General features: G+C 44.4%; 6 protein-coding genes and 1 long non-coding RNA gene across 12 annotated transcripts in view; 6 read left to right on the plus strand and 1 right to left on the minus strand.

Moving 5' to 3' along the window:
- The first annotated feature begins 12,516 nt into the window (after positions 1-12,516).
- Positions 12,517-78,852, plus strand: LOC125467457 (protein transport protein Sec24A-like). Its single transcript, XM_059640280.1, has 20 exons — positions 12,517-12,622; positions 28,352-28,464; positions 35,567-35,739; positions 37,563-37,665; positions 38,874-39,000; positions 42,058-42,167; positions 43,900-44,012; positions 45,289-45,407; positions 46,867-46,922; positions 47,374-47,574; positions 51,690-51,813; positions 58,993-59,151; positions 60,749-60,922; positions 65,418-65,528; positions 68,154-68,329; positions 70,252-70,404; positions 70,553-70,657; positions 74,255-74,347; positions 76,930-77,033; positions 78,616-78,852. Exons 1-20 carry the CDS (start codon positions 12,562-12,564, stop codon positions 78,728-78,730), a joined length of 2,490 nt encoding a protein of 829 aa, XP_059496263.1. The 5' UTR covers positions 12,517-12,561; the 3' UTR covers positions 78,731-78,852.
- Positions 78,853-86,554: 7,702 nt separating this feature from the next.
- Positions 86,555-116,498, plus strand: LOC125467529 (heterogeneous nuclear ribonucleoprotein D-like). Of its 5 annotated transcripts, XR_007250654.2 has the most exons (9): positions 86,556-86,918; positions 97,888-98,056; positions 107,833-107,991; positions 108,611-108,742; positions 108,958-109,051; positions 110,945-111,112; positions 113,777-113,888; positions 115,419-115,504; positions 116,129-116,498. XR_007250654.2 is itself a non-coding variant. In XM_048563525.2 (8 exons), exons 1-7 carry the CDS (start codon positions 86,602-86,604, stop codon positions 113,851-113,853), a joined length of 1,107 nt encoding a protein of 368 aa, XP_048419482.1. In that variant the 5' UTR covers positions 86,556-86,601; the 3' UTR covers positions 113,854-113,888; positions 116,129-116,498. The 5 variants fall into 5 exon arrangements, 4 of the variants coding, with proteins under 4 accessions (XP_048419483.1, XP_048419482.1, XP_048419484.1 ...); XM_048563525.2 differs by lacking the exon at positions 115,419-115,504 and having other exon boundaries at positions 108,958-109,042; XM_048563524.2 differs by lacking the exon at positions 115,419-115,504 and having other exon boundaries at positions 86,557-86,918.
- Positions 116,499-118,277: 1,779 nt separating this feature from the next.
- bloc1s2 (biogenesis of lysosomal organelles complex-1, subunit 2) lies at positions 118,278-130,426 on the plus strand. 2 transcript variants are annotated; one of them, XM_048563692.1, is made up of 5 exons: positions 118,278-118,367; positions 120,430-120,546; positions 121,040-121,159; positions 126,648-126,752; positions 128,204-130,426. In XM_048563692.1, the coding sequence occupies exons 2-5, from the start codon at positions 120,504-120,506 to the stop codon at positions 128,233-128,235; spliced, it is 300 nt and encodes a 99-aa protein (XP_048419649.1). In that variant the 5' UTR covers positions 118,278-118,367; positions 120,430-120,503; the 3' UTR covers positions 128,236-130,426. The 2 variants fall into 2 exon arrangements, with proteins under 2 accessions (XP_048419649.1, XP_048419648.1); XM_048563691.2 differs by having other exon boundaries at positions 118,309-118,524.
- Positions 130,427-139,862: 9,436 nt separating this feature from the next.
- Positions 139,863-160,592, plus strand: LOC125467458 (mitochondrial adenyl nucleotide antiporter SLC25A24-A-like). The gene is made up of 10 exons (XM_048563281.2): positions 139,863-140,021; positions 141,963-142,065; positions 147,105-147,192; positions 150,001-150,112; positions 150,958-151,113; positions 152,425-152,577; positions 154,882-154,989; positions 156,102-156,269; positions 157,327-157,477; positions 160,379-160,592. The coding sequence occupies exons 1-10, from the start codon at positions 139,863-139,865 to the stop codon at positions 160,561-160,563; spliced, it is 1,383 nt and encodes a 460-aa protein (XP_048419238.2). The 3' UTR covers positions 160,564-160,592.
- A 3,107-nt stretch (positions 160,593-163,699) lies between these two features.
- Positions 163,700-282,500, minus strand: part of cdh23 (cadherin-related 23) — an 807,091-nt gene continuing 688,290 nt past the window's right edge. Inside the window, exons 37-68 of the mRNA XM_059640347.1 lie at positions 255,567-255,788; positions 250,923-251,042; positions 247,627-247,807; positions 244,998-245,131; positions 243,199-243,408; positions 239,474-239,581; positions 235,484-235,586; positions 233,270-233,395; positions 231,080-231,283; positions 227,021-227,482; positions 226,435-226,551; positions 223,475-223,699; positions 221,830-221,999; positions 220,602-220,739; positions 217,965-218,084; positions 206,352-206,529; positions 204,516-204,727; positions 202,238-202,429; positions 200,038-200,151; positions 196,093-196,219; positions 194,015-194,266; positions 189,393-189,554; positions 187,263-187,519; positions 184,403-184,500; positions 181,942-182,062; positions 178,656-178,735; positions 175,628-175,668; positions 174,182-174,242; positions 173,341-173,470; positions 170,541-170,663; positions 169,188-169,298; positions 163,700-166,300 (exon numbers count right to left, since the gene is read on the minus strand). Of these exons, the coding sequence (XP_059496330.1) occupies positions 165,977-166,300; positions 169,188-169,298; positions 170,541-170,663; positions 173,341-173,470; positions 174,182-174,242; positions 175,628-175,668; positions 178,656-178,735; positions 181,942-182,062; positions 184,403-184,500; positions 187,263-187,519; positions 189,393-189,554; positions 194,015-194,266; positions 196,093-196,219; positions 200,038-200,151; positions 202,238-202,429; positions 204,516-204,727; positions 206,352-206,529; positions 217,965-218,084; positions 220,602-220,739; positions 221,830-221,999; positions 223,475-223,699; positions 226,435-226,551; positions 227,021-227,482; positions 231,080-231,283; positions 233,270-233,395; positions 235,484-235,586; positions 239,474-239,581; positions 243,199-243,408; positions 244,998-245,131; positions 247,627-247,807; positions 250,923-251,042; positions 255,567-255,788 (5,223 nt within the window). The 3' untranslated portion in view covers positions 163,700-165,976. The remainder of the gene's footprint in view (positions 166,301-169,187; positions 169,299-170,540; positions 170,664-173,340; positions 173,471-174,181; positions 174,243-175,627; positions 175,669-178,655; positions 178,736-181,941; positions 182,063-184,402; positions 184,501-187,262; positions 187,520-189,392; positions 189,555-194,014; positions 194,267-196,092; positions 196,220-200,037; positions 200,152-202,237; positions 202,430-204,515; positions 204,728-206,351; positions 206,530-217,964; positions 218,085-220,601; positions 220,740-221,829; positions 222,000-223,474; positions 223,700-226,434; positions 226,552-227,020; positions 227,483-231,079; positions 231,284-233,269; positions 233,396-235,483; positions 235,587-239,473; positions 239,582-243,198; positions 243,409-244,997; positions 245,132-247,626; positions 247,808-250,922; positions 251,043-255,566; positions 255,789-282,500) is intronic.
- LOC132206366 (uncharacterized) lies at positions 164,209-173,524 on the plus strand. Its single transcript, XR_009443014.1, has 4 exons — positions 164,209-164,282; positions 166,634-166,763; positions 169,052-169,304; positions 173,301-173,524. It is a non-coding gene; the product is annotated as an uncharacterized LOC132206366 (long non-coding RNA).
- The window catches only part of vsir (V-set immunoregulatory receptor), a 66,845-nt gene continuing 60,315 nt past the window's right edge, over positions 275,971-282,500 (plus strand). Inside the window, exon 1 of the mRNA XM_048563675.2 lies at positions 275,971-276,263. Within this exon, the coding sequence (XP_048419632.1) occupies positions 276,188-276,263 (76 nt within the window). The 5' untranslated portion in view covers positions 275,971-276,187. The remainder of the gene's footprint in view (positions 276,264-282,500) is intronic.

Genomic DNA, 282,500 nt, shown 5'->3' on the forward strand with positions numbered 1-282,500 from the left:
GTCCATGATGAATTGCTGCTGTGCATCTTGTAGGTGGTATACACTGCTGCTATGTGTGTCAGTGATGAAAGGAGCAATAAGTCTATATGACACGAGCAGAAGTAGGTCATTTGGCCCATAATGTCTGCTAATGAACTTTTTTCTGGATGCCTGCAGCTCAATTACATTTTTCATTAGATAACCTGACAAAACTTCACTGTATTTTAGGTATGGTTTGACTTGTGTCTTATAAAGTTTTTAGTCAGACTATTTTTATACTTAATTCCCTTTGAAAGGAAGGTTACCATTTAGTTTGCAGCTTTTTGCAGTCATTCTCCATTTAAATAATATTCACTCCTCTATTCTTTCTCTCAAAGTTCTTAACTTCACATTTTTCCACTCCATCTTCCAAGTACACACTTAACCTGTTTGTGTCCCTCTGTAGACTCAATATGTCGCCTGCAACACTTGCTTTCCTATCAATTTCATGTCCCCGTGCAGACCTAGCTATATGTCACTCCCATCATCCAAATGAATAAAATATATTGTAAAAAATTGTGTTCCCAGTCCTCATCCTGTGGGTTCTTGTCTTATTAAATACCCTTATCTGTTGTACCTTATTGAATGTCTTTTGAAAATCTAAATATATTACATCCTTTGTCTATCCTGCTTATTAACTCCTGCAATAATTCTCGGAAAGTTGTCAGGCATGATTTCTCCTTCACAAAACCATGCTGACTCTGTTTGATTACATTATGCATTTTTTAGTACTCTGTTATTACATCCTGATAATAAACTAGCATTTTCCCAAATCAAATATGGTAAGCCAACCAGCCTATACGCCGACGGAACCCCGCCCACGGCCGACGACCTCATCGCTCCGCCCAACAACCTCCACAGCCAGCAACCCCAGAGGAGACAGCCACACTGAGCCCTGCCACATCTTCACCTTCCCCCCAGACCTCCCACTGACCGAGGACGAACGGTCAGTCCTTAGCAAGGGGCTCACCTTTGTCCCCCTACAACCACACATCAACGAATACCAGTCACGATTGGACATAGAGCAGTTTTTCCACCGTCTTCGCCTCCATGCCTACTTCTTCAACCGGGAACCTAACCCCTCCCTCCACTGACCCCTTCACGCGCTTCCAACACAAGTCCTCCTCCTGGACACCACCCCCAGGCCTCCTACCCTCCCTCGACCTCCATCTCCAACTGCCGTCGAGACATTAACCGCCTCAACCTCTCCACCCCTCTCACCCACTCCAACCTCTCCCCCGCAGAACGGGCAGCCCTCCGCTCCAACCCCAACCCTCACCATCAAAACCCGCAGACAAGGGTGGCGCAGTGGTAGTATGGCGCACTGACCTCTACATCGCCGAGGCCAGACGCCAACTCTCCGACACCACCTCTTACCGCCTCCTCGATCATGACCCCACACCCGAGCACCAAACCATCACCTCCAACACCATTCACGACCTCAGCACCTCAGGGGGACCTCCCACCCAGAGCCTCCAACCTCATTGTTCCCCAACACCGCACGGCCCCGTTTCTATCACCTTCCTAAAATCCACAAACCTGCCTGCCCTGGTCGACCCATCGTCCTCAGCCTGCTCCTGCCCCACCGAACTCATCTCCACCCATCTGGACTCCATTTTCTCCCCTTTGGTCCAGGAACTCCCCCACCTAGGTCCGTGACACCACCCACGCCCTCCACCTCTCCAGGACTTCCAATTCCCTGGCCCCCAACACCTCATATTCACCATGGACGTCCAGTCCCCTGTACACCTGCATTCCGCATGGAGATGGCCTCAAGGCCCTCCGCTTCTTCCTGTCCCGCAGGCCCGACCAGTTCCCCTCCACCGACACTCTCATCCGCCTAGCTGAACTCGTCCTCACACTCAACAACTTCTCTTTTGACTCCTCCCACTTCCTACAGACTAAGTGGGTGGCCATGGCCCCAGCTATGCCTGCCTCTTTGTAGGTTACTGTGGAACAGTCCCTCTTCCGCAACTACACAGGCCCCAAACCCCACCTCTTCCTCCGGTACATTGATGACTGTATCGGCGCTGCCTCTTGCAGAGGAGCTCGAACAGTTCATCCACTTCACCAACACCTTCCACCCCAACCTTCAGTTCACCTGGGCCATCTCCAGCACATCCCTCACCTTCCTGGACCTCTCAGTCTCCATCTCAGGCAACCAGCTTGTAACTGATGTCCATTTCAAGCCCACCGACTCCCACAGCTACCTAGAATACACCTCCTCCCACCCACCCTCCTGCAAAAATTCCATCCCCTATTCCCAATTCCTCCGCCTCCGCCGCATCTGCTCCCACGATAAGACATTCCACTCCCGCACATCCCAGATGTCCAAGTTCTTCAAGGACCGCAACTTTCCCCCCCACAGTGATCGAGAACGCCCTTGACCGCGTCTCCCGTATTTCCCGCAACACATCCCTCACACACCCCCGGCCCCCGCCACAACCGCCCAAAGAGGGATCCCCCTCGTTCTCACACACCACCCTACCAACCTCCGGATACAACGCATCATCCTCCGACACTTCCGCCATTTACAATCCAACCCCACCACCCAAGACATTTTTCCATCCCCTCCCCTGTCTGCTTTCCGGAGAGACCACTCTCTCCGTGGCTCCCTTGTTCGCTCCACACTGCCCTCCAACCCCACCACACCCGGCACCTTCCCCTGCAACCGCAGGAAATGCTACACTTGTCCCCACACCTCCTCCCTCACCCCTCACCCCTATCCCAGCCCCAAGATGACATTCCACATTAAGCAGAGGTTCACCTGCACATCTGCCAATGTGGTATACTGCATCCACTGTACCCGGTGCGGCTTCCTCTACATTGGGGAAACCAAGCGGAGGCTTGGGGACCGCTTTGCAGAACACCTCCGCTCAGTTCGCAACAAACAACCGCACCTCCCAGTCGCAAACCATTTCCACACCCCCTCCCATTCTCTAGATGACATGTCCATCATGGGCCTCCTGCAGTGCCACAATGATGCCACCCGAAGGTTGCAGGAACAGCAACTCATATTCCGCTGGGAACCCTGCAGCCCAATGGTATCAATGTGGACTTCACCAGTTTCAAAATCTCCCCTTCCCCTACTGCATCCCAAAAACCAGCCCAGTTCATCCCCTCCCCCCACTGCACCACACAACCAGCCCAGCTCTTCCCCCCCACCCACTGCATCCCAAAACCAGTCCCAACCTGTCTCTGCCTCCCTAACCGGCTCTTCCTCTCACCCATCTCTTCCTCCCACCCCAAGCCGCACCCCCAGCTACCTACTAACCTCATCCCACCTCCTTGACCTGTCCGTCTTCCCTGGACTGACCTATCCCCTCCCTACCTCCCCACCTATACTTTCTCCACCTATCTTCTTTACTCTCCATCTTCGGTCCGCCTCCCCCTCTCTCCCTATTTATTCCAGTTCCCTCTCCCCATCCCCCTCTCTGATGAAGGGTCTAGGCCCGAAACGTCAGCTTTTGTGCTCCTGAGATGCTGCTTGGCCTGCTGTGTTCATCCAGCCTCACATTTTATTATCTTGGAATTCTCCAGCATCTGCAGTTCCCATCATCTCTCCCACCCCCCCCCCCAGCCTATAGTTATCCTTATTTTTCTCTTCCCTTCTCAAACAAGGCAATTTTCCAATTTTCTGCGACTTTTCCACAATCTAAGGATTCTTGCAAACGTGCTACAGCGCACCCACTACCTCTGTGACTACTTCCTTTAACATCCTAGGATGCAACCCGTAAGGATCTTATTGGCCTTTAACCGCATTAGCTTCCTTCATACTTTTTCTCTAGTGCTAGGTATTGTATCTATCTCCTAAACCCCTTAAATTTGCCCTTTGATTGATTTGCATTTTTGGAATGCAATTAGTGACCTCTACCATGAAGATTGATGCAAAGTTTTTAATCAGCTCCTCTGCCATTTCCTGTGTATGTTGAAGATTTTCTTCTCCCATGGATGTGGGTGTCACTAGGAGGACCATCAATAACATTACTGTGGATCTGGAGCCACATATCGGCTAGATCAGGTAATAATTCATAATTCCATGGCGCCATTAACTTTATATTCCAGTTTTAGGAATTGATTTTAAATTTCACCAGTTCCCATAGTGGGATTTCCCTGGGGCATTCGTGTGAGTTAATACCCCAGTGATAATATGACTTCACCAGTGCTTGGCCCTGTGAATGGCATGCTGATCAAGCAGGCTGCTTCACTCTGGATGGTGCCAGACCCATCTGTTGCACTCTTAACTATGAACCAGAAATGTTTAGGCTGAAGCTTCACTCTGGAGATCTGAACATGTGAACCTATCTGCTCAGGGCAGCTCTGATAAAGTGCTTTACTGCAGTCATCTTCCAGATAAGACATTAAGCTGAGGGCCCCATCTGCTGTCTTAAGTGGACACAAATGATTTTTTTAAAATCTAAAAATGTAGTTTAGTCACAAGATTTTGAGAAATACTTTATCAAACATCTTGACATGAGAATGATGGAAAGTACAATAAAAATTCAACTTGTCTTCAGACAATATGGTCCACACTTAGCTACCCCAGCACCGTTAGAATACCTTTAATGTTTACAAGGTTTAATGTCAGGCATACTGCCCAAAGGCAAAATATTACAAATTGAAAATTGCATCTAAGGCAATAGAAATAATATTCTCTCCATATTTTTAGGTACCTTGATACAAACTTGTGGTGTTCCTAGTGTGTGATTTGTGTAAGATATACAGCTTGCTGTGTTTTCATTTTCCAATACCTTGGTAAAAGGACATAGAGCTACAACCTTAAAAATTGCACAACACTGTTTTGAAGGAGAATTCAGATGTTCTGATTCTCTATCTAGAACAACAGAATCAAAGGACAGTCTACATGTCACTCTTAATTCAGACAAATTTACAGAGGCAATATATCATTGAATGAATGTTCTGTTGATGAAATAGACTCTCTTGAAATATGATGGAAGCTGAATTAAACTGAATGCAAATTAAGTAATATTACTTTCAGGAAGTAGCATTGCTGGATGCAATGTACAAGAAACCTGAGGCACAAGGTGTGGTAAGTGTTGGGGGATTGAAAGTAAAATCCAATCTGGTTGACTGGATTAAGTTTGGATTTTATTGCCACCTATTCAAATACAGGAATACAGTGAAAGATATATAATGTCACCACACACTGCCATCTTAGGTACCAAGTAATAAAAGCAATTGGTTTAAGAAGTTAAGCATTACCTTCATAAGAATAAATAGAAAACTAAACAAATAAGGTAATGGTTAACATTAAAGTCCTTCTTAATTTAAGTGAGAAAAATAAAGTATGGGGCAGCACAGTTGCTCAGGTTAGCACTGCTCCTCACATTGCCAGGGACCTGGGTTCAATTCCAGCCTCCATTGAGTGTCTAAACGGAGTTTGTGCATAATCCCCATATCTTCACGTGTTTCCTCCAGGTCCTCCTGTTTCCTTCCCCAGTCACAAAGATGCACACTTTAGGGTAGATTGGCCATGCTAGATAGTATCCAGGGGTGTGCAGGCTCGTTGGGTTAGCCATGGGAAATGCAGGGTTACAAGTATGCGTGGTTAGTGGGATGCTCTTCAGAGGGTCAATGTGGACTCAATGGGCCAAATGGGCCCACTTCCACATTGTAGGGATGGTATGAATCTCTAAAGGAATTAAGATAAAAGTTCAGCAGTCTTTAGTGAACCCTCTGCTTAGCTTGCTCTTCAGGAGACTTCAGCTGCCTGTTCTCAACGCTGCAGGTAACAGGAGAGCTTAGTCACTTTGCTCTTTCTGATTTTTCCTGGTGCCTCCGGAACATGCCCAGGCAGGACCTATTCACACTCTGAGATACTGCTATCCCAGGCTGAGACAGAACCATGTGCTGCAGAGAGATGAACTTCAGTGAAGGAGATCTGCTGTCCTTTCATGGTCTGGTTGACTTGTGATTCTACGATCATGTGGTTGACTCTAATCTGCCTTGTGAAATGGCACAAGCGAGTCACTCAAGATAACAAAGTGTGGAGCTGGATGAACACAGCAGGCCAAGCAGCGTCTCAGGAGCACAAAAGCTGACGTTTCGGGCCTAGACCCTTCGGGGGAATCTAGGCCCGAAACGTCAGCTTTTGTGCTCCTGAGATGCTGCTTGGCCTGCTGTGTTCATCCAGCTCCACACTTTGTTATCTTGGATTCTCCAGCATCTGCAGTTCCCATTATCACTCAAGCAAGTCACTCAGTTGTGTTCCAGAAGAAGGGTCATGCACACCAGTTGTCTTCATTTGGCATGCTCCTGCAAGGTAAGAGGTGTACTGTGAAATATTTGGGAAACAGCACTGCCTGACCTGAGCATCAAGGCCATGTCCGTGCTGCTCATTTCCTCCAGAGCCTGGCTGTCTATCATTGTGAAGGCACTATCTGCTGACACTAGATGCCCCTATCGACTGCATATGTAGACTTCTGAAAGCCTGCAGACTGGCAGCTCCAGGATTCCTGCTAACCTGATAAGCTACAATTTAATAAGATAATAAAATGTGAGGCTGGATGAACACAGCAGGCCAAGCAGCATCTCAGGAGCACAAAAGCTGACGTTTCGGGCCTAGACCCTTCATCAGAGAGGGGGATGGGGAGAGGGAACTGGAATAAATAGGGAGAGAGGGGGAGGCGGACCGAAGATGGAGAGTAAAGAAGATAGCTGGAGAGAGTGTAGGTGGGGAGGTAGGGAGGGGATAGGTCAGTCCAGGGAAGACGGACAGGTCAAGGAGGTGGGATGAGGTTAGTAGGTAGATGGGAGATTTTGAAACTGGTGAAGTCCACATTGATACCATATGGCTGCAGGGTTCCCAGGCGGAATATGAGTTGCTGTTCCTGCAACCTTCGGGTGGCATCATTGTGGCACTGCAGGAGGCCCATGATGGACATGTCATCTAGAGAATGGGAGGGGGAGTGGAAATGGTTTGCGACTGGGAGGTGCAGTTGTTTGTTGCGGATTGAGCGGAGGTGTTCTGCAAAGCGGTCCCCAAGCCTCCGCTTGGTTTCCCCAATGTAGAGGAAGCCGCACCGGGTACAGTGGATGCAGTATACCACATTGGCAGATGTGCAGGTGAACCTCTGCTTAATGTGGAATGTCATCTTGGGGCCTGGGATGGGGGTGAGGGAGGAGGTGTGGGGACAAGTGTAGCATTTCCTGCGGTTGCAGGGGAAGGTGCCGGGTGTGGTGGGGTTGGAGGGCAGTGTGGAGTGAACAAGGGAGTCACGGAGAGAGTGGTCTCTCCGGAAAGCTGACAGGGGAGGGGATGGAAAAATGTCTTGGGTGGTGGGGTCGGATTGTAAATGGCGGAAGTGTCGGAGGATAATGCGTTGTATCCGGAGGTTGGTAGGGTGGTGTGTGAGAACGAGGGGGATCCTCTTGGGGCGGTTGTGGCGGGGGCGGGGTGTGAGGGATGTGTTGCGGGAAATACGGGAGACGCGGTCAAGGGCGTTCTCGATCACTGTGGGGGGAAAGTTGCGGTCCTTGAAGAACTTGGACATCTGGGATGTGCGGGAGTGGAATGTCTTATCGTGGGAGCAGATGCGGCGGAGGCGGAGGAATTGGGAATAGGGGATGGAATTTTGCCTCACATTTTATTATCTTGGAATTCTCCAGCATTTGCAGTTCCCATTATCTCTGAAGCTACAATTTACTCAACTTTGCAATTTGCTCTGATCCATTGTTCATGAATGTTTGGAAATAATTGAGTTGAGCAGATTCTGAAAATGCGCTTGTGCTGGCACTCGAAGGTGGTGTATTTTTTGCCAGAGGATTTGAAACATTTATGGTTTTGATCCTTCTTTAGCTTTGTTGCATGCACTACATTTCAAACCTCTTTAGTAAGTGTTAGATCTCATATTTTCGATGAGAGTCCGAGTCGCAGGGCAGATTCAGGTGACCTTTATTACAATTTACCCATCAGTTACAACACAACAAAAAGGCACAAGAAAAGCTTAAGAATGTCTTAACTTATACAGTTTACACTTCGAGTGCTTGTGGTCACTTCCAGTTTTCCTTTATAGTGGAGTGTATATGGGGTCGAGTTCTATGCATTTATTGCTGGCTTTCTTTGTGGAGTACCAGGCTTCTAGGAATTCCCGTGCCTGTCGCTGCTTTTCTTGTCCCACGAAGAAAGCCATCAACAAACACATAGAACCTGACCCCATATACACTCCACTATGAAGGAAAACCGCAAGTAATCCAGCTCAATGGACTCCAGAGTTTCAAAACCAGGCAGGAAAATACCATGATAATAAAATGTGAGGCTGTATGGGCACAGCAGGCCAAGCAGCATCTCAGGAGCACAAAAGCTGACGTTTTGGCCTAGACCCTTCATCAGAGGGGGGGATGGGGAAAGGGAACTGGAATAAATAGGGAGAGAGGGGGAGGCGGACCGAAGATGGAGAGAAAAGAAGATAGGTGGAGACAGTATAGGTGGGGAGGTAGGGAGAGGATAGGTCAGTCCAGGGAAGATGGACAGGTCAAGGAGGTGGGATGAGGTTAGTAGGTAGATGGGGGTGCGGCTTGGGGTGGGAGGAAGGGATGGGTGAGAGGAAGAACAGGTTAAGGAGGCAGAGACAGGTTGGACTGGTTTTGGGATGCAGTGGGTGGAGAGGAAGAGCTGGGCTGGTTGTGTGGTGCAGTGGGGGGAGGGGACGAACTGGGCTGGTTTAGGGATGCAGTAGGGGAAGGGGAGAATACCATGGTACTTCATCGGAGGCTGCCCTGACGATGTTACCCAGTGGGGTAATGAAAGGTCTGTGGAACAATGAACCAGCTCAGTGAGCCAGCCAACCACAATGGGTCATGAGTAAATATCAGTTAGCACGTCCCATGTCAGAGTGTTTAAAGGGATATGGACTAAACACAGGCGGGCGGGACTAGTTTAGTTTGGGAAACTTGACATGGAAGAATTGGACTGAAGTGTCTCTTTCCGTGGTGTATGAGTTAATGCAACAACTTTGTTCTGGTAACACACCACTGAGCTGAAAGTCAGTTGAAAAGGCAAAGTTGAGTAACTTTGGCATTATGATGTATTGTCTTTCTGTTGTCACATGGTCACAAGTGACCAATGAGCATTGGTCCAACGTCTGATGAGAATTTTCAGTCACATTGTTCCGTGGAGCAAACGTACAGCCAATGAGCAGCAAACAGCAACCAGTTGCCAGGCACTAATGAGCCAATACTATATCAACTACAGTCTGCTGAATGCCCGCTTCCCACCTATCCAAACTCTGTTAGCATTATTACCGAACCCTATCAAACAAGGAATATTCAGGTGCGTCCTGTACATAGCAGCAACAGATAAGATAGCTGGAAAACGATGCAATCAGGAGAGTAGCACCAAGTCACAAGATCTCTGTCAGCCAATCAGAATGTTGGAATACAAAGCCAACATGTGAAAATTTTGCATTAGTGTTATTGGTCATTGAGAATAATGTCTGAGAAGTTTACAAGCCAAATTTTGAACATTTGGTTTAGACGTTTTGTATAAAAGGTGAGGTCACCATAAATGCCACTCTCATTAGAGAGAGATGACTCGTGGTGGTTTAACCTTAGGATCATCACATCTCAAGTGAGGGGCAGGCAAGAGAAGTCGAGTCCTTCGTGGTAACCTCAGCTGGTTTAGGCATTGAACCCTTGCTGCTGGTATCCAGCATTGTTACTTGATGGTTTGTTGGTTGAACTGCCAGAAAGGGAAACCAAAAGAACTGCGGATGCTGTAAATCAGGAACAAAAAAGTTGTTGGAAAAGCTCAGCAGGTCTGGCAGCATCTGTGGAGGAGAAAACAGTTAACGTTTCGGGTCCGGAAAGGGATCCTCTTTCAACATTTGGTCCTCAGAGACTTATAGGAATGTGATGAGATTCTTAAAGTCAGTTGGAAAATGGTTTTCATGAGTAGTTGGAGATTTCAGTAGTAGAATGCAATGCTTTTCATTACACCAGAGGCTTTTCACATTTATACAACAAGCCAAACAATTCATGAGATACATTTTAGACCATATTCCTTCAAATCCCAGGGGAAAATATAAGGCTATGTTCATCAGTAATCAGAGAGAATATGTTCAGCTTTGGGCTTAAAAATGAAAATATATAAAGAACAAGAGTTCATTCATATTATACTGCCAGAGAAACAAATAGCCCTTTTCTAATTACCAGGGTTATTTTTGTTGGACATAGAGTCATGCAGCATTGAAACAGACCCTTCGATCCAACTCACACATGCCAGCAAGACACCCCAATCTGACTTAGTCTCGTTTACCCGCATTTGGCCCATATCCCGCTAAACCCTTCCTATTCATGTACCCATCCAGATGCATTTCTTGAATGTTGTAATTGTACCAGCCTCCACCACTTCCTCTGGCAGCTCATTCCTTACACACACCACCCCCCGTGTGAAAAAGTTACCCATCAGGTCTTTTTAAAATCTTTCCTGTCTCACCTTAAATCTGTGCCCTCTAGTTTTAGACATGCCTGCCCTCGGAGAAAGACCTGGGCTATTCACCCTATTCATGCTCGTCATGATTCAGTAAACCTCCGTAAGGTCACAACTGAATGACAGCCCTCAGCCTCCGATGCTCCAGGGGAAAAAACCCCAGCCTGTTCAGTCTCTCCCTGTAGCTGAAACTCTCCAACCCAAACAAATAAATAAATTACTGAGATAAGAATGTGTAGAGCTGGATGAACACAGCAGGCCAAAGCAGCATCAGAGGAGCAGGAAAGCAACAACCTCGCAAAATCTTTTCTGGACGCTTTGAAGTTTAACGTTTTTCCAATAACAGGGAATCCAGAATTGAATGCAATGTTCCAAATGTGGCCTCACCAATGTCCTGCAGAATCGTGGAATCCCCACAGTGTGGAAACAGGCCCTTCGGCCCAACAGGTCCACACCGACCCTCAGAGCATCCCACCCAGATCCATTCCTGTATAACCCACCTAATCTCTACATTCCTGAACACTACGGGCAATTTCGTATGGCCAATTTATCAAGCCTGCACATCTTTGGACTGTGGGAGGAAACCTGAGCATGCAGAGGAAACCCACACTGACATGGGGAGAATGTGCAAACTCCACACAGACAGTCGCCCGAGGCTGGAATTGAACCCGGGTCCCTGGCGCAGTCAGGCAGAAGTGCTAACCACTGAGCCACCGTACAGCTGCAACATGACCTCCCAACTCTTATACTTGTGATGAAGGGTCTAGGCCCGAAACGTCAGCTTTTGTGCTCCTGAGATGCTGCTGGGCCTGCTGTGTTCATCCAGCTCCACACTTTATTATCTTATACTTGTGTGTTTTGTTTCATTTGGTAATTTTTTGACTTTATATTCAGACCTTTTTTTATACGATGCACAAGTCTTTTGTTCCCAAATGTTAGTCACCTTTCATTTCAGTCCTGAAAAAACACTGTCAAATAAGTTCCAACAACTGTTCTTCCTCTTGTCATGTATGTATTAGGTTGTGCAAGTGGCTGATCATTCACTCTTATCAACTTGTGCAGCCTACCAAGATGATTATTTCCATTTTCAATCGCCCCTTTCAACTATTGACCCTTTCCACAATTTGGAAGTTGCCCATTGTGTATTTCAATACCTAAAATGCATTTATATTTGTATTTGGTCTCTCCTCCTCATGTCAATTTTTAGTTTGGTTACTTTTAAACTGTAACTTAAGTTGCTTGAGCAAATCTATTCAAAGATAGTAGGAACTGCAGATGCTGAAGAATCTGAAATAACAAGGTCTAGAGCTGGATGAATACAGCAGGCCGAGCAGGAAAGCTGACGTACAAGAAGGGTCTAGGCCCGAAACGTCAGCTTTCCTGCTCCTCTGGTGCCGCTTTGGCCTGCTGTGTTCATCCAGCTCTACACCTTGTTATCTCAGTAACCTATTCAATGCCTTTTGCATTTTCCTCATTTTGGTTGACAACATTCTCTGCATAAAACTGAGAGTACATGATTTATAAAGTAAAATTGAATGGATGTAAGGATAGAAATAACAAATAAATGAAAATATGAATTATGTTTCTTTAACATGTATGGGAAGCGAGAATCAAAGACACTTGAATCACAATACATGCTGCCTCTGAACAAAAGAGCAATCCTGTCATTTCAAGCCTAGCTGAATTTGTTTTGAAACAAAACCCATTGGAAAAGAATACATTGCTTGATTGTTATGCACAGTCAATGCATAATACACAGAATGCCCTTAGTTCTACTCTAGGCTAGAGCTGACAATGAGATAATCAGCATCTCCTTTTCCCTGAAATATGAAACCTCTATGGTAACAAGAGGGGGGGAGGTGGGGAGATGAGGAGACGGAGTGCTGCAGCACTGTACGTAGCCAACCTGGAGACTAACTGGAGTTGGTCATCACCAAGGGGGCGTAGTGTGCATGATGTGAAAAGGGGACAGTGGGTGGAGTTACTTGCACTGTATATTGAAACACTCAGGATCATCTGGCAACTTTTACAGATAGGAGACCCTGGAACAAAGAGGATGGTTGTTGCAGAATGTTGAGATTCACCCAGTTACGATGCCAGGTTTTTTCAAGCCCAATAAACAGTTAAAGCGGAAAGTCCACCCAGTGCCCTCAGGTAAGTAGTTCTTGAGATGTTGTTAGTTCATTTTAGTCTAACAAAGTTTTGTTCTAATTTATTGTACGGAACATAACGCCACTTCAGCAACATCAACTGGAACTAATCTAAAACCAGGGGTTCAGTCTCAGAATGAAGGATCAACTATTTTTGACTCAGGTGTGAAGAAAGTTCTTCACTCTTAAGAGGGTGTGAATCTTTGGAATTTGGAGCTGTTGGTAGCTCATTGACCAATTTCAAGATAGCTTCCATTGGATTTTGGGCACTAAAGAGATTGAGAATGATGGAGAATAATTGAGAATAAGGGATGTTCGTATAGTGTAGGAGGATGTAGTTGTGGGAGATTACTCGTTATTATTGAAGGCTCAAGGAATTGAATTGCCAATTCCTGTCTAACACTCCAGCCATTTTTTGCTCAGAAGTTGCATCATTTGCGCAGGTCTGAATCAGGAATCAGAAATAGAAATGACAGCAATTACATTTTTGCTACCACCAGTTCCGTTCGCAATCTCGAGAATTGGGAAAGGGGGGCTTTCCCTCCTGGCTTCATTCTACTTGTTTATGATGTGTGAGATTTTCAAGTGCAAAAGTTTTCTTTTCAATATTTAATCATTCATGGGATCAGGCATCTCTAGGTGGGCCAGCATTTATTGCCCATTCCCAGGTGTCCTTGAGAAGGTGGGCTGCCTTCTTGAACTGCTGATATAACAAAGTGTACAGCTGGATGAACACAGCAGGCCAAGCAAGATCAGAGGAGCAGGAAAGCTGATGTTTCGGGCCTAGACCCTTCTTCAGCAACTTCTGCAGTCCATGTGCTGTAGTTAGACCCACAATGGTGAGAGGGAGGGATTGCAAGAATTTTGACCCAGCGACGCAGAAGAATTGGCAATATCTTTCTGCTTTAGTCTAGCCGTGCTAGAAACAAAGCTCATATTGTACGTATTAGCAGGTTCTTCCACCGTACTAATGGTGGGATTTGCTGTTTTATATGGTTTACTTCAAGTAATTCCCCCATCCCCTCAGGCTATTAATAATTATACCTGACATTCTGGTTAGTCTCCGGGGATCTTGTTCATGGTTAGTTGGAGGGAGTAGTGTCTTTTCCAAGTGTGTTTGTTGTAAAATGCCCATAGGATGTTGCAGCTCTGTCTCCAAAGAAGGTAAATAGAACAGGTCTTCTTGCTACAAAGACAGAAATTGCTGGAAAAGCTCAGCAAGTCTGGCAGCATCTGTGGAGAGATCGAGTCACCCTTCCCGAACTGTTCTTCGCGTTTCTGGATCACAGTATCTCAGTCCTTCAGGTTTTCATTTAGGTCTTCCTCCTATATTGGTATCACCAGCACCACCTAATGGAGGATGTAAGAATAGCAGGTGTGACTACATGAACATGAAGATTAACACCTGCATAAAAATTATAAATCAGTCTGTTTATCTTACACACCCTGCTTTCTATGTGTCTACAACAGAAATATCTTCTCAAAACTCGCTAGAAATATCTTATAACTATCACTGACTGAATGAAAACTTCAGCACTGCTCATTTCCTCTCATTGACTCAAAGATTTCAGAAGTCAATCAAAAGGCGTTGTGCCAACACTGATGTACTTCACCATGTCTCTGTGTGTTTATTTTAAATGCCTACCACATCCCCTGACTCTCAGCATGCTGTGTTGTAGTGCTGTGTCTACCAGCATTCTTTAAAATTGCTGTGACTGGGAGCAATGCCAAAGGAGGTTCACCACTACTCAACGTGAGCAGTGCCAAGAGAGGTCAGCTAGTATTCAGAGTTTAACTCACAGTGAGCGATGCCACACGACCTATGCTAGTACTACAATGAAATGTTTCTTGTAAATCATTGCCTTTTAGTGGCTTCTGCAAGAACAATCCCTTTCCAAATTGGAATGGAAGCTGTGTGGGACACATGGTTCTAAATAATGCTGATACCAACAGAGAATATTACAAGAATAATGGATAGGATGATAGGGCTGAAACTTTAATCAATCAAGAGATGTACTTGCTTGCATGTTAATATCTACCCATGTCCTGGCTTAAGATTTAACAAAGATTGATGTAGGTTTAAGATAATAAAATGTGAGGCTGGATGAACACAGCAGGCCAAGCAGCATCTCAGGAGCACAAAAGCTGACGTTTCGGGCCTAGACCCTTCATCAGAGAGGGGGATGGGGAGAGGGAGCTGGAATAAATAGGGAGAGAGGGGGAGGCGGACCGAAGATGGAGACTAAAGAAGATAGGTGGAGAGAGTATAGGTGGGGAGGTAGGGAGGGGATAGGTCAGTCCAGGGAAGACGGACAGGTCAAGGAGGTGGGATGAGGTTAGTAGGTAGATGGGGGTGCGGCTTGGGGTGGGAGGAAGGGATGGGTGAGAGGAAGAACAGGTTAGGGAGGCAGAGACAGGTTGGACTGGTTTTGGGATGCAGTGGATGGGGGGGAAGAGCTGGGCTGGTTGTGTGGTGCAGTGGGGGGAGGGGACGAACTGGGCTGGTTTAGGGATGCAGTTGGGGAAGGGGAGATTTTGAAACTGGTGAAGTCCACATTGATACCATTAGGCTGCAGGGTTCCCAGGCGGAATATGAGCTGCTGTTCCTGCAACCTTCGGGTGGCATCATTGTGGCACTGCAGGAGGCCCATGATGGACATGTCATCTAAAGAATGGGAGTGGGAGTGGAAATGGTTTGCGACTGGGAGGTGCAGTTGTTTGTTGCGAACTGAGCGGAGGTGTTCTGCAAAGCGGTCCCCAAGCCTCCGCTTGGTTTCCCCAATGTAGAGGAAGCCGCACCGGGTACAGTGGATGCGGTATACCACATTGGCAGATGTGCAGGTGAACCTCTGCTTAATGTGGAATGTCATCTTGGGGCCTGGGATAGGGGTGAGGGAGGAGGTGTGGGGCAAGTGTAGCATTTCCTGCGGTTGCAGGGGAAGGTGCCGGGTGTGGTGGGGTTGGAGGGCAGTGTGGAGCGAACAAGGGAGTCACGGAGAGAGTGGTCTCTCCGGAAAGCAGACAGGGGTCGGAATGGAAAAATGTCTTGGGTGGTGGGGTTGGATTGTAAATGGCGGAAGTGTCGGAGGATGATGCGTTGTATCCGGAGGTTGGTAGGGTGGTGTGTGAGAACGAGGGGGATCCTCTTTGGGCAGTTGTGGCGGGGGCGGGGTGTGAGGGATGTGTTGCGGGAAATACGGGAGACGCGGTCAAGGGCGTTCTCGATCACTGTGGGGGGAAAGTTGCGGTCCTTGAAGAACTTGGACATCTGGGATGTGCGGGAGTGGAATGTCTTATCGTGGGAGTAGATGCGGCGGAGGCGGAGGAATTGGGAATAGGGGATGGAATTTTTGCAGGAGGGTGGGTGGGAGGAGGTGTATTCTAGGTAGCTGTGGGAGTCGGTGGGCTTGAAATGGACATCAGTTACAAGCTGGTTGCCTGAGATGGAGACTGAGAATTCCAGGAAGGTGAGGGATGCGCTGGAGATGGCCCAGGTGAACTGAAGGTTGGGGTGGAAGGTGTTGGTGAAGTGGATGAACTGTTCGAGCTCCTCTGGGGAGAAAGAGGCGGCGCCGATACAGTCATCAATGTACCGGAGGAAGAGGTGGGGTTTGGGGCCTGTGTAGGTGCGGAAGAGGGACTGTTCCACGTAACCTACAAAGAGGCAGGCATAGCTGGGGCCCATGCAGGTGCCCATGGCCACCCCCTTAGTCTGTAGGAAGTGGGAGGAGTCAAAAGAGAAGTTGTTGAGGGTTAGGACGAGTTCAGCTAGGCGGATGAGGGTGTCGGTGGAGGGGGACTGGTCGGGCCTGCGGGACAGGAAGAAGCGGAGGGCCTTGAGGCCATCTGCATGCGGAATGCAGGTGTACAGGGACTGGACGTCCATGGTGAAGATGAGGTGTTGGGGGTCAGGGAATTGGAAGTCCTGGAGGAGGTGGAGGGCGTGGGTGGTGTCACGGACCTAGGTGGGGAGTTCCTGGACCAAAGGGGAGAAAATGGAGTCCAGATAGGTGGAGATGAGTTCGGTGGGGCAGGAGCAGGCTGAGACGATGGGTCGACCAGGGCAGGCAGGTTTGTGGATTTTGGGAAGGAGATAGAAACGGGCCGTGCGGTGTTGGGGAACAATGAGGTTGGAGGCTGTGGGTGGGAGGTCCCCTGAGGTGATGAGGTCATGAATGGTGTTGGAGATGATGGTTTGGTGCTCGGGTGTGGGGTCATGATCGAGGGGGCGGTAGGAGGTGGTGTCGGAGAGTTGGCGTCTGGCCTCGGCGATGTAGAGGTCAGTGCGCCATACTGCCACTGCGCCACCCTTGACTGCGGGTTTGATGGTGAGGTTGGGGTTGGAGCGGAGGGAGCGGAGGGCTGCCCGTTCTGCGGGGGAGAGGTTGGAGTGGGTGAGAGGGGTGGAGAGGTTGAGGCGGTTAATGTCTCGACGGCAGTTGGAGATGAAGAGGTCGAGGGAGGTTAGGAGGCCTGGGGGTGGTGTCCAGGAGCAGGACTTGTGTTGGAAGCGGATGAAGGGGTCAGTGGAGGGAGGGTTAGGCTCCCAGTTGAAGAAGTAGGCATGGAGGCGAAGACGGCGGAAAAACAGTTCTATGTCCAATCGTGACTGGTATTCGTTGATGTGTGGTTGTAGGGGGACAAAGGTGAGCCCCATACTGAGGACTGACCGTTTGTCCTCAGTCAGTGGGAGGTCTGGGGGTAATGTGGTATACTGCATCCACTGTACCCGGTGTGGCTTCCTCTACATTGGGGAAACCAAGCGGAGGCTTGGGGACCGCTTTGCAGAACACCTCCGCTCAGTTCGCAACAAACAACTGCACCTCCCAGTCGCAAACCATTTCCACTCCCACTCCCATTCTTTAGATGACATGTCCATCATGGGCCTCCTGCAGTGCCACAATGATGCCACCCGAAGGTTGCAGGAACAGCAGCTCATATTCCGCCTGGGAACCCTGCAGCCTAATGGTATCAATGTGGACTTCACCAGTTTCAAAATCTCCCCTTCCCCAACTGCATCCCTAAACCAGCCCAGTTCGTCCCCTCCCCCCACTGCACCACACAACCAGCCTAGCTCTTCCCCCCCACCCACTGCATCCCAAAACCAGTCCAACCTGTCTCTGCCTCCCTAACCTGTTCTTCCTCTCACCCATCCCTTCCTCCCACCCCAAGCCGCACCCCCATCTACCTACTAACCTCATCCCACCTCCTTGACCTGTCCGTCTTCCCTGGACTGACCTATCCCCTCCCTACCTCCCCACCTATACTCTCTCCACCTATCTTCTTTAGTCTCCATCTTCGGTCCGCCTCCCCCTCTCTCCCTATTTATTCCAGCTCCCTCTCCCCATCCCCCTCTCTGATGAAGGGTCTAGGCCCGAAACGTCAGCTTTTGTGCTCCTGAGATGCTGCTTGGCCTGCTGTGTTCATCCAGCCTCACATTTTATTATCTTGGAATTCTCCAGCATCTGCAGTTCCCATTATCTCTCATCATCGATGTAGGTTTAATGCACTTTAATGAAACTGCTCAGGGAATGTAATTACAAACTGCAGAAGTTACAAGTCAAATTTAGTTATAGGAGTGATTTCACATTTAATGTTGTGCCTTTACGAACGATGGAAATCCAGAGATTTGAGCATTTAATCCAGCCTGATACTCAAGTGCACCATTGATGGAATGCTGCACTGCGGATGCTGTAGTCTTGCTGATGAGATCTCAATGTGAGGTCCTGTCAAAGCAAAAAACACCCACAGCTCCAATTCAGAGAAGCAGTCTTTCCGAGAGTCTGGCCAACATCTAATCCTCATTCAAAGTCAGGTAAATGGGTTATTGCTTTGTGACTTTTGGGTGCATGGCTGTCTACAATGGACTGCTGTGATTCTACAAAGCAAGTACTTCATTGGCTGTGCCATGCTTTAAGGTGCCTTAAAGCTGTGAAGGGCACAATAGAAATACAGGTCTATCTCCTTCTTCCCTGAACAGCTTCCCAATCTAGTCCCACCGTGGGACAGTGAGCAGCACCTGTAGTCTCTGAAGCCGAAAGTTTATTTTAATTAATTCATTTAATGTTGGTGTCACTGGCTGGGCCAACATTTTTTTTTACCCATTTTAGATTTTCTTCAGAAGTTGGCGATGAGCTGCAGCCCCTGTGCTGTAGGTTGACCCACAATGCCATTAGGGAGGAAATTCCAGCATTCTGACCCAGTGACACTGAAGGAACAGAGATATATATCTCCAAGTCAGAATGGTGAGTGACTTGGAACTGTGCTACCAGAACAGGAGTGGATAGTACAGGCTCTGAAGTGTTGGCTTCTGAATGAAACTAAGGTTGGTGTGGCAGTGTTTAAAGAGAAGTAAGGGGATCTCACTTATGTCCTGTTTAATGTTTCTCTCCATTGTTCTACCTTGTACAGAAATTGCTGGCTCCCTTTGCTGTTGCATTTTCGTGATGACTGTGACTATATTCTTTTTTAAAAAGCAACATATTCCTATTAAATTCCTTGGGCCTTTGTGAAAGCTTGTCCCTTCTGCAAACTGTCTTGGAAAGATAGAATGATGCAACACAGAAAGAAGCCTTTTGGCCCATTGTGTCTGTGCTGGTGACTGGCAATAATGTCTGTATTCTGCTCTTTCCCTATGCAATGCTGCTTTGTCAGAGGTGCTACTTTCCATGTGAGGCATTAAAATCCATCTGCCCTTTCAGATGGATGTAAATATGGCACTATTTTGTAGAAGAACAAGGGTGGTCTCCCTATCCCTGTCCAGATTTATTCCTTAATCAACATTCCGTGAAAAACCAGGATATATATTTTTCACATTGCTGTTTATGAGAGTGCACTGTGTGCAAATTGATGTCTGTGTTGTGTAAAATTAAAACAGCAGTGACGAAAAGTATAGTCTGGGGAGAGATATGCTGAGTTTCTCTGGCACATTCTATTTTTATTTCAGATCTCCAGCATCTGCTGTAGTTTGCTTTTATTTCCAGCCCTTTGAGATATCTGATGATTGTGAAAGAACGGATCCCTCCCCATTGCCTTTTTTCCCTTTCTTCATTGACTTATTGCCCAATTGTTTCTTTCCATTCAAGTATTTATAATTTTCCCCTTTGAAAACTCCAGATACACCACCCTTTTTGACAGCCCATTCCAGGTCTCATCAATTCTAAAACTTTCCTCAGGATGCCTTCTATTCTTTTAGCAATCACTTTAAATCTGTGTTTTCTATTTATTAATCCCACTGCCGTGGATGCAGTTTTTCTCTGTTTACTCAATCAAAATCCGTCAAGATTTTCAACAGCCTGAATAATCCTCTGTTTTACCTTCCCTGCTCTTCAGGAGAATACTCCCAGATTCTCTAGTAATAAAAGCAGAAAGAACTGCATATACTCAGCTGATCTTGTAACATTGCAAGTAGAGTCACATTTGACCCAAGACGTGACATCTGTTTCTCTCTCTACAGAAGCTGCCAGACCTGCTGAGTTTCACCAGCACTTTCTACTTCTACTTAAGAGTTCCAACATCTGCAGTATTTTTCTTTTAACCTGTCTGGTCTCTCCATGTAACTCAAACCACCTGGAAACATTCTATTAGGTTTCCTCTGAACTTCCACCAAGATCTTGACATCCTTAATAAGTTGTGGTGGCTTGGTAGGGAAGTGGAGGGGATGGCTTGTTGGTATTATTGCCAGACTATTAATCCAGATACCCAGGTAATGTTCTGGGAACCTGAGTTTGAGAACTACTATGGTAGATCGAAGAGTTTGAATTCAATGAGGAAAAATTTGATTAAGTTTTGAGTATGGTACCAAAAAGGTTGATGAGGGCAAGGCAGTAGATGTTGTTTATTTGGATTTTAGAAAAGCCTTTGACAAGATTCCACGTGGTAGACTAATTAGTAAAGTTAGGTCACATGAGATTCAGGGTGAGCTTGCCAATTGGACACAAAATTGGTTTAATGGCAGGAGACAGAGAGTAATTGTGGAGGGTTCCTTTTCAGAATGGAGGCCTGTGACGAGCAGTGTTCCACAGGGATGGGTTCTGGGTCTGCTTTTGTCTGTCATTTATATAAATGATTTAGATGAGAATATAGAAGGCATGGTTAGTAAGTTTGCAGATGACACTAAAATTAGTGGCTTAGTAGACAGTGAAGAAGGTCTGCTTACATTACAAAGGGATCTTGATCAAATGAGTCAATGGGCTGAAAGATGGCAGATGGAGTTTAATCTGGATAAACGCGATGTATTGCATATTAATACTCCAAACAAAGGTCGGCTTATACAATTAATGGTGGAACCTTGGATAATGATGTAGACAAGCGGGACTGAGGAGTACAGGTAAATAAGTATTAAAGTTTGCGTCACATATAGACAGAATGGTTAAAAAGGCGTTTGGCACTCTTGCCTTCATTGCTTAGTCCTTTGAATATAGGAGTTGGTATGTTATGTTGAGATTTTACAGGACACTGGTGAGGCCTCTCCTTAAACACTGTGCCCAATTCTGGTTGCCCACTTATAGGAAGGATATTATCAAGCTGGAGAGAGCTCAGAAGAGATTTACTGGGATGTTGCCAAGTATGGAAGGTTTGAGTTCTTCAGAAAGGCTGGGTAGGGGGGGACTTTTTTCACTGGGGCGTAGGAGGTTGAGAGATAACCTGATAGAACTTTATAAAATAATGAGAGGTGTTGATGGTAGCTGTCTTTTCTCTAGGATGGGGAATTTTAAGACTAGAGGGCACATTTTTAAGGTGAGAGGAGAGAGATTTTTAAAAAAGACAGAGGCAATATTTTTACACAGTGTGGTTCACATGTGGAATGAACTTCCTGAGGAAGTGGTAGATGAGGATATAATTACAATGTGTAAAAGACATTTGGATGGATATATGAATAGGAAATGTTTGGTGGGATATGAGCCAGGAGCAGGCAGGTGGGACTAGTTTATTTTGGGATTATCTTTGGCATGGACAGGTCAGACCAAAGGGTCAATTTCTGTGCTATCTGACTCAATGGGTCTACGGCAAAACTCCAAAATTACAAATGTAATGTTGATTGTCAGGAAAGTTGAGGCTTAACTAGTGTTTTTTCTTATTAGTAATATATTTGTTACTCTAAAAATATCCTGTGTTAATACATGCACCAAAAGAGCAAAATGATGCTAAAGAGTTAAAGATATAAAGGTAATGTTGCCATAGTAGGGCTCCTGTTGCACAGAAGTGGTGTTGCTACCACTGGACCAGGAGGCTTGGTTTCAAGTCTCATGTGCTCCAGTGGTGGTTCATACCATCTCCGAACAGGTTGTTTTGGGAAAAGTAGGTCAAATAAAAAAATGTTTAAAGTTGCCATTGTCCTACTAGACCAAATATACTTTAATTTATCGGGTGGTACCTATCTGGAGTGAAATTGGTAGTAAGTGATAGTGCAAAATGAGTAATCATTTGGTTGAGACCTTCACATAATTTTCTAGTAAATTGCCTAATTTCATATAAATTCATTCCAAGGGATCTCCTTCAGAGGTACCTCTAGTTCAGGTCAGGATACGATCATGTGGCCTGCCTTTCGGCCCAAACTCTTCTCCTGTTGTGTGCTGCATCCAGCATCCAGATGGTATAGCTGGCACTGATCCAGGACAACATTACCATCAATGGTGAGGCTCTAAAGCCTGTATCTGGCAACTGCGAAGGTGGAAGTGATGGTGAGAGAGCAACAAATGTGGAACAGGCTGCTAATTGGCTGGCAGGAAGGAATGTTGCCATGGTGACAGAGCCCAGTTGGCCTGTGCAGATGCTCAATCCATTGATAAGATTTGTGGAAAAGGGAGATTAGAGTGATGACCATAGCTGAAGCAGATTAACACGCAGAGCTAAATATAAGAGTAGGGCAAGTCAAACAGAAAATAGTTCTTCACAGGGAAAGAAACTCGGACTCGGTGCTGGAGCATGGAGGCTGAAATTATGAAGTGCGTATTATTCATCATAAGTACGCCTAACCAGTTTTTGTGATCCCAAAAGTTTAATGGCTATTATCCTCCTAGGCTAGATGTTGTATCATGTGCATGATAACTGTTTGTAACCTCCAACTACTGAAATCTTTGCGCTCCTCTCATTCTCGCCTCTTGTGCATCCTCAATATGAGTTACTCCTAAATATTAGGAATTGCTTGGGAGTACAGGACAAGACGCTGCCAAAAGGAGACGTGAATACAAAGCTTTTTGTGCTGCACTTATCAGGACTGAAATGCTAAAAAGTCAGCTTTTGACAGGAAAGAACAGTTTATACAACATGAAAAGAAATTGCTGAATTGCTGGTATTGAGTTGCAGCAGAAATCAATAGCTATCAATCCTAATTAACCAATTAAATTCAAAGCAGGGAATGGACTGTGCTCAGTCAAGATTCTACCATGAGTATATAGCAGGAATTGGCTGTTCTTCTTTGAAAAAGGTTGTGTTCATTGATTCATATTGCCTGCTGGAAACAAGGCCCCATGTGTGAATACAGATAGTCTCTAACATGTGGAAGTGAATCACATCAAGCCCAATGCTAAATATCCTGTAACAAACAAAAACAGAAATGCTGAAGAAGCTCAGCAGGTCTGGCAGTATCTGTGGACAGAAAGCAGAGTTAATGTTTTGAGTGCAGTTCTTCAGAAGTTGTTTGATTCAGATTTCTAGCACCTGCAGTTCTTTGTTTATCTAAATAGTTTGTGAATTATTTCCCCTTCTGTCCCAATGAATGAACCTTTTGATCTGGCAGTAATGGAATGGTAAATAGTTTGATGTGTTTTTCCTTACCTGTGCTCACTTGAGGATTATGTGTTGAAACTTCTTGCCGGCTGCTGATATTCAAGAACAGAATCCCAATTTAACATCATCTTACTTCTCAGTTGCATCTTGTGTTATTGTATCATCAGTGATTTATTGTACTGCTGGAGCTGTTCTCAGTATGCCAATACCTCGCAGTCAAAGATTATTTTGTTTAACTGTTCAGGTATTGAACTCGGTTTTTAATTTTGTTTTAAATAACTACAGTGGATTTAATTCTCTAAAATAATTCTCTTCTGCATTATAATCCCCAGTACTTTACCTATGCTGGAATAGTTAAGGAACTTGTACTGCATCTATACCGTACTATCAAGTTTTCTCTACAAGCTAGCTTTTTTTAATTCATTCACGGGATGTAGTCACTGATGACTGGCCAGCATTTGCTGCGCACCTCTTGCTGCTCTTGAACCATGTGGCTTGCTACACCATTTCAAAGGGCAGTTGAGAGTCAGCCACATTGCTGTGGGTCTGGAATCACATGTAGGCCAGACCAGGTGAAGACGATAGATTTCTTTCCCTGAAAGACATTAGCGAACCACATGAGTCTTTCTGACAATAGGTGATGGTTTCATAAACATGATCAGAAATTGCTGGAAGATCTCAATAGGTCACAGTTCTGAAGAAGCAAAAAGTTAACTCTGCTTTCTGTCTACAGATACTGCCAGATCTGCTGAGTTTTTCCAGTTATTCATGATTTTTGTTTCTGATTATCAAAGAGCAATGGATGCTGGAAATGGTTTCTCAGTAGATTCTTAATTCCAGACTTTGTTTTAAAAAAATTGAAATCAAATTCCACCATCTGCCATGGCGTGATTCAAACGTGGGTCCCCAGAACATTGTCTGATTTTTTTGGATTAATAGTCTAGCAAAAATACCACAAGGCCATCACCTCCTGCTTCACTGAAGCTTTCCTTGTTTTGGTTTGCATGTTATTTCAGTGAAGAATGCATGGTGCTGCATCTGTTTGGCACAGTATTTTCAATTTTTCATTGGCTTTTCCAAGCAAAGGTTGTCCACAGGAACTGAACTCTCGAAACCATGCTTCACATAAAAATATTTCACTTCACGTCATTGTTTTCAGGAATTCTGATGCTGATTTCAAATGAGGACCACCCTGCAGAATTAGTTTTTGAGAACTCTGAATTATCAGCACATATTTCTGAATTGTCCATTGCTTGTCTATTAATATTATGGGCTGAATGGCCTTCTCCTGCACTGCAACAACTTGAATCACAGAATCCCTACAGTGCAAGAAGGCCCTTTAAGTCCAAATGGGGTTTTTAACCATGGTTAGTTCACCTAAACTGCACATCATTGGACTGTGGGAGGAGCACCCAAAGAAAACCCATGCAGACACGGGGAGAATGTGCAAACTCTACACACAGGCACCCGAGGGTGGGATGAAACCCGGGTAGCTGGTGCTGTGAGGCAGCAAAGGATAACTGCTGAACCACGGTAGTGCCTTGTTGTCTATGAATAGGGAATGTCAGTTTTGCATAGTGGTACAATAGAGAGAAGATTAACTACAGTGTAATGACATTCTGTGTGAGGATTGACCGAGCGGGTATCGCCACTTTTGCACATCGCTCAGAGTTAAGACTATTCCCTCCGTCTGAAAAGCAATTTCCGACAGTCCCCGCTAGAAACAACGCTGACTTGGTCATTATCAGGTTGGGGTTTGTGGGAGTTTGCTGCTGGGAGGATGCTGCGTTTTCTGCATCACACCTACGCTTTGCAAAGCTACCTTTTTAATTGTTTTTGGAGCTCTTCTTGAACTTCGCAGTATTTCTGCGTGGTGCCCTTGTCAGGACTGAATTGTGCCGCTCCTGACCGCAGTCAGAGTGACAGATCAGAACTGAGGGATTTTAGACAGTCTGTGCAGCCTCCCCCTGACGATCATCTGTGTAATTTGTTGCTGTGTTTGCAACCATTTCTGTAGCTATGCCAACGGGAGGCAAATGAGGCGAGGGAACTGAAACAAGCTGCTGCCCGTGTAAATGATTAATGCAGTATTGTTCTAATTAAAATTTGGCCATCTGCATGGTCTGTTGTGTAGATCGTGTATCTGTTTCATGTACCATTAATCTGTGAAATCAGTACTGATCCGGAAGAGCTTTAATCTAATGAGGAGTGGGCTGTTTTATTGGAACATTGCGATCTAATAGTGTAAATCATACTGCCAGCTGATTGTAATGCACATTGCTCAATCTTTCTCTCTCTCTCCCTCTCTGTCTTTCATATTTAGTCTTTTGTTTAAAAAAAACTTTTAAAGATAGCTAAATAACTTCATGTGTTTCAGGTTCAAATAATTTGCTCAAATTCAAGATTATTGCTCAGAAATCACTAGATTTATACAAACTTATTTCCTGCAGGTCCAAACTTGGTCTCTGTAGAATATAGCAAAGTACTTACGGAGGTTGGAGATCCGAAATGCAAACATAAATTGCTGGAGAAACTCAACGGGTCTGGCAGCACTCGTGGGGAAACAGTTCGCGTTTTGAACCCAGTGAATCCTTCAGAACTGCCAGCAGCTAGGAATACCTTTTTTTTCTTAGCCGCAATCAGTTCTGAAGAAGATGGGAACAATTTACCGAAGATGTTGGAATCTGTACTGAAAACAACAAATGCTGGAGATCACAGTGGGTCTGCCTGACCCACTGTGACCTCCAGCATTTTTGTTTTGTTTAGCACTGAAGAAGGGTCGTTGGACTCAAAATATTAACTCAATTTCTCTCTCTAGAGATGCTGCCAGATCTGCTGAATTTCTCCAGCAATTTCTGTTTTTGTTGGCCTCTGTAGATGAGGGACTCTGACTGTTGTGAGCACCAAGGAGCTGATCGCTGATACGTGTGTTCCTATCTCTGAGTGTGGCACATTACACCCGGAATGTTTATTGGAGGATGTTCTCGGCCACTCTCCTGATCTAACATAATGGCTGTATGGATTGTTTAACGATTAAGAGGCATGACCTAGACAAGCTCTTTTGGCTAAGTGATACTACCTGGGTATTTGCATTGTTCTGTTCTTGATGTGGGATAGGGTATGTGTGTGGCATGTCCGCCATATATTGTTCAGGTCAATAGCTGTCAACACAAAATCACAGTCTGTTAATCACATTCAAATACTATTCACTTTAGGAGTCATGCAAACTCTATGAGCTAGGTCACTTTGCTGTCTCCCTTCTTCCAGTCTGAATATTTTGTGTTGCTACTTGTCTTCTGGTTTAGACCTTGTTGTTAAGACACACATTAGGTATTTTAGCACATGCTACTCCATGCGTCTATCTACCTCCCTCCATCTCTTTCTAACCCCATAAGACTATAAGAAATAGGAACTCTAGGAGGCTATTCAGCCTCTTGAGCCTGTGTGCCTTTTGGTCGGATCATGGCTGACTGACTCTCTTCACGTCCACTTTCCTACTCTATCCGCGTAAACCTTGATTATAAAACCACAAGAAATAGGAATTTCTTTGCACTGTTTCTTTGTGTTAACAAAGATACCTAAGATGGCAGTGTGTGGGGTGACATTGGACACTTCTCGCTGCACTGTTGTACCCTGTACTTGAGTATACATGACAGTAAAACCTAAACCTAAATCTGTCCATTTGTCTATATCACTCTTTATCTCCTTTTTCCCCTTCAATCTTTATCAGCCTTACTCCCCTCAGTAATACATACCCTTTCTGAGATAACGTGTGATTAATTCTAAGCTCACTGGCTTAGCTGATACTGAATTATTTAAGTGCCTTGCTGAGAGTGGGCGGCAGTTTTTGCATTTCTTTAGCAGTGAAGCTGTCTCTGTGCTTAGGTTGACAAAATAAATTCCAATGGCACTGTGCGATATTGAGCAGAAGACACCTTCCACTGTATTGTCCAAGATCTTCAATCCAAACAGCTCAACACAGTTAAGAGATAACAAGGTGTAGAGCTGGATGACCCTTTTTCAGTCTAGGCCCGAAACGTCAGCTTTCCTGCTCCTCTGCTGCTTGGCCTGCTGTGTTCATCCAGCTCTACACCGTGTTATCTCAGATTCTCCAGCATCTGCAGTTCCTACCAACACAGTTGCTGTTTGTGGAATATTGCAGTGCAAACAATTGTTTGTCCTTATCTACAAAGTGACAGTGATTCCTGCTAAAGTAAATGCCTGTTTCTGGCTCAGTTGGGTGCCCTGTTGTCTCTAGGCAAGCGCATTATGAAGATCACTCTTGAAATTTGATTTGATGTCTACTCGGTTTGCTCCTATTTGTATATTCAACTGTTCCCAGTTTATCTGCTCTCTACTCCATTCCAATTTGGCCCTGCTCTCTCCCAGTCAGGGCATTCTTCACTCTGCCCCTGCTCTCTCCCAGTCAGGGCATTCTTCACTCTGCCCCTGCTCTCTTCCCAGTCAGGGCATTCTTCACTCTGCCCCTGCTCTCTCCCAGTCAGGGCATTCTTCACTCTGCCCCTGCTCTCTCCCAGTCAGGGCATTCTTCACTCTGCCCCTGCTCTCTCCCAGTCAGGGCATTCTTCACTCTGCCCCTGCTCTCTCCCAATCAGGGCATTCTTCACTCTGCCCCTGCTCTCTTCCAGTCAGGGCATTCTTCACTCTGCCCCTGCTCTCTCCCAGTCAGGGCATTCTTCACTCTGCCCCTGCTCTCTCCCAGTCAGGGCATTCTTCACTCTGCCCCTGCTCTCTCCCAGTCAGGGCATTCTTCACTCTGCCCCTGCTCGCTCCCAGTCAGGGCAGTTGTCTGTGGCTTTTTCTGCGAATCTGCCTGCACATTCCCTGATGTTTTGGAATTTGCTTAACTTTCTGGCCTTTGTGTTTGATGTTTATAAAATGTGTGCTAGAATCTGAGCTGATGAAGCTGGATATTAGCCGGTGTTACAATTCTGTGGTTCCACAGGACAACAGCTGAATGTGTCAACCTTGTCCCTTCCAGTTCATTGTTCAGACTCTAATGGGGCCATGGGATCTCGGTCACAGAGCTGCAAAGGACAAACTCTGCAGAACAGGTCATCCTGGAGGGATTTTCAGAGCAGCTCAGCAGTACAGGTTGGTACATGAAATTGTAGAGTGGTTACAGCATTTGGATGGCTCCATTGAAACATTGAAGATTGCGGAGGGGGGGGTACTTTACAAGGTCAACATTGAGAAGATGTTTCAATGAAGGGGACCTTTTCAGATGTTGTCTTCGAGGTGGAAGGGGAAAACATCTCAGCCCAGAAACCCCTCCTCATCTCAAGCAGCAATTGAATGGTGGCAATGTTTTGTGGTTCCTTCCTGGAAAGCTATGTTGACAAGGTATCAGCTTCCAGTTTGGGAGGGTAATACTTCCGGGGGGGGGGAGGGTACAGTGATGGGTAATAGTCTCCAGGAGGGGGTGGGGACAATGATGACTGATGGTCCCTGGGGCGGGGGGAGACAGTGATGGGTGACGGTCCCTGGGGCGGGGGAGACAGTGACGGGTGACGGTCCCCGGGGCGGGGGGAGACAGTGACGGGTGACGGTCCCCGGGGCGGGGGGAGACGGTGACGGGTGACGGTCCCCGGGGCGACGGTGACGGGGGGGGAGATGGTGGCGGGTGACGGCCCCCGCGGGGCGACGGTGACGGGTGATACTCCCCGGGGGGGTGGGGAGGTGAACCATGACGGGTGATACTCCCCGGGGGGGGTGGGGGGACAGTGATGAGTGATACTTCACGGGGAGGGGAGACAGTGATGGGTGATACTCCCCACGGGGGGACAGTGATCGGTAATACTCCCCGGGGGGGGTGGGGGACAGTGGTGGGTGATACTCCCCTGGGTGGGGGGGGTGAACTGTGATGGGTGATACTCCCCAGGGGGGTGGGGGACAGTGATGAGTGATACTCCACGGGGTGTGGGGACAGTGATGGGTGACACTCCCCAGGGGGGATACAGTGATGGGTGATACTCCCCGGGGGGGGGGTACAGTGATGGGTGATACTCCCCGGGGGGGGGGGGGGGGTACAGTGATGGGTGATACGCCCCGGGGGAGGGGGGTTGGGGGACAGTGATGGGTGATACTCCCTGTGGGGGGGTGGGAGACAGTGATGGGTGATTCTCCCCAGGTGGGAGACAGTGATGGGTAATACTCCCCGGCGGGGGGTTACAGTGATGGGTAATACTCCCCGGGGCAGGGGGGGGAGACAGTGATGGGTGATACTCCCCGGGGCGGGGGGGGGATGTGATACTCCCTGGGGGGGTACACTGATGGGTCATACACCCCCAGGCGGGGTGTTGGACAGTGATGAGTGATATTCCCCGGGGGCAGGGGGGAAGGACAGTGATGGGTGATACTCCCCGGGGGCGGGGAGTGGGACAGTGATGGGTGATACTCCCCGGGGCTGGGGGTTCAGTGATGGGTGATACTCCCCGGGGAAGAGGGGGGTGGGGTACAGTGATGGGTGATACTCCCCGGGGAAGAGGGGTGTGGGGTACAGTGATGGGTGATACTCCCCGGGGGTGGGGGGGTGTGGGGTACAGTGATGGGTGATACTCCCCGGGGGCGGGGGGGTGTGGGGTACAGTGGTGGGTGATACTCCCCTGGGGCAGGTGGGTGGGGTACAGTGATGGTTGATACTCCCTGGTGGGGGGTGGCGACAGTGATGAATGATACTCCCTGGTGGGTGGGTACAATAATGGGTAATACTCCCCCGGGGGGACAGTGATGGGTGATACTCCCTGGTGGGGTGTGGGGACAGTGATGAATGATACTCCCTGGTGGGGTGTACAATAATGGGTAATACTCCCCGGGAAGGGGGGTACAGTGATGGGTGATACTCCCTGGTGGGGTTGGGGACAGTGATGGGTGATACTCCCCGGGGACGGGGTACAGTGATGGGTGATACTCCCCGGTGGGGGCGGGGGGGGGGGGGAGGTGCGGGACAGTGATGGGTGATAGTCCCCGGGGGCGGTGGGGGGGTGTGGGGTACAGTGATGGGTAATACTCCCCGGGGACGGGGCGGGTACAGTGATGTGTAATATTCCCCTGGGGTGGTAGAAATGAAAGCCTGTCGGGAACTAGATAATGGAGATAATGGGAACTGCAGATGCTGGAGATTCCAAGACAATAAAATGTGAGGCTGGATGAACACAGCAGGCCAAGCAGCATCTCAGGAGCACAAAAGCTGACGTTTCGGGCCTGGACCCTTCATCAGAGAGGGGGATGGGGGGAGGGTACTGGAATAAATAGGGAGAGAGGGGGAGGCGGACCGAAGATGGAGAGTAAAGAAGATAGGTGGAGAGGGTGTAGGTGGGGAGGTAGGGAGGGGATAGGTCAGTCCAGGGAAGACGGACAGGTCAAGGAGGTGGGATGAGGTTAGTAGGTAGCTGGGGGTGCGGCTTGGGGTGGGAGGAAGGGATGGGTGAGAGGAAGAACCGGTTGGGGAGGCAGAGACAGGTTGGACTGGTTTTGGGATGCAGTGGGTGGGGGGGAAGAGCTGGGCTGGTTGTGTGGTGCAGTGGGGGGAGGGGATGAACTGGGCTGGTTTAGGGATGCAGTGGGGGAAGGGGAGATTTTGAAACTGGTGAAGTCCACATTGATACCATATGGCTGCAGGGTTCCCAGGCGGAATATGAGTTGCTGTTCCTGCAACCTTCGGGTGGCATCATTGTGGCAGTGCAGGAGGCCCATGATGGACATGTCATCAAGAGAATGGGAGGGGGAGTGGAAATGGTTTGCGACTGGGAGGTGCAGTTGTTTGTTGCGAACTGAGCGGAGGTGTTCTGCAAAGCGGTCCCCAAGCCTCCGCTTGGTTTCCCCAATGTAGAGAAAGCCGCACCGGGTACAGTGGATGCAGTATATCACATTGGCAGATGTGCAGGTGAACCTCTGCTTAATGTGGAATGTCATCTTGGGGCCTGGGATGGGGGTGAGGGAGGAGGTGTGGGGACAAGTGTAGCATTTCCTGCGGTTGCAGGGGAAGGTGCCGGGTGTGGTGGGGTGGGAGGGCAGTGTGGAGCGAACAAGGGAGTCACGGAGAGAGTGGTCTCTCCGGAAAGCAGACAGGGGTGGGGATGGAAAAATGTCTTGGGTGGTGGGGTCGGATTGTAAATGGCGGAAGTGTCGGAGGATAATGCGTTGTATCCGGAGGTTGGTAGGGTGGTGTGTGAGAACGAGGGGGATCCTCTTGGGGCGGTTGTGGCGGGGGCGGGGTGTGAGGGATGTGTCGCGGGAAATGCGGGAGACGCGGTCAAGGGCGTTCTCAATCACCGTGGGGGGGAAGTTGCGGTCCTTAAAGAACTAAAAGAACAGTTCTTTAAGGACCGCAACTTCCCCCCCACGGTGATTGAGAACGCCCTTGACCGCGTCTCCCGCATTTCCCGCGACACATCCCTCACACCCCGCCCCCGCCACAACCGCCCCAAGAGGATCCCCCTCGTTCTCACACACCACCCTACCAACCTCCGGATACAACGCATTATCCTCCGACACTTCCGCCATTTACAATCCGACCCCACCACCCAAGACATTTTTCCATCCCCACCCCTGTCTGCTTTCCGGAGAGACCACTCTCTCCGTGACTCCCTTGTTCGCTCCACACTGCCCTCCCACCCCACCACACCCGGCACCTTCCCCTGCAACCGCAGGAAATGCTACACTTGTCCCCACACCTCCTCCCTCACCCCCATCCCAGGCCCCAAGATGACATTCCACATTAAGCAGAGGTTCACCTGCACATCTGCCAATGTGATATACTGCATCCACTGTACCCGGTGCGGCTTTCTCTACATTGGGGAAACCAAGCGGAGGCTTGGGGACCGCTTTGCAGAACACCTCCGCTCAGTTCGCAACAAACAACTGCACCTCCCAGTCGCAAACCATTTCCACTCCCCCTCCCATTCTCTTGATGACATGTCCATCATGGGCCTCCTGCACTGCCACAATGATGCCACCCGAAGGTTGCAGGAACAGCAACTCATATTCCGCCTGGGAACCCTGCAGCCATATGGTATCAATGTGGACTTCACCAGTTTCAAAATCTCCCCTTCCCCCACTGCATCCCTAAACCAGCCCAGTTCATCCCCTCCCCCCACTGCACCACACAACCAGCCCAGCTCTTCCCCCCCACCCACTGCATCCCAAAACCAGTCCGACCTGTCTCTGCCTCCCCAACCGGTTCTTCCTCTCACCCATCCCTTCCTCCCACCCCAAGCCGCACCCCCAGCTACCTACTAACCTCATCCCACCTCCTTGACCTGTCCGTCTTCCCTGGACTGACCTATCCCCTCCCTACCTCCCCACCTACACCCTCTCCACCTATCTTCTTTACTCTCCATCTTCGGTCCGCCTCCCCCTCTCTCCCTATTTATTCCAGTTCCCTCCCCCCATCCCCCTCTCTGATGAAGGGTCCAGGCCCGAAACGTCAGCTTTTGTGCTCCTGAGATGCTGCTTGGCCTGCTGTGTTCATCCAGCCTCACATTTTATTGACTAGATAATGGAGTCAGTGTGACTAAAGGGTATAGTAGTCAGGGAGCAGATGATGAACACAAAGGGACAGTTGGTCTGAGGTGCATTTGTTTTAATGCGAGAAGTGTAGTAGACAAGGCAGATGAGCTTAGGGCTTGGATCGGTACCTGGAGGTATGATGTTATTGCTATTACTGAGACTTGGTTGAGGGAAGGGCCTGACTGGCAACTGGTTGTCCCAGGATATCGATGCTTCAGGCGGGATAGAGAGGGAGGGAAAAGGGGTGGAGGAGTTGCAGTAATGGTCAAAGACGATATCACAGCCGCACTGAAGGAGGGCCCCATGGAGGACTCAAGCAGTGAGGTAATATGGGTAGAACTCAGAAATAGGAAGGATGCAGTAACAATGCTGGGGCTGTACTACAGGCCTCCCAACAGCGAGCGTGAGATAGAGGTACAAATATGTGAACAGATAATGGAAAGGTGTAGGAGAAACAGGGTGGTGGTGATGGGACATTTTAATTTTCCCAACATTGACTGGGATTCACTCAATGTTAGGGGTCAAGATGGAGCAGAATTTGTAAGGAGCGTACAGGAGGGTTTTCTAGAGCAGTATGTAATTAGTCTATCTCAGGAAGTGGCCATACTGGATCTGGTGTTGGGGAATGACAGCTTGGTGGTTCAAGTTTCAGTAGGGGATTACTTTGGGAATAGTTTTGGAATTACTTTGGGAAGGGGACTGTCGGAGAATGCAGCAGAAGATAGATAGATTGGAGAGTTGGGTGGAGAAATGGCAGATGGAGATCAATCCAGGCAAATGCGAGGTGATGCATTTTGAAAGATCAAATTCAAGGGCGAACTATACAGTAAATGGAAAAGTCCTAGGGAAAATTGATGAACAGAGAGATCCGGGTGTTCAGGTCCATTGTTCCCTGAAGGTGGCAACGCAGGTCAATAGGGTGGTCAAGAAGGCATATGGCATGCTTTCCTTCATCGGACAGGGTATTGAGTACAAGAGTTGGCAGGTCATGTTACAGTTGTATAGGACTACATCTGGAATACTGCGTACAGTTCTGGTCGCCACATTACCAAAAGGATGTAGATGCTTTGGAGAGTGTGCAGAGGAGGTTCACCAGGATGTTGCCTGGTATGGAGGGCACTAGCCATGAAGAGAGGTTGAGTAGATTAGGATTATTTACATTAGAAAGATGGAGATTGAGAGGGGACCTGATTGAGGTCTGCAAAATCATGAAAGGTATAGACAGGGTGGATAGCAAGAAGCTTTTTCCCAGAGTGGGGGACTTGATTACTCAGGGTCACGATTTCAAGGTGAGAGCAGGAAAGTTTATGGGAGATATGCGTGGAAAGTTCTTTACACAGAGGGTGGTGGAACACGTTGCCAGCGGAGGTGGTAGAGGCTGGTATGATAGCGTCATTCTAGATGTATCTAGACAGATACATGAATGGGCAGGGAGCAAAGGGATACAGGTCCTTGGTAAATAGGTGACAGGTTTAGATGGAGGATCTCGATCGGTGCAGGTGTGGAGGGCTGAAGGGCCTGTTCCTGTGCTGTAATTTTCTTTGTTCTTTGAGTGGGGGATAACTCATGCTGGGTAAGGGGATACTCATTTAAAACTGAGGTGTGGAGGGTGGCGGATGTCTGGAATTCTCTAACTCAGAAGGATGTGGAGGCTGGATCACTGAAAGTATTAAAGGGGAGTTGAGGGCTTTGCTGAGCTAGCGCAAAAGAGGGAGTTGAGGCCTAGGGCAGATTAACCATTATCTTATGAACAGGTGGGGCAAGTTTGATGTACTGAGTGGCCTACCCATGCTCCTGTTTATATTCTGTTCTTCTAGATAGATATCTCTTTTGATAAGTACATGTATTCCACATTGTGGGCCTGACTACCTTTCACTGCTTCAACTTTTGGCTGAGCAGGAAACGTAGGAGCAGGAGTAGGCAATCTGAGTGATTGAATATGCTTGTGGCTGATCACCCAACTGACTGCCCTCAGCTCCTACTTTCGCCCCATATCTTTTGAACCATTTCTTGAAATCATTCAATGTTTTGGCCTCAACTGTATTCTATGGCAGAGAATTTCACAGGCCTCCCCACTCTCTGTGTGGAGATACATCTCCACATCTCAGTCCTAAATGGCCTACTCTGTATCCTTAGACTGCGACCCCCTGATTCTGGGCTCCCTGGTCATCTCGAACATCTTTCTTGTGTATACCCTGTTGATTCCAGGAGTCCAACCTGGTACAAGGAGGGGGAACATCACCATTACCAGAGATAATGGGAACTGCAGATGCTGGAGAATCCAAGATAATAAAATGTGAGGCTGGATGAACACAGCAGGCCAAGCAGCATCTCAGGAGCACAAAAGCTGACGTTTCGGGCCTAGACCCTTCATCAGAAAAGGGGGATGGGGAGAGGGTTCCGACATAACTTGGGAGAGAGATGGAGGCAATCTCTGATGAAGGGTCTAGGCCTGAAACGTCAGCTTTTGTGCTCCTGAGATGCTGCTTGGCCTGCTGTGTTCATCCAGCCTCACATTTTATTATCTTGGAATCACCATTACCAGCTTTACTGGTAACGTCCTGTGGGGTACACAGGGATTTTTTTTTTCACTGAACTGACCAAAAGAAACCTGAGGCCATTTTTCTCTCTCTTTTTCCGAGTGGCTGATCTGGTTGGTGATTTTGCGTTGTGCTTGTCCTCATAGGATACGTTCTGCATGGAGCAGCTACGAGAGTCAGCGTCTGACCTGAACCCCCAGCTGGGTCATGTTCGGCCAGTCGACCTCCTCCAGCAGAGGGATGTGCCACGGGCAGAGCCGGCCATGGCACCTGAGCCAAACCTCAGCACCCACCTACGGAAATTGAACAGCTGCTCAGAGTAAGGACTGTGGGCTTGACGTACAGTTAACACCGACAGAAAGACATGTCAGCATCGATGCTGTGCTGCTCACAAGCTCAGAAATATATTGACCGGGGTCAAGAAGGTTCCTTTTCTGGTGCAATCAGAGATGGGCGATCACTGCTGGCCCAGCCAATGACGTCCACATCACTTGAGCGACTGAAAAAACTCATCCCTGCAACCGCGGCAAGTGCTACACCTGCCCTCATCCCTCCTCCCTCACCCCCATCCCAGGCCCCAAGGAGACTTTCCACATTTAGCAGATGTTCACCTGCACATCTGCCCTTGTGGTATACTGCATCCGCTGTACCCGTTCTGGCCTCCTCTACATTGGGGAAACCAAGTGGAAGCTTGGGGATCGCTTTGCAGAGCACCTACGCTCGGTTTGCAATAAACAACTGCACCTCCCAGTCGCAAACCATTTTAACTCCCCCTCCCATTCCTCAGACAACATGTCCATCATGGGCCTCCTGCAGTGCCACAATGATGCCACCCAGAGGTTGCAGGAACAGCAACTCATATTCCGCTTGGGAACCCTGCAGCCCAATGGTATCAATGTGGATTTGACAAGCTTCAAAATCTCCCCTCCCACTACTGCATCTTAAAACCAGCCCAGCTCTTCCCGCTTCCCTAACCTGCTCTTCCTCTCACCTATCCCCTCCTCCCATCTCAAGCTGCACCCCCATTTCCTACCTACTAACCTCATCCCGCCCCCTTGACCTGTCCGTCCTCCCTGGACTGACCTATCCCCTCCCTACCTCCCCACCTACACTCACCTCTACTGGCTCCATCCCTGCCTCTTTAACTTGTCTGTCTCCTCTCCACCTATCTTCTCGTCTCTCCATCTTCGATTGCCTCCATCTCTCTCCCAAGTTATGTCGGAACCCTCTCCCCATCCCCCTTTTCTGATGAAGGGTCTAGGCCCGAAACATCAGCTTTTGTGCTCCTGAGATGCTGCTTGGCCTGCTGTGTTCATCCAGCCCCACACTTTGTTATCTCGGATTCCCAAGCATCTGCAGCTCTCGTTATCTCTGATTCCTGGGATGTAGGTGTTGTCTTAAGAGGAAAGTTTGAACAAATTGGCTCTGCACTTATCAGTTGTGTTAAAAGTCAAAAAGACTTTTTGTTCTGTTTCAACAGCATTGATCACGTCACATTTCTACCTCTGTTCTGACAAAGAGTCACTGGGCACCAAACTTTAACTGTGTCTGAAAATCAGAAATTACTGGAAATACTCAACAGGAAAACAGCATCTGTAGGGAGAAAGCAAAGTTAACTCGGCTTCTGTCTCCACAGACGTCGCCAGAACCACTGAATTTCTCCAGCACTTTTTATTTTAGTTTCAGATTATATTTTATATTTCTACCTCACCTCTGTTCCAACATGTCATGCTAGACTCAGTGTTAATTCAGTTTCTCTTTCCACAGACCCTACCAGATCTGCTGAGTTTCTCTAGAACTTCCTGCAACCACAGAGGGTGCTGGAGAAACCCAGTAGGTCTGGCAGCATTTGCAGAGAGAGAAACAGAGTTAATGTTTCAAAGTCTAGGGTAACACTTGTGCACAGATTCTGCCAGACTTGCTGAGTTTCTCCAGCATTCTCCTATTTGTTTTAGATTTCCAGCTTCCGTGGTATTTTGCTTTTACCTTCTGTTTGTTTCAAATTCACAGCCAGTTTGTCTGAGATTCAAACAGACACAGGCACACCCCATGGGCGTGGGGATGAGGGGTATGTAGCAAGTTACTGTCTGTCTACAGAATTCATGGTGTAACACTGCTGCAATTAACTGTTTGCTGCCCTAGTGTGTTTCAGTGTACACTGGTGAATATTCCACAGACTCTGGCACTGCTGAAACAGGTGAAACTTCCTCTGGGTCTTATCTTCCAACCGTTCAAAGATTCCAGGGTGAGTCAAATGGAATGAACATTCCCTCAGGTTGTGAGAATTCTCAACCATTTGTTGCACTTTAATTTCTGGATCAGTTTTCAAGACTGAGAGCCTTTGATTCTCCTCTTCTTTTGTGTGCGATGAGGATCAAAGGATATGGAAAAGAAACAGAGCAGGCTGAAGTGTAAATCAGCCAAGTGACAGAGGAGGCTTCAGGGGCTGTTTAGTCAATTCCCGTTCCTGTGTTGCTCAATTCTTGATATATGGGATCATAAGCATTGCACTTTATCAAAAGCAAAATGGTCCTTCTTATGCGTAGGTGACCAGAATTGCCTGCTGTCCTGATCACAGCCTTGTACAGCTGTGACTTCCTGAGATTTCCACACAACCTCTATCTGCTTTTATTGCCCTAGTCTGTAGGTATTTCCTTCTGTTAGAGGAAGACTGACTTTAGATTGAGGGACATCCACTCTACATTAATCATGGTTCTGCAGGAATCTCTCCCTGTCATGGTACCTGCCATGGACATGTTGGAAGGAATAGTAGGTTGGTTCTCAACCTGTTTGGTTGTGGGATGACAGCCCTTTCTGTGGTTAACAGATCCTGGAGGATGATTTCAAAATGGAACACCTGGCTCAGAGGCAGGGATATGACCATACTGACCTTATGCTCCACCATAAATCATACATTATAATACCATCAATACATAATTCCTGATGGAATGTGCTGCATTTTGATAAATTCACCTGCCTTAAGACTGTGAGGCTGCAGCAGGGTTGCCAAGCCTAGGGTTGGACCAGGAAGAATCATATGACTTTCAACCTGCACATGCTGCACGCTCCACACACCCACGATTGGTCACTTAACTCCTGCATCGTCATGGTGTCCCACCTTCCCATAGCCAATCTGAACGCAGGCAGACTCCACTGCTTGATTGAATAGCATCTGCCCTTCAGCAAAGCTGCCTTTTTATTTTGCTCCCCATTTGTCCAATCTATTTATTTATAACCATCAAAACCGTCCTAAGGATTATTTTCTCCAAACTTTTGTTTTAAAATGTCCCCATAGATTTTTGCTTCTGGCTGTATTGTTGGAGGCTAGCCTTTCAATCCTGGAGAGTTGATGGTACTCAGCTGAATTAGGAGCAGTGATAAAGCCATGTTGTCCCTCATGATTGCAGTATTGACACAAGATGGGTAACTTGACTGTTCTTGCTTCATCCCCAGGAACCACCATTGCTGATCACTGATGTCCCCCCTCGCTGCTCAACATGTCAGACCTACATCAATCCCTTCATCGCCTTCATTGACCAGCAACACTGGAAATGCAACGTTTGTTTCTCTCTTAATGATGGTAGAGCACATGTTGGCAATTGACTTGCATAGAAAATAAAGGCATGAGTAGGCCCTTTGAGTCCCACCACCCAATATGGCTGACCATCCTACTCTGTACTCTGTTCTTGCTTTCTTCTCGTATCCTTTGATCCCCTTAGTCCTAAGAATTATACCTGTATTGCTCTTGAGATTCTTCAATATTTTGGCCTCAGCCACCTACTGTGACAGACAATTCTACAGTTTCCCCACTCTCTGGATGAAGACTCTCCTCCTTAACTCTGTCTTCAATGGCCTACCCATCATATTTAGATAGTGACCCATTATACTTTGACAGTGACCCCCTGGTTCTGGACTCCCCGGTCATTTGGGAGCATCCTTCTTGCATCTACCGTGTCTAATCCAGTTGGAATTTTACAGGTTTCTGTCAGAACACCCTTTATTCTTCTACATTCCACGGAATATAATCCTAACTGATCCTGTTACTCTCTATATAAGGTCAGTCATACAGCATGGAAATCAACCCTTCAGTTCAACCAGTCCACGCCAACCATGTTACCAAACTAAACTAGCCCCACCTGGCTGCATTTGGCTCATATCCCTCCAAACTTTTCCTATTCATGAACTTATCTAAATCCTCTGTAAACGTTGTAACTGAACCCACATCCGCTGGCTGTTCATTCCACACGCAAACCACTGTGTGGAAAAAAAAGTTACCCCTTGTGTCCTTTTTAAATCTTCCCCCTTCACCTGAAACATATGCCCCCCTGTTTTGCATTCCCCACCCTGGGGAAATATCCTCATCATTCACCTTATCTATGCCCCTCATGATTTAATAAACCTTAATGATGTCACCCCTCAACTTCCTACTCTCCAGTGAAAGATGACCCAGCCTTTCCAGTGTATTTTTATATATTTGAACCCTACATTCCTGAACATCAAAAAACAGGCCAAGTTGCTAAATGTTGCACTTAGTTTGGTTTCAGAGCAGTGGCCAAACCAAAGTTTATGTACGTATTCAAAATCCAGTGGAGAATATTGGATGTCTGGGAAATGTGTAGTTGGGGCAAAGAATTCCAATGTCATCATAAGGCACTAGAAGAAAACCAGGATGGTTTGAACGTAGAATTCAACTGCAACATCTTTGTTAATTGTTACTTTGCTACATGGTGGGAGGTGATGGCCTGTTGGTACCATCACTGCACTGTTAAGCCACCCTGGGGTCCCTGGTATGAATCCTGCCATGGCAGACGCTGGAATTTGAATTCAGTAAAAAAGGAAACCTGCAATTAAGAGGCTGATGATAACCACTGTCAAGAAAAACCCATCTGTTTCGTTAATGTCCTTTAGAGAAGGAAACTTGCCATCTTTACCTGGTCCGGCCTACATGTGACCAGACTCTCAGCAATGGGCAATATATGTTGACCTGGCCAGCGATGACCTCATCCTGTGAATGAATCTTTTAAAAATGCAGAGCCCAACAGAATTAATTATCTCATTGCCATGGTAAGGGAGGGATGTACAGATTCAAATTGACAGGAATAAAAACACTTCTGTACAATGCACAATTGGCAACTGATCTCGTCAGAAACATTTGTCAACTGATGGGAATTTTTTCTGGCTTAAATTTATCTAGATGGCAGGCTTGGCTTAGTGAGTAGAACTTCCTAGATTTTTCCATCAGTGACCAGCAGTCTTGAGGGAAGGCAACCTGTACCCTGGCCCAGTCAAATAGGTCTCTGGGTAGCAATGTTGAGGAAAGTTGGCCAACTGTCTCTCTCTGCCCGTGATATCAGACCAGCTAACCAACTGAAGTGATCATAAAAACTAACCTAGGGTTTGATGTGATTAATGGCTCCCACTTAGCTCCAACAAAAAAATCAAGTAGCTTAACTAACCAAGACACAGTAGCCCATTTCATTGGCAACCTGACCAAAAGTTGTTCAGAAAAAGCCAAGCAGCAGAACACGAGCCAAAGGTTTGGGCCTGTACTCATTGCAATTTAGAATAACAAGAAGTGATTTTATTGAAACGTCTCAGATTAGATCATAGAATTCCTACAGTGTGGAAATAGGCCCTTTGGCCCAACAAGTCTGCACTGACCCTCAGAGCATCCCACCCAGACCCATCCCCCTAATCTACAAATCCCTGAATACTATGGGCAATTTAGCTTGGCCAATCCACCTAGCCTGCACTACTCTTTGGACTACGGATGGGAACCGGAACACCAAGAGGAAACCCAAGCAGACCCAGGGAGAATGTGCAAACTCCACACAGACAGTCACCCAAGGGTGGAATTGAACCTGGGCTCCTGGTGCTGTGAGGCAGCAGTGCTAACCTCTGAGCCACCGTGCAGCCCTAATTCTGAGGAGACTTTCCAAGGAAGTTGCTTCCTGTCTCGCGCAATCTAGACTAGGGGCAGGGTTCCAAAATGCAAGGCTCCTCCATTTAAGATGGAAATGTGGATGAATTTCTTCTCTCAGCGAGTTGTTAGTGTTTGGAATTATCTCTCCTAGAGACCAGGTCACTGAATGAATCTATTCAGAGCTAAATCAAGCATTACTGACTGACGAGGGCATCAAGGATTATGGAAGACAAGGCAGAAAAGTGAAGTTAATGCTACAATTGCGTGGTGGAATGGTCTCAAGGGGATGAATGGTCTACTCCTGTGCCCAATTCATATGCTATTATGCACCTAAAATATGGGAAGTGGGAATCTCGGAAGTATGGGGAATGGCCTTTGAAAGACAAGTAAGATCTGGGGACTTTGATAGAGAATTCCTGGGATTGTGTGTAGGTGGGATGCCTGGAGAGATGCCTAAAGCTCTGGTGCCAACAGCAGGAGCTGGGGATAATGGTAATGGAAGAGGTGGACAAATGGAGGCTGTGTAAATAGAAGTAGTAAAGGGCCCCATATCCTAAAATACAGATTTTAAAATTAGTTCACTGGGTGCGTGGTCGCAGCAGGAGGTCGATAATGATTAGGGTGGAAAGTGAACAGGATTTGGTGAAGGAGAGGATGTGGCAGAGAAATCTGGATCAATTGGAGTTCACTATCCAAATTCATTCTTTCTTCCAGTTCCTGGGAATTTCCTCGTTGATCCCATGACTGGCAGCTACTGTAACCCACACAGTCGTCCTGAACTGCAGCATGCAGCCCTGGAATTCATGGTACCTCTGGAATATCAGGTACAAGATAATTCACTACACAGAGCGCCCATGCCAGCAACACCAGATACATGAAATCGTGGGGTGGTCACAGCACAGGAGGAGGCCACACCGCCTGTTCTAACTGTTCAAGCTCTCTGTAGCTGTTACATAGCTAGCCCCACTCCTCAGCCTTTTACATGTCACCTTTTCTCTTCAGCTGCTCATCAAATTCTCTTTTGAAAGCCACAATGGAATTTATCTTTACCACAGCCTCAGGCAGTGAATCTAGATCCTAACCGCCCGCTGCATCAACCTTTTCCTCACGTTGCGATCAGAGATAATGGGAACTGCAGATGCTGGAGAGTCCAAGATAACGAAGTGTGGAGCTGGATGAACACAGCAGCCCAAGCAGCGTCTCAGGAGCACAAAAGCTGACGTTTCGGGCCTAGACCCTTCATCAGAGAGGGGGATGGGGAGAGGGAACTGGAATAAATAGGGAGAGAGGGGGAGGCGAACCAAAGATGGATGGAGGAGAAGATAGGTGGAGAGGAGAGTATAGGTGGGGAGGTAGGGAGGGGATAGGTCAGTCCAGGGAAGATAGACAGGTCAAGGGGGAGGGATGAGGTTAGTAGGTAGGAAATGGAGGTGCAGCTTGAGGTGCGAGGAGGGGATAGGTGAGAGGAAGAACAGGTTATGGAGGCGGGGACGAGCTGGGCTGGTTTTGGGATGCAGTGGGGAGAGGGGAGATTTTGAAGCTTGTGAAATCCACATTGATACCATTAGGCTGCAGGGTTCCCAAGTGGAATATGAGTTGCTGTTCCTGCAACCTATGGGATCTATCCCCTCCCCACCTCCCCACCCATACTCTCTTCTCCACCTATCTGCTCATCCATCTTCAGTCCGCCTCCCCCTTTATCCCTATTTATTTCAGAATTCTCTCCCCATTCCCCTTTTCTGATGAAGGGTCTAGGCCCAAAACGTCAGCTCCTAAGATGCTGCTTGGCCTGCTGTGTTCATCTAGCCCCACACTTTGTTACTTCCTCATGTTGCCTTTAGTGTGTATACATGATCTGTGTGAGCTTGGTGGAGGCTATGGCAGTGTCACTAGACTCGTAATCCAGAGCCCTAAACTACTTTGAATCCCAGCATGGGAGAGGATGAGATGTGGATTTGATTTAAAAACAGGGTCCCTAATGATGATCAATATTGGTCGTCATAAAAACCCATCTGGTTCATCAATGCCCTTAAGGGGGTGAAAAATCTGCTATTTGTACCCGTTCTGGCCTTCACTCACTTTCCACTGAAATATGCTCAACAATTAACTGCCTTCTGGATGGATAATAACTGCTGGCCTCAGCAGGGGCATCCGTGAAAAGATACATCTGATCCCATACCAGTTACACCCTGTCCCATTGTACGTATCGCCTGTACCAGCCACACCCTGTCCCACTGTACACTTCACGTGTACCAGCCACGCCCTGTCCCACTGTACACATAGCCTGCACCAGCCACGCCCCGTCCCACTGTACGTATCGCCTGCACCAGCCACGCCCTGTCCCACTGTACGTATCGCCTGCACCAGATACATCCTTTCTCCATGCACAGGATGAAGTACACCTTGCCACAGGATTCAGTGTCCCTTGGGTGACCAGGTATCCTGTGTCATCATTATGATGAACACCCATGACAGATAAGTGATGTGTTCTCAGACCTTGATGGGAGATTGACTTCACTGATTGGACTCACACTCTCTCTCTCTCTCCTTGCTCAGGCTAAACGCCCTCGTCCTGTAACATACCTGTTTCTGTTTGATGTTAGCTACAATGCGGTGGAAACTGGTTACCTGGCAATTGTCTGCAAAACGCTGCTAGAGAACCTGGATAGGTGAGGCATTCGGTACCTGCTTTTAAAGGTGTTTTCCAAGTAAAGGATGCAAGTGGGTGTAAATCTGGGTTCATGTCAAAATGTTCTTATGATAAAAGTAAGATCTGTTAAATCAGAATATTTGTTCGGAAGCTGAGGAGGAGAGTGGTATTCTTGGGCAACATACTCCATAGAGCCAACTGGCACTCAAAACCATCGGTCTCAGATTTACCTTCAGTGTGGGATCTTGCTGTGTACAGAATCCTTGCCATACTTACCAGCAGCGGGCATTGCACTTGCAGGGGAAGGGTTTTGGTGAGGACAATGAATACGCCTCTGAGATCTCTATTCTCACACAATCCTCTCAGTCAGATCGCTGGGGCCTCAGCTGTGTGTCTGAGCCAACCGACAGCGCCTCAGACAAAGCACCCTGCCTCGGAGCTGGAGGCTGGCTGGGCTTGTGATTTGTGCTCAGCAACGAGCAATGACAGGCGGAATTTCACCCTCTTTGACTGTTCAGCCTGATCTATGCAACTGTAAACTGTCATGTCCATCATAGAGCCACCACTCCACATTCTGATGGCCTAGTGGTATTATGGCTAGACTCTTAATCCAGAGACTAGGGGACCTGGGTTCAAGCCCCACTGTTGAATAGTGAGTTTGAATTCAATTAGGTAGAGAAACATATAGAATGGCGTGTCTAATGTTCACCATGAAAATGTTAGCAAATGTCATAAAAACCCAATTACTTCACTATTATCCTTTAGGGAAGGAAACTGCCGTCCATGTGACTCCAGACCCACAGCAATGTGGTTGACTCAAGACCTTCTGGGCAATTAGAGATGGGTAACAAATGCTGGTCTAGCCAGTAATGCTGCATGTGTTATGAATGAGTTTTTAAAAATTCAACCTGTACCCATGTAACCTCTCTGGAAAAGCTGGAAAAAAAAGAATAAAAATCCCATTGTGGATAAAATATCTGCAAAATTAGTCATTTGCAATCATTCAATGAAATGAACTCTAACCATATGGCTGAAGTGAGCTCCGTTTGTACCTTGTCCTAGGATAGAGAGAGTTTATGGAAGATGATTAAGTCAATGGTTAATTAAAGGAGTGTTTGATGGATTACCTGGGCCTTTCCTTGTTTTGTGCTTGTCTTGTCACATCAACAGATTGGATCTTGTATCTCTCTCCTGCCCTGCAGCAGTCATACTACACTTAAAAGAGGTTATCACAGGCAAATAGCCACAGAGACCAATCAGATTTCCAATCCTTTAATCTTGTCTCTGTTACCTAGGTTACCAGGTGATTCACGAACCCGGATTGGATTCATAACATTTGACAACAAAGTGAACTTCTACCAGTTGCATAGCGATCTGTCTCGACCACGTATGATGGTTTTGACTGAGATTCATGGTAAGTTGTAGGTGCAGTTGGAGAATCGGGAGGTAGGGGGAGAGTTTGTGTGTGGTGCCATGGAGGTAATGTCATTGGACTGTTGATCCAGTCTCCAAAGCAGGTGGAGAGATGTTAGCCTAATGGTTATTATTGCTTAGACTATTAATCCAACCCTGGGGACCTGGGTTGGAACCCCCCATGGCAGATGGTTAAGTTTGAATTCAGTGTTTAAAAATCTGGAATTGAGTCTAATGATGACTATTACCAATTGTTGGAAAACCCATCTGGTTCATTAATGTCCGTTAGGGAAGGAAATCTGCCGGTCCTTTCTTGGTCTTACACGTGACTCCAAACCTGCAGCAATGTGGTTGGCTTTTAATTGCTTGCTAGGCAATTGGGGTGAGCCATAAATGTTGGTCTAGCCAGCATGCCCACGTCCCATGAATGAAAATTTAAAAAAAAGACACTGCTGAGTCATATGTTTGAATCCCACCACAACAGGTGGTGAAATTTAAATTCATTTCATAAAATCTGCAGCTGACATGGTGACCATTTGAGTCAAATCATTTTCATTCAAAGGGTGGTGGGAATCTGGAACTAACTGCCTGTTAGGGTGGTAGAGGCAGAAACCCTCATTACATTGAACAAGTGTTTAGATGTGCACTTGTGATAATAAAGCGTACAGGGCTATGAGCCAAGTGCTGGAAATGAGATGAAAATAGTTAGGTTGTTTTTGACTGGTGCAGACCTGATGGGTCTTTTCCTGGTGTAGATTTCTGAGTCAATGACAGCTTTTGTCAATTATTGTAAAAGCCCATCTGGTTCACTGATGCCCTTCAGGGAAAGAAACCGCCATCCTAACCTGTACCAGCCTACATGCGACTCTAGACCCACAGCAATGGGATTGAATCTTACCCATCCCCTGAAACAGATAAGAAGCCACACAGTTTAAGGGCAGTTAGTAAGGGCAATTAGGCAGGGCTCGTGTGGCGCAGCGGTAGTGTTCTTACCTCTATGCTAGAAGGCCTGGGTTCAAACCACCCTACTCCAGAGGTGTTTCAAGTTAGTTGCTAGTATGTTCAAGAGCTAGTAACGTTGGACAGCAATCACTGACCTTGCCCACATCCTGTGAAAGAATATAAAGGATGAGTGAGAAGTAGTTTGCATTATTGCATTAAATCTTATTTCTTAATATTGGACCAGCCTGGATAAATAGAACTTAGTCAGTTGTTAGTGTTAAGAGTTGCTCTCTAGGCACTAAATATTACTGAAAACCAAAGCTCCACGAGGCAGTGGTCGTCTGCCTTTGTCCAGTTCCATGTTGTCAAAGGAGCCTTGGCGAGCAACTGAGCATATCTAAATAGCAGAAACGGCTGCAGCACTCAAATCAGGAGAAACTCATTGTGTTTCTAATGCTGAATACAGATTGGAATGATTACGCATTTGTAATGATTGCATGATGTGGGTCTTCTTTCAGATATCTTCACTCCAAACGAAGAAACATTGTTGGTGAATGTTCAACAAAGCCGACAGGTAACGTGAAGCCCCTTTCCAATACAACTGCCACAGTTTAGTAAAGTCAGAACGAGGCCAATTTCTCCCACTCAGTCAAGCAAAGGGCAACCTTATCAGGTCTGAAGGACACAGCTTATAAACCCCAGATGGGCTGTTTGTGTGCAACACTGGGACTGGTCACATACTGTCTGCAGGTAATGAATTGAAACAACATACTTTTGAATAAAGATTGATCATCAGCTGTTTCTTTACCTCTTTTTGTCTCAAATGCCCAAACAAATAAGGGAGAGATAGCGAATACTCTGAGACCCATCAATAAATTCCTAGCAATCTTACCCTTTGATAAATCATGGAAAGCCTTATAGAGTTGCTCAAAAACTGCTATGACTCAGATCCTTCATGGCCATATGTTTGAATGTGACTGTCCCTGTTATAATTTGCCGACTAATTCTCCGCTTCTGTGCCACAGCTTGTTGTTGCGCTGCTTGAGGAATTCCCGGTTGCGTTCAGAGAGACGCAGAAGACATTGTGTGCATTTGGACCTGCACTGCAGGCTGCTCAGAAACTGCTGAAGTTCAGCGGCGGACGCGTGACTGTATTTCTCACCCAGTTACCCAATGAAGGCTGTGGGTCCTTGCAACCCAGGGAGGACCCTGGTGATAGTACCCTGGTACGTCAAGGTTCATCTCAGTGATCTGTCATCTTAGAGAAAGGAACTTTGCTGTTCAAGAAGAGGTGGCGTCAAAATCTATATAGGATAAGTGTGATGGAATATTCCCCACTTTCCTGGATGGGTGCAGCTCCAACAACACTCAAGAAGCTTCACGCCATCCAGGACAAAGCAGCCGCTTGAATGGTGCTACATCCGCAAACATCCACTCCACTGGCAACACCCAGCAGAAGCAGTGTGTACAAGATGCACTGCAGAAATTCAACAGATTTCCTTAGACAGCATCTTCCAAACTAATGTCTGCTTCAATCTAGAAGGACAAGGGCAGCAGATCCATGGGAACAACACTACCTACAAGTTCCCTTCCAAGCCACTCACCATCCTACCTTGGAAATGTATCACTGTTCTTTCACTGGATCAAAATTCTGGAGCTCACTCTCTAAGGGCTATTGGGTTTACCTACGGCACGTGGACTGCAGTAGTTCAAGAAAGTAGCTTGCCACCACCTTCTCAAGGGCAACTAAGACGGGGAATCTGCTGGCCCAGCCAGTAATGACCCCATCCTACAAATGAATAAAATAAAAAAAATCCATACAATGTATATCCCTGGCCTAGGCCAGCTAGTTTCATTGGCTTGTGCACCAAATGAGCCATTTTCCAACCTTCTTTGACCCTATCGGCGTAGTGAGGAATGGATCATGGGTTCAAATGGCACTGGATTTAACATGAATTGATAAAGTCTAGAATTGAAAGTTTGACATGAAATTATCCTTTATTGCTGTAAAAATACATCTGGTTATTAATATCCCACAGAGAAGGAAACCCACCTGGTCTGGCCTACATGTGATTCCAGGACTGCAGCAACTTGGTTGGCTCTTAACTGGCTGAGGAAGCCACTTAATTGAAGGGCAGTTAGGGAAGGGCAATAAATCCCCATCAATGTCAACATTCCATGAATTAATGAAACAAATCATAGAGTCACAGTCATAGAGACATACAACACGGAAACAGACCCTTCGGCCCAACTAGCCCATGCCAATCATAATCCCAAACTAAACTAGTCCCACCTACCTGCTCCTGGTCCATATCCCCCAAACCTTTCCTATTCATGCACCCATCCAAATGTGCTTTGAATGTTGCCATTGTATTCGGATCCACCGCTTCCTCAGGGAGTTCATTCCACACGCAAACCACCCTCTGTGTTAAAAAAAATGCCTCTTAAGTCTTCTTTAAGTTTCTCTCCTCTCACCTTAAAAATGTGCCCCTGGTCTTGAAATCCCCCGTTCTGGGGAAAAGACAGCTACCATTAACTCCATCTGTAGCTCTCATCATTTTCTAAACTTCTATCACGTTGCCTCTTATCCTCCTATTCCTTTCCCTCTCTGGCATTTGCCTAACTTTCCCTTCCGTGAGTCTATACTTTACCTCAACAACTATTTGTGACAGTTAATTCCACATTACTCTGTGGGTAGAGACGTTGTTCCTGAACTTTACTTAGATTATCAATATGTTAAATTTACGATTCCTAGTTTTGGTCTTTGTCACAAGTGAAAGTTTTTTTCTCCACATAAATACTGTCAAACTCTCCTATAATCTTAAACATCTTCATTAAGTCAACCGTCAGCCTTTTCTTCCCTAGAGGACGGAACTCCAGCCTCTCCAATCGATGTTGATACGTATTTTCTGTCAGCGTTAGTTCAATCCTTTCGAAGCCTTTTGCCTCCTCTCTGGGTGCTTCTGTGATGAAATTTTCATTTTTAAGAATTTGAAAAATTTTAGAAACATTGATTTATTTTTAGTTCTGTGGAGATGCCTGGACTGTTTTTTTGAAGGTCAATGAATAGACCCATTGGAACTTTTTCTTTTAAACAAGGGTTCATTTGAAAAACACATGGTGCGATACAAATGATGGTCTTTTTTTTTGTTTGAATTTACTTCAGGGAAAAGACCTGACTTTCTTTACAAGTGGGAAATTGTTGAGGGCCCAGTGTGATACCTAGAGTCTTGCTGCTCTTCTGTGAAAAGCCTTTGAATATTTCCTGAATCATGGCAAAGGCAAAAGTTATCCAGGAGTAATATGTTCAGTGACATCTGTCTGTGTGCGCCAGATTGTCAGATCAATAACCATCCGAACATCTTAATTCTTTCAAGACCTAGGATTTATTGGTCAAAAGATTTTTTTTTAACAAAGTATGTCACTGCAGAGAAATATCCCTTTTTTCTTTGTTTTCCTTCATTTGGTGGATGTATGTATGTTTAGTAGTAATTTGGGATATCTGGAGGTATAAATATTCATGTCTTCAAATTACAAACCGTTGTTAATCATCTTTAAATAAGTTTTGTTTTATAATGAGCCAAACTTTTTGTATTTATTAAGAAGTCTGGACAATATTTTTTGTTAATTTGTGTGATGTGGATGTGGCTGTTGGGCCAGTATCTATTGCCTGTCCCTCGCTGCCCTTGAGAAGGTTGTGTTGAGCTGCAGTCCACCTGCTGTGGGTTGACCAACTATGCCATTGAGGAGGGAATTCCAGGATTTTGACCCAGCAACAGTGAACGAGCAGCAATATATTTCCAAGTCGGAATGGTGAGTGGCTTGGAGGAGAATTTGAATGTGGTGGTGTTCCCATATATCTGCTGCCCTTGTCCTTTTAGATGGAGGTGGTCACGGGTTTGGAAGGTGCTGTCTGAGGATCTTTGAATTTTTGCTGTGCATCTTGTACATAGTACGCACTGCTGCTACTGAGTGTCGGTGGTATATGGAGTGGATGCCTATGGATGAAGTACCAATCAAAGAGGGCTGCTTTGTCATGGATGGTCTCAAGCTTCTTCAGTGTGGCTCTTTTTATTCTGAGTCTGATGGAAAGAAAGCATATTGACCATATTGTGAACCATATAGAACAATTAAATTAATGTTGTGACCCATGGTGTAGTGAGAATAGAGAAGGACAGTGCACACATCCCATCTTCATCCAAATGCTTCTATATCTTTCTTGTGATACAGAGGTCAGAGTTGTCCACTGTGTGGTCTAATCAATGTAACAACCCTCCAGCGCTTGTTTTGCCCTATAAACCGGTTCAGTGCTTTTATTGTCAGTTTTGAAACGTTAATGTTGTTTTCTTTCCTACAGTGAACCTTCCAACCCTTGTTATTCTTAACCTGGAGATGCCTCCTCTTGCAAATTTTCAAAATCTGAATGTTCAGTTGAGGTTGGCTGGCCGAGCTGGTTTGTTGTTCTGCAGACGTTTCATTACCGTGCTCGGTAACATCCTCAGTGTGGCCACTGATGAAGTTTCGGTGTGTTTTCCTGCCGGGTTTTTAAACTCTGGGGTCCGTTGCGATGGATTGCCTCACTTCCAGGTTACCTCTGCAGTGGAATGTATATGGGGTCGAGTTCAATGTGTTTATCAATAGCCTGATTCATGGAGTGCCATGCTTCCAGGAGTTCTCATGCCTGTCCCTGCCTAGCCTGTCCCAGGATCTTGGTGTTGTCCCAGTTGAAGTGGTGGTTCTCCTTGTCCATGTGGATTGAGATGAGTGAGTATTGGCCGTGTCTTTTTGTAGCCAGTTGGGGTTCATGTCGTCTTGTTGTTAGTTTCCTTCCTGTTTGTCCGATGTAGTGTTTTTTGTAAACAGGAAGGAAACTAACAACAAGAGGACATGAACCCCAACTGGCTACAAAAAGACACGGCCAATACTCACTCATCTCAATCCACATGGACAAGGAGAACCACGACTTTGACTGGGACAACACCAAGATCCTGGGACAGGCTAGGCAGGGACAGGCATGAGAACTCCTGGAAGCATGGCACTCCATGAATCAGGCTATTAATAAACACATTGAACTCAACCTCGTATACATTCCACTGCGGAGGAAACCCGGAAGTGAGGCAATCCATCACAGCGGACCCCAGAGTTTAAAAACCAGGCGGGAAAACACACTGATGCTTCATCAGAACAACAAACCAGCTTGGCAAGCCAACACCCACAACTCGAGCTACAAACTTAGAATGTTCAGTATTTATTGAAAAACACAGTTGGTCCAGAAGAGATGTTGGTGGGGCTCGGATCACAAAGTGGTGGCCTTGATTGTCTTCATTTCTCTCTCCACAAGGGAGCTAAGCACCTTGGCCCAGCTACCAATTTCTATAAGGTGCTGGCGATGGAGTTCTGTGGCCAGCAGATAGGAGTGGACTTATTCTTGCTGAATCAGCAACACATTGACCTTGCTTCCATAGGTGAGTGTTTGAGGTAACTGTAACTTCAAGAACAAGTGCCACAGCAACTTGTATCCATTTCACATCAAACATAATAGAATAGTTCTAGGCGCTTTATAAGTCACTCTAGTGAACGCATTGGCTTACTTCGTGAAACACTTTATTGCAATAAAAAGGATATTTGGCCCATCATGTCTGTGCTGGCTCTTTGGTGTCCAGTAAGTTTTTATTTAAAAGTCATTCATTGGGCATCGCTGGCTGGTCCAGCATTTATAGCCTATCCCTAGTTGCCCTTGAGAAGGCAGAGATAAGCTACCTTTCTGAGCTGCAGTAGTACATTTCAGGTAAGTAGACCCAAAATGCTGTTTGGAGGGAGTTCCAGGATTTTGCTGAAGGAGCAATCCCTATTCTTTCTTCAAAGCCCTGCATATTTTTCCATTTGTAGTACTAAGTATTTGCTATTGAATCTGCTCTCACCAGTCTCTTAGACAGAATCAGAAGATGATGTGGTAGCTCATTTATCATTTGGTTCAGTTCAGAAAAATCCATTTAGTCTTAATAACTTGAGCATATTAAAGGCATTAAAGCAATGCTATTGGTTGACTATATATTTAGAATGTTGCTTTTGCTCATGGCAGGGATTTGGCTACATTGCAAAATGTTGTTGTGCCTAGCTTCAGAGACTTGTCTCCCTATCTGCTAAGCAAGAAAGAGTGATTTGTGTTTATACGCAGATTTTCATGACCTCAGGATGTTTCAAAGTGTTAATTAAGTATTCTTGAAATATATGTCACTGCTGTAAATGTTGAAAATATGGCAGCTAATAAGAACATCACAATCTCCTAGCAACAGCAATGGGAAAAAATGTTGAGTACTGTCACCAAATTTGGAGAGCAATCTCTGTCTTGAGTCCACCTACTCTATTGGAGTCATTGAGGGTGACAGAACAGTGTCTGTGCTGGTCAAAAACCTGACTACTCTTATCCCATTTTCCAGCACTTGGCCTGTTGCCTTGTGCACTTCCACTGTCAAGTCACATATCTAACTAGTCATACAATCATAGTCATACAGTCAGAAACAGACCCTTCATTCCAGCTTGACCACGCAAGAATTTCTGCTTATACTATTCACAATGTGAAGTTAACTGATATGGCTAGTTTTATACTTGATTCATGTTAGATTTAGAACAAATAGATTTTTTTCATAAATAGCAAAAAATTATGAAAATAGAACTTATTTGGCTGAGATGTAATGCTGATTAACACAGTTTGAAATAAGACCATGCAAATGTTTACCCTTCTAAAGAACCCAAGACAAACACACACACCAATTAAAAGAAAGAACTTCCTCACAGAGATTAATTTTGAATTTAGAAAAGATAACTTTAGCCAATAATTGATTGTTCTTGATGGAAAAACAACCATAATGGTGTGAAATGGTTAAGATATCTTTCCTAGCACATATAGCCTTGTGTCATAAAACACATGGTGTGGAGGTGCTGGTGTTGGACTGGGGTGGGCAAAGTCAGAAGTCACATGACAAGGGGTTTATTTGAAATCACAAGCTTTTAGAGCGCTGCTCCTTTGTCAGGTGAAGTGACTTCACATGATAAAAGAGCAATGCTCTGAAAACTTGTGATTTCAAATAAACCTATGGGACTATAACCTGGTCTCATATGACTTCTGACTTTGCCATTAAACAGAGACAGTTGTCACTGAAACTTTTAAGGACAGTTTGACCAGGAATTGTCAAGAACTTAGAGACTTTTTCTAGAGAACAACTGCATCAGTTTTTCAAACCTTCACAGGGGTGCTTAGTTTGGTTTTATTCAAAAAGGCAGGGGATGTGCTGTGTGTCTTCGCTGTCTCAGCAGAATTTGCACCATATGTACTCCAAACAACATCCAAAATAATGCCATAAACCCAGACATGTTATTTCCCGTAAATATGTCCAATAAATTGCAGGGATGGTATAATGGTAATGTTACTGGACTAGTAACTTAGATCCTCAGGCTAAAGTTGCGGGACTGTGAGTTCCAATCACACCATAGAATATAGTGAAATTTGAATTCAATAAAGTAGACATGAAAAGTTACTCTAATAATGAGTGTGTAACCATTTCAATTTTGTAAAATTGTTTGCTTCACTAATTTCCTTCCCTGAAAGATATCTGGCCTACAAGTGACTGCAGACCCACAGCAATGTGATCAGCTCTTAACTGCCCTGTGAAATGGCCTGAAAACCAATCAATTCAAGGACAAGTAGAATGGGCATCAAGTATCAGCTTTTCCAGTGATGCCAACATCCCACTTATAAGAATAAAAACAAAGAGCTTAAAACACGTGACTTCCAACAAATAAAGTCTCAGTGTTCTTTGGGTGACCCCCTTACCAATGGGACTACACTCCCTGATACCCAGGATGTCGCTAGCAGTGACATTTCCCCAATATATTTAAGCAAAGAGTGATGAATACTGAACAACAAATATTTAAAGGTCTAGCAATCAAGAGAAAAGATGTTAAACAATTCTTTAAAAAATTTTAAAATGACCTTTATATTACATGTGCAAGGTGAGCAGGCACACTGACAAATGATGATCGGATCATTGATGTCAGATATATATTTTTTTTAAAAACCAAAGCCAATCTCAAGTATAGTAGGAAGTGCAGATGCTGGAGAATCTGAGATAAGGTGTGAAGCTGGATGAACACAGCAGGCCAAGCAGCATCACAGGAGCAGGAAGGCTGATGTTTTGGGCCTAGACCCTTCTTCAGAGAATTTTATCTCTTCATTATTCCAAATGAACCACTCTCTACAATCCTTTAAACATGAAGCCTAAAAAGTATCCATCTGTTTTAGTGATTGGGTGAAAGATAAATATTGGTTTGGACATAAAATCTAATAAGACTTCTGGCCTTTACAAATACTGCAGCAGGATCTTTGCTATTCCGTTGAAATGATAGATGGGGATGGCCATAGAGCTATACAGCACAGAAACAGACCTTTTAGTCCAACTTGTCTGCACTGACCATACATCCCAATCTGACCAAGTCCCATTTCGTCCATATCCCTCTAAACCCTGTTCAGTTCTAATGGCCCTGAAACATTAACTCTGATTTCTCTCCACAGATGCTGCCAGACCTGCTGAGTTTTTCCAGCAATGTCTGTTTTTGTTCTCTCAAAACTCTATTCATGTACCCATCCGAAGAACAAAGTACAAAATAAGCACAGGAATAGTCCCTTTGGCCCTCCAAGCCTGCGCTGACACAGTTTGCCCTTCCATTCTAAAACTGTCTTCACTTGCAGGATCCATATCCCTTGATTCCCTTCCTATTCATGTATTCATCCAGGTGTTCCTACCATTGTGTCTGCTTCCACTATCTCCTCTGGCTGTACGTTCTCACCATCCTGTGTGTAAAAAAACATGCCTCGCATATTTCTTTTAAACTTCTCCCCCACCGCACCTTGAACCTGTGATCCCTAGTAATTGATCCCTCCACCCTGGGAAAAAGGCTCATATTTCCCACTCTATCCATGCTATTCACAATCTTATAAACTTTTATCAGGTCACCTCTCAACCTTCTGCGTTCCAGTGAAAACAAACAGAGGTCTATCCAATCTTTTTTCGTAGCTAAAGCCCCCCAAATCAGGTGGTCCCCTGGTAAACCTTTTCTGTCCCCTCTCCAATGCATCCACAACCTTCTTGTAGTGCAGTGACTAGAACAGTATGCAATGTTCTAAGTGGGGCCTAACTGAAGTTCTATAAATCTGCTGCATAACTTGTCTATCCTTATACTCAATGTCCCTTCTAATGAGGGAAGCATGCTGTAATACTTTACCTATCTGCACTGCCATCTTCAGTAACCTGTGGACCTGTACAACCAGATCCCTCTGCATATCTATACTTCTAAGGGAACTTCTATTCACTATATAATTTCTACATGTACTTGACATTCCAAAATGCATCACTTCACATTTGTCTGGATTAAACTCCATCTGCTGTTTTTCTGCCCAGGCTGCCAACTGATCTATATCCTCTTGTATCCAGGTGCCTTTTAAATATTGTATCAGCCTCTACCACCTGCTCTGGCAGCTCGTTCCAGACATGCACCACCCTCTGCCTGGAAAAGTTACCCCTCAGGTCCGTTTGAAATCTTTCTCCTTTCACTTTAAACCTATGACCTCTAGTTTTGGACTCCCCAAACCTCAGAAAATGTCCTTGGCTGTTCACCCTATCCATGCCCTTCATGATTTTATGAACCTCTTTCATCCTTTTGAGATGATATGGGAAAACCTGATAAGACCAGCTGTTCTTCTATCCCCTGTTAGTTTTGTGCATTCCACTGGGATGAGACGGGTGAGAAGGTGAAAAACACTGTTCAAATTTGGGGATTCAGGGAGGATGAGTAGATTAAACAAACAAGGTTAGTCAAGATTGTATCAGTGATAATGGGAACTGCAGATGCTGTAGAATCCAAGATAACAAAGTGTGGAATTCCCCTCCCCCCACTGCATCACAAAACCAGCCCAGCTTGTCTCTGTGATAATGGGAACCGCAGATGCTGGAGAATCCAAGATAATGAAATGTGAGGCTGGATGAACACAGCAGGCCCAGCAGCATCTCAGGAGCACAAAAGCTGACAGATGAAGGGTCTAGGCCCGAAACGCCAGCTTTTGTGCTCCTGAGATGCTGCTGGGCCTGCTGTATTCATCCAGCCTCACATTTCACCAGCTTGTCTCTGCTTCCCTAACCTGTTCTTCCTCTCACCCATCCCTTCCTCCCACCTCAAGCCGCACCTCCATTTCCTACCTACCACCTCATCCCACCTCCTTGATCTGTCCATCTTCTCTGGACTGACCTATCCCCTCCCTACCTCCCCACCTCTACTCTCCTCTCTACCTGTGATAATGGGAACTGCAGATGCTGGAGAATCCAAGATAATAAAATGTGAGGCTGGATGAACACAGCAGGCCAAGCAGCATCTCAGGAGCACAAAAGCTGTTGTTTCGGGCCTAGACCCTTCATCAGAGAGGGGGATGGGGAGAGGGAACTGGAAAAAATAGGGAGAGAGGGGGAGGCGGACCGAAGATGGAGAGAAAACAAGATAGGTAGAGAGGAGAGTATGGGGGGGGAGGCAGGGAGGGGATAGGTCAGTCCAGGGAAGATGGACAGGTCAAGGAGGCGGGATGAGGTGTTAGGTAGGAAATGGAGGTGCGGCTTGAGGTGGGAGGAAGGGATGGATGAGAGGGAGGGATGGATGAGAGGAAGAACAGGTTAGGGAAGCGGAGACAAGCTGGTTTCGGGATGCAGTGGGTGGAGGGGACGAGCTGGGCTGGTTTTGTGATGCAGTGGGGGGAGGGGAAGAACTGGGCTGTTTTTGGGATGCAGTGCCGGAAGGGGAGATTTTGAAGCTTGTGAAGTCCACATTGATACCATTGGGCTGCAGGGTTCCCAAGTGGAATATGACCGTGTCTCCCACATTTCCCGCAATACATCCCTCACACCCCGCCCCTGCCACAATCGCCCCCAGAAGATCCCCCTCGTCCTCACATACCAGCCCACCAACCTCCGGATACAACGTATCATCCTCCGACACTTCCGCCATCTACAATCCGACCCTACCACCCAAGACATTTTTCCATCCCCACCCTTGTCTGCCTTCTGGAGAGACCACTCTCTCCGCGACTCCCTTGTCCGCTCCACACTCCCCTCCAACCCCACCACACCTGGCACCTTCCCCTGCAACCGCAGGAAGTGCTACACTTGCCCCCACACCTCCTCCCTCACCCCCATCCCAGGCCCCAGGATGACCTTCCATATCAAACAGATGTTCATCTGCCAATGTGGTATACTGCATCCGCTGTACCCGGTGTGGCTACCTCTACATTGGGGAAACCAAGCGGAGGCTCGGGGACCGCTTTGCAGAACACGTCTGCTCAGATTGCAACAAACAACTGCACCTCCCAGTCGCGAACCATTTCCACTCCCCCTCCCATTCCTCAGATGACATGTCCATCATGGGCCCCCTGCAGTGCCACAATGATGCCACCCGAAGGTTGCAGGAACAGCAACTCATATTCTGCTTGGGAACCCTGCAGCCCAATGATATCAATGTGGACTTCACAAGCTTCAAAATCTCCCCTTCCCCTACTGCATCCCAAAGCCAGCCCAGCCTGTCTCTGCTCCCCTAACCTGCTCTTCCTCTCACCCAAGATAATAAAGTGTGAAGCTGGATGAACACAGCAGGCCAAGCAGCATCTCAGGAGCACAAAAGCTGACGTTTCGGGCTTAGACCCTTCATCAGAGAGCCTCACTTCCTCTCACTCATCCCTTCCTCCCACCTCAAGCCGCACCTCCATCTCCTACCTACTAACATCATCCCACCTCCCTGACCTGTTCATCTTCCCTGGACTGACCTATCCCCTCCCTACCTCCCCACCTATACTCTCTCCACCTATCTTCTTTACTCTCCATCTTCGGTCCGCCTCCCCCTCCCTCCCTATTTATTCCAGAACCCTCTCCCCATCCCTCTCTCTAATGAAGGGTCTAGGCCCAAAATGTAGTAAAGCTTTTGTGCTCTTGAGGTGCTGCTTGGCCTGCTGTGTTCATCCAGCTTCACATTTTATTATCAAGGTTAGTCAAGAGGTTGCTAACTTTCTGCCTGTTTTTATTTTATTTATTCATGGGATGTGGGTGTTGCTGGCTAAGCCAGCATTTATTGCCCAATACTAATTGTCCCGAGGGCAGTTAAATGTCAACCACATTGCTGTGGGTCTGGAGTTACATGTAGTCCAGACCATGTAAGTAAGCATGGCAGATTTCATTTCCTAAAGGACATTAGTGAACCAGATGGATTTCTCGATCAATTAAGAATGGTTTCATGCTCATTCTTAGATCCCTAGTCCAAATTTCTTTAGTGAATTCAAACTTTGCTATCTGCCATAGTGAGATTTTAATGCAACTCCCTAGAATATTATCTGGGCCAATGGATTAATTGTAGGCTGATGTCAAAGTGCATGTCAAGTGACTGTGTGTGTGTGTGTGTGTGTGTGTGTGTGTGTGTGTGTGTGTGTGTGTGTGTGTGTGTGTGTGTGTGTGTGTGTGTGTGTGTGTGTGTGTGTGTGTGTGTGTGTGTGTGTGGGGTTATTGAGAAAAGTATTTATTTATCCTTTTCAATTTCAAACTGTGTACTTTTTGCAGTTTGCCTTCCCAGGTACACTTGTGGCTATGTGTATTATTACCCAGCATTCCATCATATCCACAGCTCAGCTCTGGTTGAGAAGCTCCGGGAAGAATTTCGAAATCACCTGACCCGCTCCATTGGATATGACGGTCTGCTGAGGATCCGATACACACAAGGTGAGAGTGCCATGGACATGGGGAGACTGAGGGTCCAACAAATACAGAGAGAGAGTGACGGTCTGCTCCACGTGGGGAGAGCGTGGGTCCAATACACGGGGTGGGGGGGTGGGAGGAGAGAACGAGGGTCCGATGCACATGGTGGGAGAGAGAGTGATGGTCCGATACACATGGGGGAGAGAATGAGGGTCCGATACTCAAGGTGGGAGAGAGAGAGAGATGGTCCGATACACATGCGCGAGAGTACGAGGGTCCCGTACACATAGGGCGAGGGAGAGTGAGGGTCTCATACACATGGTGGGGGGAGAAAGTGAGGGTCCCATGCACACGGGGAGAGAGAATGAGGGCCCCATGCACACGGTGGGAGAGAGAGAGGGTCCCATACACATGGGGGGAGAGAGAGCGCGGGTCCGATACACATGCTGGGAGAGCGCGAGAGTGATCCTGATCTGACTTAGAACCGAAGGGAAAAGACATTGACTCAACATGTGACAGGCATTCAACCCATCACATCTATGCTGTCTCTCTCTGTTGCGCATTCCAGGCAGTCCCCAACAGCAAACTTCAGTCTCAAAAGGCCCAGACAGCTAGCACATGAGGAAACCTTCCATCCTGGCTCCCTGCCCACTCTTCCTTGTCCATGGACTATAAGATTTGGAAGCAGAAGTAGGCTGTTCAGCCCGTCAGGATTGCCCTGCCATTCAATTGTTGCAGATGTGTTTCTTAACTCCATTCTCCTGCCATTTCCCTGTAATCTTAGACAGGTTCTTCATTAGTAAAGGGATCAATCTCTGTCTTAATGGCTCTCAATGACTTGGCCTCCACAGCCCTCTGATGCAACGAGTTCCTCAGATTGACCCCCCCCGGCTGAAGAAATTCCTCCTCATCTCAGTTCTAAAAGATTTTCCCTTCATTCTGAGGCTGTGCCCTTTGGTCCTTGTCCCACCCACCTGCAGAAACATCTTAACCACATCCATGCTATCCAAGCCTCTCAGTATTAAGACCATAAGACATAGGAGTGTATTCTGTGCGTTCCAACGAGATCCCCCTCATCATTTTAAACTCAATTGAGTACAGTCTCAGGATCCTCAACTGCTCCTCATATGACGAGAGCAAAATCAGAAACTGCTGCTAAAACTCAGCAGGTCTGGCAGCATCTGTAGAGAGAAAGCACAATTAGCATTTCTTCTCCAGTCACCCTTCTTCAGAATGGTCATATGATAAGCCCTTACTCACTGGGATCATTCTTGTAAACCTCTTTTGGACTCCTTGCAATGCCAGTACATCCTCCCTTCGATACAGGACAAAAAACAGTATTCTAAACACAAATTCGATGTGCATGTATGTGTCTGGGTGTCCCTGGAGAGGAGGCCATACCAGGACAAAACAGACTGCCCAAAATGTTTGACATGGCTTTGTTTCCAGCAATACATTTAAAAATCCAAATTGATGCTTTCTCGCATGGTTCTCTCTTAAAACCTCTGTTCTTTTGGTTTTAATTGGTGCTACAGTCCCTTGTATAGACCAATCAAAGATCAAAGACTATTACTCAGCACGGCAACCATCGTGTCAAATTTCTGTCTTGATTTTTGTTTAGGCCTCATGCTGGATGCTTTCTACGGGAACTCATTCCTTCAGACAACACAGATGCTGTCCCTACCCTATGTCCGTCCCCAGGCCGAGTTCGCCTTTCAGATGATGATTGATGGGGCTGTGACTGAGAGCTTGCTCGTGGTCTTCCAGTCTTCTCTCCTCTACACGTCATGCCAAGGTAGGATGGACCTTGCTCAGCTCATCCACAAGTTCAGCACCAGCTTTTGCAGGGCAGCCTTTGATGGGACAAAGCAGCCTACCGAGGGAGGGAGTGACCCCAATGTGAGCTACCTGCTCAGCTTCCCTTCCCATAGAGGACCCAAGGCATCGCAGGGAGGTGATGGTGACTTGGCTGAGGTTTTTTGATCCTTTTTAAGCAGCACTACAGGGAGGCAATACCTAGTGGTGTTATTGCTGGACTATTAATTCAGAGACCCTGTTAATGTTCTGGGGGACCCAGATTCGAACTCTACTATGGAAGATGGTGGAATTTGAATTCATGAAAAAAAAATCTGGAATTAGGAGTCTAATGGTGACTATGGTGTCAGAAAAACCCATCTGGGTCACTAATGTCCTTTAGGGAAGGAAACTGGACTGGTTTACATGTGACTCCTGACCTATAGCGCAGTGGCTGACACTGAATCACCCTCTGGACAATTAAGGGTAGACAATAAATACCAGCCTGACCAGCGATGCCCACATTCTGTAAATGAATAAAAACAGAAGCCTATACCTCTATTCCTGCCGTTCTTGTTTTAAATTGGGGAAGATAATTTCTCTGCTGATCAATCGGACCTGTGGAAGGCTGGCAGAATGCAACATTCTTCCCTTTTTTGTAGCCTGAAGTTTCTTTTTCTTTCATGGGGGTGAGGCCTGCAATTGTGGCCCATTCCTAACTGCCCCTCACCTGAGAGACTTGCTGAATTAACTCCACAGAAGCCGGTATCCCCTTAACAAGCCACCCTTTATTTACACATGGAAGGTGCTTGACACCGGTCGAACTCCCACAGAGCCAGCTGTCAGAGCGTCAGCATCTCTGAGATTCTTCTCTTTATCAGTCAGCCAGGGCTCCCTGATTAGACCAGATTACCAGCTCCAATAAGTGAACTCGTCCTATGTGGTTCTCCGTAGCCCAAGTAGCTTGCTTGGAGAGCCTGGTACACACATTCTTCCCTTCTAAGGCTGCCTGGGAGAATCACTAAGGACTATATTCGAGTTCTCATAAGTGCTTCTTATTGGTCTTCTCTGTTATTAGCACATCATCTTGATAAATGGTGACCTGGGTAGATCTTGCAAAGTTGCCCCATCGTCTGCTAAAAAATTACACAGGCTGACAATACCGCAAATAGCAGTCTCGTATTTTGACAAACGCATTTGGGTAATTATCTGGCTGCAAAATACGGTTTACCATATGTTTAAAATCCTCACAAAGGCGAACTGACCCGTCAGGCTTCAAAACTGGTACGACTGATGCTGCCTGTTCCACAAACTGATGATTCTTTCACTTTCTAGCCTTCTGATTTCCGTCTCTGCTGTTGCCCGTGAGGCAAATAGCACTGTGATGGCCTTGCGGAATTGTGGAATTGCTTCCTGGCCAACGTGCAATGTGGCTTTGGCTCCTTTGATAGTTTGTAGACCTTCCTGAAAGACTTCTGAGTATTTAATTAGGCCTTTACTCAGGCAGCCATTTTCTAATTGAAAAGTATTGAGCCAGTCCTGGTGAATCTCTCTCTTGACCAATTTTGCTTCATCAAGCTTGGGCCTGCGCCTTTGACTGCAATCACTACTAACTGAACCAGCTGCTTATAAGAGACCAGAACCAAAGTTGTACCCTCGATCTATAAAGTTTCTCCTGTATAGGTTCCCTGTCCAGCCGAGGCCTTGCACAAATACAAGGGTTGGAATCTAGACTGAATTTTGTTGAAGACTGCAATTGCTGAAATGACCATGCCAGTATCGACCTCCATTAAATCCGGATGGCCACTTAACAAGACGTTTGATTTGATTAATTTTGATTTTTGATGTTACTAAGCAATTTAACTGTTCCAAATAAGATGTAGTGTGTGCATGCCTCGGTATACCAGCTTATAAGTTCTCTTACTCAATTTAGATCCAGTAGGATGTCTTTGCTGTTTTGAGTCCACATATTGATAGCACCTACAGTGGCTTGCTGGCCCGGATCCTGAAGAAAATTCTAACTGTTTGACTGAGGCATGGCTTTGTTTTGAGATTTTGCTGCGGGTTGACCTACCGTCCCTCCATTCAGGATATGTCCTGAGTGTGGCTAATCAATCGCCTTCACTCAAGTTGCCCAAGCTCAGTGGAAGGGCGGCAAGGGTGTCCACTTCCATTGGAATGCATGACAACTCATGGGCTCCACTTGCCACATTTTCCAATGATAAAGCCAGTTGTAGTGCCTGTTTGAAGTCCGGTTGGGTTTCAGCTAGTAGTTCCTTTTGCATGGTTACATAATTAATTCCACCTACCAACCAGTTTCTCAGTATCGCATTAAGGATTACATCAAAGACACAAGCCTCTGCCAGCCATCTTAACCTGGTCCAAAATTCCAATACGGATTACCCCGGTTCTTGACTTGCTGAATAAAATTGATAGCGTCTCAGAATTAGAGGAGTCTTGGAGTCATAATATTCCTTAATTAAACCCATCAACTATTGAAAGGTTTAGGATCTGGTGCCTCAGGGAAAGTTAGGCTCCATATAACCCAGAAAGCTTTGTGTCCACAAGTTGTAGTACATCTGTCCCAATGTAATTTGCCCAGAAAAAATAATGCATTCTTTCCACATACTGGGCCCAGTCTCCTACAGGAGGTTGAATGAGTCAAGCTTCCCAAATAATGACACAAAGCCAGAAATGCTTACCCCAACACAAAGATGGCAGTTGTAAGTAAGTTTCTTCAGAAACGTGCTTTACTCTTGTTGCTGGTAAAATAACTCCGCAGAGGCCAGTATCCCATCACCGTTTATTTACATGTGGAAAGTCTTTGACACTGATCCAAGTTCCTCCGAGTCCGCTGTCAGAGTGAACAGGATGTCTGACGACACTCATCTGTCAGCCAGGGCTCCATGATTGGACCAGAGTAACAGTACCAATCAGGGAACTCCTGTTCTATGAGGTCCACCTGGATGTCCTCCTTACAACACTACACTTGTTAGTCCATCTCAGAAGTTAGAAAAGAGTCAACTGTATTGCTGTAGGCCTGGATTTGCATATAGGCCAGACTGCATAAGAGTAGAAGATTGTCTTTGAAGACAATCAATGATAGCTCCATGGTCATCATCACTGAGATTTTCATTTTCAATTCTGGATTTGTTAACTGAATTTGAACTCCACTAGCTTGGGGTGGTATTTGGACCTATTGTTAATCTTGGGCCTCTGGGTTAATAGTTAGTGACACTATCACTACACGACCCTCTTTCCCCCACGCTCCCAGGTCTCCCTAAGCAGTCAGATGAGCAGGTCAGAAAAGTGTAGATCTCCTACCCAGGCCAAAGGGACGTGCTGTTGGATACCATGAAGTGGGCTTTTCCTCTTTCAACGATGGAACTCACAAAGGGCAGCCATTCAGCCCCTCCTGACTCTACCAACTCTTGTCGATTAGTCCCAATTTTCTGGTCTTTGCACAGCCTTGCAAGCATTTCACTGCAGGTATGCATCCTGTTAATGCCTGAAAGTCACTATTGAATCTAGCGCTCCCTCAAGCAGTGCGTCCCAAATTGTATAAGTGCATCCTCAAGCCACTTCTTTTTAAAACCTTAAGGAATATGAACTGGAATAAGCTATTCGGTCCCTTGAGCTCGGCCTCCCGTTCAAAAGAATCATGGCTCTTTTGGCATTTCTCACATTCATTTTCCTGCCCTTTCTCCATAACCCTTGACCTCCTAACTGGTCAGCAGTGCATCAATATCCACCCTAAATACACGCAACGATTCTGCTCCCACAAGTCTTTGTTGCAAGGAGTTCGGAAGCACCTCAACTCTCTGAGAGAAGAAATTCCTCCTCATCTTAGTCTTAAATTGGCGCCCTTTACAGCACCCATAATACCTCTGGGCTTTCACCTTCCCCAGGTGGCTGCCCTTGTCCTTCTAGATGGTAATGGTCATGGATTTGAAAGGTGATATTTGGGTTAAAAGGGTTAAATTATGAGGCCAAGTCACATAATCTCAGGTTGTATTTTCTTGAGTGTCTGAAGTGTTTTTGTTTATTGCTATGAGGTGTATGGTATGAACAAATTATTTCCTTTGATGTTAGAACACACTTCTTCAAGCAAAGGATAGTGGAAATCTGGAACCATTTTCCCTCAATACAAGTTGGGAAGTTGGGGAAGGGGAGGTCAATTGAAAATGATTTGTCAGGTGAGGGTATCAATGGTGATGGAACAGAGTCCTTGACTCTTCAATGGTGATTTCACATCCTCTAGCCACTGATCCTTCATTTTGAGCACCTCAAGTAAATCTTCCTTTAACTTCTCTATTTTAAGGAGAACAACCCCAGCTTCTCTACACTTTTGATATTTCCCTGTGACAGGCATAAGCCCCTCCCAACTCAACTCCTTCTCCCTCCCTCCGTACCCCGACGTAACTCCATTCTTTTGATGAGGGGTTCGTGAAGCTCAATCAATTGTGGATGACCGTGCGAGTCTATTTGTTTTTCAGGAGAACGTCGGGTTCGAATCTACACCTACTGCCTGCCAGTTGTCAGCTCCATCAGTGAGGTTTATGCAGGAGCCAATATGGCTGCTATCACAGGAATTCTATCAAAAATGGGTAAGATATCATATCAACGGTGATGAGGTAAGAAGTAACACAAAGAAGGATATGAAAATATAATCAAATGGACACATCACACATAGAGCGTGGTGTTTAAACCTTTAGCCTCCCCTCTGTGTTTGGAATGATTTCTCCAAGGTCATGGTCTGAAGACACAGGGTGGGCTACTTAGGGCTGAGATGAGGAGAAATGTCTTCACCCAGAGAGTGGAGAGTCTACACAATTCTCTGATACAGAAACCTGTTGAAGCCAAAACGTTGAATGTTTTCAAGGAGTTAGATGTAGTTCTCAGACTAAAGGGATTAAAGGTTACAGGGAGAAAACAGCACCAGGGTACCAAGTTGGATGATCAAGTCTGGACCGGGAAGCAGGTTTGAAGGGCTGAATAAGAAATAACAAAGTGTGAAGCTGGATGAACACAGCAGGCCAAGCAGCATCTCAGGAACACAAAAGCTGATGCTTCGGGCCTAGACCCTTCAGGGCTGAATGCCTACTCCTGCACCTATTTTCTTAGTTTCCCATCTTCATTTCCGGCGGTTGAGCCATTGGATTGGCCCATGTCAATGGGTGAAGCGTTGTAGTGGTTTGTTATTGCTGCCTGTAGAATAGCTGACCAGGAGATTCACCTCCTTTCAGTTATCTGGGAAGAATGACAATTTTGTCCCATTATACCTGCACTTTCTGTGACCAGAAACTCCTGGAGGGGGATTGAAACCAGAACGTTTGTTATTTACTCATGGGACATGAGCATCGCTGGCTGGGCCAGCATTTATAGCCCAACCCTAATTACCGAGAGGGAAGATAAGAGTCAACCAGATTGTTCTGGGTCTAGAGTAGGCCAGACCAGATAAGGATAGCAGATTTCCTTCTTTAAAAGGCATTAGTGAAGCAAACTGGTTTTTCCAGATAATTGGCAACAGTTTAATGGCTATCATTAGACTCTTAATTTCAATTTTTAAAAAAAAGTGAATTCAAATTCCACCATCTGCTCTGGCAAGATTTGAACCCAGACCTCTGGAGTCCAGCAACAATACCTCTGGGCTGTCACCTTCCCCAGGTGGCTGCCTTTGTCCTTCTAGATGGTAATGGTCATGGATTTGAAAGGTGATATTTGGGTTAAAAGGTTTAAATTATGAGGCCAAGTCACATAATCTCGAGTTATATTCTCTTGAGTAACTGAAGTGTTTCTGTTTATTGCTATGACGTGTTTGGTATAAATAAACTATTTCCTCTGAAGTTAGAAGACACTTCTTCACATAAAGGCTAGTGGAAATCTGGAACCATTTTCTCTCAATACAAGTTGGGACGTTGGGAAAGGGGAGGTCAATTGAAAATGATTTGTCAGGTGAAGGTGTAAATGGTGACGGAACTGAGGCAGGGAAAATGGAGTAAGGATACAAATCTGCCAAAATCTAACTGAATAGTGAGTCGGTTCAAGGAGCGGAGTAGAGGCCTCCTTTTCTTTTGTAATGAAGCTTCCGGCGGCAGATGGCAATAGTGAGAAAGGATACCAAGCAGGGGAGATAACAAAGTGTAGAGCTGGATGAACACAGCAGGCCAAGCAGCATCTTAGGAGCACAAAAGCTGACGTTTCAGGTCTAGACCCTTCTTCAGAAAAGACCCTAGACCCTGCTGCTTGGCCTGCTGCGTTCATCCAGCTCCACACTTCGTTATCTTGGATTCTCCAGCATCTGCAGTTCCCATTATCTCTGATACCAAGCAGGGGAGCTTGAGAGGGCGTGCAGGCACTCCCAATAGCAGGTGAGGGAGACCAGCTGAAATGGTTGAATTGGGCTAGTGGGAGGTGATGGCCTAGTGGTATAACTGCTCGACTAATACAGAGATCCAGATAATCAGTATCTTTGGGGGAAGGAGTGCTCGTGGGAAGAAGAGAGGTGGAAACAAAAGATAGCTGAAACCGCAGGCTTCAGATCATGTGAATACTGTGAACACATCCTTCATTTAACTTTAATTTCCCTCTATGCTTACAATAAATTGATGTCAATGAAATAAACAACCGCTGCTTCATGAATTTTGGGCCATCCATGTGTTCAAATCTCATGTTACATTCTGATCCTCGATGAAATGGACCTGCAGACAGGATAGCATTAACCCTAAACCTAACTCAAACCCTAACCCTAACACAGTTCAATTCATGCTTATCCTTTGCTGTTTGAATGTTTTGGGTCTGGTGGTTTGGAAAAAACTGCTTTCACAATCATTACCTCATTGGCAAATGTATCCTAAATTGGGAACCCTAAAATTCATTGGTTTTGGCAGCTTGAATTATTTGGGAGTGTCGAGCAAACTGCTAGAAGTGGTGTGTGAAGCTTGATCCTCTTACATGGCTCAGGACAGTGAAGTCTTGGGCACTCTGAAATAGTTGAGTGGTGATGGCAGGGATTGGTGGTGGTAGGATAACTAGGGATTGAGGTGGGTAAGAACAGAGCAACGAAAAGTTGGGGCCTACAACAGCGTTCAATAACAACCTGTGCTTACATGTACAGGGTGACTCTGATTTACAAACCTCGAACTTACGAACACTCATACTAATGAACAGTACCCCATGCAGTGGTTTGCATTTCTTTGCCGTACATGATCTTTTTCTGTGTTTCCATGCAGCTGTGGATCGTTCAGTGAGTCTCTGCCTTGCTTCCACCCGTGATGAGCTGATTAAAGTCCTCACTGATGCTCTTGTTGCTTACCGCGCCTCTGCTTGCAGCCCAAAGCAGTCTGCATTCACCATCCCCCGCAGCCTACAACAACTTCCACTGTACGTCCTTGCCCTTTTAAAGCAGGTGAGAGGTCGCAGTCCTTTCAGCCCTTCCTATAGTGGTGGTACAGGCTTTCACAAAGATTTAATGAAATGGGGATGCTGTAACAGGGCCCCCTCCAAACTCTTCCACCTCTGACTTATATCTAAGCTTGCTACTGGGATTTATTGATACTTTCTAATCAACCTGTTCAAAGATATTATATCACACCTCGGAGCAGGTGAGACTTGAACCTGGTCCTCCTGACTCAGAGGCAGGGACAGCACTATAAGAGCCCTGGGAATATACAAGCACATGGGTTTGAAGTTTAAGGGTGAATAATCAAATAATTTGCCCTATGTAGGCAGACACTTCCACTTTCTACGAAACCTATGGGTTTACTTTGACAAGTTAATACACAGTTACTGGTTTACGACAAAAAAAAAGAACAAAAATCAATTTCTGTTCTTTGATTTCAAGCTGGAATACTTATCCATAACCAATAATCTATAACTGCCTGAGGTTTGGTCTCAGGAAGGGGGAGGGAAGGGTTATGATAGATTAGATTTCAGTAATTGAATGAGTTTATTAAACGTATTGTGCAGAGAGATGATTAAGGCAGATAGTGTTAAATCAGTGGGGAACATCAATCATGCTGGAGAAACTCAACAGGTCTAGCAACGCCTGTGGAGAGATGAACAGAGTTTACACTTCTGAAGAAGAGTCATTTTGAATTTGAAATGTTAACTCTTGTTGCGCTGTCCACAGATTTATCCAGACCTGCTGAGTTCCTCCAATTTCTATTTTAAATTCAGATTTCCAGCATTGCAGTGTTTTGGGTTTATCTGAGAGACAGATAGGAGCAAGATAGTTTTTTTTGGGGGTGGGTTAACAAAGCAAATGAAGATAATGCAATAGATAAAGCACAGTGAGGAACACGCTTTGAAGGTTGGTATCGGCTAACTGGCTGCAGAGGTCTCGTGTACTTTCCTTTGTTCCTTTCATGACTTTTTCACTATTGAACTTGGACTAGCTGGCCTCTCTTTTCCCTCTATCAAGTGAATAATAGAGTCATCTCCATCAAGACTGCCAATAAATCTCTGACCTTGTGTCCATCCTGCCAGATGTACAGTCCCTTTCTCGGGGAATTTATTAGCCCAGGATACCATAACACACACTGAGAAACTATATCCTGGAAATTATAGCTGTAGAAATAAGTTTTGTTTTATTTTACTTTATAGAATCTTTTTGTTTGGCCCATCAAGTCCACAACAACCTATTGAAGAGCATCCCATCCAGACCCACCTCCCTACCCTGTCACTGTAACCCTGCATTTCTTATGACTAACATACCTAGTGAGCACATCCCTGGGCACTATGGGACAATTTAGCATGGCCAATCCACCCTAACCTGCACATCTTTGGACTGTGGGAGGAAAGCGGAACACGCAGACATGGGGAGAATGTGCAAACTCCACACAGACAGCTGTCTGAGGATGGAATTGAACGCAGGTCCCTGGTGCTGTGAGCCTGCAGTGATAACCGCTGAGCCACAGTGTTAACCAGTCAACTTTGAAAGTCTTTTCAGACCAGGAAATGTTATTTCTTGATGATATTTCTCAATGAGGACATTTAACCACAGTTTTTATCCTTTCCTTTGTTCCTTTAAATCATGCCACCCAATATCGGTTTGGGGATGGGGACAATGGTGAAGAGAAAATGGTGTCTCTCCCAACAAAACCAGTAAAAACAATAAAAATTGGAAGTGAAACAGAATGGTTGTACTGGAGTTCCAGTCTGTGGTACACAAGACAAGTTGGACCATGATTTCTCATTTGTTGGTTTTGTTGGTTTCTCCTTATGGGTTGGAGACTTGAGGAATTTTTCGCTACTTGATAGACAGGTCAAGGGGGCTCGGTGTGAGGGAAATATAGCCAGATCCCTGACCTGTTACATTCTGTCCCACAGCCGGCCTTTCAGACTGATGCAGCCATGAGCCTAGACGAGCGGGTTTTCACCATGTTCGAGCTGATGATACAGCCGCTGACTGTCGTGTTGAGGATGGTTTACCCTGATCTGTACAGGATTGACGATTACCTTAACTCTGAGCCTGCGGACAATGTGAGAGCCTTGGTCACCGTGTGGTGTGATCAATTCCTTGTCTTCTGTTTTATTCAATCAATACTAAGAAGGGGAGAAAGGGAGAGATGGAGGTGGTGAGATTAGCTGAGTCTTACTTTCTTTTAAATCTTTTTTCTCCCTTTGACAGGACTCGATAGAGATGGGTAAGGGGACGATGAAGAGACCAGCATTGATTCAGCTCATGGCTGAGAATCTCATACTGCAAGGAGCCTTCCTGATCGATTGCGGTAATGTAAGTCTTAAAACAAAGTAAAAACGTGCCAGAAACCAGCACAGGTGAACTTGCATTGATATAGACTCCAGTCACGTCCCACAAACCACTCAGAACACCTTGACAATAATAGTGATGTGCAGAACAGTTGTTATGTAGGCACATGTGGGACTTTTGGCCAACAATAAGCCCCAAATCGAAAAGCTTGAGAGGGGAACAGTCCCCCTGGGGGTTTACCCAATCGCCAGTTAGAGTTGCTGACACCTGGGGGAGAAGCTGCCACTCTGAGGGGGCTCCCCAGTGGGTTAGCATTGGAAGCTACAGGGTGTTCTATTGCTCTGTTGTGAGCCAATGACTCAGCTGTGTCTGAGAATATAACGCTGCCGATATACCTACACCCCCTAGACTCTCTGTCTCCACTTCTACCCAGTATCCATGTATCTAAGGTTTGCTGAGGGGTGACCTGGAAACTCTGCTCGTGACCCAGAACACTTCAGGCAGTGTGTAGGGAGCTGATTGCAAATATTGCTGGCAAACCCATCCTTTTATACTGTGTCGAGTGTCACTACTCAGAGGAATACAGGGACTGAAAACACTGATGGACAACAACAGCAGCAAAAATAAGGAAAGGCTTTCATTTAACTAGTACCTTTTGCTCAGGACATCCCAGAACACTTAACAGCCAATGCAATGCCTGGTGAAACATTGAATCCCTACAGTGGATTCGGCCCATCGAGTCTGCACTGACCCATTAAAGGGCAACCTACTCTATCCCTGTAACCCTGCATGGATAATCTACACATTCCTGCATACTATAGACAATGTAGCATGGCCAGTCCACCTCTGGACTCTGGAAGAAAACCAAAGCACCCAATGGAAACCCATACAGACACGAGGACAATGCGCAGACTCCACACAAATGAGGGTGGATTCAAACCTGGGGTATCTGGCGCTATGAGACAACAGTACTAAACACTGAGCCATTGTACTATCCTGAAGTATGGTCCATAGTACAAACAGCCATGTGCTGATGACCGGATGATTTCGTTTTTTTCAACGTTGGTTTAGGAATAAATATTGTTAGTGGCCTGGGTATCAGCCCAATGCCCCCATTTTACTTTTACGATGTGGGTGTTACTAGTAAAGCCAGCATTTGTTGCCTTTCCCTAATTGCCCTTAAACTGAATGGATTGCTTTGTTATTTCTGAGACCAGTTATGAATCAACCACATTGCTGTGGCCCTGGAGTCACATGGAGGCCAGACCAGGTAGGATGGCAGGTTTCCTTCCCAAATGGACACTAGTGAAGCAGCTGGTCATACTAGAATCAAAATGTTAACTCTGTTCCCCACAGACACTGCCAGACATGCTGAGTTGGGATCTTGAGGAGCTGGATGAACACAGCAGGCCAAGCAGCATCTTAGCTTTTGTGCTCCTAAGATGCTGCTTGGCCTGCTATGTTTGTCCAGCTCCACACTTTGTTATCTCGGATTCTCCAGCATCTGCAGTTCCTGTCATCTCTGATATCTTGAGGACATTGTTTTTGTTTGACTGAAGTGAATGGGTTCTTCCATCCAATCATGATAGTTGTCATAATCTTGAAGGACCAGCTTTATTAATTGTATTTAACTTCCATTAGCCACTGTGGTGGGATTTGAACCCATATCCCCAAAGCATTAACCTGGGCTTCTAGATTAAAAGTCCAGTGACATTACCACTAGGCTTATCTTTTTTTAGTTCACGGGGGTCACTGCCTGGTCTGGCATTTATTTCCTATCCCTTACTGCCCTGGAAAAGGATGAGCTTCCTCCTTCAACTGCTGCAGTGCATATGGTGTAGAGGTTGGGGGGGGTTTGAGCTACAACGAGAGGCTCAGTAGGCTGGGGCTATTTTTTCTGAAGCTTCAGAGGCTGCTGGGTGACCTAATGGAGGTTTATAAAATCATAAGGGCTGTGGATATGGTGAATAACCAATGTCTTTTCCCCAGGGTGGGGGGAATCGAAAACTAGAGGGTATAGGTTGAAGGTGAGAGGGGAGAGATTTTAAAAGGGACCTGAAGAGTAACTTTTTCATGCAGAGGCTGGTATGTGTATGGAATGAGCTGCCAGATGAAGTGGAGGAGGCGACTACAAATACAGCATTCAAGAGGTGCCTGGATGGGTACATGAATAGGAAGTGGTCAGAGGGATATGGGCCAAATGCTGGCAAATGGGGCAGGATCAGTTTAGGAAATCTGGTCGTCATGGACGGGCCTGTTTCTGTGCGGTACAATCCTGAGATACATCCATGGTGCCGTTAAGAAGGGAAGTTCCAGGATTTTGACCCGGCAGCGCTGAAGGAACAGTGAGATATTACCAAGCCAGGGTGTTGAGTGATTTGGAGAGAAACCTGCAGGTAATGTTGTTTCCATGAGTCAAGTATGCTACAATTTCCCAGAGTTGTCTTCAACATAGTTCCATGGAGTCTCTTATTGGCCTGAGAGGCAGACTTAGCCTCAGCTTAGTATTTCGGTGAAGGGCTATGCCTCCAACAGTGCAGGCCCTCCATCTTCCTCTGTACTGCACCAGAATGTCAGTCTGCACGAGCACGGCACCGGAATGTCAGTCTGCATTATGTGGATTGAGGACCTGAAACTCAGACTTCACGTCCAGGAGAGAAAATGCAATCCAGTGAGTGATGGGTGGGACTGGATTACCAATAATGTGGAACTCTGATTTTCTGAATAAGGGGCTAATTATTTAGGACTGGGATGTGGAGAAATTTACTCATTTAAGGGGTCAGGAATTGATTTGATTCTCTGCCTTAGATACTTGTAGGTGCTCCATCGTTGATAAAGTTTGAGAGAGATAGATGTTTAGCTTCTTGGGATGAGGGACAGGCAGGAGATTGAGGTCAAAGCCCAAAATTAAAAATGTAAGGTGATGTACTTTGGCCAGAAGAACATTGGGTAAAGGATAAAAACAAAGGGTGGAATTCTAAAGGGGGTGCAGGAGCAGAGTGGCCTGGGTATAGATCATTGAAGATAGCAGGACAGGTGGAAACATCAACTAATAAAGAATACAGTGTTCTCCGCTTCATTAATAGGGGTGTGGAGCACAAGAGCTGGGGGGTGATGTTGATCTTGTGCAAGACACTTGTTAGACCTCAGTTGGGGTATTGTGGGTGCAACTTAAGAGAAATGATGTGAATGTATTTGAGACAGCGCAGAAGTGATTTACAAGAACGGTTCCAGGAATGAGAAACTTCAGTTATCACGATTGGCTGAAGAAGTTGGGACGGTTCTTCTTGGAGAAGAAGGTTGAGAGGAGATTTTCAAAACTCTGAGCGATCTGGATAGAGCAGATAAGGAGAAGCTGTTCCAGCCTGGAAAAGAAACAAATGAGAGGGCACAGATTTAGAATGATGTGCAGATGAAGCAAGGGTGATGTGAGAAAACTCCTTCACACTGCAAGTGTTTAGCATTGTGATTTAATAATTATCCTTGATTATATTGAATAGCAAAGCTTGATTGACCACATGGTCTACTCCTGTTCCCAACTCTTTTGCGCTTGTTTACAAGATCCGGCTGGGTGCTGAAGTGATTGGATCACCTCTGTGTTCTGTGTTCTGCTCTCTCCAGGTTCTGTACATCTGGGTCAGCAGACACTGCAGTTCCAGCTTCCTGGATGGTGTGCTGGGTGTTACCAACTACACCTCACTCCCAGGGACACCGGTAAGTCTGTCACCCCTCACTGTGTCCGAGTCGCATTCTCAGCAAAACTGTGTCCCACTTAAACTGTCATGCACAGTACTGGCCTCTTATTGCAGAAACTACACAGCAGGATTGGAGAAAGTGCAATGAAGGTTTCCCAGAATAAAAGAGAGAACTGAGAGATCGTAACTATTTGGGGGAATAGAGTTTTCTTCAGGACAGGCAAGGCTGAGAGGGTGACCCAGTTGATCTTACAAATGAGCACACATACCAATGGTTAAAGTAAGAGCAGGAGGAGGCTGTTCTGTCCCTCAAGCCAACTCTGTTGTTCAGTAAGGTCATGGCTGAGTTGATTACTCCACATTCCTGTTCACTGTTGATAACCTGTCACCCCTCTTACTTAGCAAGAATTTACCTGCCTCTGCCTTTAAGACTTTCCTTTCACTGCTTTATGAGGAAGAGTTAAAAAAACTCACACCTCTTAGAGATGAAACTTTTCTCCTCATCTCTGTCTAACGCTTTTTTAGTAGCAACTCCTAGTTCTAGACTCTCCCACAAGAGGAAACATCTGCTCCACATCAACCTTGTTGAGACCCTTCGTGATCTTTGCATATTTCAATCAAGACACCTCTTATTTTTCTAAACTTCAGCAGTTACAATGCCTAGTTTGTCCAACCTTTCTCATAGGCATCAATCTGGTGAACCTTCTCTGATCTGCTTCTGATGCATTTACATCCTTCTTTTGAATAAAGAAGCCAACACTGTATGTAATACTCCAGGTGCAGCCTCACCAGTGTTCTGTATAACAAAAGCAGAAGGAAGCACTGTACTTTTGTATTCAATTCCTCTGGCTATAAGTAGTAACATCCTGTTAACTTCCTTAATTAATCTCTGTGCCTTACACTAACCCTTTGCAATTTGTATCTTTAATATTGTGATGGTGGTTCAATAGAATCATAGAATCCCTACAGTGTGGGAGCAGGTCATTCGGCCCATTGAGTCCACACTAACCCTTGGAGGGTCATCCCAGCCAGACCCACTTCCCAACCCTATTACTATAACCCTCCATTTCCCTTGGCTAACCCACCTAATCTGCATATCCCTGGACACTTTGGGCAATTTAATGTGGCCAGTCCACCTAATCTGCACATCTTTGGACTGTGGGAGGTAACCAGTGCACCCAGAGGAAACTCACAAAGACATAGGAAGGATGCACAAACTCCCACACAGACAGTCGCCCGAGTCTAGAATCGAACCGTGGTCCCTGATACCATGAGGCAGCAGTGCTAACCACTGAGCCACCATGCTGTCAACAGGATAGGTACGGAGAATACGTTTCCACGTACAGAAGGATCCAAAAGTAGGTACCATAAATATAAAATAGTCACTAATAAATCCAACGGATTTCAGCCTAAAACTTTCTGGACTGTGGCTAGAATCTGCAATTCATTAGCACAGTTGAGGTGAATATTAAGAGGCATTTAAGAGGATGCTAGCCAAGTGCTCTTTCCATCCTTTTAATATTTTTCTTAAATTTTGTGACTTTCTTGACTTAGCAGCTGCTTGTGGTAATTTATTCCACATCTTAACATGAAATAAAAATTCAAACTTCCTCCTATCAAGCTTTTCTTAGAATCCCAGAGGTCCACAGCTCAGAGAAAGGCCTTTCGGCACATTGTATCTGCATTGTCAAAAAGAAAACACCTAATTATTCTAATTCCCTTCTAGATTTACATTCCCAAATACAAATCTGTACAAATAACATAATGTGAACTACTTGGGGTGCAGTGACAGTATTTTAGAGACAATCACGCAAGCAATTATCTTTGATCTTACCAGTCTGCAATAAATGAGTATAAGGTAATGAATTTCTATTTATGGAAGTGTGTGTCATTTATTTTATAAAAAAAATGCTTGCCTGTGCGTCAAGGAAATTAATGCTTTCCTTATGTGCATGGCTTTAGGTTTAATGGAAGGTTGGATTTAGAGGGATATGGGCCAAACGCAGGCAAATGGGTCTAGTTTAGTTGTCTGTTTTCATGTTGTATGACTCTATAAATAATCTTTCTCTATTTACTGTCTCCAAACATTTCAAAATGTGAACACTTTTGCTGGACTGCCTTTACTGTAGTGAGTACAGTTTCTGTTTCTTCTACCTCATTCTCTCCCCTCATCCATGGGGTTTTCTCCAGTTTACAACAGATCGCAGGCCCTCCATGGCTTCAATATAGTGGAGCACCCGTTATTCCAGATGGAACCCAAACCTCTTAAATATATTCATTCACAGGACATGGTCATTGTTTGCTAGACCAGCACTTATTTCCCATCCTTAGGGCAATTAAGAGTCGACCTCATCACTGCAGGTCTTCTCTTGCTCTCACTCGCTCTTCTTTCACCCCAGCTTCTATTTTATTTCACTCTGTGTTGTGTAACATTACGGTTTTTCAGTCTATCAATAGTCCTTGAAGCAATCTTTGCCAGGTGACAGTTTGAAACACAATTTGGAGAAGCAGATCAAAGGAAAACTCTCACAACGTTTGCACGTATGACAAATGTTGCAAAATCCTGAGCAAGAGTAAGTGTCAATATTTGCTGTGTTTCAGACCTCACTTCCCATTCTGCAGAATCCTGCTTCTAAACTCATCCAGGCATTCCTGGGATCCTTAAGGAAGGAGAGACTTTATCACGCACCTTGCTTTGTCATCAAGTGAGTGCAAGATTTCATAGAATCTCATTTAAGTGCATTTGAAAAATTTTTGGCTACACACTTTTCAGACTGTCATTTGATCTTCAGTTTACATGAGGGGTGGTCCTTAGTGAACTTATCTAGGAGCAGAGAAAACTTTGTTCAAATGTCAGTCATTTTCCAGTTCCCCTCACTGCTGCTCCCCCATCCTCCCCAAATTTGGTTTGATTTGATCATATTTTTCAATGTTGGTTCAGGAATAAATATTGGTTAGCATACTGGAAGGTAACTCCCCTGTCCTTATTTTCCCTTTACTCATTTATAGAAGGTGGGTGTTGCTGGTTAGGCCATTTATCACCCCTCCCTAATTATCTTCAAACTGGGCAGCTCTTTCATACCCACAAGATACAATTGCTCTCACGGGCCAGTTTTAACCATGTTGTGGTGGGTCTGCAGTCACACATAGGCCAAACCAGGTAAAAAGGTCAGATTTGCTTCCCTAAAAGATGCTTAGTATATCAAATGGGTACTTACAACAGTTAATAATGGTTACATGATTTCCATTAGGCTAGCTTCTTTTAATTCCAAACTTCACTATCTGCCATGATGGGATTTGAACCCATGTCTCCAGGTTCCATGGATTAAATAGACCAGTGACATCGCCACTACACCACCTCCTCATAGCACCTTGTGAGTTTTGGTGCTGTCAATTTTGTCGAAATATAAGAAATGCTGGGACGATACTCCCTAAGAAAGGCAATATCAAGATATGATAGAGCAGTGGTTAGCAATGCTGCTTCACAGCAGCAGGGACCTGGGTACAATTCCATCCTTAGGCAGCTGTCTGCATGGAGTTTGCACATTCTGTCTGTGCTTATGTGGGTTTCCACTGGGTGCCCCGATTTCATTTCACGTCTAAAGATGTGCAGGTTAGGTGGATTGGTCGTGCTAAATTGCCCACAGTGCCCAGGAACATGTAGGTTATGTGCATTAGCCGTTGGAAATACAGAGTTACAGCGATGCGGTGGGGGCATGGGTCCAGGTGGGATGCTCTTCAGAGGATCAGTGTGGACTTGTTGGGCTGAGTGGTCTGCTTCCATACTGTAGGAATTCTATGGAGGTTTTCAAAATCATGTGGGTCTTTCACAGTGTAATGAACTGGAAGTTTGAGTAACCAGAGGATGCAGGTTTAAGATAATTAGCAAAAGAGAGAAGATGGAAGAAATTTTTTTTAATGCAGTGAGTTGTGCAATGCATGAAAGGGCAATAACAGTACATCCAGCAGTTACTTTCAAAAGAGATGTGATAAACATTTGAAAAGTAAAAAAAAATCCAGGGCAATGGGAAGAGAGTGGAGCCATGGTGCAAAATGGATAATTGTGCTAAAGAGCAGGGACAGGCACAATGGTCTCCGTGACAGTAACTTCCAGCATTTACATAGTGCCTTTAACATTGGAAAATGGCACAAAGTGGAGTATTACTAATGATGTTTGCCACTTCTGGGGCTACAAAAACAATCACATCTTCTGGGGATTTATAGAACAATGATAGAATAATTTCTGCCAAGGTTGGTTCTGTTGATCGCTGTACTTTTCTTTTCTAGGGATGACAGTACCTCACGGTCTGTGTTCATTAAGCGTCTGGTTGATGATCGCACCGAGACAGCAATGTCATATCATGAGTTTCTGCTCCATCTGAAGGAACGGGTGTGTAGGTGATGTGCTTTCCCCTACCCCCCACCAAATGGAACAGTCCAAAGAGGACTGGTGGAAAGTGGTCCCTCAAGCAGCATTGGTCCTTACAAAAAACTGATGTACTCCTTTGCCTAGTCTGTTGGAATTGCAAGATTATTCTATTCAGAGAAGTAAAGAAATAAAATGCTGGAAATGTATGCACAAGAAATCCCTTAGTTTCTGTTCATTGGAAAGACAAATTAGCTCCTCATCCAAACTGCAACCTAGTGAACCCTATCAATGGGATAGAGCAAAAGTGAAGGAAAGTGAGGAGAACAATAATCATGTCAAGTGTGAAATCTCCAAGCCCATCAGCTCTTAAGTAACAGAATGTGTCTTGTTTTCATTGTGTCCAGAGAAATTGCTGGAAAGTTGGAATGAGTTGAAACCTGCACACTGTGCTTATAGCTGCTTCTCTGGAAACTGCATTGCTGTGAGTGTTTGGGATTGAGTTTATACACGTTTACATACATCCTATTTACATAGTTCTCCTCCACTTCACTGCACTTTCCTGAAGAAATAATTCTTTAAGCGGCATGTTCTGCTGTAGTTTCAGCCATGATTTCTGTTTAAATAGATTGTTTGACTGAAGCGTGTGGAGCATCAATTTGATTAGATGTTCTTTACTCTTTCCTGTCAAATTAACACTTTGCTGTTTGACTAAAGCAGATTCTGTCTGCAGAAAATAGTGTAAATCCTGCATAGCTTCCATCTTATAGTAGTCTGTACACTCTTGTCCAGTCCAGTGCTTCCCAAACGTTTTCCCAATATAATCCCATTTTAAAGCTTTAAGTTTGATGAGATGCCCTGGTGAAATCTGAGAGTTTGGGAGAGGGGTGGGGTAAGCAGTGTTGGTGGGTCAGTGGGCGAATGTCATGGATGTTGTTGATGAGGAGAAAGGTGTTATGAGAGTTTGGGTTGGCGGTATCAGGGAAGAGGGCCCAGTAGTATGTGTGAGCAAGAGCTTAGCTGGTCAGAACTCAGTGGGTGCTCCTCGAGACTCACCATCCCAAAGTCCTAACTGGGTGCCCCATCCCTACTTTGGGAAAGTCTGAGGCTCCCTCTGATTGTGTTTTCTCCTGTGCTGACATCTGTGAGCCGTATGCAGTTTGGATTTCTGAAACTGCAAGTCAGTGCTGGGAATGGCATCAGCCACTGGACCCTCTGAGCTACTGGGCAGAAACGTTGTACCAGCGAATATGGGAACTGCAGATGCTGGAGAATCCGAGATAACAAAGTGTAGAGCTGGATGAACACAGCAGGCCTGCTGTGTTCATCCAGCGCTACACTTTGTTATGTTGTACAAGTGTATATTTTACTAAATCCGCAGCTCCTGTACATTCCAATGTTTCTACAGACAGAGGCCATCGTCTGCAGTACTCGGTGGCTCAGTGTAGGAAGGAGATTGAAGCCTGGCACAGTCCAACAGCAGTGCTTACCTGCCTGAACAGTACTAAGCCAAGCTGAATGGCCTGCTCCTGTTGCAAATTCTCTGTAAAATCAGAATAGGAAGCTGCCACGTATTGAACACACAACGGGGGGAGTACTGCGCGAAAACTGCCCAATGGTAGAGTGCTCTTGTGGTGCAGTGGCAGTATCCCTACCTCTGAGCAGGAAGGCTGGGCTCAAGTCCCACCTGCTCGAGAGGTGTGTAATAGTCTTCAAATCGCCCATTCTTGGCAAAAGGCAACTACCCAAAGCTCCCCAAAATCTCCCCACCCCCCCGGTCTCACCCCATGACCAACCCTCCCTCTCACCCCCACCTCCTTGACTTGGCCGTCTTCTCTCCTACCTTTCCGCTCCTCCAACCTCACTGATCAATGCCCACCACTGCCTATCTGTACTCACCTACTACCCTCCCCTCTTCCTTCCCCAGCCCCACCCTTCCTTTATTTATTTCAGAGCCCCCTTCCCCCTCCCCTATTTCTGAAGAAAGGTCCCGAGCCAAAACATCAACATTCCTGCTCCTCTGATGCTGCCTGGCCTGCTGTGTTCCTCCAGCTCCACACTGTTGTCTCTGACTTCAGCGTCGTCAGTTCTTACTGTCTCTGTATTGTAATGTCACCTTCTTGCTGTGATAATCCCATGTGGACGTTTGGGTCGGGAGCAGAAGGGCCATTGGACCTCCCCTTTTTTTACGTCTCACAGCGAGTATCTGTATATCTTTAACAGGGAAGGTGGTGGCATAGTAATCCAGAGTAGAACATCTGCAGAGAGCAATACAACCCACAGTAAACCACGAAGTAGCAACACGATATAGCCAGCTTTTATCCTGAATGGGCATCAGAATCTGCACTTTAATTCCTGCAGTGCAGAAGCAGGCACTTGGTCCAGTGTCAGAGATAATGGGAACTGCAGATGCTGGAGATTCCAAGATAATAAAATGTGAGGCTGGATGAACACAGCAGGCCAAGCAGCATCTCAGGAGCACAAAAGCTGACGTTTCGGGCCTAGACCCTTCATCAGAGAGGGGGATGGGGGGAGGGAACTGGAATAAATAGGGAGAGAGGGGGAGGCGGACCGAAGATGGAGAGTAAAGAAGATAGGTGGAGAGGGTGTAGGTGGGGAGGTAGGGAGGGGATAGGTCAGTCCAGGGAAGACGGACAGGTCAAGGAGGTGGGATGAGGTTAGTAGGTAGCTGGGGGTGCGGCTTGGGGTGGGAGGAAGGGATGGGTGAGAGGAAGAACCGGTTAGGGAGGCAGAGACAGGTTGGACTGGTTTTGGGATGCAGTGGGTGGGGGGGAAGAGCTGGGCTGGTTGTGTGGTGCAGTGGGGGGAGGGGATGAACTGGGCTGGTTTAGGGATGCAGTGGGGGAAGGGGAGATTTTGAAACTGGTGAAGTCCACATTGATACCATATGGCTGCAGGGTTCCCAGGCGGAATATGAGTTGCTGTTCCTGCAACCTTCGGGTGGCATCATTGTGGCAGTGCAGGAGGCCCATGATGGACATGTCATCAAGAGAATGGGAGGGGGAGTGGAAATGGTTTGCGACTGGGAGGTGCAGTTGTTTGTTGCGAACTGAGCGGAGGTGTTCTGCAAAGCACCACTGCACCACACAACCAGCCCAGCTCTTCCCCCCCACCCACTGCATCCCAAAACCAGTCCAACCTGTCTCTGCCTCCCTAACCGGTTCTTCCTCTCACCCATCCCTTCCTCCCACCCCAAGCCGCACCCCCAGCTACCTACTAACCTCATCCCACCTCCTTGACCTGTCCGTCTTCCCTGGACTGACCTATCCCCTCCCTACCTCCCCACCTACACCCTCTCCACCTATCTTCTTTACTCTCCATCTTCGGTCCGCCTCCCCCTCTCTCCCTATTTATTCCAGTTCCCTCCCCCCATCCCCCTCTCTGATGAAGGGTCTAGGCCCGAAACGTCAGCTTTTGTGCTCCTGAGATGCTGCTTGGCCTGCTGTGTTCATCCAGCCTCACATTTTATTAACTTGGTCCAGTGTGTTCATACCAATCATCTGGAGAGCTTCCGGACCAAACCCACACCTCAATCCTATCCCTGTAATCCCACATTTTTCATAGCCAAATCACCCAATCTGCACCTTTTTGGACTATGGGAGAAAACCAGATCACCCGGCGGAAACTCACGCAGATATGGGGAGAACATGCAAACTCCATCCAGTCATCCAAAAGTGGAATTGAACCAGGTTCCTGGTGCTGAGAGGCATCATACCCCCATGTACTGCTCCAATTTGAATCTGCTGGGTCCTTAAGATCTAGAACTTCCTTTTTTAAATCTCTACACCTCTCAGCCTTGAGAATGTTTCTTCAAAAGCACCTCGTTTGACCGTAAGAACATAAGAACTAGGAGCAGGAGTAGGCCCTTCGGCCCTTCGAGCCTGTTCCATGGCTGATCTTTTCGTGGACCCAGATCCACTTACCTGCGTTCTCACCGTATCCCTTAATTCCTTTATTGTTCAAAAAGTATCTACCTTAGCTTTAAAAACGTTTACTGAGGTCGCGTGTAATGTACCTGTGAAGTCTTGTGACGTTTTACTTTGCAAGGTTGTATCATTGAATGTGTTGTGCATTGCACCATTCAAGTCAACTTTCTGAATCACAGTTACCAGCATATAATGATGTGCACCTTGGGGTGCAATGTTAGTTTCCCTACCTCTAAGCCAGAAGGCTGGTATTCAAGTCCCTCTGAGCTGCAGAGGTATCAAAACACGTCTGAACAGATTGAGATTACAGATACCTGTAATGTTCCTTGATGAGTTCTAACAATTCGAAAGTTACAGCACAGAAACAAGTCGTTCAAACATCGTGCCTCTGTCAACTCTAGACTCATTGAAAACCTCTTTCAATAGGAAATCTGCATCCTCTCGTTACAAAACTTTCAGGTAGAATCTGAAAACATCAAACACTAGAAAATCTGAAGTGGAGAATACTGACAGCGCGCAATAAGAAATACACCAGCGAAACAAAATCAGATGATTATTGAATATTTATAAATGGAATTGAAATAAAAGGGGAGGAACGTGTGATATGATGAGGTTGTGAAGCAATCTGCAATCGATTAGAAAGAGAGAACAAATGTGATTGTGTTGAAGGCTAAGGTGATCTTTTAAAATGTGGAAACTCGGGGTGGAGATGGGAAAGCATGACGACATTTAACAGGCAAAAAAACCCCAGCAGATGTTGGAACCCAAGGTAGACAAACAGGAGGCTGGAAGAACACAGCGACCCAGTCAGCATATGGAGGGAAGGAGATGTTAACGTTTTGGGTATTACCCTTCTTCAAGACTTCCGAAACGTTGACTTCTCCTTTTCTCCAGATAATACCGGGCTTGCTGTGTTCTTCCAGCCTCCTGTTTGAAGACATTTAACGGATCTGCTTTCAGATTTATCCAACAACAATCTCATAGGAACGTACACTCCACCCGCAGTTTTATAGAAAGCCTAATAAGGTTCCTTTGCTGCTCTCAATCATTCATTCATTCTAATGAGGACGTGGCAACATCAATGGGACTGCTGAATTGTAGCAAAAACATTCAGCTGTCAATGCCCACCCCTTCCTTCCCGGGGATTGGGCCGTCCTGTTTAGGTATTGGATCCGATTGGCTCTGGCACACCCATTGTCCTATCCGTGCTGCATCCGTGATGGTTCAGAGTTTTGTCACTCATATCCAGGCCACCATCCAAACTCGGGTTTGATTGGTCTCCGCCCCCCCCCGATGGAGGCTGCCGAGCGTTCTCGCGGTTGGTTGGATCGTTGAGAAGGAGCGGGTTGATTGGTTCAAACTGGCTGTCAATCGGACCCGGTGGGAAGGGCGGGGCTTGCGGCATTGCGGCCCCTCCTCCTTCCCACAGGCCTCGCCCCTTGGAAGGTGACCCCACCCACTTTCCCGGGTCTCCGCTGGTGTCGCTCCTCCCTAGGCTCAACCCTCTTACCCGTGCTACGCCCCGCCCAAGACCCCGCCTTCCCACCCTAACCCCGCCTACCCCACGTTTAAACCCCCATCCCCCTCCTATACCCCCACCCCACGTACCACTGCATCCCCTGGCACCACCCATCCCCAGGGACCACCCCTACCCTGACCACACCATCATATTCCCTGACTCAGCCGCTGATCCCTCGACCCCTACCCCATTCTTTTTCACCCACTCCTTTCATAAATACCTCACCTTCACGCCCCCCTTGCCCCACCCCTCTCATGTCGTTCCAGGTCCTGCCTCTACCCTCTTGCCCCCAATCCCCCCTTGGCCATAAACATTCATCCAATGCCCAGCCATCACCCCTGGCCCTGCCCACACATGACCACATCCACCCCCTGATCCCCATACTTACTGTTGTAGCCCTGTTTGCGGCCCCTTGGAGGAATAAAAACACCAAAGATGCTGGAGTCAGATTCAATAGTGTGGAGCTGGAGGAACACAGCAGATCAGGCAGCATCAGAGGAGCAGGAGGGTTGATGTTTTAGGCCTAGACCCTTCATGAGGACTAGGGACGGGGAAGGGAGCTGGGAAATAAATAGAAGGAAGAGGGTTGAGGCTGGGGGAATGTAAGTGGGATGGTGATAAGTGGATGCAGGTAGGGTGTAGTGGGATTGGTCAGTGGCAAGGCTGGGCCTAATCTATGTTTAGGCACCTGAGGTGGAATATGAGCCCTTGTTCCTCCAGTTTTCGTGTGACATCATTGTGGCACTCGAGGAGGCCAGGATGGACATGTCATCCAGGAAGTGTTAAATGATTAGTGACTGGAAGGCATTGTTGATTATAGTGTGCGGAGCACAGGTGTCCCACAAATTATGCCACACGTGGAGGAACAACACCTCATATTCTGCCTTGGGATCCTACAGCCTGATGGCTTAAATATAGAATTCACCAGTTTCAATATCTCCCCACTCCAGCCTCATCCCATGTTCAACCCCTCCCTCTCATTCCCACCTCCTTAACCTGACACTACCTGTCCATCTTCTTCCCCACCTATCTGCCCCACCCTTCCCACTGACCAATCTGCACTACCCCTACCTGCATCCATTATTCTGCATCCCACTTACTTTCCCTCTGCCCCACCTCACCACCTCTAATTATTTCCCTGCTCCCTTCCCCGCCCCAGTGCTGATGAACGGTTTAGGCTTGAAACATCGACTCTCCTGCTCCTCTGACGCTGCCTGACCTGCTGCACTTCTCCATCTCCATACTATTTCGATAGGAATTCAGATGCTGGAAATAAGGAACAAAAACAGAAACTGCTGGAGGAACTCAGCAAGTCATACAGCATGGAAACAGAGCTTTCATTCAAACTCATCCACACTGACCAGGTTTCTTTGAAATAGTCCCATTTGCCTGGCATCTTTTAATCTCAACAATTCTGCTTCTAGACAGCACCTCCTGCCCAGGGACTTCTTTTACGCTTTTCAGTGCCGCAGAATACCTCCCAACATCGTCAAAGACAGGTTCCATCCTGGTAAAGTTCTTCTCCAACTTCTTCCATCAGACAGAAGATACAGAAGCTTGAACACACGCAAACCAACAATTCAAGAATAGCTTTTTCCCTGCTGTTATTAGACTGCTGAATGGATTCTCTAACTCAATGATCTTGCTTTACAAGCTACCTGTGCAGTTGTAACCTTGTTTGCCTCATTCTATCTAAGCACTGTATGATCTAAATGTCCTTGTTTGTTATGATCTGCCTGTACTGTTTACAAAAGAAAGCTTTTCACTGTACATAGGTACACACGACTACAAAAAATCAAATCAAAAGCAGGGATTCCAAAATCTGAAACAAAAACAGAAATCAGCAGGACTGGCAGCATCTGTGGACCGAAATCAGAGTTAACATTTTAGGAGCAGAAAAGCTGATGTTTCAGGCCTATGAAGGGTCTAGGCCTGAAACATAAGCCTTTGTGCTCCTAAGATGCAGCTTGGCCTGCTGTGTTCATCCAGCTCTACACCTTGTTATTTCGGATTCTCCAGCATCTGCAGTTCCTATTATCCTCAGAGTTAACATTTCTGGTCCGGTGACCCTTCCTCAAATCTGATTTGAGCACAGGTAGCTGATGAACAAAGTAGCCACCTGCCTCTGTGAACCACTGTTGTGAAAAGGAGAACCTAGCCCAACCCTGCTCTTGCTAAACTGGCAAATTCTCTCTCCACAGATTGCTACCAGACTTAGTGAGTATCTGCAGCAATTTCTCCATTCTGTCCCATCTCCCAGCATCGCCCCGCCCCCCTGCCAAGAGCACGCATGAGCCTCAAACACGACCCGCCCCACGGGTGACGCCCCACCCACTCCAACGTGACCCGAACGCGACCCCGCCTACCTCAGCCATCGCCCCGCCCCCGGAGGCCTTGGCCCCGCCCCACCTCCCGCGGTTTGTTCTCCAAGGTTTCTCAAGATGGCGGACGCGGGTCAATTCGCGGAAAACGGCGGCTCCGGGGCGGCCACCGACGGTTTCGATGGCGCCTTCTACAACTTCAGCGGCCAAGGAGGGAGCGAGGTTTCATTCGGCGGCGGAGGCGTCGAGGCGAAAGGTGCGGCGGCGGGAGGAGGTGGGGGAGCCGGCGAGGTAGGCGGCCAGGCCATGGGAAGGCTGGGGGACGGGAGCCGGGATCAGCAGCAGGCGGCGACCACGGCCCCTCCACCACCGCCTCCCCCAGTGAAGGAAGTGGAAGGTTCGAAGATTAATGCGAGCAAGAATGAGGAAGACGAGGGGTGAGTGGTTTAGTTGGGGTGGGGACGGAGTAGAGAGAGGTGGGGGGGTTGTTGGTGTGGTGGACGGTGGGTTTTTTAATTGAGCGCCGAGGCCTGAGGCCTGCACTGTTTCTGACCCAGGGTTGACCCTCGGTGGAACCCCCAGGTTCTGATCCTGCACCTTATCCCAGTGCTGAGCCCAGAATAAAGAATTTTTAATTCAATCCCCTCCACTCTCTATTAATCCTCTCCCTTTCTAGAAGCTTGATCATTAAAGGGGACTGTTTTTGTTAAAGCAAAGATGTAGGGCTGCATATGTAGCATAATGACCGAAACCTGTATATACATAGCGCCCGCGCACGCCCACAAAGTTCTTCGTTTTTCTTTGCACCCCCCCAAAAAAAACTGTGATCAAATGAGGGGAATAAGAGACAAAATTAAAGCATAAAGTGCTGGAGAAACTAGCACACCTTGCAGTACCTGGCAGAGAGTGAAAGTCAGTGTTTCGAGACCAAGGACTCTCACTGGACTCGAAACGTTAGCCTGTTTCTTTCTGCACAGATGCTGTCGGTTAATCTGAGTTTCCACCAAAACGTTCTACATTTGTTTCAGCATCTGCAGTATTTTGCTTTCAATGGACAATTCCTTGATTATATTTATTAGGATAACAGGCCTGAAACATCCTTGTTTTCCAAGAATACCTGACAGATAACTTGTCTTCTCCATTGAAAGGAGGCACTTTGACAGTGTAGCCTTGGTGCTATATTCAAGTTTCAGCCTAGATTTTGGATTCAGGTTCTTGACTGGAGTAGGACTTGAACTTAGAATTTGGCTCGGAGGTGAGCCTGATGAGCTGAGGCGCACACAAATCTGTAGACAGTCATGGTTTTTTCTCCTCCATGGATAACAGGCGGTTACCCAGTCATGTAATCCTTGTGACAATATATGAGAGACAATAGTGGAAATGTGTGGTTAAAAACAAAAGGGCAATGTTATCAGATCTGAAATCATTGATCTTTTAAAGGCTGGTAGCTACACTGTACTCTGCAGCAGCTTTCTATTATCGGTATTTTTTATTAGAACCTTGCAGCACAAGCAAGCTGTTGTGCTTGTGCTGGGTCTTGAAAGAGTTGTCCAACTTTTCCTGTTCCTCCACATGCCCATGTAGTTCTGCACATTTTCCATTTCAAGTGTTTATCCAGTTCACTTGTGAAAAATTATCCTGAATCTGTCTCATCTCTTCTTTGTGGCAGTGTGTTCCAGTGTGTCAGCAAAAGTTCTCATCTCCCCTCTGGTTCTTTTGCTGATTATCTTCAATCTGTGTGCTCTGATTACTTCCCTTTCTGCCTGTGAAAGCTGTTCTTCCTCCCACTCATTGAAAGACCCCTATAGAGTTTCTTTATGCTCTCTGCTCTCAGGAACACCATCCCGACGACTTCAGTTGAAGTTTTTCCATTTTTTTCACCATGTTGTGAAATCATCTCTTCTATGTGGAGATAGTGTTTCCTTGAACCATTTTTTTAGGTTACACTATGGATTTGGACCTATCTGCTGTGCTGAAGTGCAGACTAAACTGGTCCATGAGGCAAGCAGTGTGATTAATCTACAGCTGGGCCCTGAGTAAAACAGTATAAAGCTTCTTAACAGCTCTGTTAAATAATCATGCATTGAAATGTTTTCCACCAGAAAAGAAATCAGATTTTGTGGGTTTGAGCTATCCAAGAGCCATGCTGGATGATATATACTTTAAAACTAAATATCACTGCAAGTTTGAGTGGCTACAGCATGTCACTATTCATCCCGTTTTGTCAAGACCTAAACTTCTGCATGTGTTCCTCATCCTATAATTCAGTACACAGTTTGTCAGCTTTTAATGATTTACTGTGAACAGCTTAGTTTTGACAAACTTCATGTTCACTTCAATGCAACATATGCTGAAGTTCACAAATCCAGTTATTTTGGTTTGCTGAGGTTTTGTTTTGCTCAGTTGCTTGCAGAGCTGCTGAAGCAAAATGCTGACTAATCTATTCTTCAGATTTTGGGTCTAGGTGTGGTGTCTAGGGCGCAGTAACTTTCAGAAGCAAATTGCGAAGTCTGTGCTGGGTCATTGCTTGGCACGTTTTTAAAAGGGAGCCTCCAGTTAGATAATTTTGGCTTCACTGGTTTATTCATATTTTTACCTCATTGATTAGATTAGATCCTTATTCCCAAACGGTTAATGATAGCATTTCAAAAAGAACTGCATGTTGTTGAAAATTTACAAGAAGTGCAGATATTGCAAGGCCAGTTTTGATGTCTCTGCAAGCTAGAATGTTAAAATAATGTTCCAGTTTTGAACTTTTGATTTATTCAGACCTGTGTAGCTAGTAAATTCAAGGAACGTTTTCATAATTTTTTTCTTGTTTATAGTTCATGGTCTTTGAGAGTACTAATTATAGTCATGTTGCTTGAATAGCAGAATTAGATTTTCAGTGCAACAACCCTAAACTATCAAATATCTAAAACAAATCTGCATAAACATGAAAAAATATATAATCATGCTGATAGTTTCTGTTTTACAACTTTATTCCAAACAGTTGTATTTACAACCTCTGATTCCACTGATCTGAGTTATTACTTTTTACCATATCAGAAGAATCTATAAAAGCAGCTTGCTCAATCTTCTGATCACCACCTGAAATTTATAACTTTAATTAGCCAAAATAGATTCTGAGGGGAGGGAAGATTTTTGTACAAAGCTCCTTGATTCTTTGGAGATTGACCAAATTCCATTGAATTAATTCCAGTGCAATCGTTATTCAGCCTTGTGTAGAAAATGCTTCCTGACCCTCCCAGCCCACAGAAAAACATTGTATTTTATGGAGTATTTGATTCTTCCACTCTATCTACATGTCTGTATCAACTTCCATTCACTTTTTATCTGAAAGTAAAGATGCAGCGTCAGCTATTTTAGTTGAGTATCTAATCAATGTAATGCTGTGGCAGATTTACAATTGATTTGACATACTTTAGTTTAAATCTGGTCAGGATTTTAAAAATCCTGCCCATCCCCAGTTTGAAATTAGTTTGGTTCTACTAATCTCTCCATTTAGGGAGAACTGAACAAACTGATGCTTTGCAGAGCCACAAAATTAGTGCCCAGTGCCTTGCTCAACTTTTTGGTATACTTTTTTTTGATGGGAGGTTGTCCAGACTGGATCCTTGAGGCCGCATACCTATCCCGCAGCTCCCAGATGCTTGTTTTATGGGTGACCTGTTAGCGTATGCTTATATGCAGCTCACAGTGAACAGCCTGGAAGCCCTTAACTGAGAATCTGGAATCTGATATAGTCTTTGCTGTTTCTGTTCCATCAATAGACACCATTTTAGCGGCCACATCTTCGAAACTGTAGTTATTCTAATAATGTAAACATGGTCCACAAAGCTGCTTGTACTTCACTAAAGTATGCTTTGTCATTTGATCAGCTTTATTGATTACCTACTGAATTTCCACTCAACCACTTTCACAATCACACTGAATTGTTGTTCCTTATCCACCTTCACTAAGAATGATCGTTATATCATACATGTTTAATGCATCGTAGTCCATTGTGAATTATTTAAATTCTAATGTAGTAAAACTCTTAAGAATTAACACATCTGTTTAATTACCAATTACTTAATTACTCTAAATGATGCCAGTTTATGTATTTTTGACGCAATGCCGATGTGAATACAACTTCACCAGGTAGTGAACATATTTTCTGACTTTTATATTTTGACTTATTTTTGTTGATGACCACCTTGACGTGTCCAGTGCATTTATTTTGGATTTATCGTTACCGTTTTCATGTGATTCCAGTGCATTGGGAACTGGGTCACACCAGTTGATTTTATTTTGCTGCTCCTTTATATAGACTTTGTAGGGAAAAGCTGCTGCTTGCTATTTACAGGAAATGTCTGATTTTTGGAAGGCTTTGACAACATGGATGCCCCTTTATTTTCTGTTGAGGGAAGGCAATTTAAGATAAGGTGGGAAAGTTCAAATCCGGAATTGAGAACAATGATGTGTGTTTCAGAGACTGATTGCAGCTGCTGTTCACCTTGTGGTATTTGCTTTCCTAATAGATTGGGAACCAAGTATTCTTTGTTTTTAAAGCATAAAAATCAGTTTACCTTCCCTTTTCAATAAGAAGGGAGGTGATGTTATAGTGGTATTGTTGCCAGAGGCACAGGTAACACCCTGCGGACCTGAATTCAAGTCCCATTGTAGTGGATGGTGGAATTTGAATTTTAAAAGTCTAATGATAACATTGAAGCCACTGATTATTGTTTGTAAAGAAAACACAATCTGCCTCACTTAGATCCTTTGGGAAAGAAATCCACTGAGCCTACATATGACTCCAATCCAGGGACACAATGTGGTTGAGCCTTAAGTGCTCACTGAAATGGTCTAGCAAGTTGGTCAGTTATATTAGAGCACTATAAAATCTCAAGTAAAGGAACGAAATGGGATAGACCAAATGGGATAAACTGGAGCAGAACTAGACATGCTTAAGAATGAGATGTCGGTCAGGTGAAGCTGCAACATGGGGCTACTTGCGGTCCAAACAAGAAATGCAGTATGTGATAGCTGGGATTAGCAATTCCTTAACCAATAGATCTGATCTAACGTCTAGACCTGCCACATCCAGTCATGAATGGTTGTGGGCAATCATCAACCACCGAAGGCATAGGAAGCTCCAGAAGTATCTCCATCCTTGGTGACGGGGAGCCCAGCACATCAGCGCAAAGGATAAAGCAGCAACATTTGCAACAGTTTTCTGCCAGAAGTGCCAAGTGGATTATCAGACCCCAGGATCACAGATGCCATTCTTCAGGCAATGTAGTTCATTTCACATGAAATCAAATGGCTGAGGATCCTGAATAAGGCTATTGGCTTTAATAAGGATCTGACAATAGCACTGAAAACTAGTGCTGCAGAATTTCCACAGTACAGCCAAACTGTTTTATTACAGATACAACACTGATGTGGAAAATTACCCAGGTTTGTCCTATACACACAAAGCAGGGCAGATCCAGCACTGCCAATTGCTGCCCATTGGGGAGGCGATGGCCTACTGGTGTTGCTGGACTGTTAATCCAGAGACCAGATGATGATCTGGGGACTGGGGTTTGATTTCAATAAATATCTAGAATTAAGAGTCTAATGATGATCATTGCCCATTGTTGGAAAAACAGATCTGGTTCACTAATGCCCTTTAAGGAAGGAAACTGTCATCTATGTGACTCCAGACCCATAGCAATGTGGTTGACTTAATCCAGGGCAATTAAGGATGGGTATTAAATGCTGCCTAGCTAGCGACACCCTCATCACGTGAATGAACAAAGAATAAAATCTGCCCTTAGTTGTCAGTAAAGAGATGGAAGGTGTCCTTCAACAATGGTATCAAGCAGCACTTGCTTAATGATAATTTACTCACTGCTCAGTTTGTTCTGCCAGGGATGGGCAAATCCTGACTTCATTACACCCTTGTGAACATTGCGTGAAGAACTGAACTCCCGAGGAGAGGTAGGGGTCACTGTACTTGGTGTTTAGTCTGCACTTGAAAGAATGTGGCGACCAAGAGCCCTAGGAAAACTGGAGCCAGTGGGATCAGGAAAAAGATGCTGCGTTGGTTGGCGCAAAGGAAGATGACTTTGGGTTTTAGTCATTTCTGCTCTAAGTATCTCTGCAGGAGTGCAAGGCATCTTCATCTGCTTCACCCATGGCCTTCCCTGCACTGTAAGGGCGGGTGCTGTCTCTCACTGCATGATGTTTAGCTTCATTCTTGACTCTTTGGACTGATGCAGTCCGTATCCTAATGCGGCGAGATCTGGGTTGCTTATGACTGTAGGCTGGGATCCTAGAGACCTAGCGCTCTGTTCCCTCCATGGCAATTAGCAAAGTTGAATTCAGCCAGTGCTCCCTAACAGTACTGGTGGCTGTACATACACCCCGCCATCTTCTCCAGATCATTTCGGGATGGGCAACAAATACTCAGTGACACCTAGAATGATAAAGTAGGAATTCATGTTTTGGAAAATAATTTGATGTTACTTAAAGTAACTATTGGAAGCAAATCTACCACACTTTCTGGGCTGGTTGGCATTTCAGTTTTGCCAGTTAATGTCTGAAATAGCCTAATAAACCACTGAGTTGTGCAGGAGGATTGATGATAATCACAATCTTGCCAATGTCACATCCAGTTTACTGTGCATTCTGTAAGAGCATTTTTTAACCATTGTAAAATGAATATGCTGCACCTTGGTTTGATCTTGGCTCTTTTCATGAGTGTTTACTCTGTATAGATTATTTCCAACCTAAACGCTGTACAGAATGTTTACTGTATAGCGATAACTTTGTTTTTTAGTTTTAATGCTTGCCACTAAATCTTATGCCGATTTTGCCTATTAGTCGAAGGTGTGGATATTCTGCTAACAGGATGTTTAACATCTTGCGTCTGATGCCTGGTAAATTTCAAATGGCTTTTATTGTAAATTTCAGACCTTGCCATTAAATCTTGTTGCCCTGATTTTAACTTCTGTGCGTAGAAGGTGCCTCCATCAGGCAGTGAAGTGACTTTCTGCTAGAATAGTAGTAATTGCAGGAAGAAAAGGAGGATTCTGGTTCGTACCAGCCAATCACGGCAACCCCTTAAGGTGGGAAATCTACCTTGCTGTGAACATATCTCTTTGACAAAGAAACTAGTTTGAGGACTTGATTTATACTGTCATTTGTGACTACTGTAAGACAACAGAGCTTGCAGCAATCCAACTTGATTCCTACAAAATTGAGTGATGCAGGGCCATTGAAAGCTAGTCTTATTATGGTGCTAAAAGCTGACATCAGTGTTATACCAAGGCGTGATATGGTATTGCAGCAAGAGATCGTGTGCTTGTGTTAATCATATAACCATATAGTATAGAAGAGGCCCTTTGGCCCATCAAGTCCATCCAGCCAAAAGAAAAATACCCTACTCATATACTCATTGCTACTGGTTTCTTGCACCAGGCCTATATTTTTGGATGAACATGAAATATCAGAACATTCAAATACTTTTTAAAGGTTGTAATGTAACTTGCCTTAGGATACCTACCCAGGCAATGCAGCCTAAACCTCCACCATTGGCTTGGTAAAAACAATTTTCCTCAGAGCCCTTCTAAAACTCCTACCTTTCAATTTAAAAGTGCACCCCTTGTCCCTGATCCTTCGACTGAGCTGCTTTCTATTCATCCTATCCAGGCCCCCTCGATGTTTACGCTCCAATCTGGTCTGCCCTCAACCTTCACTGCACCAAAGGAAACAACCTGAGCTCATCCAGTCTCTCTCCATAGCTGAAATATTCCATCCCAGACAACATACTGGTAAATCACCTTTTCACACTTGAATGGCCAAGAGCTTTATGTTGCTGAGATACTGAATTTTTAACTGGTTTCACCATCCGTTACTTGAATTGGCTGGATCACATCATGTGGTTGCACTGCCTTCCCTACATTGTGTCTCAACTGATCCTTATCAAAACCTTTCAGATCCTGTTTTTATCAAATACAATGATTTTGTGTTTAAGACCTTACGTTTAGCTGCATCTGCTGGTGCTCTCCTCTCTGACCACCAGTGCTAAGTGCCTTGTAGCCCACATTGCCTCATCTTTGATCATTAACATTTCTCTCCTGATGCACTTTTTTGAGATCACCTGGTTCTTGAGAACCATTTACCCTTCGAAATACTGATCATCCACTTTCAAATGTGCTCTCTTAGCCACTTCCATCTTATGTTTACAACTGCCCTCTTTACTGTTTTTCATTGCACCAGTTTACATTTCAGCAAACCTCGTGAGCGTACTCCTACGTTTAAGAAGCAACACCCCTCCATTGAGCCCTGTGGAACCCAATGGAAACAGATTTACAAGTCACTGACACACTCTTTATTATCACCCACTGTTCCTTATTCTAAGTGTGCCCTGTATAGCTTTAGCACAACTTCTGTATTCTGTGGCTCCATTCCAATGAAATAAAGATGAGCATTCCATTTACCTTTTCTATTACCCACTCAACTTGAATGCTAGCTTTGTGATTCTTTCACGAGGACTCCAAATCCTCCTCTGCTGTAGCCTTCTGCAATGTCTCTCCCCATTTAAAAAATATTCAGCTTCTATGTTCTGCCTGTGCTCAAAACCCCCATGTTTTCTTGCATTATATTCCATCTGCCAAATTTTTTTGCCCATTCACTTAACAATTCTGCTGGTTGGGGTCAATGAGTCAATAGAATTTGGTGATAAATAAGAATCTTTTCCTGTAAAGCTGAAAATTCTTGATGAAATCTGTTTGGGCAGCTTTGCTGTAGTTCTTGGTTGACAAGAGCACAGAGTATACAACTGCCACTAATAGATCTAATCCGGAGAGACCCTAGGCTGAGAAAACAGTGTGTGAGGCTGGATGAACACAGTGGGCCAAGCAGCATCAGAGGAGCAGGAAAACTTGACGTTTCGGCTCGTGACCCTTGTTCAGAAACCTAGGCTGATTTGCTTTGGGGAAACTGGAAATGAACCAAATTGAAGGCAGGTACTGTTAAGATTGATTTTTGGCAGAATGGGGAGGAGTGCATAGTGTTATTGTTGTAAACTTTACTCTTGAGTCTAAGGTATAAATACTCTAGGAATGATATATTTTCTGCATGTCCTGAGTTCTGTGAAGGATCCACATGATTTGAAGAGAGTTAAAACAAGCCTAGTGTTAGTTTAAATGTTACTAAAGACGGGTAATATGATCATATATTATCTCCTGGACTGAGTATGGAAGAAAATGATTTAAAATTGAAAGTGGAAGATGGGAATAACAAGTAGGGATGGGTAGAGTGACGTTTGTATGTTGGAGAAAAGATGGCTGTAACTGCCACCAGTGATGGATTGGGGAAGGGCAGAGAGAGAGCACGTGGCTGATCGGAATGAGAACAGGGCATGGATCCCTTAGGGGTAGTGTGGTCAAGGAGAGATTTGAATGTGGATTTTGAGGTTGCTAGGCACAAGGTACTGAACCAGTGGCCAATATGGTGGGGTGGGATAGGGTTCTCTCGGCAAGTTAAATTTTATATTGGGTGTAATTTCACATTGGGTGTAATTTCACAGCTTAGCATTTAGCTAAAGAATGAAATTTTAAAAATTACTGTTGCCATTCATTAAAATTACTTAGATTCTTTCACTTTGTTCTGTCTCAGTTTTAATACAGGATTAAGTTTTTGCTTCAAATTTCTGCTAGAGTTGAGTCAGTTTGAAATGTACTCATTGGAATTTAGAATGAGAGGTAACCTTTTTGAAGCAGGATTCATAAGGTGTGTGAAGAAAGTAGATGTGAAAAAGTTGTTTCCCTTTGTGAAAGATTCCATGGCCAGAGTGCACAGTCTCAGAGCAAGGGGTCACCTTAGTAGAGGTGAGGAGAAGTTTCTTCTGAGGGCATTGAATCTGTGAGATTCTTTATTGCAGAGAACTGTCGAGGTTGGTTCATTAAGTATATTCCAGGCTAAGATTGATTTGATTTTCAAACGTTACGGCAATGGAGGACGATGGGGAAAGGACAGGAAAGTGGAGTTGAGAATCGTCAGAGCAGCATGATCTCATTGAATTGTGGACCAGGCTAGAGCTCAGTGGCCCTTTTGTGCTGTGACATCTTGTGGTTTTAAATAAAAGGCTGAATCTTAATTTTAATAGCTGATACTCGTGGATGCTGAAAACTTAAAGTATTCATGCTAAGTAAATGGACTGTGAAAAGCTTCATGACTCTGCAGTCTTTTGTGTAGCAGCCAACTGAGTTGTTAATGGCTGCGTTCTTCAGAGGTACTAATACAGTTCAAGAGCCATTGTCAATTTGGGATTTACAGTTATAATTAACCTTGCTGGCTGTCTGCTAGCTTCAAGATACAGAGTCTCATTTGAAGCAAGTTTTGTGTCAGACCCAAAACCATTAATATACTGTTGACACTGTTTTGTAAAGCTGGACTTGACAAAGATCATTTGTAAGTGGTCCCAGGAGCTTGTGCTGGACATGCTAAAACTGCAAATAAAAGATATGTTTCAGATAAAAATTGACTCCTAATCACTTCAGTAATTTGTGCTGTGGCTTATTGTTGGCCAGTTGGAAAAATCTTCTGTGCACGAGCTTTAACTGTGGAAATAAATTGCGTGTACATGTACTAGAATTGAATCTGGAGATGAACCAAACACTGAACATATCTTAGTGAACTGTGTTAACATATGACCTTTTACTCTTTGGTTGAGTAGGAAGCACAAAGTGAAAGACCAGTTGGACATTAGAAATAACCTCAAGGAAATTTGGAGAAGATATCTCAAAATGCTATTCGTTATGCTAAACTGGAATGTATGTATTATGCCATGTGTTGTCTAGAATTGGCAGAACAGTTTAAGGTTCTACACAGTTCCATGTTAGTTTATGAACCTATGTTCTGAGTATCTCCTCTCCAGATTTGTACATCATTTTGGATGATTATATGTAATGTGCAATTGAACTGATATTGTCTGCATTCTGTGAATGTAACATTCTGTGAAGCTTCCATTAATTTTTTTTTCAGGCCTACTTGGAGTGGTTTTCACTTGTATGCAGGACATAATCAGTAATGTATCTGAAGATACAACTCCCAAGTACTTAAACTATTGGGAAAGTGACTGATGCAAGCTGCTTGAAGTGACAGTGACTCATTTTTATTCCTTGCTGAATGATTAGTCCTGTGGAGATCATATTTGTTGGTAATAAAGCATTGGTAATATTAGCTCGAGATCCAAAACAGATGAAGTACAAAGTGGGTATCCACCTTATATAGCCACGAGTTGAGGTTATGCTGAAATGGCAGTGAAAGAGACTACCAATGTTGGCCATGCTGTCCCAGATCTAAGTTACTATATTTGTACTGGCACTGTCTTTAAAACTGATTTGCCCTTTTTATATTGTCACTGTGCAGGAAGATGTTTGTTGGTGGACTCAGCTGGGAAACAAGCAAGAAAGATTTAAGGGACTACTTTTCTAAATATGGAGAGATTGTAGACTGCGTAATCAAAATGGATCCTGTGACTGGGCGCTCGCGAGGATTTGGGTTTATCCTCTTCAAGGATCCTGAAAGTGTAGACAAGGTAGGATTCTGTGTTCGCTGCCAGTTCTTAACCTGACTCTATCCAGGTTAAATGAGGAATCCTAACTACCACTTGAAGTTACTCAATTGTGATGCTGTAAAAGGTTAAAAGTAGGGTTTTGGTATCCATCTTATTTTCTCTCCCTTTTTTCAGGTCTACTGATGCTAATGTTATTCTTTATCCAGTGGACAGACAAACTGCTCTTGGGTTGCTTCCAAAGCCGCTTGAGCTGTGTGATTGTAATATACTGTTTGTACATCTGATTGGCCATCTTCCTGTTCAAGGAATAAAATTACTTTGATATGATGCATTTTATGCCAGGGCATCCAGATTACTTCAAATTCAAGATGAACCGTAGTGTTTGTTTTTGTAGGAAAATATGGCTGCCATTTTGATTGCTTTTGGTTGGACCCTGTGACAGTGAGGCGCATGATTGGTAATCTGGTTTTGGTGCTGGCTGCGAGAGCCAGCGGTACCGATGTAACTTCTTTTGCTTTGGCTACTTGATCTTCAGTGCCTGCTTAAACGGGTAGTTTGACAGTTGCTTATCTGAAGAATTGACAGCTCTCTAAAATACAGTAGCCCTCAGTGCTTCAATATATTGTTCTAGGTTATGTGCTCAAGTTAGAGTGCAGTGTGAATTCATAACCATTTGACTTCTAAGATGAGACTTCGACAATAGCTGGAATACCAATTGGCAGAGGGGGATTTGAAGAAAACTGACAAATTCGATACGTGGAAACCTTGGGATTCCTCAGATCAAAACCATCAAGCTGTCCCTCATCAGGTGGGGTGAGATGTGCTAATCTTCATGGTCAACATTGAGTTAACTAGTCTGAATATTAAATTGTTTAGGCTACGAGCAAGCATTTCTTAAAAAAAAAAACTTGCCATTCATTAAGCTAACTCAGATTGCCATTTTAAAAAGATTGCATTCATATTTGAGATTCACAGTGGATATGTTGATGTGGAGAAACAGTTATCTATGTCCTTAATTTCCTGTCCCTTTTGGGTTAGTGGTAACATTGAAGAATGAATATACCCCAAAGTAGTAACAGAAATTGCTGTTGTTGAGCTTGCAAATGCAAGTTTTAAAAGTATTGTTTGGGAGTGTTAGGCCTGGGGTATGTGATGGTTGTAACAAAGTCAACTTGTTTTGCACTACGTGCTGTTCACTGACAGTATGGTTTGGGGACCAGATCTCTCAAAGGTTAGTTCTTTTTAAAAAAGCAAGTTCCTTTCACGAATCATGAGGCTTGGATTGAAGTTTTGTGCAGTTATGCTTGGAATTTCTATTGCATCAATGTGTGACAGAATATACTGATAGTCTAATTGACATCATCCAAAACTTGAATTTGACTGCTGTGTTGCGATGTGTAGCTTTGATTTAATCCAGCAGTATTTAAGACCAGATGGTCATGAACATAAAGTTAAACATCAATCTGAAAGTTGCAGAAAGTAATAAATTAGAAATTCGCTTGAATTCATGTCGTCGCTTGTATTCTTGAGACGTGTGGAAGCAGGTTTAAACTTATTCTGCTATTAGATCAGGAGTAATTTGTGTCTCATCTTCAGTGACTGTATTGGTTTTATTTTCATGCTGCAGGATCCTTCTGTTTGGTGAAGATGGTTTTGAATTTCTGCTTCCTGTTGTGGGAAGGGGTGGGGGAAAGCCCCCCCACCCCCCCCCCTAATTTCATTCTTAACCAGCTCAGTTGTGATTTTCAGTTTATGCCCACTTGTCCTGGAAGCCCCCACAAGTTTTCCTGTGTTTATCATATTGAATACCTTTATCATTTTGAACACTTCTATTAAATTTCACCTCAATTAGCTCAGATTCAAAATACAAATTAAAGTGTATAATCTGCCCTCGTACTGTAACCCTTTGAGGTTTGATATCATTCCAGATACTCTAATCTGCACTGTGCCCTTTTCAAGGCCAGTGCTTTTTCCTGCAGTGTTTATCAACCAGCGGTTATTTTTGAAATGCAGTTGTTGTCAATGTTGCCAAGTGCTGTAGCTAGAATGGCTCGGTTGATGACAGCCAGTTGATCTGTTGTCTGTGAGAGAAATGCTAAAATAGCACAGCGGATTTTCACTTCCAGCTGGTGGGGCATTGGTTTAAAAGAAGTGTTGAGTGTGAACAGCACACTGAACTGACGCAATAAGATAAGGTGTTGCAAATTCTAATATTTGTGATTGCATGTGGATTTATGCTCTCATCTCAAGGCCTCAGTTTTTTTAATGTTCCATCATGTAACATGAGCATTTCAGGCTGGTCAGCATTTATTGTATGAGGTAGTTGTCTTTGAGCAGGTAATGGTGAGCTGCCTTGAACTATTGCAGACCTGTTGTAGGTCAACTGTCAATGCTGAAAAGGAGGGAATTCCAGGAATTTGAGCCAGCAACACCAAAGGAACTGTGATATATTTCCAAGCCGGGATAGTGAGTGACTTGGGGAAGTTGCAAGTGGTGGTGTTCCCATGTGTCTGCTGCCCTTGTCCTTCTAGAAGGATGTGGACGTGAACTTGGAAGTTGTTGTCTAAGGATCTTTAGTGAATTTCTGCAGTGACTCTTGTAAATAGTACACACTGTTGAGTGTTGGTAATGGAGGGAGTGGATGCTTGTGCATGCGATGCCAAGCAAGTAGACTGCTTTGTCCTGGATGGTGTTGAGCTCCTTGAATGTTGTTGGAGCTGCACCCATCTAGGCAAGTGTGGATTGTTACATCTCACATCTGAATTGTGCCTTTTGTCTTGTGACTTACAGATGCTGAACAGGTTTTGGGGAGTTGAGGTGAGTTACTCACCCTAGTGTTCCGAGCCTCTGACCCGTTCTTGTGGTGCTGTTTCTGGTCAATGTTGATAGTGGGGGATTCAGCAATTTAGTGTTGTTGAATGTCGAGGCAATGGTTGAATTTTTTTTGGAGATGATCTCAGTTTGACACGTGTAGCATGTATATTACTTGGCACTTTTCAGCTCAAGCCTGAGTAGTGTTCAGACTGCCTTGATATCTGATAAATTGTGAATGATGCTGAACATTTTGCAACCAATGAACTTCCCTAGCTCTGAACTTAAGATAGATATAAAATTGGTTGACTGGTTGGATATTTTTTAGGCTAAGGAAAGTTTGTAATGGAGTTCCCCAAAAGTCTGTATTGGGACTTTGCCTGATGGATATTACTGGTATAGACCATGATGTTCAGGGAATAGTTTCAAAGTTTGTGGATGATACAAAACCTGGAAGCATTGTAAGTGATAGGAATTGTGTTTCTTCACTGATGCTGGGTCAAGATCCTGGAATTTCCTCCCCAAGGGTGTTGTAGATCTAATTGGAGTGCAAGATTACAGTCATTCTAGAAGGCAGCTCACCATCAGCTTCTCAAGGGCAACCAGAGACTAGTAACGCTAGCCCAGCCAGCAAAACATACTTCGCATGAGTGATTTATTTAAAAAGAAGGGCACTATGGAACTCCAAAAGACCGTAAACAAATTGGTGGATGGATAGGTAACAGATACATGGAATTGACGAATTTTGGTAGGAAGAACATCGTCAGATAATACAACTGAAAGGATCACAATTCTGAAGCGTGTGCTGGAGCAGAGTGACCTGGGTATACCATTCACAAATGATTGAATTTTGCAGGTCAGGTGGAGAGAACAGTTAATTGTGGCGCAGTGGTCATATCTCAACCTCTGAGCCAGAAGACCAGGCTTCAAGTCGCAGAGTTCACGAGGCGAGTCATAACATGACTCAGCTGGTTGCGTAAAATATGTACCCTGAGAACCTACTCCATTGATTTACTTTGGAAGGTTTAACCACCAATAGCCATAGTTCTCTTTCTGTGACTTCGATCTGCAAAGAACTTTCCCCTGAATCCAGTTTTAATAGCTTCCTTGTTGCCACATGTCCAATGCAGCCAACTTGCCCAACACGGTTGCTTTCCTTTGTCCTCTTTATTTCAGCTCTGTTGTCTGTGTTTGAACCAGAAGTAATGAGGTTAGGACCTGATGGCTAAATGACCAGGTTGCAGAGGAGTAAGTGCTGTTCTATCACGTTGCTGATTATGTGTGGACTGATGGCTTGCAATTGGCCAGATTGGATTTGTTCAGTTTTTTTTTTGTTTACAGAATGTACCCAGGCCATTTTCCAGATGCCAGTGTGGTAATTGTGCTGGAGCAGCCTAACTGAGGCGTGGTTAGTTCTGGAGTGCAATTCTTCACTACTGTTGCCGGATTAATGTCAGGAAACAGCTTTTGCTGTAATGGGTGTTTGCAGTTCTTTATTTGTATTGCATGGGGTGAATCGCATCAGTTGAAGCTTGGCCTCTGTGATGCTGGACCTCTCAGGAGGAGGCAGATGATGCATTCATTTGGTGCTTTGGCTGAAAGTGTTTGCATAGTTTAGCCTTGTCATTTGAACTGATGTGCTTCTGCAACATTGTGGATGTAGATACATATGGAGCCACTGTCTCGGATAAGCTGGTTTATTGTCCACCACCGTTCATGACTGGATGTGACAGGACTGCAGAGCTTGGATCTGATCTGTTAGTATGGGATCAGTTGACATGCAAGTAGTCCTGGTTGTTACTTCACCATATTGACTCTTCATTTTTTGGTGCTGCTATTGGCATGCCTACCTATGTTTTCCTTGAACTGCTGTTGATTTCCTGGCTTGATGGTAATTGTAGAGTGAGGTAAAACAGTGTAGGCTTTGGTAAGTTTTGTGCCGATTGGCATGATTTTCACTTCCTGAAGCTGCTGCCATGTTTGGACTTCAGAAGCCTGCAAAGAGGCAGAAATATTTAGAGGAACATTGGTGGTCCGTATACCAGGCTATCTGTTTACAGGATGTGTTTAGGTGTGACATAATGTCTCTAGTTAGCACCACGGATCTGATTCGATTCTACCTTCGGGCGACTGTAGAGTTTGCTGTCTCTGCGTGGGTTTCCTCCAGGCGCTCTGTTTTTCTCCGTTACAGTTGACCTGGGTTAGATGCTGTTTGGACTGTCACTGTAGGCGTGGTGGGCCAAATGGCCTGCTCCCAGGCTGTAAGGAATCTATGGTTTTTACGAATGCAGTTCTGCAGCTGCTGATGTCCCACTATTTCTCATGGTTACATTGTCTTAAGCCGTTAGATCTGTTCAAAATCTGTCCATTCAGCACAGCGGTATTGCCACATGACGTGTTTAAGGGTATCCTTACTGTGAGGAAGAGGTTGTGTCTCCTGAATGACACTGTCACTGCAGTTGTCACTTGCGATGGTGTCATGGACAGATGCATCTGTGGCAGGCTGTTTGAGGGTGCGGTTGAGTGCAGGAGAGACGGGGCTTTGTGCTGTTGCCATTTCTGGTTCCATGGTCAAAGTTGAGTTTTCCATCTGGTTTCATCCCTTTTAATCAGACTTCATTGCTGTTACTTACATTTGAGTGGTTCGCTAGGGCATTGCTGTAGACCAGGTACGGTGAGGGTAGCAGATGTCTTTCCCTAAAGGATACTGGTAAGCAAGATGGCTTTTGAGAACAAAGGGTGATGATTTCATGATCATCACTCGACTAACTTTTAATTCAAGATTAATTGAATTCAGTTCTTACCATCTGCTGTGGTGAGATTCAAATGCATGTCCCAAGAGCATTAATTTGTGCTTTGGGTTAGTCGTCCAGTGACAAATCTAAGATGGCCGTACCTCCCCCTGTGTGAACTAATGTAAGTAAATTCATTCAAATGAGAACAAGGAAAGGAACAGGTCCTCTGGTCCACCAAGACCGTGCCCACACGATGCCTTACTAAAGTAAAAAGTTTTTGTCTCTACATGGTCCATTATCCCTCCATTCCCTGCCTGTTTGTATATCTGTCAAGATGCCTCTTAAATATTACTATTGTAACTGTCTCCTCTGGCAGTGTCTTCCAGGCTCTTGTCACCCTCTGTATAAAAACTAAATTGCCTCTGACATCTCATTTAAACTTCCCTGTTTTAGCTTAAACGTATGTCTCCTAGTAATTCCAAGGCAGCTTTCGAGATACACAACAATGCAGAATTGCCAACCAGAAACTGATAGCCAAGTTCCGTACACATGAAGACTGCTTCAACCATGATCTTGGGTTCATGTTGTGCTGCATGTAACCTCACCATGCTCTTATGTGTTTGTAAAATCTTTCTTACTGTTCTGTTTGGACACCATTACCATGATAAATTGTTAGGATCTCTTTGCTTCCATTAGTTTGTATAGTTTTGGAATACTTTGGTTAGACCGTGGTCATACGACTCCAATACTTACCATGTTATTCCAGCCATTTGGTTTGTCTCTAGGATCATCTTTCTTTTTTTAAAATTATCTTTCTGCCTTAATTAGATCATAGGTCATCCTTCACTTACTATTCAGCAGTTGACACCTTACTCACACTGCTGAATGCTTTTGATCACCAGCAAAGACTTGCTGTTTAGCCTGTCGATGCACCACTCGCCTCATTTGTACTATCTTTTGACACCCTTAATTACCTTGCAATGATCTCTCTGCATGTAAGTTCTGTGCCTGCGCACTTCCCTCTGCTCCTTCTGATGAAGGAGCAGCGCTCAAAGCTTGTGATTTCAAATAAACCTGTTAGGCTGTTATTTGCTGTCATGTAACTTATAACTTTGTCCATCCCAGTACGACACCATGCCTTAGTAATTGACATTTCTACTCTGGGAAAAAGATTCCGACTATCCATGTCTTTCATAATTTTGTAAACTTCTATTGGGTCACTCCCATGCTTTTTTCTTGTGAACACAAACCAAATTTGTCCAATCTCTCCTGGAGGCTAATACCCTCCAGACCAGGCAACGTTGTGATTAACTGTTTCCAAAGCCACAGCATCCTCCTTTATAGTGTAGCAACAAGAATTGTACACAATATTCCAACTGTGGCAAAACTAAAGTTCTACAGAGCTGCAGCAGAACTTGCCAATTTTTATACACCTCCACTGATGAAGGCAAGTATGCTGTTTGCCTTCTTGACCACGTAAGCCACTTGTTTTGCCACTGAGGGAACTGTGAATCTGTGCACCTAGATCCCTATGTTGATGCTTCTAAGTGTTCTACCATTTTCTAATACTTTTGCATTAGATCTTCCAAAATGCGTCACCTTGAATTTGTCTGGATTAGAGTCCATCTGCTATTTCTCTGCCAGAGTCTCCAAGCTATCTATATACTGCTGTATCCTCTAGCAATCCTCCTTCCTATCTACAGCTCTCCCAGTCTGTGTCATTCACAAATGTACTAATCAGGCCATCTACATTCTCTTCCAAATTATGTGTGTGCATTATAAACAGCAGGGTTCCCAGCACTGATCCCTGTAGAATACCACTGATCACACATCTCCAGTCAGATAAACACCCTTCCACTGCTAATCTGTCTTCTATGACTAAGCCATGACTATCCATCTTACCCGCTCAGCATGGATCCCATCTGGCTTCATCTTTTGTATTGAATTTGAAAGGGAATTACACACTGATACATTTGACTATGAAGCCAGGGAAACACTTGTAATCTCTGAAATATTTTGCTTGAGAATTGTATGAAATGGGTGCTGCCCTAATAGGTGTGTTAGTAATCTGGATGGTATGTTGAACAGTATACCCCATTCACTTCTGCTGTAATACGTACGCTTTTAAATGAATTGAAATACATACCTGTATACTTGACGTGTCTGAGATGACACGTGACTCCCGTGTTTTACTTACATTTATAAAGCATTTCACAATCATTGATTGTCCTAAAGTAGTTTTGAGTGCAGTTACCCTTGTAATAGTGAAGCAGTGACAATCGATATGGAAACAAAAAGGTTTCACAGCGAATAGAAGGACAATGCCACATAACCACTTTTAGTGATGCTAGTTGAGGGATGAATATTGCAGCGAAACTTTTATTTTCATCTGAGAAGCGAGAAGTGGCCCTGTTTTAAGGTTTTGCCTGACAGATGGCATTTCTGGGAGTGCAGAGTTCCCTTAGTCATGCACAGTAATGTAAGTTTAGATTTGTGTAATTGTGCTACTGGCTATTGATCATATTGAAATATCTACTCACATCAGTTTTAAATAGAATTACCCAGGGTTTAATCTAAACTAACATCAGGGCATGATACTGAAATAATAGCATTTGTTACCTCCCAATTTTGCAGGCTAAACAAGGTTTTGTGCATTTTCCTGTCCTGCTGCAGGCTCTGTGATGCTGCTGCTCCTACAATATCAGGGTGAATTCTAAACAACTTTGCCATCCTATCAGTCATATTTCAATCTATGCCTGTCGAATTATCTTGTGACTTGATGACAATGTTCTCCTTGGTTGTGAGGCTGCGAGATTCAATTAAAGTAGCATTGGAGACTCTTTTCATTCATTCTTCAACTGGTATATGCTGTAGACACTGCACCAGTAATGGAGTCCAATTGTAGGGAAGGCAGACAAGCCAACTGTTATGGATTATGTTGAATCTTTTGAGAGCCATTGCAGTTCTTCTCATCGAATAACAGGTGAATAATCTGCAAACCTAACTCTAGCCTCATTATTGATGGAGAGAGGTTAGGTGGTGACTCGATGGTTGTAGAGATGTGAACCTTTGCTTAGCTCTTATGGCCAAGGTATTGATGTGTCAACTTATTCATTTTATTTATGACTGCAAAGTGTTGATAGCCCTATTGAACATTTAGATCAGATTAAAATTAACCATTGCCTGGTGTGAATGTAAACTGTGGTTGGAACCTTCTACTGTCCTGCAGCAGCAGGAAGCGGCTGTTTCATTTTTGGAGGATCTATAACTGGATTTGAAGAATTGGAATCCTTGTCAAATAGTCCCATTACAAGATCTCAAAGTGATTAGTTGAAGACCAAATTAAATGATGAGGCAACCGGAAGACTGAATAGTTTTAGTTTACTGTCAGGCAGCATTAGCTGCTCCAGTCTCATACAGTCTAAATACTTTTTTCTCCTTTATTGGCAATCTTGTGAATTGTCCTATTGAATGCAAACTGAAACACTTTGCCAAATTCTCTTCTTTTAAATAACAACTTCTGATACACTGAGTCAACCATGTAATAGTCTTTAATTTGATTTCTGGGCATCAATATTTTGTAACTTTGTTATGTAAAATCTAAATCTGTTCTTTCAGATTAGATGCTTTTTTATTGAATGTGTGGATAGGTCTGGTCAGCCGTGTGTTTTTCCATCCATACACTGAAACGATATGCTTGCCTTGGGGGAAATAAAACATTATTTGTTTACCTAATCAAACTTTTTTTAAAAAAAACCTACATTAGTTTGTAACAGCATGTCCTCTACTTTTAAACTAAATATTTGGGCCCCAAGAGGACGAAACTAGTTATGTGAACTGAGTTTGTTCAAACTTAACCTGAAACTAAATTACAATTTTACTTCAAAGCAGTTGTATTTTTAACATTAATTTCAGTAATTGTGTATCTCTTTCACACGCGTGTGGCTAAGTGATAACCTGTTACAACTTTATTTGAAATGGTTCAAGATAGACTGCTGTTTGATTGTACAAGCGCATATTGAATCATGTTTAGCCAGTGACCTTCGAGCTTGAGTTAATACGGCAGGTTTAAAATTTGACGAGAGAGTTTTAAAGAAAAATAAAATTACAGATGGTCAGAAACTACTTTAAATGATTAAAATTATTTCACTTATAAATGTGGGTATTACTTTTCATTATTTCAGTGTTGGTAATCTGCAGACTGAAGTATGATCCAATCGATCAATGCAGTATAAATTCTTTAACTCTCAGGTGTTGAATAAGGAGCACAAACTTGACGGGAGAGTTATTGATCCCAAGAAAGCCCAGGCTATGAAGGGTAAGGAGCAAATCAAGAAGATCTTTGTTGGTGGTTTGGACCCTGATTGTCCAGAAGAAAAAGTGAGAGAATATTTTGGAACCTTTGGAGAGGTAAGACCTTGGTTAATTTGAATGCTTATAGAATATGTACATATGCCAATTTATTTGTGTTGTAAATAAGCTTTTTTTGAATGCTCACTAGTCTAGATATTATCATAATGTTATCATAATATTGCTTGCTTCTGTTGAGTGAAGATTTTAAATGTTTCTCTTTTTTGTGCAGTTTTAGTCTAGTTCACATCAATAATCATTCCCCAAATGATTGCCTTGAAGTGCAGTCACTACTGAGTTTTTGTTCATGTGGAACTGAGTGTATTTCTTCTATTTCTCCATTCTAAATCTCCTGTTTGCATGTTAGGTTTAGGTTTGGTTGAAGTTTCCCCTCCCAGTGCTTTCAGTTTTGTCATAAATTCAATCTTTTTGTTTCTGTGGGAAATTAATTTTGGTGGCCCTTTATTTGGAATTATACACTTCTTGATTTTTCCAGATGACCTTGGCTCTTTTCAGAAGGGAGGGAAGTAGATATATTAGAGGTTTTGGAACTTTTTAGATATGTTGTTTAATTTCTGTTGTTGACAATTAGATTCCATGCAAGGGTAACAAAGTTGTTTGTCCTAGAATTTAGGAACATCCATGCCTGAGCAAGATAATTAGGTTTGTTTGTTTATAGATTGAATCCATTGAACTCCCTATGGACACAAAGACCAACAAGAGAAGAGGCTTCTGTTTTATCACATTCAAAGAAGATAACCCAGTGAAGACAATAATGGAAAAGAAATTCCATGATGTTGGAACAAGCAAGGTGGGACACGTTTTACCATTGTGGTGATTGTGTAGGAAATACTTATACAATCCTGTCAGTCATTTCATAGGTTTCTCATGTCAGGAGGAAGCGAAGGTCCTATGATTATATATACAATTCCATTCACATTATAACACCTTTTTTTAACGTACTAGATTTGCGCTATCTTTAAAGCTTTACCAAATTTAAATATCGCTCTTTGTTTATTCCCGAAGGTTGAAATCAAATTGGCCCAACCTAAAGAAGTATACCAGCAGCAGCAATGGGGAGGCCGAGGTGGTTTCACTGGAAGAGGACGAGGTAGAGGAGGTATAATGTATTGCAATCTTCACCATGGGAAGTTACTCCAGTACAACTTAAGCTCTCAGTTATAGAAACCCAATCCTTGTATTGCGGCAGATGTTGCACACGATTTATAGAAATGATCACTCCCGTGCACATGTTCATTGCTGAGTGGGTATGAAGAAAATGGTAAATCCCTGCAGGTGACTTCAAGTGAAAAATCCAAAGAGTTAACTGAAAGCTTGAGATAAAATTGAGTTTTACACTTGAGTTCACAAGACTGGAATTCTGAAATTATTCCCATGAGTTCATTTTACAATGCTGTATATGTGTGAAGTTGAACATTGTGCTCGTCAAGGCGATGTTATTAACCAATCTGAAATGGACCATTTGTCCACTTAAGGCATTCATATTCATTACTGAGCACCCCTAACTGGTATACTACGAGTTCGAGAGTAAGATGCTTATTCTTGGCTTCATTTGTGATCCTTTAATCCAGTCTTCTGACTCCACTGTAATATTTTCCATTTCATTGTGGCATCTGAGATTATTTATCAGTCTCTGGCTTGACAGATGGATGCAGCACGTGCTAAAATAAAACCGATCCAAAGCCAATGTTTCCTCAAGTTGCGTGCATGCTGTGATGTTCTACGCATGGTGATTGGCGTTGGCATGCCAGTCATGGCATTGACAACCTTTTCCAAAAGTTGCTGCCAGGCACAGGTCTTGGAGACCTGTGCAGCCAGAAAGAAAATTGAAAGAAATATTGCTATGGAGTACATGATCTCAATTTGTTTTTGTTCTCTGCTGAACTCTCAGATTTCAGCTGGGGCAGTGGATGTGGTTGCCATCCCCTGCTAAGTCAGATTATTGGCCCGTGTTCGCCCTTGTTAACTGTAGTCAGTTGGGGAAAAAGTATGCTGATATGAGAGAAAAGCTTGTATTTAAAAGCATTTCATGTCTTTGGGCAGCCCCAGATTCTGACTTTCAGTTCGTGGAAAGCTTGGACACTCTAATACAAGCAAGGATTTCTTACATTGGAAATATTGTATACAACTGCTGGATGAATGGAATAGTGTTTGATTTTGTTCGTGATTGAGAGCAATGTTAGCCCCAGTGTGGGGAAAACTGTTGGCTAATCAATTATATCTTGGTCTGTTACGTGACCCTAATAGCTGGATAGGTCCTTTGGCTGCCTGTTAGGATGATGAATCTTCTGACAGACAGTGTGGTTCTACCTCAGCTCTGTTATGGATTTTCAGTTTATACGATCTTCCAGAGTTCTGAGAAGATCCCAAATCTGCACTTGTCTTACATGAGATACAATATGACAGTACCTGCTTTGCTGAAGTACTGTTCCCTTCCCTGGTGTTGTTCATCTACCTAACCCACAGCTATGGCTGAGATTGAGATAAATGGACTCCTCAAAAGTTGAGATGTGTCCTGAATACATGAAAATTTGACTTGCTCACCTGACAGTTCTGAGGAGAGCTACTAGATCTGATTTCCCTTGGTTTATTTTGCATATTAAAGAATATATGCTAGGTTAGGCCATTTGGCCCTTCAGGTCTGCTCCACCATTGAATAAGTTTATGGCTGAACTATCACAGTTTTATATTCTTGTGCTAGCACACATTTCCTTCCTTCAGTTTGTTTTCAAAAGTCTGTCAATTGCGGTTTTGAGAGCGTTCAACAACTGAATCTAGGATAGGGAATTCCCAAAAGTCTCAGCTCTTCTGAGTGTGAGGAAAATTCTTCCAGTCTTTGACCTGACTGGCCCTCATCATAAGGCTGTGAAGCGTCCTTCCAACAACAATTCCATCTGGGTCTTTAATTTTGCCTTATATAAAATTCTTAATGTCAGAAGTTATAACTCTGAACAATTTTGAATTGCTGACTGTTTGTGTTTGCCATTTCTAGGACAAAGCCAGACCTGGAGTCAAAGCTACAACAGTAACTATTGGAACCCAAGTTATGGAAATTATAACTATGGCTATAACCAGAATTATGGTGGATATAGTGGCTATGACTACCCAGCATACAACTATGGCTATTATGGTTATGGACAGGGATATGGTGATTATAACAGTAAGTTTCATAGATCAGGAGTTGCTTCACAGTAGTTTGCTTGACAAAATCCAGTAAGTAGTCCCTTAGTCTGTCAATTTGTTGAGTTGTTGATGCCGGCTAATCTGTAGCGGCAAGTTATTTGCCAGCAAAGGAGAAGCAAAATGGAGAGCGACTTTGTGCGTGATGTTGACAGACTTCATTCTGGTAGTGGGTCACAGATAAAACTATAGTATGTCTATGGATCCAAGAAATCTGACAAAGGAAGCCAGTGGCAATACCTGCGTTTTCTTTTAAGAAAGAGAGTCTGTGGTTTTGCTGAAAAACTTGCTTAAACCTTTCTGACCCGGTTGTCGGTTGCTGAACCTAGTGGCTATTACATATCATTAATTCATTTCCACTTGGACAGAGGTATTTTTTTAAAGAAGTCTTCCACGGGTGGCATGGTGGTTCAGTGGTTAGCAATGCTGCCTCTCAGCGCCGATTCCACCAGGCGACTGCTTGTGTGGAGTTTGCACATTCACCCCGTGTCTGCATGGGTTTCCTCCAGGTGCTCTGGTGTCCTCCCACAGTCCAAAGGTGTGCAGGTTAGGTGGATTGGCCATGCTAAATTGCCCAAGGTGTTCAAGGGATGTGTAGATTAGGGGTCTGGGCCTGAGAGGGTTGGACTTGTTTGCCTGAAGGGCTTGTTTACACATTGTAGGGATTCTTGGTCATTTCAGTATCACCTTTCACATTTTTGGCACATCTCGAAGAGTCTTACAGCTAATTAATTACTAGAGTGCAGCCACCAGCATTAACAAACTTGCTCACAATAAAGTCCCACCAACAGCAGTAGTGATCAAAGTATTGGTTGAGGCATATAGGCCAGGATTCTGGGGAATATCTAGCTGCTGTTTCAGTAGTTCTTTGGGGTCTTTATCATCCACATCCTGCAGCAAATGAAACCTCAGACTTGGGAGAGAGGGCACCTTTTAGCAATGAGGTAGTCCCTCAGTACTGCACAGGATTGTTGGCTTAAATTTCTTGCTCAGGTCACTTGGAGCAGAACTTTAATTGACAGCCTGACTCAAAGATGAGTGCTACCAGTGTAGTTTACACTGGATTTGGCCGAAAACACTGCAGGAGAATCCAATAAGGCATATTGCCCAGGGTTTTCACTCCTAGTATGCAATTCACTATTCCCTTCAGGAGATATTGGATAAGAACAGAATTGGGATTGGCTGCAAAGCTGCAGGCCATGAATTGGACGTGAGGTAATGATGGTGTCTGTAGAATCAAAACAACAAGGCATTACTGTCTCTGGGAGAAGGAGTAATAAATTGACCTTGCTTTTAGACTCAGTATTTAACACTGTTATGTTCTGAAAAGTTTATAATATTCCAAGAATCTCCTCTGTTTAGCTTGTCTGTATACTGTGACATGATGCAATGAAATCATTTGAAATCTTCCCTCCTTTCCCAAAGTGATCTGCATTGAGAAACTTTGGGATTTTTTTAGTAAGCTTCTCCAAATTCCCAAACAACTGAGTCAGTGATTTTTAAAGATTGTGTCAGAAGAGGATTTCTCTGAACGTGGACATCAGTGGAAACCAATAAAAGTGATTGATCACCCTTTCAATGTTCATCACAGCTAAAATAAGGCACTTTTGTCAAAGTTATGTCTTGGGTACCTGTTTAACATCTGGGAGTGTCTAGTTAAGTTGGTTCTTTAGCCTGAGAAGACATCTTGTATGCAGTTGAGTAGTATAACATAACCTCTCAGCTGCAGTTGTGCTCAAACTGCTGACCTGCCCTACAAAGTAACAGATCAAAGAGAACATTGTTTGGAAAAATATCTAAAAACTGAATTCAAATGAAATGGGAGTGTCTGCTGTCAGCACTGCGTTGCTGTTCAAATTGGTTAGAGCACTGCTCTGAATAGATAGATCATTTCAATTTGAATTGAAGAGCAGGCATTCTGAACATTTTAGAACAAAGAAATATTTTTTCTTTCTTGTGTAAACTTTACATTTAAAGGAAAGATTTGCTGGTTTGGTTTTAAATAAGTTAGCAAGCTGCATTTCAGCCACGCATCTTTGATCATGAGAATCTCTCGGGATTATTGACATAATGAATTGGATGTTGGTGTAAATTCTCAAGATGTGCCCAGGTAAAATTGAGACTTATTGCATGCATCTTAACAAGAAGGATTAGTGAATGGACTTGCATGCCATTCTTACCATGCCCACTGCCAACCAAGAACGTCCACTATGTGGTTCCTGTTGCCTAAGCATACATAGCAATGTCCTACAAACAGCAATGGGGTAAATGGCTGTTTATGCTTATTGCTGTTGGTTGAAGAAAGAATGCTGCCCAGAGCGCTCAGCTCTTTGAATAACGCCATGCAAATTTCTAGATACATCACAGTAGACAGATAAGACCTCGGAATTGCACCTCATTTGGAAGATCGCACTCGACACTGCAGACTTCTTCTGCATTATAAGCATCAACCTAGATTTTGTGCTCAAGTCCGAGAAGGTGCTTGGGACCCACCGCCCCCCTGACAGAAGAGGTACGAGTGAAACCGGTTGAGCCAAACTGATACCTCTGAACAAAGGTGTTGGATGAACAGAAGTTTACTTCAAAAGGTAGTCAACAGTTTGAGAGTTGACAAATCCTTTTCTTCAACTAATTTTGCTTTCAGGTCAACCAGGCACCTATGGTAAAGCTCCTAGGAGAGGAGGAGGAGGAAGTGGCCAAACTCAGTATAGGCCTTACTAGATGACTTGGCCTTTCCGAAGCTCTCCATGAACAAGGTAAAGGCTATGTCTTGCAGACACTTGAAGAAAGCATTTATATTTGTAATTGAAAAGCTAGTTCAACGCTGCCTGGTTTAAAAATGGTTAATTAAATTGCTCTTGTGTTCCTTTTCCTGTTTTGAAGGCAGCAAATTCTTATTATGTGTAGGCAAGAAGAAAATTTCTGGCCACAAATTTGCCTGAAACTTTTAGGCAACTGCTGACCTGAGGATAGATTGTTAGGATCTGTTGTGGAAATGTTTAAAAAGTGATCAATTGGAGTTCAGCTGCTCTGGTAAAATTGTTACACTCTCATTCACTTGTGAGAATTTACAGTCCTTGAAAGTATATTGCTGTTCTGCCATGAAAATACTACTTGCCATCCTGACCTGAAAATATATTGCCATTCCTTCAGTGGAACTGGTGCGAGATCCTGAAACCCTTCCCTGATGGCATTTTAATTGGCCCTACAGCAAATGGACTGCAGTGGTTCAAGAATGCAGCTCGCCACCACCATCTCAAGGGAGAATTACGGATGTGCACCAAATGTTTGTCATCCAGTGAAGCCGAAATCCCTTCTGTGCATAACTTTTTTTTAAATGGCCTTCATTGGTTGGCTGGAGCGATGAGTGTGACCTTTATGGTAGGTTTTAGTGCTGCTATTGTATGATGCAGGAAAATTGAATCCTACTTTGCTAAAAGCATGAATCGTCTTTTCATTTTTGAATCAACAAATCATGAGATTCTGGCTGCTTTGCACTTGAGACTTTTTATGTACGAAAAAGTTTGATTTGCCTTTTTATTTTTCTAATTTGACTGACTGTTCTGATGATTATAAGTGAAATTTTTAAATTCACTTGGGGCAGTGGAGAATTGTGAAAGGATCACAACTGAAACATGATTGGGGAAGGCAAGAAGAAAAGGGAGAGGTATGAGGGACTAGAAACTTAGCCTCATTCATTGAACATCAGCCTTATTGGCATCCCGTGACATTTAGAAATTGGTAACGTGCTTCATATTGAATTGTTCATTGTGGAATGTAAGTTTTTGTTTTCCTTGATCATAATCATATTATAGTTATACAAAGAATTTCGGTATAAAAATCAAAGCTGTATTGTGGACTTCTGAAATAGGTAACGATTATCAGATTCTACCAGTAATGATAAAGTCACAGAGAGCTTTGGCAGAAGTGAATTGGTGTGTCGCCTTAACTGTTTGCTTCCAGATTGAACTAGCTCTTTAATCTGTTTTGTAATCTAGATTTTTAAATCAATTGTAATTTTATGGTGCAATTATATTGCATTATTGTAAGTATTAAATATGGGTTTAACGTTTTTATTCTCCCATTTAACGCTTTCTTTTGAGCTTTTACATAAATACGTACAGCAGTAAATAGTTTAAGGATAACCTAGACCTATTTGAACGCTTAAATGAGTAAAAGATCTCAGGTAATGTACCATAATGGGTTTTAAGAATATCAGAGCAACAGCCTGATAAGAATTCTACCAGTCTAATTCTGACTTGTACCGTTATGTTTGTACCTGCCAGTGGGAGCTTCATTGCAGGCCATGTCACCATGACCACACGATTCGCACAAGCCTGCACATTGTGGACAGAATTCGAGATGCCCTGTGGTATGGTCTCTTCCAACCTTCTGTCTCACCATAAAGATTAAAGACAGTTTTAAAAAAAACTCTAATTATACACTTTCATTCACGCAGACATTGTTTTTCCTTTTTTAAAAATAAAATTATGTAGCGATATTTTCTTTACAGGCTCAAGTTAAGTGGTAATATAGCCATGACCTCCTGTTTCTTCAATGGATAAACCCGTTCTTACACATTGTGCTTTCTATTAATAGTGTGTAATTTGATAATGTACTACCAATTGCTAAATAATGCTTGCTTTTTTCTTTCTATAGCACAGTAGTGATGAGTGACTCATGTCTGTAATGTTAATGGACTTGTATATTACAGCATCTGCCGTGTGTGATATATAGTTTATGTATTGTAAATGCAGTTGGCTTAACAACTGAAGGCTGGGCCCAAGAGCATGGAGGACTTGGATAATTCCTTGAAGATACTACTAATAAAAAAAAACATAGTTTTGCTCTTCAAATCTGCTAAACACATATTGACAAATAGAGAAAACATGTCTCGGCCAGCCCAGTACTTCACACGGTTAGTGTGTGCTCTTTGATTTAAATATAAACTTAGATAAAAGCTTAACCTTGCTGTGTTGTTCCTTCTGTTTTCCAGGTGGCAGCAAGTATTGTAATGAGGGAATAAACATCTTCTGAAATCCTATTAGAAGTGAAGAAACCTGTCACAGATTTTGTTTTGCATTATGGGCAGTGTTGGATCTGGTGGACTTTTTTGCGTTTCCTTTGTAATTTTTAAATGCGAGTAATATTTGATGACTGTGATATTTTTTTGTAAAGGAGAAAAAGTTGTTGTGTGAAGTTTTTAAACTAATATAATGTACCACCATTTAGTTTTACTGCTGGTGAGCACATCGTGGATCAGTGTGGCAGATGTAAGGGGAAAATTTTTTTGGTGTATGAGCTCTGTGAAATATTTCCATTTGTAACTCCTCCTGCGTGATTAAATAAAAACCTTTGTACATGTTCATGGCATCACTTTTAATTCTCCTCCCCTCTCCATCATTAAAATTTATATTACAACATCTGCAAGTGAACTACAGTTTAAATGTATAGAATGTGTGATCAGTGCAGGAGATAGGACACTGTCTTTAAATGTGATCCATGATCCATCTGCACATCTGCAGTTGTACCCAACAAATCACTCCACAAGTGTGGGTGAAATACTTAGTTTTTGTATGAAATCGTCAAATAACAAAGAAAATTACAGCACGGGAACAGGCTCCTTGGCCCTTCAAGCCTGCGTTGATCGAGATCCTCTGTTTAAACCTGTCATCTATTTTCTAAGGGTCTGTATCCCTTTGCTCCCTGCCCATCCATGTACCTGTCCAGATACATCTTAAAAGACACTAACATGTCTGCGTCTACCACCTCCGCTGGCAACGCGTTCCAGGACCCACCACCCTCTGCATAAAGAACTTTCCACGCATATCTCCCTTAAATCTTCCTCCTCACTTTGAAAAGGTGTATAGTGATCAAAAGTAGTAATCTTTGTAGTAAAGGCAGACTCGGAATCCAACATGCAGTGATTTTCTTGTCTCCATTGCAACGAGAGTATGTGTGTTCACTGAAATTAAGATAAATTGTGACTGCTAGTTTGGATTACACTATTCCACATCTATACAGTTGGATTGTATTACGTGGTAGCAGATGGGTCAGAAGCCCTTTACATCGGAGTTTCACCGGGGCTGATTTTGTCCCAAATGCCCCAGTAAACATTATTGACATTCATTTGTAGTACAGTGTTGTGTGCATGTGTGTGGAGATTCACCTGTGTGACACTGGCTACAGATACAATCTTAATTATGTTTGATGGCATTGAGGATATTTTTACAAGCAACTGGCATATTTGGAGTTTGATAAATTCACTCCTGTCTTTAGCTGAATTTTTTCACATCATCTTAACAGAAGTTTTTAATGTAATCACCAGGGTGGACTCAATATGCACTTCTTACAATAGTGAGGTTTGATTCTTGATTTTTTTGGGAGCAGGATGTCTGTAAGGCTTCTCTTGTGGGGGGGGGAAATAAATGACTGTTTTTGCAAGTTTGCACCTGCTTTGTACGTTGCACGAAGTTCATTGCTTTGAAATCAAAGATAACCAGGTGTCGAGCTGGATGACCACAACAGGCCAGGCGGCAATCCGAGGAGCAGGAAGGCTGATGTTTCGGGTTGAGAAGAAGGGTCTTGGTCCGAAACATCAGCGAACCTGTTGCTCTGATGCTGCTCGGCCTGCTGTGTTCATCCAGCGTCACACCGTTTTATTTCGGGTCTGGACCCTTCTTCACAGAAATCTCTCTCAGTTTGAAATCAGATGTATGTGCTACACAAAAAGGTCCATCTGCCTGTCGCTGGACATTTTTGGAACATAAGAAAGCTGGTTGGCCTGTCATGACAGTGCTCAGCAAAAATAAATTTCTAGCCTTAACAAGTTTCTGGTCTTGCTCTGATTCGAGAGCCTTTTTTGTAATAATGGGCGTTGAGGGTTTCTGCATTTGCCAATTTTTCATGCAGTAAGTATGTCTCCTGCAGTGCAAACATTTCCCAACTTCCCTTCGTGCATCTACCATGAATATGTGGACCCCGCAGAGTGGGGTAAGGGGCGCAGTAACTGCTCTCATGAATGGGTTAGGTGTAGGCTTGAATGGGCGCTGTTCACCTGCGACTTTCAAGGGGGCGGGGCAAAGGACATCACGTGCTGGCGATATGTTTCACGTTTGCGGGAGAGGGGGGGAGAGAGAGGACACGTGGGGGCCTTGGCTTTTTCTGATTGGTGCAGGGGAAGGCAGCGGGTCACATGCCGTGGGAGGAAGATGGCGGCCGTGGTGGATGACGAGGTGAGGCAGCACCGGGAGAGCGGCAAGGAAATGGAGCGGCCGGCTGCAGTGACAGCGGCGCCGCCGCCACCGTCGGCCTGTGCCCCGGTAGCGCCTTTGGCGATGGGGCCTGGCGACGTGGAACCGGCTGAGGCCGTCGGAGGAGGCAGGAGGACCGGTGAGCGGAAGACAGGCTTCTCTCCCCACCCCCCCCCCCCCAATATATCTCGCTGCCTCCCTCGTCTCATCCTCCCCCCGTCGACACTCCGACTACCACCCCTCCCCCTCCTCCTCTGCGACATTCTGACCCCCACTACCTCACACTCTGTCACCCCTCCTTCTGCACACACTCTGCCCACCCCCACCTGGTGTCGATCTTCTTGAGTGTTGTTAGCGCAAGCGGGGAGTAGAGTCCCATCACACTCCTGACTTGTGATCAGAGATAATGGGACCTGCAGATGCTGGAGAATCCGCGATAATAAAATGTGGAGCTGGATGAACACAGCAGGCCCAGCAGCATCTCAGGAGCTGCTGGGCCTGCTGTGTTCATCCAGCCCCACACTTTGTTATCTCACACTCCTGACTTGTGCCTTGCAGATGGTGCACAGGCATTGAGGAGTGAGGAGGTGAATTATTTGCTGTAGTGTTCCTAGCCGTTGACCTGTTCCTACGGCTACTGCTGCAAGCTTCTGAGGTTGACCCGAACTGTTAACTCTGATTTCTCTCCACAGATGCTGCCAGATCTGTTGAGCTTTTCTAGGCATTTATATCTTTGTTTCTGATGTACAGCATGTGCGGTTGTTTCGGTTTTTATTGTGTTTGCGATACTGCTCTGGGATTTAGCCTGTTACACGTGATGTTGGGAAACAGATAGAAACTTTCTGTATCAAGATTGCTTTCTTTTAATATACAACTTTTGTTAAATAATAAACATGCATTCTGTTTCTTAAAAAAAAGTCTGCAGCCTCATGAATGTTTTTGCTACTAACCACTATGGTAACCAATTACAAAAGTTAAATATGTGATCTATCAGGCTAGGTTTTATTTTGACATCTGCCTTGTCATAGTCATACAACATGGAAACAGATTTTTCAGTCCACCTTGTTCATGCTGACCATGTTCCCAAACTAAGTTAGTCCCACCTGCCTGCTCCTGACCCATATTCCTCAATGTTACTTATTCATGTACTCATCCAAATGTCTTTTAAACATTGTAATTGTACCTGTAACAACCAGTTCCTCTGAAAGTTCATTCCACTCACGAGCCACTCTGTGTGAAAAGAGCTGATTCTCATGTCCTTTTTTTCAACTTTCTCCTCTCACCTTAAAAATATGCCCCCTACTTTTGAACTCTCACACCTGAGGGAAAAGACATTTGCTAGTCATCTTATCTATGTCCCCTCATGATTTTACAAATCCCAGTAAGATCACCCCTCAACCTCTTGAGCTCTAGTGAAAAATGACAGCCTGTTTTTATAACTTAAACCTTCCATTCCCAGTAGCATCCTGGTAAATCTTTTCTGAACCCTCTCCAATTTAATAGTCTTCCTAGGGCAGGGTGACCAAACGGCATGCAGCACTCTAGAAGGATCCTCATCATTGTTCTGTACAACCTCAATATGATGTCCCAACTCCTATACGGATGGTCTGAGCAATGAAGGCAGGTGTGCTAAACACTTTTTAAAACAATCTGTCTACCTGTAATGCAGATTTCAAAGAATTATGTACCTGAACCCCTAGGTGTCTCTGTTCTACAAGACTACCCAGGGCTGTACTTTTTATTGTGTAAGTCCTACCCCCTTGTTTGTGCTACTGAAATGCAATAACTCTCATTTATCCATCACAACTGTTTTAAAAAATAAATATATAAACACTTACAAATAAATGTAGCCATTGCTCCACTTTCAATTTATTTAATGTACAGAAACAAATTATATTGCAATGTGCTGAAAATTTTTTAATTGGTCCTGGTCAGAAGAGTGACTTTATAGATCTTGAGCCCATCTCTGTGGCTCATTTCCCGACATAATTGAAGAACTACTGGATTAACTATTAATGTTGTCACAATTCTGTTCTGCTGATAGATGATTTTGGAGTCGAGACAGCAGAGGAAGCCACAGAACCTTCAGAGCCAGACATCAATGAACTCTGCAAGGATATGTTTACCAAACTGTCTCTGTACCTACAAGGAGAACTTACAGGTGAGTTTGATATTATTGATTGTGGAGCCAAATAAATTCAGTAACAGGAGCACCAGCACATCTTTGCTGGTACTACCATCATAGCTTCTAGTAGCCTGAGAGAAAGTATTAGGCAGAAGTTCTGGCTTGATTCATTGTGACACCAGACTTCTAACGGTATTTTGAAATAGCCAAGCAAGCCACTCTGTTTAAATGCAATTGAGAATTTGCCAGCAGCACCCACGCATCCTGAAAGAATAACCAAGTAATGAAGCTATGCTAAAGTTGGTAACGTGAACAGTGAGCTCAAATAGACTGTAGGTACAAATGGGAACAAATTTTATACCTTCCTGATTTATGTGGTACACTTTGAAGTTGGCCAGTGCTTATATCCCTTTTTTTATCTGTAACTTTGTAACTCTTCCTGACTTAAATAGACTGACAGCTGACTTATACATTACGATCAGAATTCGCCACTGATTTGTTGATGCTTCATAACCTTAATCTGCCATAGCAACCTGTGAAGATTACAAACTGTTGGAGAGCATGAACAAACTGACTGGTCTTAAGTATCTAGAGATGAAGGAAATTGCTCTTAATATTAACCGCAACCTCAAAGATCTCAATCAGAAATGTGAGTATTTTGGCATTTCACTTTTCAACAGAATAGTTAACTGCTTGTGTAGTTGCTCATTGGTAAATTGGTGCTTGATTATAAAGTTCAGTTGTTAACCCTGTTTGGCCCAAGCTCTGGTTTCTTTGTTCTCAGTCAGCCTTGTGGTAAGTAACATTCAGAAGAAGTGTGGAACTTCTTTCCTAATAGCATTATGGGTATCCCTGTGCCACAAGGCCTGCAGCAGTTCAAAAAGGCAACTCAGCGCTTCAAGGGCGGTTAGGAAAGGGCAATAAGTGCTTTCTCTCCCAGTGAAGGCCATGACCCCTGAATGGTTAGGATAAAAAAAAAGTGGAGGCTAATTATTGTGAGCTCTCTAGATTAAGAGCTGCTTGATGCCTTATCTTGTTGTCATATCCAAATAATTTTGAGGTTTATTAACATCTAGGATTGACTATCACTTTAAATGCAGTTGATGCTAGTGGCATCATTTGGACAGATGGGATAATATAGGGTCTTCATGTTCGAAGTAACTCGGACGATGAGGTTCCCAATTGCCAATCTGAACATTGGATTTCTGCCTGTGAATTAATTGGTGCTTTAGGTAATGGTGGAATTTGTATAGATCCATTAAAGGTAGAAAGACATGCATGCCTTGTGATATGTCTTGCCAGTAACGGGTACAGTAGTGGCCAAATAAGCAAACTGGATAGAATGAGGTACTGGCAGGGGTACTGCGCATGCATGTTTTGCATACATATCCTGAAAGTTCTCAGTTTATCAGCAAGACAATCTTATAAAATTATTGTAACTTCTTTGGCTTGGAGATTAGTTTTAGGTAGAATTGGATAATTATTTTTGATATTAATGGTTTCCAAATATTATAATAACCAATTTCTTAATTTTGTTTTGCAATAAATGGTTTATTTTCTTTAATTTGTGGTTGTCTAAAGACCAGTCCAATCCTGAATGCTTTGAAGGTGGTGGTCACCCATGTCATTTGACTGCGTCTGCATGCCTTGCTCTGTCTAAACTCCCTATGATCTGTATGTCCTTGTATGTTATGATCCACCTATTTGTAAAACAAAACGTTTCATTGTACTTGGGTACATATGACGACACTAAATCAAATCAATGCAGTCTGTCTGGTGTTTCAGTGCTTTTGGTAATTGGAGTTCTTGGATGTTTAGCAACGACAAAGAAGTAACTGCCGTGACTTGAAGGAGTCTTTCCGGTGTATGTGTTCTGCGCACCTGCTGATGGTAGAGGTTACAGTTTTGGAAGGTACTGTCAAAGGAGCCTTGTTGAGCTGTTACAATGCAACCACTGTTTTGGCAGTGAAGGATAAAATAACAATTTATTGTTGTGTATTTTTGTCTTTTTAAAAAAAAACACTTCTGTAAGTCGAGATAATAGAATGTGAGGCTGGATGAACACAGCAGGCCAAGCAGCATCTCAGGAGCACAAAAGCTGACGTTTCGGGCCTAGACCCTTCATCAGAGAGGGGGATGGGGTGAGGGTTCTGGAATAAATAGGGAGAGAGGGGGAGGCGGACCGAAGATGGAGAGAAAAGAAGATAGGTGGAGAGGAGAGTATAGGTGAGGAGGTAGGGAGGGGATAGGTCAGTCCAGGGAAGACGGACAGGTCAAGGAGGTGGGATGAGGTTAGTAGGTGGGAGATGGGGGTGCGGCTTGGGGTGGGAGGAAGGGATGGGTGAGAGGAAGAACAGGTTAGGGAGGCAGAGACAGGTTAGACTGGTTTTGGGATGCAGTGGGTGGAGGGGTGGGATGAGGTTAAAAAGTTCAGTTAGCAGCACCTGTTCTTGGAGAAAACTGATTAAGGAACAGTGGAATTCCCTGAAGATGCAGCCAGGATGAGACTGTGCCACTGTGGCCTGTACAGCACTGAACTTGCATGCTGATTGAGCGGGACTCACCCAGGGAAGTAGAGAGTATTTTGTACACTTCTGGCTAGTGGCTTGTCGATTGTAGCCAGGCTTTGGAGTGTGAGGATACATATATTTGCTGCAGTATTCCCAACTTCTGTAACCTACTGCTCTTCAACCTGAAAATGCTATTTCGTCATTGCTGTTTAACTACTGTAGAACCTATTGGTACCGTTCTTTATTGTAATTATTCTTTTATGGGCAGGACTTTTTGAACATGCAATAAGTTAGTAGATACATGTATCTGATGGTGTGGGCTTTTCCATACAGGCCAGAAGGGACTCTGTTTCACCCTCTGTTCTGAGCTGAAATAACTCGCCCAGGTTAGAGAATACACAATGGTAGCAATTGACCTCAATGTCTCAAACTGTTAGCTGGATAATGGGTGACAAGCTGACAGTAAGTGTGTGGTTAAACAGTTAGTCAGCTTTACAGTTTTGTATTTAGAAGTTGTATGTGAGGGTCAGCCATTGAGGACTGCAACAGGTTCAGTTCTAATGGCTGTCACGCTAAGAATTGCACATGGGTCAGGAACCATGGGATTGTGTCTCGGGAGCTAAAAGCTAGTATAAGTCAACAACTTGAAGGAAAAGAGAAAATTAGAAATGCAGGGTCTTGGGTTTGGGGGGTTGGGGTTGTTGGAGGCTTTTTTTTTTACCAAAATCATTGATTTTAAGATCATAGCAAATAGAACAGGAGTAGGCCATTCGGCCCCTCAAGCTGCTCCACCATTCAGTAGGGTCATGGCTACTCCAGTATTCCACATGAAAACTTGCCTGCCTTTTTTCCTGTAACTCTTCCTTCCCCTACTGATCAAGAATCTATCTATCTCAGCTTTGCATACATAAGCATTCTGCACCTCAGCTCTCTGGCAAAGAGTTCCAAAGACACTCAATCCTCTAAGAGGATTAATTCCTTCTCATGTCAGTCTAGAATTGTGAGACTGTAGCCTCTGGCTATTGACAGTCCTACGAAGGGAAACATCCTCTGAGCATTAAGAAGGCAATACGGTGTGTTAGCTTTCATCAATAGAGGGATTGAGTTCAAGAGCCGTGAAGTTATGCTCCAGCTATACAAAATCCTGGTTCGGCCACATCTGGAGTATTGTGTCCCGTTCTGGTCACCTCTTTACAGGAAAGATGTGGAAGTGTTGGAAAAGGTGCAGAGGAGATTTACCAGGATGTTGCCTGGAATGGAGGGACGGTTTTAGGAGGAAAGGTTGAGAGAGCAAGGGCTTTTCTCTTTGGAACGGCGAAGGATAAGAGGTGACTTGATAGGTGTACAAAATGATGAGCGGTATAGATAGAATAGACAGCCAGAGACTTTTTCTTAGGGTGGACGTAGCTTTTACAAGGGGACATAGTTTTAAAATGAAAGGAGGCAAATGTCGGGGAGACGTCAGAGGTAGGTTCTTCACTCAGAGAGTGGTTGGACTGTGGAATGCATTGCCGGAGAGGGCATTGGAGTCGGCTTCATTAGGGGCATTTAAGCGACTGTTAGACAGGCATATGGATGATAGCATAGGGTAGAGGTGGAGATTAGATAGACCTTAGGTTTCGGGTAAAAGTTCAGCACAACATCGTGGGCTGAAGGGCCTGTACTGTTCTATGTTCTACATCTGCAGTAAGAAAACATGGAAGGGCCAGTTAAGTTTCTGATGGAAGGTAATACTGTTGAATTTCATGTGGGGTTAATTCGATTCTCTCTCGTTGAAAATGGCTGTTTTCTGGCAAGGAATATTGAGACTGCGTGTTAGCCAAAGTTGAATGTTGTCACATGGCCCAGGCCTTTCTGCACATAAGCACAGATTGTTTCATTACCTGAAGAGTTGGAAATGAGTCAGCTTCTGCAATGGAAACTATCTTAATTTAAATTCAGTTAATTAATCTTCATTTGAAAGCTAGTCACTGTAATGATTGTGAAACTATCACCTTAATTTTAATAAATGCCCACCTGGTTCATTGATATTCTTTAGGGAAGGAAATCTGCCATTCTTACCTGGGATGGCCTAAATATGACTCTGGACCTACAGCAATATAGTTGACTCTTAACTGCCTAATAATGTGTATAGTTCAAGGGCAATTAGGGATGGCTAGCACATACCAGCCTTACCGACATACACACATGAGGGTAAGAAAAGAGTGTGTAAATGATTTGCTCAAATGAAACACTTTTTTTCTTCATATGGTGGTGTTAAGAGACAAAAGGTATTTTGGCTAATAAACTATTGAATTCTGATCATTCCTCGTAAACCAGTGTGACAATTAGCTTTGATAAGACCAAATCCAAGAGATGTATAATGCAGTGATCATATAACATCACCTTGTTTGATTGTTAGGATTCTTCCCCCAAACTTAGCACAATAATTTCTAACCTTTGAAGTAGGCTGTTTGGAAAACAGTGAGTCTAGGGTTTGGAAGCCTTGTTTTTGTTGACTACCTCCTCCAAATGTCAATGGACCTGAAGCATGAGAAATAGGACCAGGTTGTTCAGTCCCTTGAACCTGTCCTGTCATGGCTGATCTCGACTCGGCCTCAACTTTACTTTCCTGCCACTGCCCTGTAATGCTTTAGTTCATTCCTAACTGAAAATATGTCCATCTTGTCCTTAAATTTACAAAATGTGTTGGCATCCACTGTACTCTGAGGTATGAATTAGCTTTATTGTCACGTGTACTCAAATGAGGACAGTGGAAAGTTTATAGGTGCTGCATTACAGCACCATCTTTGGCACAGAGGTACAGAGTCCTAAGATCAAATTCTTAGGAAACGAAAAAAAATTAGAGAAGCAAAGAAATAAATAGTTCAGCATTATAGGTAGTGAAACCCACAAATTCTTGACCCTTTGAGGGAAGTAATTTCTTCTCATCTGTTTTAACTCCTAAAATTATGACCTCATTTTAGGTTGCTCTACATGAGGAAACATCCTTTCTGCGTCTGCTTTCAGTCCCCTTCAGCGTCTTGTATGCCTCAATTACATCTCTTCATTTTTTTTCAAACTTCAGAGTGTAGGTATAAATTGCACAGTCTGTCTTCATAAAACAATTATTCTCAGGAACAGTCTCAAAGCATGTGGTTGACCAATTAACACATCTCCTGTGGTTTCTGTTTTGCAGCAATGGTCTCAAAGGACTGTTCAAGGTCTTGGTGCTGGTGTTACCAGTTTTCAGTAAAGATGTTGAGTACAAATGGATGATTCTAATACAGGGATAGAGGGGTCGCTGGGGAAGGTTGTGTTCGGGATTCACAAGTCTGGCCCGTGTAGTGGATTTTCTTGTTACAGGCATTCTGTGTGACTATGCATAAGCAGCAGGACAAAGAAACATTTGTGTGCCCCTTAAAGTAAGCTATTCATAATGCAATGATTGGACACATTCTCATGCTTGAAGCAATCGTATTTTCAACTTGTGCTGGTACCTTACTTGTCTTAACAAATTTCATTTGTGTTCTACACCTGTTTTACACGGAAAACAAAAGTTTTCTGCAGATTTGGATCTTAATTTTTAAAAATGTGTTGAGGAATCCAGAGTGAGTGATTCAAACCTATACAGTGTTTATCTTTCAGATGCCAGTCTACAGCCATATCTTGATCAGATTAATCAAATAGAGGAACAAGTTGCAGCACTGGAACAAGCAGCCTATAGATTGGATGCATACTCCAAGAAGCTAGGTGGGAATATATGCTCTTTTTTTAAAGAATGTTTACTACTGCAGGTTCCCACTCCTTATTCTAGAGAGAGAATATTAAAATCAAAATGGTATATTTATTGGGATCATTGTTCTGAAAATGTATTTTGAGAGACCCATTCGTCATGCATGTAAAGATTAAAAATACTCTTAATCCTTGGGCCTGGATGGTCGCTAAATCTGAAGCTATATCTTGGACGTCTGTGCTGTTTGGTTTATGATCTGAGTTTACACTGTGGGTTGATAGATGAGTGTGAAAGAAATAGCCTTTTTAGTTCTTTGAGAAGGTGACCAAACAGGTAGATGAGGGTGAACTGGTTGATGTGGTGTATATGGATTTCAGCAAGACGTTTGATAAGGTTCCCCACAGTAGGCTATTGTACAAAATGCGGAGGAATGGAATTGTGGGAGATAAAGCAGTTTGGATCAGAAATTGGCTTGCTGAAAGAAGGCAGAGGGTGGTAGTTGATGGGAAATGTTCATCCTGGAGACCAGTTACTAGTGGTGTACTGCAAGGGTCAGTGTTGGGTCCACTGCTGTTTGTCATTTTTGTAAACGATCTGGACGAGGGCGTAGAAGGATGGGTTAGTAAATTTGCAGACGACACTAAGGTCGGTGGAGTTGTGGATAGTGACGAAGGATGCTGTAGGTTGCAGAGAGACATAGATAAGCTACAGAGCTGGGCTGAGAGGTGGCAAATGGAGTTTAATGCAGACAGGTGTGAGGGGATGCACTTTGGTAGGAGTAACCGGAAGGCGAAGTACTGGGCTAATGGTAAGATCCTTGGTTGTGTAGATGAGCAGAGAGATCTCGGTGTCCATGTACACAGATCCTTGAAAGTTGCCACCCGGTTTGACAGGGCTGTTAAGAAGGCATGCAGTGTTTTAGCTTTTATTAATAGAGGGATCGAGTTCCGGAACCAAGAGGATATGGTGAAGCTGTACAAAACTCTGGTGCAGCCGCACTTGGAGTATTGCGTACAGTTCTCGTCACAGCATTATAAGAAGGATGTGGAAGCTTTGGAAAGGGTACAGAGGAGATTTACTAGGATGTTGCCTAGTATGGAGGGAAGGTCTTACGAGGAAAGGCTGAAGGACTTGAGGCTGTTTTCATTAGAGAAAAGAAGGTTGAGAGGTGACTTAATTGAAACATATAAAATAATCAGAGGGTTAGATAGGGTGGATAGGGAGAGCCTTTTTCCTTGGATTGTGACAGCGAGCACGAGGGGATTTGGTAGTTGAGTGTGGCTTTTGTATTCCTTGAATCTGATGTTCCACGTTACGTGGTCAGACCTAGCCAAGCTTCTGTCAGCAAACTAACAAAGATATTGGTGTAAACCCATATGACTGAAAAACCAGAGCATTGATGAAGTGTTTTCTATGTAGTGATCTTCGTCTTGATGATTCTAACTGCATTGTTCCATTCTTATTACAGAAGCCAAGTTTAAGAAATTAGAGAAACGATGACTTTGACAGATTTGAAGATGTCACAAATGATGTACATTTATCTTTGGATGTATCACAAGGCATTGGAGAAAGAATGGGAGAACTGATAAAATTTGTGGTCATGAAGACATTATTGGTTGGTTCTTCATCCAGTCTACGAAGATTGAATGGTGGCTGTTGTGACAGACTTTTTCTTCCTTCTCTCTCTCCCCACCACCACCACCACCCCCCACCCCCTGGGCCTCCGACTGTACAGGGAAGTCAATGAACGAAGTGGAGGACTGCCAATTGAGGACAATAGGAAACTTTTATTGTGCAAACTGCTGAAGACTCCAGCTTGTTAAATTGATTTTTCACAGTTTGGATGAATTGTTCCTCCACTGTGACTACTAGGGCAAAGCCCCCTGGACTATTCCCAACAAGTGCATAACATTAATGGCCGTTAATCAATCCTTTCTATGTACAGAACTTCCAAATCATATTCCGCGGAGGATACAGCTAACAATGATCGTATTGGTAAATTTAGAAAAGTGCTCATTGAATAGCATATTCATTCTTAGTAAATGGGTTCACTTGTGATGGTTCATTAGTTCTCACTTGAGAGACTTTGGTGAAGAGATGCAATTTTTTTTAAAAAGAAGTGAAGTTGATGTATATATAAAAATAGAAACTATGCAGTGGTGTGAATGAAAACATTCAAAGATCATCTGCAAACGTCCAAAATACGTTTTGGTGTGAAGAGTAAAAATGATCTTTACTTTGTAAATATTTGCACAGCTTTGCACATCCTGTTCATGACTGCCATTGGGTTAAATCTTCTATATGTAAACTCGGGGTCTGTACTGCTACAATTCTGACAGAGGCCTTATTATCTGCATTAATAGAACCTACCATGACATTGTGGAAATAATCGTGTTTGAGGATGAGTTTAAAAATTAGTGATTCTAAGATCAATGTCTTGAACTATATAAAACAAACACTTTTTCCCCTCTAAACTTGCTTTTCTAAATATTCAGTTACCCTGAGAAATGTTGGCACTTCTTTTTATTGATAATTGCTTTCACTTCCTCTTCCTCCCCGTTTGCTGTCTAATTTCTGGTTCTGATGTTCTCCTAACATGTTCTAGTACTGCAGCAGTTTCTGCCATTGTTTGGTAACTTCTTCCCTGGTGGACACTTGCAAGTCATTGTCCTTGCTAAATCCCATTCCTTTTCAGGTTCATGATGGTCGTATCTCCCTGCTGCCTGATCTGTGTCTGTGGTTCTGTGAGTGAGCCTTTGCAGCTTTTTTGGGTCCTGCCTGAATTATAACTGCTCTATGCTTTTATGTCTTTCCAGAGAGTAAGCTGTTTCCATTTGTCAAGTTCATTTCTGTACAGGAATTCCACATGTTTGGATAGTTCTGTCTGCTGCATTGGTGGGCAGTCCTTGACAATGATGAACACAAATTGAAGAATTGGCATTTGCTTAAGAGTCTAGTATGTAATCAGTTGTATAGTGAAACAGGCCATCTGATCTACAGTGACATTCATCCTCCACACTGATCTCCTCTCATATCTTTAAATCTTCAACATATCCTTCTGTTCTTTTCTGCTTATGTTTAATTAGCTTCTTAGAATTTTTTTATAACATTCCCATCTAATGTATTTGTCTTGTCATTCTGTCTCCCACTTTAAGCTCTCATTGGTGCACAGAAGTAGTGCTCTCTGTGTACCTTATCAAATGCCCTCATTAATGTTAAAAGCATCTCCTTGCATGACTCTTTCTTAATAGCAGTCCCAGCCTGTGAAGTTTTTTCCTACCAAGTATAAACGTGGCTCACGTAATAGCCCAGTAAATTGTTCTGCCCTTTCTCCACTGCTAACCATTATTGCTGGCAGTTCTGTTAGTTACGGGTACAGTTTCACCTTTTGTTTGCACAGTGCTGTGTTGTCATAACAGATCTGATTTTTAGTAGCCTGGGTGTCTAACAGGACTTTTGTTTAACCTTGGATGGTCACTATATATGTACTGTCCATCTTTTGGCAGTGGTGAATCTGAAGAATGGTTGTGAATTTGCTGCCTTTTGATCAGTCTCGTACAATAGAATTTTGAGTGCTAATCTGTTTGAGAACGTACTTGTGTCTTATTTTAGAAAATCCTTTTGTGTACCAGAAACTGATGGTTGCAATTGTACTAAAATAAACAATAAACTTCTGAATTTGAAAATTAAACTTTTGGCGTTAAGAGCCGTGCGATTTAATGGAGGTCTTTGGTCCTGTATAAAGGTTGTAATGACACTTGCAACCTCATTAATTGGAACTCTGAATCTGAATTTGACATAGTCTGCTTACTGTTGCACATGTTTCCCTGTGATGCATTGGTCCATGCTGTTTGTTTTTTGTAAGATTCCTTTGTTATCTGTCTTGCCTTGCCATGCATTAGCTGCAGATAGGAGAGCTGTTCTTGGCTGACTCGGTGCAGGTCTGTGTTTGCCACCTGGTCTCCCACTTTCCTGTGTAACAGCAGAGGTCAACATGAAACAGTGCTGTCTGAACTGAATGTGTCCAATTTCTCTAAACCTCACCTTATCAGACCCTGACCCTGTTACTGTTGTGGCCAGTTAACCTCCCATGTGGTTTGCGCATAATAGGTTTAAAAGTCACATGCCAAATGTCCAATCAAAGTAACAGGTAATGTAAGACTATCCAAACTACTTAAGGTAGCGAGATTATAATGATTTACCAAGGTGATGGTGTCAAAACAGGACATTAAAGAAAGTTTTACAGATACAGAATAGTGCGTTGGGATCACGTGGCATAGCATGAACCCATGATCAAGGTTGAGGCCATCTTCGTGGGTATGGAACTTGGCTATCAATCTCTGCTTGGCAATTTTGCATTGTTGTGTGTCTCAAAGTCTGCCTTGGAAGATACTTACCTGAAGCTAGGAGGCTGAATGTCCTTGACTGCTGAAGTGTTCCCTGACTCTGATTGTTGCACAGTGCCCATTCATCTGTTGCTGTAGCGTCTGTGTAATCTGCCAATATACCATGCCTTGGGGTATCCTTGCCTGCAGTGAATGAGATAAACAACTTTGGCCGAGTCACAAGCACCTGCCGTGGGTGGTGTTCCCACATGTGATAGTAATGTCCATGGTATGACCTGACGACTTGCAGATGTCGCTATGACAGGGTTATGTGATGTGGTCGATGTTGTTCTAAAGGCTTCCAGTTCACAGTCAGGGAACTCTTCAACAGTCAAGGACATTCAGCCTCCAATCTTCAGGTAAGTGTCCTCCAAAGCAGATCTGTGTTAACTTGCCCAGTTCATTTAGTTTGTCTCCTCCAACACCTTATGTTTAATATCGTGTAATTATCTCTGCCTCACTTAATTGGATTATAAGTCACCCCTTGCTGCTTGTTCAGCTGTTGACACTTTACTCACATGGTCTAACACTCTTGGTCACTGCAGAAAATTATTCAACACACTGTTCATGTCTTTTGTATGATCTTTTGATCTCTCTGGCTTTATCTCAGTGCCTGTGAATTCTGAATCTGTGTGCTGTCTCGCGCTCTCTCGATGCCTGATGGGGCTCTGTTCTGAAAGATTGTGAATTCAAATAAACCTGGACTATAACCTGGTGTCATGTGATGTCTGACTTTGTCCACCCCAATACAACACTGGTAATTCCACATTATTACTTTTCCTACCTCAATAATGTTAATGATACGTAGTTTGACTGTGGATTTGTATAGATGCTGCTGAAAGGTTTCTTGTGTTGATCATTCTGTGGTTTGGCTCATGCTGTGCTTTACAGATGTTTATAAAATGTTGGCCCAAAGAATGCTAGTGGGACATCTTTTACTGTGCCACCCACGTGTTGCAATTGACGGAACTGGATGGAACTTGCATTGTTGTCCTTTTGTAGCCTTATCAAAGTGGGTGTGTTCACAATGACTGTCAGCAAGAGTAGCTGATTAGTTGAGTTGTACCATCTGTGTATGTTGCTTACGCATCTACAGCACAACGGTGCCCACATTGACACGAGGTTAGGGTGATGTACTGCAACTGAAGAATTACCAGTATTCTCAGTAAGGTAGTAAATGCTGTCGTGCAGACTGCAGATCCTTTATCTGAGGAATCTATTTTCTTCAAACCGTGTAACTGATGATCCCACTGAAATTAGTGTCTTGGGTCTGGCCATTGAAGAGAGGCACATTGAAAACAAATTTGTACTAAAAGGGTTAAACTGATCAGAAGCTGTGGTTGGTTTTCTTGCTGTTGATGCTGTGACAGAAGTGTGTTTATTTGAAGGAACCCAATGTGTGCAGTCTGGTGGTATAACTCGTTACTAGGCTGAGAGAATTCACAAGATAAATCCAGATGGAATTTGTAGAAAGGAACTATGGACCCCTGCCCATTGGACCAACAAGCAAATTTATTGTTGTCCATTGGTTCTAGGAGGAGGGGGTGCGTTGCAGATGGGAGAAGGAGTCCCAAAATCAGCCCAACTCGTCCCCGCCTCCCCAACCTGTTCTTCCTCCCAACTATTCCCTCCTCCTACATCAAGCCCCACCCCCATCTCCTACCTACTAATCTCAACTTGCTCCCTTGACCTGCCTGTCCTCCCTGGACTGACCTATCTCCTCCTAACTCCCCACCGACACACTCACCTCTACAGGCTCCAACCCCGCCTCTTTTTGACCTGTTTGTCTCCTCTCCGCCTATCTTCTCCTCTGTCCATCTTCTATCTGCCTCGCCCTCTCTATTTGTTTCAGAACCCCCTTCCCCTCCCCCATTTCTGAAGAAGGGCCAAGGCCTGAAACATCAGCTTTCCTGCTCCTCTGCTGCTGCTTGGTCCGCTGTGTTCATGCAGCTTTGCACCTTGTTATCTCAGATTTATTGTTGCATAACTTCATGGTGTTTGTTTTCTCCATCACAGATCGACTTTGGCTTCATCAACTGTAGAGTTCATTTTACAATTTGATCGTCATGCATTTTCCCCTTTTTTTCCCCCTGTCCTTTTGATTTAGCAATTATCTTCAATATGATGTGCAGCGAAGTTTAATTCCCTGTCTAGTTTACCACCTTGAATTTCTCTGCAGTCATTTCTGATGAAACTTAAACAGCTCAAGCTGCTCCAGCCTTTGTGATCGTCTGATGGTAGGTCTCGCTCTTGTGTAGCTGGTCAGTAGATAAGGTTTCGCTGTCTTTGGTTGTGTGCAGCTGATTGAGTTCCTAAGAGACTGGGTCAGTTTTGGTTTTCACTGATAGTTATTGCAAGGCCTACTTGTGATCTTGTTCATAATGTTCCTGACGTTTGCATTAGCCGACATGTAATCAACAGACAAACCCTACCACCATGATGGAGGGGATCCAACTAATAAAATCAACTCATTGTGAAAATATTACTGTGGTTAGTATTTCACTAATTGTCATAACAGCTTGTTTTGAGGTGGAATTAGAAATTATACCGTACCAACATGACCAAAGCTGCAGTTGTTTTGAAGAACAGTGAAATGTAAGTATAACCAAACCTAATGAAGGCTGTAAACCTGAAACATTGACTTTCCTGCTCCTGTGATGCTGCCTGACCTGCTGTGTTCCTCCAGCTCCATGCTGTATCGACTCTTGATTCCAGCATCTGCAGTTCTTGCTATCTTTTGGCTACTCATATTGTGCTTTGCAAACTCTTGGAGATCCACTAGATGGTGTCCCAGTCAAACACTTAAGCAGGTTGAGTGAGTGGTTTTCTAATGCAGGAAAAATTCATTAAATAGCCAGTAGGGTATGCTGTAAGAGAATTTGAATCAGAAGATACTGCAAAGGATAATTCGTTGATATGCCTGGATAAAGTTGAGAGACAGTAGTGTTTTATTTCCTTGCTCTCCGCTGTTTCCTTCAGCATGGCTGTAATTAAAAATGATTTCATCTGTTCTATGTTATAGTATTGGGAAGCTCTTCGATGTTCTTCTTTTGTACTGCACTCATTTCCAGCACACCACCTAGTGGACCTATTTAAAACCTAATCTTCTGTGGTATTCTACCTCCTCCTCTCCTCCTGTTGCACTGTGTGCACCCCTGCCTCAGCCCAACTTTTCACCTTCTCACTTCCATTTCTGCTGATTCATTTCAGGATGCTTTCCTGAAATTTACACAAGTTCACCTTGGTTAGGGAATGTCAAGGTAATTACAAAGGTTTTCCATTATCCAACAGTAACATTTCCCAGCCCTTGCCCTTCCCACACCTATCATTCCAGCCCATCCAGTTGTCTACTTCACTCATCCCCAATTTCCATGCATCTTGGTTAGATGGAGAACAGAGACCTTTTTTTCCTCTGGAAAACACACCTGTTGGTTTGAGCATTTCCAACAATTTTTGTTATTGTGGCATCCTTATTTCAGGAAATGATTACCTTGTAAGTGTGGAGGGGACGATTAATCAGACTAATATCTGGAATGGGTATGAAGTGTTATGAGGAAAGATTGCACAGGCTAGGCTTGTATCTGCTGGAGTTTAGAAGAGTAAGTGATGACTTTATTGTAACATATAGGATCCCAAAACCTTTGGAAAGGGACGATATATCAGCCTGACGGAGAATCTAGAATTAAGGGTCACTGTTTAAAAATAAGAGGTTGCACATTTAAGTGTTTTTTTTCCCTCTGAAGTCTTTTCAGTCCTACCTCAATAGGCAATAGAATTTGTGGAATGATCTTTGAATATTTTTAAGGCTGAGATAGATTCTGCATGAACAATAGGAATGGAAGGTTGGTGGGAATTGGCAGGAATGTGCAGCAGCCATGATCTTATTGAATGGCAGACCCGAGACACCTAGTGGACTACTCTAGCCCTTAACCCATTGTTCCTATCATGAAGGTTCTAAAACACTTTTGGAGTGGTCCAGCCTAGTCTCAAATGTCATCTGTGCCTCACCCCTCCACAAACTTTAACCCAAAGACACTGCAGTTCATGGCTTTCAAAGTTCGAACAGGCAGGTAAGTTTTAAGGAGGGCAGCGTATATAGCAACAAAATTTCACACCTTCCAGCCATCCACCTGAATGTGCTCTGTCTTGCACTGTCTCCAACCTGAGTTTGCCAATCATACTTTATTTCAAAAATCCTGCCTTTGTTCTCTGATCTCTCTTAGGAGGTGATGGTAGAACATAGAACAGTACAGCACAGAACAGGCCCTTCAGCCCACGATGTTGTGCTGACCGTTGATCCTCATGTATGCACCCTCAAATTTCTGTGACCATATGCATGTCCAGCAGTCTCTTAAATGTCCCCAATGACCTTGCTTCCACAACTGCTGCTGGCAACGCATTCCATGCTCTCACAACTCTGTGTAAGGAACCCGCCTCTGACATCCCCTCTATACTTTCCACCAACCAGCTTAAAACTATGAACCCTCGTGTTAGCCATTTCTGCCCTGGGAAATAGTCTCTGGCTGTCAACTCTATCTATGCCTCTCATTATCTTGTATACCTCAATTAGGTCCCCTCTCCTCCTCCTTTTCTCCAATGAAAAAAGTCCGAGCTCAGTCAACCTCTCTTCATAAGACAAGCCCTCCAGTCCAGGCAGCATCCTGGTAAACCTCCTCTGAACCCTCTCCAAAGCATCCACATCTTTCCTATAATAGGGCGACCAGAACTGGACGCAGTATTCCAAGTGCGGTCTAACCAAAGTTTTATAGAGCTGCAACAAGATCTCACGACTCTTAAACTCAATCCCCCTGTTAATGAAAGCCAAAACACCATATGCTTTCTTAACAACCTTGTCCACTTGGGTGGCCATTTTAAGGGATCTATGTATCTGCACACCAAGATCCCTCTGTTCCTCCACACTGCCAAGAATCCTATCCTTAATCCTGTACTCAGCTTTCAAATTCGACCTTCCAAAATGCATCACCTCGCATTTATCCAGGTTGAACTCCATCTGCCACCTCTCAGCCCATCTCTGCATCCTGTCAATGTCCCGCTGCAGCCTACAACAGCCCTCTACACTGTCAACGACACCTCCGACCTTTGTGTCGCCTGCAAACTTGCTGACCCATCCTTCAATCCCCTCATCCAAGTCATTAATAAAAATTACAAACAGTAGAGGCCCAAGGACAGAGCCCTGTGGAACCCCACTCACCACTGACTTCCAGGCAGAATATTTTCCTTGTACTACCACTCGCTGCCTTCTGTTGGCCAGCCAATTCTGTATCCAGACAGCTAAGTTCCCCTGTGTCCCATTCCTCCTGAATAGTGGTATTTTCATTGGATTAGTAATCTAGAACCACGGGCTAATGTTCTGGAGATGGGATTGGCGTTCAAATCCCAACTTGATTGATGGTGAAATTAGAGTTTAACAAAGGTTTTAGCAAAGATCTGTAGCTTGGGTTGTTGGTGAGATTGTTGACTTGTTCTCGTCCAGACGTTTCGTGGCCATGCTAGCTGACCTCATCAGTGAGGCCTCCAATGAAACAATGTTGTTCTACTCCACTTGGAATTTAAACTGTCTGGTCTGTAATGGTGAGTAGTGTCACTTCTGATTTTGTTCTGTATGGGTTTGTATATGGGATCTAATTCTATTATGGTTTGATAACCATGCCTCTAGAAATTCCCGTGGATGTCAATGTTTGGCTTGGACGACTGTGGTTATGTTGTCCCAGTTAAACAGATGGCCTTCGTTGTCCAAGTGCACTGATATTAAGGAAAGTTTGTCATGTAATTTTGCTGCTTGCTGATGTTTGTGCATTCCGATGGCTAGTTCAACAAAAATTGGACAAGAAAATGGTAACAATGTCATCACTGCCAATTGTCATTAAAATCCATCAGGTTCACTAATTTCCTTCCCTCAAGGACATCTGTCATCTTTACCCGGTCTGACCTACATGTGACTCCAAATGCTCAGCATGTGGCTGACTCTAAACTGTCCTTGGGGCAATTGGGAGTGAGCAATAATGGCAGCACCCACCTCCCACAAAAGCGTGGAATAAAAAAAATCCTATGGTTTCCAGCCATTCTCTTGATTCTCTGAGTCATGACACTGCTGTCTTCTGGAATTTTTCTACTTGATTTACCTCTGGCTTGCCAACGCAGTTACTATTTCAAAATCCTACTGTTGAACTGTGCTGTCAGCTCCTGGTTGAAATAAATGCTTATCAATGAGCTGTGTAAGTCCTCTGTGATAGTATCCATCACAAATGTTCAGAAGTGCTGCGTGTAAATTAATATTGCTATTTGCCTATGTGAACAAATAGTGTGCAGTGTCAAAAATTTAGAACCATCCACAGACACTAATTTATTGGTTTGAGCTTTATCTAGGTTCACGACAAAGGTTTCTGTGGATGTGATAAAGTAATGGAATTGATAGAACGTTAATTTAAGTGTTATTACACAAAATAATTGTGTATCAATCAGTATGTGTTGAGCAAAGAAAACTCTTGCCTAATGCGCCTTGATTTGCTTTGAGAATCTTATGAGATGAAGTTCAGAGATTTTTTCCAATAACCTTACTGTAGAATTCATCAAAGAATATTTTGTTTCTTGGTGAGCAGAACGGTTAAGCTAGATGCTTCCCAGAGGTGAATATTTTGAGCCCAGATGATCCAAGATGGGAACTGAGACTGAGGGAGAGACCAGGACGCGTAGAAATTGGTAAGTGTACAGATTCCAGTCCCTACCTTGTGAATCTGGAGATCTTTAACCCCTGTCTAAATGTATTTGGCATGACAGTAACCTAATATCTTGTCTGCAGAACAGATATTCCCACGTTGTAGCACCTCCTTACTACTACAGTGTCAAAAGATGTCTGCTGAACTTTTGGAAAGAGACCAATACCTGAAACCTTCTCTTTTGGAATGGGAACTTCTACCAAAGTACTATCCATGGAGTTAAGCTGGCTATTATTTGCAGGTAGTAAAATCAATTAAGCCACACATTGCATATGTTATTACTGAGGTTTCTCCCCCGCAGGCAGTCCATGTGGTTGATTCCACTGCGATGTCACTGCAGTATTGTGACATCTCTAAGAAACCAGGATTCCTTTTCAGTCAATGAAATGGAAGTTGCCTTCTCGGCAGTGAGATATCAATATTTATGGTCATGTGAATGAATGTAATAGCCTCAGGACCATAGCATGTTATTGAGCACTTACTTTGCCCAGAAGGGATCCCAGATTCTGTGGTATGGTAATGCAGCGTGGAATATTTGAAGGTTTTTTTTTAAACTGAGATCATGTTGTTCTGAAAGTTGAGGCTGTCACTGTTTGGATGTTTAAATGTTGCCCATTTGTCTGGAACGACATTTATTAATAAATGTCGTATGTTTAATGTAGATTTGTAGGCTATTTTTCCCATTTGATCACCCATAGTGTCCCCACATGCCCCACTATTTAGCATGCATTGGGGTGGGGGTGTGGGGGGGGGGTGGAGTAGGGGTGCACGTAACCAATAAGCTGATTCTTGATTCTCAACTTACTGTTTTAAACCTACTCTCAATGTTATTATACCCAAAATGTGTTAGAGAATGATTTTAGCTGCCAGCTCTCTTCAATCTCCTGTTACTTCAGACTGTGCTCAACTTGGAATTTCAGCTCCTGATGAATGGCTTCATTACCAGACAGTTAACTATGAATTGGTAATATTCAGACTTGGAGAAATTGTATCACAGGATGTCAGAGCTTTCAGTTACCATGGACTGCCAGTGTTCATTTTTTTTCTTCAATTTGTGGGATCTAAGTGTTACTGCTGCTGGGGAGATTCTGGTGAGCCCCCACCTTGTGTTTTGGACTCTGGTGAGTCCACACGCGTTTGGGTAGCAGGAAGCCAGTAGTGCATGTGCAAATCAGTTTGCAAACATAGAACATAGAACAGTACAGCACAGAACAGGCCCTTCAGCCCACGAACACTTTCCATATGTTTGCTGGGTATGGGAGTTTGAGGGTGTACTGGAAATTGAGTGGATTTCTGATTCACTGATTAGTTGCATAATGCAGCTACTTATTTAATCAGCATTTACAGTTATTGAGTTTGCTTTATTTTGGGGTGTGTAATTTTGGTGCAATGAGATTACAACAATTCAGATCATGTCTGTTTAGCCCACTTGATTGCGTCCTTCTAGAAAACCAGTCTGATCCACAGCCTTCCTGTTTTAGCTCTGAATGCCCAGTCATGTTGGCTGAGGTGGTTTCAGTTTAAGTAGTCCATATGGAGGTCTGCATCTCTGGTGCTGGTCGAGAACATATTCGTGTGACATTTCAACCTACGTCCTGAGCTGAAGGTGAGATTGTTGCTGACAGAAGGGGGTGACTTGTACACAGTGGAGATCCATGATCTTACCATTTGTCAGAAACAGATGTGTGAAACCCTTGCCCCTCTCATAAAAGGTAGATTGTCATTATTTGCTGCTGCATTCAGATGCCTGGGGAGTGGGCCAAGAATTCACTGCGAGTTCGATACAAACTGCTTCAGTGCATTCAAGTTGAAGGTTGTACAGTGGGATCCCTGAATCAGTATGCTGTTTGTTTAATGTTTATAGTCAAAATTAATATGTAATAATCAAGAAATTTTTGGTAGTAATTGGGAGTGGAGATAAAATGATGTTGACTACTCCTTGTTGCTTTATGTGCAATCTGTGGAATTTTGGACGTTTCTCTCTTGTGTTTTAGGAGGCCTTGCAATGTTCCTGTTTATGAAAGAGATTTTCCAAAGAGGTGCCCCTGAAGAGACATTAGCACCAGACATATTTTGGGATAATCTTTATTGGAGACTAAATGTTCACAGGGATGGCCGCATAGATGCTCTGGAACTAGTGCACGCTTTCGAAGATGTTCCACAGGTACAGTGCTATTAAAATATCTGTATGTTATACCACAAACCGTGCATTACTCAAGTCAAGATGCAGCTCCAAATGTTGCAGTCAGAATTTTCATTGCATACTATCGCACCTGGAAGTTATGAACAGGACATGGTCATTCAAATCCTTGAGCCTAATCTACTATTTGATATAGTCCTTGCTGATCTGTATGCTGTGGCCACAAAAATCTGTCTGCTTGAGGTGCAAAACATTTCATGGAGCTTGCATCAAATACTGTTGAAAGCATTCTTCATCACTGCATGCAAAAGATGGTAGTATTCTCTGAATTATTTCCTGAATGGCCTGGCATTGATCTAAGACCAAAAGAGATAAGAGCAGAATTAGGCTATTTGGCCCATTCAGTTCTGTTCTGTAGTCCCATCAAAAGTTTCTTTCTAACCACCCAGTCAATTCCTGTTCAAAAAAAGATTTAACATTGCAATTATTGCTGGTGATAAAAGTTTGGATAATGTGGTTGTGTTGAATTTTAAAATTGCTCAATTTAAAAAACAAAAAAATCTCCGTCACTTGCTATATTTGGAATTTAAAGCTAGCCACAGTGCTCAGATTTAATCTGGTGACCAACCTCTAGTAGCACAGTGCAGTTCTGCAGTGTTTATTAGGTAACACCTCTGCTGAAGCACATGCTCCTGGGTGTCAGCAAGCTCCCCCTATATATTAGTTATACTGGTTAACAAAGTATTTACATTCTAGCTGTAAAAGCTGTGCCTAAATTATGAGGCTTACTTTGATGCACAGAATTTTTAGTTTAAGTTGATTAGCTTCTCTTGGGATTAGGAACTATCCTCATTGTTAACAAGCTTTGATTGATAGCGTTTCCTGATGAAATCTCTGGTGTAACTTCTGTTGCATCCATACCTTGGCAAAAACAATTCTGCTCTTCACAACACTGGGAGCTCGACAATGTGTAGGGTAAATAGGATTTACTCCAACTAAAATGGTACATGAATGTGCATTCTTCGTACCAGTCTGATCAACTGTTCAGTCAAATAGCCCCTGAGCCAGGAGGAGACGACATTGCTACTAGCAACATGCTTCCTACAGCCAGAAGCTGTGCACAGTGATGGTGGAATTTCCAATTTCTTTCTATCACTTGGCTGACTGGGAATTTCTCCCACTCTAACTGCTCACCCTTTGCGTGAGTTGGATAGATTTACAGTTTGATAATCCCCTGGGCGATCAAGTCATCTTAAGGGGCTTGACAGTAAATGCTGAGAGGATGCATCCCCCTCGTGGGATGGTCTAGGACCACAGGGTATGGTGTCAGAATAAAGGGGTGTCAGTTTATGACGGAAATAAGGAAGAGTTTCTTCTCTGAGAGTTGAGTCTTTGTGAATTTTTATCAAGGAGGTATGAGGGCAGTGTCCCTGTGTAGATTTAAGGTTAAGGTTGATTCTTGATTTGTACGGATATCAAGGTTATGCGGCAAAGGCAGGAAAGTGAATATGAGGAATCCGCTATGATTCACGGATAGTGGTGCAGGTGCAAGGGGCCGAACAGCCTGATCTTATTCCTGTTTCATATAGCCTTTAAGTCCTGGAGTGTACAGAGGCACCCTATGTAACATCACACATAAGGCTTCCCGAGCATAAACTAGAAGAGTTGTAATTATTCAAAAAATAAACAAGCTCCCTTAACTGAGAGAAAATATTTAATTGACAAGGCAAAATACTGTACGAAATGTTTGCAATTTGAAAAATAAAGTTGATATCGCACATTATATCAAGACCAAAATGAGGGTCTATGCTATTATCGCACTTTTCCCCACTTCCTGTGCGTAAACCTGTCTTTGACCAGAATAAATAGTCTTATTCTGTATATTTCCTGTACCTATCTAGAAGAAATTAATTGTGTTTAATGAATTATTTTTCCCTTTTTTCCAAATAAAATGACTGTTTACAGGAAGAATCGAAAACTAAAGACTTCGAGGCGTTCCGGAAATACCTTGAGAAGAACAACAAGAAATTATTGCTGGGTTTTGGAAAAGTCACAAAGAACAGAGGTGGTAAGTCAGTGCTTATCTCAACTGTTTTTTTTTGAAACTACTAGACTGTGGTTGCTGACAGTTTTAATGATTCCAAGCAAGCAACTTTAGAAACATTTCCCAATGAATGGATGTTAAGCATGTTTGGGAACTGGATAGAACATAGAACATTACAGCACAGTACAGGCCCTTCGGCCCTCAATGTTGTGCTGACCTGTCATACCGATCTGAAGCCTATCTAACCTACACTATTCCATGTATGTACATATGCTTATCCAATGACGACTTAAATGTACCTAAAATTGGCGAATCTACTACTGTTGCAGGCAAAGCGTTCCATTCCCTTACTACTGAGTAAAGAAACTACCTCTGACATCTGTCCTATATCTTTCACCCCTCAATTTAAAGCTATACCCCCTCGTTCTTGCCGTCACCATCCTAGGAAAAAAGCTCTCCCTATCCACCCTATCTAACTCTCTGATTATTTTATATGTTTCAATTAAGTCACCTCTCAACCTTCTTCTCTCTAATGAAAACAGCCTCAAGTCCTTCAGCCTTTCCTCGTAAGACCTTCCCTCCATACCAGGCAACATCCTAGTAAATCTCCTCTGCACCCTTTCCAAAGCTTCCACATCCTCCTTATAATGCGGCGACGAGAACTGTACGCAATACTCCAAGTGCGGCTGCACCAGAGTTTTGTACAGCTGCAGCATAACCTCTTGGTTCTGGAACTCGATCCCTCTATTAATAAAAGCTAAAACACTGTATGCCTTCTTAACAGCCCTGTCCACCTGGGTGGCAACTTTCAAGGATCTGTGTACATGGACACCGAGATCTCTCTGCTCATCTACACTACTAAGAATCTTACCATTAGCCCAGTATTTTGCCTTCTGGTTACTCCTACCAAAGTGCATCCCCTCACACCTGTCTGCATTAAACTCCATTTGCCACCCCTCAGCCCAGCTCTGTAGCTTATCTATGTCTCTCTGCAACCTACAGCATCCTTCGTCACTATCCACAACTCTACCGACCTCAGTGTCGTCTGCAAATTTACTAACCCATCCTTCTATGCCCACATCCAGGTCATTTATAAAAATGACAAACAGCAGTGGACCCAACACCGACCCTTACAGTACACCACTAGTAACTGGTCTCCAGGATGAACATTTCCCATCAACTACCACCCTCTGTCTTCTTTCAGCAAGCCAATTTCCGATCCAAACTGCTATAGCTCCCACAATCCCATTCCTCCGCATTTTGTACACGTGTAGGTATTGGGGTTGAACTAAAGACCATCGTTTTTAGGGGGTTAGGTCGGAGTGCAAGGCCTTAATCTTATTGCTGTTTACTGGGGTTCTCCTGCGAGAATGTTTTGGAGGATGTTGTATCCTGTTTTAATGAGCTCACTCCATGTGCCAAACTGTGATTGTCCAATAAATAACCATGAAAAGCAACTCATATTCCGCTTGGGAATCCTGCAGCCCAATCGTATCAATGTGGACTTGACAAGCTTCAAAATCTCCCCTCTCCGCACCACAGCACAAAACCAGCCCAGCTCGTCCCCTCCTCCCACTGCATCCCAAAACCAGCCCAGCCTGTCCCCGCCTCCCTAACCTGTTCTTTCTCTCACCCATCCCTTCCTCCCACTTCAAGTTGCACCTCCATTTCCTACCTACTACCTCATCCCGCCCCCTTGACCTGCCTGTCTCCCCTGCTCTGACCTCTCCCCATCTATACTCTCCTCTCTACCTATCTTCTTTACTCTCCATCTTCGGTCCGCCTCCCCCTCTCTCCCTATTTATTCCAGAACCCTCTCCCCATCCGTCTCTCTGATGAAGGGTCTAGGCTTGAAATGTCAGCTTTTGTGCTCCTGAGATGCTGCTTGGCCTGCTGTGTTCATCCAGCTTCACACTTTGTTATCATGAAAAATTACCAGATTGATGTAAAATCCCAGATTACAGTGTGTAGAGCTGGATGAACACGGGTCAAGCAGCATCGTAGTTGTAGGAAACTGACATTTCGGGTCAAGACCCTTCTTCAGAAAAAGTGTAAATCCTAGCTTGTTCAGCAATGACCTGGCTTTCATTGGTTCCACGTTCAGTGGTTGATTCTGAATGCTCCATCAGAATCGGAATTGTATGCATTTATCCAAGCTAGTATTATTACTGGGCAAGTTGAATCCACACTGAAATGTAGCTGGGTGGGTCATAGTTTATTTTTGGTTTTAATGAGGTAGTCTCTCACTGAAACATAAACAGCCATTGTAACAGATTTGGCTTCAGCAACGAAATCAAAGTTTATTATGCAAAAAAAAAGATAAAATGGAATAAACCAAGCTATTTACATATAACACAAATTTAAAGATTTCAAAAAACATGGTAAAAATATAATTAGATTAATGCAAGAGCACAACTTTACTGTAATAGGAGAGAAATCCCTTCTCTATGCCACATAGCATTTGATGGAGCTGTGGACTCCATTCCCATTGAGAATTTGATAGCCTATTGTTTGAGTTGCCATGCAACTGAGCATAAACTTTATCTACTTCAAGCAACCTCCTCAGGGTTTTAACCAACCATTTCTGACCTGAAACAACTACTAAACTTCTTAGACTTAAAGGAACCTACTTTCAGTCATTGAGATGTACAGCTCAGAAACAGACCGTTTGGCCCAACTTGTCCATGCTGACCAGATATCCTCAATAAAACTACTCCCATTTGTCAGCATTTGGCCTGTATCCATTTAAACCAATCCTATTCAGATACCCATCCAGATGCCTTTTAAATGTTGCAATTGTGCCAGCCTCCACCACTTTCTCTGGCAGCTCGTTTCCATACATGCACAACCCTCTGTGTGGAAAAAGTCCCCCCATAGGTCCCTCTCACCTTTAAACCTATGCCCTCTGGTTTTGAATCTCCCCCAGCATACAGTTATATCAAGCATCAGTGAGACCACATGTGAAGTTTTGGTCTCCTCATTAAAGAAGAGATGTGAAATGTGTGCAAAGCAATTCTGCCAACGTTCACTCAACTGATATTAGGGATGAGGATGTTGTGTTAAGTGGAGAGGTTGGGCCTGTATCGATTAGAGCATAGATAGGAGCAAGAGTAGGCTGTTTGCTTTTCAAAGTCTACCTGGCCATTAAACAAGATCAAGGCTGATCTGCCCCAGGCCTCAACTCCTCTGTTTCGCCTGCTCCTCCTAGATGAACAAATAACAGTACGATATAGGAACAGGCCCTTCCCACCAAACAGCAACAACACATGAAATCTTTCTCAACCACAAGCCATTTGCTTCTATGTGGTCCTTATCTCTATTCCCTACCAGTCAGATGTTAGATTTCTGATATTTTACAGATTTATCTACTTCCACGTCCAATGCATTCAGTGACCTAGACTCCTCAACCCTGTGGGGTAGAGAATTCCACGCATTCACTAATCACTGAGAGGAAATTCCTTCACATCATAGTTTTAAAGTCTTTTCCTTATTCTATAACTATACCCTCTGGTCAAGCTGTCCCTGACTAGTGGAAAATGTTTCCTCAACATTTGCTCTGGCAATATCTTAAATGTTTCAGTCAGATCATCCTTCATTCTCCTACACCTGTTAACAAATAAAGGCCTAACCTGTTTAGCTATTCTTGAGAGTCAAGCCTATATCATTCCAGAATCATCCTTGCAAATCTCCTTTGAACTGCTTCCAATGCCAGTACATCCTATGTTAAATATGGGGACCGAAACTTGACAGTGTTCCTGCTCTGGCCTCACCAACTCCCTGTACAGTGTTAACAAGACTTCCCTGTTTTTAAACTCCAGTCCTTTAGCAGTATAAGAGAGAATTCCACTTGCCACCTTAGTTACTTGTTGTACCTGCATGCTAACTCGTACAGAAGAATATCTAGGTTCACTTGTGCTGCATTTTATTTGTGGAGACTCTCCCCATTCAAATAATAGTCTCCCTTTTGATTCTTCCTCCCAAAGTGCACAGCCTGGCACTTTGCTCAATTCAACTCCATCTGCCAAGCTTTTGCTCACTCACTGAACCTGCCTATAATCCCTTATGTCCTCTTCACAGCCTCTCCACATGTGTATTCTGTATTAACTGCAAAATTGGACATGTTAGTCTGCAACCCCCCCCTTCCAGGTCACTAATGTAGATAGTAAATAATTGATGCTTGGGGGGGATAATCGTTGTGGCACTTCATTAGTTTTGTCTTTTCAACTAGAAAAGAACCTGTTGATCCCAACTCCCTCCTTCATGTGTTAACTAATCTCAATTCAAGCTCCTGCATTACCCTCAATGCCATGAGCCTCTGTGCAGTTATCCTTTGGAGTTTAGAAGAATGAGACAATTGTGTTGAAACTATATCCTCAGGGGTGTTAACAGGGTATATGGTGAAAACATGCTTCCTCTTCTGGGAGACACTGTAGCTAGATGACCCACTTTAAAAAATTAGGACTCTCCTACTTCAGACAGAAGGGTATGAACATTTTCCCTGAGGGTTGAGTGACTCTGCAATTATCCCAGAATATTGGAGCAGGCTCATTAAGTAATTCCATGGCAGAGGTAGGTTCTTGACTAATAAGGGAGTATGTGGTTTTTTTTTGAATTGGTGGGAATGTGGAATTGAGGCTGCAATCAAGTCAGATGTGAAGTATTGGAGTAGGTTAGATGGGCCAAATGGCCTGCTTCTAATTCATTTGTTCTTTATGACCTGCATGCAATTTGGTTTGTAGAATCTACCCTCTGTCTACAACCCCTCAAACGAGCTTTAAGTTCTAATGCAAGGTCATGAACCTGAAATGTTCTTTTGTCACAGATGCTGCCTGATTTCAATATTTTTACAATTTTCTGGTTTTCTTTTGGTGTTCAATATTTTGGAAGCATTTTGCATTGATTCTTTTGGTGCAGTACAATTACTATGAATTAGGAGCTGTAAATTCAAAGCAGATCAGGCAGCACCCGGAAAGAAACATGAGTATTTACAACATTTTCTGTTTTTAGTTCTGATGTCAAGCATCTGCAGTATTTTAATTTTCCATTCATATTTGTGTGTTTAGGGAACATAAGCAAATGGAGGATTATGCACCTCATGGGAAGACTGCATGTCAGTATTAATCTCTTCCACGCAAACCGAATTCTTAATCAGTAAGTCAGTTCAAGTTGTGCAAAAAAATCTGTTAAAATAAATCATAATTTCACAAAGATGAGTTGTGAGCTTAAGACCATTCTTTTTGTTTTAATTCACTTGTGGGATGAGGGTATTGCTAGTAGGCCTCACTTATTGCCTTTCCCTAGTTGCCCTTGAGAAGTTACTGATGAGCTGCTTTCTTGAACTGCTGTAGTTCATGTGCTGTAGGATAACCCACAGAGTCTTTAGGGAGAGAATTCCAGGATTGTTACCCAATGACATTGAAGGAACAGTGATATGTCACCAAGTCAGGAGTGGTGGGGGGAACCTGTAGGTGGTGGTGTTAGCATGTGTCTGCCCTTGTCCTTCTAGGTGGAAGTGGTCATGGGTTTGGTAGGTGATGTTTAAGGATCTTTCAGTAATTTCTGTAGTCTATTTTGTAAATAGTACACGCAGCTGTTACTGAGTATTAGCGGTAGAGGGAGTGGATGTTTGTGGATGTGGGCCCACAATCAAGTGGGTTGTTTTGTCCTGGATGGTGTAAAACCTGTGTTATTGGGACTGCACCCATCCAGGTAAGTGGGGAGTGTGCCATCATACTCCTGATTTATGTCTGTAGATAGTGGATAGGCTTCGGAGAGTCAATGGGAATCGGTCACCGCAGAATTCCTAACCATTGATCGGCTGTTGTAGTCAGTGTGTTTACATGGCAAGTCCGATTGAGCTTCTGTCAATGGTAACCCCAAAGGTACTGATAGTGGGGGATTCAGTGATGGTAATGCACTGAATGTCAAGGGGCAGTGGTTAGATCATCTATTATTGGCGATGGCCATAGTCTGACATTTGTGTGGCGCAGATGTTACTTGTCAGCCCAAACCTAGATATTCTCCAGATCTTGTTGCATTTGGACATGGACTGCTTCAGTATCTGAGGAGTTGCGAATGGTTCTGAACATTGTTAGATAATTAGCGAATGTCCCCATTATGACCTTGTGATGGAGGGCAGGTCATTTCTGGAGTTCCCTCCCTAAATTTGTGGCCTGCCTCTTCCTGCAAGGTATTTGAAAACTTCTTTGTTTCCTCAGGTTTTTGGTCAGATGCCCTGATATGTCCTGTGTGGCTTGTCATCAGATTTTTGAGTAATGCTGTTAAATGCTCGGTAATGTGCTGTTACTTAAGGTAGTGGGTAAATGAAAGCTGCTGGTCAACAGACATTTGGGAACTGGAATGAGACGATCGTCTTTGCTTAACGGAATCTTCAAACCATTGAAGGAGTGAGGTGGATTTGAGTTCAAGTTCTGGAGATGATGCTGTATATGATTGGTGTCTTTCAGATCTCCAGGATGTTCCAAACTGCTTTACAGCCAATAAATTACAGCAGTAATTGTACTTCTCGATATTTTCTACTCAACCTGTTCAGTGATGTTGTCTCACACCCCTGGTGCAGACTTGGGGACACAACCATTGAACTTCTAAAATTGTGCAGATGCTATTTGTGCACAGGACCACGATAATGACCAATTTAATCTGAGCTAATGGGAACTGCAGACGCTGGCGAGTCCGAGATGACAAAGTGTAGAGCTGGATGTATGCAGCAGGCCAAGCAGCATCTTAAGCTCCTAAAGTGCTGCTTGACCAGTTTAATCTGCTGTTATTATACTTGTTGAGTGATGCACGTTGGCCTGGATATTGGGAGAATGGCCCTATATACTTTGGTCAGTGACCTTGGATCTTTACTTTACAAGAGCACAATTGCTTAGTGTTCTGGTCACCACACTACCAGAAGGATATAAATGCTTTGAAGAGTGTATGTTAAAGGTTTACCATGGTGTTCATAGAATGGGAAGCAGGCCATTCAGCCCATCGAGTCCACACTGACCCTCTGAAGACCCACTCTCTAACTCTATCCCTATCCCTGTAACCCTGCATGTCCCATGGCTAACCCACTTAGCCAGCACATGCCTGAACACTGGGCAATTTAGCATAGCCAAACCATCTAAAATGCATATCTTTGGACTGTGGGAGGAAACCGGAATACCCGGAGGAAACCCACGCTGAGACCGAGAGAATGTGCAAACTCCACACAGACAGTCGCTCACGGGTGGATTTGAACCCAGGTTCCTGACACTGTGAGGCATCAGTGCTAACCGTTGAGCTGCTGTGCAGCCCCTAATTGTGTCTCTGAATTGATACCACAGGGCCATCGCTTCCCCTTATCGATGTTGACTGATATGGGGATTTTAGCTAGTTGGAAAGGTTGGATAGATGTGGTTTGTTTTCACTGGAATGCGGGATATTGAGAGGTGACCTAATAGAAGTTTATAAGATTGTGAATGTCATGGATAGAGTGGAAATTGAGGTATATTCCCCGGGGGAGGGATCAGTTACTAGGGGAACACAGGTTTAAGGTGTGGCTGAGGGGAGAAGTTTAAAAGAAATATGCGAGGCATGTTTTTCACACACAGGATGGTGAGAGCCTGGAACGTGCTGCCACAGGAGATGGTGGAAGCAGACACAATAGCAGGAACACCTGGACGAATACATGAATAGGAGGGGAATCGAGGGATACAGATCCTGTAAGTGAACATAGTTTTAGAATGAAAGGGCAAATTTGGTTGGTGCAGGCTTGGAGAGCTGAAGGGTCTATTCCTGTTGTTCATGTTGTCCTCTTGTTCATGTTCACCAATTGTGAATACTTAAATGTTGCGTTATGTTTAATAAATATTAAATGTTTTAATGTTTCTGTGCGCTAATTTATGTATTTACAAAAGGAATTCAGATGTCAAGAAACCAAATACTGCTCTTTCTATTGTTGCAATTTATCAGCTTGGACCCAAATGATTATATGGATATGGATTGGAATGAATGGAGGAAGATCTACATCATAACTGTGGAGGACAACATGCGAACTATGATTGACATCTGGAGATACAACAGTGTGCGTAGAGTATCCAAAACTAATTCTCTGGCTTTACACTGCATTCCTGGATAAATACCCCAAGGTGGAAAGCCTGCATTTTGTGCAGCAAATTGTCTTTTAACTTCATCTCAAGATAATTTTTTAGGGCACTTCAACTCTTTTGATGTGTAGTGATGCTTTATTGGGGTTAACCATCAAAATGTTCACACACTGAAAATGGAAGCCAATGGGAACAAATGGATCAGGATTGTTTTCTTCTTACTGCTCAAAAACTGCCTAATGTCTTATGAAATATATTGCAAGAAAGGGTGTGATTAATCTGTGGAACTCGGCCTCCACAATCTTTTCTAGCAATAAGTCATTGAGTGTCTTTAAGACAGAATTAGATTGGTTCTTTGGTAAGGGTATCAAGGGTTATGGGGCGGAGGCAGAAGAATGGGGTTGACAAACATTTCAGCTGTGATTGAATGGCAGAGCAAGCTCAATATGCTTAGTGACCTAATTGTGTTCCTACATCTTATGGTCTAAAGACTTCAGGAGGGTGTAAAACTTGGATGAGGTTTGAGTGTGTGAATGTTGCTGTCACTTAAACGTTGTTGTCGATACAGATGTCGCTGTTGGTTTTCTTCTTTCCTAAAATATGCTGTGACTTCCATTACGCGCACACGAAAACACAAGTTGTCCTATTCTGGAAGCTCTGCACTGCAGCCTGGAGAACATTTACATTTAACACTTTGCAATTTTTAACTTACTGTTTTTGATTTTGCAGGGGTGTGGAAGTACCAATAAACTTTATCCAGGAAATTTGCATTACTGCCGCAATGATGTGTTTCCCCCTTGTGTTCTTTCCATAATCTCTGCAGATCTTTTCCATTAATGATGACATAACTAATTGTGAGGAGTTCTTGGAAAATGAGGAACCGGAGAAGTGGTGGGGCCACCTTATAGCAGGAGGCACAGCGGGAGGTGTTTCACGAACAGTGACTGCCCCATTTGATCGCCTCCGGGTGTTGATGCAGGTATGATTACTTGTCGCCAGTGGGACTGCGATTTATAATCTGCCATTTCGGCTTTCCAAGCGATTAATCAGCTTTATTCACCTCCAATTCTGAATTATTTTCTTGTATCTAAACTTCCAGAGTGTCCACGCCTCTGTTTATCATGATGTGCAGTTATGTTACAGGAATTCAGCCGCAAGTAGAGGTGCAGGTCTTCCTCTAAATATTTGCTTGACTTCAGATGAGGGAGGGGTATTGAAGATCCACTAAAATGCAGAAATATTAAACATAAGAGACCTTAATGTCATTCTAATATTTAAGGCTTTGTGCATTTGTTAGCTTTGCTAAAGAGTTAGTACAGATGTGACAAGTCACTTGGCCTCGTTCTGTGCTGTACCATTCCATGAAGAAGGAAGAGACTACTCTGTGACTTGGCCCTGTTTTCCCCTGCTCCCTTAAGCTTGGGAATAATGGATGAAAGATGTAATTATGTATTTTAACTAGGGTACAACTGCTAACTCCGAGATGCTGAGGCATTTGGTTGAAGATTCCCAGGCGCACTGTCCAGGCTGTGTATATTGATTAACAGCAATGTTTGAGTTGTTAGGGTTGTGGGTGCAGATACAGAACAAAACAGTCTGATAAGTTTGTTTGAATTACCTGTTTTAATTCTACTTTCTTTTACGGTTCCCTTAATAATTAAAGGAAATAAGGCAAACATTTTTATACTGGCCTCCCATGTTCTGGAGCCTGAAACTAACAAGTAATTTATTTATCTTTGGTTTGGGCAATTAGAACTGCCTGAATTCCCATCAATGCAAGCATGCTACCAATTTAGACACATTTGAAAAGAAAAAAATGACTCTACAGGGTTTATAAGCATTGCCTCTTAGACCCCCTGTAACAGACCTCTCCAGCAGTTCCAAGACCCTTGGCCTTAACTTTTCTGGAGAAAAGAGCCCCAACTTGTTCAATCCTTATCATAACCTGTCGTGATATCATCCCCTTCCTCCTGTTTATTTGAAATGAACAGGGGATGGGTAGATGTTTGATATTCTGCACTGAGGGGGTTCTAGTATTAAACGCACCGATATTAAGTTGTACTGAATCAAGGATTGTGAAACTGGAAACCTTTTGCCAGACGAATACAACAATGAAATATCAACATTTTTTGTATTTAGTCTGTGCCCTTCGATGTTTCCCGAGATACGTTTTCCTACGTTGCTGCATCGGTAGCCAGCTGTTGCTAGTGGAAATGATTATTTTCAGTTGCTAGTCAGCACTAGCTAATTGACCTGGAATTAGAACAATTGTTTTTGCTGTCTTCTTCAGGTTTATTCCACACGGCAAAATAAGATGAAGATTTCTAGTGGCCTGAGAACAATGATCAGGGAAGGAGGTGTAAGTTCAATGTGGAGAGGGAATCTAACTAACATTATCAAAATTGGTCCTGAGCTAGCATTCAAGTTCATGGCCTATGAAGAGGTATGTATTATGAAAGAATTACAGCATTTTGTTGTTGCCACGGGTTGAAATTTGTTTGAGATGTTAAATAATGAATTATTGGATGCATCTTGAATGCACTCTGAAAGTGTCAGAAACTGGAGCCTAATGCATTGGTCCAGTGAGATTCAGTGCAAGCTCATCTTTCATTTGGGGACAGTCTCTAGGTCTCCGTCATGTTCAATAACTTGAGGGGGGGAAAAGAATCATGCTGAAAATCAGAAGCAAAAACAGAAATTGCTGGAGTGACTTCAGACCTCTGAAGAAGGGTCACTGGACCCGAAACATTGACTCTTCTTTCTCTCCACAGATGCCGCCAGACCTGCTGAGTTTCTCCAGCAATTTCTGTTTTAACGTCAATAACTTCAGTGGCTGATTACTTCCTTCCATGAGCTTTACTCACTCCACACTCTGCTACTGTTATATCATATGTTGCTTTCATCGTAGCCTACCCATTGTCTCCTGATCCTGGCTCTCATTATCACTTATTCAGCTTCTCTTCTGTCCTGGCTTACTATCTACAATCTGCCTGTTGACCAACCCCTTTCAAGTGTGTGTGTGTGTGTGTGTCTGTCTGTCCATCTCTGTCTGGTCTCCGTCTCTACCTATCAACTCAGCTGTTTTCCCTCACCTCTACTTCTGCCTTCACACCCTCCAACCCCTGCGATAGGGTTAGGGTTACCACTTTTTCTGAAATGTTCTGTTGAAGAGTCACCAGACTTTGTCATGCTGTGTTCTCTGTCCACAGATGCTGCCATACCTGCTGAGTTTCTCCAGCAATTTCTGCTTTTGTTTCAGACCTTCCACATATGCAGTTCTTAGTTTCAGATACTAAATTAAAACAATCAAGTTGTTTTTAACTGTCACGTTTCCTGACTACGTTGCAAATATATCCTAACCTGAGGGAGGGATCTTGTGGTAGAATTACAGTGCCACCTACCTCTCAGCCAGAAGGTCCGGGTTCAATTCCCACCTACCACAGAGGCATCTTATAACATATCTTGGCTTTTAAGCCCTGACCTGACGTGGAGCTTAGCTGTCGCCCTCTAAGTTGAGTGAGAACTCAAAAGTTGTCCCTATCAAATTATCGTCTAGCCTCTTGATATTATAGGAAGGCCTCAGTTTATGAAGGCCTGTGCTTGCAAACACAACCCTATAAATGGTTGCAGTTTTAAAGACTTGATCTATGAATGCTTCCTATACTAGGCAACAGCTCTCTGATGAAGGATCTAGGCCCGAAACGTCAGCTTTTGTGCTCTTGGGATGTTGCTTGGCCTGCTGCGTTCATCCAGCCTCACATTTTATTAACAGCTGCTTAATGTTGTCTTGTATTGCGTTCCGAATTATACACAATTCAGCTTGCAGGCAGACTTCAGAACGGAACCCATTCACAACCCAGGAACTGTCTGTATTTGTGCGGCCACACAATTAAATAAATGGCACATGCACTCCCAAAAACCTCAAGACATTCGTCAGCAGGCCATGTTTATAGAACAAGTCAAGATATTGTGGTTTTGAAGAGATTGAGTAGGTCACAAGCCTACTGTTTTAGAATCTGGGCGATGAATGATCTGTGGTATGAATGTATTGGTCGTTCGTTGCTGTTATTGGACTTGACTAGGAGCAGTGCTGGGGGTGATCCATGGAGACAGAATGTTTCCACATCTGAGGGTGCAGCCGTTACACCTTTGTGCCATTTTAAAAGTGCCTTATCCAAAATCTGTTGGACGTTCATCTGATTGGCTCAAACATCATTTGTAAAAGTTGTAATGTTTTCAGCATGTACAAAAGGTAGGAGTTGGTTACTTCCTCAGTTTTGACTTGATGACTCCTTCACTACTCGGATAAGAACTGAAGTATTTAAAAATGGTTAATTCAAAGACTTCTCTCGATTGGTGCACTCAGAGCTGGCCTCAACCTTTTTGGGGGTGGGTGGAATGGATGCAGAATACAGATTTGTCAAACTGTACAAAGCATCGTTCGGAACATGTACTTTTGAAATAACAACATTACTACTCCATTTGTTTTGTTACACTATTGAGAAATAAACAAGTCGTTATAGAATGAAGATTCTGAAGCACCAAGTCCGAGAGCTAGTTTTGTCTCTAATAAGTGGAAGGGGGTAATGAACTGGAAAGAAAATCCTATGCATGAGCCGATTGGCGGAGGCTTGATAAATGGCATGATTTGCATTTGATTTTGGATCTGATGCTTTGAAAAGTAGCAAATGGTGATTTTAAGGTTCTGAGCAAACATTTCCTTGAGATTTCTGAAATATATTTGCAGCTCAAGAGTCTAATAGTGGATGAACCGGAAAATTTGGGAATGAAGGAAAGATTTCTTGCAGGCTCAATGGCTGGTGCATTCTCTCAAACAGCCACTTATCCAGTTGAGGTATGAAAAAATCCATCATGTTAAATGCTTTCTCATTGCCAACCTTTGTGGATGGGGACACTTCTTTGCATGAATTCAGAAAAGGTTGCTAGAATATCATACTTTTTAGAAACTTTAACAGGACTCCTCCCTGTTATTTTGTCAGGTTTCCACCTCTGATAGCTAACATCAAATAAATACATCCAACCAGACTGTTATTTCAGGAATACTTTGGGCAATTATTGCTAAGTAACTGCCTTTTGTGTGTGTGTGTGTGCGCGTGTGTGTGTGTGTGTCTCAAAAATGTAATTATCTCTGCTTTGTTAAATAAAAAGGATTCACGGTTTGACCATATTCCACTGCTAAATTTGAATGCAAATTAAATTTGAGTTCCTAATGTGAGAAATATTTCGTAATACTTTAAACTCTGGCTTGGGCTTGGTTTCCTAATTATCTCTGGGGGGAGCGAAAGACTATTTCAATTCAACTTGAACGTAAATGTACAGCACAGCTTACTGCTGTTGGCTATTTCACGTCATCATTATTATTGTTTGGATTAAGAATGTGCAGAGGGAAGGGAACCAGTATTGTGTTTGAGTTCTTGCTTTGAATGGCTAGGAGGAATCTGCTAAGATGCACCATATGTAGGCTGTGATGTCAATGGATGAGCGCTGAATCGAATAGACCTCTAAAACACATCCTGTGCTGACCTGAGCTATATTGCTGTTCCCTCACTGCATTCCTGGGCTAAAATCCTCGTACGCTTTGCACAAGGCAGACTACAGCAGTTCAGGAAGGTGGCTCACTATCACCTTTTAATGCTGGCCTTCTCATTGACACCTTTTCCGTTAAAGTATTGACAGAAATCTCAAAATCCTTTCTTGGCTTTGGTAAAAATGTTGAGAGTTGCTTTAAATGGGTTAACGCCTCTGAGAGGAACCTCATGAACGCGCATAAGGTCGGGAGTAGGCCTTTGAGCCCCTTGAGCCAGTTCTGTTGTTAGATCATCATCATAGATGCATAAATTTATTCGACTTACCCTTACTCGTTCTGCAATCCTAGGCACTGTTGCTTAACATAATGATGTGCATCAGTGGAATTAATGATTGTGCAATTGGTTTTGCTTTTAATAGATGCTGAAGACGAGAATGATGTTACGAAAAACAGGGCAACCACGGGAACTCTATGTCCAAATCAGTAATATATTCAAATATGAAGGAATTTCCACTTTCTACAGGGGCTATGTACCGAATATCCTGGGAATCATCCCCTATGCTGGTATAGACTTGGCTGTGTATGAGGTTGGTTTTTATTTGGGCTGTATTTTAAAAAATGCTAATTATTTATACTTCTATTTAGACTGTCTTTTGATGACAAATGGACAGCATTGGTAGTGGGGGGCAGGGGGAGTGTGCTGGTGGTATTGGGGGCCATAGAGAAATAATTCAAGTTGCACAAACAGCAGTGACCATATAATCTAGTTCGTGCTGTTAGTTGATGAAGCATCAAGACCTGGACTACTGTTCAAAGACACTTCAAGTTATCTTGCTAACCAGGTTTTAGCCACCGGTCATCTCACCATCATGTTGGATTATGGTTTTTGTTTTTGTGAAATGCCTTAGGAATATTTATTTGTTTGAAAGCTGCTGTAAAAACACTGCCACACTATTAGTAGATTATCTATGATTCAACTAAATCTCTTTTAAGCCTTCTCACTTCCATGTTTACTTGCATGCACAACTTCTATAATGTACATTTTTAGTCTTGTGCAGCTTAACTTCTGGTGCAGCGTTGATGTTTGTTCATGAGTCTTAGAGTTATACAGCTCGGAAGCAGACCCTTCAGTCCAACTTGTCCATGCTGACCAGGTATCCTAGACTCATCTAGTCTCATTTGCCAGAATTTGGACCATATCCCTCTAAATCTTTCCTATTCTTGTACCCATCCAGATGTACCAGCCTCCATGACTACTACTACTAGCAGCTCATTCCATACATGTACCACCCTCAGTGTGAAAATGTAGCCCCTTGGGGTCCCTTTCAATTATTTCCCCTCTCACCTTAAATCTGTGTCCACTAGTTTTGAACTCCCCTACCCTGGAAGAAAGACCTTGGCAATTCACCTTCTCCATGCCAGTCATGATTTTGTAAACCACCTATAAGGTCACCCCTCAACTTCTGACGCTCCAGAGAAGAAAGCTGCAGCCTATTCAGTCTGTCCCTAGAGCTCAAACCATTCAATCCTGGCAACATCCTAGTAAATCTTTTCTGCACCCTTTTCAAATTTAACGACAACTTTCCTACAGTAGGGAGACGAGTTCAATGCAGTATTCTAAAAGCAGAGTCCTTGTTTTGGCAGACACTGAAGAACTTGTGGATACGGAGATACACAAAAGGAAATGAGCGCCCTAATATGTTGCTGGTCGTGGGCAGTGCCACCACTTCGAATATAGTTGGGCAGCTGGCCAGTTACCCACTGATGGTGCTGCATACTCACATGCAGGCACAAGGTGAGTGTGGCTGAGTTGTCAGATAATGAAGCTTGGCCGTTGAAAGACTTAGCCATCCAAAGCACATTTGGTAACTTCAGGAGTTGCGAACCCTTTACAGCCAATGCAATAAGACAGTGTTGTTAAGTAGGAAACCTGACGTGCAATTTACATGCAATACATTTTCTGTCACACTCCATAATCTGATCATGATCAGATTGTGTTTTTAAATGTTTATTAGAGAGTCAATTATTGGCTGGAACTCCAGTGAGAATGCTCATGCTGATCTTCAAAACTGTGCCATTGACTTCTTTCTTGCCTGGCCGATTGGTGAGCTGAAGTCTGTTTAATCCCTCCCGACATAGCAGCATTCATTCAGTGCTGCAGCCGTCCTTCAGCCTGGATTTTGGAGTCTTCTGACTAGGATGTATAGTTTAGGAAAGATTTCAGTGTTCAATAAGGAAATGGCAAAAATTTGAAACAAAATAATTGGAGATTTTTATTCACTCAAAACCCAACCACCTACTGATTTTAAGATCAGGTTGTTTGAATCTGTCTTCGCAATAGACTCCACAAAGTGGTGGTGAGCGTAGGCTTCAATTAAAATGAAGAGCTTGTGATAATTAGAATTTTAATAAGGTGATAGAACTGGGAAGTACTAAAATTTGATAAATCCCCCTGGACTTAAGGGTCATGTGGCTTAGTGGCAGTGTCCCTACCACTGGGCTATAAGGTTCAGGTTCAAGTCTCAACTCAGGATGTGATGTTCAGAAGTGTATCGTGACATGTCCAAATGGCTAGATTTAAAAATAAATCCTTTTTGGACTTCATGTCCTGCATCTGAGGGTTTGAAGAGCTCACCTAAGAGACAGTGGATATAATGATTTTGATTTCCATAATTGACCAGACTATGGAATGGTTTTGTTATGTTGTAAGGTAGGAAATATAACCACACTGTTACAGAAATCAGTAGGGAAGAAAGAGAGTGGGGAATTATCAGCTAACTTATCATCAATAACCAGGGCAACGTTGGGAATCTATTGTTGTGATAATGACATGCAAATCATTTGTCAGAGTTAACATGGATTTAATGAAAGGGAAATCATGGCTAGCAGCATAGTCAAGGGGATGTAAAGCATTAACATTTTCTGAAAGCGTGTAATGTTATGCAGTGGGTTGTTACACAAAATTAGAGCTCTTAAGGTTTGTGTAAGATTAACATTGATTCAGTGATGGACAGAAAACAGAAGGAATAATTGGGTCATGTTCAGGTCAGCAATTTGTGACCTACACTGACTCCTAAAAGTTAGCTGACTGTGTGCTAAGTGTAAAGTAAATGGCGAAGCGACAACATAGACTGCAAAATGGTCTGGGCATATTAAAGAGTGGTCAGTAGGGTTGCAAATCGTATACAACATGAGAAAAATGTGCAGTTACCATTTTGGAAGGGCGTGTAGATTATTGGGATATTTAAATGGTGAGGCTGGGAAATTAAACATGGACAACAGAAACCAATTCTAAGCTTTTCATCATGCACTCCTCAGAACTAGGACTCGGAAACAGACTTGGGTCAGTTGGGGGAGGTGTTGAGGGGAGAAGATGGGTTAAAACTTGCTTTTTGCAGCATATTTCTGATGAGTGCAAGACTTGACAGCTTCATAAAAACTGAAAGAACTGCAGATGCTGTAAGTCAGAAACAAAAACAGAAGTTGGTGGAACTGCTCAGCAGATCTGGCAGTGTCTGTGAAGAAAAAGCCAGTGTTAATGTTTCGGGTCTAGTGACCCCTCCTCAGAACAGCTTATCTTCGTTTAGCAGTGTTTAAGTTCTATACTCCCAGTCATTTCTTTATACTGGGAAATTTTGGTACTTGGAGAGGTACCTTCTATGTGACTTGAAAAGTAAGCAAACTAGTTCAGTAATCTCTGGTCTGGCAGCCTCTTTGGAGAGAGAAACAGTTTGTTTACTGTGTCCAGTATGACAACTCCTAGGAATATCCTGGACTTAAAGTTAACTCTGTTCCCCTGTCCACCAATGTTTCCAGACCCGCTGAGTTTCTCCACTTTGTTTTTATTTATGAATACAAATGGCTTGTTGGACTTCATTACCAAAGGGCTTAAAGTATCAGCGTAAAGACATCTTGACTGCAATTGCATAGAGCTTTGGTAAAATCACACCTAGAGTCAACAGTTAAGGTTTGCTTATTTCAGGAAGCATAAACTTTTCAGAGAGGGCTGACTCCCAGGATAAGACTATTTTCCTGTGTACAGTAAGCCCATAATTGAAATTCAAATACAGGGTAAATGCTGAGGAGATTAGAAGGGGAGAGTATGGTGAATAATCTGTCATTTTATGACTGGACAGATTTTGCTGTTTCACCACCCCGTCCCTAATTGGCTGTGGACCCCCTCTCCTTGAGTGTGTTCAAGAGACAAATGGATAGAGTTTTGGGAACTGATGGATGGAGTGGGAATGTGGAGTTGGTGGAAGATCATTCACGAGCTATTATTGAATAGGTTATCAGGGCTGAATTGCCATACTCATCGCCCTCCATTTGGTACTGCTTCCAATGAACCATAGCTGATAGCCTATCCCTGTTTTTGTGAGCACCTTATGCATAAATATCAAGGGGTAACTGCAGTCAGTATACACTCCTGAATGCAGGGCTGTTATAGCACAGTGGTAATGTGCTTACCTTTTGGGCCATATGGTCTTGTTTCAAATCCCACCTGTCATGGAGGTATGTTATCACACGTCCTAACTGGTAGGTTTGAAAACGACTACCCTTCTGAACAGTGTGTGACTGGATGAGGCAAAATAAATTTCAGGTGACAATCAGATGAACAGTAAGTTCAGCTTGTGTTTGTTGGAAATGGTCGCCTGTTCATGTGCATTGATCTGTTGCTGATTTTATTTCTATCTAGTCATTGAAAAAGGAATGAAAAAACCAAGGATGAGGGAATACTTCTGGAAGATTTTAGGCACAGATGGTTTGCCTGGGTTCTACCGTGGATTTACTGCAAACTTGATCAAGGCCGTTCCATCAGTCTGCATCAGTTACATACTGTACGAATATCTGAAGAATCACATGGGCCTGAGCTCCCACTAGGGACTCTCAGCCAACACCCCGAAATGGACATGGTGCAATCTTTCAGCTGGCTTTTGTAGTGGCATGGTGCCCAATCCTTGCTCAGTGCACTTTATTTATTGTTAAATATTTTTAATAAACTGTTTTTTTGCTGTTCAGAATGCAGATTATTTACAAAGGAATCTGTGTTTTATAACTGGGCACTAGTGTGCTTAATCCATCATGCTGGAGGGAAGGTCCAACGCTGCAGAGATGGTTGCAGGTATAGTAGAAGCACAGGTTGTTCCTTTACATTGTCTTGCTTTTGAATTCTCTGACTTCAAATCTGGTGTCTGTAAATGATAAAGTCTGCCATGGGTGACTGTGCTTTCAGCTGCCCAGGCAGTGGAGCTGCCTCTCTCTCCTTTCTAAGAAGTTGCTTGAAATCTCTGACCAACAGGTCCAGTATCTCAGCTGCTCAATGTTTTGTTTTTGTCTCTCTTATTTGTGGTTTGTGTTAAAAAAGCAATGGTGCTACATAAATTCAGGTTGGTATGTGTAACTTCTTTGATCAGTTCTCTTTTCAGAAATACTCAGATAATGAAATTCAAGACTCCTGCACTGGTCTGATTTTTTGTTTTTGCCATTTACAAGTATCGTTTATGGAAGAACTCTTTTAAAGCAGAGATGAGTATGAGTCTTGTATTATTTTGATGCGGGATGTAGGAAGTGACCTTGATTCACTTCTGAATCAGCAAAAACAGACTAAGGTGGCAGGCAGAGAGGTCAGAAACCCTTCCTGAGAAGGAGTGAAATTAAAAGGCTTTCATTTCTATTTATGCAAGGGCTGGAGAATGGTTCGCAGTTTTGTTTACTGCAGTTCAAATGGACCTTGTCATACTGAGAAATCATGCATAAAATTTTATAATATGCCATAATGCTTAGAGTGTTCGGTACCCTTCACTGAATTGGCTGCACAGCAGCAGTAGCGTATTTAACAACAAGATCCAGTGCAGCAATTCACCAGGGTTTCTTTGACAGCCTTTTCCAAACTCTCAACCACTTCCAACTAGAAGGGTATGGGTAAGGGCAGCAGATATGTGTGACAATCAGTATCTGCCAGCAAGCTGTCCTCCAAACCAGTCACCATTCTCGCTTGGAATTATATCGCTGTTCCTTCAGCGTCACTGGGTCAAGATCCTAGAAATACTTCCCTAATAATGGCATTGTGGGTGTACCTAGCCCAACAATTCAAGACAACATTCCATATCAACAGAACTTAAGCTTGCTCAGTTTGTGATTGTAACATGGCACCTGTTGCGCTCACAGTTAGCCCCAGAGTTGACTCAGGGTCTGTCCTTGCTGTTTTCTGACTGCATGTCTGACCTCCACCCTGATAGTGGCTGTACTTGCCTCCCACTGAACTTCATCTTTACTTCCTGCTGCAAAATCTGATATTTACCACTAATTCTGTCCTTCCCCACAGGATCCCTACTGAGCAGAAGCAGGCCATTTGACCCATCGAATCCACACTGATTCTCCAAAGAACGTCCCACCCAGACTCAACCCCCATTCCATTTCTGTAACCCTGCATTTTTCATGGCTAACCCACCTAGTCTGCACATCCCTGGACACTGGGCAATTTAGCATGGCCATTCCACCTTAAACTGCACATCCTTAGGGAAGTACAGTGGCTCAGTGGTTAGCACCGCAGTCTCTCAGCACTGGGGACCCGGGTTCGATTCCAGCCTCGGGTAACTGTCTGGGTGGAGTTTGCACATTCTCCCTGTGTCTGCGTGGGTTTCCTCCAGGTGCTCCAGTTTCCTCCCACAGTCCAAAGACGTACAGGCTAGGTGGATCGGCCATGCTAAATTGCCCATAGTGTTCAGGGGTATGTGGGTTATGGGGCGGGGGCGGGGGGGAGAATGGGTCTGGGTGCGATGCTCCAAGGGGCGGTTTGGACTTGTTGGGCTGAAGCGCCTGTTTCCACACTGTAGGGAATCTAATCTAATCTAATCTTTGTGATGTGGGAAGAAAATGGAGCATCTGGAGGAAACCCACGCAGACACGAGGAGAACATGCAAACGCCATAGATACACGGCCAGAGAGACAGTCGCTTTAGGCTGGAATCAAACCCAGGTCCCTGGTGCTGTGAGGCAGAAGTGCTAACCACCGAGCCACTGTGCCGCCCCAAATAGCTATCACATCAGGTTGAGCTAGACTGCATGTATACACCTATTCCTGTACATCTGCCACCTCCATTTCAGTCTGAAAAGGAGACTTTGGATAAAGGGGGACGCAGAAGTTTATACCACTTAAGCTAATCATTTGGTCCATGTGTTTGTGTTAGTTGTAAAGAACTGAAGAGCTATCAGAAGTTGCCCAAGGGAATCAACTCCAGCCATGACCATTCAGGATGTTGGACAGAAGGGGTCTGCTGGATCCTGTCAGCTGTGTATCTAAGAGAATAAAATGTGAGGCTGGATGAACACAGCAGGCCAAGCAGCATCTCAGGAGCACAAAAGCTGACGTTTCGGGCCTAGACCCTTCATCAGAGCCCTGATGAAGGGTCTAGGCCCGAAACGTCAGCTTTTGTGCTCCTGAGATGCTGCTTGGCCTGCTGTGTTCATCCAGCCTCACATTTTATTAACTGTGTATCTAATTTGTCTTTTTGAGGAATTGTGAAGGTTGTGGTTATAAATGCAAAGTTTCTCACCCAGTTTTTAATTTTAAATCGCATCGCTGCGATCTTGATTTAGATTGGTCTTTAATATTCTGATCTTCACGCAGCGCTTCATGCAATGATTCGCTTGCTGCAGTGCAGTGACTTGGGTAGACAGATGCAACAGTCATGCACTGAGTGTGGTGAGTTTGGTCGTGTTGACCGATACCCAAAAGCTGCTTGGGACTGACAGTCCCACTCCATGCAAGCTGCTATGTGAAGTTAGTTTCTACTTGAACTGAGAGAGTTGGTATGGGCTCTGAAAGCACATAGACATCAGGGGTGTATGTCATCCCATTTCCGGATCATCAATTTCCTGTGGTATAGCCGCTTCAAAGGAAACACGTGCTGGACACTTGACCTGATTTCATCTCCCATATTCTCTGTCACTTAGCCTGTGGTAAGGAACGCTTATGGAAGGAGAGACTGAGATAAAATTAATCTGAATCACAAGGCACAATTCAAATCAGTATTTTTGTAGTTAGACAAACAAAAAACAAAATTAACATTTAAGGTTCCAATTAATCTCTCAGCTCAGCACCTAACCATATGATGCACATGAACAGTTAATAGCAAATATATTTACACGTCTGTAAAAATTTACACATTTATTTAAAAAAAAACACAGCAATTATATACCCAACCGTAACCTTGAATTTGTGTGGGGAATTAACGTTCCCTGCTTCTGTATTAAGAGGAATTTCCACCATTAACAGTTTTAAATAATGTTGGCATAAAGTTGTTTTCTTTTTTAGCACTGGAGACTGGTAGCACATAATAGCTCCAGGCCACTTGTGAAACCTAAATTCTGCAAAATTTGACTTGTTTTCTTAGTTGTAAAGTGTTGGAGTTGCCTCCCTGAAAAAAAACACTCATGATGCTACTTGAATTCTACCTCTAAGCTTTGTGATCTGTCCTGACGTATCCTCCTTTGGTTTAGTGTCAATATTGGTGCGTTGTTCTCTGAACTGCCTTGCAGACAAGTTCTTCGTGCTGTTTAAACCACTCTGCCTTCCAATGGTCAGGACCACAGCAGATTGTAAGTTATTACAATTTTGTAACACTGCCATTTACACAGCAGTATGATATTCAACACAACTTCTGGTGACAGATGCAGTACCATGGAGATGTCAGTAGTTTGAAAAAGTGGCCAGGACAGGGGAGTCTTGTTGACTTGTACCTGGATCTCTGAAAAGCTGTTGATTAAAAGATCTTGCCCTCTGTTTACTGGAGTAGGTTTTTGAGTTGGCCGTAGTTAAGCAGGTGGGATTAGGAACTTGCTGCAGTTGTACTGGGAACTAAAGTGGGTGGTTCTGGATAAGCCAAGAGGCAAGCTGCCAGTGATGGCCCCAGCAATTTATACTAGACATATCAACGTTTGCTGTTGACAGGGTAAACACCTTGAATCTAGATAGCGGTGCAGGGAAAAGGTCAGTAAATGTATCAATATTAACATTGGTGTCTTGAGAGCAGAGATCCTCAAAGATCTTGGTGCCAAGGAATGGGCCAAAAATTAAGAAACATGTACACAGGGACATCAAAGACTGCATTGATTATTTGCAGGGACTGATGCAGAAAAGAGTTGGAGACTGTAGGATCTAGGTGTTAGAATTTTGTGTAGTCAAAATAGTGTTGTCTTGTGTAAAGAGACAGGTGGTATCTGATATATTCCATTTGGTTGTGTCACTGTGCAGACTGCCGGTTTAATTACTTCACTGGAACACTGTGCCTTGTACTGTTGCCCTGTTTGTTACAGATGATAGAATGGCCTAGGGGAAAGTTTCAGAACAGTGAGGAGAGAACTGCAAGCTTAAAGAACCAATATGTTTAACTCAAAGCAATGCAGAGGCAAAGGAGACTTGATTAGGAAATATACAGGGTTTGGGGGTGGGGGGGAGGCACATATGTAGGGGAATGTTTGTATGCCTTCACTGAGCATTCTGGCTTGTCTGAATGGGGGAGATTTAAAATGGGCTGAACTAAGGTGGATTGTCTGCAGTAGCGAGTGAGTTTCTGAAATGTCTTGCTCACTGCTAACACTGCTTGCTTTCACTGCACAGGTGGCCTGGCCTGTAATAGGGACAGATAATTTTCGTGTTGATTTATTGCCCTTGCAAAGCTTTTGAGAAAGGACTGGATGTCTGTGAAGGAAATATGTGAGTGAGTGTGCGCAGCAAGTTTGCTCCCTAACTGGTGCTGTGTCTCGGTTCGGTATCTTTATAATATCCAGATCAGTATTAGTTATTTGAGATATTTGCTGCTTTGGTTTCATATTATTCAGATAGAAACAGGGGGGAAAAATCCTTGATTTTTGTGGTTAATGATTTGAGTATTTTCAGTATGACTTTAATTCGTTATATACTGCAATATATAGGTTAGCTTGATTGAAACCCAGTGCGTGCCAGGACCCTGTATCAGATAGTGGCTGGATTTGTATTGTTGCTTTCCCGGCTGCCTTCATACACTGCAAAGTTCAGCCGTTTCGGGTAACGGTGGGGGCAGAATGAGTTTGGGATGTCGTGGGTCAGGTCAGAGGGGTTTGTTGTTACAGTGATGCTGGGTTCTTGAAGTTGGGTGGGTGGCGTCAACAGTTGTGTGGAGGGTGGGTGGTGGAAGTGGCAGAGTGGTCCCTCTTCCCCAAAAAAAGTGACTGTGTAGGCAGCTTTTCTGCTTATTTTCCACAGCTACCTCCCCCAACAATCTGTTTTTGCGCAGGGCTCCTGGATATCACTGTCAAAGCTCCGTGATTTCCAGTGGAATCTCCATCACCCGTTCTCTCGCCTTGTGCAGTGGTGTGGACTTTGCAGACTCCGTCCTGGCATTCCTGTCCACGTAGCTCCCACTGTCTGTGTTCAGCGTTTCCAGGGATCTGACCAAGACCCTCTGGTCATCTTCGGGCAGACTGTTCAGATCAGAGGCCAGCAAGGTGCCGGTGCTGCCATGAACCACATGAATGCCATCAGGACCTTTCAGTTCTACAGGGTGGCGATGCTTGAACTTCAGAGTTCCACGGCTGGGGGGTTTCTCATCGTCATCTTCCATGTCACTGGGAATCAGCTTTTGCCAAAGATGGGGAAGAGTAGGACAAGACAAGACAAAACAAAAAAACCCCAGACTGTTAGGCTATTTCATGTCCTTACACTGCACTCAGTCCACATCATTACTGGGAAATCATGTTGCATTTTATTCAGAAGGGAGCGGCTACATGCAGTTTGGTTTGCAACAAGCCCAATGAGAGAGAGCTGCAGCAAATGGAACAAACAGGTGAGTTCCTGAAGAATTCAAAAGACTGGGTAATTGTTCCTGTTGCGTCTGTTCAGTTCTGTTGTGTTACAAGAATAGTACCAGAGGTATTTGAACCTCAAACACCTTGTTTATTACACATTCCAGATGCGTTACATGGAACTAAAGTGAAATTTTCCTCTAGAGGAAAAATGCCAAGGGAATTAGTGAACAAAAGCTCCTTCACATTTTTGAGGATTGAAGAGGAGTTGGGTGACCACAATCAAGCCTGTAGAACGTGAGTTCTGAAGAAGTCACATCAAACTTGAAACATTAACTCTTTCACAGATGCTGCCAGATCCGCTGAAAATTTTCCAGCAATTTCCCTCTATTTCAGATTCTCTAGCATCTGCTGTACTTAAGTTTTATTTCATACAGCAATGACAGCTTCTTTTTGTAAAAAAAACTTCCTTTGCCTGGAAAGCAATTTGGAGGTTTTGTACTAATTAAATGAAATGTTGGTCGCTTTTCCTATAGTGGGAGTGTCAGCCCAGATGGTGTTCCATACTCTTCTCTTTGCAAGGGACTTGTTTTTTTAACCATTATGTTAGCATACAGATGTTCGACTGAAGCTGTACATTACAGTTTTGCAATTTGGTAGAGGTTGGACAGGGGAGACCTAGGGGATGTGGCGTCTGTTTCTGCTCCTGTTTATGTTTATGTACAATAGTGGCCACGCTTAGTTCTAGTGTTTAAAAAGTTTTCTAATGCTGTTGAATAAATGGAATGCAATTCTTTCCCTTCCTGACTCATCTCTTCATCCGTTCAAGAAGTGACAAATTGTTTTATTTCTATGTGGTAAGGGATTGAAAATTTTTAAAATTTAGTTCACTTGTGGCTGGCCAGCATTTAATGCCTGCCTGTAAACGAGTGGCTTGCTAATCCACTTTGGACGGCAATTTAGAATCAATCACACTAGTAGGTCTGGAGTCACGCGTAGGTCAGACCAGGTGAGGATGGCAGCCTTCTTTCCCCGAAGGGCCAGATGGCCTTTTCCTGACAATTGCCGATGGCTTCATGGTCATCATTAGATATTTACTATCGAATTCAAATTCTACCATCTGCTGTGGTGGGGCTTGAACCCAGGTCCCCAGAACATTATCACTTGGCCATCTCCTCCCCTGTGATTTAACTACTCCGCCAACAACATACATTGTGTAATAGTAATCAGTCTGGTCATTCAGCAATTAAGGCCAGATGAGCATAGCCAATCTTCAAAAGGTGACTTGTAAAGAGGATGCCTGTTTTCTGATAATCTGAGTCAATTGCCACTTGCCCAGTGATCACGAATTTCAGATTAATGTTCTGGGACCTGATTTGGAATTCCAATTACACAATGAAATTTTGAATTCGATAAAATCTGGAATAAAAAGTTAACCTTATGGCAACTGGGACAAGATAGAAATCACGGGTCCTGGTGACGCTCCCAGTCTGGGCCCGGGGCTCCACCTATTGGGTCCTGATGCTCAGTCCTTTAGGGAAGGAAACCTATTGTCCTTCCATGGCCTGGTCTATGTGTGACTGGCACAAAGCAATGTGGTTGATTCATAACTGCCCCCTGGACAATTAGGAATGGGTGATAGACTCTGGTCTAACCAACAGCACTGCATCCCATGAGAAAATAAAACAGGCTGATGTTAGAACTACTAAACTGAATATTTTGAAAGCTACAAGTATTGAAATTCACGTAGGCTGCTCATTACAGAGTGCGATATCGAATGTAGATGCATAATGCAGAGGACGGATCAATTTCATCCTCTAAATTATCTAGTTGTTCAGACTGCAATGCTTTCGGATGGTCTGTTGCACCAACATTGTGTTATGGGCAGATGGCGTTGAAACCTGAACTAGGATCCTCACTGCTTGTTGCAGATTGGACTCATTTTACATCAGGAAGTCCTGATGACCTAGAGCCTGAACAGGTCTGTGGTTTGGTTTAACGCAGATGCTGTGACCATTCACCTTCCTTAACCCTTGGCACTGAATCCGAGAATAAACTGCAGCAAGTCAGTGAGTTATGAGATAGTGATATGATGTTGAGCAGGGGAACAGATTCACACTTCGATTCTAAGCTTGGGAGTCTGTGTGCTGGTTGATATAAATGAGAATGCAAGCTTGAAGGGAGGTAATGGCCTAGGGGTGGTATTGCTGGACTGTTAATCCAGAGACACAGATAATGTTCTGGGAACCTGGGTTCAAATCCTACCACAACAGATGGTGGAATTTGAATTCAATAAAAGAAAATTTGGAATTAAGGGTCTAATGATCATGAATCCATTGTCAATTGTTGGGCAGAAAAACCCATCTGGTTCACTAATGCCCTTTCGGGAAGGAAACTGCTATCCCTACCTGGTCTGGTCTGGTCTGGTCTTCGTGTGACTCCAGACCCACAGCCGAGTGGCTGACTCTTAAGTGCGCTCTGGGCAATAAATGCTGGCCCAGTCAGCGATGCCCTCTTCCCATGAATATATATAAAACACAACTTTGAGCTTTTCAATGAGAATAATGCCTTGCATTTTCTTCCAGCTCCCTGTTAACTCAACTCATCCAGCCTCTCAAACTCTCAGCACCTCTCACTGTATGGTGTGACAACCGATTTCCATGCTCAGCCCTTTAAAGTGACAAGCCACACTTCACACTGCAAACTGGTTTCACACTGTACCTCCACCACAGATGAATGATCCCCACTGGCAGTGGATTTGTGAGCCAGTCGAGCTGCAAACAGCTTCTTCAGCCGCAGGTAGTCATCCAGAACCACTTTCAAAAGGGAGCCCTTGAGGTAATGCACAGCAAGTAAAACACACACCTCTTTGTGACTGCATGGGACGTCAGCTGAACTTTTCATTGCTGTGTGTTCTGTCTATCTCACTGCATGTTTGTGGATGACCTAGCTGCTTGTAAGACAGACAAAGGCAATTCTTTTTCTTTGGTTGAGACTTTGGGGCAGCATTGTGGTTAGCACTGTTGCCTCGTAGTGCCAGGGACCCCGGTTTGATTCCAGCCTCAGGTGACTGTGTGTGGATTTCTGTCAGGTTCTCTGGTTCCCTCCCATAGTCCAAAGATATGCAGATTAGGTGGATTGGTCATGGTAAATGTGGGGTTACAAGAGAAGTTGGGGAAGCTCTTCGGAGAGTTGATGCAGACTCATTGGGTTGAATGGCCTCTTTGTGTGCTGTGGGCAGTTGAACTGCAAGTTCTCTGTCTTACGCGTACGCAATGACCCCACCTCCTAACACCACCTGAGGCAGAGGTGGACAAGATTCTCGATCAGCAGCAGAATAGCATTTTCTGGCAGAGATGAGAACGTGGCATTTGGGACGCAAACAGATCTTATTGAGTGGCAGAGCGGACTTGAAGGGCTGAATGACCTATTTGTGCTCCTGACCCGTATGTTTGCAGTTCCTTTGAACATCTAGTCTTTGCAGGATAATTAGTCGAAAAGGGAGGGTCAGTGAAATGGCAAATCTCTCAACTTTTTAAGTGTTTGGCTGAGCACTTGAAATGTCATAACATCCAAGGCTAAGTGCTAGAAAGTGGGATTTGTTGTTTTGTTGGTGTAGACCTGCGAGGTCAAGGGGCCTTTGCTGTACCATATGATTCCACAACAACAATAAAGCCAGGTGGAGACCATTTGGCCCCTTGTGCCTGTTAGCCATCAAACAAGTCCCACTTGGTCTTGCTTTCCTATTCGATTTCACCGCTTTCATTGTGACTTATTATTGAATCTGTTTCAATCACTTTTTCAGGCATTGCAGTCCACCACGTGGCACCTTACAAAGTCATTTAGATTTCCTCAATTTACCATTAATTACTGATTTATGAATAGTTTCTCCCCAGCTGTGAGGTAGTTTTTGCTCACGTTTTTCAACTACATTTCAAGGTATCAATTCCCCCTGTCAATAGGATGTTTGTTGAACCCCAAACCGTTGGATGCATAGTCAAATTGCATTATCTTCCTTGACATTGTAAAATGGTTTACAAGTACTTGGGACTTGGTGATCTCATTCTAACGTACCTTGATGGGACCTTCTCGCATGATTTGTCCAAGTTTTGCGATGCTGTCATACTCCTGTATAGCTGCACGTAAATATCGATCATCCTCCAGCTTGGACGAAGGTGGTGCACGGCCAAACGTGCCCTTTTAAAGGAAAAGGCAATAGTTGTTGAGGTCTTACATAGGTCGTGTAACTTATATGTATTGCAGTTTGAATTTAAAAGTGGAGGCAGACGCTGCTTGTAGCTTCGCTGAAAGGTTTTCTTTTCAAACAATATATGAGGTCACTATTCCAGAAGGACTAAATCCAATACTTCTCATAGAAGAGGCCCCTGTAGTTTCAATGGAAACGTTCACACTCTTATGTTTACGACAGGTAGGGTAAACGTGCAATGCTATTTTGGAAAAAAATGAAAGAACTGCAGATGCTGTAAAACAGGAACAAAAAAAGTTGCTGGGAAAGCTCAGCAGGTCTGGCAGCATCTGTGAAGAAAAACATCAGTTTCTGGTCCCAGTGACCCTTCCTCAGAACAGGCAGTAAATTTTGTTTCAGAGATAGTAGGAACTGCAGATGTTGGAGAGTCTGAGACAAGCTGTAGAGCTGGATGAACACAGCAGGCCAAGCTGCATCAGAGGAGCAGGAAAGCTGATGTTTTGGGCTTAGACCCTTCTTCAGAAATTGGGGAGGGGAAGGGGGTTCTGAAATAAATAGGGAGAGAGGGGGAGGCGGATAGAAGATGGATAGATGGGAAGATAGGTGGAGAGGAGACAGACAGGTCAGAGAGGCGGGAATGGAGCCAGTAAAGGTGAATGTAGGTGGGGTGTTAGGGAGAGGATAGGTCAGTCCAGGGGGCAGGCTGAGGTTAGTAGGTAGGAGATGGGGGTGGGGCTTGAGGTGGGAGAAGGGGGATAGGTGGGAGGAAGGGCAAGTTAGGGAGGTGTGGACGAGCTGGGCTGGTTTTGGGTTGCGATCAGGGGAGGGGAGATTTTGAAGCTTGTGAACTCCACATTGATACCATTGGGCTGCAGGGTTCCCAAGCGGAATATGAGTTCTTGTTCCTGCAATCTTTGGGTAGCATCGCTGTGGCACTGCCTGAGGCCCAGGATGGACGTGCCATCTGAGGAATGGGAGGGGGAGTGGAAATGATTTGTGACCTCCCAGGCAGGAGCAGGAAAGCTGACATTTCGAGTAGGGACCCTTCTTCAGAAATGGGAGAGGCGGAAGAGAGCTCACAAATAAAAAGAGAGGAGGAGTGGGGCTGGGGAAGGAAGATAGGTGGGATGATAGAGAATGGTGGGGATTGCACCCTCTTTCCCCCCCCCCCCCCCCCCCAACCCCATTTCTGGAGAAGGGTCCCGCCCTGAAACATCAGTTTTCCTGCTCCTCTGATGCTGCCTGGCCTGCTGTGTTCATCCAGCTCCACACTGTCATCTCAGACTCCAGCATCAGCAGTTCTTACTAACTTTCAGGAGTTAGTAACTAACTCTCAGGAATTAGTTTTTAAAAAAAATCATTTATGGGTGAGGGTGACACTGGCTAGGCCAGTATTTAATTGCCCTCTGGGCAATTAGGGATGGACAGTTCAGAGTCACCCACATTGCTGACAGTCTGGAGTCACATGTAGGCCAAACCAGGTAAGTATGGCAGTTTGCTTTCCTAAAGGGCATTAGTGAAACAGATTGGTTCTCCCACAATTGACAATAGATTCATGGTCATCATCAGACTCTTAATTCTAGTTTTTTATTGAAATCAAATTCTACTTTCTGTCACGGCAAGATTCAAATCGAGATCCCCAGAACATTATCTGGATCTCTGGATTAACAGCCTGGTGATAATATGACTAGGCCATCACCTCCCTGTTAAGTAGAATCCTAAAGAACTGAGCTAGGGTTGTCACTTCTCTGGACTTGGGTCTTTTTTTAAAATTAATTCTTGGGATGTGGGCTTTACTACCTGGGTCAGTATTTATTACCTGGCTCTGTTGTCCCTAAAGGTGGTGGTAAGCTGTCTTCTCGAACCATGAGAGTCCATGTGATTATAGGGACAATACTGTTAAGGTGGAATTGTGGAATATTGAAATGGCAATATAGGATGTTGAGTCTGACTAATGTTGAGTATTGAAACTATTTGTTGCATTTTTGATTTTGCTAACTTTTGAAATGAGGTTTTGACAGCTTATATTTCAAAAGCATTCATATTTTTAAACAATGGGAGAGAAGTTTATTATGCAAAAGAAAAATATATAGCCTCATCTGGATCTGTCTCTGTGACTATTTGTTAATTATCTAAATGAGGATAAAAAAAGTCTATCAAGCAGGGATCTGGTAGGCCAGTATGATAGCTGTCACACCAATCTGAAGAGGTGTTTGTTGTTACAAACTCTACATTGACTTGGGGTGACAGGACAGGTAGCACTTTCTGCTGTTAATTTCTTCAAAGATGGTCATTGTTGGTTCATGTGATTCCCCTAATTAACACAGATCTACAGCATGCTTTCACTGTTCATTACAATCTGAATCTTAACAATAGCATCAACCTTGGGGTTGTTAGCATGACTGAGGAAATGTGAAAAGTTAAAATAGTGGTTCCCTGGGCATGAGACCATGATGCTGACATTAAACTTCAACTCCATTCCCTAATCCAAAATATATCAGGATCTTAGGAAGTGAGTAACCAGCTGGAATGTAATAGCTGACAATGCTTATTTTGTCAAAAATTCTTAAGGAAGTACATTTTCAATACTGTTGATGCAAAATCAATTTATTTGCTCCCCTTGGCAGTCAGCACGAAGGGACTACAAACAATGGCAGATAAACTTACATGGGTCCTGGCTGGACTATTCCAGAGGTCAGTGATGTCGCTGAGGTTCTCTGGCAGATCATCTTCATGCTCAGCCTGAGCAGCAAGTTCCAAGTTTCTGCAGAAGGGATCGAGCCAGACTGGATTTGCCCTGAAACAAAACATTGGCACTGTGAAGGGAACACTCCTTAAGACAACACAGAGTCTGCACGCTTCTCAATGTTGAGTAATTGATCATATTTCTGGATAATTGTCCAGAAATCACATGTTCTGATCACACTCATATGAAGTGTACTGTGCTGTTTTACTATGTTACAGGCACTATATAAATCAAAGCTGTGTTTTGTGACACAATCCAGCTTGTATCTGAGTTTGTAGATTGAATGTCTGTAACAAGTTGTCAACGTTAATGGGAGGGGTAACTTGCCGATGACACAAGCTTCACTTTGGTGCCAGACATAACCAACTCCGAATGGGTTTCGAAGAGGAGGAGGAGGATGATGTCATCAGCCACATAATCTTTTTGTCTGACAACTGTCCGTCTCTCTTTCCTCGTGGTGTTCTAATGCCGATGTATTATGATTACCATGTTCCATAGGCCATGTGACCTTTTTTGGAGCTGTGAAATATTGGATCAAAAATGCCATTTTGACTTGGGAAATGGACTATTCTGATTGCAATGGCACTGTAAAGCCTGTTGCTAATTAGCAGATCGAGTGTGCGAGCTCTCGAGATTGGAAACTCCCACCTACCCCTTAATAATGTCTAATGTCTGCCCCTTGTCACTAATTGCCTCTACAGCAGTGAAGTAGGATACGGAAATGGGTCAAATCAATCTCTGCCAAAGCTTCACGTCACTTACCCTTCAAATGAATACTTGTTTGTGTTTGGCATGTCCAGGATGTCCATAAAGCCTTGGTTACCTAAACAGAAAGACATGGATCTTCAGTACCTGCTCTGTTTGTGAGCATTCCACAGGCGCTCCATGTCATCGGCTTGTGGTGCATTCTATTCCTACACCACCTCAGGCTACTGCGCACAAAAATGAGCAGACTGGCACATGTATCAATACAAAGAAGGGGGCAAACAGTGTGACTATGATTAGGTTTGCTAGATAAGGGCCAGGGATTTTTTAAAAAAAAACAAAACTGATTGCTGTGTGCTTCTGGCATTTTGACAATTTTCCATTTTGTTTCTGGGATAAGGGCGTTGCTGGCTAGGCAGCATTTATTGCCCATCCCTAATTGTCCAGAGGGCAGTTCAGAGTCAACCACACTGCTGTGGGTCTGGAATCACACGCAAGCCGGACCAGGTAAGGATGGCAGTTTCCTTCCCTAAAGGATGTTAGTGAACCAGATGGGCTCTTCTCCAAACAACTGACAACACTGTTATGTTAATGCAAGATTTTCAGTAAACTCAGATTCTACTGTCTGCCATGGTGGGATTTGAACCAGATCTCCATAACATTATCTGGATCTAGTGAGCATACCACCCCCATTGATGCCAATGATTCTTACACTAACCAGGTCCATAACCCCAGGCCCAGAAACAGTGAATCTTCCCATGGTCGTGCTCACACAGATCTGAAGAATTCACTGTTTAATAAAGAATAATTTGCCAACCATGAAACACACCAGGAGTTTGCTGCTCAGATCAAGCAATGTCTCTGTAGGGCCTCAAAGTCTCGATATTGATACATAAACGCAGGATAAGAGCTGATCTAAATCATTCAGCTGGATTTAGGCCACTACTGCAATTATTGTGGATGCTTTGCAGGTGTCCTCGGAGAGCTCTGGGGCACAGTGATAGTGTCCCTATCGCTCACCAGGAAACGGAGGTTGAAGTCTCACCTGCTCCAGAGGTGTACGATAGACTCTCTGAACAGGGTGATTTGAAAATACCTGCTGGGTTGTTAGCCCTTAGCCTCAAACATTGGAGTATATTGATCCAAAATTCACAGGCACGGTGGCTCAGTGGTTAGCACAGCAGCCTCACAGCACCAGAGACCCAGGTTTGATTCCAGCCTCGGGTAACTGTCTGGGTGGATTTTGCACGTTCTCCCTGTGTCTGGGTGGGTTTCCTCCCACAGTCCAAAGATGTGCAGGCTGGGTGGATTGGCCATGCTAAATTGCCCGTAGTGTTCAGGGGTGTGTGGGTATAGGGGGATGGGTCTGGGTGGGATGCTCCAAGGGGCGGTGTGGACTTGTTGGGCCGAAGGGCCTGTTTGCACACTGTAGGAATTCTATGAAAATATTTACATATAACATTTCTTATTGAAAATATTGCTGTATCTGAATGTATTTCTTACCAGTGGAGCCTGCTACAATAGCCTTCAACTTTCTCTTGTGCCTGTTGGCAATAAACAAAGAGAGTATCAACAGTTAGAACAGAGCGAAGGAGGTAGTTTATCTATGGCCTGAATTGCTATGACCAGCAAGTATAGTGTGTCTAAGTGTAAAGCAGAGAGTGACTTTTGGGTGATAGAGAGGTATTGCAGCCTCAGAGAGGATCAAATGATAAGAACATAAGAACCAGGAGCAGCAGTAGGCCTTCTGACCCCTTGAGCCTGACCCGCCATTTAATAAGATCATGGCTGATCTTTGAGACTCAGCTCTATTTAGACGCCACTCACTTGATTTCTTCACCGTTCAAAAATTTATCTAGCCTTGCCTTAAAAACATTCAGCGAGGTAGCTTCAACCACTTCACTGGGCAGGGAATTCCACAGATTCACAACCCTTTGGGTGAAGAAGTTCCTCCTGACCTCAGTCCTACATCTGCTTCCCTTTATTTTGAGGTGATGCCCTCCTGTCCTAGTTTCACCTGCTAGCGGAAACAATCTCCCTGCCTCCACTTTATCTATTCCCTTCATAATCTTATGCTTTTCTATAAGATCTCCCCTCATTCTTCTGAATTCCAATGAGTATAAGCCCAGCCTACTCAGTTTCTCATAATCCAACCCTCTCAACTCTGGAATCAACCGAGTGAATCTCCTCTGCACCCCCTCCAGTGCTAGTATATCTCTTAAGTAAGGAGACCAAAACTGCACACAGTACTCCAGGTGTGGCCTCATCAGGACCCTATACAGCTGCAGCTTGGCCTCCCTGTTTTTAAACTCCATCCCTCAAGCAAAGGCAGACAAATTTCCATTTGCCTTTTTAATTACCTGCTGCACCTGCAATCCCACCTTCAGCGATTCATGCACAAGGACACCCAAGTCCCTGCACACAGCAGCATGCTGCAATTTTTTTTACCATTTAAAACATAGTCCATTTTGCTGTTATTCCTACCAAAATGGATGACCTCATGCTTATCAACATTGTACTCCATCTGTCAGACCTTTGCCCACTCACTTAGACTATCTCTATCCCACTGCACACTTTCAATGTCTTCTGCACACTTTGCTGTACCTGTCACCTTAGTGTCATCTTCAAATTTTGACACACCACACTTAGTCCCCAACTCCAAATCGTCTATGTAAATTGTAAACAATTGAGGTCCCAACACTGATCCCTGAGGCACACCACTAGCCACTGACCGCCAACCAGAAAAACACCCATTTATCCCTACTCTTTGCTTTCTATTGGTCAACCAATCCTCTGTCCATGCCAATACATTACATGTAATACCGTGAAACATTATCTTATCCATCAGCTTTTGGCGTGGCACCTTGTCAAATGTCTTCTGGAAATCCAGATACACCACATCCACAGGTTCCCCACTGTCCACCATGCGAGTAATGTCCTCAAAAAATTCCAGAAAATTAGATAAACATGACCTACCTTTCATGAACCCATGCTGGGTATTCCCAATGGGACAATTTATATCCTGATGTCTTGCTATTTCTTCCATATTGTCAGATTCAAGCATTTTCCCCACTACCAAAGTTAAGCTAACTGGCCTATAGTTCCCTGCTTTTTGTCTGCTTCCTTTTTTAAACAGTGGCATCACATTGGCAATGATGGACAATGCAAGTACTGAGAAATATGAAGAAGTCAATTTTTGTGGGAAACAGAGTCCTGTAGAGTGGTAACAAGGAGTAGAGCTGCAAAGACACAGCAGGCCAGAGGAGCAGGAAAGCTGACATTTCGGGTCTAGACCCTTCTTCAGAAATGGGGGGGGGGGTTCTGAAATAAATAGGGAGAGAGGGGGGAGATGGATAGAAGATGGATAGAGGAGAAGACAGGTGGAGAGGAGACAGGTTAAAGAGGGGGGATGGAGCCAGTAAAGGTGAGTGTAGGTGGGGAGTTAGGGAGGGGATAGGTCAGTCCAGCGAGGACAGACAGGTCAAGGGAGTGGGATGAGGCTAGTAGGTAGGAGATGGGGGTGGGGCTTTAGGTGGGAGGAAGGACAGGTGAGGGAGGTGGGGACGAACTGGAGTGGTTTTGGGATGCAGTGGGGGAAGGGGAGATTTTGAAGCTTGTGAAGTCCACATTGATACCATTGGGCTGCAGGGTTCCCAGGCGGAATATGAGTTGCTGTTCCTGAAACCTTCGGGTGGCATCGTTGTGGCACTGCAGGAGGCCCATGATGGACATGTCATCTAAAGCATGGGAGGGGGAGTGGAAATCTGCAGTTCCCATTATCACTCACCCAACAGTCTGTATTACTTGCCTTTGAAGTTTGTGGGAAGGATTATAATGGGCAAATGATTGTTTGATCTCTTCCCCATGACCAAAACAAAGTGATCCTTCCTCGGAACTGGACCCAAAACGTTAACTCTGAATTCTCTCCACAGATCTGCTGAGCTTTTCCAGCAATTTCTGTTTTTTGTCACCTTTTTTCAGAACTGCACTAGAAACTAGGGTTGGCACGGTGGCTCAGTGGTTAGCACTGCAGCCTCACAGCACCAGGGACCCGGGTTCGATTCCAGCCTTGGGTAGCTGTCTGTGTGGAGTTTGCACATTCTCCCTGCGTCTGTGTGGGTTTCCTCCAGTTTGGTCCCTCAATCCAAAGGTGTGCAGGCTAGGTGGATCGGCCATGCTAAATTGCCTGTAGTGCTCAGGGATGTGTGGGTTATAGGGGGATGGGTCTGGGTGGGATGCTTCAAGGGGTGGAGTGAACTTGTTGGGCCAAAGGGCCTGTTCCAACACTGTAGGGAATCTAAGGTAAATGGTTATAGTATCTGCAATTTTTTTTAAATGAAGAAAAGTCACTGGTCTCAAAACATTGACTCTGTTTCTTTTCAGTCAGAGCTGCTGAGTTTCTCAAGCACTTTTTGTTTTCGTTTGTTAACGGCTCAGAGGATAACCCCGACCTACACACGGAAAAGTACCAGAGGTTATTTTCATTGAGAGTTAAACGTTGTGCAAGGTACAGGTGAATCAAGGCACTTACACTGTCCTGTAATACCAGTTCATAAAGATGAACAGCATTGTAGCCAGAAACAGCAACACTGCCAGAATGATTATCGCCATCTATAAAAAGAGAAGAAAGACTGACTTTGGGATTGATACAGCACCTTCCATCAGCTCAAAACATCTCAAATGTCACTGACAATAACATTCTTGACTGACACGTAATCAGTTTGCAATGCTGTAAGGGAACTGCGTGTTAGTGCATGGGATAACTATTGTAAATGTTTATAAGTTGATCAACTGATTGGTTACTAATTCCATTACCATTGCATCATGTCTCGCCAGGACAGAAACTGGCGTACTTGTTTAACTCTTCACCGAGTGAGATTTACAGAAAACAGCACGTACACTTTGTGTCGAGGGATCTAATTGCCAAACCATTCCAGCTTTCAGGGCTGGTTCAAAGGTGTAGGGGGCCTGAGTCACCAGCAATATTCATAGCATCTTTTCAATCACCCCGACAATCCCACCTGGCCCCACCAGATCCAGTAAACTGCAACAAGGAGTCAACCCTGTGTTTGGACTGCACTCTGCATTAACACATGTTTATATAGCACCTTTAAACCTTATGACAAGTGTTTTAAAGCAAGGTATGGTGTTGAGCCACATAACTTGGTCGAAGGGATAGATTTTTAAACAAAGAAATCATAATCACATAATACAGTGGAAAATGTACAGGGATCAAAGTTTGTCAGGGACAGATGGGAATTTGGGACACAAATAAATCAGCCATCATCTTACAGGATAATGCAGCAAGCCTGAAGGGCTGAAGTGCCTACTTCTGCTCATAAATGTTAAAACGTAAACTGACCACAAATACAACTTGTCTGGGAGACTGCAGATGCTGGAGTCAGAGATAACACCGTGTGGAGCTGGAGCAACACAGCAGAGCAGGCAGCGGAGGAGCAGGAAAGTTAACGTTTCGGGTCAGGACCCTTCTTCAGAAATCGATGATTCAGAAGTCAGAAGAAGGGTCCCATCCTGAATCATCAACTTTCCTGCTCTTTTGACGCTGCCTGGCCTGCCATGTTCCTCCAGCTCTAAAACATGCCTGTGTCTGCGTTCGTACTAGACGCTTCTATGTCGGTTACGTATCTGCACTAACTCTTGCCGACCAAGGTCTTTCAACCTCAGTTCAGCCAATTCAACCGACCTTTAGCTTCAGTCACCGTCGGGAGGAGAGTTCCAGTTTTCTCTGCTAACCTCAGGCTGGAGAAGTGCTTCCTGAAATCGCCGGTCAGCAGCTTAGCTTGAATTTTAAGGTTTTTGCAGCAGCATCCACACTTCACCCTCTCAACCGTCACCACCCCCCTCCCTCCATCCTCCCCCATTGTGGACTTTCTCCACCTGCGGACCTACCCTGTCAAACCCTTTTCAGCATCTTAAATGTGGCTTATGTTGGTACCCTTTACTGACAGTGGTGTTTGCTCTTATCAGGAGGTGATGGTATCAGTAAAGGAGGACGATTGCTTATCGCAATTAAAACTACTGCAGTGCAGTCACTAGGGTCTGGGTTCCCATCTCCTACGGGCGGCTTAGAAGCCATGAGAATCTACTTGATAAAGAAAGCAAAAACAAAATGAAAAAAAGACACATAAAGCACAGCAAGATTCCAAAAAGAACACTTTGTGGACTTCAAGATAATAAAATGTGAGGCTGGATGAACACAGCAGGCCAAGCAGCATCTCAGGAGCACAAAAGCTGACGTTTCGGGCCTAGACCCTTCATCAGAGAGGGGGATGGGGTGAGGGAACTGGAATAAATAGGGAGAGAGGGGGAGGCGGACCGAAGATGGAGAGTAAAGAAGATAGGTGGAGAGAGTATAGGTGGGGAGGTAGGGAGGGGATAGGTCAGTCCAGGGAAGACAGACAGGTCAAGGAGGTGGGATGAGGTTAGTAGGTAGCTGGGGGTGCGGCTTGGGGTGGGAGGAAGGGATGGGTGAGAGGAAGAGCCGGTTAGGGAGGCAGAGACAGGTTGGACTGGTTTTGGGATGCAGTGGGTGGGGGGGGAAGAGCTGGGCTGGTTGTGTGGTGCAGTGGGGGGAGGGGACGAACTAGGCTGGTTTAGGGATGCAGTGGGGGAAGGGGAGATTTTGAAACTGGTGAAGTCCCCATATGGTATCAATGTGGACTTCACCAGTTTCAAAATCTCCCCTTCCCCCACCGCATCCCCAAACCAGCCCAGCTCTTCCCCTCCACCCACTGCATCCCAAAACCAGTCCAACCTGTCTCTGCCTCCCTAACCTGTTCTTCCTCTCACCCATCCCTTCGTCCCACCCCAAGACGCACCTCCATCTCCTACCTACCACCTCATCCCATCTCCTTGACCTGTCCGTCTTCCCTGGACTGACCTATCCCCTCCCTACCTCCCCACCTATACTCTCCTTTCCACCTATCTTCTTTTCTCTCCATCTTCGGTCCGCCTCCCCCTCTCTCCCTATTTATTCCAGAACCCTCACCCCATCCCCCTCTCTGATGAAGGGTCTAGGCCCGAAACGTCAGCTTTTGTGCTCCTGAGATGCTGCTGGGCCTGCTGTGTTCATCCAGCCTCACATTTTATTAACTTTTTTTTGGATTGGCTTGTGTTTAGGGTGCAGGTGGCTTTGGTTAAACAGTGGTTTGGCGATTTGGGTGATCTTGTTTCGATGCCTCACAGGGTCAGTTGCTTCGGACGTGACGACGTGCATCTGCAACCGAGCCTTGAGAACTCAACACACAGACACAGTGCGAAGAGCTGATTCCCTCCGGTAACTGCAGAGCTGCGGGTGGAGGTGGGGCAAAATTACAGGGATTGAGAGCAGTGTGGGACATAGTCAGTAGACACAGACTTTCATGCCATTCACTGACGTGGCACTGGACTTGTGTCTTGTTAAGTCCATACTTGCCCACTGTGCGGGAGGCTTACTGGAGAACAGTTGCTAGGCTGGAGGGTGCATTACAGCTGGAATTGAACAGATGGGAGGCACTCAGCCTGCTGTGCCTGTTCTCACTCTCTCAGTAAGGGCCACTGACATAGTCCCACTCCCCACGGACTCTGAAAAATGTTTTCTCTTCAGATGAATCACCCAGTTCTCCTTAGAAGGTCAAAATTGCTCACTTACAAACACTTTTTCCTCAGACAGAGATGATGTTTGCAATGCTGCCTACATGTGGTTGGCCTATGAAAGCACCAAGAGAGAAACTGTTTCCGGTGGAAGCCTAGGCTCCTGCCTCCACTCGAATGACAGAAAAACAGTGGCTCGTGTGGACGGACAGCTCCAGAGTTACCTGTAAAGATGTCATATCATTAGCTGCCCTGACAGTAACAGCCGGCTGGACATCGAGAATGTTGTAATTCCGGAAGAGATTTCTCAGCTGTTCCTTATTTTCGTCGATCATTTGGATTACCCTGAAACAGCAATGTGTGGGGTTAATCAACGACGCTCTTTCATTCAGAACTCAACCATCATATCACAAAGGTTCGAGGCTTTACTCGCAGTCACAGCTAACCCTAGCTAAGGTAGAATTGGGGCTCCCAGGGTCAGAGTCAGCAGCCCTGGGATGTAATAGCTAAGGTCCCTACTCCTAATTGCTATCTATTGTCTCACGTACCTGTGCTCGGGTGTGCAGCAAGCATGGTCAGCTATTACTCAAAGGCTCTGTGGCATGTGGTAATGTCTGTACCTCTGAGACAGGAGGCCTGTATTCAAATCCTACCACCTCCAGAGGTGTGTCATAACATTCCTTAACAGGTTGATTAGGAAAACATCTCAACCTCTCCCTCCCATGTGTGAAGCTGGATCATAGGCGACTGAGCACAGTAAGGCACCACAAAGTGATCATGACTAGATATCATCTTTGGGCGACATTGGTTAAGGGATAAATTTTGACCGGGGCATCAGGGAGAACTCTCCCATTTTTATCAGCAGCTGTCCCTTGGATCTTTTCATCCTTCTGACAGGGTTGGGAGGGCCTCTGCCTAATGTGTAAAGTGAAAAGAAAACATCTCCAACCATGCAGCACTCCCTCAGCACTGCAATGGCAATGCTAACCTTGTTCTGTCCCGAAGTGGTCCCTAAACCCACCACCGTCTGATTCAGAGTCCAGGCTGCTCGCTCTCTGTGTTATACATAGTTACTTGTTGCGATGCTTTGTTTTTTGAGCGAAATGTTTTGAAGTCAGTCTGCTTCACATCACAATTCTTCCCTGTTAAACTCGTGCACCTTGATCTGCATTAATTAAATACTGTGGCTCCAAGACCGGGTCAGAGGCTGGGAATGCTGCAGTGAGTAGCTCATCATCTACAAGGCACAAGTCAGGAGTGTGTTGGAATATCCCTATTTCCCTGCGTCAGTGTGGTTCCAACAACACTCAGGAAGTTTCAGGTAATCAAGGACAAGACAGCCCATGTGATTGGCACTCCATCCTTCCTAAATATTCACTGCATTCTACTGACGCCCAGCGGCAGTGTTTGTTGGGTTAAACAGTAAACATTGCTGGCTATCTGGTAAGGCCTGTGCGCCCCTATATGCTAGCTCATATAGCACACACCATAAAGACTGGGTTTTGTTGAGACAGGTATCTTGAACCTTATTAGCAACACTAGCCACTTATACTGTCATTAAATCTCAGATGCATACAGGGTCTGGATGCTTCAGGGTTAAGGGGGAGGGAGGATGGGTGGATGCACTTCAGAGGGCCAGTGTGGACTTGATGGACCGAATGGCCTGCTTCCCCACTCTGGGGATTCTATGAAAGCAGCTCTCATGTTGTTCTATCGGACTAACATTTTTTTAAAGTGAGTCATTGATGCCTCATCAGCCATTGATGAACTTCCTACTGAAACTCGGAGAACAGATGAGTGTCTCTTCTGTCTGAGGATCCAAAGTCAGAACAATCCTGTTCGTTCTCCAGCTGAATAATTTCTAAAACCAGTTACGACTGCTGCTGTTGACAGCGACTGCAGTCGAACAGGTCTCCGGTCTGTCACACTTCTCTTGATACTGAATCCCCAATTCCATTTCTGACACTGCCATTCACTCTATCCTGATGACTGCTGCCGTGCAGTGCTATTAATGTTTTGGCAACAATCTGGCAGAATCTTTTCATGGGCCCACCAAAATTTTAAAAACTCAGAAGGCCGGGGTCGGGTGTGGGTCACTGATTATTTTAAAGGCACAGGTAGATTTAGCTGCGGAATCAAACCTTAGGAATGTGAAATCCAAAACACAAACAGGACCAGGCATGATCTTACTGAATGGCAGAGCAGGTTTGAGGGGCTGAATGGCCTACTTCTGCTCAGATTATATATGCATGTAAAGGGCTCCATTGGGTGTACAGCACTATGAGATTTTCTGTGATAGCAAAAGGTGCTATAGAAATGCAAGTCCTTTTTGTTGCTTGCAGCCACCTCAGGTGGAGTGAGCTCCACTACAGAAGGCATCACACAACCACAGGGTGGCAGATATCCCTTCATTTTCTCCCATACTGTTTCTCCTTCACCTTTCCCAAATGGAAAATGGGCTCTGCCATGTTGCAGATGCTGCAAGTAGCTTTCAGACGAACTGCCTTCTTTTCCTATAACTTTTCCACATTCCCTTGCCATCCACTTCCATCCAATTCTCCACAAACAATCGAGTGAACAGGGACCCCTCGAAATCCTGGTGCTGTGAGGAGTTGATGGAATCCATGCACAGTTCTAACGACAGCGGTAAGAGCGGCCCTGCCCTGGGGTAAAGAGGCCACTCACCGGTCCACATCCAAGATTTGGTTTGTTTCCTTATTCACCACATGAACCAGCACGTCGGTCTGAGCAAAATTCACTCGGCCCTTCTGATCTACGTGAAACTGTGGACAAAGGCATGAAACATGAACTCTGGTCAATACAGGAAGTTGTGAGTTACAGGTTGTGATTTAACCATCAATGGTCCTTGGCTGAGGCTGTCTCCGTGGCGATTAACTGATCCTGTGCCAAGAACCCTCCCACAACCCCAGCTGCTGCCACTCCCTGCCCTAATTCTGGTTATGTGCTGATTAGCACTGCCCTGCAACAGTTGCTGACGCTCTGGTGGGACGTGTTCCTGGAGGCACACAATATTATCTCCTGCCTCCGACTGCCCCACCTCCACCACACAATGGTTACGGTGCAGAAGGAAGCACTGGTGGCTGCACCCTGCTCTCTCAGCATTTTTACAGAGCCAATCCTCTGCTTTATTCCCGTATCTTGTGTGTTGTTTCTATTTAAATCCAATGCCCTCTCAAATCCTGCACTGAACCTGTCCTCCAACACACTTCTGGGCAATGTATTCCAGAACCCAACCACTCATAGAGAAGCATAGAGTGTTACAGCACAGACACAGACCCTTCGTTCCCACCTGTCCATGCAGAGCAGTAAGATTTACCAACTTTTCACCCATATGCCTCTAAACCTTTCCTATCCATGTACCCATCCAGATGCCTTTTAAATGCTGTAACTGTACCAGCCTCCACTACTTCCTCTGGCAGCTCGTTCCATACACGCACCACCTTCTGCGTGAAAAAGTTGCCCCTCAGGTCACTTTTAAACCTTTCCCCTCTCACCTTAAACCTATTCCCCCACCCTGGGGGAAAAGACTATATTCGCTGAGTGAAAATGTTTCTTCTCACCTTGCATCTGCTTCTTTGGCAAAACACTTTTAAAACTGTCATCACCACCCCCCACCGCCCCGCACCCCCCCTACCCTTCTCAACCCACTTAGGATTGTGAACAGTTTCTTCCTGTCCACTTTGTAAAATCTCCTCTTAGCTTTCCCTTCTCTGAGGCAAACAGTCCCAATTTCTCCAATTTTTCCTGACAACTGAAATGTCTCACCCCTGAAACCGTTCTCATAAACTTCTTCTGCGCTCCTTCCAACACATTGGCATCCTTCCTCTAATGTGGTGCCCAGAATTTTACACAGCATTCCAGCTTCTGGCAAACATTATTTACATTAGATACATTTGTCCTGGCCTCCCTGCTCTTATCTTCTGGGGTTGAGGTAGCTCCGTTGGATTGTGAGGTAGTGTGATGCTAATGGCATGGGTTCGATTCCTGCACTGGAAGACGTGACCACAAAGGACTCTCCTTGCCTGAAATATGTGGCCTTCAGGCTAAACCACCACCAGGTAAGGCTCTCTAAAGAAAGAACAGCCCAATGGTCTGGCAAAACTATGGCAACTTGCACCCTCATTCTATGCCTGTGAATCCTGTATGTTTGTAACAGCTCTCTCTGCCTGTCATGTTACTTTTAATGACATGTTCATACACACCAAGGGCTCCTCTACTCCTGCACACTGTTGACATAGTACCCTTTATTTGAGATAACAAAGTGTGAAGCTGGATGAACACAGGCAGGCCAAACAGCATCTTATCAGAAGGGTCTAGGCCCGAAACGTCAGCTTTTGTGCTCCTGAGATGCTGCTGGGCCTGCTGTGTTCATCCAGCTCCACACTTTGTTATCTTGGATTCTCCAGCATCTGCAGTTCCCATTATGTCTGAACCCTTTATTTGACACAGTCTCTTTTCGTTCTCTGTAACAACCTCACATTTATTTATGTCAAATTTCATCTGCCATTTATTGGCCCACTCTACCAACTTGAATTTTTGAAGTCCTACACTTTAGCATTCTCCCAAATTCTGTGCCATCCACAGGCTTTGAAATTTTCCCATATAAACCAAGATGTGATTAAAGTGATAATTATCAAAAAATCAACACCATTACAAACCTTCCTGTAGCTCAAAGAATATCCATTAACCATTTGCCTCTGTCTCCTATCAGTCATTTTCATATCCACGTTACTCCCGTCCCTTTTTACCCCGTAGCCTGGAACTTTCCTTGCAAGTCTGTGATGTGGCACTGTATCAAAATCCAGCAACTGATGGCCTGACGCCCCACGGATTTCCGATCCGCGGTGTCAAAAGCCAACTGTCTCTGCAATATCCAGTTGGACAATTACTGATATTGAATTTCAGTTTATTTTTAACCCCTTCCCACCCACCCCATGAATAAGGTTCTTGCACAGTAGCAGTAGCGTCCCTACCTCTGAGGCAGAAGACTTGAGTTCAAATCCCACCTGCTCCAGAGGGTGTGTAATAGCAAAATATCCGAAAATATCAAACCTCTCATGATCCAATCTTTTTCTAACTGGTGGACAAGAGTTGAAAGTTTTTTTTTAAAAATGCATCATTTTTTAATGGACCTTTGACTTGTCTTCTCAGTGGCTGGCAGCATTATTGCTGAAGATTCTAGTTTTTAATTCTAGATATACCCCAGGACATTCCTGCAGGGTTGATAACCGTCCTTGAGGCCTGTATGCCAGCGCGTTGCTTTACAACTTCTGCTCTGGTTTCTCTTCTGTCTCCCCTCCCTTCCTCAGATGCAGTAGCTGAACCCTCACTTGCTGGCTGCTTGATCTGGGCCCTGAATTACTTGCACAATGAGTTGATGGTTACGCTACTCTCTCTGAAACTGTTGCTGCATTTAAGCACTGTTTCCTTGTAAGGTTTGGTTGAGGAACTGAACAGATGATGCGCTCTTCATTCTTGGTGCAATGAGCTTCCAAGACCTGAATGAGCCAGCAAAGGGTGTTACCTGCACATCATCTGTGTTGACAATGGCACCAGTGATGTTGGAGAGCAGCTTAATGAACTCCTCTTCAAACTCCCGCACCCTCTCTGGGATCTCATTGATGACAATCTTAACACGCTGGTCATCTCTCAGGATGTATATCCCAATCACCGACGTATCATTGTGTCCAGCCAGGTCTGAAACCATGACATCCACCAGGAAATAGCCTGGGTTGTAGGCCGTGAAGAGGTCAAAGGTCCTCACAATGCCATCCTGCTCCCCTGCGAAACAGGAAATCAAAGATTTTTTTTCAGTGCAAACCTTCCTCACAGCTTGATGAGAAGAAGTCTCTCGCTGCCAAAATGGGAGGAGGTGCCAGTGACAGCAAGCTCCCCTGCTGTCTCCCTGTCATCTCACCATTTTATGAGCTGACCCTGAGCTTGACTGAACAGTGAGGTCTCTACAAAGCTACTATGTAAGTGTAATTGGTCATGTATCCACAGAAATGGCAGTGTCTGGGATGCACAGGCCAGGCGTGCCTCATGTAGTCCATTACTTTGGTTTGGGGATCCTGCTTGAAACTATACAAAGTGAAATCCACAGAAATTCGTTGATTGTTAACAGCAATGTGAGTGAGGAGAGTCACAAACCAAGCCTTTGCCCAACTCCCATTTCAGCCCTAGAAGCAAAAAGTGCTGGAGGTCACAGCAGGTCAGGCAGCACTGAAGAGACCGAGCAGACTGGCTGACCACTTTGCAGAAAACCTCTGGTCCCCAACCTTCCTGTAGTTGGTCATTTTAACACAGCAACCTGCTCACATGCCCATGTGTCTATCCTTGGCATGCTGCAGTGTTCCAGAAGATCACAGCGCAAACTGGAGGAACAACATCTCATCTTCAGACTAGGTACCTTATGGCCTTCTGGACCTTCAATATCCCCAGATTGTGAACTCAGTCCCATTCTTCCCTTTCCTTTAGTTTAAACTGTTACATTCTATGCCACCATGTCTTGTCTGCCTTCCCCCTACACCAGTGGGAATGTGTGTTCCTGAGATAACGGGAACTGCAGATGCTGGAGAATCCGAGATAACAAAGTGTGAAGCTGGATGAACACAGCAGGCCAAGCAGTATCTCAGGAGCACAAAAGCTGATGTTTTGGGCCTAGACCCTTCATCCTAGACACTGCTCCTAAGATGCTGCTTGGCCTGCTGTGTTCATCCAGCTCTACACTTTGTTATCTCGGAATGTCTGTTCCTTCCTGTTTAGCAGTTAGCCACACAATTGTTCTGCCATTCTCACATTCCGATCACTTAATCTGCACTATCAGCACATTTTCTCCCTCAGCACTCCATTTCCCCCACTACTGCATAAACGCTGCCCCCTCCACACTTCACTTCAGCTCTAATGAAGAGTCATCGAGACTAGAAACGTCAGCTTGCTCTCTCTCTTCGGTGCTGCCTGACCTGCTGTGACCTCCAGCACTTTTTGCTTCTAGGACTGAAATGGGAGTTGGGCAAAGGCTTGGTTTGTGACTCTCCTCACTCACATTGCTGTTAACAATCAATGAATTTCTGTAGATTTCTCTTTGTATAGTTTCAAGCAGGATCCCCAAACCAAAGTAATGGCACTACATGAGGCACGCCTGGCCTGTGCATCCCAGACACTGCCATTTCTGTGGATACATGACCAATTACACTTACATAGTAGCTTTCACAAAAAACATAACTGAGTCACAAAGATTAGAATCAATCAATATTTGACACAAAGCCAATATATAGATGTTACTACAGGTGACAGGTCTCAGCAGCATTTTAAAGGAAGAAAGTAAGGTCCAAAGATGGAGGATTAAGCAGGGAATTCTGAGCTCGGGCATCAAATGGCTACTGATCATTTTATTCCTTCAAACCCAGTTTTGACCCAATAATCTGGTCATCCCTTTCAATATTTCCTTCCGAGCATCTGTTTTCACGTAATTCTACCTCCATGAAGCTGCCTGGGATGTTATTCTAGAAAGTCTGCTTTTACTTTTGTGTGAAAATGTGGGACAAAAGTCATTCACACCGATTTGTTAAGCGCTAATATTGGTAATATCTTGGTCCGCAGCATCTCGGCTGGCAGCATGGTTTACAGAAATGCACGTCTTTTGAGATCCTACCAATTATGAAGACATTCCCCACATCTTCAGACTCATTGAGCTGAAGCTGATAGTAGTGGATGTTAACAATTTGATAGAAGACAAGGCTGTTGTTTCCAATATCAGCATCGTAAGCCTCCACTCTGATCAGCTCGGAGCCTACTTTGGCATCAGTAGCAACACCTACAGGCAGCAAGGAGATTCACCAGTATTAGTATAACACACTCCCACACACACACTCCCCCACACACACACACACACACACTGCATGCACACACCCACGCACAAGCACACACACACACGCGCACATGTGCATGTGCACACACACATATACACACAGACACAGTCCCCCCCACACATAGGCACACTGCTCACACACACACACACACACACACACACACACACACACACACACACAGGCAATGCAGAGGAAGCATCATCGTCCGGATATTCCCAGCCTACACTAAAAGGCCATTAGATGCAAATAAGCTGAGCATTCCGGCCAACAACAAAAATATAGGTTAGCATTTTTTTAAAAAGGGGTGGTGGCTGAGTGGTTAGCACTGCTGCCTCACAATGCTAGGGACCCAGATTCAATTCCATCTCAGGTGACAGTCCATGTGAAATTTGCACATTCTCCCTGTGTCTGTGTGGGTTTCCTCTGGGTGCTCTGGTTTCCTCCCACAGTCCAAAGATATGCAGGTTAGGGTGGGTTGGCCATGGTAAACTGCCCAATAATGTCCAGAGACATGCAGGGGGTTAGCTATGGGAAATGCAGGGATAGGGTGGAATGATTTTCAGAGTGTCAGTGCAAACTAGATGTACTGAATGGCCTGCTTCTACACTACAGGGATTCTATGAAAATAATAATATGACTTGCAAATAAAGGAGTCAATATAAAGATTGCCTCATTTAGATTTGCTTTATCTAATATGTCTGGCACTCAGCTCCTGTGACAAATGTGGATAGCAGAAATGGTTAATTGCAATTTTGATGTGTAAGTGAATACGAGACACTGATCCTGTGGTTTTAGTGCTTGTATTCTCATGTGAACTGAAACCTTTCTTGTGCAGTTGTGGGTAAAAATGATGACTTGTAGAGCACAGTGGGAAGTGTTTCACTTCCAGAGTGGAGGCAGATGTTTGTTAATCAGACAGATGCAAAGTACATTTACCTGTGCTGCAGGAGGACCGTACAGAAAGGGTTTTGGTTACGAACTGAAGTTAATGCAGGTAAATGATTTAAAACCACACATGCAAGTCAGCAGTTTTTATCAGCCAACATGCCTTTGATTTAAAACAGCAACTGATTTAAAACAGACAACAGAAAAACTCAGCAGGTCTGGCAGCATCTGATGAACGTAGAGAGAACGTAGAGTTAATAGTTTGAGTCCAGGGACCCTTGTGCGGAACTGTTCATAAGCATTCTGATGAAGGGTCACTGGACTCAAAATATCAACTCTGCTTTTTCTCCATGGATGCTGCCAGAACAGCTGAGTTCCTCTTGCAATTTCTGTTCTTGTTTCAACTTTGTTTTATTTAAATGCCTGAGATTTAGTTTCGGCCAAAACAATAAGTAACAAATTAGATCTTTTGTTGGTAGGCCGTAGACTTTTAAGGGATTTATCAAACTGGTCATTGTTTGATTGCAGTGTTTTATAAAGCTGTACCTGTTGTGGCTTCCTCCACATTGGGGAAACCAAGCGGACGCTTGGGGACTGCTTTGCAGAACACCTCTGCTTGGTTTGCAATAAATAACTGCACCTCCCAGTCGAGAACCATTTTAACTCCCCCTCCCATTCCTTAGACAACATGTCCATCATGGGCTTCCTGCAGTGTCATAATGATGCCACCCGAAGGTTGCAGGAACAGCAACTCATATTCCACTTGGGAACCCTGCAGCCCAATGGTATCAATGTGGACTTCACAAGCTTCAAAATCTCCCCTTCCCCCACTGCATCACAAAACCAGCCCAGTTTGTCCCCTCCCCCCACTGCATCCCAAAACCAGCCCAGCTCGTCCCCTCCCCCCACTGCAACCCAAAACCAGCCCAGCCTGTCTCCGCTTCCCTAACCTGTTCTTCCTCTCACCCATCCCTTCCTCCCACCTCAAGCCGCACCTCCATTTCCCACCTACTAACCTCATCCCACCTCCTTGACCTGTCCGTCCTCCCCCAACTGACCTATCCCCTCCCCACCTCCCCACCGATACTCTCCTCTTCACCTATCTTCTCCTCTATCCATCTTCGGTCCGCCTCCCCCTCTGTCCCTATTTATTCCAGAACCCTTTTCCCATCCCCCTCTCTGATGAAGGGTCTAGGCCCGAAACGTCAGCTTTTGTGCCCCTGAGATGCTGCTTGGCCTGCTGTGTTCATCCAGCTTCTCAATTTGTTATCTTTTATAAAGCAGCTATCTCTTGTCATGTGGAGACAATTCAATAGCTGTGGCATTAGGTGTGATCCAATTAATAGAAGATGTTCCATATTGCAATGAATTCTGGGAAACTATATCTATCATTGCCATTGTTTATTTTCTCTGAATAAATACTGCTTTCCTATCAAACTCTATCAAGAGGCTGGATGTATTCTATCAGCCAGGAATCATTTGAGTGAAGTGCTGCCAAATCTGTGAGGACAGCGAGACCTCTTTCAACAGATGACCTCAAAACGACTGACATGTTTTGAGTTACAGCTACTTTATCATGAATAGAAAGCTACTGATTTTCTCTCTTAAATCTGTGACTGGTATTGGCTGTTGCAGCATCCTCAGCATAAAGGTTTAATAAAGGATTAATTGAAACACAGTACAGAAAAACAGAGTAGCTATATTGGATAACAAGGTGTGAAGCTGGATGAACACAGCAGGCCAAGCAGCATTAGAGGAGCAGGAAGGCTGACGTTCCGGGCCTAGACTTTCCCTGAAACTATTTTGGAGTTGGGATGTCATGCTGTGGCTGTAGTTAGACTACTTTTGTGTTCAATTCTGTCTCCTTGTTAATAGGAAAGATGTTGTTAAACTTGAAAGGGTTCAGAAAAAATTACAAGGATGTTGCCAAGGTTGGATGGTTTGAGGCTCAATAGACTATTTTCTCTGGAATGTCGAAGGCTGAAGGGTAACCTTATAGAGGGTATGGGTAGGGTGTTTAGCCATTAGCCAATAAAAGATGTTTTATTGAGGGTAATGCAGTCCAAAACTAGAGGGCCAAGCAGCATTTTAGGAGCATAAAAGCTGACGTTTCGGGCCTAGACCCTTCCGTGTTTATCCAGCTCCACACTGTGTTATCTCAGATTCTCCATCATCTGCAGTTCCCATTATCTCTGAAAACTAGAGGGCATAGGTTTAAGGTGAGAGGGGAAAGATTTAAAAGGGACCTAAGGGGCTCATTTTCCACACAGAGGGTGGTGTGTGTATGCAATGAGCTGCCAGAGGAAGTGGTGGAGGCTGGTACAATTACAACATTTAAAAGGCATCTGGATGTGTATATGAATAGGAAGAGTTTAGAGGGATATGGGCCAAATGCTGGCAAATGGGACTAGTTTAATTTAGGATAGCTGGTCAGCCTGGACAAGTTGGACTGAAGGGTCTGTTTCCGTACTGTATGACTCTATGACTCTAACATATTATATTCACAGAAATAGGAACCTGGGACAAGCTGCTTAATGCTGGTGGGGACATGAGCCTCTCCCCACCTTCAACTCTTCCCTTCAGCATATTGTTCCGTTCCTTTTCTTTTTCATGTGTTTATCTAGCTTCCTTGTGAATGCTATTTATCACAGGCACTCCACGTGATAACAAGTTTTACATTTTCACCACCCTCTGGGTAAGGAAATTTCTCTGGAATATTCCAGACTGGAATTATTAGTGATGACCTTGTAGCTGTGGCCTCCAGCTTTAGAAATGCAATCAACTCCACACCTCCCATACTTTAAGATGACCAACTTGTTTGCCTTTGGGTCACACCCTGTTTTCTCTTTACACAGGAAAAGAAAAGGTCCTGGCCTGTTCAGCCTTTCCTCTCAGTCTACTTCCATCCCTCTGAATCTGTGTTGCATCTTCTGCGGTGTCTCTGTCCAGTTTTTACGATTTGGAGATGTAATTGTTCACAGTGCTCCAAGCAAGGTCTAACCAAAGATTTTTAAAATAAATTTAGTGTGACTTTTCTACTTTAGACATAAAAAAAGTAGCCCTTTGCAGACTTTGTTAAGAAGCCAGTATTTATTCAGAGAAAATGAACAATGGCAATGGTGGATATACTTTCCCAGTATTCATTGCAGTATGGGAGGTCTTCTATTAAATGGATAACCCCTAATACCACAGCCATTGAGTTGTCTCCATGACAAGAGATAGGCTGCTTCATACAACACTGCAATCAAACAATGACCAGTTTGATAAATCCATTGATAGTCTTCAGCTTACCAAAACAAATGTCTACTTTTCAACTGTATCTCTGTCGGATTGATTGCTGTTGATAATTTTTCTAAACGATCTTACTAATCTGAGTTGCTATTTTTTGTGGGTTCAATATTTGTGTTTCTAGATTTCTCTGCTTCTCTCCCCCATTCACACATTTGTCACACAAACAGATCACACCTCCCTGCTCTTTCTGCCACCCAAGCCACAATCAGACTAAAATTTGGAAACTCACCAGCTGTATACTCTGATTTGACGAACCTTGGTGGCTGGTCATCAATATCCTCCAGGAAGATGCGGACTTCCTGGAGAGTGAGGTCGGTGCTGGGGTCAAAGAGCTGGTTTTGCCCCTTTGGGGGTTTCCAGTTTGGGTTACTGGAAGCCTTGACAATGATAGCGTAGAATGGGTTGGTTTCTCGGTCCAGATCATTCAATACCTTAAGCAGCCCATCTTGATTCAGCTGGAAGTTGTTATCGGGATCTCCAGCTGCATTGACAAACAAGTTTAATAAACTATTTTGGCAGTTGGTACGTTATTACATATTGGAAAGGGCCACTATGGTAAGGTCTTTGTGCTTTTGCCTTTATGTTGTGTGATTTTTAGTGTTTCCATCCCTCCCTGGAGGTTTTTTCTCAGGTATCCGACCTCCAAACCTCCAGCCTTGTGGTGCCCTGCCTTCCCATCCTAGCTGGGACATGAACAGAGTCCCAGTGAGCCACTGACTGACAAAACTGTCCAAACAACCTTTTGTTCTGATGTTTATTCTATTTTGTACTTAATTAATAAACTGAAGTGTACAATGTTGTCACTTTTTTAAATTGTTGTCTGTGATATTACTCCTATAAAGTTTGTGGTCGGGTTCTTGTCAGTCTTTAGAATTCCTGTTGATGCCAAGTCTCATTCTAAGGCTCAGTTATTCTATACTGTGACCAGAATTTAAACCAAAATGGGAACATTTTTGTGCATGGGATGTGAGCACCACTGGCTGTGCGAGCATTTATTGCCCATCCCTAATTACCCTGGAGAAGGGGGTGGTATGCTGCTTTCATGAACTGTTGACCCACAATGGCATTAGCGAGGGAATTCCAGGAATTTGACTCAGCTAACAGTGAAGGAACAGTGATATATTTCCAAGTCAGGATGGTGAGTGGCTTGGAGGGGAAGTGGTAGATGGTGGTTTTCCCATCTATCTGCTGCCCCTGTAAATCTAGGTGACAGAAGCCACTTTGGAAGTCCCTGTCAAATGAAGTGAGTGACTGAGTGGATCTTACAGATAGTACATATAGCTGCCATTCCTCGACAGGATATAAAGAGTGTGAATGGTTAAGGTGAAATTAAAGGGATTGAACTTGTGCTTATTGACTGTAGGAATCATTGATTAAATTCACCTCTGTGTGCTTTCTAGATGCCTTGAAGCTAGGAACAAAAACAGGAGTTGCTGGAAAAGCTCTGCAGGTCTGACAGCATCTGTGAAGAAAAATCAGAGTTAACGCTTCGGGTCCTGTGACCCTTCCTCAGAACTCAGAACAGTCACCAGACCCAAAATGTTAACTTTGAATTTTTCTTCACAGATGCTGTCAGACCTGCTGAGCTTTTCCAGCAACTTCTGTTTTTGTTCCTGATTTATAGCACCTGCAATTCTTTCGGTTTTTATTTTGCCTTGAGTCCACTGTTGGGTTCCATCTCCAATTGAGCACCAATGCTGTTATGGAACTGAAATGGTGCAGTAAGTGGCATTCACCAAGGACTGTGGGGTAAAGAATGCGATTGAGAGTTAATGGTAAATCTGGGGGCAGACAAGTTCAACAATTTTAATTTGTTGAGCAGCATTAAGCTGAGAAATATGTTGGTGCTTCAAGGACGAACATTACAAACAAGACGTGTCAGGAAGGTAGAGATAGGAGGGGCACTGAGGAGTCAGATGGAGAGATAGGCTTTGAGGCTGCAGCGAGACTACAGTGCATGGACATTGAGCTGGCATCAGCATTTACAAGTTGTTTGACGGATGAAGGAACTTGAGAAATAGGCAAACAGGGTTTTGAAATGCAGAGATTGAAATGAGGAGGGTACAGAATTTAAATACAATCTCTTCAGGAAAGCCAGCAAGAACTGGTGACAGTCATGGAAGAGCAGGACAGATTGTAAGTGGTGAGCTTTGCAAATATTGAATTTTATGGAAGTGGGGATAAGAGGCTGGCGAGGCTTCAGCCTGAAAGGGTCAAAGTCGTTGTCAGAGTGAGCAGCTCAGGGAGTGGGAAGGAGTGAGGGTTTTAGTAAGCATTAGAGGCGCAGCCAACAGTCCCAGAGCCTACCTGCTATGAAATAATAGACAACAGCATTGGATCCTTCATCAGCATCGGTCGCTCCAGTTACGTTCCCCACAACGGTGGCAGGATCAGAATGTTCAGCCACAAACAGCAGCTGGTACTGCAAACTCCTCTAATAAAACACAGAGGCAGCACCGAATTAGCAACACATAATACAGCCTGAGAAAAGGAACAAGAGCACTTCAAGCTGAACAAATGCTTATTTAACACAAACAACCAACTCGCCAACCAGCCTTGGATCTCTGCCCTATGCTTTCCAATTCAGGGGTTTTACATGTTGTGTACATTTCCCTGTGAATATTGAATTAGGAGGAGGCCATTCAGCCCCTATAGCCCTGCTCTGCTATTCAATAAGATCCTGTCCTCAACTCAGTTTTTTGGTTTATCCCATATCCTTTGACTGTCTTGTCAATTAAGAATCTATCTAACACAGCCCTGACCATACTCAATAACCCAGCCTCCAGTGCTCTCTGTGGAGGAGAATTTCACAGATTATTGACGCTGTGTGAAAAATAATTCCTTCACATCTCCGTCTAAAGTCGGCACCCCCTTATTTTAAAACTGTGTCTTAGAGTAATCTCTCCAATAAAGGAAACATCTTGTCCACATTCACACTTAACTGCAAAGTGTGTGAGTAGGTGGAGGCAATGATCTGGTGGTGTTATTGCTGCACTGCAAATCCAGACACCCAGGTAATGTTCTGGGTGGTGCGTGTATGGAATGAGCTGCCAGAGGAAGTGGTGGACACAGGTACAATTACAACATTTAAACTGCATCTGGATGAGTACATGAATAGGAAGGATTTAGAGGGAAATAGGCCAAATTCTGGCAAACAGGGCTTGATTAATTTAGGCTATCGGGTTGGCACGGACGAGTTGGACCGAAGGGTCTGTTTCCGTGCTGTACATCTCTATGGCCTTCCTCCACTAGCACACACACACACTGAACTGGCTTTTAATGCCTGTTCTTGTGTGTTCTCGAAAGGGGATTACACAAAATATTTTCCTAGCCTAGATGGTTGTCTTCTCTCCAATCATGTTCACAGTGTGAAATAACTCCCAGGAGATTACAATTCAGTTTGTAATCCATTTCTTCCCTTTTAATTCCATCTCTTGAAGTTTCTATGGCACCTTCTCAGGGTCTCTCTCTCTCTCTTCAGACAGACTATAAATCTACATCTGCTGTCAACTATTGGACCAATGTCTTTTTTTCTCAAATTGCGAACATGTTTTAATTAAAGTTTAATGTGTCCATAGGTATTCTAGGGTTGTGATTTGTGGTAATTTCAGAACATTAGAAATAGGAACAGGAGGAGGCCATTCAGCTTTTTGAGCTTGCTGTGCTAGTCAATGAAATCATGGCTGATCTTCTATCACCACTCTGCTTTCGTACCCACTCCCCTAAACCTTAGTTCCCTTGATGTCTAAAGATTTATCAATCTTAGCCATGAAATATATCAAGATCTGAGTGTTTACCACCCTATAGGGTAGAAAATTCAAACACACTGATTGAAGGACCTCACATCAGTTTTAAATGGCTGATTTAGGTTTTGAGTATGATGCCCTAGTTCCAGACTCACCAGCCTTGGCGAAGTCAACTCTCAACACCACCCTGTCAAGACCCCTCATTTCTGTCAATGAGGTTGCTTCTCATTCTCTACGTTCAGAGAGTACAGGATTGGTCGACTCGAAATGAAGGTGCTGCACAAGATGCAGGGCTAACTAGGGCATATCAGAGTCACGTACTTGTCTATGTACCTCCCAAGGTTCTCAGAAATAACACAGCAAGGCAACCAGCTGTCAAGAATGCCACACTGCTAAATACAGGAGGAATATTTTTGCTAACAGATGGTTAAGTATGTGGAACAGTTTATCAGCAAGGGTGGGGAATGCGCAACTTTAATGAGTTTCAAAATGAAATCCTGCACATTCTTGTCAAATGACTTCCTGAGTTATTGAAAACACAAGAGGGGAAGTATGGGGATGGTTGAACTAGATGGGCTGAAGGGTTCCTTTTGACTGGGGCTATCACTCTGTACTTTATTGCGCTTTTCAGAAAAGTCTCAGTGATTCTCAGTAGCCATTCTGCACGCAGCAAGATCACATGACTGTGTCTGGTGGTTAATGAAAAGAGTGAAATACATTTGCATTTATATAGCACCTTTCGTGACCACTGGACATCTCAAAGTCTTTACAACCAATGGTGTCTGAAGTTACTTCACAACAACCAATTTAAGCTCCCACCGACAGACTGTGACCAGATAATTTGTTTCAATGTTTTATTTATTATTCCTTCATGGGATGTGGGCCTTGCTGGGCAGGAAGGCATTTATCAGCTGTTAAGGTTTGCCTTCTCAAAAGGGCAGTAGTGAACCAGCTGGGGTTTACAACAATAAATAGTGGGTACATGGTCACTTTTTAAATGCTGGAGTTTTAAAAAATTTATTCAAATGGCACAGTCTGTCACGGCTGGACTTGAAACCACATGCTCAGGGCCCTTGCTTGAGGTTTGGGATCACTCAGTCGGTGGCATAACTACGATGCTATGAGGACACCATGGAAAATTTCATGGTCCTCTCCTTTGAGATAATGCCATGGCTTCATTTACATCCACCTGAGCAGGCAGATGGGGCTTTGGGTTAGCATCCCCTCTGAAAGGCTGCTCTTTGGTCGGTGTAGCAACGCTTCTGCACTGCTCTGGAATGTCAATGGAACCCTCTGGCTCTCTCCCAGCAGTAATGTAGAAGAAATAATCTCCTGGTGGAGCAGGTGGGGATCTCTGCTTAATATTCCATCTGAAAGACAGTGCCTAAGGCTCTACGAGTTTACACTGAGTTACAAGGCTAGAATATTCACTGGGCCTCACACCTCTTTCATTTGAAGCTGAACACTGAGTGTGACTGCATTGTGACTGACAACAGTCATAAACGTATCGTCTTCTGTTTCTGTCACAAAGGTTTGTTCTGACAATGGGTCGCAAAAACCATTGTGTGGTTTCCAAACAGAAATTAAAAAAAACACTGACTCAGCAAAGTGATGACGTGATTTGTGGATTGAAGAGGTGCAGCTTTGTCTGTTATTGACCACCAATTGTGAATGAAGAACATCCCTTAAAGGGAGAGCGTGGACAAAATCTATCCACAGCAATAGTGATACATTAAATAAAGTAAAATACTGAGGATCTGCATCAGTGGTGGAGGGAGTGGTGTTTGTGGATGTGGTGCCAATCAAGGTGCAGTATTCCTAGTTTACGGCCTGCGGTGCTGTTGCAGCCATTGTGTTTATGTGGCAAGTTCAGTTCATTTTCTGGTCAATAGTGACTCTCAAGATGCTGATGGTGGGGCATTCAGTGATAGTAATATTACGTGAAGTGGAATTACTTCAGGTTGTCGGGAAGAACACAAGAACGGGACTAAGTGGCAACACATTCAGAAAATCAGCCTGAACAAACTCCTTCTGTGCTCCACAATCAACACTATACAATTCCCAATCCAATATACAATGGAGAGGCAATGGCCTACTGGTATTATCGCTGGGCTGTCAATCCAGGTAATGTTCTGGGGACCTAGGTTTGAATCCTGCCATGGCAGATGGTGGAATTGGAATTCAATCAATATCTGGAAGTAAGAGTCTAATAATGACCATGAATCCGTTGTGATTATCAGGAAAAATTCGTCTGGTTCACTAATGTCATTTCGGGAAGGAAACTGTCATCCTTACCTGGTCTGGCCTACATGTGACTCCAGAACCCACAGGAAATGTGGTTGACTCTGACGTGCCCTCTGGGCAATTAGGGATAGGCAATAAATGCTGTCTCACCAGCGACGCCCTCATCCCGTGAATGAATAAAGAAAAATTCCCCATGGCTCCTGGAACCCAACTGATACACGGCATGCAAACATATTTGCTAAGTTCGTTGAAATGTTCTTACGGGTGGTTTGAGGAAGAGGGGCTCATTATCATCAATATCATCCAGAGCAACTTGCAGAAGTTGGGTGGTCTCATAGGGTACAGGGTGCCCAAGGTCATATGCCAAGAGAATCAGCTGGAAAGAAAACAAAGAATCCATAAGGAATATGCTCAATGATCTCATCCTGCTCCTCCACTACATAATAGCTACAACATCATTCAGGCCAGAAAATAGGGGTGACTGGTTCATTTCTCTCCCCAGTCTTGCCCAGAGTGAGTGAAGTTGGGTGATTGTGCAATAAAACTATTCCCCACTCACTGCATTGAGCTGCAGGAATGGCTTTGCTTTTGTTGTGAGATTTTACTGTTGTTTCAGTTGAGAGTTCTGTTTGCCATTGATTGCAAAGACCATTTTTTAAAAAAAGTAGATTCTGTTTACGGTGAATCATGCCACAATCCCCACTGGCTGTTAGCACAGTGGTGTCAATACTCACTTGGACAACCAAAGTGGGGATACCTACCTTTCCTCCTTCTCCAAAATGACTGATTAACTGCTGAGGACTATCACAGCCAGCTGTGATTTATGATCCAAATGATCACATGCCCATGTTTAGAAGCTGTGCTAAAAGTTCGTCCATGGGCAGTAAAGAAGGCAAGTATAAGGCAAGACCCACTCACTCTTAGTGTCTGCTGGTGAACGGTGGCTAAAAGCCCAGCAGATCAGTTAACCTTTCTGAAGAAGGGCCCAGACCCGAAACATCAGCTTTCCCACTCCTCTGATGCTGCTTGACCTGCTGTGCTCAACCAGCTCCACACTGTGTTATCTCAATCATTAGTGACGGGGGTGCCCTGATGACTGACCTGTGGATGTCTAAGAGAAGGTTTGTCCAGGTCCATAACTACAGCTTGAACCAGTTGGACAATCGGCCTAGAGATAACAAGGTGTGGAGCTGGATGAACACAGCAGGCCAAACAGCATCAGAGGAGCAGGAAAGCTGATGTTTCGGGTCTAGGCCCACTGCAGCTCGGACAATCGGCCTGTAAGTTCTCCATAAAACATGAGAAAAGTAACCAACTGCATCTCAAGAACCACTTAATCAAACGCGCTGTCTGACTTTTAAGAATGCGGTTAAATTGATTTTCATTCCAGTTTACTCGACCTGGGGTATGGAGCTGGCTGGACTTTGTGTAGTAACACAGGAGAGAGCTCTGCCCAAATGTTACCCTCACCTGATGACATTCTGTAACATCTGGAGTTTGAGTCGGGCTTGGGGGAGGTTGCTTGGCTTTGCAATTAAATAAAGTGGCTCAGTGGTTAGTACCGCTGCCTCACAACTCCAGCGACTCGTGTCTGATTCCAGCATCAGGCGACTGTGTGCAATTTGCACGTTATCCTCGTGTGTGTGTGTGTGTGTGTGTGTGTGTGTGTTTCTTTCCACACTCCAAAGATGTGCAGGTTAGGGTGGATTGGCCATGCTAAATTGCCTGTGGGGTCCAGAGATGTGCAGGCTAGGTGTGTTAGCCATGAGAAAGGCAGGGTTACAGGGATAGGGCATGGGGGGTAGGTCTGGATGGGATGTTCTTTGGAGGGTCGGTGCAGACTCGATGGGCCAAATGGCCTCTTTCCACTCAGGAGGGAACCTGAGTTCATGGTATCCAGGGAGATGGCTTGGTTTTTTACAATCTGACCTGCAGTTGTACTCTACACAGCGACAGGCTGAAGTGCTGTGAGATGGGGTTCCAGGAAGCATGGCAGCATGTTTTCACCATGCCTGTGTGTGGAGCTCAGTTATAATCAGCTCTGATCGAAGCACATGAACCTGAAACGGCCTCTCTGTTTCTCCCTCTCCATGTCTCACCTGCTGAATATTTCCAGCATTTTCTGGTTTTACACCAGCTATATTACTGTGTTTTATTTTTGTGTCTTGACTGCTGAGTGTCACAGCCAACTCAGGTCCAAATAATCACTTGAAAGCCAGGAGCTTGATGCTGCAAACAATTCTAAACTTTGAGATGCAGTTGGTTATATTTCTCATGTTTTATGGAGAACTTACAGGCCAATAGTCCAACTGGTTCAAGCTGTAGTTGCTGATCTTCAACATCCACAGGTCAGTCATCAGGGCACCCCCTGTCACTAATGCAGAATCCAAATAAGCTTTTCTACTATAATCAGAGTGGTTTGTGTCCAAGGACGGGGATCACCTTCCTAACAGATCACTCACATTATAGACAGCCTGCCTCTCCCTGTCCAGCCTCACTGTTGTATTGATGATTCCACTCAGAGGGTCGATGCTGAAATATTCCCAGTCTCTGTTGACTGCTGTCTTCAGAAAACCATACCTGACCGCTCCATTCAAACCTTCGTCGTTGTCTGTGGCCAGCACCTCATACACATTGAAGCCTGCATCTCTCTCCTGAAAAGAAAACAAGATTGATAGCAACAAAACTGAAGGTACCATGGTCTCAGCTCATTCTAAATCAACACCCCATGGGTTACCTAAGGACCACAATCTGAACCAGACCAGCCACATCAATACAAGAGTAGCTCAGAGGCTGGGAATCCTGCAGCAAGTAGCTCACCTCCTGACTCCCCAAACCCATTTCATCAACTGCAAGTCATACATCAGGGGTGTGATGGAATACTCCCCACTTGCCTGGATGGGGGCAGCTCCAGTGACGCTCAGGAAGCTTGATACCATCCCGGACAAGTCAGTCCACTTGACTGGCACCAAATGCACCAACTTTAACATTCACTCCCTTTGCCATTGACACATAGTGGCCGCGGTGTGTACCAGCTACAAGATGCACAACAGCAAGATTCACCTGTTAGCACCTTCCAAACACTTCCATCTAGAAGGACAAGGGCAGCAGATACATCGAAACACCACATCCTGCAAGCTCCCCTCCAAGCCACTCACCATCCTGACTTGGAAATATATTGCTGTTCCTTCACTGTCATTGGGTCAAACCCCAGGAAATCCCTTGCCGACAGCGCAGAGGCTGTTGTTAGACATGAAGGGCCGTCACAGTCTCACCACTAACTTTCTCCAGGGCAATTAGGAACGGGCAATAAATGCCGGCCCAGCTATTGGCGCCCACTCCCACAAAAAAATTAACAAAAAACTGCAGGACTTTAGGGAGGCATAGCTAGTGTTAGCACAAATAAAAGGAAACAAGAGATAGTAGGAACTGCAAATGCTGGAGAATCCGAGATAACACGGTGTAGAGCTGTATGAACACAGCAGGCCAAGCAGCATCATGGGAGCCAGAAAGCTGATGTTTCGGACCTAGACCCTTGTCTAGCCCCAAAACGTCAGCCTTGCTGCTCCTATGATGCTGCTTGGTCTGCTGTGTTCATCCGGCTCCACATTTTGTTATCTCTTATAAAAGGAAACCAAATACACGCTTTTTATGGATATAAAAATTAAGCAGTAATGGAATTTCAAGTGGGATATTTTACAGTTTAGGATGAGTCTAGTGAATGAAAAGCACTTTTTTCCAGATTTGTTTATATCTCTACTGGTGCGGACTGGGCGTTTGCTACTCTACTGATCACAGGTCACGGCACAGGTCACGGTTTAAAAATCAGGGGTCACTGCTTTAAAACAGAGACGAGGCAAAATCATTTTCTGAGAAGGTTGTGAGTCTTTGGACCTCTCTTCCTGAAAAGGTGGTGGAAGCACAGTCCTTGAATATTTTTAAGGTGGGGCAGATAGATTTTTGTCAATCAATCAAGAGGTTATCAGGGAGAAATGCAGATTTAAGATTACAATCAGACCAGCCACAATCCTATTGAATGATGGAGCAGGTGTAAGGGGGAGTGGCCTACTTCTACTCCTTGTTTGTGAGCAGGTATGTTCAAAAATACAGGAATTCCAGTATCGAAGAAACTTATTTCTGGCTAGAATGAAACTGGTGCATTGAATGGCCTTTAATTGACTCCAGGCTTCTGTCTCAATCTAATTTGTTTCTAAACAGATATACTTCCTGCAGCCATAAATGTGCAATACTGAAAACAAGAGCTATTGTCCTTTTCCTAAAATAAGAACCGCAAGTGCTGGAGAAACTCAGAAACTTTGCGGAGAGAAACAGAGTTAATGTCTCAGGTCTAATGTAACTAAAGCCATGTTGGACCCGTTTTCACTGCATGGCAAAGGCTCTGTGTCAGATAAGACAGCTCCAACAACAGTTGCAAATGCTACATGTCAGTCACCTACAGCCTTTCCTTTCAGAAGCTTTTAAGATCGACAAGAATGCAACTCGAAATGTCAACTCTGTTTCTCTCTCCACAGACGCTGCCAGACCTGTTGTGTTTCTGCAGCGTGTTGTTCTTTTTATTTTAGACCTCCAACATCTGTAATATTTTGATTTTATTTTCATGGCCTATTCCCAATGTTGCCTTTGTATTAAACAAATGAGTTTTAAGCTCTATCTTTATTCTCTCAAAGCACTTTGATGTTTAAAATGTTCTCCTGTGCCTGGGCAGGGTGGGTTCCTCACCTCCATGATGTGCAGTATTGTCCCATTGGGTGGCCGAATGAAAATGGGCCGATTGTCATTCACGTCAATCACTTCAATCTTCAGCAATGTTGTCCCCCAGAGCGGTGGGCGACCACGGTCCGTGACCACCACTGTCAAATTAAACCTCTCATAGGATTCCAGGAGCCTCGTGGTGCTGATCGTGGCTGTGTCCTCATCAATCCTAAAAGCCTCTGAAAGGTAAACAGAGTAAATAGATTGAATGTAATGTTCCTGGCAATTGCTACAGCTTCTTGTCTGACACACTTCATCTGGGAAGGGAATGTGCCATCCTTATGGCCTACGTGTGACTCCAGACCCACAGCAAAGGGGTACACTCTTAGCTGCCCTCAAGGCGATTAGGGATATCAGGCTAACCAGTCCATAAGAAATAGTAGGAACTGCCGTTGCTGCAGTCTGAGATAACAAGGTGTGGATCTGGAGGAACACGGCAGGCCAGGCAGCATGAGAGGGGCAGGAAGGCTGGCGTTTCAGGTCTGGACCCTTCTTCAGAAAACCAGTCTATAAATCTGTTTGCTCTCTACCTCCTTTCTTTAAATAATGGGGTTATATTAGCTAACCTCCACCCAGAGGAACTGTTCCCAAGTCTTATGATCATTAATCAATGCATTCACTTTTTCTGGATCCACTTTTTAAGTATTGTGGGATGCAGTAATAAATGTTGGCTCAGCCAGCGATGCCCACATCCTGTGAGTGAATTTAAAACAAAACATCTGAAAAAACAGGCCCAGGTTAATTTCTAGGATGCTCAGTTGAAGTTAAGTGCAGAGGTTGAGAGGTCACTCAATGATAAATTGTTACGACAGCTACCCTTTATACTTACCCTTCATTGTGAAACATTTTAAAAGACAGATTGTGAGTTTTGCTTCACTCTAACTAAACTACTGGCACAGGAACCCAGTTTACTGACCCTTCAGGGTAATCGGAAATCTTAGCGTGATTCACAGTTTAGATTTGAGGCTGAAATAGTATCAGAGATAATGGGAACTGCAGATGCTGGAGATTCCAAGATAATAAAATGTGAGGCTGGATGAACACAGCAGGCCAAGCAGCATCTCAGGAGCACAAAAGCTGACGTTTCGGGCCTAGACCCTTCATCAGATGAAGGGTCTAGGCCCGAAACGTCAGCTTTTGTGCTCCTGAGATGCTGCTTGGCCTGCTGTGTTCATCCAGCCTCACATTTTATTATCTTAGATTTGAGGCTGCCTGCTTCAGCTCCATTGGACAGGTGCAGCTTTGGGGGCTCAGGAGGTAGGGGAGCAGGAGAGTTGAGCCCATTCCATTCCCCTCCTCACCCCAACCACCGTTACAACCACCACCAACATTAACATCACCACCATTGTCATTACCGTCAGCACCGCCAGCAACTGTTCTCAGTCCAGATGATGACTCCTGTTCCTTGTCACAGATGTCTTCCCCCATAGTACCTGCTCATACTAAGGGTTCCCTAAACAGGTACAGAGGCCATTCCTGCAGTGGATGTACTGGGTGAAGGTGAGCCAACCTCGCTGAGGAATGGTGACAGAGTGAGCAGGAGCACTAACTCTGAGGTGCCGTGGGGAAGGTTTGGGAAAGAGATTGGCACTTTGCTGAGCTGCTGCAGAAAGGCACATACTGTCATTCTATTGATGAGCTAAGAAGGCTCAAAGGGTCGAATGGCCTGTTCCTATTTATTACGGTCTTATTCTGTCATGACGTCCAAACTCAAGAGTTTCAAAGGTCAGAAGGGGCAGTGAAACAATCAAATGAAAAAGGAACACTGTTCCCAAAGGGGGGTGAGATAATTATTTGTCTTACCTACACCAGGGCCCTGAATACTATACTGCAAGACCGCATTCTCCCCTTCATCCAGATCTATAGCTGTCATGGTAGCCACAGAGGCTCCTTCTGGTTCATTCTCATAAATGCTGGTGCTGAAGACATTCTTGGAGAATTGTGGACGATAGTCATTGACATCCAGAACAGTCACCAGGACCTGTAGTGACAAATTGCAACTGCATTAGCCAATGAGACTCAACCTGTAGTTAATACTGTCAGCTTGGAAATGGAATCAGACGACAACTTGATGTAACTTCTGGGCTGTGTGCCAACCTGCCCTTTCACCGAGCGCACACAAACATTCCAAATAGGAGCAGAACTAGACCATTCAGCCTCTCGAACTTTGTATTTCAACAAGACCATGGCTGATATGTCTGTGTTTCAAATTTCACATTCTCAAGGTTCTCCTGCCCACCAAAATTCAATGACCCAACCTCCACTGCCTCCTGAGCTAGAGCTCCAAAATCACACAGGCCTCTGTGAAATTAAAACACCCGTCATCTCTGTCCTGAAAGGGAAACACCTCATGTTAAAACAATGTCCCCTTGTTCAGAACTGAGCCACAAGTGGAATCATCCTTTCCACATCCACCATACCAAAACCATTCAGGATGCTACACCTTTCAATCAAGCCACCCCTCGCTCTTGTAAACTCCAGGGCAACATTAGCCATGATCGAATGGTAGAGCCGACTCGATGGGCTGAAGGGCCTAATTCTGCTCCTTTATCTGATGGTCTTATGGAAGCAAGTCCGATCTGCTCAACCTTTCCTCATAAGACAATCCATTCATTCCTGCGACCAATGAAGCTAAATACTCTGGATGCTGGAAATCTGAAACAAACGCAGAGAATGCTAGAGAAACTCGGCAGGTCTGGCAGCATCTGTGGAGAGAGAAACAGTGTTAATGGTGTGAGTCTGGGGCTTCTTCATTTCCCTTATGTAAGAGGCCAAAAATGTGCCATTGAATCCCCTGCAGCCCCTCCTCATTTGGCAATTTCAGGAGTTTACACTTTAAATGTCATAATTTGCAAGGCTGTGGGCCCGATGCTGCAACATGGAACTATTTGAGATCTTAGAATTGCTTTGATGGTACAGTCCTGATTGGCCAAAGGGCCTCTTCTGCACTGTATGATTCTATGAGGTGGAACTAGGATGGGAGATGGACTTAGCCCTGGGATCAAAAAGTAAAAGTAAAGTCAACATAGCCTCACTCTCCCATCAGAGAGAGAAGGACAGGGAGAGAGAGAGACAACTGGGAATACATCCAGGCAAGTTATTTGGGTGGAACTGAGAAATAACAAAGGCATGATCACCTTATTGGGATTGTACTATTGACCCCCACAATAGTCTGCAAGAAACTGAGAAACAAATTTGTAAGGAGATCTCAGTTATCTGTGAGAATAATCGGGTGGCTATGGTAGGGGATTTTAATTTTCCAAGCATAGGCTGGAACTGCTATAGCGTTAAGGGCTTGGATGGAGAGGAATTTGTTAAGTTTGCACAAGAAATCCCCGGCAATTACAGACCAGTAAGTCTCACGTCTGTCGTCTGCAAGGTGTTGGAAAGGATTCTGAGGGATAGGATTTATGACCATCTGGAAGAGCATGGCTTGATCAAATACAGTCAACACGGCTTTGTGAGGGGTAGGTCATGCCTCACAAACCTTATCGAGTTTTTTGAGGATGTGACTAGAAAAGTTGAAGAGGGTCGAGCTGTGGATGTGGTGTATATGGACTTCAGCAAGGCATTTGATAAGGTTCCCCATGGTAGGCTCATTCAGAAGGTCAGGAGGAATGGGATACAGGGGAACTTAGCTGCTTGGATACAGAATTGGCTGGCCAACAGAAGACAGTGAGTGGTAGTAGAAGGAAAATATTCTGCCTGGAAGTCAGTGGTGAGTGAGGTTCCACAGGGCTCTGTCCTTGGACCTCTACTGTTTGTAATTTTTATTAATGACTTGGATGAGGGGATTGAAGGATGGGTCAGCAAGTTTGCAGATGACACAAAGGTCGGAGGTGTCGTTGACAGTATAGAGGGCTGTTGTAAGCTGCAGCGGGACATTGACAGGATGCAGAGATGGGCTGAGAGGTGGCAGATGGAGTTCAACCTGGATAAATGCGAGGTGATGCATTTTGGAAGGTCGAATTTGAAAGCTGAGTACAGGATTAAGGATAGGATTCTTGGCAGTGTGGAGGAACAGAGGGATCTTGGTGTGCAGATACATAGATCCCTTAAAATGGCCACCCAAGTGGACAGGGTTGTTAAGAAAGCATATGGTGTTTTGGCTTTCATTAACAGGGAGATTGAGTTTAAGAGTCGTGAGATCTTGTTGCAGCTCTATAAAACTTTGGTTAGACTGCACTTGGAATACTGCGTCCAGTTCTGGTCGCCGTATTATAGGAAAGATGTGGATGCTTTGGAGAGGGTTCAGAGGAGGTTTACCAGGATGCTGCCTGGACTGGAGGGCTTATCTTATGAAGAGAGGTTGACTGAGCTCGGTCTCTTTTCATTGGAGAAAAGGAGGAGGAGAGGGGACCTAATTGAGGTATACAAGATAATGAGAGGCATAGATAGAGTTGATAGCCAGAGACTATTTCCCAGGGCAGAAATGGCTAGCACGAGGGGTCATAGTTTTAAGCTGGTTGGTGGAAAGTATAGAGAGGATGTCAGAGGCGGGTTCTTTACACAGAGAGTTGTGAGAGCATGGAATGCGTTGCCAGCAGCAGTTGTGGAAGCAAGGTCATTGGGGTCATTTAAGAGACTGCTGGACATGCATATGGTCACAGAAATTTGAGGGTGCATACATGAGGATCAACGGTCAGCACAACATTGTGGGCTGAAGGGCCTGTTCTGTGCTGTACTGTTCTATGTTCTATGTTCTATGTTCTAAGAAAATTTTCTGATTCAGTTTGAGGATGGACCTACGAGAAAAGGCTCAAAATTTGACCTACTTTTGGGAAATAAGGCAGGGCAGGTGACTGAGGTGTCAGTGGGGGAGCATTTTGGGGCCAGTGAGCGCAATTCTATTAGTTTTAAAATAGTGATGGAAAAGGATAGGCTGGCTGCCCATCTAACCTACACTATTCCATGTACGTCCAATTGCTTGTCCAATGACGACTTAAATGTACCTAAAGTTGGCGAATCTACTACCGTTGCAGGCAAAGCATTCCATTCCCTTACTACTCTCTGAGTAAAGAAACTACCTCTGACATCTGTCCTATATCTTTCACCCCACAACTTAAAGCTATGACCCTCGTGCTTGCCGTCACCATCCTAGGAAAAAGGCTCTCCCTATCCACCCTATCTAATCCTCTGATTATTTTATATGTATCAATTAAGTCACCTCTCAACCTTCTTCTCTCTAATGAAAACAGCCTCAAGTCCCTCAGCCTTTCCTCGTAAGACATTCCCTCCATACCAGGCAACATCCTAGTAAATTTCCTCTGCACCCTTTCCAAAGCTTCCACATCCTTCTTATAATGCGGTGACGAGAACTGTACGCAATACTCCAAGTGCAGCCGCACTAGAGTTTTGTACAGCTGCAGCATAACCTCTTGGCTCTGGAACTTGATCCCTCTATTAATAAAAGCTAAAACACTGTATGCCTTCTTAACAGCCCTGTCAACCTGGGTGGCAACTTTCAAGGATCTGTGTACATGGACACAGAGATCTCTCTGCTCATCTACACAATCAAGAATCTTACCATTAGCCCTGTACTTTGCCCTCCGGTTACTCCTACCAAAGTGCATCACCTCACACTTGTCCGCATTAAACTCCATTTGCCACCTCTCAGCCCAGTTCTGCAGCTTATCTATGTCCCTCTGTAACCTACAACATCCTTCATCACTATCCACAACTCCACCGACCTTAGTGTCGTCTGCAAATTTACTAACCCATCCTTCTACGCCCTCATCCAGGTCGTTTATAAAAATGACAAACAGCAGTGGACCTAACACCGACCCTTGCGGTACACCACTAGTAACTGGTCTCCAGGATGAACATTTCCCATCAACCACCACCCTCTGTCTTCTTTCAGCAAGCCAATTTCTGATCCAAACTGCTATATTTCCCACAATCTCATTCCTTCACATTTTGTACAATAGCCTATTGTGGGGAACGTTATCGAACGCCTTGCTGAAATCCATATACACCACATCAACCGGTTTACTCTCATCTACCTGTTTGTCACCTTCTCAAAGAACTCAATAAAGTTTGTGAGGCTAATAGGGCTAAGGAGAATCCAAAGGAATTCTACAAATATTTTTCAGGACAAAAAGGGTAACCAGGGAGACAATACGGCCCCTTAAAGATAAACAAACCCCTATGTGTGGAACCACAGGAGATGGTGGAGATACTAAATGAATATTTTGCATCAGTGTTTACTGTGGAGAAGGATATGGGAGACAGAGAACATGGGGAAATAAATATTGACATTTTGCAAAAAATGTCCATAATACAGAGGAGGAGGTGCTGAATGTCTTAAAACACATAAAAGTGGATAAATTCCAGGCCTTGATCAGGTGTACCCTAGAACTCTGTGGGAAGTGATTGTTGGGCCCCTTGCTGAGATATTTGTATCATCCATAGCCACAGATGAGGTGCCGGAAGACTGGAGGCTGGCTAACGTGGTGCCACTATTTAAGAAAGATGGTAAGGAAAAGCCAGGGAACTACAGACCGATGATCCTGACATCAGTGGCGGGCACATTGTTGGAGGGAATCCTGAGGGACAGGATTTGCATGTATTTGGAACCGCAAGGACTGATTATGGATAGTCAACATGGCTTTGTGAGTGGGAAATCATGTCTCACTAACTTGATTGAGTTTTTCGAAGAAGTAATGAAGAGGACTGATGAGGTCAGAGTGGTGGACGTTATCAATATGGACTTCAGTAAGGTGTTGGTCAAGGTTCCCCATGATAAATTAATTAGTTTAGGTTAGGTTACATGGAATGCAGGCTAAACTAGTCATTTGGATACAGAACTGGTTTGAAGATAGAAGATGGAGCGTGGTGGTGAAGAGTTGCTTTTCAGACTGGAGGCCTGTGACCAGTGGTGTGCCATAAGGATTGGTGCTGGGTTTGCTGCTTTTTGTCATTGATATAAATGACTTGGATGTGAACATAGGAGGTATGGTCAATAAGTTTGCAGATGACACCAAAATTGGAGGTGTAGTGGACAGTGAAGAAAGTTACCTCTGAGTACGAAGGGATCTCAATCAGATGGGCCAATGGGCCAGGGAATGTAGAGTTTAATTTAGATAAATGTGAGGTGGTACATTTTGGAAAGGTAAATCAGGGCAGGACTTATGCATTTAATGGTTAGGTCCTGGGGAGAGCTGTTGAACAAAGATACTACGGAGAGCATGTTCACACTTACATGAAAGTGGTCACAGGTAGATAGAATAACGAAGAAGGTGTTTGGTATGCTTGTGTTTATTGGTCAATGCATTGAGTATGGGAGTTGGGAGGTTATGTTGCAGCTCTACAGGACATTGCTTAGGCTACTTTTGGAATATTGTGTCCAATTCTGGTCTCCCTGCTATAAGAAGGATGTTGTTAAACTGACAGGGTTCAGGAAAGACTTGCGAGAATGTTGCCAGGGTTGGAGGGTTTGAGCTACAGGGAGAGACTGAATAGGCTGGGACTATTTTCTCTGAAGCATTGGAGGCTGATGGATGACCTTATAGAGGTTTATAAAATCTCGAGAGGCATGGATAGGGTAAACAGGTAAGGTCTTTTCCCAAGGGTGGCAGAGTCCAAAACTTTCTGGCATAGGTTTGAGGTGAGAGGGTAAAGGTATAAAAGACACCTAAGGGGCAGCTTTTTCATGCAAATGGTGGTGTGTGTGTGGAATGAGCTGCCAGAGATAATGGTGGAGGCTGGTATGATTACAACATTTGAAAGGCATCTGGATGGGTATATGAATAGGGAGTGTTTAGAGAGATATGGGTCAAATGCTGGCAAATGGGATTAATGAAGGATACCTCGTCAGCATAGATGGGTTAGACCGAAGGGTCTGTTACCATGCTGTATATCTCTATGACTCTGTCTGTGGAGAGAGATACTTTATGTTCCTCTCTGTAGATGCTGCCAGATCTGCTGAGTTTCTACAACACTTTGTTTTTGATCAGCCGGGTGTTTGACATCTATTTATTGAAGTGTGCCAAGAACTCAGGATCCATCAGTTTGCCCGATGAATGTGAACGTTGAGGATGAATAGTAAAAGCAAGGCCACATCCGCACTCTCAGGTGAATGATCCCATGGCACCATTCTGAAAGATAGGGAAGTTCGTTCCAGTGGCCTAGCCTTTATCAATCCCTCAATCAACAACCCAGAATCAGACCATCTGTCCTTTCACTGCTGTTTGCAGGAGCTTGGTGCATGTCAATTGGGTGTCACTTATTGTGCCTCACAACAGTGACTGCACTTCAAAAGTACCCTGGTGACTGTATTGCATTCTGGGATATCCTGAGGAAGTGACAGGTTCCATAGAGATGCACGTCAGAAGTAAACAAAATGGACTGCGAAGATAGATAAACAACTCGCCCAGACATAAGTGAAGATGTGGAGTTGCAAATTACTGACAAAGGTGATTGGTGCCCTCTGGTTTGGGTTCTGTCAATCACTTGGCAGAGAACACAAAGGCCTTTGTTATTCTTTTGCAAAATGTTTGACACATTACGGAAGTAACCGCTTCCTCTTTCACTTCTCAGAAGTCGGTGAAGCAATCCTAGAAAAATTGGCCAATCATTTATTGAAACAAAGGGAGGCAGATCAACTTTTAGCTCCTTCTTTTCCCTTTCATAGCTTGGCTGGTGGCCCATTAAAACACCAGAGATAAAGAGAAAGGGTTAGGTTTCCCCACACACGCTGTGCTTCGCCCAAGAAGTTCTCGATTATTTTCATGAGACATTCAGACGAGGAACTATCTGCTCTCTCGGATGGAAGCAAAAGTGCGAAAGGCCACCATTTCAACAAGAGCAGGGGAGTTTTCTCTGATTTCCTGCAGCCTGTATTTATCAGAGTTTTACAAAAGTGAGCTGACCATTACTTCTTTGCTGACTGTGGGAGCTTGCTCTGTGCAAATCGACAGCAAAACTTTGCTTCAGAAAATGCTTCATTGGCTTTAAAGCACTTTAGAACATCCCAAGGTTGTGAACGGTGCTATATCAATGCAAGGTTTCCTTTAGTAGTGTGGACAGTAAACCATTGGGACCTGATGGTAGGATGCAAAGGTTCAATGTTGGGAAGCAGACTCCATTGGCCAGAGATTCCAGATGAGGATCTGGGTCTTGGGATAAGGGGTCAATCATGGAGGACTGCATGGATTGGAAATGTCTTTATTCAAAGGCTTCCATGCTCCAGCAGATTGGCTCTGACTGTTCAGTTATTGAGTCAGTGTAAGGCTGGGATAAGTGGAATCCTGGAGTCTAAATGGATCGAGGGATTTGAGGACAGAATGATAACACAAGTTTGATCAGCCAAGTGGTCTGTCCGTTTCTCATGAGCAGATAACATCATTGCTTTGGCTGTTTATGGTCGGGGATGATTTCAGCTACTGGCCATCACCATTGTATGTGTGCAAATTAATAATTTTAGAAACTGGAAGAAGCCATTCAGACTCTCAAGCCTGCTCCACCACCCAGTTAATTCAGGTCCATACGAGCACAATAACTCCATTTACCCAGATGTGCTCCAGTACCTCGGCTGATCTATTGACTCCAGCTTCCAGCATCTGGAGTCCTTACTGCCTCCACCTCTACTGATCTATCCACTTTCCAACCCTATCTCAGCCTCAGAGGCTCCATGTTCCACGGTGACCACTAACTTATGGGATTTTCTGTCTGGCTGTGAAAGAAATCACAGGTTAGATTTTTCAGGATTACGGAGAATTGGGCACAGAACTCAATAACTCCAATTTCCCCGTCATGAAAATTAGAATGAGTCACAGAAGATGGCAGCAGGGCTGAACCAGAGCCAGAGGTTCTGATCAACATTGGCAGTCGAGAGTCCGCAACTATCCTGGATCATTCTCAACCTGTGTCAGGGTTGGGGGGGACAATAAATGAAATGAATTCATCAACAGCAAGACCTCAAGAAATGTAATTGAACACAAATGTCTCCCATTGACATCTTTGGGACTCTATGGTCTTTGCCGCATGACTTTTCAGTCTATAGATTGCAGGCTGGCATGGGAAGAACATTCTAGAACAGGAAAAGAATAAAAAAAAACACAGGACAATGATGAAAGAACATTCTGCTGCATCCTGTTCCTCTTAAATTTATTTTGAAACATTTAAAAATATTATTTGAATTGTCCTTGGTTTAGTGTCAATGTCAAGCAGTGGGATTGAGGCAAGGTTTTCAGCAAAGGCAAAAATGTAGATAATGTTTTGAAGGGGAGTGCCAAAAGCTAGACTTGTCCTTGCTGTTCATCATAATTTTGGCTTCTCCTCCTGATTTATCCCCAATGCTAATGTCAGTTCCAGGATGGTAACTGACTTAAAAATCCTCGTTCTTATCTCTCAGTGGTCTCAGTCTCTCCCTATCTCTCTGTGTAATCTTTAAATGCTTGTTGACAATCTGTGGGCACATTCATTGCCCATCCCTAATTGCCCAATGGGCATTTAAGAGCCAGTTATGTTGCTGAGGGTCTGGAGCTATGTGTAGGCCAGACCAAATGAGGATGGCAGATTTCCTTCCCCGAAGGACATGAGTGAACCAAATGGGTTTTTATGATGGTAGTGACACAGTCACCATCAGGCTAGTCTATTTTTAAATTCCAGACAGCTACCTGGAGACAGCTACATCTCCTCTCATTCACCTTCCTGTAAGAATGTGATCCCCTACTCCCAATTCCTCCGTCTCTGCCATGTCTGCTCCCCAGATGGGGCGTTCCACTCCCGCAGATCCTAGATGTCCTCGTTTTTCAAGGACCATTACGTCCCCCTTCTGATGATCGAAAATGGCCTCAACTGCATCTCTAGCATTGCTCGCACTTCTGCCCTCGCATCCCCTCTCCCCAGCAAAAATAAAGACAGAATCCCACTTGTCCTCATATATCACCCCACCAACGTATCATTCTCCACTTCTACCGCCTACAATCTGACCCCACAACCAAATATATATTTCCCTTCGCCCACTCCTATCTGCCTTTCCTAGGGACCACCTTCTCTGTGACTCCCTCGCCCGCTTCGCATTCCCCGCTAACCCCACCATCCCTGGTACCTTTCTCTGCAACTGCAGGAAGTGCCACACCTGCCCCTGTAATTATCCTCTCACCTCCATTCACGGCACATAACAAACCTTCCACATTAGACAGGGGTTCACCTGCACATCCATAAACTTGGTCTACCGCATCCGCTGCTCCCAATGTGGCCTCCTCTATATCGGTGAGACCAAACGTAGACTTGGGGACCGTTTTGTAAACCATCTGCACTCTGTTTGCAACAAACAACATCTTCCAGTCGCTAACCATTTTAGCTCCCCCTGCCAGTCCATGGGTGACATGTCCATCCTGGGTCTCCCCCAAGAGTCAGAATGACACCACCCAAAAACTGGAGGAACAGCACCTCATATTCGGCCTTGGAAGCCTCCAGCCTGATGGCTAATCATGGAATTTACCAGTTTTAAATCTCCCCATCCCCGGCCTCATCCCATGTCCAACCCTCCCTCTCATCCCCACCTCCTTGGCCTGACACAACCTGTCAATCTTCTCTCCCACCTATCCGCGCCACCCATCTCACTGACCAATCCCCACCACTCCCTACCTGCCATCCCATCTACCTTGCCCAGCTCCACCCCTCCTCTTTCTATTTATTTTCCCGCTTCCTTGCCCCTCCCCATTTTTGAAGCAGGGTCCCGACCTGAAGCGTCAACTTTCCTGCTCCACTGATGCTGCCTGGCCGCTGTGTTCATCCAGCTTCATACTGTGTTATCTCTGACTCCAACATCTGCAGTTCTGGCTATCGATTTTACCCTTCGCTGTCCCTTCTCTGTTGGAGAGAATTAGTGATGGAGGTGAAGTCATCAAGACTCTGCTGGTTGTGGTTTTGAGCTCAAAGTACAATAGTGTGTACATAGGCAGTTGTATCTGATTAACTCAGTTGTGATGTTGCTTCTGATGAGTCATTATGTTGTAGATCTCAGTGCCATCTCAAACTGGGAGATCACGAACTCAGCAATAGTAGTTTAGCACTGTAGCTATACTACTGATGGAGGGAGAAACCATCTAATAAGTTGTTGAATTAAGCTCTCAGTATCCCTGTCCCAACAGTCCAAATAGACTCTGTGATTATTCGGAAGTCAAGGACACAATTTGCATTTTTATGTAAGCTCCAAGAACTGCGATTTAAAATTCACTGAGAAGTATTGAGTATTATGCTTGAAAGCCTCCCCACCAACAGGTAAACTGAATACACCTTACTGTGGTGTGACCTTTTCTGGTATTAATATTCCGCACTGACGTTTGAACATATTCCCTCCTCATCGTAAAGGTCAATCATCTTTGTCCACAGATAGAAGATTTGTGTACACAGAAAGTTCTGGAACCTTAGCGAGGGGCTGGAAAGATAATGAAAGTCCACTACACTGGGTTGAGTTTCTTCCAAGTTACTGACTGTATTTTGAAATACTTGGCAAGCTGATGGCTAAACAAACATTTTCACTTGGCTATCTGTGACAATATGTTAAATAAATCAAACTTTAAAGAGGTTTGAGAAATAGTCATATTTTAAAATATACATCATATTAAGTTATCTTCAGAACTACTCAATATCTTTCAGTGTGTACCTGTGAGCTATTGCAACAAACGTTGGGGCTGCTGACTTTCACCCAGGTGATCTATTGAGGGAGGAACTGAGCCTGGTTGGAAGGATAGGTCTTGAGATGGATGTGCAGGGGGATGTGGCGAGAGGAACATGCTTTGGGAAGGAGTGCCAGATACTGCACTGAAGAGTCAGGATGAAGGGAAGTGAAGAAAGCAGGATGTGAGGGGTGAGAGGTGGCAGGGTGAGCTTTTAGACTGGGGAGGATGTTGTGGACCAGGATGGTGAAAACAACCACAGCAGAAGGCCGTTCAGCGCCTTGAGCCTGTTCCACCGTAAACACCGTGGCTGTGCTATCTTTCAGCTCCAACTGCACATCCTTGCTCTGTAAACTGCGGCAGACTAAGTTCTGAAATTTCCAATTGAAACCCAACCTTAATGAGTACGGGGAGTGGGGAACGGGGTTAGGGAAGGTCCTAGGGAAGTTCCACACTTAAGGTTCTGGCTCCCAGCAAAAGTAATTTCTCACTGTCTGCCCTGCCAAATTCCTTAATGGTTTAAACACCTCAATTAGAGTATACTCTAATCAGCGACACTCCAGGGAAAACATGGCTAGTTCTTGTAATTAATCCTTTTAGTCTTGGCATCACTTTGTCATTCTGTGCTACACTCCTCCAAAGATGTTACATTCCTCCTGGGTATAGTGTCCAAGATCCAGTGTAGTATCTACAGAGGATTCGAAACTAGAGAATCAACATTCTTTGGTGTAACAAGCTCCAACCTGTAGGTACATCAGGAGCTGGTAACAGGAGGTGTGGGAGTTACCTGGACAGCATTCTCTCTGCGATTGCTTGGATTATCACCTGGGTTGTCCTTAGCAACAGCTGTTAGAGTGTAGTGATCTTTTTTCTCTCGATCAAGTGCAGCCAGAATGTAAATATCCCCCTTTATGTGAAAAAGGAGCACAAATAATTATTGTAGCAACTGCTACACACTTTCAATACTGTTCACATTTGCCAGTCTGCAGGTACAATGGGTAATCACAGAATCATATCATAGCATCCCTACAGTGTGGAAACAGGCCTTGCAGCCCAACAAGTCCACACCAACCCAGAAAGCATCCCACCCCCAGACCCATTTCCCTTTGAACTCACCTAAGCTACACATCCCTGAACACTAGGGGCAATTTAGCACGGCCAATCCACCCTAACCTGCCCATCTTTGGACTATGGGAGGAAACTGGAGCACCCGGAGGAAACCCACACAGACACGGGGAGAATGTGCAAACTCCACACAGACAGTCACCCGAGGGTGGAATTGAACCCAGGTCCCTGGTGCTGTGAGGCAGCAGTGCTAACCTCTGAGCCAGCGTGCTTCCCTAGGGAGGTAAAGAGCCCTTCCAGGTCCCAAGGGGGCCGGTGCTGAATTCAGACTGGTTGCATTAACAATTGCTGAGGTATTCTGGGCAGGGATGTAATGACTGCTCTTCCTTCATGTGATATGGAGTATCTAAATATCACTTATAGGTGCTCCAGCCAGGTTCGGTGATCCTCCCACGGTTGAGGTCAGGCATGACTGCATTAAATAGAAGAGCAGCTTCGAGGGGCTGAACTGCCTGTCCTTATCCATAAATCACTCAATGCCAATAACACAAGGGAAATGAAACATCTTCAAACATTAACATCACGAAAACCTCAGGAATATGTAGGATTGAAAAGTTCTTCATTACAGTGATAAAATCTTCCAAACTATTCCAGTCATAAAGTGGTAAAGGTGGCAGAGGTGTTAAGCTTTGTGATACAGTGAGTGGTTAGTGTGTGGAACACACTGCCTGTGAGTGTGTGATGGAGGCAGGCTCAACTGAACCATTCTCGAGAGAATTAGGCTGTAATAAGAAAAGGAAGAATGTGGAGGATTATAGGGAGAATGGCACTAGGTGAATCGTTCACTCAGATTGGTGTATAGACAAGGTGGGCCAAATGACCTCCTTTGCCACTTAGTATCATCATCATCAGAGAATCCCTACAGTGTGGAAACAGGCCCTTCGGCCCAACAAATCCACACCGCCCCTCACAGCATCCCAACCAGACCCATCCCCCTAATCTACACAACCCTGAACACTATGGGCAATTTAGCATGGCCAGTCTACCTAGTGGAAGGAAACAGGAGCACCCAGAGAAAACCCTCGCAGAAGCAGGGAGAACATGCAAACTCCACATAGACAGTCGCTCAAGGATGGATTTGAAGCTGGGTCCCTGGCGCTGTGAGGGTGCAGTGCTAACCACTGAGCCACCGTACTGTCCCTAATAATTCTACCATTCTGTAATTCTTCTGTAATTTAAATAGTGGGGCTCTGTTCATCTTTGAAGTGGGCTTAAAACTGCTTCAGTTTTTTCGAGAATCTGGGATTGTTCTCAATACAACAGAGGAAGTTGAAAAGGAGATTTGATTGAGGTGATCAAAATTATCAAGTGTTTTGTTCGAGGGAACAATGAGAAACTGCTTTCACTGGCAGGAAGTCAGAACTCAGGTGAGTCGTAAATGACCCAGAGGTGAGATGGTGTGAAAGATTTTTAAGGTACAGATTGATATGATCTGTCGCCCGAAAGGATGGTGGAAATTCTCAGAGATTAGAAATATTTGAAGCAGAAAAACGTTGCAGGATCAGGGACAAGGGGAATGGAGCAAACTGGATAGATTTACAGAGTAAGCATAGATATGAAATGTTGTTGGTCTCGATGCTGAAATTCTGTACAGACTTGGCAGGAATGAACTGTTAAGAGAAAAATGTGAAAAAGCCTCATTTAAAAAAGCACAGAGAAATTTGAAGCAATGTGCGTTTTGGACATGTACCATGTGGCAAAACCATATTCACCATCTAATCCTAGCTATGAGAAGGTGGCATTGAGTGTCAAGGATGGGCAGTTTGGGTGGGTTAGACATGGTAAAAACTCCATGAGGGTTATGCGGAAGGGTTGGGATGGGTAGGTCTTGGAGTGATGCTCTTTGGAGATTTGGTGCAGGCTTGATGGGCTAAACAACCCCTTTTTGCACTATAGGAATTTTATAATAACAAAACGGATGGCTTGAGAGGGAACACAGTCAATTCTAGAGTCAGCTGGAAAGGGCTTATAGCAGCCATGCCAGGAATGGGTGGCAAGTTCCATTCCCTGGAGGGCATGAATCAAACAGGTGGGGTGTTATAACAATCCGGCAATTTTCACGGTCATATATCCTGTTTAGCCCCAAATGAAATGGGGCAATAGTAGAATAGCCTGTTTCTGGGGTCATTGATTCCTGGATCAGCACTGTGGGCATGTCTGTTCATCGTCATCTTCTCAAAGGCAAATAAAGGATGTTGGACAACAAAGATTTAACTCACCAGTGATTCCCTAGTCCACTTGATGAATGCTTCTCCTATCAAAGGGATCTTTATAAATGCTGCAGAAAACACCTGCTTACCGTGGTTGGATTGATTCCGAATCTGCCCTCTCCATCCACGAGGCTGTACTCAATCTGTGAGAAGCTGCCATCATCTGCATCCTCTGCACTAACTTGAAGAATCACTGTGCCCAGGGAGACGTCTTCAAACACTGGTTTCTGCATTGTTATGCGAAGTGGAGAAATCCTGATTAACGCCGAAGCCCGACATGACAGCAAACGCACATAAACTCACCAAGCCTTCTCAGACAGCGCCCTCCAAACCCAGGACCACTTCCATCTAGAAGGACAAGGGCAGCAGACACATGGAACACCACCCCCTGCAAGTTCCCCTCCGATCCCCTCACCAACCTGACTTGGAAATATATTGCCGTTCACTCAGTGTCGTTGGGTCAAAATCCTTGCCATCTCTAAGGGCATTATGGGTCTACCTACAGCACATGGACTGCAGCTTAAGGAGGCAGCTTACCACCATCACCTTCTGAAGGGCAACTAGGGGTGGGCAATAGCTCATGCAGCGATGCCCACATCTCACAAATGAATAAGAGAAAATGCTATAAAGACTATCAAATGCCCACATCGATTTGCGACGTGTCATTGTAATTACTGGCCCAGCTTGCAGTACTGTCTACTCCTGAAGCTTCAATGTGAGGATTCTCGGAGTGGCTGCCTCACTCTGATTATCATGGAATTAAAGTCAGAGGAGATGGCTGCCAGTTCACCATTATGGTACAAAGGTAAATTCTGCCTCCAGCTGGGTGCACTGTAGATGGGGAGCTTCAGATGGCAGCCCCATGGTGTTGGTACTTCACTTAACCATCCCACATCGTACCACTCTGTGTATTTCTACAGGAGCCGAGTGGCAATGCCAATCTTTGCTTTCAATAAGATGATATTGTGATATGTCCTCGTGACAGGGTTTGGCAGGGTTGATGCTCTAGAGTGTCAGGGGTCACAACCTCAGAAGAATGGGCTGGCTAATTAGGGCAGAGCTGAGGATTGCGTTTTCCCTACCCCAGAGGGAGTGTAGATGCTCAGATATACGTTTACTGAAGGTAGAGATCAAGAGATGACTGCACACAATGGAAAATGGGGAAAAGGGCACACTGAGATAGTCTTGACCTCTTTGAAATGAGGAGCATGCCGACTCCTGTTCCTCATGCTGTGATGTACGATGATTAGTCACAGGTTACAAGGTTAATGCTCGCTCCAAAGCTACTTACAGCCCATGAAGAGAAGCCACAGATACCTGGTAGGATGTCTGCCCAAAGACAGGGTTATTGTCATTGACGTCCTTGATCTGTAAACACACTGGAACCTCCACAGATCGAGGTGGTGATCCGTGATCCACTGCCCGCACTGTGAAATTCAGCCACTGAACCTCTTCGTAATCCACTGTCCTGCTTGCAACTATTTTCCCTGTGTTTGTAGGAAGTTGGGTGAAGTGGGAATGGCATGGGGTGGAGGGTGAGGAGAGGAATTGGGGTTAAAGTCTGTATTAAAGCTCAGATAACGTCAGCTCTATAAAGGATCGATCTATCTAGCCCTATCTGGGGCTTAAATGATAATTTTTCAAACAAACTCATAGAATCTCTGCTGTGTGGAAACTGCTCCTTTGGCCCAACAAGTCCACATCCACCCTCACAGCATCCCACCCAGTCCCATCTCCTTAATCTACACATCCCTGAACATCACGGGCAATTTAGCATGGCTAATCCACCCAAACCGCACATCTTTGGACTGTGGGAGGAAACACATGTAGACATAGGGAGAATGTGCAAACTCCACACGGACAGTCGCCCGAGGATGGAATCGAACCCGGGTCCCTGGTGCTGTGAGGCAGCATTGCTAACCACCGAGGCACCGTGCCTTCCTGTGCTATGCATACTGATACTGCCACTCCAAACATTGATGTCTTTCATGTCTCTACTTTACCAGGGATATCGAGTTAAATATTGCTGAAAAAGAAAAATGTGCTGGTTTGGCACACATCAGGACAAGAATGCAAAATTTCAAAAACCACAGATTAGTCAGCACTGAACACGGAGTCATTGAGTCATACAGCATGGAAACAGCCCCTTCAGTCCAACCAGTCCATGCTGACCATAATCCCAAACTAAACAAGCCCCACCTGCCTGTGTTTAGTCCTTATCTCTCAAAACTTTCCTACTCATGTACCTGTCCAAATGTCTTTTCAATGTTGTAACTGTATCTGCATCCACCGTTTTCTCTGGAAGTTAATTTCACAGACGAACCACTCTCTGTGCCGTTTTTAAATCTTTCTTCTCTCAACTTAAAAATGTGCCCCTGATTCTTGAAGTACCCCACTGGAGGGTAAAGACATCTGCCATTCACCTTATCTATATTGTTCGTTATATTATAAACTCTACAAAAGGTCACCCCTCAGTCTCCTACACTCCAGTCTGAAATAAGGCCCAGCCTAACCAGCGTCTCCTTATAACTCAAACCCTGCATTACCGACAAAATCCTGACAGATCTTTTCTGAGCCTTCTCCAGCTTAATAATATCCTTCCCATAACAGGGCGACCAGAAGTCCTGGACACAGTACTCCAGAAGAGACCTCAATAACATCCTGTATAACTTCAACATGATGTCCCAACTCCTACACTCAAGGGTCTGAGCAATGGAGGCAAGTGTACTAAATGCCTTCTTAAGCACCCTGTCTACCTGTAACGCAAACTTCAAAGAACTTTGTGCCTGAACCCGTAGGGCTATCTGTTCTAGAGTGTAGATGAGAGCAAAAAGTCTAAAAGGACCACCAATAGATTAAATGGGCGGACAGTCACAGCACCCAATAATGTGAAGGGGGCTGTGACCTACTCTGTACTAAAGCTGGGTGGATGACAGCATTTTCAAAATTCTCCAGTGTTCACCTGCTGCAGGATCCTCCAATCTGATGTAGTCTCCAGGAGGGAGATTCAGGAGTTCATAGCTGATCAGTCCATTGGGTCCTTTATCAGGATCCACAGCCGAGACAGAGAGTAGCGTTGTACCGGCTGTTGCTCCTTCCAGAATCCTCTCAGTGAAAGTATTAACCCCGAACGGTCTGAATCGAGGAGGATTGTCATTCACATCCAGGACATTCACTGTCAGTTTTGCTGAAATAAAATAGACAGTCAAATAAACGGGTTTAAATAAGATTAATAGTTCTCTATTAAGGTGAGCCAAAGGATTCGAGGATAGGATGACATAGTGCCACTGAGAAAGACCAGGATTTTACTGAAGGATTGGAGCACTCTCCAAGCAGCAAATCACCTTCTCCTCCTTCTCGGTCTGAGGTTCTTCTGTTCCTTTGATTTGACTATACCACCCTCATCCTCTAAAGTCAAACTTTATGTGATCAACTACTGAAACCCTGATTTTTACTGTACATTACTAATACATTGGTATTAATTAAACATGGGATAGTTCCCCCTGCAGTCCTCCTTGAAAGTTCATTTTGGAAGCATGGAATTTTATGGCACAGAAGGAGGCCATTTGACCTATCATGTTTATACCAGTTCCTGAAAAAGTTACCCAGCTAGTCCCACTGTCCAGCCCTATCTCAACAGCCCTCTAAACTCATCACTTTCAAATATATATCTAGATCTCTTTTAAAATTTCATATGGAATTCCACTGTCTAGGGAGCTCATTCCTAATCCTAACAACTCTTTGAGGGAAGAAGTTTCTTCTCATCTCACTCCTAGCTCTGTTACTAACGATTTTGAAATTATGAAACAGATTTCTCTACAGGGGATTAACTCACTTACTAAGTCAAAACTGTGTCGTGGAGTTCATTCACCATGATGATATGCTCCAAATTATCTTACTCAAAGCCTTCACTATGTGATAATACCTCAATAAGGACATCTCCCTTTAAGATGGAAATATTCCAGTTTCTAACTCTTCCTCTTAATTCAAAAACTCAGTTGTTCGGGATCAGCTCTGAGGATGTTCCGGGATTTGAATCCTTGCTGTATTACCTTAAACATACTAGATTGGGTTTTGTGATATTCAAGAGGGAGCGTTGTTCTATCATGTCTCTGGTATTCTCAGCGTCATGAAACAATGAGCAAGCATGAAGAAGTGAAATTCGAATGGTTATAATGGGAATATAGCTGTTAGCCTACAATCTTATGAGCACCACAAGGCGATCAACCTCGGTGGATCTTAACACCAGTACTTCCAGTTTTGCTCGAAGACTATTTCAAAACCTACACCGAGCTCTGGCCTTTGAGAAGGATTTGCTGTTAATAATACCTATTGCTTTTTTGTTGCTGAGCAGCTACCTGTTCTATTCCAGTCTTCAGGATAACTCAACACTATCAAGCCTCAATAAAATCATCTGCTAAAATAAAACACATCAAGAATGCCTAGATTTCTCCTCAGTCCCTCAAGGACATAGTTGTTAGGCTAGATCTCATACGTACAATATGCATTTAAGAACATCAGAACCAGGAGATGCATTAAACATTTCAGTTCCTCAAGCTTACTCCACCATTTGAAACAATCATGGCTGATGCTATATCAATGTCAACTACACTTTTCTACCTGTGGTCTCATAATACTTCAACTCCTTACTAATTGAAAATCTATCTCCTATCTACATTTGCTCAAAATCCCGGCTTCCACCACACTCTGGAAAAGTGAATTCCACAGATTCACAACCCTTTGAGGGAAGTAATTCCTCCACATTTCTGTTTTAAATCTCACGCTGCTTATCCTGAAACCATGACATCTCATTCTAAATTCTCCCCATGTGGGAACACCCTCTGTAAATTTACTTGGTCAATACTTTTGACGTATACGTGCAGTACAAAGAATATGAAGACATTAAATGGGGGTTGTGAGTCTCTTGACCCTTCAATTTGACATTCAGCACTATCACAGCTGATCTTGGGTTTCATCTCCATCTTCATGCCCCCCTCCCCAAATGCTTCAATTCACTGAGGGATCAAAATTCTGTCTATCTCAACCTTAATTCAATGACAGTGCAGCCAGAACTCTCTAGAATTCCAAAGATTCACAACCCTCTGAATAAAGGTTTTTCTCTGTCCTAAATGATTCAGAATGTGTGTCTCTGTGTTTGAGATTTCTCAGCCAAAAGGGGAAGCAAACATCTCAGTACCCACCGTGTGAAGTCCCTTCAGAACCTTAAACGTTTATTTGAATGAGATTATCTCTCATTCTTCTAAACTATATTACAGACCCAATTTACTCAGTATCTCATCACAGCACAACCCTCTCCTCCTAAGGCCCAAGCCGATGAGCCTGTGCTCTAATGTCCTCTTTTTCTCCCCCAAACAGGGAAGCTTCGTTTTTAAATTCGAAGCTTTATTCTAAAATAGTAACTTTACTCATGCACAGAAGTAGTAAAACTGGACACAATACTGAACACAAATTGGAAAAAGTCTGAAGTCTCACGACACCAGGTTAGAGTCCAACAGGTTTATTTAAAATCACAAACTTTCGGAGGTCTGCTCCTTTGTCACTTCACCTGATGAAGGGGTTGCACTCTGAAAGCTGGTGATTTTAAATAAGCCTGTCGGACTGTAACCTGGCGTCATGTGATTTCTGACCTTGTCCACCCCAGTCCAACACCGGCATCTCCACATCATGGCTACCAGAAATCGAGAGATATCTCATCCCACATTAATTGTACTGTTCTATAGCGAGTACCCATATCAGCTGAGGTTACCATGATAGACTCTCCTTCTCAACCCCTCCCCTCGCCTGAGGTGTGGTGACCCTCAGGTTCAACCGCCACCATTTGTCTTTCTCGAATGAGAGTAGTCCTGTGATCCTCTGGGACTAGGGCGACTTTACCTTTACTTGTGCGCGAGAAAATCTTACCATTGGGAACACTGACAGAATGACTGATCACCTCACTGGCATTGTCGTGCACTGAAATGGTAAGTATGTAGGTAGCTACCAGCTCTCTATTCAAAGGCCTTCTTACAAACACAGCACCTGGTCAAAGAGAAGAACAAATACGTTAGTGGGATCAATGCTCCTGGAGTTTTGTGCGCAGTTTATAATCACTGAAAACTATTTACAGTCACAAAGCCTTTACATTGCTTTCTTGGGAGGGAGGGTCACCATTATGACAGATGATCTTAAAAGTCAGATTAAAAACCTCTTTGTGAGCAACTTCAGACTTGGGTACAAGAAGGAACTGGTGGGATCCAACGTCATTCTCACTCTCTCTGGGCAGACTTGAACTGGCTGCTCTTTCAAGGGATAACTTATATTTAAAGCTATGAGATCTTTATAAAGGACAACATAGCAGATGATGAAAATCTCAAACTGAAAACAGGGAATACTCAGGTTCTGAGACAGAAACAGTTCACATTTCAGGTCAATGGCCTTTTCTCTTTAGGTTTGCCAAATCTGCCCAAGTGTTGCCAGCCTTCCCTGTTTATAGCCCTTGTCTATTTACCTGTTATAAAATTGATGTCAAAGGCCCTTTGATGCTCCTGCACCTCTACATCAGTGTCATCCTTTGCCACAAGCTCGATAATGTAATACTCCAGCTGAGGATGGAGGTCCTGATCTGTGGCTGTTACGTTTGCGATGACAGAACCGACAGTCACTGACTCGCTGATGCTGACGGTCTGGATTGGGTTAATGAACTCAGGACGGCAATCATTAATGTCATCAACCACAATGTTCACGGTGGCACTCGCTGACAATGATGGGGTACCACTGTCCATCACAACCACAATGAGTGTGTAGGACGCCCTCTCCTCTCGGTCCACCGTTACTCCATTGGCCACTTTGATCACTCCCGTGTGAGGGTCAATGATAAACTTATCCAGAGCGCCTCCCTCTATCCGGTAACTCAGCTGCTGGTTCACTCCAGTATCTGCATCTGTTGCTGTCACCCGGCTAATGCTGAAACCTACAAGACAAAGGAACACAACAATGTATTGGGAATTTTCTTCATGCTAAGGAAAAGACCAAGACTTTCTCGCAATGAGTTGTTTCCTTCTGTTTGGATTTCAACAAGAAAATGTAAATCTTTGCCTTCCTCTATCATTTACAGAAGTCTCTCTATCTAGTTCACATAAGAATGAGAGAGCAGAATTAGGTACAGAGATCTTAGTGCACTCATGGGATGGCATGAGTGGGTCATTCATCCTTCAGAAGTTGATTATTAAACGGAGTTGTGCTATGGTGGGGATGTCCTGAGAGAAGATTCCATATTAATTGCCCCTAGAATGAAGTGGGGTGAGGGAGCCTACAATGAGTGGCTGAGTAAATTTACAAGAATGGGAGCTGACTTCTCTGGAACATACGAGACTCTAAAGGGGCTCAAAGGTACCAAGAGGTCACTTCCCTTGGCAGAACACGTTTGGACAGTGTCAGGTCAGTCACAGATCAGGGGCCGATCATTCAGCACAGTGACAAGGGTGGGCTGCAAATTGTTGCAGTTCTCTCTTCTTCAGGCTGGTGGATCAAACACATTTTGTTGTTGGCTGCCCCTCCACTCAAGGAGAGTGTCTCCTCAGGTCGAGGGTCTCTTCGACATGACTGAGCAGGCTGATTCAGCACTGACTTTAATGAATATTCCTCAAGGCTGGGATGGACTGGTTTTTTGGCCTCTAAGGGAACCAGGGATACAGTGGGGTGGGGCGGAGAGGAGTTGAGGCCCAAGATCAACTCTGGTGGTATCAAAGAGTGCGGCATGCTTCTGGGGGTAAAGAGGATGGACTTGTGCAGAAATTCCTTTATCCAGAGAATGGGGACCCTGTGAAATTCTCCACCACAGAAAGCTGTTGAGGTATTGAATGTTTTCAAGAAGGAGTTAGATGTGGGTCTTGGAGTTAAGGGGATCAGAGGGTGTGGGGAATATCTGAAAGAGGGGACTGAGTTGGATCATCAGCCTTGATAACATTGAATGGTACAGCAGACTCAAAGGGCCAAATGGCCTACTTGCTCCTATTTTCTATGTTTCAACGAACGATTCGCTCCTGCTGTATCTCACTTGTGCCCTGTGCTGACTCGTGAACAGCAAATTCAACACAGCCACGCTTCAATACCTTTCAGTGGCTGGACAAGATAACCCTAACCCTAACCCTAACTCTAATCCTAACCCTAACCCTAACCCTAACCCTAAAGCAGGCTCAGAGGTTTCTCACAATCATTTGAGCCAGTGATGATGCTTGGAGTGGCGAAACGGAAGGACATAGCTGTTTAAAACGGGGGGATGGGATTGCTGCAAGGAAATTCAATCTCACTTTGGATCATCCCGAGCCTACAGTCTTTCACAAGCCACCATTCTCAGAGGTTTTCTGAGGGAATGCATGCAGGCGGGGTGGGACATGAATGTTGATACAGTTGTCAATCATAGATGAGATTCATGGCCCACCCTCTTCTTATCAGATCAGGAATGGTGGAAGTCAACAGAACCTTCTCAATCTGTCTCACTGGCAACATAAACATCAGAAGTGCTGAAAATAATATTCAAGGCTTTCTTCCTGTCCATGTGTGGTTTGCATGAGTAAGATTATCTTGCAACACCAGGATAAGAAACTGGATGGCACTTCCACTTTGAAATGTCGAACAACTGCAGGTGCATTTTTTTGGATCCAGAGGAAACATCACTGAACCTAAACCAAGACAAAGGACGGAGATTTTGCCCTGTTAACACTTTATCTCCTGCGCCTGGTGGCTATGAATGTGGATTCTGCTGCAATAAAACCAGAAAGTGCTGGAGAAACTCATCAGGTCTGGCAGTGTATGTGGGGAGAGAAACAGAGCTAATGTTTTGGGTCCTGTATGACTCTTCGCTGTAAAGGAAGGGGGCTGGAAGTGAAAGGGATTTTAATGCTGTTGGAAAGTGGGTGGGGGAGAAGGAGCAAATGGAACAGGCAGGAAGGGTGCTGACAGCAGAAGGCAAAGCGAGTGCTAAAAGCAGTAGAGGGAAGTTGGCCATTCAGCCCATTGAGTTTGCATTGTCCTCTGAAGAGCTATCCCACCCAAACCCATCCCATCTCTGTGACCACCATGGCTAGCCCAAAGAGACTGCACATCCCTGAGCACCACAGGCAATTTAGCATGGCCGCTCCACCCTAACCTGCACATCTTTGGACTGTGGAAGCAGATTGGAGCACCTGGAGGAAACCCATGCAGACACAGGGAGAATATGTAAGCTCCACATAACAGTCACTCAAGGATGGAATCAATCCCAGGTCCTGTGGGGCAGCAGTGCTAACCACTGCACCACCATGTTGCCTATAGACAGTGGGTAGGTGTTAATGGCCCAAAGCGTTAGCAGAAAATGGGTCAGCTCTGTTGAGAGCAAACACTTTTTAAACAACATGCCTGGAAGACATTGTTCATGGTCTGGCTCAATGCTGAGTTCTAAAGGCTGTAAAACACCCAGTAAGGTGCTGTTCCTTCAGACTGTCTTTGGCTTTGCTGCACAACGCAGCAGGCTGAGAGCGGAAATGGGTTGTGCTCCTTCGCTCTCCTTCTGTTTTGTTCCACGTAAACAAAATCAGAGAAGATGATGCCACGTGTGGCATCAAGCTCTTCCAGGTCATGTTTAGCATTGTCAGATAGAAGCCAACAGATATACTGTCAGATACTAACCGAGCAGCCCTCATCTCTGTATGACTCGCGGCTCGCTTGTCAATTATTGTGACTCAGATTTCTGACGTCGTCCTTAAACCAAAGGCTGCAAACAGAAAGATCGTTGTGGGAAATTGGATTGAGAATTTACAGATTAACGTACTACTCGAGATCCTTAGAGCCAGCAGAGATGTGGTCACACCGTCCCCTCAGTCTGGCCAGACTTGGATTGAGCTCTTATTCAGCTGCAAGCCCTTTACACCCCAGCAAGGAGATTTTAAGAGAATGAACCAAAAACAGAAACTGCTGGAAAAGCTCAGCAGGTCTGGCAGCATCTGTGAAGAGAAATCAGAGTTAACATTTCGGGTCTGGTGACCCTTCCCAGAACATTTTAAGAGAATGATGCCGTATCATGTTCCATGTTTGACCCATTTCTGAACTAATACCATGGAATTGCAATTGGTCAGACACAAGTTGTTAAGGAGCTTAATCCAGAACTGAACAAACCAGGGATCAATGTTAAATACAATGAACTAGGGAAGAAAACAGAGACCAGCATAGATAAATAGATACATAGAAGACTTTGGGGAGACTTTCTTCGACAATCTTCCAATATTCTACAAGCACCAATGGAAGAAATTCCAAATAGGGTGGGTTATAGGGGGATGGGTCTGGGTGGGATGCTCTGAGGGGCAGTGTGGGCCTGTTGGGCTGAAGGGCCTGTTTCTACATTGTAGGAATTTTATGATTCTCCATGGTAAGAGCATTGATGAGGCTTTCTCATTTGTCCAACCAATTGATTATCCAAACTTGGTGCACATAACTTTCCAAGTATTACTTTGCAGTGATCTGATGTTTGCCAACTCGCCAGCCCAGAAATAGTGGTTAAGAAATCATTGACATTCATGATCCGATATGTCACCTGAGGGGCTGTTTTCCAGAACATGGACAGTCATTGAAGAAGGGGTAAAGACTGGTGCATTGTCATTTTGATCCAAGACTGTTACAGTGAGTGCAGCCACACTCTTCAGTTGACCAATATCTTCTGCTATTACAGTTAATTCCAGCCTTGCATTAGGCAATGACTCCCTGTCGATGCTTTTTCCTGGTGCGACAGAGACAATGCCTGGAAAATGAATAAAAGACAGTCAGCCATCAAATACAGTAATTAAAATAGTTACATTTTTTGCGATAGTGACAGGACATCTGAGCAAATTGTATGAGCAAAGATAAACTAATCCAAACTTCATATACAATGACTGTCCTGCTCTAAATGAAGAAAGTTACACCAAACCATTTTCTCACAAAAACAATTATAGGTTCACCAGCACATACACACAAACAGAACTGATCAAGAGCAAGAATTGGCCATTTGGCTCCTCAAGCCTTCTCTGCCCTTTGATAAGATCAAGGCTGATCTTAATCAGACTCAATCTACTCTCTTACCCTGATGTCCTTTGACTTCCTCATTAGTCGAGAATCTCTCTCTCTCTCTGACTTTGAAGTGTTCAGTGACCCTGCTTTCACCAATCACTGGGGAAGAGAGTTCCACAAGCTCAGAATCCTCAAACAGAAAAAGTATTTCTAATTTTTGTCTTAAAATTAACAGTCTCCCATTTAAACCATGTTTCAGTTTTCTAGTTGCTGCTATGATGAGAAAAGTCCTTTCGGGATCTACTTTGCCAAGGATTTTATATGTTTCAATGAGATTACCTCTCATTCTTCTAAACTCAGTGTATACAGGGCCAGCTTTTCCTTAGGGTTAACCACTCTCATCACCTCTTGAACAGAGATTTGGCTTCCTTCCCATTCAAGGCATTTCTCAGTGTGTGTGTGAAATATGTGCTTCTTGGCATCAGCTTTCAACTTGTTTCTTAGCAGGTTGTAGCTAGCTCCCCTTATCCAGTGACAATAGTTCTGGATTTGCTTGGCGCCTCTCTTTTATTACTCATTAACTTCTGTTCAAGCTTGAACTGTTTTTAACACTTCCTGACTCTCATCCCTGGCAATTTCCCTTCAGTGGTAAAGTCTTGGGATTTTTACTGTTGGAAAGTTAATCAAATTTGCCCATTTCCCTTGCTTGTGAAATATGTTTGTTGTATTCCACACATGGGATAGTAGAGCTGAAAATCGTGCCCCTGAGCTTAAATCAAAATGGGCATGTGTTAAATGAGGTTCAAACCTCTGAAGATGTTAGCTATGCATTTGATGATTATTAATTAGAATTGGCAATTCAATTGTGTCCAATTCTGTGGCACAGAAAACCATTATGGAATTTAACAACATAGCATTTTTTTTAGTTTAGATTAATATTTTCCAAAACTTCAGTCCAGCCACATAGACTCTTCCACATCTGCGTATCCATTTAGTTATATTTCAAATTGGATGTTTTGCATGCCTACATATCAAAAATCTGAGTTTTCATCATCAAGCGAGAGTGAAACATTTCACAGGATCCCTACAGTGTGGAATCAGGCTATTTGGCCCATCCCAACCCTCTGAAGAGCATTCCATCCAGACCCACCCCTTGTCCTATAACCTTACATTTCCCATGGCTAACCCACCTAACTTGCACATTTCTAGACACAACAGGCAACTTAACATAGCCAATCCACTTCATCTATACATCTTTGGACAGTTAGAGAAAACCAGAGCAAACTCAAAGTCCACATAGGCAGTTGCCTAAGACTGGAATTGAACTTGGGACCCTGGTGCTGAGAGGCAGCAGTGCTAACCACTGAGCCACCGTACCACCCCATCTTACCTTGAGCGAAAGTAAAACTATCAGCAGTGAGTTTCGTTGCATTCCAACTCTCACTGGTTACTCTCATTTCCATTGGATGTGTCAGCCTAAACAGTAGACATTACTCTTTGGAGCAAATCATTTCGCTGCCCCTTTGGCCAGCAGAGACTAAAAGAGATTACTTAAACATTTGTCTCATTGCTGTTTGCAAGCAAATTGAGAGTAGTATCGCTCTACTTAACACTCAGTGGGGGTCCAGAATAATTCACTGTCTCTGAAGTACCTGAGGATAACTCTACAGGATGTGCTAAGAAGTAATGAGTAAGGTATATCTTTTGAGCTCTCGGTAACAAAGGGGCAATAGCTCACCAGTGTTCCAGTCTATTGTGAAGAATTCAGTTGTGTTACCCTGTAATTGGTAACTGACGACAGCATTGAGTCCTTCATCACTGTCAAAAGCTAAAATAGGCCCATTCAGCATGGTGATTTGTGTACCTAGAAATTAAACAATCAGGGAAGATGTGTTAACTTTGGTCAATGGAACATTAACTTTTAGACACTCACTGTAACACCATTGAAACCAGTTTTTAAGATCATAGTATGGACAAATAAAATAGAAATTGTGGCTTACACTTGCAATTGTTTGATTCTGCCCAATCCCATTGAGTTCCTTTCACAAAATGGATAACGACACTGATTCCATGGTTAGCTGTATCTCAGTGATTGGCACTCCTACTGAGTCGGAAGGCTATGGGTTCAAGTCCCACTCCAGAAACCTGAGCACAGTATCGATGCTGATAGCTAGTGCGGTGCAGAAGGATAGATTATGCCTTTGAATGGTGATTTAGGAGTTACTATCAGCCAGTACCTGCCTGGCTCTTCAGAAGTGTATTGAGTTTGCTGGAATCCTCCGATCTGGCATAGGGTCTGGCATAGGCATGCCTGTCGATGTCACCGTTTGGAGTTCTGACTTTCAGGTGCGATATTAATCAGAGGTCCTGTCTCAGCTGGACTCAAGATCCCATGGTACAGTGCCCTTCACAGTGTGCTAGCTAATCCCTACTTTATAAACATCATCAAAAATCATCTGACCATTATAGTGGGATTTTGCTGTGTACAAACATTTCTACTACTTTTGACTGAATGCAGAAAATGCTGGAAATCACAGTGGGTCAGGCAGCATCCATGGAGAGATAGCAATCTAACGTTTCGAGTCTGGATGACTCTTCATCATCACCGGCTCTGAATAAGAGTCATCTCAACTGGAAACGTTAGCTTGTTCGCTCTCTCCACGGATGTTGCCTGACCTGCTGTGATTTCCAGCATTTTTTGTTTTTAGTACAGATCCCAGCATCTGCAGTAATTTGCTTCTATGTTCTATTACTTACGCTGCTCTGCAACAGTAACCAGACTTGAAAATGCACTTCTTTGCCTGTAAAAAGCTTTGGGATTTCCTAAGGATGTGAAAAGCGCTATATAATTCAAGTTCTTCAAATAATTCTGTGGCAAATACGACACTGTGGCTGGAAGTTGGAATGATTGGAACAGAAGAAGACCATTCAACCTCTTAAATCATTGCTCCTGTTCGGAGAGTTTGTGGCTGATCCATATCCATCTTATTCCAGTCCCTCCTCCCATTGGCTCTATATTCCGAGTCAGGCCATAACCTACTGGTCTCAGGTATCAGGAATTGAGGGAGAACCACATGGGACACTGTTTCATACTCTTGGCACTTTTATTTCATGAATAAGCCTTTCAAGCTTCTCCCCTCAGTAGCCCAGCTCTGATTTCAAATCAACATCTCCTAGAAAGAGGAACACGGTTCTCTCTATGCAGTCATTCAAATCCTTTTTCAATCCTAAAAGCCTTAATCCTGCATTATAACAGTAACTACATTTCAAGAAATACATCATTGGCTGCAAAACACTTGGGAGACATAAGGTCTTGGGACTATGCAGGTTTCTTTTTTAAAGAGTTCGTACAGTGTGGGAACAGGCCATTCAGCCCAACAAGTCCAAACTGACTCTCTGAAGAGCATCCCAACCCAGACTCACCCACCAAGCCTATCCCAGAAACCCTACATTTCCCATGGCTAATCCACCTAACATAAACATCCCTGAATACTATGGGGCAATTTCACATTGCCAATCCATCTAACCTGCACATCTTTGAAGTGCGGGAGGAACCCCAGAGTAAACCGACACAGAGAGCGTGCAAGCTCAACACAGACACGTGCTCAAGGGTAGAAATGAACCCAGGGTTCCTGTACTGTAAGGCAGCAGTGCTAACCACTGAGCCACTGCGCTGCCCGATGCGTCAGGAATGAATCACAGAAGGCTAGGATGCAGGGACAGCAAGTAATTATGAAATGCTACCAGTTAGTGTGAGGTATCTGAGTATAACAGTAGGGAATTTATTTTTAGTTTTCAGGCCACTGCTGTGAGATCATTTCTGGAGTACTGTGCTCTGTGTTAGTCATCTTATTTAAGGAAGGGTGTAAATTCTTTGGGAGCAGATCAGAGAAGTGTTTTGGTTCTGAGGATTTTGTTTAACTCAATACGTGGCCAATAATGACACACCTACCTGCCTCTGGATTCTCTAGAATTTCAGCTTGATATGACATCTGAGTAAAGGTGGGACTGTTATCATTCTCATCTGAGACGGAGATGGTCAGTACGCCAGAATCCTGGTGAGAGAGAGAGACAATGTTCTGAACATTTATGTGTGAAAATGAAGGGACCAATCTCTTCAGAGTTTACTGAAAGAAAAGACTTGCTCTATCATTGTGGAGGTTCTGTAGTGTAGTAGGAAGCAACTCCTGCTTCAAGGCCACAACCTCTGGGTTCAAGACTCACCCTAGCAGCTGCTGACCACAGACGGAGCACTTGAGATGCAACTCTGCATTTTAATGGCCAGCCCACTAACCCGAGCAACACTCCCCCATCCAAACGTGTAGAAAGACACAAAACAAACTTGTTTGTAGGTTGTCAATATTCATTGTGCTTTTTCTTTGGCTCAGGTGGTCCTGAGCTCATGGATGACCCCTCTCTAACCATCACACTCTCCCCCACTTTCTAACAGTTACCAGAAAAGAAACAGTTCAGCTTAGGAAATAGATTTGAAGCTTCGGGGAGCAATGGAAATTGTCAATAATTCATGAAAAAATACTCATTAATAATCTGTCCTTTCCTATCCTTTCAGCACTGACACACTGCTGGTCCATTCTGCAGTGGCTTCCACTTCAAGCTTACGGTGACTGCAAAGTCACAAATTAAAATTATCCCAAAAATGCCAACTGTCCCGGAACGAGGTCAAAGCAGTGATGCAATCTTAGGATTGAGGCACCTGATGAAAACAAATTACATTTTGAATGTTGCAGAAAATAGAGAACTGTTGCAGAAGCTTTTTGTTTTGCATTCATTGGGACAACTGTACAAATGTCAAATCACAATAATTTATACTCTCAGAGAAAAGGATGTTGATTGGTTGGCAAGTCAATGCTGATTAGCCAAGCTGTTGCCATGGACAAAGCAACAATATCCAATCGGTATCTCCAGCTCCTGGGTTAATCAGAAAAGCTGCAAGGCTTGAGCAAATTCCTTTTGTTTGCAAAGAGTGGGTCTCTGTGCATGACACTGTCATGACCCAGATAGTGTTCTGGGGACCCAGGCTGGAATCCTGATAATGGCAGATGGTGGAATCTGAATTCAATGAACATATCTGGAATTAGGAATCTAATGACGACTGTGAAACCATTGTCGATTGTCAGAAAAACCCATCTGGTTCACTATTGCCCTTTTGGGAAGGAAACTACCATTCTCATCTGGTCTGGCCTACATGTGACTCCAGGCCCACTGCGATGTGGTTGTCTCTTAACTGCCTGCTATGCAATTCGGGATGGACAATAAATGCTGCCTAGCCTATGAATGAATTAAGGAAATAAGTAATATTGCTCAAAATGGAGCATAACAGAGCCCTGGCATCAAGAAATTAAGCCTTTATCTCGTGGTTTGTATTTTCATCAGAATACCTAGAATACATGAATATTTCAGTCCAGGATGTGCATCTTCATTATACCTGGGTTGGTTCCATTTTATCCACCTTAATATCACTTTCCTGGCATCTTCTTTCTTCCAGTGAATTTCTTTTGTAACATTGTGTTTGGAAGAATGAGAGGGGATGCCATTGGAACATATAAAATTCTGACAGGGCTGGACAGTCTTGATGCTGAGATGATCCCTCCCCTGACTGCGGGGTCTAAAACAGGGGGTGACCAGCTCAGAATGCATGCTAGCCCATTTCAACTGAGATGAGGAGAAATTTCTTCACTCAAATGCTGGTGAACCTGTGGAATTCTCTACCACAAGAGGTGACTGAATGTATTTAAGAAAGAAAAAGATAGCTGTTTAGTAGCTCCAGGTGTCAAGGGCATGGGGAGGACGTGGCAATATCGCATTAAATAAAGGATCAGCCAAAAGGGATTTGAAAACGAGGGGGCACATTTTTAAGATGAGAGGAAAGACATTTAAAAAAGCCTTGGGGGACAATTTTTTACACAGTGGGTGGTTTGTGTGTGGAATGATTTTCCTGAGGAAGTGATGGGTGTGGGTACAATTACAATGTTGTAAAAGACACTTAGATAAGTGCATGGAGATAGTAAGAACTGTGGAAGCTGGAATCAGAGTTAATACAATGTGGAGCTGAAGGAACACAGCAGGTCAGGCTGCATCAGAGGAGCAGGAAAGTCGACGTTCCGGGTTTGTACCCTGATGAAGGGCGTAAATCTGAAACATTGACTTTCCTGCTCCTCTGATGCTGCCTGCCCTGCTGTATTCCTCCAGTTCCACAATGCATTAATTAGATAAGTACACAAATAGGAAAGGTTCGGAGGAACATGGGCCAGGAGTGGGCATGAGGGGCTAATTTGGTTTCAGATTATAGTTGGCATGGACTGGTTGGACCGAAGTGTCTGCTTCCACCCTGCATGACTCTATGCCTATGATCATATTGAATGGTGGAGGTACCTTGATGGGCTGAATGGCCTAATCCTGCTCCTATTTTCTATAATTCCATGTGATTAACTTGATTTGAATGGATTTTATATTCCAGGAACATGGGTGCAAGTGGAGGCCATTCAGTTCCTAAAACACATTCTATCACTCAATTAGATCAAGACTGGGACACTTCTTCACTGAATCTACTCATCTTGGGTTCTATACCCTTGACTGCCTTAGCTAACAAAAACAATCAATTCAAATAAGGTTTGGAATCAAACACTTTATTTTATCCTCACCCTACCTTTCCTCGGTGGCAGGTTCAAACTGAAGCATTCAAGAAGGGATTGGAAGATGATTTGGATAGAACCAACTGGGAGAAAGCAGGAGATTGGTACTGGGTAATGATGTTCATTTGAATAGCTGCTGCAGACATGATGAGCCGAATGGTGACTGGGTTATGCACCTTTGTTACAGTTTCACTGCAAAGTGAAAAAAACTTTTCCTCTTTAACATACAAAGCATCTGAAATTGGATCCGCTAGATTCTACCTTTACAATTGCTGTTCCAGCAAATACACCCTCGACTTGTGCAGATCTCTCCGCATTTCCAAATCCTAACTGTGTGAGCCCACGCTGTCTGAAATGTTATGATAATTAGCCAAACATACGCTTAAGGAGTGAGCTGTTCTGATCTGGAATCCATTGCCTAAAAAGGATAGTGGATCAGCTAAAGAACTAGCTTTCAAAACAGGATCTGGTAGACCTTTAATCTTTGCAGGGTTATGGGAAAAAGCAGAGAAGCAAGGTAATTTTCAGAGATTGTAAGAACCGTAGACGTTGGAATCAGAGACAACACAGTGTGGAGCTGGAGGAACACAGCAGGCCAGACAGCATCAGAAGAGCAGGAAAGCTGATGTTTCTGGTCGGGACCCTTCTTCAGAAATGAGGGAGGGAGAAGGGAGCTTGGAAATAAATAGAGAGAGGAGGGGTGGGATTGGGGAAGGTGGGTGGGACATAGTAACATTTATGAATCAGACTATGTCAGGATAACCTGAGTTAAGGAGACAGCCATCCAGGACCTAGAAGTCTTAGAGAAATTTATTCCCTCAGAAGGGTGTGAATCTGACTTCTCTACCCCAAAGGGAGGCTAAGTTGCAGAGTAATTGATATATATTTGGACTCTTAAGTGAATCGAGGAATGGGAGATGTGGTGAACTTATTAAATCAGGCATGACCTTATTCAGTGATGGAATATGTTTGAGAGCTCATGTGGTTGACAACTATTTATTAGCTACATCTAAACTGGTGCACTATACCGTTTTAACCAACTGGTTCAGATCTGTAATGACACACCTACAACTACTTTGTGGTCGGATGTGAACTTTGAGCTGCTGACTCAGCGGTTGGGACTCTACCATTGCATCACAAGACCCTCCGCATACAATTTTATGATCCTGATCGGTCTATGATTAATAAATGTGCACATCATTCTGACATTTTAATCACATGTGCAATGTAACTCTAAATGCTAAAGATGATGGTGCAGATACGAGTCTGATAGGGCTGAAAATAATTACTCTTCGAGCATGTCTTGGGTTTTCTGGGTTGTCTTTGACTGTGATGGTGAGCTTGTATTCAGCAATCTGCTCTCTATCCAATGGTCTGTTGACATAAATGACTCCAGTCTGTAAAAGAAATATCACAGGCAACATTAACGTTATCAAGGAATCACAAACAATCAATTTGGATCCCCATGCAGGAAGAAATGCAGAAGGGGCATGGCTAGTTCACTCAGACCCTCAGACCTGTTATGCCCTCTGATCATGGCTGATCTAGTTGTGACCTCAACTGTACTCTCCAGCCTCCCCAATAACCTTAGATAACAAAGTGTAGAGCTGGATGAGCACAGCAGGCCAAGCAGCATCTCAGGAGCACAAAAGCTGATGTTTCAGGCCTAGACCCTTCATTAGAGAGGGGGATGGGGAGAGGGTTCTGGAATAAATAGGGAGAGAGGGGGAAGCAGACTGAAGATGGAGAGAAAAGAAGGTAGGAGGACAGGAGAGTATAGGTGGGGAGGTAGGGAGGGGATAGGTCAGTCCGGGGAAGACGGACAGGTCAAGGAGGTGGGATGAGGTTAGTAGGTGGGAAATGGAGGTGCGGCTTGAGGTGGGAGGAAGGGATGGGTGAGAGGAAGAACTGGTTAGGGAGGCAGAGACAGGCTGGGCTGGTTTTGGGATGCAGTGGGGGGAGGGGATGAGCTGGGCTGGTTGTGTGATGCAATGGGGGGAGGGGACGAACTGGGCTGGGTTTGGGATGCAGTGGGGGAAGGGGAGATTTTGAAGCTGGTGAAGTCGACATTGATACCATTGGTATCAATGGAACTCATATTCCCAAGCGGAATATGAGTTGCTGTTTCTGCAACCTTTGGGTGGCATCATTGTGGCACTGCAGGAGGCCCATGATGGACATGTCGTCTGAAGAATGGAGGGGGAGTTAAAATGGTTCGCGACTGGGAGGTGCAGCTGTTTATTGCGAACCGAGCGGAGGTGTTCTGCAAAGCGATCCCCAAGCCTCCGCTTGGTTTCCCCAGTGTAGAGGGAGCCACACCGGGTACAATGGATACAGTATACCACATTGGCAGATGTGCAGGTGAACCTCTGCTGAATGCGGAAAGTCATCTTCGGGCCTGGGATGGGGGTGAAGGAGGAGGTGTGGGGGCAAGTGTAGCATTTCCTGTGGTTGCAGGGGAAGGTGCTGGGTGTGGTGGGGTTGGAGGGCAGTGTGGAGCGAACAAGGGAGTCACGGAGAGAGTGGTCTCTCTGGAAGGCAGGCAAGAGTGGGGGTGGAAAAATGTCTTGGGTGGTGGAGTTGGATTGTAGATGGCGGAAGTGTCGGAGGATGATGCATTGTATCCGGAGGTTGGTGGGTGGTGTGTGAGAACGAGGGGGATCCTCTGAGGGCGGTTGTGGCGGGGCGGGGTGTGAGGGATGTGTTGCGGGAAATGCGGGAGACGCGGTCAAGGGTGTTCTCGGCCACTGCGGGGGGAACCCAATAACCTTTCAGTCTTTACTGAATAAGAATCCCTCCTACACGCCGTTAAAAATATTCAAACTCTTTGTTTTCACCATGTTTTGAAAAGTTCCAAAGGCTCATGACCCTTAGAGAAAAATAAATTCTGCTTATCTCTGACTTAAATGGACAGCTGTTTTTAAGCAGTCATCCCCAAGTTCTGGCTTCTTTCATTAGTGTAATTCCATGTCTAGTCTGTCAAAAATTCTCAGGATCTTAAATATTTCAATCAATCCATCTCTTACTCTGTGAAGCCTCAGCTGATACCAGCCTAGCATGTCGAATCTGTTCTGTTGCAACAAGCCTCGCATTGCAGGTGCAAGTCTGGCAATCCTTCACTGAACTGCTCCCAATGTATTTATATCCTTCCTTAAATAAGGGGCATCCTAAGAAAGATACTGTATACAGTGCTCCAGAACTGGTTTTACTAATGCCCTGTATAACTGAAGCATAACTTTCCTTCCTTCTTTATCAAATTCCGTGGCAACAAACAATAGCATTTTATGAGCTTTCCTGGTTAATTGCTGGACCTGCAGACTATCATTCTGCGATTATTGCCCAAGATAGCGCACACTGTATCTCTGCAATCTCCGACCATTTAGATAACATAATTCTTCCAAACAAAATGGACAACTTCACATTTTCCTGCATTACATTCCATTTGCCACATTTTTGCCCACTCATTTAACCCATCAATATCTCTTTGAAACTGTCTTGTGCCTTCTTCACAACTTCCCTTCCTATCAATCTTTGCGTCATCAGCAAATTTAGCAATCATACCTTTGGTTCCTTCATCCAAGTCACTTATATAGATTGCAGAAGTGGGGGCCCCAGGCCTAAACCCTGTAGCACCCCATTCAGAACAACTACTGTCTGTTTCCTCAGAGATAGCAAGAACGACAGATGCTGGAGTCAGAGACAACACAGTGTGGTGCTGGAGGAGCACAGCATCAAAGGAGCAGAGAAGCTGACGTTTCGGGTCAGGACCCTTCTTCTGAAATGGGAAGGGTTGAGCTCGAAAATAAATAGAGAGGGGAGGGGTGGTTTTGGGGAAGGCAAGTGGGATGGTGATAGGTGACAGCAGTTAGGTGGTGGGGATTGGTCAGTGGGATTCGAGGGGTGGGTAGCTGGGAGAAAAGATGGACAGGTTGTGTCAGGTCAAGGAGGTGGGGATGAGAGGGAGGGTGGACATGGGATGAGGCTGGGGGTGGGGAGACTTTAAAACAGGTGAATTTCATGAATCCGGGCACCTTTCCTTGCAACCGCAGGAAGTTGTACACCTGTCCATACACCTCATCCCTCACCCCCATTCATGGCACAAAGCAAACCTTCCATATCCAACAGGGGTTCACCTGCACATCTGCAAATGTGGCCTATTGCATCTGCTGCTCCTGTTGTGGCCTCCTCTACATCAGTGAGACCAAGCAGAGGCTCGGAGACCGCTTTGTAGAGCATCTGCGCTTTGTTCGCGACAAATGACAACCCCGTCCAGTCACAAATCATTTCAACTCCCCCTCCCACTCCCTGGGTGATACGTCCATCCTGGCCTGCCTCCAGTGTCACAATGACACCACCTGCAAACTCACAATCCACCGAGGGAGACTTCGGCCCGAAGGCCTAAATACGGATTTTATCAGTTTCAGAATCTCCCAAACCTCCGCCTCATCCTGTGTCCAACCCTCCCTCTCATCCCCACCTCCTTGAGCTGACACAACCTGTCCATCTTCTCTCCCACCTATCCACCCCTCCAACCTCACCAACCAATCCCCACCATTTCCTACCTGCACTTAACAATCACCATCCTGCCTACCTTGCCCAGCCCCGCCCCTCACCTCTCTATTTATTTCCCAGCTGCCTTCCCACTCCCCATTTCTGAAGAAGGGTCCCGACCTGAAATGTCAGATTTCCTATTCCTCTCATGCTGCCTGGCCTGCTGTGTTCCTCCAGCTTCATACTGTCTGCCCTCGGTTTCCTGTTTGTTAATACATTATTTCCCTTTCTCAAAACCATGTAGACTCATCCTAAAGAACACAAAGGTTTTGGAGGTTGTGGGGCTGATGCTAGTTAGAGAAGTAGGGGAGAATTTTGAATTTCAACATGAAGCTAAGATTTAACAATATAGATCAGTGAGTAGAGGGCCTAGTGGGTGAAAAAGACTTTGTATTTCATGTCTGATTCAATCTTAATATCATTCATGTCACATCTGTGTACTTAAGCCCAGAAGATACTTAACTGTTTTATTGATGAAGAAGGCATTTTCAATGTTTCCTGCAGTGATACTAAAGGTCAGGAGGGCATTGTGCCCACTGTCAATGTCAGTGGCCAAAATTCTGGTAATGCTTGTGGACACAGCTGTGTTTTCACTGAAGGTGCAATTCCGCGGAATGTTCTGGAGCACAGGATCATTATCATTTATGTCCAGGACGTGAACACCCACCAGGACCTGCACAGAATAGAACCAGAGGATTTTACAGCACAGAGCAGTCCATTCAGAGCATCATGTCTCTGCTGGTTGTTTGAACAGCTATCCAACCAGGGTTACTCACCCTGCCCTTACCCCCATAGCTTGGCAAATGTCTCCACCTCAAGCATCTGCCTTTGGAAAGACACAAGCTTCCAGCACACTTTCAAACTGTGTGTTCCAGATTGTAACAGCTCACAGCATAAAAACTCTTTTGTCAATGGCCTGAAATCTGTGTCCTCTGTTCAATAAAGCAAGAGGGAAGCTTCTTTACTTGATCCAAGGCCTTCTTGATTATGAACTCCTGCATTGTATTGACACTGACGTTTTCCTGCTCAAAGGGGAAGATTCCCAGATTCCCTACATAAACTTGACCGGTCTCCAGTACCATTCTAATAAATTCCCCGTTCTGGAATGGGATGCTATAATCCAAATGAGTCACAGAGAGAGAAGGGGCATAGGTGGTCCTTATCACCAGATTTAATCAATCTTTTCCCAATAAGTAAACCGCTTCAAAATCACACTTAGGCTGACACTGCATCTCAAGCTTCTCCGCCACAAAACGGGGCTCAAGGTAAGACACTACTTGTAGGTTCAAGGATTTGTGAATCAAATTTGGGCCTGACCATAAAGCCTGATGTCTAATTGGGTTGTAAGTTTTAGTGGGTGAGCTGGAGAGTTATCCGAGCCCGTGAGCTTGACGTAGACTTTAATTTGTTGCTGTCAGTAGCTGAGAATCTTCGATTAAATTGTTCAAGAAAATCAGCAGAAAGGAACCAGAAACTTAAAGTTCTAAATCTGAACGTGATTTCAAAATCTTGACCTGTGACTTTACTGGTGGTGGTGAAAGGCAGGACCTCCTGAAGCTGTGGCAGAATGCTTTGACCCAGCTTTTGACAAGACACTGAGCTCCCGCTTGCCTTCTCACGTGGATGGATGTAAAGTCAGAAGTTGCGCACCCAACAGGTTGATTTAAAATCATAAGCTTTTGGAGCGCTGCTTCTTTGTCAGGTGACCTGTGTCATGTGACTTCTGGCTTTATCCACACCAGTCCAACAACCGGCACGTCCACATCATGAACAGATGTAAGACGTTCCCTTTTGGGGAAGGGCAGCGGAGATCTCCATGGGGCCTTGGCCAATATTTATCCCTCAATCAACACCACTTTTTGCAAGAGCCATTGACTGCACTTCAGAAGTATCTAGGTGTCTTTGACCAGTGGGTCCCTGTCTCATGTGGGACATAATCTCAAGGCTGAAACCATGGTCCATGCTAGCCTTGTGAGGGCATAACTGAAGGAAAGAAAGGAGAGAGGGAGGGGAGAAAGAATGACGGAAGAAGAATAGAAATGAAAGTACAAAGAAATGAAAGAGAGCAAGAAATTTAGAAAGATCGAGCAAGAATTGGGCTGAGGTAATGGGGAAACAGGCAAGTTCCGCCACATGCCTATCCCTGCTATTGCCTGATATAAGTTACTGTCCCAAAATTAATGGACAATAGGTAAAGCTTGATGGCAGTAATACATGTTAAGCTATTATAAAACAAGGGGTATGAACAAGTTAAGGACTGACCGTACTGCTCAGAGCTGGTGTGCCTCTGTCTTTGCCCATAATGGTTAAGTTATAAAATGCAATGCTTTCTCGATCCAACTCAGCACCTCTTTGCACGCGGAGCTCCCCTTCTACTGGAGAAATAATGAATTCATCTGTGAATCAAGAAAAAGGGAATGTTGGTTGGAAGACCTGCCCCATTCCTAAGGCATTATCTGCAGAGCCTGTAAAAGCCATTGGCTAGAACATGCAACTGGGAACAATTACCCAGAAGTTACACTCATCAGAACATATTCTTCTCCTTTGTTAACGTTTGCATTCTTTTTTCCTCTTGTTTTCTATCATAGAATATAATCTTTGTGTACCGTCTTGTTTGCCAACACTGTCATCCTTGATTTTGTTTTATTCACCCACAGCATGTAGACGTTACTGTCTGGGCCAGCATGTTACTGCCCATCTCGAGTTGCTCTTGAGAAGGTGGTGGTGAGCTGCCTTCTTGAACTGCTGCGGTCCATATGGTGCAGGTAGACCTACAGTGCCATTAAAGGAGTGATTTCTAGGATTTTGACCCTCTTGCTATTGTGCTGTGTGTAGAAACTAAATGATAAAAATTAGGACACAAATGTCCTTTGTAGGACCATGAATGTTTTTCCAATTAACATGTTGATCTGAATTCTTCTTAAAGCATGTGCTTCTCCGAATTGCCACATATGGAATTTTTAATTATTACTTTAAGCGTGACTTTGTTCATTAGGGACGGCATCTCCTCTATTTAATGGGCCTGTGTTTTTCTGCTAACTTGAGCAGCTCTGGAGGACTAAGATATTTGCAAATGTTATGAATGAACATATAAATAGATCCTACTTGCATTTTGCCAGCCAATGGTTCAGCAAACAGCACCTACGCCTCAGAGTCAGTAAGCGGCCGGTTCAGTTCCCACTGGAGCACTGAAATCTCGGCTGGTACTCTCAGCTCAGTGCTGTGTGACTGGAGGCTCTGTCTCTCACTCTCTCTCTGACAAGATATTGAATTCAGCTCCTACCTGCCTTCTCACATGGATGGATGTAAGTGGTTCCATTTTGAGGAAGGGCAGAGGATATCTCCACGGTGCCCTCGCCAATATTTATCTCTCAACCAACACCGCCCTTGGCAGGAGCTTGCTGAGTACAAGCAGACTGCCATGTTTCCAACTGAGAATACTGACCACACTTCAAAAGTGCCTCAATGGCTGCTAATTGCTCTGAGACATCCTTTGGCTATGAAAAATTTATAAATCATTGTATCATCAAATGATTATAGCACAGAACAAGGCCATTTGCCCCAGTGTGTCCATGCTGGTTCGTTGAACGAACAAGTCATTTTCTTACATGTTACTCCACACTAGTAGCAGTTACTGACTCATAATCTATTTTAATTTAAACAACAAAGAGTTTGCATATTTTCAAAATCCTAGAATCATAGCTGCTTGTGTGACCTTATGGAATTCTTTCCGTCTATTTTAATGTTCTGTTACTTCATCTGATGCTATCAGTATTTCAGCATCAATGTACTAGCTTCCTGTTATAGAAATGCCAGCTGTTAACACAGCACTTCCTCAAAGCAATTCACAAACTAAATGCTTTAGAATGCATCCATATGATTGGACATCACATAAAGTCTGTCAGTTACTGAAAGCCCCATGCTTTCGGTGTGCCTGAAGGATTGGTGCTGGGTCCACTGCTTTTGGTCATTTATATAAATTATTTGGGATGTGAATATAGGAGGAATGGTTCTTAAACTTGGAGATTATGCCAAAGTTTGTGGTGTAGTGGACTGTGAAGAAGATTACCTCAGAGTACAAAGGGACATTCACCAGATGGACTGATAGGCTGAGGAGAGGCAGGTAAAGTTTAATCTGGATAAATGTGAAGTGTTGCATTTTGATAAGGCAAAACAGAGCTAAACATATACACTTAATTGTAAGATCCTGGGAGTGTTGCAGAATAAAGAGACCTTGGGGTCAGGTGCATAGTTCCTTGTAGGCGGAGTAACAGGTAGGTAAGAAAGTGTTTGGTACATTTGCCTTTATTGGTCAGTGCATTGAGTATAGGAGTTGGAAGGTCATGATGCAGCAGTACAGAATATTTGTTACGTCACTTTTGGAGCACTGCTTTCAATTCTGGTCTCCCTGCTATTCCAACTGGAGGATTTGAGCTCTCGGGAGAGCCTGAATAGGCTGGAGCTATTTTCCCTGGAGGTGGGAGGCTGAGGGGTTACCTTATAGAGCTTTATAAAATGATGAGGATCATGGCTAGGGTGAATAACCAAGGTGTTTTTCTCAGGTAAGGGAGTCCAAAACTACAGGTTTAAGGTGAGACAGGAGAGATTTAAAAGGGGCCTGAGGGGTAACTTTTTCACACAGAGGGTGGTGCATATATGAAATGAGCTGCCAGAGGAAGTGGTGGAGGCACTTTAAAACATTTAAAAGGCATCTGGGTGGGTGCATGAATAGGAAGGGTTTAGCGAGATATGGGCACAATGCTGGCAAATGGGACTAGATTAATTTAGGACATCTGGTCAGCCTGGACGAGTTGGGACAAAGGGTCTGTTTCCATACTGCACAGCTCTGTAACTCTTTACAGATTATATAACTGACATTGTTCAGACTTACTAAGGGGATCTCCTGCTATGATGCTATATTCTACTTGCCCATTTGGGCCTGAATCTTGGTCATCTGCAAGGAACGTCCATACTCTGGGGCCTGGTTGACCCTCAGTGATGTCAAATGGACCCTCGTAAGTGTGAAGAAACTTTGGCACCACATCATTGATGTCATTCACGTTGACTAGTACCTACAATAGGAGAATGAAAAAGACAGATTTATCGTTTACATGCTAACAATTTGAGCATTTATGCTCGAAGAACAAACCCAGTATACAAGTCTGTCTTGGACATTGAGCTCTTATTAAATCGTACTCCAGCTGCAGAAGGGGAATCAAACATTTTGTTTCCTCTGAGTGTAGTTCATGATCCAAGTATCCCTTCTATTCTTACCAGTTTTAGGGGAGTAACCAATTCAAATAAGGACTTGAAAGATTGCAGAAACTCTGAATCATTGAGCACCACCGATATTCAGCAAAAAATTTAAAAACATAACTCCATGGCCATAGGATCCCCACCATGTGGAAGTAGGCCATTCAGTCCATCAATTCTACACCAGCCCTTTGAAAAAGATCCCATCCAGACCCAACCCTGGCCCTTTAACCCTGAATTTCCCATGGCTAATCCACCTAACCTGCATATCCCTGGACACTGTGGGCAATTTCCCACGGCCAGCCAACCTAACCTGCACATCTTTGGACTGTGGGAGGAAACAGGAGCACCCGGAGGAAACCCACACAGACATGGGGAGAATGTGCAAACTCCACACAGACAGCTGCCTGAGGGTGAGGTTGAGCCCAGGTCCCTGGCGCTGTGAAGCAGCAGTGCTAACCTCTGAGACACCGTGCCATCCAAGTAACAGGCCATTAGCTGGAGGAGAATAGAGGATTTTTATTGGTTAAAGTTTAATTAGCTGCTAATCGGGGGTGGGACAGTGGTGTGAGATTAAACAATCAGGTCTCAGACCCTAGATTAAGACGTATGCAAATTAAGTGAAGGGTAGATTTAAATCGAAACTCTTGAAATTGTAGAGAGCAGTCGTATTACAGGGGTACTGTATAGGGACATTATTACGCTGCTGTTCGGTTAATGAGCAAGCCTGGACATTGTTGACCATTAATTTAAGGAACTAATGAATCACAAGGTTCCATGGAGAGACAGAATTTAAGACCTTGGGGATGTCCTGCCCTTGAGTGATGGAGTATCAACTTTGCTGTGGACTCCACACATGCTCCAACTTTAGGATCTGAAAGTCGTTGTCCCTGCACCCAGTTTTTGAACATAGAACACAGAACATAGAACAATACAGCGCAGAACAGGCCCTTCGGCCCTCGATGTTGCGCCGGCCTGTGAACTAATCTAAGCCCCTCCCCCTATACTATCCCACAATCTCCTCTGCACCTTTTCCAGTGCTTCCACATCCTTCCTGTAATGGGGCGACCAGAACTGCACGCAGTATTCCAAATGAGGCCGCACTAGCATTTTGTACAGTTGCAGCATGAACCTTTCTATTCATCCCAACAATTAAATGTGACAAGTCCCAGGATTATCCATATGCTTATCCAAGGACTGTTTAAATGCCCCTAATGTGGCTGAGTTAACTACTTTGGCAGGCAGGGCATTCCACACCATTACCACTTTCTGAGTAAAGAACCTGCCTCTGACATCTGTCTTAAATCTATCACCCCTCAATTTGTAGCTATGCCCCCTTGTACAAGCTGAAGTCATCATCCTCGGAAAAAGACTCTCACTGTTCACCCTATCTAATCCTCTGATCATCTTGTACGTCTCTATTAAATCCCCTCTTAGCCTCCTTCTCTCCAATGAGAACAGACTCTAGTCTCTCAGCCTTTCTTCATAGGGCCTGCGCTCCAGACCAGGCAACATCCTGGTAAATCTCCTCTGCACCTTTTCCAATGCTTCCACATCCTTCCTGTAATGGGACGACCAGAACTGCACGCAATATTCCAAATGAGGCCGCACTAGCGTTTTGTACAGTTGCAGCATGAACCTTTCTATTCATCCCAACAATTAAATGTGACAAGTCCCAGGATTATCCATATGCTTATCCAAGGACTGTTTAAATGCCCCTAATGTGGCTGAGTTAACTACTTTGGCAGGCAGGGCATTCCACACCATTACCACTTTCTGAGTAAAGAACCTGCCTCTGACATCTGTCTTAAATCTATCACCCCTCAATTTGTAGCTATGCCCCCTTGTACAAGCTGAAGTCATCATCCTCGGAAAAAGACTCTCACTGTCCACCCTATCTAATCCTCTGATCATCTTGTACGTCTCTATTAAATCCCCTCTTAGCCTCCTTCTCTCCAATGAGAACAGACTCTAGTCCCTCAGCCTTTCTTCATAGGGCCTGCGCTCCAGACCAGGCAACATCCTGGTAAATCTCCTCTGCACCTTTTCCAATGCTTCCACATCCTTCCTGTAATGGGACAACCAGAACTGCACGCAACATTCCAAATGAGGCCACACTAGCGTTTTGTACAGTTGCAGCATGAACCTTTCTATTCATCCCAACAATTAAATGTGACAAGTCCCAGGATTATCAGATACACCTCTCAATCTCTGGTTACATCTGTTAGTGGATTTAGCAAACAGCTGAAAGGGAGTTGGAGCTGCACAACCAGAAAGGAGAAAATAAAGGAATGAAGACTGTCATTCAGGCACAGCCAATGATTGTTATGAACACCACGTCACTGCAGAATATGTCTGTTTCATGACTGAATGTTGTATTTGAGGAACTAACTTCTTGAATTGATGTTTAGCATTGTCCATAAACTCCATAGCTGAGTGATAGTGTTCCTGTGGTTAACACTGCCGCCTCCCAGCACCAGGGACCCGGGTTTGATTCCACCCTCGGGCGACTGTCTGTGTGGAGTTTGTATGTTCTCCCTCGGTCTGTGTGGGTTTCCTCCGGGTGCTCCGGTTTCCTCTCCCAGTCCAAAGCTGTGCGGGTTAGGGTGGACTAAATTGGCCATAGTGTCCAGGGCTGTGTAGGCTAGGTGGGTTGGCCATGGGAAATATGGGTTATAGGGGACGGGATGGGTATGCTCTTCAGGCCATTGGTGTGGACATGGTGGGCCGAATGGCCTGCTTCCACACTGTAGGGATTCTATGATAAACAGTGTCCCTCTACTATGTCAGCTCTATCTAAATTCAAGTCTTTCTATTACTCGTCAAAATAACTTGTGTGGACAGTTTGAACATCACCACCTTGTTGATGATTCACATTCAGATTTAATGGATAGTCGGATCTTCAGCCAAAACATTGCCATCTTCAGTACTTACGGTGGTTGTGGATGTCAGGCGACACAGTGGATTCAGACAGCGGTCAGTGGCTGTAACGGTGAGAGTGTAGCGGCCATGGCATAGCTCATAGTCTAGTTCCTTCACTGCTTCAATCTGACCCTAGAACAAGGAATTAGTTTTTACTCAATGTCTATACTGGCCCTTGGACATCTGAGGAACTGTAAAACAAAATGCTGTTTGAGTCTTTTTAATGTGAGAAGAGAATGGGCATTCACACTTGCTCGTTAACACTTCTTAGGGTAAAGTTCACGAAGTGCTTGTCACTCCATGTGCCACCCAGAATTCATATTTATATGATTCACAACCTAAAGTTTTATATGCAAATCACACTATCAAAGGGAAGATAACAAAGTGTGGAGCTGGATGAACACAGCAGGCCAAGCAGCATCTCAGGAGCACAAAAGCTGACGTTTCGGGCCTAGACCCTTCATCAGAGAGCCCAGGGGTGCCTACACTATCAAAGGGGTTGTTTTGAAAGTAAAAGATAAGTTGTGTAAATTTCAGTTTGGAAGGTCTTTGGTCTGCCAAATTGCCACGGGGGCAGGATGCATGGAACAGAGATGTTTTGAGATGACTGACCTCGAACAGTTAAAACTGGCTTCATTTGTTGCTGGTTTTGACTCCAGCAAGCGGAGAGTTTTCCTTTGAATTCCCATTGAATCCAGCTTCACCAAGGCTCCTTGATGCCACATTTTGTTGATTGCTGCCTTGATATCAAGGGCAAGTGGTTCGTAAGTGGTTCATAAGCGGAATGAACTGCTAGAGGAAGTGGTGCGTGCAGGTAAAGTTTCAACATCTAAAAGACATTTGGACAGGTACATGGATAGAAAAGGTTTAGAGGGATATGGGCCAAACGCAGGCAAGTGGGGCTAGCTGAGTTTTGGAAACTTGGTTGACATGGTTGAGTTGGATTGAAGGGTCTGTTTCCATGCTGTTGGACTCTATGACTCGAGAAAAGCTGCCAATGCATACAACAATGCCTATAATTTCCATGTGAAAATATTATCCTTTATAAATGGCCTGAAAGATATAATTTTAAATCGTCATCCACTCACACCCTGCTATACCTGCCCCTCAACCTCTTCTTCTCTGACCAACTCCTTGGTTACCTGCCCTGAAGTCTCTTTACCGTGCAACATTTGTGTTGTATCTCTCACTGAGATTACAGTTTGCGTCTGGTCATCTCTAAATGCTAGCTGTGATCCTAGCCTTGTGTAAATCTAAGGGGAGTGGGCAGAGCCACTGAACTGATTATTTCTGTAAGAAGAGGATGGGGTCAGGACCTAATACTCTCAGGCCCCTACTCTTTTCCGAGGCATCTCATCTGATTCCTGAGACAGGCAGTGTCAGCTTCCTCTCTTCCTCTCAAGCCGGATTAGCAGTTTAAGCCCGGTTTTCCAGCGTAACCCGAACCCAAGAGCCATTAATTAAACTGCGATTAACTTTTACTTGTCTTTTTTTTGACTTCTGTCAATAATTTAGGTGCAGTGGTATGGTGGCTTATAAAACTTCTCACCCTATTTTTTGTAAGAATACACATAATGATAAATTGCTATTCCATGACTCTACGTGACCTCTATGCCAAGACAAGACCTCCGCACTGGGACTAGACCTCCATGCAGAGACGGGACCACCACATCAGGCCAAGACCACTCTTCCTGCACAAGACTGCTACACTGGGAGACCACCCAGCTAGGCCTATACATCAATTCCAGGCCACTGGAACCCACCTCATTGCTTGGCCTGAGGTGGGAGAAGATGCCTTCTGCTGATGACGTTAAAAGAAAGTAAGGCACCATAAAAAATGGAAACATTAAAAATAATCATGGAGAGAGTGAAAACAGGAATGTAAAGTGAATGGAGTAGGCATGCTCCAGGCCCTGGCCTGAGGAGCCCGCATGTGAAGATTTGGAACATGATGTCCAGCTCACAGCTTGCTCTAAAGGATCTTTATGTTGGACACTAGGCACCATTAGCTCAGGCACATGCTCTGCCATGGTCATGGACAGTGGCATCTGATGTGTACCAGCCTCTATGAGCCCTCCTGGCACATATCTGATCCAATCACAGGACACTCTGCCCTTTAATGCTGCCCCTTAGGCTACCCCAGGAACTCTTACAGTAATGCTGCATTAAGGACACTGTGTGCTCAGAAACACACCCCCAGCTCGTGAACTGCACCAGGCTGTATCTCCGTGTTCTCTGCTTGCTGCACACCAAGCCTGACGGGATGCTCACTTCGTAAGGGCTTGTCTTGCCTTTTTGCATTTAACCCCCTCACCCAGAGATACCAGGTTTACGTTACTTTTGTATTGCCTTGCCACTTTGCATAATCACAACATGGGAGATAGCCATCATTCAAACAGTCCTGGCACTGTAAATCAAGCACAACTTATGACGCCAGTTCATGCTTGGGTACAGTCCATCAGCCATTTGGGGCAGTCAGAGTCAGGGTCCAGATGGAAGGTAAAGAACTGAAAGTAAGGCAGCCTACCATTCTTCTTGGCTCTTTCGGCCCTACTGTGGGCTGTTTGCCTCCTGGAATGAGACAGAGACAAGTATTGCAGGAGATAAGAGGGCGTAGCACAGCTGCTATTGTTGGTGCAGATGAGGAACTGTCCAAGTGAGTGAGTGGGCAGCGCAGAAGGCATGCAGGGTTAGTGGTGTCGGGGACTGGAGTGGGTGGGCAAGATATTGGAGGTGATAGTGAGAATGGTAGGAGCCTGAGCGTTGGTGTGAGGATTGTACAGATTGGAGTCAATGTGAGGTATCAGAAAGAATTAGAATTAACTTTATTGTCACATGTACAATGAAAAGTTTGTAAGTCTCCAACTACAGCACCATTTTAGGTACAGCTTCTAGCGATATAAGATCTTAGAAAATGGAGAAATTAAATGTCCAGTGTTACAGAAATAAAAGTTCTGAACAATGGTCTTCCAACCCAGACCAAACTGGCACCTAGCCTCCAGTACACACTGGGTCTTGGCTCCAGTTGGTGCTAGACCTCACCTTGAGGTTCATGGGGCTGAGAGGTTGCTTTGGAATCACCTCAAAACTGGAAATCCAAGCTGAGGCCATGCCAGGCCGAGAGGCTGCCATGCCAGGCCGAGAGGCTGCCATGATGGGAGGCGGCACTAATGATGACACAGTCGAGAAAGTCATTGTCCTTCCACCTGCAGCTCCGGGATTCCTCCCAATGGCTAGGACGGCACTGACCCAGTGGTGACCTCAGGCCAGGCTGGCATGGTCTGGTGTCATGGTCTCCACTGTTGGTCCTGCAGGAATATGATGTTCTGCTTCACTGCCACCCCATCCAGAGGGGCCTCTAGGTCTTTGGCCCAAAAGTGGAGTGTCATTTACCCCTGCCTGCCATGTCCAAATGTTAGGGACTATGTGGGGCAGCTGTGGACTGACAGTGTTTGACTGGGTGCCCAACAGGCTAGGAAAGATGGCACGAGTGTCAGAGATGCTGAGCAATTCCAGGATATCCCAGCACTGGTCAACAGTTCTGGGAATAGTGTATGGTAAAATGGAGTTAGAGTCGAATATGAGTAAGACAGTAGGGGTGGACTAGGTAGTTAATGTGCTGACTTTGGTAACTGAGTTAGAGGAGAAAACTCACTGGCCTTGTGATACGAATCTCTTCAAAAATTCAATGCAACTTACACACAGACAAAAAATAAAGATTCAGGAAGCATCTGAACAACTCTACTAAACATTCCTCCCCAAAACAAACAATCAGAAATACTTAACATTACTTATTTGTCAGTGGAATCTTGCTTTGTATAATGAGGTTGTCATTGTTACCTTACTAAATACAGTCACTATATTTTATGTGAGGCTGGACGAACACAGCAGGCCCAGCAGCATCTCAGGAGCACAAAAGCTGACGTTTCGGGCCTAGACCCTTCATCAGAGAGGGGGATGGGGAGAGGGAACTGGAATAAATAGGGAGAGAGGGGGAGGCGGACCGAAGATGGAGAGAAAAGAAGATAGGTGGAGAGGAGAGTATAGGTGGGGAGGTAGGGAGGGGATAGGTCAGTCCAGGGAAGACAGACAGGTCAAGGAGGTGGGATGAGGTTAGTAGGTAGAAGATGGAGGTGCGGCTTGGGGTGGGAGGAAGGGATGGGTGAGAGGAAGAACAGCTTAGGGAAGCAGAGACAGGTTGGGCTGGTTTTGGGATGCAGTGGGTGGAGGGGAAGATCTGGGCTGGTTGTGTGGTGCAGTGGGGGGAGGGGATGAACTGGGCTGGTTTTGGGATGCGGTGGGGGAAGGGGAGATTTGGAAGCTGGTGAAGTCCACATTGATACCATTGGGCTGCAAGGTTCCCAAGCGGAATATGAGTTGCTGTTCCTGCAACTTTCGGGTCCCAAGCGGAATATGAGTTGCTGTTCCTGCGGCCAATGGTATCAATGTGGACTTCACCAGCTTCAAAATCTCCCCTTCCCCCACCGCATCCCAAAACCAGTCCAGCTCTTCCCCTCCCCCCACTGCATCCTAAAACCAGCCCAGCTTTCCAACTACATTTATCATATCAATGGTCAAGTGATCAATGATGAATACCCTTCCAGTTATCCCACCCCCACGCTAGCACAATAACTCCTCTTAAGTGCAAACACTCACTGTTATACTGTGTATGGTGAATGTGTCATGAATATTGCCATCTACAATGGCATAGGTAACCGTCCCATTTGGGCCTTCATCTCGATCCGTGGCACTCACAGTCAGGTTGAAAGAATGCTTGGTGAATGGCCCTTCGTCTAAGGTGATTTCATATTGTTGTTGTTGAAATGCAGGGTGATTGTCATTCTCATCCAAAATATTTACAAGCACCGTTGTTGTTACCTGCAATAAATAGACCTTGAGATTAGTTATAAATTGTACAACACAGCATGCCAATTGGGACAGAGTGCCCAAATTAATTACATACACATCTGGTGTGTATTAACTGGGGATTCAATTATACTCCTGTAAATAGGAACAGACAGACCACAGCTGTTGGGGTGCATTTGTTAAATATATATGTTCATAAATGAATGCTTAAACAACTATGGAAAGATTAGAGGTAACACGGTGTGAAGCTGGATGAACACAGCAGGCCAAGCAGCATCAGAGGAGCAAGTAAGTTGACATTTCGGGTCGAGAGTTTTCTGAAGAAGGGTCTCGGCCTGAAATGTCAACTTTCCTGCTCCTCTGATGCTGCTTGGCCTGCTGTGTTCATCCAGCTTCACACCTTGTTATCTCAGATTCTCCAGCATCTGCAGTTGCTACTATGTCTATGGAAAGATTAGCTCCGGTTCCATCCTCCATTGCCTGGCTTTATGTATTAGAAGGCCTGTGCCAATGCATTGAAAGACCAACACACTTATGTTCACTTCCGTTCTTTTCCCATTGCCCTGCAATCTTTGACCTTTTCCAATATGTATCCCATTTCCTCAGAATCATTGGTGGATCCCTTAATCAACATCGTACTGAGCCAGTTACTTTCATCTTTACATCACTGTAAATCACACAGTGAATGCTGCCTTTCTTACAAAACATTCCGATTACTTCACTGGCAGTCAGGTGCTTTGGAACTTTGTGAGATCACTGAAGGTGCAGTTCTAACAAAACTCAGCAACTCAACGCCATCCTGGACAGCACAGTGGCTCAGATGGTCAGCAAAAGGACCACCCTCAGCACACTGTTTGTATGTGTTTATGTGGGTGTGCTCTGGTTTCCTCCCACAGTCCAAAAAGAGGTGCAGGTTAGGTGGAGTGGCCATGCTCTCAGGTCCAGAGATGTACTGGCTAGGTGGGAATAGCCATGAGATATGCAGGGGTAGGAAAAGGAGGTGGGTCTGCTTGGGATGCTCTTCAGAGAATCGGTGTAGACTCAATGAGCTGAATGGCCTGCTTCCACACTGTTGGGATTCAATGGTCCAGGACAAAACAGCCTCCTTGATTGGCACCGCATCTACTCCCTCCACCACTGATGCTCAGTAGCAGCAGTGTGTACCATCTACAAGATGCAGTGCAGAAATTCATCAAGGATCCTTAGACAGCACCTTTCAAACCCACAACCACTTCCATCTAGAAAGACAACTGCATGAAATACGGGGGAACTATATTGTTGTTCCTTCAATGTCACTGGGTCAAAATTCTGGAACCCCCTCCCAAACAGCATTGTGTGAGTACCTGCACTAAATGAACTGCAGTGACTCAAGAAGGCAGCTCAGCACCAACTGTCCAAGGGAAGCTGGGATGTATTCTAAATACTGGCTCAACCAGCCATGTCCACATTCCATGAATGAATAAGAAAAATATGAATTAAAAACTGAAAGAACTGCGGATGCTGTAAATCAGGAACAAAGTTGCTGGAAACGCTCAGCAGGTCTGGCAGCATCTGTGAAGAAAAATCAGAGTTATGATTTTGGGTCCGGTGACCCTTCCTCAGGACCTGTTCCTTAACCCGAAACATTAACTCTGATTTTTTGCCTCACAGATGCTGCCAGGCCTGCTGAGCTTTTCCAGCAACTTCTGTTTTTGCTCAAGAAAAATGTAAATCTATTTTCTGTCTAGGCATTTTTGTAATTTTTAGCCTATAGCCCTCATTTTATCCGAGCAGCTGGCAAAGGACTGAAAAAGAAAGACACAGTGTGACAATGACCAAGATAGTCTTGTGAAGCTGATGGAGAGGTTAGATAGTGAAACAGCAGTGTCTTCTCCAGCAAAGCTGCCTAGAATTGATGTGATGGTATAGTGGTAAAGACACCAGTTAGTAATCCAGAATCCCATGTTAAACTTTGGAAACATGAGCTGAAATTCAATAAAAACTAGTCTAATGGTTACCACGTATCAATTGTCTTATACAATTTTTTTGATTCATTTAGGGGAGGAAACATGCCATCTCCCCATCCCCCTTTTCTGATGAAGGGTCTAGGCCCGAAACGTCAGCTTTTGTGCTCCTGAGATGCTGCTTGGCCTGCTGTGTTCATCCAGCTCCGCACTTTGTTATCTTTACCTGGTCTAGTCTACATGTGACTTGAAACCCACAGTAATGTGGTTGACTCTCAACTACCGTCTGCAATTGGATGGCCAATAAAGGCCTGTAACATCTACATCGCATGGACAAATGAGAATTAAAAGTCACTCAAAACCAGCTCTGTCGGGCACAACATCCTGCTGGAATGACACCCAAGATTCCCAAAATTGTTTTTTTTGGAATATGAGACTGCTAATAAAGGATAGAGAATCCTTTGGTCATCTCCTCAGAATGCTTCTGAAGAGATCATTTCGTCCATGGGAAGTCCCAGCTGGTGATGGATCAATGTGGAATCAGTTCATTCAGGGAAGTGTTGAGCACTTTGAGATGTCTTGCAGAAGATGCAGAGATGATGCTGTGGAGGGTGAGGAAGGGAGCCCACAAATCTCCAAGATAGCCCATCTCCTTGATCCAAGCACTAGTTGCCCCGATATGTGGCAGAGTCTGAAGATCCCACATTGGATTTATCAGCCATTTGATAACCCAACTACTTGGAGTGGAAACAGGTCACCCTTGATTCCAAGGGGATGCCTAAGGAGGTGGAAAAGGAGATTGACTATTGTCCAAGACATTGAGGAAAATCTTCATGGCAATCTTTTGTAAAGACCTGAGGGGGCAGGTAGGGCCTGGATATAACATTTCATCAGAAATGGAGATGACCTATTTTACAGAAAACTGTAAGACCCGCGGATGCTGTAAATCACGAACAAAATCAGAAGTTGGTGGAGATCTGGCAGCATGACTGAAGAAAAAAATCAGAGTTAATGTTTTGGGTGTGGTGGCTGAGCAACTTTTGTTTTTCATCATGATCCATTTTATGCTGAGTTTTTGGTTTAGAAAACTGACAGCTGTGTACTCAACACTGACAAATCATTTCCACGCTTCCAGCTCTTGTAATACCATTTGGGAAGCTCTGAGCTTGAGCATCAAAAACACATTTCAAAGCTTTCGCGGCAGGGAAAGAAAGAACAAAGCAGGGAAAATTTCCTTTGTGTGTTTTGCCATATGAGCATGTCACTCCAAAGATCGCCCACAGAACAAAAGGCTGTGCCAGGTGAAAATGCAACTTTACAAGGGGGCCAAAGCTTAAGTGAAAAGCCACAAGCATGAAATTTCTTTAAAGGAACTGAAATTAGAGGTCACCTTTTGTTCCAAGCAACTTAATGTTCATTTCATTAGCAAATAATACACATGTTAATCATCTTCTCTCTGATTTACAGTCTGGATGGGGAACTCTTACGGATAATAACAATTTTCCACAGGCCCCTTAACAAACACTACTACACAAATTGGAAGAAGAACTGTAAAACTCTGAGCCATTCACTCCAGCAAATTGCAGCCAGGAATCCCCATGGCACACTGGAGAAGACCATGAGATGACCAGGATAAGTCAACAGAGAATGACAATGCCCTTTCTCCCTCCTCAAAACGCCATCATTTGCTCTTCATCCAGTCTGACCTGATCCTTCAGACTGGGGCATTCCTTCTTTGATCTCTGAACAGACTCATCCCATCAAAAAAGCAAAATACTGCAGATACTGGAAATCTGAAACAAACACACAGAGTGCGAGAAACTCAGTAGGTCGGGCAGGATGTGTAGACTGAGGTGAAGTTAATGTTTCAAGTCTGCTATGACTTTTCTTCAGTTCTTCAGTTCATACCAGACTCAAAACATTAACTTTGCTTTCTCTCTCCACTGATACTGCCAGACCTGCTGAGTTTCTCCAGTATTATCTGTGTTTGTTTCGGATTTCCAGTATGTGCAATACAGCACAGTCACGAGGGAGGGGGCGCTACTGAGGCTGCAGTCTTTCTAAACCAGAGAGCTCTCAGTCGAAGATCCACTCCACATTACTTTCAGGACAAAAGCATGGAACTATCCCAGTATTTAGGCCATTATTTATCCTCAAATCAACATCTTTTTTCAAAAAAATTAATCAACAGGATGAGGATGTCGCTGGCTAGGCCAGCATGATTGCCCTAATTGCCCACAGGCCAGTAAAAGAGTCAACATCATTGTGGTGGGTCTGGAGTCACGTGTAGGCAATGTGAGGTAAGGATGGCCAATTTCTCCCAGTTCACCTTATACAGTCATACAGCACGGAAACAGATCTTTCGGTTCAACCAGTCCATGCTGATGATATTCCCAAACTGCCTGTCTTTGGCCCATATCCTTCCAAACCTTGTGTACTCATGAACTTATCCAAATATTTTTTAAACATTGTAACTGGGCCTGTATCCTCACTTCTTCTGGCAGTTCATTCCACAAACTGCCCACTGTGCAAAAAAGTCACGTCCTTTTTAAATCTTTCTCCTCCCACCTTAAAAATGTACTAAAAATAGTTTTGAACTCACCCCAACAGCCAGGGAAAAGATGCTTGTCATTCACCTTATACATTCCCCTCATGATTTTATAAACCCCCGTAAGGCCACCCCTCAACCTCCTGCACTCCAGTGAAAGAAGTCCCAGCCTATCCAGCTCTTTTTATGTCTCAAACACTCCATTCCCAGCAACATCCTGACAAATGTTTTCTCCAATTTAAATCTTCCTCAATTTAACAATTTCCTTCACAGGGTGACCAGAACTGTGCACAATACTCCAGAAGAGGCCTCACCAATGTCCTGTACAACATCAACGTGGCTTCCCTAACACCTATAGTGAACCAGATGGGTTTTTTTCCTCCAACCATCAATTTGTGGTAATCACTCGACTCTTAATTCCAGATTTTTTTTAAGTGAATTCAAATTCCACCAGCTGCCATGGCAGGATTCAACCCGTGTCCCCAGAATGTTCCCTGGGCTCCGGATTAACAGTCCAGCGATAATACTGACGGGCCATCAGTTCCCTGGCCTCACACAAACACATGGTCTGGTCATTATCACATTGCTCTTTGTAGGAACTTACAGTGTGCAAATTGGCTCTTCATCACCAATTCTGCATTGCCCATAAAACATTTTGTGGTGTACTGTTTGTGAAAGGCACTATATAAATACAGATTGCTATTTTCCCACAGCAATGGAATTTCACACTACAAACAGACTGTCGCCATGAGCAGAATCTTTACAGGGTCTGAGTGCTGTGGTTACAATGGAATTTGTGGAAGGATCAGATGCAAAGCTGAAGGATGCCTATCTCAGCTTTGGGAGCAATTTGGTGTATCTTTTACACTTAGTGTATCTTTTACATTTTTGTTGAGTGGTGAGACAAGTTTCTTGCCAGACAGCAGTGAGTTGCTGATTAAGGAAATCTACCATCCTTACCTGGTCTGGCCTACATTCTAACTTGATACCTAGAGCTATGTGTTGACTCTTAATCGCCCTCTGAAATGGCCTGGGAAACCACTCAGCTCAAGAGAAAATAGAGACGGGGACCAAGTGATATTGCTGCCATTGACACAGTGTGATCAAATAAAATCAACTCGTTTGAGTGTTCACAGCACATTGCATGCCACTAATCTCCCAAACATTTGTCTGTCACCATAAGGGGTAGGCAACAAATGCTGGCCAAGCCAATGACATCCACATCACGTGAATGAATGTTAAAAATAAGTTAGCTCATGAATGATCTTTATCTTAACTATATCCATTTCCCTTGGCTCCGTATCCCTCAATGCCTAAAAAAATACAATGTCAGCAGTGAAATTTCTTTGGTTATGTACTTTGTGTTTCTAGTGAGAAAGTGAAGGATCTGTGTGCTTTTCTTTGTAAACAAATAATCTTTCCAATTTGCACTGCATGGTCTGCAGATTTCGATGAGTGAATCTCATTTCTTGCACTCCACTTTGAAATTGTATTTTTAAAGTTTATGTTTTCTTTCCTCTCTAAAATGTGACTGAAGATAACATTATGTTAGGGTCACACCCAGAGGTGCTGCAGGGGAACTGTTCAAAACAGTACTTCTGCCGAAGATAAGCTGCAATAATCTCAACTACGCCTCAAAGGAGTGACCATTAATAGTCAAAATATTGGCGAGGTTTCCAGGGAGAGTTTTGTTTTTGCAAAGTCTGTGGATTAAGGGTGAGGAAAATGGCAGTGGGGAGTCTGTACATGCCCCACCCCCCCCACCGAGTTGATACAGACCTGAACCCCTGAAGGTGGCACAGCAGCTGGCGCTGCTATCTGGCAGCGCCACGGACCTGTTCAATTCCACTGTCGGAAGACTGTCAGTGTGGAGTTTGCACACTGTCCCTGTGTCTGCGTGGGTTCCCTCCTGGTGCTCCCGTTCTCTCCCACAGTCCAAAGATGTGCCCATTAGGGTGATTTGGCTATAGTGTCCAAGGATGTCAGACTCGGTGGGTTAGCCATGGAAAAAATAGGGTTACAGGGATAGGGTGGAGTGGGGTAGGTGTGATGCTCTTTGGAACGTTTGTGTGCACTCGATAGGCTGAATGGCCTGCTTCCACACTGTAGGGATTCTATGAATGCCTTATTTGGAAGAGCTAAACAGGCTAGACTTGTGTCCTCTGGAGTTCACAAGAGTTACAGGTGACTTAGTTGAAATATCTAAGATCCTGTGGGGATATGACGGGGCTGAAGTGTATAGAAATAGGGATCACAATTTCAAAATGAAGGGCACCCATTTAAAACTCAGATGAGGAAATGTTTTTTTCCCCGAGCATTGAAAGTTTGGAATTCCTTTCCTCAATAGTCAGTGAATGCGGAATCTGTAGATATTTTTAAAGAAGAGGGACATAGATTCTTGATGACCAAGGGGTTGAAAGATTATTGGGGAGATGTAGGAAGGTAGAGTTGAAATTAAAATCAGATCAACCATGATTGTATCCAATGGTGCAGCAGGCTTGAAGGGCTGAATGGCCTACTATTGATTCTCATTCACATATAACCCAAAGAGCTCTCCATAGTGCACATTCTGTGTAATCCCTAGAAAATTAATCGTCATGCTGTTGGGCACCTTGACGTGTGGGTCAGAAACATTTGGCTCACTACTGTTCTCTGTTTTCTCACATGGGACTTGGGCATTGCTGCCAGGACCAGCATTTGTTGTCCATCCCTCATTGCCCTGGAACTGAGTGGCTCTGTAGACCATTTCACAGGGCAGTTTGGAGCCAATGGCATTGTTGTGGATCTGGAGTCACATGCAGGGCAGTCCAGGTGAAGATGGCAGATTTCTTTCCTTGAAGGATGTTGGGAATCAGACAGAATTTTTTACAATTTGGCAATAGTTATGCAGCCATCTCAAGGGTGAGCTTTATTAATTCAAGGTTTCACTGAAATTAAATTTGATCATGTGCTCTAGTGAGTTTTGAACACATACTACACACCTGGTCCAGTTCAGGAGCAAAATCTGAAGTAACATGGCTTCTTGAAGGTAAAGGGTATGTATGGAGGCCAATAAAAACAACTCGGGCAGTTAAAAAACTCCAGTGGCTGACAGACAAATGTGCAGACAGGAAGCAGAGTGCATGTGGTTGGTGTCACAGGAGTGTTAAATATCTGGTATATAAGGCCTGCTACTGCAGAGGGGGGAAAAGGATGACTGCATTTGTGAACTTCAGGGTCCTCCATCAAACAATACTTGCATTTATATAGCACCTGTGGTATGTTGAAACATCCTTGAGGGCTTCACAGGTGTGCCATCACATTTGATATTGAGCCACACTGGAATGGATTAGTGAAATGAATTTTCAAAAGCCTCACTGAATTAATGTGGATCAAGCTTTTGGAGGCTTGTGGGTTAATACCATAAATGTTCGCCTAATAACCACACTGTGGAATGTTATTCTCTGGAATTGCCCAGGCATCCAATTCCAGAAACCCCTGCTTCTCCACCTCACTCTCCTTTGAAGACACTACTTACTTGATCAAACCTTTGGCGATCTCTCCTCATACCGTTTAGCGCTAAACTTTGCCAATCATATGGAGCAACCTTGGAACATTTTACTCAACCAAAAATAAACACAAGTCAATGTTGTTGCGGAGATGTTTAAAGTGATAAAGGGCTGGAGCAGAGTAGATGGAACCAGGCTGTTTGCACTGGTTGAATGAAGGGTGGGTGGGGCATCTTGTTCATGGTATCACATCAAGGCAGTGTAAAGGCGAATGTGACAGAGCTAGCGGAGTATTTTACACAAGGTGGATTACGGGTTTGAGATACACTGCAAGAGTTCATAATTAAAGCAAAGACAATAAGTACAAGTTAAAAAGAATACAAGTGAAATTCTGAATACCATCATTGATAAAGTGTTGCTTGTGTTGGAGGGAAAGGCGAATAGAGGCTGGGGGTGGGGTGGAAGTAGGACCCATAGATTTAAAACCGTGGTTCCTGTTGCTGGATTGAATACCCATCTGTTTTATGAAGCCACGGCCCAGATTTTGTAGGCTTACATAAATTTTATTCAGACGCTGACAAGTCTAGACTATTTCCCATTTGTCACGTATTCACTGGGGAGATGGTAGAATAGGGTTAAAGTCACTGATGACAAGGGTTCAAACCCCATCTGGGCAGCTGGTGCGATTAGGTTAAATTCAATTAATTAATTTTAAAAGATCTGGAACTGGAATCTAGTATTGAAAATCCATGAAACTGATATTGATTGTTATCAAAACCCATTTGGTTCACGTACAACCTGTAGGGAAAGGTTTCCTTCCTTAAAGGAGGGACCAGATCAATATTTATGACGATAATAAACACAAAGTAGTGTGGATGCTGGAGATCTGAAACAAAACAGTAAGTGCTAGAGAAACTCAGCTGGTCTGACTGTCTCTGCGGAGATTGAAACCGAATTAATGTTTTTTCTGAAGAAGGATCACTGGACTCGAAACATTAACTCTGAATTTCTCTTCAAAAGATGTTGCCAGACTTGCTGAGTTTCTGCAGCACTTTGTTTTTCCTGGGTACTTTTGATAGTGATTACTATTAAGCTTTTAATGCTAGACTTTTAAAAATGACTTCAAACCTTAACCATCTATCAAAGGAGGATTTCAACACAGAGTATTAGTCTGGGACTCTGGATTACTCGCCCAGTGGCATTACCACTGGGGTCATGACCTCCCCTCACCTGACCTTTCTCATCTGGTGAAAGCACTAAACTCAGAGGAATTGAAATTGAACACAATGTTTTTGCATCTCTCTGAAATATAGGACTAATGACTACACACTGGAAGGCATTGGGCTTTCAGAGTCACACAGCATGGAAACAGATTCTTTGACCCAACTAGTCCATGCTGACCATGTTCCTCAACTAAACCAGACTCACTTGCCTGCGTTTGGCCCATATCCCTCCAAACCTTTCCTTTTCAAGGTACTTATCCAAATGTCTCTAAAACATTGTAATTGTACTTGCATCCATCAATTCCTCTGGCAGTTCATTCCTCACACGAAACTCTCTCTGTGTAAAACGTTGCCCCTCATATCCTTTCTAAATCTTTCTCCTCTCACCTTAAAAATATGCCCCCTAGTTTTGAACTCCCCCACCTTAGGGAAAAAACCCTTGCTCTTCACCTTATCCATGCCCCTGATGATTTTATAAACCTCAACAAGGTCACCCCTCAACTTTCTACGCTTCAGTGAAAGAAGTTTCAGCCTTTCCAGACTATTTTTATACCTCAAACTCTCCAGTCCCAGCAACATCCTGGTAAATCTTTTCTGAATCCTCTCCAATTTAATCGCATCTTTCCTACGGCAGCACAATTTTGTGTACTCTCAAATATTTGGGGTGGCACAGTGGCTCAGTGGTTAGCACTGCAGCCTCACAGCACCAGGGACCCGGGTTCAATTCCACCCTCGGGTGACTGTCTGTGTGGAGTTTGCACATTCTCCCCGTGTCTGCGTGGGTTTCCTCCGGGTTCTCTGCTTTCCTCCCACAGTCCAAAGATGTGCAGGCTAGGTGGATTGGCCATGCTAAATTGCCCGTAGTGTTCAGGGATTTGTGGGTTACGGGGGATGGGTCGGGGTGGGATGCTTCAAGGGGCGGTGTGGACTTGCTGGGCCGAAGGGCCTGTTACCACACTGTGGGGAATCTAATCATCTAATCATATTGAAAATTTGAATCTGCTTGTCAGCGGATTCATTGATCTCCCCGCAAGCTGCTGTTCACAATTTGTTGGGTTGGAGTATGAGGTTGCAAATTGGGCAGATCAGTACCACAATCCTCCAACACTCACAAATGTGCAAAGTGCAGCACAGTAGTGTTGGGTCAGCAATCTAACATCATAGCACCCAACTACAGTATGATGGAAGGCAGACAAATCAGAAGCCAGCTCACCATCTTCAACCAAACCAATTAACAAGCTATTGTAACAGAAAGAGAAATTTCGCAAGAAACTCAGCAGGTCTGGCAGCATCTGTAGACAGAAGGCAGAGTTAACATTCCATGGACTCAAAACATTGACTACGTTTTTCTCTCCAGCTGCTGCTTGACCTGCTGGGTTTCTCCAGAACTTTCTGTTTTCGCTTACAGCCACAGTTCTTTGTTGTGAACAGGCTACTGATCTTGTTAAAGAGACAACTGTATGAACATTTCCATGAATCACTGTATTATTTAGGTGCCAGATGGAAAAAAGGTCTGGAGGTATTTTGTGGCGGGCATGAGGAGATGACAAAATGTCAAGGAGAAAGACCCTGTCAACTGGATAATGGCAGTGGATCCAATCCAATCCACAAGGGCTGTTGGCAGTGTCTTGACCTCCTTATTCACTTACTTCTGAAAAATAGTTGGAATTGAAGGCAGGAAGCTTCTTTAAGTTGGTGCCCATGTCTGACTTTCTAGATGTTGTCCTAACCAACCTGCTCATTATTACATGTCTTCTAGAGCTGGTGGAAATTTATATATATTTTCTAATCAGCTTATTCAGTTATGTCATTACACAGCCTCTGGAGTTGGTGGGACTTGAGGCTGGGCCTACTAGCTCGGAGGTAGATACACTACCACTCTGTGCCACAAAGGCCTAGCACCTGACTTTATACACACTGTATAACCCCTGTCCCACTTGAGATCCCAGTCTTAGACCCAGGTTTGGCGTGAAGCCCTCATCTCCTCTATGCCTCCCCCAGCCCTAATCTGCACCATTTGTACTGCTGATTGGCTGATCTCACAGAGCCAATAAATGTGCAGCTGGTAAAGCACAGCAGGCCAAACAGCGTCTGGGGAGCAGGGACGTCAATGTTTTGGGGCCAAAAGCCTTTGTCAAGTCCTGACAATGGGTTTCGGTGTGAAACATTGACTTCCCTGCTCCTCAGGTGCTGTTTGGCCTGCTGTGCTTTTCCAACTTCACATCTACAGACACTGGCTTCCAGCGCCTGCAGTCCTTACTGTCTCCTGATCCCACACAGAAGTGACTAATTGACCATCACCTTGGGTTTGATCCTTCAGCCTTGGCAGGGTGGGAATGAGTGGACCACTCACTTTCCATTGCAACTCTCTCACTGTGTGGAAAACTAGTAAACTCTCCCCAGGTGCTTTTGACAGCGTTAGCCAAGCACAGGCCATTCCAGCCTCAGCAGCGTGTGCATTCCATTGGGCAACAGATAAATTCCAATGAACAGATGAGAGCCACCCACCACCCCATCTAGGTCCATGTTTCAATCTCATTCGTGTTGTGTTCGGAACTCTGCGATAACACCAGTTACATACAAACAGTTTGCCACAGTCTGCCAAAGGAGCAGATTTCAAGAATCTCATTGTGAAATCATTTCACTTCCACTTCCTCCTGCTGTGGCACTGTATTGCTGTTACACTGAGGCTTAGAGTCGACTGCCCCTTAATTTCACCTTCAACACGTCCAATGAGCCAAAGATGAGCCACGAAATGCTGCACAAAGTTCAGCAAGGTCTCAGAAAGCAATGACATTTTCAGCACCACCTCCCTACCTGTGGGAGTTTTGATGGTTAGCCTGAGGAGGTTACCCTCCCGTATTACAACAGAAGGCCAGTATTAGGTTGCTAGAAGTTGCAATCTGTTTTTATAGGGTTTCAGTCGCCTTGTGTGCAACATAGAGCAAGACATCCTGTGTGTATAAAACATTCTGTCCAGCAAAATATCATACCTTCAGTTTTCTGCTGTTATTATTCATTCGGGGATGTGGGTGTCGCTGTCTGGCCAGCATTTATTACCCGTCCCCATGTGCCCTTGAGAACGTGGAGGTGAACTGTCTTCTTGAACCGCTGCAGTGTAAGAACACCCACAGTGCTAAATAAAAGCCGAAAGAACTGCGGATGCTGTGAATCAGGAACAAAAACAGAAGTTGCTGGAAAAGCTCAGCAGGTCTGGCAGCATCTGTGAAGGGAAAAAAAACAGCGTTAACGTTTCGGGTCCCCGGTGAGCCTTCCTCAGAAGTGCTGTTAGTGAGGGAAGGTGAGACGTCTGGATTTTGCATTTGCCAGGTCTTTCACATCAAGCTTGCTGGGTTGGTTTGCGTTACTATAAAACAATGCCCAGTCAAAGCTAAGTACAAGTGAGAAACAACTGTGGTGTGGTGTTCAGTGGTCAGCTCTGCTGCCTCATTGTGCCTGGGACCCAGGCTCAGTTCCCCCTCCGGCGACTGTCTGTCTCTGTGTGGAGTTTGCACATTCTCCTTGTGTCTGAGTGGGTTTCCTCTGGGTGCTCAGGTTTCCGCCCACAGTCCAAAGATGTGCAGGGCAGGTCGATTGGCCATGCCAAATTGCCTGTAGTGTTCACCATGTGTGGATTAGGTGGATTAGCCATGGGAGTTGCAGGGTTACAGGGATACAGTTGTACTGGGCTCGATGGGCCAAATGGCCTGCTTCCACACTGAAAGCTGGAGAAACTCGACAGTAACCGAGTTCTGAAGAAGGGTTGTACCAAACTCGAAAAGTTAACTCTGTTTCTCTCTCCTCAGATGCTGCCAGACCTTTTCTTCAGCTTACTCGACATTTCTTTCAAATCCGCAATATTTTGTTTCCATTTAGGTACAAATGATCTTTCAACCATGTTGCTAAAAAGGATGTAGATACCTTCCTGAACTATGAAAACTATGAGGGGCTTCTTAAGTTAGCTAAAGTGACCAATCATATTAATCTCAGGACAGAAACAAAAACAGGGTTACCATCAGTTCTGAGGAAGGGTCACTGGACCCAAAACGTTAACTCTGATTTTTCTCCACAGATGCTGCCAGACTTGCAGAGATTTTCCATCAATTTCTGATTTCCAGCATCTGCAGCTCTTTTGTTGTTTTTTCAATTAGTCTAAGAACTCAGGTAATGTTCTGGGGAGTCATTTAGACTCAAAATGTTAGCTTGCTCTCTCTCTCTCCCTCCATGGATACTTCCTGATCCGCTGTGTCAACATTTGTTACTTTCAGTAACATTCTGGGTACCTGTGTTCAAATCCTACCAGAGCAGATGGTGGAATAAAGAATATGGAATTAAAGGTCTAATGATGATCATAAAACCATTGTTGATTATTGGAAAGACTCCTCCGATTCACTAATATCCTTTAGGGAAGGAGATCTGCTATCTTTGCCTGGTCTGGCCTACATGTGACTCCAGACCCATAGCAATGTGGTTGGCTCTTAACTTCTGTCTGGTCTGTCAGGGATGGGTAACAAATGCTGACCTAGCGAACAATGCCCACATCCCCTGAACAAAAGAAAACTGATACTCCATCTACTCTCTCGGATGAATGTACAAGAAATGAAGGTACAGTTCCAAAGCTGAGTTGGAGAGTTATCCCCAGCAGCCCAATCAATATTTATCCCTTGAACACAATCATGAAAATAAAGAAATCAGTTAGACAATCTGAACATTACCACATAGCTGCTTGTGGGATATGCATTGTACAAGGTGTGTATTTCAACAGTCACCAAGCTTCAAAGATAATTATCTACCCATAAAACATTCTGAGACATCTCAAGTTTGCAAGAGGTCATCTTTGTATCAGAAACACTGCGGGTTCATTATAACAAAGTGTGGAGCTGGATGAACACAGCAGGCCAAGTAGCATCTCAGGAGCACAAAAGCTGATGTTTCGGGCCTAGACCCTTCATCAGAGAGGGGGATGGGGAGAGGGTTCTGGAATAAATAGGGAGAGAGAGGGAGGCGGAACGAAGATGGAGAGAAAACAAGATAGGTGGAGAGAGTATAGGTGGGGAGGTAGGGAGGGGATAGGTCAGTCCGGGGAAGACGGACAGGTCAAGGAGGCGGGATGATGTAGTAGGTAGGAAATGGAGGTGCGGCTTGAGGTGAGAGGAAGGGATGGGTGAGAGGAAGAACAGGTTAGGGAAGCAGAGACAGGCTGGGCTGGTTTTGGGATGCAGTGGCGGGAGGGGATGAGCTGGGCTGGTTTTGTGATGCAGTGGGGGGAGGGGAAGAACTGGGTTGGTTTTGGGATGCAGTTGAGGGAGGGGAAGAACTGGGCTGGTTTTGGGATGCAGTGCGGGAAGGGGAGATTTTGAAGCTTGTGAAGTCCACATTGATACCATTGGGCTGCAGGGTTCCCAAGTGGAATATGAGTTGCTGTTCCTGCAACCTTCAGGTGGCATCATTGTGGCACTGCAGGAGGCCCATGATGGAGATGTCATCTAAAGAATGGGAGGGGGAGTTACATTGGTTAGCGACTGGGAGGTGCAGTTGTTTATTGCGAACCGAACGGAGGTATTCTGCAAAGCGGTCCCCAAGCCTCCGCTTGGTGTCCCAAATGTAAAGGAAGTCACACCGGGTACAATGGATACAGTATACCACATTGGCAGATGTGCAGGTGAACATCTGCTTAATATGGAAGGTCATCTTGGGGCCTGGGATGGGGGTGAAGGAGGAGGTGTGGGGGCAAGTGTAGCACTTCCTGCGGTTGCAGGGGAAGGTGCCGGGTGTGGTGGGGTTGGAGGGCAGTATGGAGTGGACAAGGGAGTCACAGAGAGAGTGGTCTCTCCGAAAGGCAGACAAGGATGGGGATGGAAAAATGGCTTGGGTGGTGGGGTCGGATTGTAGATGGCGGAAGTGTCGGAGGATGATGTGTTGTATCTGGAGGTTGGTGGGGTGGTATGTGAGAACAAGGGGGATCCTCTTGGGGCGGTTGTGGCGGGGGGGCGGGGTGTGAGGGATGTGTTGCAGGAAATGCGGGAGGCGCGGTCAAGGGCGTTCTCAACCACTGCAGAGGGAAGGTTGCAATCCTTGACGAACGTGGACATCTGGGATGTGCGGGAGTGGAATGCCTCATCGTGGGAGCAGATGCGGCGGAGGCGGAGGAATTGGGAATAGGGGATGGAATTTTTGCAGGAGGGTGGGTGGGAGGAGGTGTATTCTAGGTAGCTGTGGGAGTCGGTGGGCTTGAAATGGACATCAGTTACAAGCTGGTTGCCTGAGATGGAGACTGAGAGGTCCAGGAAGGTGAGGGATGTGCTGGAGATGGCCCAGGTGAACTGAAGGTTGGGGTGGAAGGTGTTGGTGAAGTGGATGAACTGTTCGAGCTCCTCTGGGGAGCAAGAGGCGGAGCCAATACAGTCATCAATGTACCGGAGGAAGAGGTGGGGTTTGGGGCCTGTGTAGGTGCGGAAGAGGGACTGTTCCACGTAACCTACAAAGAGGCAGGCATAGCTTAGGCCCATGCAGGTGCCCATGGCCACCCCCTTTGTGGCCCAACATCTCATTTTCACCATGGACATCCAGTCCCCATACACCTGTATTCCTCATGCAGATGGCCTCAAGGCCCTCTGCTTCTTCCTGCCCCACAGGCCCGACCGATCCCCCTCCACCGACACCCTCATCCACCTAGCCGAACTCGTCCTTACCCTCAACAACTTCTCTTTCGATTCCTCCCACTTCCTACAGAACCCCCACTGCATCCCAAAGCCAGCCCAGTTCGTCCCCTCCCCCCACTGCATCCCAAAACCAGCCCAGCCTGTCTCTGCCTACCTAACCTGTTCTTCCTCTCACCCATCCCTTCCTCCCACCTCAAGCCGCACCTCCATCTCCTACCTACTAACCTCATCCCACCTCCTTGACCTGTCCATCTTCCCTGGACTGACCTATCCCCTGCCTACCTCCCCACCTATACTCTCCTCTCCACCTATCTTCTTTTCTCTCCATCTTCGTTCCGCCTCCCCCTCTCTCCCTATTAATTCCAGTTCCCTCTCCCCATCCCCCTCTCTGATGAAGGGTCTAGGCCCAAAATGTCAGCTTTTGTGCTCCTGAGATGCTGCTTGGCCTGCTGTGTTCATCCAGCTCCACACTTTATTATCTCGGATTCTCCAGCATCGGCAGTTCCCGTGATCACTGTGGGTTCATTGTTATCCTTGCACACTGAGTGCTGCTGACATACGGGGATACTTGCTGACTACATGACAATTTCAAATCTGAATGGCAAAACAAGCAAGGGGCTTCTTCCCTCCACCCCCTGCACATTCCTTAGCCTCCCCCTCAATTCTTCCTACCTCCTGCTCCCCTCCACTGCTCACCTCCTCACTTCTCTGTAACCTGAAGCTTCTTGGTGTCTTATGGGGCTCTGCAGCACAGGAACTGACCAGTTGCTTCGTCCTGGTGTTTATGTTGTCTCAAATCTTTTTTAAGTCAGGTTGATGTTGACTTAACTGATTGATTTATTGTTGTCACTTGCACCGAGATACACTGAAAAGTGTTGTTTTGTGTGCTATACAGGCAGATTGTACCCATGCACTCATCAAGGGTAGTGGAACAGAGTGCATAACATAGGGTTACAGCTGCAGAGAAGTTTCAGAGAGAGAGAGATCGACATTAACATTTGAGAAGTCCGTTCAAAAATCTGATAACAGTGGGGAAGAAGCTTTTCTTGAATTAGTTCATATGTGTATTCAAACTTTTATATCTCTGCCCAATAGAAGAGGGTGGAAGAGAGTATAATCAGGGTGGGAGGGGTCTTTGATTATGTTGTTTGCTTTCTCAAAGCAGTATGAAGTGTAGCTGAAGTCAATGGATGGAAGGCTGGTTTGTGTGATGCACTGGGCTGTGTTTACAACTCTGTAATTCTTAATAAAAGCTGAAAGAACTGCCGATGCTGTAAATCAGGAAGAAAAATAGAAGTTGCTGGAAAAGCTCAGCAGGTCTGGCAGCATCTGTGAAGGAAAAAACAGAGTTAATGTTTTGGGCCTGGTGACCCTTTGTCAGAAACTGATAGTGGCTGGGAAAGCATTGGTTTATAGTTCTTGTTGTACTTCTTTCTCCATTATTCCCCTGAAATGATTGACCTCAAACATTCACGTGTCGTGAGTTCCATATTCTCACCACAACTGTTGGCTACACATCTCAGCGTGGTTTCTTAAACAGTGACAAAGCTGTCACCACTACCATCTATTATGACAAAAGGCAACTGAAACATGGGAGCCCAGCATCTGCAGCAGGCGAATAACGAAGAAAGAAATACGACATGAATTACAGGGAGTTGTAAACACAGCCCAGTCCATCAAGCAAACCAGCCTTTCATCCATTGACTTCATCTACACTTCCCACTGCCTCAGGAAAGCAACCAACATCATCAAAGATCCCTCTCACCCCAGTTACACTCTCTCCCACCCTCTTCCTTTGGGCAGAGATCTAAAAGTTTGAATGCACGTATGAACTGATTCAAGAGCAGCTTCTTCCCCTCTTTTATCACCTGCAAGTTCACCTCTAAGCCTCACATCATCTTGACTTGGAAATATATCACCATTCCTTCACTGTCACTGGGTCCAAATCCTGGAATTGTCTCCCTAACAGCTTTGTGGGTCAACCCAAAGCACATGGACTATAGCAGATCAAGAAAGCAGCTCACCACCACCTTCTCAAGGGAACTGTGGATGGCTAATGAATGTCAGCCACACCAACATCCTCTGAATGAATAAAAAGAATGCATCAAGTTTCAGCATTGTGCTTTCAGATCATATCTAACAACCCATTCAGTAGGTGGTCCGACCACAACCAAACAAATCCCCTGCTCCAACAACCCCTAACCCCAGTCCCAGTCCCACCCATTTTCCCTCATAGCAACTCCCAATCCTGGCAATGTTAAGTATTATGAGGGAGAAGCTCACATGGTCTCCGGTAATTAAGTCCTTCTACACAACAGGACTGCATCTCAGTCACATTCCCTCGTTGTCCTTGCTGTAGTATCTGAAAGGTTGCTCCTGAGGTGGTGGTCTCCTGTTGGCTGGAAATGCCATCTGCTGTTCTGTTCGGCTCAGTAAGGGCTCATGCCCCTCAAGGATTACGCCCAATTGGAGGTGGCAACTGTAGCCAGACATTCTCCATGTCAGTGATTGCCATGCTGGCACAGGATCTGGGTCACTTACAGGGTGGCACAGGGGCTCAGTGGTTAGCACTGCTGCCTCACGGTGCCAGGTTTGATCCTAGCCTTGGGTGACTGTCTGTGTAGAGTTTGCACATTCTCCCTGTGTCTGCGTGGGTTTCCTCCGGGTGCTCCGGTTTCCTCCCACAGTCCAAAGATGTGCGGGTTAGGTGGATTGGCCGTGCTAAATTGCCCCAAAAGTGTCCAGGAATGTACAGATTAGTTGGATTAGCTATGGGAAATGCGGGGTTACGAGGATAGGTTTGGGGATGGATCTGGTTGGGATGCTTTTCAGAGAGTCGGTGAAGACTCCAGGGGCCCAAATTAGGAGAGTGAATCTGTCTATCTGGTGGACCTAGGAGGCAGTATCTGTGGGACGGATAATTACTAAAGCTCAGTTATCCATCATTAAACACTGCAATCCTTAGGGTTAGCTCCCCATGAAAAGGAGCTGGACACCCAGGACTGAATTCACCCCACAGCGCTGGTTTGCGCGATGAAAATAATTCCTCCAGTCAGAAAATATTGCTTTGATTAAAGATGCAGAAATGCTTTGAGGTGTCACGAAAGAAACAATATTGTACACGCAGAGGGACAGGGCAGTGCAATCTGACATCACACTCAGATTCATAGCAAAGGTGTGTTTGGAAATCAGTCGCGTGCCTCAAACATTTGCTTCCGCTCTTTGGAAAAAGATACAAGCTTTTATTTTCTCTCTGAAAGTCATTCCACTGCAAATGATCTGAAACCACGGCCAAGCTCTGGCTTTGCTAGATGTTGCCAACTTTTCAGGGTTTTGCAAGAGTCCTCAGGAAAGGGTGCCTCATCTCCTGCTAGCCTCCCACGCAATGGTAACCTTCATTGGACCATGAAGAAAGAATGATTCTTCTTTGTTTCAATAAAATAAATCTGTGAATGTTTGCATTTAGTTAACATGGGAGTTTAAGGGCAACAACGTTGTTTGGCTGGTAGGGGTAACTGAAATCAGAGGTCCCTTGTTTAAAACTCCAGAGGTGTATTCAATGAAAGTGGGCCACTGAGTGTTCACCGTAACGGAGAATACTGGAGAAATTCAGCAGGTTTGGCAGTGTCTGTGAGGGGAGAGAAATAGAGAAAGTTTCGAGTCCAATATGACTCTTTTTCAGTTCTGAAGTTCGTGCTAACTTTGTTTCTCCCTGTATAGATGCTGCCAGAACTGCTGCGTTTCTCCAGGGTCCTCTGTGTTTGTTTAAGATTTCCAGCATCCTCTGTATTTTGCCTTCATTTGAGTATTCACTGCGCTGTCACCCCACTCTCCTTGTGAGATAAAGCAGTCTTCAGGTGGAAATCTATTTAGTGCATGAAATGTTGATAAAAAGAGCTGACCAATGGTAATAGAAAACTAAAGCTGCTTTCAGGGCTGTTTCTGTCCTGTTCCTAAAGCTGTGGATTATTTTTAAGAGATAGTAGGAACTGCCGATGTTGGAAAACCTGAGATAACAAGGTGTGGAGCTGGATGAACACAGCAGGCCGAACAGCATCAGAGGAGCAGGAAAGCTGATGTTTCGGGCCTAGACCCTTCTTCAGAAATGGGGCAGGAGAACGAGGTTTTTTTTTGCCAGGCTGGCATATGTAAATAAAAGTGTCCCAGCGAGTGGGGCAGTCAAACAATCAGCTCGGAGCCCGCATCAAATTGAACCTGACTAGAAGTCTGTGACCGCTTGCGAGCAAGTGCCAATCACTGAAGCGAGGGCCAATTAAAAACGACTACTTCAATTCCGCCTTCCCCGACAAACTATTGCTTTCCAGCTCTCCACAGTTTCAGCTCACAGTCAGTAACAGAGGCACTGGCTAGCAGAATCAGCCAGGGCTGAACCCAAACAAGAACAGCTTACACATAAACATCACTAAGGATTTGTCTTTGTGACTCTAAGCAGCCCCCACCCACCCCCTCAAACACACATTCACACACACAACACGAGGAAGTGAGCAGATGAAAGAACACTGATCAAGGGGCAGAAGAAGCTAAGTATGGATCTTCAGGGCAACAACAGCTCCCGGCTCCTGGTCTGGACTGTCATCCTGCTTGTCAACGCTCTAACACAAGGTAAGGAGCAAAGAGAACTAACAGGTCGCGTGTACTGTGACAACCCGGAAAGATGCTTCAGACTGTCACAGACTTGTAGTGCAGTCATGATGCACGTTCAAAGAAAGTGACAACTCACACTGGCCTTTGTCCCAGTTGCTGATTTGAAATAGCAGTTTCTGCGGCATTTCTTTGTGTTTGTGTGTGTTTCAGAAGTTGCGCTGTTCCTTTTATTTGTCCCACTCTGGCGCCCCTGATAAAACACTGGGTTTATTGCCGCGGTTGCCAAACGAAATGTCGAAATAACCGGTTCTCAGAGGCACGCCCAATGACAAAGTCCCCTATTGATCAAGGAGTTGAAATTAGGGGAGCACTTCGTTAAGTTAAAGGGAGCGTGAAGTTTCTTTGAACCTGATTGGATCTCAGTGAAATTGTCCAGTCCTGAAGTATCTGTTCCGTCATTTGCCCTACAACCAGAAACTTCTCACAATACATAGTACAGTTAACCTGATTTCTTCAAGGTATCAATAACACTTGTTTAAATGCTGTACATATGTAGACACACGTGCAGGTATGTATACACACACACATTTTTGATCTCCATTCCTGACTTACCTGCCCAGATGTCTATATTTGAAAATAACACGGTTCAGTGTCTTAGGAACAGGAAAGTTGACGTTTCGGGTCAGGACCCTTCCCATTTCTGAAGAAGGGTCCCGATCTGAAATGTCAGCTTGCCTGCTCCTCTGATGCTGCCTGGCCTGCTGTGTTCCCCCAGCTCCATACTGAGTTATTTCTGACTCCGGCATTGGCAGTTCTTACTATCACAGTTCAGCGTCTTTGTTGATTTTGATTTATTGTTGTCACATGTACGTAAGTACAGTGAAAAGTTCTGTTTTGCCAGCAGTACAGGCAGATCAGAGCAAACAAGGGCATACAGATCATAGGGTGCTTAGAGAGAGCGAGGCCTACGAGATTACAGCTGCACAGGAGGTGCACTAAAGCTTCCTCATCCCGTTATTGTTTTGGATATAAAACTGACCACATTGACTGAAAAAGGCTCCACCTTCACACCTCATAAACAAATAACTTACACACACACACATACACATACTCACACACACACACACATACACACACTCAGACACACACATACACACACATATACACACACACACACACACACACACACACACTGAAACCTTTGAACAGCAGGTATGCATGCTGGAATGGATAGAGATAGAGGAAGCTGATGTGCTGAAAATTTTGTCAAACATTAAGATTGACAAGTCGCCAGGCCTGGACCAGATTTGTCCTCGGCTGCATGGGAAACGAGAAATGCAATTGCTTTGCCACTCGCAAAGATCTATGCATCCTCGCTCTCCACTGGAGTCGTATCTGAGGACTGGAGAGAGGCAAATGTAATTCCTCTCTTCAAGAAAGGAAATAGGGAAATCCCCGGCAATTACAGACCAGTAAGTCTCACGTCTGTCGTCTGCAAGATGTCAGAAAGGATTCTGAGGGATAGGATTTATGACCATCTGGAAGAGCATGGCTTGATTAAATGCAGTCAACACGGCTTTGTGAGGGGCAGGTCATGCCTCACAAACCTTAGCGAGTTCTTTGAGGATGTGACTAGAAAAGTTGATGAGGGTCGAGCTGTGGATGTGGTGTATATGGACTTCAGCAAGGCATTTGATAAGGTTTCCCATGGTAGGCTCATTCAGAAGGTCAGGAGGAATGGGATACAGGGGAACTTAGCTGCCTGGATACAGAATTGGCTGGCCAACAGAAGACAGCGAGTGGTAGTAGAAGGAAAATATTCTGCCTGGAAGTCAGTGGTGAGTGGTGTTCCACAGGGCTCTGTCCTTGGGCCTCTACTGTTTGTAATTTTTATTAATGACTTGGATGAGGGGATTGAAGGATGGGTCAGCAAGTTTGCAGACGACACAAAGGTCGGAGGTGTCGTTGACAGTATAGAGAGCTGTTGTAGGCTGCAGCCGGACTTTGACAGGATGCAGAGATGGGCTGAGAGGTGGCAGATGGAGTTCAACCTGGATAAATGCGAGGTGATGCATTTTGGAAGGTCGAATTTGAAAGCTGAGTACAGGATTAAGGATAGGATTCTTGGCAGTGTGGAGGAACAGAGGGATCTTGGTGTGCAGATACATAGATCCCTTAAAATGTCCACCCAAGTGGACAGGGTTGTTAAGAAAGCATATGGTGTTTTGGCTTTCATTAGCAGGGGGATTGAGTTTAAGAGTCATGAGATCTTGTTGCAGCTCTATAAAACTTTGGTTAGACCGCACTTGGAATACTGCGTCCAGTTCTGGTCGCCGTATTATAGGAAAGATGTGGATGCTTTGGAGAGGGTTCAGAGGAGGTTTACCAGGATGCTGCCTGGACTGGAGGGCTTATCTTATGAAGAGAGGTTGACTGAGCTCGGACTTTTTTCATTGGAGAAAAGGAGGAGGAGAGGGGACCTAATTGAGGTATACAAGATAATGAGAGGCATAGATAGAGTTGATAGCCAGAGACTATTTCCCAGGGCAGAAAAGGGTAACATGAGGGGTCATAGTTTTAAGCTGGTTGGAGGAAAGTATAGAGGGGATGTCAGAGGTGGGTTCTTTACACAGAGAGTTGTGAGAGCATGGAATGCATTGCCAGTAGCAATTGTGGAAGCAAGGTCATTGGGGACATTTAAGAGACTGCTGGACATGCATATGGTCACAGAAATTTGAGGGTGCATACATGAGGATCAATGGTCGGCACAACATCGTGGGCTGAAGGGCCTGTTCTGTGCTGTACTGTTCTATGTTCTACGTATACACTCTCACACACACACACACAAACACACACACACACACACACACACACACACACACACACATACACTCTCACACACACACACACTGCCTGTTTTGAAACTAGTGACTAACATCCACGACTACACTGACTAAAAGCTTGACTGAGTGGAACAGGATCAACATCTCATCACGGTAACTATAAACTCCTCCAAAGAGACAGAAAAGCAGAGAGTGTGGAGGTGCAGTCCATGTTTATGTTTTGGATGTGTGAATCATTTTTGCTAACGGTGGCTCAGCTGGCAACATTCTCTTACCTCCTGAGTTAGGAGGTTGTGAGTTTAGAGACAATGCAACCGATAAAGCAGGCAGACAGTCCCAGTGCACTAGGGAGGGTGCGCCACCAATTGGTAGTGCCACCTGTTAGATGAGATGTTAGCCTGAGGCACCCATTAACCCCTTCAGGTGCGTATAAAAGATCCCACACACTTTACTGAGGGGGAGCAGGAGTGGGAGCAGGCAGATTGGCCCCTCAGGCCATTCAATAAGCTCATGGCTGATCTGGCCCAGGTCTCAACTCTTCCATGTTAGCTCCTCACCGAAAATAATTGAGGTCCTAAGACTGGTCCTTGTTGCATTCCTCTAGTTATGTCTTTCCAACCTGAAAAAGATCAATTCATCCTGTCTTCTGTGCAGTAATGAATTTGCAATTCACACTAATACATTACTCTCCAATAGCATTAAGTTCCTATCCTGTGCAATAACCTTTTAAGTGGTACCTCACCAAATGCCTCCTGAAATCAAAATACACAACATTAACTGGGTCTCCTTTATCAACTCTGCAAGTATTTTCCTCCAAAAATGTTCTAGCAAATGTGTCAAATATGATTTCCCTTTCACAAAACCATGTAGACACTGATTGCTTTAAGTTTTCTAAACTTCCTTCTTAATGGACCCGGTGAATTTCCCAGTGGTACAGGGAAGGGGAATTATCCCTGGTGTTTTGGCCATATCTTATCCTTCAACAGCATTGCCTAAAGCAGACTGTCTGGTGATTATCATGCTGCTGTTTGTGGAATCTTGCTGTGTACCCTATATTTTTAATGATGGCTGGTTGCAATATTTGGACATGCTCAGGCTGTGATGTTAGCACTAAGGTGGAACTATTGGTACCTTTGAGGCTCACAACAGAACTGCTCCAGATTTGATTGAGAGCTAATGATCCTCACTGGATTTTTGTCATTAAGAACTAGATTCTTGGCACTGCCAATACCGTTTTGATGTGGAGGTGCTGGGGTGGGCAAGGGCATAAGTCACATGACACCAGGTTACAGTCCAACAGGTTTATTTGAAATCACAAGTTTTCGCAGCACTGCCCCTTGAACCTGGTGTCGTGTGATCTCTGAGCAGTACTGTTTTGATTTAACCCCTCCCTCTCTTCCTAGCCTTGGTCTAAATTTGTTGCTGTTATCGCATTGTCCCCGGCGGGCAGATCTTATTTGTTACTGTTTTGTCTTCATTAGTTGATTTTAGTGATGGGCTTGCAAAAATCAAACCTGAGATTTTCTCCTCAAAGCCTTCAGAGATCACTGTGGCAGCTAGAGTGCACAATCTCCCCTTCTGACAGCATTTTGATTTAGTTCCCTACCTCTTATCTTTTCGCTGTTGTTATTGCAATCCTGTCACCAGTGGGCAGGACGTTTTAAAAACTGCTGATCAGGTTGGGGTTGGGTTTTAAAAACAAAACTGGGTTCTTTTGAATAGGTGATGAGTTTTTATTTCTACAGAGGAGCTGGGTTCCTCATAGTTGGTTTCTGGACAAGGAACGTGGGGCAAAGGGAAATATGGAAACTGTTGTTTGCACTAAACTACAGATTTATAATGAAAAGTTTTAACTCTGGCAGTTTTTTGCTGGCTAGTTTAATATTTGGATATTGTTGTACGAAACAGTAATAGGTACAGACATATAAATTACATCTGTGCTCTCTTGTGTTGCTAATGGGTAGTGTGGGATCTTTGGAATAGTTTATATTATGGTTACTATTCACTTTGCTAGTCTGTTTTTAAGGCCTTTGTTCTGAACAAGAGAATGAAGGTAACTCTAAAGGGTAGTGAGTAATTGCAGAACAGCTTCATTTGCTTGTAAGTTTTGATCTCTGGATCCCTAATTGTTTCTCTTTACATTTGCATCTATAACAATATGACAGAGTGTCTTTTGGCTAAATACACCACCCACATGCACCCACCCACACAGGATAGCGAGCATCCTGCCTACAATGCACTGACTGTTTTTAGTACATTTTGTTTTCTCTTCTAGTTAACTAATTATCTGGGGGGTGGGGGGAACCCTCTATTTGTACAGCAGAGCTAAAATGGCAGCTGGCCACAGTACTCTTTAACAGTTTAATGCGGCAGAACGGCACAACACAAAAGGTTTATTCACCCTCCCTAGAATAATGCTCTTTCAGAAGCTGTCTGTTAAAATCTGCAGAAACACTCTGCCAACGTGTGCCTCTCTTTCTCTGACTAAATTATGTTTCCGCTTTCTTAGCAGGCATTTCTGTAAGTTTCTGAAATGATTGCCGAGTGATAAGATCAGGGTTTTAAATTTGTGCACATCTCTCTCTGTGGGACTCATAGAGCGATGGTAAAAGCTATTATTTGTGAGTTGTAGAGAGAGATAATGGGAACTGCAGATGCTGGAGAATCCAAGATAATAAAATGTGAGGCTGGATCAACACAGCAGGCCAAGCAGCATCTCAGGAGCACAAAAGCTGACGTTTCGGGCCTGGACCCTTCATCAGAGAGGGGGATGGGGAGAGGGAACTGGAATAAATAGGGAGAGAGGGGGAGGCGGACCGAAGATGGAGAGTACTCCATCTTTACCCTCCATCTTCGGTCCGCCTCCCCCTCTCTCCAATGGTCACCTGTCTCAGTACCTCCTTATTGGATTGGTGTTAGCTTTTCTCTCACACTGCTGCAAAGAGCTTTGAGATGTTTTACAGTGGGAGAGGTAGTATACAAATGCACATTTTTTTGTAGGAGATTCCCTTATTGTTTTTTCAGTAGAATTATCCTTTCAAACTATGCAATGGATGTTTGCGTGGCTGAGTTTAAGTGTGTGGAAATCTGATGTATTTGTCCTGTTTCTGGCATAGCATAGCCACAGTTTAAATAATGACTTGGACTCTGCAATTCACTTTTTGAAAGCAAATGAAAACTGCTAAACCTATTTCAGGAAACAGAGAGTCCAAATGTTTGTGTACAAACAAGAGGGGCTAGAATGGAGCAGAAAGACTACTCCTTTCCTCAATCCTCTTTCAACGTGACATTTTTTTTCAATGATAAACGAAATGTGAGGCCACATGACAGCAATATCTTTCCACCTGATCTCTAAACACACTGATGAATGAGCTGCCTCCATGCACAGCCCACATATTCGCCCACCCCTGCA

Source organism: Stegostoma tigrinum, chromosome 37 (genome assembly GCF_030684315.1).
Source record: "Stegostoma tigrinum isolate sSteTig4 chromosome 37, sSteTig4.hap1, whole genome shotgun sequence".
Lineage (NCBI taxonomy): Eukaryota > Metazoa > Chordata > Chondrichthyes > Orectolobiformes > Stegostomatidae > Stegostoma > Stegostoma tigrinum.

Bases quoted from the DNA above. Each gene is read 5' to 3' on its own strand.
- LOC125467458 (XM_048563281.2), top strand. From the start codon at position 139,863: ATGTTCCTGTTTATGAAAGAGATTTTCCAAAGAGGTGCCCCTGAAGAG. The intron at 151,114-152,424 runs GTATGATTACTT...TGTCTTCTTCAG, and splicing joins GCCTCCGGGTGTTGATGCAG to GTTTATTCCACACGGCAAAA. The intron at 152,578-154,881 runs GTATGTATTATG...ATATATTTGCAG, and splicing joins AGTTCATGGCCTATGAAGAG to CTCAAGAGTCTAATAGTGGA.
- LOC125467529 (XM_048563524.2), top strand. From the start codon at position 86,602: ATGGCGGACGCGGGTCAATTCGCGGAAAACGGCGGCTCCGGGGCGGCC. The intron at 109,052-110,944 runs GTATAATGTATT...TGCCATTTCTAG, and splicing joins AAGAGGACGAGGTAGAGGAG to GACAAAGCCAGACCTGGAGT. The intron at 111,113-113,776 runs GTAAGTTTCATA...TTTTGCTTTCAG, and splicing joins GGGATATGGTGATTATAACA to GTCAACCAGGCACCTATGGT.
- LOC125467457 (XM_059640280.1), top strand. From the start codon at position 12,562: ATGCCAGGTTTTTTCAAGCCCAATAAACAGTTAAAGCGGAAAGTCCAC. The intron at 35,740-37,562 runs GTAAGGACTGTG...TTGCTGCCCTAG, and splicing joins AAATTGAACAGCTGCTCAGA to TGTGTTTCAGTGTACACTGG. The intron at 60,923-65,417 runs GTAGGATGGACC...TTTGTTTTTCAG, and splicing joins CCTCTACACGTCATGCCAAG to GAGAACGTCGGGTTCGAATC.
- bloc1s2 (XM_048563691.2), top strand. From the start codon at position 118,344: ATGGCGGCCGTGGTGGATGACGAGGTGAGGCAGCACCGGGAGAGCGGC. The intron at 121,160-126,647 runs GTGAGTATTTTG...TTTATCTTTCAG, and splicing joins CAAAGATCTCAATCAGAAAT to ATGCCAGTCTACAGCCATAT. The intron at 126,753-128,203 runs GTGGGAATATAT...TTCTTATTACAG, and splicing joins TGCATACTCCAAGAAGCTAG to AAGCCAAGTTTAAGAAATTA.